The 288,358-nt window shown below is 43.8% G+C and overlaps 8 protein-coding genes across 20 annotated transcripts in view; 4 read left to right on the top strand and 4 right to left on the bottom strand.

Moving 5' to 3' along the window:
- Window positions 1–19,210, bottom strand: part of Pka-C1 (Protein kinase, cAMP-dependent, catalytic subunit 1) — a 304,993-nt gene extending 285,783 nt beyond the window's left edge. The window contains exon 1 of the mRNA XM_037431646.2: window positions 18,810–19,210. The gene's annotated coding sequence lies outside the window, so the exon portion shown is untranslated. The remainder of the gene's footprint in view (window positions 1–18,809) is intronic.
- Window positions 19,211–19,263: 53 nt separating this feature from the next.
- LOC119181904 (L-gulonolactone oxidase-like) lies at window positions 19,264–98,424 on the bottom strand. 3 transcript variants are annotated; one of them, XM_075874952.1, is made up of 12 exons: window positions 98,380–98,424; window positions 55,662–55,763; window positions 55,450–55,575; window positions 50,106–50,203; window positions 46,667–46,757; window positions 45,153–45,338; window positions 44,225–44,332; window positions 41,092–41,186; window positions 34,452–34,601; window positions 31,084–31,248; window positions 23,454–23,544; window positions 19,264–19,551 (listed from the first exon to the last, which is right to left on the bottom strand). In XM_075874952.1, exons 3-12 carry the CDS (start codon window positions 55,483–55,485, stop codon window positions 19,420–19,422), a joined length of 1,152 nt encoding a protein of 383 aa, XP_075731067.1. In that variant the 5' UTR covers window positions 55,486–55,575; window positions 55,662–55,763; window positions 98,380–98,424; the 3' UTR covers window positions 19,264–19,419. The 3 variants fall into 3 exon arrangements, with proteins under 3 accessions (XP_075731067.1, XP_075731066.1, XP_075731065.1); XM_075874951.1 differs by lacking the exon at window positions 98,380–98,424 and adding an exon at window positions 64,665–64,747; XM_075874950.1 differs by lacking the exon at window positions 98,380–98,424 and adding an exon at window positions 55,837–56,233.
- Window positions 56,269–97,259, top strand: LOC119181905 (uncharacterized). Of its 9 annotated transcripts, none has more exons than XM_075874939.1 (16): window positions 56,269–56,527; window positions 61,753–61,844; window positions 64,686–64,816; window positions 72,399–72,434; window positions 72,518–72,553; window positions 72,635–72,667; window positions 72,754–72,789; window positions 72,912–73,078; window positions 73,980–74,090; window positions 75,204–75,498; window positions 76,738–76,959; window positions 77,659–77,999; window positions 79,431–79,672; window positions 82,448–82,614; window positions 90,969–91,373; window positions 95,253–97,259. In XM_075874939.1, exons 1-16 carry the CDS (start codon window positions 56,445–56,447, stop codon window positions 96,573–96,575), a joined length of 3,720 nt encoding a protein of 1,239 aa, XP_075731054.1. In that variant the 5' UTR covers window positions 56,269–56,444; the 3' UTR covers window positions 96,576–97,259. The 9 variants fall into 9 exon arrangements, with proteins under 9 accessions (XP_075731054.1, XP_075731053.1, XP_075731056.1 ...); XM_075874938.1 differs by having other exon boundaries at window positions 64,683–64,816; XM_075874941.1 differs by having other exon boundaries at window positions 56,269–56,650.
- Window positions 98,425–135,092: 36,668 nt separating the features above from the next.
- Window positions 135,093–166,442, bottom strand: kermit (PDZ domain-containing protein GIPC-like protein kermit). The gene is made up of 6 exons (XM_037432521.2): window positions 165,759–166,442; window positions 143,473–143,703; window positions 140,895–141,033; window positions 139,026–139,144; window positions 137,003–137,084; window positions 135,093–135,827 (listed from the first exon to the last, which is right to left on the bottom strand). The coding sequence occupies exons 1-6, from the start codon at window positions 166,056–166,058 to the stop codon at window positions 135,640–135,642; spliced, it is 1,059 nt and encodes a 352-aa protein (XP_037288418.2). The 5' UTR covers window positions 166,059–166,442; the 3' UTR covers window positions 135,093–135,639.
- On the top strand, window positions 139,051–192,559 carry LOC119180806 (RUN domain-containing protein 1). Of its 2 annotated transcripts, none has more exons than XM_075874937.1 (17): window positions 139,051–139,159; window positions 169,569–169,699; window positions 170,651–170,795; window positions 171,634–171,723; window positions 172,195–172,302; window positions 172,787–172,939; window positions 173,257–173,347; window positions 173,448–173,503; window positions 174,012–174,104; window positions 178,600–178,730; window positions 182,089–182,194; window positions 183,458–183,553; window positions 185,144–185,254; window positions 185,573–185,665; window positions 187,601–187,698; window positions 189,836–189,930; window positions 192,179–192,559. In XM_075874937.1, exons 2-17 carry the CDS (start codon window positions 169,578–169,580, stop codon window positions 192,283–192,285), a joined length of 1,695 nt encoding a protein of 564 aa, XP_075731052.1. In that variant the 5' UTR covers window positions 139,051–139,159; window positions 169,569–169,577; the 3' UTR covers window positions 192,286–192,559. The 2 variants fall into 2 exon arrangements, with proteins under 2 accessions (XP_075731052.1, XP_037287839.2); XM_037431942.2 differs by lacking the exon at window positions 139,051–139,159 and adding an exon at window positions 168,026–168,159.
- A 6,370-nt stretch (window positions 192,560–198,929) lies between these two features.
- LOC119181242 (post-GPI attachment to proteins factor 6-like) lies at window positions 198,930–257,436 on the top strand. Of its 2 annotated transcripts, XM_075874929.1 has the most exons (14): window positions 198,930–199,218; window positions 210,002–210,173; window positions 213,481–213,685; window positions 215,893–216,017; window positions 218,598–218,899; window positions 220,692–220,861; window positions 221,861–222,046; window positions 223,412–223,638; window positions 228,368–228,522; window positions 229,053–229,231; window positions 232,400–232,660; window positions 233,463–233,673; window positions 254,891–254,968; window positions 256,415–257,436. In XM_075874929.1, the coding sequence occupies exons 1-14, from the start codon at window positions 199,125–199,127 to the stop codon at window positions 256,459–256,461; spliced, it is 2,412 nt and encodes an 803-aa protein (XP_075731044.1). In that variant the 5' UTR covers window positions 198,930–199,124; the 3' UTR covers window positions 256,462–257,436. The 2 variants fall into 2 exon arrangements, with proteins under 2 accessions (XP_075731044.1, XP_075731043.1); XM_075874928.1 differs by lacking the exons at window positions 254,891–254,968; window positions 256,415–257,436 and adding an exon at window positions 236,060–237,436.
- A 1,003-nt stretch (window positions 257,437–258,439) lies between these two features.
- LOC119181360 (mpv17-like protein 2) lies at window positions 258,440–272,000 on the top strand. Its single transcript, XM_075874932.1, has 5 exons — window positions 258,440–258,804; window positions 259,357–259,592; window positions 261,216–261,344; window positions 263,826–263,870; window positions 271,641–272,000. The coding sequence occupies exons 1-4, from the start codon at window positions 258,636–258,638 to the stop codon at window positions 263,859–263,861; spliced, it is 570 nt and encodes a 189-aa protein (XP_075731047.1). The 5' UTR covers window positions 258,440–258,635; the 3' UTR covers window positions 263,862–263,870; window positions 271,641–272,000.
- On the bottom strand, window positions 263,953–285,205 carry LOC119181906 (uncharacterized). The gene is made up of 7 exons (XM_075874930.1): window positions 285,059–285,205; window positions 283,799–283,868; window positions 280,960–281,211; window positions 272,602–272,877; window positions 269,832–270,101; window positions 267,027–267,258; window positions 263,953–264,944 (listed from the first exon to the last, which is right to left on the bottom strand). Exons 2-6 carry the CDS (start codon window positions 283,859–283,861, stop codon window positions 267,043–267,045), a joined length of 1,077 nt encoding a protein of 358 aa, XP_075731045.1. The 5' UTR covers window positions 283,862–283,868; window positions 285,059–285,205; the 3' UTR covers window positions 263,953–264,944; window positions 267,027–267,042.
- Window positions 285,206–288,358: the final 3,153 nt, after the last annotated feature.

The raw sequence follows: 288,358 nt of genomic DNA, 5'->3' as shown, positions 1-288,358 counted from the left end.
TCGTGGAATTCGGCTAGTAGCTGAAGAAGTCTCTGTCGGTCATCCTCTGATAGAGTGGGGCTAACATCGAGAACGGGTTCTGGTTCTTGATTAGGCGCTTCATCTAATACCGATAAACATAAACTGCTTCGCATGTCTACGATATTGTCGTAAGAAGCGATAGCTGTGCCCTTCGGAAGGTGCCGGCGCTCAGTACTGAAGTTGGTCAAAAGTAAATTCGTGCGCCCACCAGTGAGACGGACGATACCTCGTGCGACCGAAATGCCATGGCTAAATAGCAGCGAGCCAATTTGGTCGGTAATGCCTTCGCCATCAAACGGTTCGTGCCCTTCCACCGAAACAAGAGTGCATGACCGTGGCGGGACGACCACATCATCATCAGTTATACGTAAAGTGTTACGTATTGTGTCTGAACAGTCAACCAAACCAGGGCTGTTGCGGAACGTAATTGAACGGTCCGGGATGTTGATGACGGCACCATATTCTCTTAAGAAGTCCATCCCTATGATCAGGTCCTTGCAACATGAGGTGAGGATGACAAACGTCGCCACGAAAGAAGAGCTGCCGATGCCCAGTCTCGCTGTACACCTTCCGACAGGCATCAACAGCTGGCCGCCTGCTGTCCTCAGGTGAGGTCCCGTCCACGTAGTCTTCACTTTTTTAGGCGCACGGCAAGGTTTTCACTTATGATAGAGAAGTCGGCACCGGTGTCAACTAAGGCTGTTACTTGCTGTCCGTCTACAAAAACGGTAAGATCTGTGGTCACAGTTTCGTCAACGTTACAACTAGTCGGCTTTACGGCGTCCTGTGGTAAGAGTAACGGGGGCCTTTTTTCGTCGCCTTGGCGGCCTGCAACATCACCCCCGGAGGTCGCCGCCTTCAGTTTCCCCGGCGTGGACTTGGTGACCTCCTTCCGCTGGCGTCGGCTGTAGTGCGGTGGCGCGACGAAGGCGAATATGCCGGAGACGGAGAACGTGGTCGACGTCCCAAACCTGGCTGGTAATTAGGCTCACCGTCGTCATTGTTGGCTCGGCGGTTGTCAAAATGGAACCGAGACAAGGAAGGTCGTTGAGAATCAGCGTCCCGGCGTGGTGGGTAGTCGTCGTTGGGGCGTCGATCGTCAGACCATTGCCGAAGAGGCCGAAACGTGTCGGCGCGGTGCCAGCAATGACGAGAAATGTGGCCGACACCTCCGCAAGTAAAACAAAGCGGACGTCTATCCACGGTGCGCCATACGTCTGTTTTACGAAGCTGTGGACGTCTCAACGGCTCATAATGTTGTAAATGCCGTGTCTCGTTGGGAGACGGCTCTTCGTACGGCAGCATTTCATACGGTGGCACGACGGAAGGGCGCCGCGGTGTCTGTTCTTGCGGTGGCGACCAAGGAACGGCTGTCGATGGCTGGCGGTACGACGGCGGAACGGGCGGCGGGCGGCGAAGCGCGGCTGCGTAGCTCATAGGTCGCTGATCGTGAGTAGAATCAGCTGCCGAAAACGATTGGCGTATTTCTTCGCGGACGACTTCAGCGACAGATGCCGTGGGTGGTTCCGTGACCAGAGTCCGCAGCTTCAGCAGCTCTTCGCGAACAATCTCTCGTATTAAGTCGCGCAACGAGCTTTGATTGTCAGATGTCGTAGCGGCGACTTGCATGTGGGCGTTGCTGGACAAGCGATCGTATTGTCGGCATCGCAGGTGAAGCGCCCGTTCGATAGCTGTTGCTTCTTTGATGAAGTCTGTCACGGTGCTTGGCGGGTTCCGCAAAAGTCCGGCGAACAATTGCTCTTTAACGCCGCGCATGAGGTAGCGCAGCTTTTTGTCGTCGGTCATGTGCGGGTCAGCTTTACGGAAGAGACGGACCATGTCCTCTGTGAACATTGCGACCGTTTCATTGGGTTTCTGAACGCGTAGCTCGAGTAAATGCTGCGCACGTTCGCGCCGGTTGACATCGGCAAATGTGTCAATCATCGCTCTTTTAAAGTCACTCCATGTTGACAAACTGCCTTCTCTGTTCTCGTACCAAGTACGAGCACTGTCGTCGAGATAGAAATAGGCGCGGGAAAGCCTTTGTTCAAGAGACCACTGGTTGGTGTTGGCGACACGTTCATAGTGATCAAGCCATTCTTCGACGTCTTCATGTGCTCCTCCACCAAAGCGATCAGGCACCAGCGGTGAAAAAAGGGTTACCTGAGATGGGGTCGGCAAACTACTGTCTCGTAGTAACTGTTGTGGGCTGGCGGTGGCCATTGGTAGATGTGAGCGGTGCCTCGTAGAGTGTTCCTGTGAGAGGGTGAACTCTGGAAGGAGGCCTCGCAAGCGACGACTGAAGCGATGCACGGGAGTGTCGACAAGAGCTTCTGGGCTGGATGAACGGCTCCCCGTGGGAGTGTGGAGCATCAGGCGGGGTCGCGGGCCAGCACCTCCACCAGTGTCGCAGTACAACGCGAACAAAGTACAAGTAAGCCTTGAGGCAGCGAAAGCAGCGTGTTCTCAACAGCTGAGCCACAAGATCTTCTTTGTTGTTGAGTCAAGCCAGAGGCCCACTACTTGGTGTCTGCTAAATCCCCACATCATCGTTGTCGTTCACACGCAGACACGGGTCAATATATCATAGCTATTTGTGTCCATGAATTTCTGGAAAATAATGCTAACAAAACATCAGCATGGCTTTCGAAAAAAGTATTCAACGATAACCCAACCCATAACAGTAGTTCATTCATTCGCTTCATCTCTTGATTCTAACGGCCAAGTAGACGTAATATTTTTGATTCTAGCAAATCTTTTGAAAGGTTCTCCATAATAAACTAATCATAAAGCTTGGAAATCTTGGCGTCCCTGGACGCTTCATCAAATGTATTTCTGCTTACCTGACTAACAGGAAGCAATATACCGACATTGGAGGTGAACGTTCTCAATGTTTGGTAGTCCCTTAAGTGTTGCCACGAGGCAGTGTCCCAGACACCCTGAGTTTCTTGGTTTATATGATTGGTATTGTTAACGTAGTAAGCCCTGGTGTACAAATCCGATTATTTGCAGACCATTGCTTATTGTTCAAAGAAATTTTTCATCCCGATGATCAAGTTGAGTTATATAGCAATTTAAATAAAAATTGCAGTGGTGCGAAAATAGGGAATGGTTCTGAACGCCAATAAAACCATACTTCTCCCCATAACGCATAAAAAAAACACCCCTGCCTTTTACTTCCCGCCTTGGTTCTTTGCCACTTAGGCAAGTCGCTAGCTATAAATACTTCGGTTTCACAATAACAACTACCTTATCGTGGAATAAACATATCAATGTTATTTCCTCGTTTGCATCAAAACACAAGCTTTATGATGCCCCAAGCAATGTTAAATTACTGTGTCATTATTCTTTAATAAGACCTCAATTACGATTCGAGTGCAGTATACACTCAAACTAACATCAAGTGCCTGCAAGAAATACGGAGGAAAGCAGTCGGGTTCATTTTTAACAAGTTATCGCGAGTCGACTCTCCTTCTGATATTATGAAAGCCAATAGCATTTCTCCTCTTAGCGCGCGTCGAAAACAGATAAGAATCGACCTTTTTCCTCTTCTTCTCGACAGCAAACTTGCGATTGACCCATCACCGTACCTGACATCCTTATCAAACAGACCCACAAGGCATCATCACGCTAAATTCCTAACACCTTATTTCTGCAGAAACCACCACGGGATTATAAGAGACGCGTCGTGGAGGGCTCCGATAATTTTACGCTTGTAAGCTATGGAGAACATTTTTTTTTTTTGAGGGGGGGGGGGGGTCACGGGCCTGGTGCGCCAATTGCTGGCTAAGCCACTCATGGGTGTTGTCCATATACTTCACAAATATTATAAAGGCGTAGTCAACACCTTGCAGAGAACCGGAACTTCGGACTCGCTTGCTGGATTTCGGGCCGACCGGTCGTGCGCTCGCGCGCTTGCGATCTCCCGCGTCAGCGTGGCTCTGGCCGACTGGACTCGCCCTACGTCATCTCCTGCCGCCGACGACCTTCCACCTCCGACGACAGTGCAGCTCTGATTTACTGGACATGTTCTACGCCATCCACCGACGCCGAAAGGAGCTCTCGCAGGTGCGCCCCGTCCTCGGACTCCAGTGACCGTGCTCCATCTTTCCTATCTCTTCTATCCCCTCGGTTTGTCCTCGCTCGCTGTGGCTTACCACCACACGTCTCTTCTTCTCTTCTCCTTCTTCGGCTTTCCCACATCTTTACTCCTATCCTTTTTATCCCTCCTCTCCCCCATCCCTTGTGAGCTACTGTGGCGGTGTCGCTCATCGAAGCAGACAATAACGGGGCTCACTTTTCTCTTCTTTTCTCTCTTTTAATAGCCACTTCGCCGAGAACCGGAACTTCAAACACAGATGGCCTTGTTCCGACGCGTAGCTGCGGTAAGAATTCGCATTAGGCAGTCTTTGGAGAAATTTTGTTATAACAAATAAAAAAATTGATAAATTAGAATCACAGTTCATAGAAGCAGTGAGAAAAACATTTATACCTCATGACTCAGCCTTCATTGCAGTGCTGCTCTCGCTCTTTCCGTTACAGCCGAAGACGAACCTGTCAGCACGATTTTGTATTTTTGCAAGAACAGCCATGAAGGTCACTTTAGCCTGGCCCTACACGACACAACCACATTTCAAGATGAGTTTCATGCACAAGTGGTATATGAAGTAATTATATAGAGAGGTGGGCGTGGTGAGGAACCACGGGTGTAGGTTTCTTGGTGAAGCATCGCAATCCCGCCGTTTCCTGCTCCATTGGTGCTATTCCCATTCTCCTGCGGAAAGGTGTAGATTGGCCAGTTCGGTAAATGTACTAGAGAATGAATTCGCCAGCACAATAGTACCTTAAAGGGAACGCCAACGCGACGTCTTTAAGCCCATTGCAGATCATGTGGGTGTAAACTTTTCGTCAAAAACAGTCTTTATGCTGAAGCACAAAGACGGAAGGGCTCGTGAATTGGCGGAAGCGCACTTTACCAAGACGATCGAAGGGTGATGACTGCACATTTGAACCGTCTGCTTGTCTGATACATTGCGAGGTACGCAAGCTCAGCCATTTCTTTGGTGTCATCTAAATTTGCTGCGCAGGCCTAAGTGTTGGTTTTCGTTGTATTAATTTTTTGCTTCAATAAACTTCAGTTGTCATAGACAGCGCACGCATAGTGTCCTTGTGTAGCGTTCGTATTATGGTCGTATTTTATGTCGTAGTAAAAACTGATTTATTTATTTATTGACTGGTTGATTGTGTAGGGATGCCGTAGTAGCGGACTCGGGACATTTTGACCACCTGATGTTCTTTAACGTGTACAGACATCCCGCAGTATACGTGCCTTTATACCATTCCACCTCCATTGCACTTTATTTTTAATTGAATATTTCGATAAAACCGAGCGCGACCTCACAGTCTGGCAACGTTGTCGCACTCGCCAGTCGTGACGTAACAAGCTGCTTGAATTCCGGCGAATGAGTTCGTTTCGTGCCCCGCCACGGTGGTCTAGTGGCTAAGGTACTCGGCTGCTGACCCACAGGTCGCGGGATCAAATCCCGGCTGTGGCGGCTGCATTTCCGATGGAGGCGGAAACGTTGTAGGCCCGTGTACTGAGATTTGGGTGCACGTTAAAGAACCCCAGGTGGTCGAAATTTCCGGAGCCCTCCACTACGGTGTCTCTCATAATCATGGTGGTTTTTGGGCGTTAAACCCCACAAATCAATCAATGAGTTCGTTTCGTGGTCAGCTGCACGTGCAATCGAGCAGATCGAGCTTCCGTCAGCTCGGCAGTGAAAGTGAACGGTTTGCAGCGGCTCACACTTCGCCACATGACGACGGCTCCGCTTCACACAGCACATGACGTACGTATACATTGCACACGCCTTTACGAAATGGCGGTCGCCGACGGCGGGTGGGATTTACCTACAATCGGCGCTTTCTCAAGCTACCTTTAGAATGAAGTATTCTTTTGTTATAGTGCACTTTTCACGTGCGTATTAGCCTATATAACAGACCTACTTGAATTTCTCGCTGAAAGCCGGAAACTGTTCGGTGACAGCATGTTATGGCCCCTTTAACCGCTAAACATAGAGCCACGCAAATCATTATTTACCTACGTAAGCCAGTTTGTTTGGCTCTATCACGAAGGATCTGCACTGCTGTACGGCCAACGCAGGCATCTGCCGCAGCAGGTTGCCGCAGTCGTCGCTCCTTCAGCTGCTACGTGCGACGCGCCTATGCCTTTCTATTTTTGGCAGAGGCAGTTTCTGCTCCGTGTGCGTTCTACGAGCATCCTACGCGCATCGCGACAGCCTAAATGACCATGTAGGTCACAAGCGATAACCTGCAACTAGTCTTCTCGTCACTATCAATACAGCTGCGCCAGCCTTAGCACAATCGAACGAAACTGAGCAAAATGTGGGGACAAGAAACGCGCCGCTTCAAAATCAAGGTCGGGAGAGCAAGCTCGCAAGGTCTCTTTTGCAACGCCTTTTTTGTGTGTACTTGTTTCTGTGCATTCGCTGGCACTCCACCCCGCCACGGTGGTCTAGTGGCTAAGGTACTCGGCTACTGACCCGCAGGTTGTGGGATCAAATCCCAGCTGCGACGGCTGCATTTTCGATGGAGGCGGAAATGCTGTAGGCCCGTGTGCTCAGATTTGGGTGCACGTTAACGAACCCCAGCTGGTGGAAATTTCCGGAGCCCTCCACTACGGCGTCTTTCATAATCACATGGTGGTTTTGGGACGTTAAACCCCAGAAATCAATCGATAAATCAATCGCTGGTACTCCTTTTTAATACTCCCGTGAAAGAGGCTAACGCCCACCACCCTATCTGTTTCAACCCCCGTATGAATGCTGCCTTCAAGCATGATTGACGTAGCATTTCCAACGTGCGCGTTGTCAAAGATACGAACCTCTTTTATGCATTGAAGTTTTGGCGCAGTACTGATATGAACTTCAAGATGTGGCGGCGGCGTCTTGTTTCAAAAGGGCGATATCTTACGGTTGTGTTCTGCGGTGCCCTTCAACAAGTCACACTTTGAAGTGGGTGTCTATTCGTACCTCAGCAACTCCGAGTCACGTGACCCGCGCAGAAACGTCACGCCTGACGTTACTGCTACACCGGAACGTCGCCGTCGACTCTTGTTCTGGCAGTCGTGGTGACGCTGGCAATACCAAGGGGCGGAAACTCCCTATACCTCCCCAAGGAGGATACCTCACATGTATTCGCTCTCGGCAGCGGCAGCGCCGCTTTTACCACTGGCGGTTGCCGGGCATCTTACTAAAAATAAATCACGAACACAAAATTTCTTTTATGACGTCACTAGTGAGGTCACCGAATGGAGGGAAAGAACGAAAAATCGAGAGCTGGAGGCTTGCCGCGGAAGCCCACCTTTCCCACTTCGCATGCAAGCGGAATGCGCTGGTGCCTTCTTTCAGGTCCGCTGGCCGCTTGGGCGATGCGGCCATGAAATTTTGTTCACCTTAAAAAAAAATTTGTTCGGGTTTTTTGAACAGGCGAAAGTTAAGCTGATCGATTTCTCAGTAAGACGAAACTCGATCGAAACAAATGACATGCAATTTTTTGCACGTTTTCTATATAAAAAAACATACATTCACGTAGTGTGAAAGTGTTAATCTATAAACGCAGCTTTAAACAACTAACATATGGACAGCAAACGTTGAGTCCGTAATATCCGAACCAATGCGAAACGTATCAACAATCGCGAGTAGAACACGCCTTATTTGACTCTATCACAATTGTTATGACGGCGCGCATAGTTTTCTTACAGAACTTGAGTACCAAATAAGACTGAAGATCAGGGGTACGGAGAGGCTTGATGCGATCAAAAATTTTCCAAGAAAAAAAGTCGCATGGAAACAGCGTTTCGGCGAGTTGGCTTCTCTTCGTCAGGGCAACAGCGCTGCCTTGACGAAGGAAAGTTCACTTGTCAAAACGTTGGCTCCATCAACATCCTCTGTAATAGTTTTTAGAAGCACTTAGTTCATCACGTGTATTTGAGCGATACTATAAGTAAAGTAAAGACTCACAAATTTTCGAACTGCGGCTACAAAATTTTCATGAGCAGGAAGCAGCCTGACACCATTTTAACTACACGCCACAAGTAAAAAAAAAACTAATACTATGTACCCGAGCTAACTCGAATTTAAGCCTTTCTATAAACAGATTTTCCCGACAGGAGCTTGGCTGCCATTTTCACCAATTATCCAAATGACACTGCACTCCTGTCAGTCAGTCAGGCTTGCAGAGAACTGGGTTTAGTACTCATGCAAAATCAATACCTCCTCAATTAACGGTCCAATCTCTTGTGCTCACCCATTGCCTCTAAGAAACGCTGAAAAAACATTTGCGGATCTAGAAATATACGGGGCAGCACACCACCGAACTGCGGAAAACATGTGTTGCCCGGTTGAGCCATCTTCGACGAATGCATGTTCGACTTGTCCGGCGTAGCTTACTGCGGTTTCTGTTCTTCGACTGCCACAACTTGCTGCCTTTATATGTCCCGTAGTTGACACGCCAACCGAGCGAGATAACTGAGCGCGATCCAACTACTAATATCGCTGAGCGAGGGACGAGTAGGAGCGGTGGCAATCGCTACGAACGCGTCAATCACTTCCCGCGCTTCGCCTTATTTAAAATGCACGAAATAAGGAATAAGAAAAGACACAAAGAAAAGAAACGTCATTTACAGGTGTATCAATTTTTTTTAGGGGGCGAAGCTCTTTGTGGCGTGGCTTGAGCGCCCCTGTTGTGGGTTATCGCCCCTCGTTAATTCTTGACCAGCCATAGAGGACGGTACTTGTACTATACGCTGAAAAAATGCAAATGGTACGACACTAGAGGGCGTTACTTGGAGAAAAAAACGATTGACGTCACACCTACGGAAGGAGAGAGGAAAGATTGCGCGACTACGATCATAGAGAAATGCTACGATCACGTGTTCTTAGGCGGCGCTGTACGCCAGGGGGGCGCTCTACAGTACAATAAAAGCGCCGCTTTGGAGAGCGCGCGCGCATTCAGAGGCTCGGCGACGGAGGATAGACAAGGCTGCTGAGCGGCGTGCGCGCAGGGCGGCGGCGGTTCGCGCTCGAAGAAGGGCCGTCGACGTGCGGGCGCGCGAGGCCGAAGCGCGCCACGAGGACCATGCAGCACGACAACGGGAGGCCGAAGCGGCAGTGGCGTGCGGACCCAGCTTCACCCCACTCTCCATCATTCACCCCACGGATATGCTGTCATTTTTTATTTGTAAAAACTTATGAAAGCCAATAAATGCGAACATTCACATTAACCTCACTACGTCAAATCGGACCTAAGGATGTCCGACATCCGCTACGAGCGTGCATGTTCTTTGAAACCGAAACCAGCACTGAGTTCCCGGGGCCTGGCAAAACCACGAAGCGGCACGGCGTGGTTTAATGTTCGCAAAATTACACGTGCTAATGATGTACTGACGCTCACAATATAATAACATGTGAATTCTCGCTAACCTTGCCTTTCATTCGAGTTGTTAGGTGGTGGTATGACGTCATGCATGACGTTTTTACTAATGAATTGAAGCAAAACTGCCATTCTGCCTATGTAGTTGGAACATATCCATCTTGAAGTATTTGCCGCGGCACACGGGCCTGTTTGCGTGTCTCATCTTTGTGCCCGTGTGCCTGCGGAAATACTTCAAGGTGAGGTTTCTGCTTAGGTCATATGACCGCAAGCAGCCGAGGTGCTTAATTCTTTTTGAGATTTCCATATCATGGTTTTGGAACGTGAAATCCCCGATGTTATTATTTTTATTATTATATTCTCAGCATTTTAGTGAAACCTTGCGACTTTATCTATCTATCTATCTATCTATCTATCTATCTATCTATCTATCTATCTATCTATCTATCTATCTGACCACCTACGACTTAACGTTATCCTGCCGTGTCATTAATGGATCGCATACCAAAACTGGTGGGGCGTAAGATGACAGTATAACGAACATAAATGAGAGGTCATCACAACTAAATCATGACACGCATTTCATGTACAGCATTATTTACATGACGTGATCTCGTGGCCCTGGCGGTAGTTTACGAAATCAACTGAAAAGTAAACATAAAGATCATGACGTGATATAAGGCATGACTTACATGCCACACTCATGGTGCACTCGATGCCGTTTCTATAGTTTAATATACACAATGAGTGGTACTGTGTGACGTGACTGTGCGACGAAGACAAACGACAGGTGGTAGAACGACAATCACGACATGCATTTTATGTACAGCGTTATTTACGTGCACACGCATGGTGCGCCCGCGCCGGTTCGCTAGCTCGTAAACACCAAAATTGGTATTGCGCGACGTAACTGTATGAGGAATGTAAATGGCAGGTGGTAACAAGACAACCATGATATGCGTGTCATGTACGGCCTGACTTATACATGCCACGTTCATGTGCGCTCGCGGCCATTTCGCTAGCATGGTATAGGTCAAAAGTGGTATTGTGTGATGTGACTGTATCACGGAGATAAATGACAGTTGGTAGAATGACAATCATGGCATGCTTTTCATGTGCAGCGTGACTTACATACCACGCTCATGGTGTGCTCGCGGCCGTTTCGCTACCTTGATATACACCAATATTGGCATTGCACGACGTCAATATATGTCAAACATAAAAGACATGTCCTAACATACGAATCATGATATACATGTTATGCGCAGCAGTATTTACATGAAAACGCTCTCGGCACGCTTCCAGTCGTCATGTTAATCGGATAGTTACCAAAACTGGCATGGCATCATATCAGTGCGTGACGAACATAAATGACAGGCCATGCATTGCAAAGAACATAGTATACGTTTCATTAGTATAATATATACCAGATTGTACATCGCCCCGCCGCGGTGGTCTAGTGGCTAAGGTACTCGGCTGCTGACCCGCAGGTCGCGGGTTCGAATCCCGGCTGCGGCGGCTGCATTTCCGATGGAGGCGGAAATGGTGTAGGCCCGTGTGCTCAGATTTGGGTGCACGTTAAAGAACACCAGGTGGTCGAAATTTCCGGAGCCCCCCACTACGGTGTCTCTCATAATCATATGGTGGTTTTGGGACGTTAAACTCCACATATCAATCAACCAGATTGTACATCCATGCATGTATAACAAACGTGCGATATATAGTGAAATGTCATATGACACTCAATGAGTTCTTATACCCCGAACACAAACACGGCGGCGTATGCACCTCCTTGGTGAGTGCTTCGCATTACATATATTTTAACAGTGCATGGGAAATAACGAACTTTTATATTATTATAATTATTATTATGATCGACCACAACAGCCGTGCTGCGAAAGATAACAGCTGTGTATGCAGCTACCCATTCAGGGGTGAAACTGCAGCACTTAGAGCCCCACAGACAATGTCCCGCATCGCCGTGCATGTGACACGAGCATTAAACAAACAAAGCACACCCCCGGTGAGTGCAAGTAACATATATAACAGGTGCCCCGGCTATCTTTACACAATGGTTATATATTTAATAATAGCATAAATCGAGTGAAATCAGTTGCATATTGCTGACAGCAACTTTGCGCACTGCAGACCATTTTCGCTTTGTAATTAATAAGTTTGTCCTTTAGCCTAGTTTAATAAATGGCTGAATATTGTTCTTAAGCAAGAATTGAGACTTGCAAAGTTCGAGAGCCTGTCCAAAAAACGGTTTGGCATTATTCGCGATGAAGAGTATCGTCTACCCAATTTTTTTCCGAGCTCCAAAGAAAGTTCACGACACACACGAAACCACGTGACTAACGCATCCGAGCGCCGCGACTCGCCGGCTCCGTTGCGGCGGTCGACCAATGCGTGCAACGAAGTCACCTCAATCAATCAGGAATTGTTCTCTCTCCAAGGACGCTCATTGAGGCCTGGTGGGTACAGACAAATGAGCCGCAAATGAGCCATGCACTGTGCGATGCCAGTGCGCGTTAAAGAACACCGGGCGGTCGAAATTTCCATAGCCCTCCACCACGTCGTCTTTCACAACCATCTCTTGCTTTTGGGACGTAAAATTCCACGCATATTATTATTATTATTATTATTACGAATTGATGGGGCTTGAGAGAGTTCGTAACCCCAGGCAAGCACGACATAAAAAAGTACAGAAAGGCAAGGTATGCACATAGCATTTTTACAACCAGTTCTCTAACTCTCTGATCCACCCATACAAACCCTGGAAGACCAACCTCAAACGTGACTCCCTTGGCGACATTCCTACCAGCTGTACACACTGCTCGTGCCTTCGCGGTTCGCCCTTCCAGGAGCATTACTCGTTTCCTTATTTGCGAAACGGATCGCCGAACCACGCGTCTGAATAATACTTGCCCCGTTCTGCAAAGCACGCATTTGCATGGATACTGCAGAGAAAAAATATATATATACTTGCGCTATGTGCCTCTACACAAAAAAATATATACGTAAATAAGATGCCATAAGCGTCCCTGGAAGGTGTGTCGTTCGTCGGAACACATTGGAACGCATCAGTGGTTTTCCCCCGACGTTTCGATTTCTTTTTGAAGTCCCGCACGGAGGTTCCGATAGCGAGAGCGCTTTTCGAAAACGGAATAATCGCTGCGCGAAGGCGCGCACAGACACGAGACTCAAACAAGGAGGATTAAAAAAAAATTGCTGGAGTAAAAATGATTGCCCATGATGAAGTATCAACGTTCAGCGATTAAGAACAGAGCGTTTCCCTCGCACGCCCAACGAGTGTAACGCGGGAACTTTTTCGGGCCATATACTGCCCTAAGTGCGTCTTAGTGTTCTTTTTTTCTTAGTGACCCTCTATTTGGAGGTAAAGTCCGTTGGAGATTCAGTCACCCATACTCGTTTCTGTGTGTTATTTCGTCGGGAACAACTATCCTTTAATATACAAGTAACGTAGCATTTACATAACATATCAAAGCAACTTGATCTTTAAGTGGGCACTATCATAAAAGAGCATGTTTCCGCCATCTTGGCAGTGGCAAAAGCTGGCTTCACTTCTGCTAGCAAGGCAATCCGGGAGCTTCCACTCTAGCAATTTTTTCTCTAATCCTCCTTGAACTCAAAGCGCGCATCTGTCACAAACCGATGGAACGATGACGAACGGGGAACCGCGGCGCTGGAAATCTCGAGCGGCTAAACACAAACAGCCGAGATCTGGGCGCTGTTACGTTTGGCCCGGCAGTTCATCTGGGCAGACGCCATTGCGCGTAAGCCGGTCTGCTAGGGATGCTTTCAAGTCCATCGGCGCCCAGTCTGCAAGACGCTGTCCTGTAGATGTTCCAGGTAGCAGTTGGGTCTCAACGAAAGCTTCGCGAGAAGAGCCTTTTGTTGAACGGGCTCGGACAGCGTGGGACGGCGCCACTGTGGCTGGCCTCATTAGGTCAACCTCTAGACTCGGCTTTTGTCATCTACGCGAGGCCATCACAACGCATCGACAGCCCGGAAGCGTGGGAACGCGTCGAAGTAGCCGTTCTTAGGGATGGAGCGTTTGGACGGCCATGTTCGAGAGAGTTCTGGAAGCCTGTAGCTGAAAGCAGCCGTGGACCGCTGCTGACGTTGGGGTCAGCGGCCATCTTCCCGGAGGAGCTCAACCTTCCCTCTCCGGACCTTCTCGCCCTGCGGTGCCTTCAAGGCCGGGGCCGGGTGCGTCATTGTGTGGTGCGCTCGTGCTGGTCCATTGCACCGTTTTGCCTAGCCGAGTGGTGCAATACATGCACCCTTTCTGGTGGGTGGACCATTGAGACTTCGCCACCTGATTTGTGGCGAGAGTGCTCACCGCCTTCTTCGGACCTCCGTGTAAGGAGACGGCGGGCTATAAAAGCCGACGCATTTTTGTAAATAAAAGCGGAATCCTGAGCTGAATCATGAACTGAATCTCTGTTGTACATAATGCGGGATCTTCAAAATCCCTGCACAGTTCCTATCTTTCATTTATCATGTAAATAAACCTTCATTCTATCTCTTTTAACGCGTCTACTTCTTGACTCTTGCTGATTATTACTTGACTTGATAAGGATTGCTTAAAGTTCGTTTCGGTGAAGTTTGGCGAAACATTCTTCGAAGGAGAAGAGACAAAACGTTAACTTCTTCCCCAGCGGTTTTGACTGATGGACCGATCGCGCAGTCACAAGATATACTGAACAAACACACACAATAAATAAATAAACGCAAAAATGCGCTTGAAAAGTGCGTGAGCGGGTTATATGCATAATAAAACGGGAGCTGTTTCTGCTGGCCGTAGAAACTTGGGTGTCCGCAGAAAACCACAAGTGGGTATGCGCCACAAGAATTTGACAAACTCTACTAGCTTCATCCTTCTAAACATTTTAATACTAATATTCCGTAATCAAGTTTGTTATACTAAGTGTTCCTAGCTTATACAAGAAGTAATGCGAAAAAAACACTAAAAAAATCGCCTAACACTCGGCCTATCCTCTGCATTGGGTAAGAGCCATGAGAAGAGGAGAAAAAGGATACCGCCGGAACAGCAGGTGCGAGTGTTAAACGAAACCTCTGGTCGGCAAAGTGCAGCACGTTAAAGAAAGAGAGAAAGAAAGAGAGAAAAAAAGAGATAGAAAAAATAAATATAGTGAGATAAACTAAAAATTACACCGTTTCAGACTTGGCGCCACTAGTGCAAAGCTGCCATACTTTTTTTTGTTTTTTTTAGTAGAGTTTAACCCTTTCACAAATCACGCCGATATTATATTGCAACAACAAAAAAAGCCGTACTAAGTGCATTTAAAAGTGGTATAACGATCATTCTTAATTACTTTGTAATTTAAACATCTATTTTTCTGAAACCGCTCATGATGTTCTTGCATAAATCGAATGTATTCTCAGGCTAAAAATATAGCGCGAATTCGTTTTCGGTTATGCCAGCGGTGAGCAAAGAAAAATTATACTTTCGACGTGGATCGCGGGAAGCGGCACGTCGCACGACTCTTCGACTATGGTAGTGGCTCCAGCAAAGTGATCCATGTGCAACAGTACGCCGCAAAATGAAGTCAATGAGTACAAATATATTGTGTGGGAGATTCAGTTCATCCAAAGCTCGATATATGTTGCTCTTTCGTCAACCTGCTGTTGATACCAATCAATAGCAATACAAGTGGTGTATACAATTGTGTACATTGCGTGTCAGAGGGTTAAAGGGACACTAAAAAGCGATACGATGTGTCGCTCATTAGTAAAGAACAATTTCACAATCCCGAAGACACCGCGACACGCCGCTTAGTAGGCGAAAAAACGCGCGAAAAGTGCCAGGAGAGACGCCACCTTGAGATTTTCAACCCAAGGCGCAATAAATTTTGAAAGGGTATACTGGGTTCTACGGAGCTTCTAATCGATGGAATTGATATATATTGCAATATGTGGTGCCATAGAGTTAGCATACGAAGTTTTAGAAAGTTTCATCGCGCCAATGCCACAAAAGTACTTTAAATGCATTTTGAAATTTTTTAGGGCACGCGCGGAGATTTCGGCGCGAAATTTAAAAACGAATCTTCAGTCTTGATTTTTTCCCCTGATAACGAACTAATGGTAGCTAAACATATGACAATAGAGTTCTCAAGAGTGCAGTCTATCAATCTAAAACAACTTCCTGTTCCTCTTCGGTGTCCCTGTAAGTAAAGAGTGCGGGCTATATGCAAGGGCGGGTAATATGCAATATAGCAATATATTTTTCTTGCTTCATTTCGCTCAAGCGAGCTTTTCGTCCAAGGTCACGTGCACCATTATCACGGGACAGCACGACGCGTCGCATCACGGTGGATCACAAGCGCGAAGGACGCCGCCGCACGTTTCTTTTTCAGTCGTGAGGACACAAAGAGGAGGAAATTATTCTCGTCGCCAAAGAACCAGCTGTTCGTTCAACTCCGGCATTTTATACTGAAAGCGACGTACCCTTTTGTTGAAGCTGTAGCCACTGCCAGCGGCTCTGCGCATCTGGAGATTTGAAGACAAATATCGACTGTACTCGCACGCGACAGCGCCAACACGAGGTTTACGACAGGAGCCGGGAAAGTTGTGTGAAAAGAGCGCGACTGACCCATCGCAGCATGCATGAGTGACAACACCGGTTTATAACAGCATTGTCTCCAACCGGCCACTGCTATAAGAAAAAGAGTCGTAAACACGATCAATCACTGGCACCCATACTTGCACGAACTAATGGTTACAAACACGGTTACATTGCCCGAACAGTTAAAAGATTGAAATCAAATGCTTTAGTAGTTTACCGCAATTGAAAATACTGCTATATCACTGGAAAATTATTTATTTGGTGTTTAGTGTTCAAATGTGATGTGATTTTGTTGCAGTTTCCCAGATATGCTGTCTTTTTTAGCACACTGATGAGTGTTTTGTGCAACGAATTCATGTCTTTTTTTTTCGCCTCTGCTGTTTGGAGAAACGAAAAAAGTACCTTAGCCACTAGACCACCACCCCGCCACAGTGGTTGTGGCTGCGGCGGCTGCATTTCCGAAGGAGGCGAAAATGTTGTCGGCCCGTGTGCTCAGATTTGGGCGCACGTTAAAAAACCCCACATGGTCGAAATTTCCGCAGCCCTCCACCACGGCGTCTCTGATAATCACATGGTGGTTTTGGGACGTTAAACCCCACATATCAATGAAGTCAATCTCCTGTTCGGAACAAAACGTTGGCCCGCAGTATGTCGAAATAAGATATCAAATAAATTGTTTTATCAGCGCGTGACATTCATAGAAGTTGTTCACTTACAATAATTGTTGGCGTTTACTGTCCCGAAACCGCCATACGATTACGAGACACAGTAAGCCTCCGAAAATTTGGACCCCTTCCCCGTGGGGGGTAGCCTACACAAATCTAAGCACGCGGGCCCCAAGCATTTTCGCCTCCAGCGAACATTTGGCCGCCATGGCCGGGATTCAATCCCACGACCTGCGGGTAGAAGTTGTTCACCTATCAACTGTGGCTCACGACCTGTGTGCCATACTGGTCTAGGCTTTAAAGGTTTTATAAATTTTCATAAGCCCTAACAGAGTAGGCTACACAGAGAAGAGTTACAGATTTATGGGACATTTTCGTGCACGATGAAATTTATGTAAAAACAAATCCCTAATTTCAAAAATATTAGTAAATATAACAACACAATTACGCCAAGCTATGTATACAGAGAAAAGTAAGGATGGCGTGTTTAGCTACTTCACCCAGTGCTTTCATTGAGCTCATTCGGCACAGCCACGCGAACCTTAACGTCGCAGAACCCTGCAGAGACGGGGGCGACAAACTGGCAGGCGCAGATAAATCCATGCCAATGGCGCGTTATAAGTTGAACAAACTACTTTCAGTGAAATTTTACGGTGCCGTGAACACGGTGAAAATCGGACACCTAACGCGATGTTCGGGCAGTGCAACGGAGGCAATACTGTTGCGCTCGAGACGCTGCACGCTGTTCGACACTGACAATACGAATGTCACAGACTCCACGCAGATGTACTTTCTCAATGATACCGCAAGGACGACCGAGTCATATAATAATAATAATAATAATAATAATAATAATAATAATAACGTATACTGACATCACACAGGCCTTTAGCGTTACGCCTCCGGTGAAATGCGCCCGCCGCAAGCCCGGGTTGAACCCGCGACTTAGGGACCCAAGTTATTTGCAGCGTAGCACGTTCGATTTATAACTCCGGTGTAGATGGCCCCAATCGTAACTGGGGGTCAGTGGCCTCCGAAGTTGTCAGTAAAAAAATGTCGAAGGCCAGGTATTTTTCGTGATAATATGCAAATGTCGGCACCCAGTGACCACCAAAAATCGTGGCGCGCGTGACGTCCCTGTCGCTGCGCATGCGCAGGCTAGTCTCGTGAAAAAGGCACATTCTAAAGCCCCTAGAAAATTATAGGGGCTTTAGGCCACTCCGCTCTGAAGCGACAAATACCGACGATGGCATCATTAACCAGCCAAGACTTCGCGCTAAGAAGCAGCCCCACAGTTGAGCTTGTCCACAACACTTGTTGCGGCGACTCGCAAGACTGGCTCTGCTGCGGCGCTTCGTCCGCGACAAGTTTCACGAAAGGTGCTGCTCTGGCCAGAATGGGAAGCACGTGCACTGGCCGGCTAAGTATTTCCCGGGTGGACACTGAGCGTGGTCCTCGAAGCAGCGGCCCAACCGTTGGCATTGAAGTCACGCGCGCAACGCGGTCCGCTGCGGGATTCCGCAACAGGTGAAGAAGCTTCCACGCGGGTCGCCATAATGGCCGTGACGTCATGAGCATCGCTTCCCCCCGTTTTCTTTGTTTTCTATCTACGTTTGCTCCGAAAGAAGTTGCTCGTCTCCGTGCAGCAGCAGCAGGAGGGCTGCGCACGCGAACGATCTCCAAACACGGTTATCAGCGCCGGATGAAAGGTCGCGCAAGTTGCGCGCTCTGCCAGCAGAACCCACTCGGCTTTGTAATCGGGCAATTGGGGCGCGCCGATATTTCGGCCGGCCGGCCAGTCAGTGTGTTCTGAGAGTGAGTGAGCGCGATCACTTTTGCTTCTGTTTTCGTCGCTTGCACACACAAGACAACCGTTCGGAATGTCCCCGCCGCCAGAGGGAGAGAGGTCTCAACAGAAGAGCAACTCGTTTCGGAATCGGGGACACCCAATGTTGACGTGAGCTTCGGATGTTCTCTCACCCCACGCCTGCTAACTCGCCGCCGACTGGTAACCGCCGGCTGCGTACTGCACGGAGACGCGGGGAATCGCAGCTTACCTCGTCGCAGGTGCAGGGCCGCCACCCGTCGTCGCTAGATGGTCTCGGTGCGGGTCTTCTTCCCGCGACGATAAAAAAACTCGGGCACAGAAAACACAAACAAGAAAACTCGTTCGCGCGAACAGGTAGCGATAACGCGACGCTCAAAAGAAAACGGCACACGCGTCGCACCGCGTACGCCAACACCTGAAGCAGACGAACGGAGCGCACGGCGACGCCGGGCCCCCTTGCGGCGCCCGAGCGAAGTTCGCAGTCGAAGAAAAAACCAGTCCAGGGCAGCGTGGCTCGCCTGCTGCTGTTGACACAGCTGAGCTTACGCGAAGCAAGGTCGCCCCGGAGGTCGCAGTCGCCGTGAAAAGAACGCGTCAAAAGGAAGACGTACAACGCCGGCCCCCCACGCCGTACAACGGGGCGACCACTGCCACCCCCCAACATCACTCGGAGACCCGACAAATTCACGCTACTTTTTTTTATTATTACACAAATCACCCGTACACAGCTTCTTCCGCGTGCCACAACTATACGCTCTACCGCTTAACAAAGAGGAATATCGACGATCATCGTAGTATCAAGGTCACTGAATGTCCATCACGTGGCCCCAACACTACTTTCATGAGCCCAGGACTCTTTCCATGTAAGGATTCAAGAACATGCCTTGGGGGTCCAACTTCTCGCGAATGGCACACCACTTAGAGAAGTTAGGGTACATCCCTCGGAGCTCCTTTGAAGTTGCATCATAATCCTAGCAGAGGGTAGTGGGAATAAAGTGTAAATAAGCCAACCACACTCAATATTGACAATAGATAAATAAATCCTGACACAATAATGTACCAGAAGATCATTTTTGTTTTCTCATTGCTTTATATACATCGGTCATAATCATGTCTAAGTGGCACAGTCAATCTAACTCAAAGCTTTCCTTAGAGAATAGCTTCTTGGAAAAGCCTACTGTACTTCTCTAACAGGTGGCCCAGTGAAATGCCATTGCAAACACTGCTACTAATTACACTGATGATTATAGTGATCATAATAAACAATGCTTGTAGCAGCCTGCTTTATTTTTTTGTTTGGCAGTGCTCTGAAAAAGAAGGCAAACTCTAGGCAAGCAAGTACCTTGCATTGAAAACTGTAACGTAATATCAACCGATACATCTCATTTGTCCTTTTATCTGTATGAGCATGAAAACTATTTGTACAGACTTTATGTGCAGTAGTCTGGGTGGCCATCCACTGTATATAAACTTTGTCCACGAAGACGTTACTTGCCCACAGGTGATCACATGTGTATATAGTGTTTTTAACTATTTGTTTTTTTTCCTACATTTATTTCTTGACTCAATATCAACCTCATGATGCTGGAATAGTTAGCCTACCTTCTCATGTTTTCACATTTCAAATAAAAGATTTATTTAATTAAACAATTCTTACAGTGCACAGGAACAACTAAGCAGCCCTTGTGCTGTGCATTCATTAAGTAATATACACAACATAGTTTAGAAGAAATGATTAAACACTACAATATATAGAAACCTACAGGCAGAAAAGATGGCATTAATGTGGACATAAAAATGACCAAATTCTGCAATGTGATTATTTACATTTGTACAAAACATAAGAACAAATTGGGAAAGTTGTAAATACAGTATACATTTAACGTTTTCTGAAGCCTTGCCATGGGGCAGTGACTACGACAAGGTCACACAAAAAAGTGCCTTTCTGCCTCATACATTTTTGTGGCACTTAAGTTGTACATGTTCAAGAAAATAACAATATTATCATCAATACAGTGCACTAGGTATATTGCATATGCTAAATATAGATGTTCTCTTCTCTAAGTGGACGAAGGATAATATAATTTAATATGTAATATGATCAGAAATTAGCAGAATAAAAAAAATTCGGTAGATCCCACGTACCTGGGAATCGAGGTTATGCGAAGCATGCGGACCGTGCTGCAATTTTTTTTTATTGAGCAACACGTGATGAAATGACGCTAAATATATGTACAAATGTTGTACGCACAGACATGTGTTGAAGAGTTCAGATGTTTATATAACCAGTTGTTTGGCACACTTGAGCAACGATGTCAACTGGAACATGCGTATCAGCAACACCAGAAGCTGATATGAAGCGCTGATGCTCGCGAAGATGCCGGCCCTGAACACTGCTATATAAATCAACTTCAGTGCATGGCACCTAACTACAATTGACGTTAACACGACGTGATGGCTGTATCGAATGATTACATATCTAATGTTTATGAAATTAGGTAGGCAGCACTGCAACCACTATTGATGTTTCACGAAGATTAGCGTCTATTTGAAAAGTAGTTCCGAGACCTGGCGTAGCTCTGTGGTAGAATTCCTGACTGCTATGCAGAATGTTTGGGTTCGATTCTTGCTAGGACCCTGAAATTAATTATTTGCATTCGTTGGGGGGTTAACGCTGCATATGTCGGGTTTTTCTTTACACTGACATTCTATGCGAATTCATTGGGTCGATGCTACCGATAATGGGTATTGCTTAACCATCACGCGTTAAAATTGCCCATGTGTGTTCTCGTCGTTCCTTAGTAGATACCAAGTGTCAATAACCTGTGGCACATACCCGCATACAAGTGGCACATACCCGCCAGTGGGTATGTGCCACTGTCTGGCGGGAATTGTTTGATGACGTACGCGACTGTGACATTATTCATGTCTTGAGAAGTGCATCATATTTGTCAAGCCATCTTACCCTCGCATACTAATTTTGGAATTTTGGTTCACTCTAAGTTGAAGGGGTGACCACAAGAGCACCCAAACGTAAGCGGACGGACGGACGGACTAACGGACGGACCGACAGACAGACGGACAGAAACGCTCGAATTCGCCGTAGTTTGCTAGGAAATGCTTTGCATTTAAAATAGCAAGCCTTATATGGAAGAAATCAAACATGTGTGTCCACACAATGTAAGTGCTGTAGCGTGTATTAGCGCGGTATACATAAGAAACACGGCCCAGACTGAGATAGGTAGGCCCAAACTTTCCAAGTGTTTATTTCATGTCCTTCACCCCCATTTTATACACACACGAGAAAACATAACTCATCTTCTCATTCCTAGAAACGTCGTTTTCATTTAAAACCAAGAAATTTATGGCAAGCTCACACATATTTCCCAATTCTGCTGTAGCTTCTACTTCTTTCATTTCGTGGGTGAGCTGATTCTTATTCCAGCCGCTAATGATACACCTATACAAATCAGATCATATTAGATGTGTCAGAGAAGGAAATAATGTTTCATGGGAAGAGAACATCTGCAAAAAGAGTTCTTTTTCAAACATGCAGTACCTTTCTATCATCTGTGCAGCGTTTCTTACATGCGCTATGCTACTATGAGCACACAACTGCTATGGATGACTGGTTCGATCGAGCAGCAAGCTTTCAAGAACGACAGGTTTCCTGCACACCTGGCTATGCCGTTTAGATCCATTATTTCAACTTCAATTTCCATCCGAACAATCCCAATCCAAAAGAGCTGTTCTCTGTCACTTGTGGCTTGGAGTGACATTCCTGAACAGTTTTGCTTACTGAATCGAAATGGCTGACAGTGCTGCGTGTTATCACTGTGGCAGTGAGAAAACCATTGCCCATGTCCTTTGTGACTATCCTCATTATTGCTAAGACCACAGCTTTCGGCAATGTTAGCACAATTCGATGATCAGCCGCTTCCAAAGGAGTGCCGGAAGGTTAGACTTTCCAGAATTTAGGAGTGCCGGAAGGTTAGACTTTCGAGCCAGAAAGCGACGAAGGTGCTGCTGAAGTTTATGCGGTCAACCGGACTCTCAAAACCATGCCGCCCAGCCCCGAACCATGCGTCCAGGTACCATACCTGCAACCTTCAGATCACGTGCCCAATGTTTTTACCAATTGAGCTACCACTGTGCTTGTCTCCTTATTTACTTTATTGGGTATTTACGTGCATGCAAACCTGGGAGTTCTAGCCAGTGCCGCTCGTAGCCAAATTGGTGTGTGGACCACTCTCTTTCTTTTGCCAACAGGCCTCATGTAGCACGTGATCCTTTAGCCAAAGAAAATTCCGAGGAGAAACAATGATGCTGGGTCTATTCTTCTGTTATTTGGTAGGCAATGCTTAAGAGCCACTTTTTCTAGTTATCGATGTCCATCAGTATCTATATGATGATCTGCCATGTATTAGTTCCAAGGGTTCCGGAATAATGCGATAGTATACATACAATATTTAAAAATGTTTCGCAAATATTTTCCTTTTGTATCAGCTGCACATCAAGGCTAATACAGCGGTGCACCTGCCAAGTTCACTGGGCAGCTTTTTTTCAATGACCCCTTTGTTTGTATTTTGTATAAACAGAAGAATAAAGGTTTTTTTTGCTTGATTTGACTTGATCAATGGAAGCATCTGATAAAATTAGCAGATAATGCGATTCTCAGAATACAGCTGTGCCTGCCGAAATCACTGACTGACCATGGCCTTTTTAAGGATGAACAAGTGGGGCTTACTGAAGCCTGTGCTGCTGTATTGAGATTCTCAGCTCTGATGACAAAAAAAAAATGAATGAGCGAATGAACAAAGCAAACAATGTTAATGGACGCCAATATTAACTTGCGCGGATGCTGCACTCTTACCTTAGCCCAGTGAGGTCGACCGCCAAGACTTTTCATGATTTTCTCATAGACAGCCCAATAATGCTCATAGGGCACTTTTTTTCCATAAGGCCTGGAAGAAGGACCCTAATCAAGAGAAGGACTAACACACTGCTACTGAACTAAGCAAAAACAAGCACACAAGAACAGAAACAAAGTGGGGTAACCAAAGTTGCCTAATTTTCTTAAGGTGGCAGAAAGTACAGTCCTGCAGTTGAATTACTCAAGGCCCCCTGGAACTGCTTTCATGCTAGTGTGGCTACCACAGAAAAATGTAGCTACTACAGAAAAACGTGGCTACCACAGAAAAATGCAAACGGCACGTTTTATAAAATACTTTACTGTAGAATAAAGAAGGGTTACGCTAGAATAATTACGCCATGTGTGCTGAACACTTGAATAGTGAAATAAGCAGCAAAGTATATAGTACTGATGTTCAATAAATGGCAGCAGACACTGCCCAATTGCGACTCTCATAACCATACCGTGGTTATAGAATGTTAAAGCCTACCAATTTGCATGGCAAGCAGGTGTACCAACACACAACCACGTGTCTGTTAGGATATACAGTGAAAATAACTTTGATGCTTTACAAACACACACATCCTGTTACAAGCTTCAGAATATATGTAATATTGCAGCAATACTGAGTGGTACAAGCGAACCGGCATCAGAACATGCAATTATCATAACAACTTCGGGGTATAAAGCTGACCATACATTAAAAAGGCACACACATTACTGTGTATATTGCCTTATGACCACGTAGTGGGAGCATAGCAAGTTCAAAAATACTACACACACATAATTGCTCATGGTTTAAAGCATGCTACCTATTACACTGAATGCAGCCATACATGAAAGCTGCACTGACACATGCCATTTTCAACTTTATTGATTACATTGCAGTAATCCACAACTTAAACTTCTCGCGTGACATCATACTATAAAAAGTATGCACTAATTGTTTGAAGTACGTACTAGAGACAAAATATTGCAATCGCGTTCAGCTCTCAAAGACGAAGCTTAGGAGTTCCCCCCCCCTTTCTTTCACTGCAATGAGTAATAAAGGAATTGGCTGCATTAAAAAATTAACTGATGATTACTATACTGCATGATACGAATTCAGACCACGGCTTTCATGTTGGGGCAAACCCAAGTGTGTTTGAAGTTGTGGCTTTGTATGTTTCATGTTCAATTCATGAGGGGCTGTTCGATAAAAGAGAACATCAAGTGCGCTATCGACCATCAGAAGGACGACATATTTTGTTCTTTGTGGCACTATGGGCTTCACAAAATGATAACATTAAGTAAATAAGCTTTCATTTCATTAAAGTCAAACTAAGTGGTTTCACCTATTTTCTTGGCTATATAAGATGCACCGTTCTTCTGGCTGAAGACACTTGTTTTGTTCTCCATTCCTACACAAGGTGTGGCTCACCAATAATGCATTTAAAGGGGCCCTGCAACACTCCAAGTAGCTGTCGAATGGATTCATTAAAGGAGATTGTTACCTCATGAATTCATCCCCGCAATAATTTTAGAATCTATCCAGTACGAGTGGAGTTGCAAAGCTATGCCACACGTTGCAACTGCATTCTCTCTTCTCTCGTTCCGACAAAAGACTGGAAGCTAAGCAGAGAGGGATGGCACGCAGAAAAAAATATGCCATGTGCACCTCATGATCTTGAGCTATTTTCTCTCTTTATATCTGGAAATGCATAGTTCAGAGTGTGATTGTGGGGGCACGCGTGGACAAGTCATAACCTCCTGCGGTGGCTCTACTAACGACCGAGTGACCTTACTCAAATCAGTCGATGGCTGATACTTGGCCTGTGACTCCGTGATTTTTGAGTTCGTAACACCATTTGTCGACAAAAAAGAAAGCGACCTTTAGCTGACTTTGAGAATTTACCGTAAATTCCAGGCCGCATGCTGCAGCATACACTCTGTGCGCAGCGACTTGCGCGCTGTCCCGCGGCTGTCAGAGCAGACAGCTGTTGAGAGCCCGAGCAGAACCAAATGCTCTCACAACGCCCATTAGTACATAGTTTATCGGAATCATGAACTGCTGCGTAGTCGATTGCTCCAAAAAAAAAGTACCTGTCGTGTCCTTCGGGAACAATGTTTTACAGTTTCTCAAATTGTCCCAGCTCTATTCGGCAGCGAAATAAGTGGATCACAGTTGTGAAACGTAAAAAAAGTGTTTGGTTCGTAAGAAAGTGTTTTGTTTGTATCTCGCTCTGCTGCTGCATGCTTAAACGAGCACTGCTTTCAAATTTACTCATGCCAAGATTTTTTTTTGTGTCACCGAGTAGCTATAGACCCCGTAACAGCGATTCAGGACCTAAAACGCAACTGAAGGGATGAATAATTATCACTTTATATTATTGGTATCTAGCACTATTCAAAACGGCGGGCAATCTCGCCACTGCTGGTGCTCCCAGCGCTAGAAATTTCTAGCGCTGGGAGTACCAGCAGTGAACGCCTCGCGGTCAGCTCCAGATAACGCCACAGCAGACCACTTCTCCACAGATAAGAGTGACGTCAGGCTCAGGTGCTCCACAAACATTTAGTCTGCTAGGTGGACACATTCAGTCATTCCTCGTCACCTGCGTTGCTGTTGTCGCCGTACAAAGTGTCGACTCGGGTTCAATACGATAGTCTGGAGCTTGGAACCCCCCCGATTCGTGACGTCGCGAAGTATTTTTGCTTCGATCGACCTTTTGCAGAGCAGTGATTCCGAAATGGACACCGTTCCAAGCAGCACTGCAAAGGTGCCCGAGGATGCACGCTTCAGCCATGTTGACACGCGTGTCTCAGTTAGCTATATTGGTGTGTTTTGGCGTGCAAAGCATTCAGGTATATGCAGATATATGCGAATGAGCATCAGCGGAAAAATTGAATTTGTTTCCTGCATACCAGGCTCTTTTTTGCACTTCAAGATGGCCCCACCTATCTAGCCTCTCGCGGTTAACATGGTATTACCACTTTTACGTGGACGCAAAGTCTACAGATGAACTAAAATTGAACGATGCCTGCAAGTTACTTGTTAGCGATGATATCTGATTATACACTGTGCAACTTTTGATAGCTTATGGTCGTGTTGATGTGTAATACATACGTGATATGAAAAGACACCCACATGGCGCTTTTTCCGTGCTTCGAACCAGACGATTGCAACTCACCTGCAACTCACAACCATTCCCCGACATGCTGACCGACAAGCAAACGTTTAATCATGCTGTTTTCTTTCGCCGTTCTTTTAAAGGTGGTTTTTATCTTGATAATTTCACAAAATCATTCAAAAAGGTGCAATGAAGATCAGACGCGACGAGCGAGTGCGTTTCTGCGCTTCGGCACCACGATAAGAACACTCAGATTGTACACGTCATTGCTACTAAAGCATTATCACTCAGGATGGTATTTGTGGAATGTATCACACCGAACACATAGCACTAGTGTGGACGTCGCAGGGCAGTCCATTTTCCGTTTTTTCTCCTTAACTTTTTTACGCTGTTTGACATCGAATTATTATAAACTTCCACGCGACGGATGCATACCAAGCGATCGAATGATGGGCACATCTCGATCTTGAAATTTGATGTCAGTGCTCTTTTAAATTGGTCTCAAACACTACCTCTGCAAGTGCAAAGATCTTTCATGAGTTACACAGCATATTACCATGAACAAAACTAGTCACCCAACAGCGCAATGCACACTCGGTATGGTCAGACTAAGACTTTTATGGGCTAGTTGGTCCTTATTAAACTGTTGCAGCCCAGCATGGGGGATCGGCCATGAATTTGGCAGTGCCTTGTTATACAAAGAAATTTCTTGATAATCTCAAAATGCTTAGCAATAGATAGTTTCCGAAACAAGTAATTATCTTAATTCTCGAATTAAATGTACTAACGGTATTGAAGAATAAGCTTGATTTAGATAACCTTAGCATTCACTTCATTTCATCTCGCGTAGTAAATCGCATTCGTCATAGTAAGCGCTCCACTGGTTAAAACGTAGTGCTATAGCCCCAAAGGGAAGAACGCCCGGAGGTGATTATATGATTCTCATCCCTTGGAATGGTTTATCCAGAAGACTTCTTTGATTGGTAAACAATCTGCATGTTAGGAAGAAATGATGCAGGGCGAGGAGCAGAACTACAGGATGAAAAAAAAACTTTGCCGATGCTGTAGCGACGAATGTGCATTTTGGAAAGCAATATAACGCAAGAGTTTGTAGTGAATGAGAGACGACACAGTGGCCGTGACCGAAGTTGGTAGGTTGGTTGGTTGGTTCCTCAACATCTTGGCGCAACCTACTCTGGGGCATAGGCTATGAATGTGGCTGAAGTGATCGCCACTTTACAAGGTGAAGTGAAAGACGAAACGCGGCTGCGGCATCCTCTCTGGCCGAAATCGTAGCGCCGTCTCTTTCTCGCCCGCGCCTCTTGCTCTTAGCACAGCTGCGCGAGTGGTGCGGTAAAGACTATGATCATGATGAGCAAGGGTGATGCCGCGACAATTTCAAGCAAAACAAATCACGAGACTCGGTGGCTGAGAATAATCGCGGCACAAAGCCGCAACATACGAGCACGTCACCGGTTACTCACCGTGATTTTCACGGCAAAGGACTGTGGAGCCGTCAATATTTATAAATGCTCTTAGTATACAGCAGGTGCACAAGTAGTTTTCATGCATCAGTAATATTCTAAGTGTGAAAAAAATGACAGCTTATCGCGACAGTTAAAAAGCAAGCATCTTGCATTACACACACCTGACACAAGCATTTGCCGTCAGTACTGACGACGGGCAGCAAGGCGCTCACTAACGTGGAAAACGTGGTGACTTTCGTGCAGGTTTTCCTATGTATTTATAGTGGCATAGCAGAAGAATATCTCCCTACAATATCGTTAAATTCTGCTCTAAGAACCAAAGCGCCGGCCACGGGTGCTTTTGCCACCACAGCTGTCAAAGCGATGCGGCGCTGCTGTCTTTATACGATTCTCAATGTTGCGCGCCCGCCGCACCACAAGTGGCACTGCGCACGGCTTTCAAAGCACCCTCTATAGGTCCCAAACGAAGTGTACAATATTTGGCTCACATGCTTTTGAAGCCTCGACTACCGATTGGCAGCGTTTTCTGACAATACTCAATCTCTGTATGATTTGCAAGATCTTGAACTGAATACAGCAAACCTTATAATGAATTATTTTGTGGTGAAAGAGGATTGTCTTGAGTCATAGAGGGTCTGGTTGAAAGTGCGCGTAACTGGCTTTACTGCCTCAGTTGTGAGAGGGTTCTGTTGAAAGCGTGCATAACCGGGTCTTACTGCCTTGGTTGTGCATTGTCAGAGAAAGGCCTACTTGTAAAAAGAATGAAATGTACGAGCACTTGTTATAAACACTTTTTCATTACTACACCTCTGTTTAAACCTATGCCCGAAAAACAGAATTTTTCAAGCCACACCAGCACTAAACTAGCATTCCCATCAGTGGTAAAACAATATTCGGGCAAAGGTATATCATGAAAGGGGCAAAGGAGCCGCTCTGATCAGTGTGGTGCCTTTTTCACTCTTTTCGTACACGGACCCATTTCTATCGGACATGGAAATGCTGCTGCACGGCACCTTTGGAGGCTTGCGTTGTGCCACCATCAGTGTGCCATGGGCATTTTTCTGCTGATGTGTCTGGGCCTTGATACAGCTACAATTATATATAAAAAAGTTAGTACAGCCTGCACTGAGTCACGCAAGGCTGTGTCACAGCAGAGCTGGTGAGCCCATTGCTGGTCATGGCTTGGCTAGGCTCTTACCTTCTCTTTTTCCCACCCTCATTATATTAAAAAATTATGCTGTACATAACCATGCTTGCTCTCTTCAGCTTTTTCATCTGTGTTTATTACTATTTCTTTCGTTCTCTTATTTACCCGCATTTACACGATTGTAAGACGACCCCCCCAAAATTGCATCTCAAAAAAAAAAAAAAAAAGAACGCGCGCATTTTACACAAGGGAAATTTATTCACGTGGTTGCGGAGGATTATTCATCGTCGCTGGAGTCGTCCTCGCTGGTGCTGCTACCGTCATTGCTGCTGCAGTCCCACAGCACGTCGTCGTCAAGTGTGCACTTCGCGAACGACCGCACCACGGCATCGCGTGGGACGGCCGCCCATGCGGAGAGGACCCACCCGCACACAGTAGCCAGGGAGGCTCTCCTCACACGCCCGCTTGGCGTAAGTTCGCGGCTTCCTGACGAGCGCCGAGTGCCGAGTGTTCGAGCGCCGAGTGTTCTTCGAGCCTACGGCACTCATGTCAGACAGAAGTGACTCGAGAGAGCCGGTCGTGGACACAAGCGACAGGAGCACGCGGCAACGCGCCCGCTTAGAAAATTGTATCACAAAGAGGAGCTCTTCCGTCAACTACCAATACCCCCCTACGGCGGCTCTTCCATCGATTACCGGTGCTCCCTCAAGAGCCGTGCGCTCGTCATAAAGGCACTCGTAATGCGCGCAGTAGATGCTAAAAAAAGAAAACCTTTTGTATAAGCACGCGGAAAACAATGCGCTTTGGGTTGAGCGGGAAACTATTCGAGATGACAATACATGGTTCGATTTCGATTCTAAGGTACATGGTTCGATTACGATTCTAAGACGACCTCCCAACATTGGATTGTCAAATTTGAAAAAAAGGGTCGTCTTACAATCGTGTAAATACGGTATTTATTTCTCTTTTATTGCTCTTTATTTCTCTTCTTCCTCTTTTTTTTCTTCCCCTCCTTTATTTCTCTCTTTCTCTTTCCATCACAATCTCTCTCTCCATTTTTCTCTCTCCGGTTCGCCTCTTTCTTCAATTTCTTCCTATTTCCCTTCTATGCATTGCTTCCTCCCATCCTCCTTTCCCTTCCACAGTCTCAAATCTCTCCCAATCACCCTCAATTCCCTTTCCCACCCTCTTGCTATAGTACTATACTATACAAGGCTATGCTATGCTCTACTAGTGTGCCTTGATATCCAAGTAGTTATGATGCCTTTCTGGTTAACCTCCCTGCCTTGTTCCCCCCCCCTCCTCATCTTTGATTGTGGATACAAAAGACTGAATCTTGTCCAACCGAGAAACTTTTCTGTGTAGAATTTCTCTTTTTCTCTGTGTTTCCATCTCTCTCTTTTCAGTGGTTCACTCGCTCATCCGAGCTATTGTATCTTACACTGAAAAAACCAGTGCATGTGTCCTGGTAGCGAAGCAGAAGAGGGCGAAGAAAGCTCGTGCCAGCACATGATAGACATATATTCTGTTTACGACACACAGCAAACCTTGAGGATGACAGCTCTAATGTAAGAAGATATTGCTTATTAGTAAAAACAATGGATCATTAACGTGGCTGTCTCACTCGGAAGAGCCAACTGTTATGCACAGCTTGGTCACCATCAGAAAGAAGATTTTTCTTTACAATTGTTTGAAAGGTCCTAGGTGATAAAGTTGCCATATTGTAATATGAGCCGTTCTAAGTGAAACTGACAACTTTTTATGAGACGTCTTTGTACCAGCAGTGCTCTACTTGCACTGTGTCCAGTTGGCAACTGTTCACACCGTCTCCAGCCAGCGAAAAGACTCACCTGTACATGATGACGTTGATGTAGCAGCTGTCCCGACCAGAAGCAGGGCTCAGGTATATGTCGTCGGCTTGGACAAAGCGAATTTCCACAGGTATGTGCACGTAAACACCTGGAGTGTTGTCGATCCATTCCTTCAGTTTACACAATGCGAGGGCAGTGTTCTCTCTTGATTTCACAGGACCACCATAAGCAGAGAGAAAGACAGCAAGAATTGTTATCTCTTTCTTTACCTCGACAGTTTCGATGCTATGCCATAATGCAGACAGTAACGCAATATGTGCACGATCAATTGCTCTGTGCAACTGAAAGAGTGATACTAGTAAAATACAACAGGTCTGGATGAATGTAGAACATGTGGCTATGGTATCAATCTTCATAAAGTATGCAAGTTTGGCCTAAAAAGAAACACAACTTACTGTACTCTTGACCCGGCCAGCTGGGGACCTTATGCAGAAATGCCTGCATCGGCTCTTGCTGCAGCCTCTCTTTACCCAACCAGAGTGTTGATGGATGCATGATAGCACAGCATCGAGTGGTGCGCAAGTACTTTGCTTCTTCATAATAGTAATGAGTTAGTACGCATTTTTGAGCTGTAGCGATGCCTCTCATAGTGTGAATATTCGAGTAGATTTTTGTCCAATATTTCAAGGAATCAATCGCAGGGGTGCATCATTATTTACTAAGGAATCAATAGCACGGGTGCATTATCTGAATCCTTCATAATTTCATTTTTTATTTTTTTTGTTTTGTTTATTTTTCAAGTGAAGAATGACTCGAAGTGTTGGTGAGCTGATTCACGAAGCTTTGCTAAGCACAGCTTGATGTACAAGTTCACATTGTCATTTCTACAACATGTACATATAATTTCATAATGCTTTTATCAATGTTTTTGCATGTCAAATAAGTAGTAACATTACAGTTGGGTATCACTTAGCAATTCCAAAGCAGCCACACACAGATGACCAAAACACGCCAGCTGATCGCTTTTGCGACTAAAGAAATACTAGTCCCGCTCGTGCACTTGGCAATATTCTCCGAAGACGGAGTTACCGGCCGCCCAACTGATAATGTCAGTGCAGAGTGCCTGCCAATTGGGGCCGGCTTGTATATATATATCCGCCTTTGAGGAAAAAAATGTGGAATTCTAAAGGTGTGTCCGACTCGCCTTTTCTGCAAACTACCTTAACCAAATTCTTACGCACACACGTCACCGAGAACTAAAGTGCACATCTATATTTACACGTGGTCGCGGCGGTGATTAAGGCAGCAGTCAGCATGTCTACAGCGAAACTTCATTTAAGCAAACATTTGCTTGGGAAACGAAAACTCAAACTACAGCAATACACGCAGTACACTTATGGCGGCAACCAGAACCTTGGCCGTCAATAAAACTGATCTGCATTAAAAAGCGTTGGCATTTATACATGCGTCATCAAACATTCGAGCCTTATCAGTGGTGGCTGAATTAGATCCCACGTAAATTAGACTATCTGCATCCTGTGCGCAATTTTAATAGAATGATCTTAAATAATCACGAAGCTTCTGAAACAGAGTGGTGCAATGTAAGGCTGCGAACAGTCTTTTCAGGTGAAATCTGAATACATCAAAATAATAAATAGCAATACGTATTGCTAATGTTTCTGAATGCACGTTCACAATTTTTCTTCCCCTGTAGAGAGTGCATGCTGGCACCTCCATCTCTACTAAGTGCGAGCACAAAGACAGCAGAGGTGCTACACAGTTGCGGTAACTAGTAGGGCCAAAACCATGGCAAAAAGACCCCAGTGGCCCCAAAAAAAAAGCCAACATCTGTGCACAAGCGCTCTGCTTGCTGGGCAGGTAAGGAATTCAGTAGGTCGCGGAAAGCAGATGGATGGTGAAAATTTGAATGCACAAGCCTGAGCAATGGGCACATTTTAAAAGAGAATTTCACCAGAGTGGAAAAGATGACATCAATAGCATCCATACGACATCCACTAAATCATGGCAAATCAAACACACAACCAACTTACTACCCTGACCTAACTTTGTGACCTCAAAGCCAAATACTGGTGATTTGTTAGCAATTGTGAAAAAAAAAAAAATGTCGTTGATCTCTCTTTTACAAATCAGTATAAGACAAAAGTTAAACATGCCTTCACAAAGGCAGTTGAGAGGTCTTTGTGCATTGTTTCACCACAAAGGCGAAGGAATGAATGCTACAGCAACAAATTGCAAAATCACGTGAAGAACTACAACCAGCTCAGAACTTGCAGCGCACACTTCAAGCAGAAAGCATGCACGAAATGAGCGTATACAAGATGTGTGCGGACTAGCAACTGTCATTGCTCGACGCTTGAGGCGCGCTATACAAACAGAAAGACCCACAAAACGCACGCCCAAGTATACACAAGACAAGCGCAAGCAACTGTCATAATTCTTACTTCTTCATGTGTGAGCAGCGTGCTCCTTTTATAAACGCGGCCGTGGCAGCGAGCGAAATGACCATCATGCTCTCTCGAATCACGAGCCTGATAAGCGCACATGCCGGAGAGGCCTCACTCTGAGGAGGGGGCACTGATCGAAACGCTAGAGGCAACGACCTTGAAAGCACGCCAAGCACGAGACCTTTATGCCCTCTGACTACTGATGACAAAAATGAGCTAAAGTTACGAAGCTCTGCGAACCGTCAAACAGTGCACAATGTTTATAAATGGCTTGCCGTTAGCATCCTTCACAACGAATGCTCCGTGGCGCAGTGGTTAGCACCACGCGCTGTGGATAAAGAGGACGCTAGTTCGATGCCCCGTGACAGATCCTTTCTTTCTTTTTTTTTTCTTTACAACCTGTTAAAATACAATTTACAACATCATATCCGTGGCAGAAATACGCCAGTGGAACCGTGGTGGACCCCAGTATAAAACACTTTCGTGTTAAAGGAACTCAGTGTACAATCCTCTGTGCGATGGCCTCTGTTGTAACACACATACCAAAACGTTGCAATCACTTTACTAGCACATTCACAATGTGTGCCTGCTTTCAGTATTGTGTATACTTCAATAACAACGAAATTTTGCTGTGCTAACATATGCACCTTTGTACAGTAAGGAATTAATACAATTCTTGATGTGGGTAGACAAGGACCGTACACATTAAGCTGACGCACACATGCCCACTCTTTGGCTTTTGGGCTCCTAAGCATTGCACCTATAGCAATCTCTGAAGGACCCTTGCCTTTGCCCTGCTTATATACCCATAACCATAGTAGCCCATGCCCCCCCCCCCCACCACAATATATATATATATATATATATATATATATATATATATATATATATATATATATATATATATATATATATATGCATACACATACCCACATGTCTTACCTTGGAATGGACCATTCATTGACATGTTGCTTGAATCTGCATTCATAGTTGAATACACGGTAACTCAAATCCACCCTTCGGCGTTGTGGTGCAAAGACTATGTTGAGGAACAGCTCATTGAGCCATGGAACCCAGGAAGGAAACCATGTACTAAAAGCAAAGAAGAATTTGTAGAATGACAAAGAGAAGAAGACTTGAAGCATATATCCATAATAATACATGATCACTAGCGAAAATTGGATAAGGACAGCAGTAGTCACGTGTGAACACTAGTAAGCATGTATTAATATGCTCAATACAAACTAGCCCAACTGTTCATTTCATAGCTTATATACCGTAAAACCTCATTAATTCAAAATCTCTGGGACCGCGAGAAACCTTCAAAGTAAGCGGTTTTTCGAATTGATGGAACTTTAAATTTTTCAAAAGTAATCAGGGCAGGTAGTTGGCTGTGCCGGCTAGTTTGGTGCTCCAAGGGTTATGTTTCCAGCAATACCAAGTCACAATTGTGCCTCAAACAAGCGGAAATGTAGGTACTCACTGCTGCCACTGCAAAAACAAAAAACAAACACAACAAAAAAAAAAACGCCATAACCCAACTAAAATGCGCGCCTGCAAAAAACAATACATCTTCAGTGCAGCACAGCAGTGACACGAGGGCAGCATGTTGCCTGTGCCTCACTGCGTCAGCACGTCATGATACGAACATTCTTTCTAGTAACATAAATTTAATAATGGACAGTGCAACGAAATTAGTGATGTGTTTTGGCTGAAAAACGTGATCATTGAAGCTTTCGAACCGAGTTTTCGAAGTAGGCATTCAAGGCAAAAACTCTGCCAGCAGTGCAAGTGCGAAAATTGCGAGAGCAACTAGCACTCAGAGCTTCGCATACATCGCGAATTCCGCCAGACTGTCCTTTCTTATTTTTCTTTGTATTCTCAGAAAGAATGAATAAATCATGGCCCTCTGACGTTGCAAGAAGCATGCGACATGCTGCCCACACGTCCCTGCTGTGCTGCAGTGAAGCACGTCGTGTTTTCTGTGGGTGCACATTTTAGTTGATCACGTGGCCATTTCTTTTTTGACGAGCTGGAAGTATGAAGGTTAGCGTGCTTAGTATCGCTACAGTACATTACCAAATGGCTTTTAAGGGCTGTCGTTCTCGCGAATTTGCGGCGAAATCGAGATCAGAATTTGGCACACTGCACCCAAAGTTTTCAAATTAACCAGACTGGTGCTAACCACAGCTTCAAATTATCCACCCAAACTTATATTGCAAAATACGGGACGGCAGATAGACTTCGAATTAAGCGGGATTTCACAATAACAAAGTTGTAATTAATGACGTTTTACTGTATATGGTAATACGAACTTAACGAGGAATGGAGGGCAAAATCAAACGAAAATGTGATTTTCTTCATTTTTATAGAAAAATATCTCTGAATTGCTTGCAGTGTTTCCACCAAGTGGCACGATTTTACACGAAGAAGAGAGAATTTTAAAATGGCCCCAAATGCACCTGATCCTGAAGCTGCACTGCGGCCACTCAAATTTTAAATGGCGTTTTTTTCGAACACTCCTTTTTATTGGAAAAGGAACATTATCTTGGTAACCACTGCAGCTATCAAATGCAAACTTTTGTGACTTCCTTCTAGATAACATGCGCCTTTACTGAAGCAAAATATTTATGTTGCCACCACAATTGTATTTTTATGAAAGTTTTTCTTTAAGAAAAAAGCCCTAAAATTCTTGTCATGACACATATGAGTTTTTAACTAAAGAATGGTCATGCCTATATTTGTTATTTTGGTTCAGAAGGACAACCTGGACACATGTAATAACCAGAAGAGATTTCATCACTCTACGAACAAAATCTTTTTTCACAAATGTTCCTTTACAAAATCAAAATATTAAAATAATTTATTTTCTAATATTTTTAGAATGGGTTTATATTTTCTTGCCAAATTCACAAAACATCTAGTAAAATCTCCATTTAAGCAACTTGCAAAATTTTTTAAGAAGTTTGCTTTAAGAATAGTAGAGCGACGGGCCGTAGTAGTTGGACACCTGTCTGTGCTATCCATCCCCTTTTAGGACACTGATTTATAAAAGGTCTAGCATTCAGTCCAGTGCTCCTGAAAAACTGCCCTTGTAACACCTGTTCATATCGTCCGATAAAATATTGTGGGTAAAATACAGCTATCAAATAATGCTTGTCTTTGAAATCAGCTAGCCTCAAAACTTTCTTTTTCTACTCCTACGCAAGGGGACAGTTGCACAATAGATGTTCTAGTGTTTCATACATTTTACAACGCTGACAGTTCCAGTGGTCTGCACAACTGATAAGGTGTACCTAGCGTTGAGTTAAGGCAACGACTAAGTGAAGCCGGAGAAGCATATCGGCAGAAGATATGATTTATTCTAGCCAGGAGGTGAAACATCATGTCATTGTCTATTTGCTGCACAGGCCTGTACCGATGGTCTGTTCGAGGACAGTATATTGACCTCATCAAAGAGATCACAAGTGCGAGGTAAGTTTATTTGCGCACCGCTCAAAGAATGCTCGGGTCTGTAAAGAACATGTGTATTTGGGTCAGCTCATTTCTTTTCATCACTTTAAGTGGTTCACAAATATAACGACCGTGGTACATACAAACTTTACAAGCTGTTTCCCATTTAACTCTTTCCTTACCACGTCTATTCAAATTGGTTACCGATGATTGATGATTTGGATCGTCAATTTTGGCATGTGGAAGTTGTTTATTACACACTGATCACTTTTTAGTAGTTAGTACAGCCACTGAGTTTTCATAATCAATTTCAATTGGCCTGATTTGGCAACATAGTGATTTTTGAGAGACTTTTGCACGAACCAATGTGCGTGTGTTGATGGGATGCACTAGGATGGCGAACTTGACAGAAGTGCTAGCCCCTCGTGTTTATGCTACAGTACCATCAAAGCTCTTTATTAAAAAAAATAAACCTTTGCAAGTCAAATATCAAATTAAGGTGTCAGCTTCACAATGTGACAGTGTTGAGCAGTAATAATTGCCAGAAATTTATGCCAGCTATTCAATAGAGAGCTGTTGCCAGAAGTGAGGGAAAAACCACTCTACAAAAAGTATTTCTGAAGGTCCGCCGCAAGTATAAAGTGTAGAGGCGGCCTTCTCAGCCAGTTTCCAGCAGATTTGGTTTCGCTTGTATCAGAGACATGGTCGCATCTAGTGTCACTAGCCCCTCTTATGACGGCGGCACATGGGTGCGCATCTGCACTGCGAAAACACATGCCGCTCGAAACTTCCTTGCAACTGCACCTGAATAGAGTGAAGACGAGCAGAGCATACGAGGATGAGAGCACCTCAGCTTCAAGATTGATGGTAACGATGTGTTGCATCAGCCTGAGAGAAATGCTCAGCCCTTCATGGATTTGTTTTGTTTACGACCTCAAGCTGTCTCCTCCACTGCAGGGGCGTATCTACTGACCTTTGGCTCACAGTCTTACAGCTACTCTCGTTACGTGCGAGGTCTACATGTCGCTGGGGTACAATGTGCTGGCGCGGGCTGCAGAGCTTCACATCACGACAAAAAGACCACTGGAGCACATCTTGGCTTTGACTACAGAGCGGCGCGTAACAATTTAGAAATGCGCGGGATGTTGTTTATTTTTTAATACTATGTCCAAAAATGCAAATACATGTGCTTTGATGCATATACTGAAGCACCAGCCAATGCGAAGTGAGGTGGCTCATGGCACTAGCTGACACTACACGAAATAGCGAAGTTCAATAAACACCTGATTTTTAGAGGGGTCACTCACATCACGGACATCCATCATTGTCGAACACCTGCAGACTCTCATCGGAAAAAAACAAATTTACTGAGAAAAGTGTACGACCTCACTTGAAAAACCAAGCAATGCTTCACCGCACGACATGACCAATGAAGCAGCACCTCGGATCGAATTTCCTTTTTTTGTGTGAATAGAAACTTATTGTAAAACATTTAGTAGTTTTTCATACTGTTCCTCAATCATTGTGAATAGAAACTTATTGTACAACATTTAGTAGTTTTTTTATACTGTTCCTCGATCATTCTCAAAACGTAAATTCTGAATTTTCTTTGTTTTGAAGATTTTTGCATATGTAGTGTTTTTTCTTGCACTGTTTATCAGCTCTCAACCTAAAATTACACACATCTCACATTTTCATTCATTTCACAATATTTTTGTTGCTCTACAACATATATTTTCGGAAAGACCATTTCATTGTGCTAGATTTGGTATGCTGCAATGCATGATGGAGTACTTTTCAAATTGGCAAAAACCATTTTCTCAAGACATATGAAAAATAACCATTCTCACACAATAACGAAACAGTTACAGGAAATCTCGAAACTCATGGCCTCGTGATGCAGTGAGCACTGCAGCCACACACAGGCATAAATGCTCAAACTGCGTAGTGTTGAATTGAATCTTCTGCAACAGTAATGCTCGCTGGTCGCAAAGTCGGGAAGCGCGCTACTTTCAAAGGCAGCACTTGAACACTGAGCACGTTGTGCACACATTTTGGTGCTTTTTGTCAATGGGTATTACAGTAGCACAAAGTGAAGATATTGAATAAAAATGCAAAATTGCCAACCACAACGGAATAAAAATGTAATGGCGTTTCTGACCCCAGAACGGGAGCCTTGTTCACAATGAAAGCGAAAAGTGTAAACTTGGAGTTTAAATAGTCTATACAGCACATGGCATAAACCACTTCGGTATTTGCAGGGCAGATTACCATCTATGTGATTGAGTGGGCTTTTTTTTGTTTGTACTGTTTTTCTTGTTCGTATTGGCGTGGCTAGGCAGATTCCTTCGTGTCGTTCGTGGAACATAAGTTGGAACACCCTTCCACAGCCCCTTCACAATGCTCAAAACAGTCCACTACACCCCCATGCTTGGCGTGAAGTGATACTTTAGCTCCTGTTCTGCGCAAGTACTACATACACATAGCTCATGTACCCACGCACAAGCTAAAACACACTCTTGTCAATGTGAAAGAGAAATTATAAAAAGAGTGCTTTCCAGGTGCTGTGTACGAGGTTCCGTGCACGAACTGCGATTGTGTGTATATCGGTCAATCCGGTAACTTTGAGCAACAGCTGAAACAGCACAGCAATCATGTAAAAAACGAGGAGGTGTCATCGAACGGCCTCGCTGAGCAGGCGCAAGCCTCAAATCATGAGAGACTGGGGCAAGGCACGTGTCGTCGCTATCGAGAAGGAATTGACTTCTGTATTGTATCTGGAATCACTAACAATACAAACAAGAAAAAGCACACTCAACCGCACGGATGGTAATCTGCCCCCCGCATACGAAAGATGGTTAGGCCCAAGCTATGAACTATTTGAATGCTTAGTTTCCGCCTATCGCTTTCACAGTGAACAAGGCTCCCATTTGGGTGCCAAAACGTCATTACATTTTTATTCTGTTGTGGTCAGCGCTTTCACATTTTTATTCAATAATTCTTCCTGACCAGACGGGCATCGGTGAAGCCTTGACGCACGCTCCACCCTGGCATTTTGGGTGAATAAAAACAGGATGCTAGAGGTTGTGAAACCTGACTTTTGCCAATGAAGGCTCAGAGATTGGCTCTGCACGATGCATAGTAAAGATTATCTAAAGTAAGGATTATTAAAGTAAATGCAGTAACAATGAAATCTGTGCATTGCCCCAGAGAATAGCACGTGCCCTTTTAAAAACCGCCAGGCCTGCGCGAAACAAGCAGCACTGTCCCAGCGAAAGCTGAAAGAGCGACCTTTCAGAGCCTTTTTTGAATACTCCTTTGCTGCAGTTATTATGATCCCTTAATTGCCGCTGTGAGTGTTTATGAACAGGCATTCAAGGTCAGCCTTGCTCGTTCAAGAATTCAACAACCAGAAATCTCTACCCACAATTTCATTTTGAAAACAGAACTTATAAACAAAGATGTAGTATTGCAGGGACAAATTGCTGACAGCTACAACATGAAGAATAAAAAAACACTGCTCTGTTTCAACGCTGCCGTCAGACAGCTTGCCTCACTTTTAAATGAATATGTCTGCATCCGCAGTAAATCTATAAGTGGTTGATGCATGCTTTACATGATACTACAAACGTCAACACTTGGTAGGCCGATAGCAGCCTGCTGCTGTGACGAAAAGATAGCTCTTGAAATGTTACGCATATGAGAAGAAAGAGTTTGTTGAAGACTCCTAGAGATAATTGGAACAAGTAGTAGTGGGTGATGTGAGAGCTTGCCTTACTGGAAAATGCGAACAAAAGTATGTTAATAGTTACAGTTAAAAGCATTAACAATTATGTTACTTAATTACAAAAAATGGCGCCTTACTGGTAATGCCTTTACTTGTAATGCATTACCATCAACACTGCTTTCTGTATGCACCCGAGCTAAAGTGTCCACACATTACAAAAAGGAGAGCTCATTATGAAGAAACAAGAAATAAAATACAATTGATGACTACAACTGCAAAGAAGGTGTGTGCAAACTATTTGTGAAATACTGTAAAGTAGATTCTAGGGCTCTGTGAAATAGAAATGCAAGATCTACTGGCACACAATCAAATGATTACAATTGCCAATGCTAACACTCTCACCTAAGATAGAGTAGAAACTCCATGACATAGTACCCAAAGGCATAATCCACAAACCAGTAGTAGAGAGCTTCGCGAAATGATGGCTTTGTTATCTCCTGCATGTAATAACCAAGTTAACATAAGATAAAATCCACATGAATTCATTTCGAATGTGAAACATTTATGTTACTAGAAAAAACGCAAGTTTTTAAAATTTGTGGTCATTGTAAAAGCAAAAATTTCTTGCAACTTTCTACACTAAGGGCAGTAATTTAGGCCATTTGGTTGTTCAAGATCGTAAAAAACACCACAAAATCAATGCACAAACACACAAAACTAAACTAGTGCTGTTTTCTATGACTGTTTGTCCATCAATTTTTCCTCTGTTTCTTACGACTTTTGAACGTAAATAACCTTAGAAATGATAAGGTTTATATAAGACTGTTAAGGCACAACAATGAAATTGACAGCTAGTTTAGTATTCAGCAGCTATAAATTTCAAAGTTTAGTATGCCTACTTTATAAAACTGTGATTTAGGTCTGAAACTCTGCCTACCCAATACGTAGAAAAATATGTGAATTGCATATATCACAAGAGTTCAGCCATCAGAGTGGTGCAAGGCAAATTATAATTATTTTAAATGTACAAAACTGAACAGTTTCATAGGGCAATGAATGTCTTGAGTCAACAATTTAATTCATCTGTTGTGCCCTCAAGGGTGAAACATTACCGAAAGAAAATGGTTACAACAAAAGTAAAAGAAAACAAGGTTTCAAAGAAAAATACATCAATACAGACTGTAGTACACAATACAGAAGAACACATAGGACCTGCTGCACTGAAGCCATTAAAATAACTACTATGTCAGGCGCATATCCACATATCAGCATTAGGCACCCACTGGTTTTTCTAAAGGTGGAAGCGGCACCATGCTGTGAGAGGTTCACACCATAGCATAACATGATACTCAGAGTGGACCATTAGACAGGGAAGTATGGCTAGTTATGCAGGTTGGTAAGATTGAGTGATCATTACTAGACAGCCCTAAAAAATTATGAGAACGCAGAACAAAGACATTTTATCCTCGTCTTTGATTTACAATAACCATTGAATCATTACACTAGACAATATACTCAAAAGCCTGTAACATTAAAAAAATAAAATGCAGCGCTACTGCTGTGAAACCTGCAAAAGTGCATATCACGCTCATGCAGTGATTATTATGCACAGAGTTCTCACTGCTCCATTTACCCAGCCATAACATTGCGGGCGAAATTTGCAAACTTGGTATGCGGCATGTGGGCTACTTTGTGCCGAATTTTTATTGTCTTCCTGCTTGTTACAGCTGTTGAGATACATGTCGTCAGCAGCAAGATTTGTCAGATTGTGCACCCTGCGAAGATGTGGTGCCAAATGTGCCGCATAAACAGAAGTGCCAGCAGGCTAAACATTCATATTTTTGACGAGGTGGCGGCACCATATCTTGCACGACACAGTAGTCGGGCACATGTTTCCGAGGTGTTTTTAGTAATTCAGAAGATAATTATTACGAACACTTCGTGGTTATTTCAGTTAATTGTAATACTTTGGACATCACTAATTTACTTCAAACTAGTTATAGGCATTCATTAACCTCTTGATCTTGAGTGAGATCACGCCACATGAAATGCATGTAGGCCCTTGAAGTGCTACGCACTTAAATTGACAGCAGCATCTTAATTTTGTACATGGGTAAGGCACATTGCTGGGCTAGTTGGTTGGGGTTCATCATTCAAGAGGGTATAGCGCATCAGGACAAGGACACAAAAAAGATGCACACACACAGCGCTAACTTCTAACTCAAGTTTGCTATTCTTATTTGTCGAACCGCTTCCAATATGTTTGCATCGATGATCATTCCTCTACTCGGCTTCCTGTTCTTTCGGGTGTTCCACAAGGCAGCGTATTAGGCCCGTTATTATTTCTAATTTATATTAATGATCTTGTATCCCTTATTAGTGATCCCGTGAAAATTAAATTATTTGCCGATGACTGTATTCTATACAACAAAATAACATGCCCTGATGACCAACAAATGTTAAACAAAAACCTTAGAGTTCAGGCGTGGTGCGAAAAATGGGGAATGAAGCTTAATGCCAAAAAATCCGTTTTTATGAACATAACTAACAAAAAGAATAAGCTGTCCTTCCCTTACAATCTTCCGTCACAACCGTTAGAACAAGTATCAGAATATAAATATCTAGGCATCACTATAACAAATAACTTGCGCTGGAACAAACACGTAACAAACACATGTGCAGCTTCATTCCGAAAACTTTGCTTCCTTGGACATAAGCTTAGAAAGGCCCCAACAAACGTTAAGCTACTCGCCTATACATCCATAATTAGACCGCGACTGGAATACGCCTGCACTGTCTGGGATTCTCACACAAAAAGTAATATTAATGCTCTTGAAACGATACAGCGTAAATCCGTTCGATTTATTTTTTCAAGCTATCGTTCCAGTGACTTGCCGACTAGATTAATGGAAGAGCATGGCATTCCAACACTTCAATCACGCCGTCAAATTCTAAGGTTAAAATTTCTATTCTTGCTTAAAAATAACAAACTTTCACTTAAACCCGAGGAATTCCTTAAGCCACTCACTTCCCGACAAACACGGCATAGACACCTCGAATCTCTGACTCCGTACAGTGCTCGAACTAATATTTTTAAGTTTTCCTTTTTTCCGCGTACTATTACAGATGGGAATAAACTAACTGAATCGGCTGTGACCAATATTCACTCCTTTGAATTGGAATTCTGATTGCTTTGTTTTGCAACTTCGATGTATTCTTGTGTATGTGTTCAATATATTTCCAACAGTGTACCACGTGTATTGCGGATTTTTGTAACTTTGATGCATTCCTGTATTTGTTCAAACTATCTTAATCAGTGTATCATGTGTATTGTGCCTAAATTTTGTTTTTCTCGTGATGCCCCTCCTGCTTGGGCCCTTCAATGGGCTTGCAGTATGTCTTAAAGAAAATAAATAAATAAGTTGCAAGTTAGCGCTGTGTGTGCATGTCTCTCCTTGTGTTCTTGTCATGGCGCGCTATGCCCATATGAATTTGTACATGGCCCTGCTAGAATGGTGCTGAAATGAATGCTTACGTCATTTGTGCTTGCCAAATGAAAGCAAACCGCAGAGTCTGTGTGTGGATACCACAAGCAACGAAAATGCTCTGAACTCTGCAGATGCACATCCAAATTTTCTAGAACCTGAAAGGCATAATACACAAAGAGCTTTAGTGCTCCTCCTCCTGCCGCTACTGAGTTGTGTGCAATGTCATACAACTTGCATCAACATATGCTGCAAAAGTGGGGAAAAACATTTGTGGTATAGTGTTAAACTTATCACACAAAAGGTGAATCCACTGAACTTACCTGAACCTGAGAATTCTGTAAGATGGATAAACAAAAAGAAAAGTACAATAATGCTCCACTGAAGAGACCCTTGTGTAAGAAACACACAAAAAAAAAAAAAGCAGAAGGGAAACAGAAATGTCATATTAGAGATGCACCATTCCTACAGTTAAGTATCAATGACTGTTTTCCCAGGCAGTGCAAAGTGACCCATAGCATGCACACCAAAATTTTGTCAAACTAAAAGACATATGTAGTGTACATATTGAAGGGGCATATCTACAATTAATTACTTTATGGCCATAGTATGCCGTGAAGAAAACACTAGCTTACAGCTCCATAACACTGCAAGGCCATATAAGCCATATAAATACAACTGGAATTTAAAGGCTTACAATTGGAGCCTTCAAGTTGAGTGTTACAGGCAACTCGAGCATCTGCACAGACCAGACTAACAGGCTATTTCGTATGGCATTATATGAAACACATCACCATGTCTCCCCCTTCCCGGTTATCTTGCATGACCTACTTGTGCTACACACCACAGGCTGCACAAGACAATTTTGCACGCCTGATTTTACGAGGAATACAAGGAAGCATTCATAAATTTGATGCAAAGAGTGCAAGTCGCAATATAGCAAGTTTCTACTTTAGTTACGCTGAGAAACTTACAAACCTCCTGCAAGGGACGTGAGTATCGCGTCTCTAGCAGTCTGAAAGCTGGCACACACTGCACTGTAGCTGTAACGACAATGCCGATTGAGCCCAAGCCACAACAGGCTGCTCGAAAGACTTCTTCATTCTCCGACTTCGAGCAGCGGAGCCTCTCGCCATTGCTTGTTATGAGCTCAAGCTCCAGAACCTTTGAATGCAAAAACAGCATATTATTAGTACAGCAAACAATCCATCTTCTTATTTTTCCCCTGACATTCACCCTAGGAGATATGAGTAGTACACCATTACGAAACCTCAATACACAAAAAGTCTTTGTTTGCTATTTCAACTACTGCACTTGCAAATAGGATGCTGAAATTCTGTGTTCATAATAGTTTAATTTCAAATGATTATTTTCAGAGAAATGTGCTTGTTGTCAACAGAAGCTGCATGTTTGTCTTATTTAACATGTAATTTCTCATAGCAGCAGTCCAAGTATGCAGTATAGTCTGATATTGGGATGATAGTACTTCTATGCAGGATGTAGTACAAACACAAAACATATTTCAGCTATAAATGTTGTGGGGAACTCTCGACAAACATCACATCACCACTCTCGCCCATGTTGGCACAGACGGCAACAAGACTATTCAGAGAGAACCACTGCACATGCGTCCAGATGCGGACACGCTTTATAAGCGGACACGGTGAGCGATCAAAGTGGAGTTGCCGGTAAACTGCTGCGCGGTGTGCGTTATGTACAGGGAGTGTGGTCTGCAAAGGCCAGGGTTAAAAGCACCGATGAGGAACTGTTCACGGAAGTTCGCCTTTATGTATTTGTATTGTTCCAGTAATCATTTTAAAGCTCCAGTAATAAATCGTTTTTGAAATTCTGTGTTCATAACACTTTAATTTTAAATAATTATTTTCAGAGAAATGTGCTTGTTGTCAACAGAAGGTGCACGTTTGCCTTATTTAATATGTAATTTCTTATAGCAGCAGTCCAAGTATGCAGTAGTCTGATATTGGGAAGATAGTATTTCTATGCAGGATGTAGTACAAACACAAAACGTATTTCAGCTATAAATGTTGTGGGGAACTCCCGACAAACATCACATCACCACTCTCGCCCATGTTGGCACAGACGGCGATAAGACTATTCAGAGAGAACCAGTGCACATGCGTCCAGATGCGGGCACGCTTCATAAGCGGACACGGCGAGCGACCAAAGTGGAGCTGCCGGTAAACTGCTGTGCGGTGTGCGTTGTATGCAGGGAGTGTGGTCTGCAGAGGCCAGGGTTAACGGCACCGGTGAGGAACTGTTCATGGAAGTTCGGGTTTATGTATTTGTACTGTTCCAGTAATCATTTTAAAGCTACAGTAATAAATCGTTTTTGAGTTACCCCAAAGTAAAGTAGACGAGTGGCCTAGTTCATTGGAGTAGAAGACAAACCCCACAACGTTCATCAGTGATTATGAAGTTAGCTTATAAGGTACACGATAAAGAAGCATGCAGTACAGGGCACTATCTCCTACCTGTGTTGAAAATATGCCATGGTGGATGCCAGAACCATGAACACCAGTGGCAATGGCCCCACCAACAGTTATGTCAGAAAGAGCAGCAAGACTGGAAGGAGTTGCACATTATATCACCACAATATTTCAAGAACATCTTCCAATCATCACAAAAAGTCAACTGACACAAGGTTACAAATACACTGTGCTGACTGCCTCATCACACACTTCACTCAAAAATGCTACTGCCGTCGCGATTTTGCACTCAAGCATCATAAACATCAATAAATGCCCAGTGCACATGCAAAAATTCCAGCCAAAATTTCCTAATGGTAACTATCAAGGCATAAACCTAACTAATCACCGAATTCTTTCCTTCATTCAATACTGCAAGCCTTATACAAGTCCAAGCAAGGTGAGGGTGAAAACAAGAAACAAACTAATTTAAACAAAGTTAATACAGTTTGATTTGATTGATGATTGATTGATTTGTGGGGTTTAACGTCCCAAAACCACTTCTGATTATGAGAGACGCCGTAGTGGAGGGCTCCGGAAATTTTGACCACCTGGGGTTCTTTAACGTGCACCCAAATTTGAGTACACGGGCCTACAACATTTCCGCCTCCATCGGAAATGCAGAGTTAATACAGTTTGAAAGTATCACAATGTGGTCAAAGGCCACAAAAAATTAGTCTGTTACAGTGCAAAAGACAAAAAAAAACTCGAATAAATCTGTTCGCATATGATATGGCATCATTAAATTCGAATGATGGTGGCAAATATTTCTTGATGGTTAAAATATAAACTGCCCTTTTTAGGCAACCAATGCAGTTAATAAAACAACACAGCATCTACGCAATAGCGTGGCAGCCAATAGGCTAAAGGAGTCAAATAGCATGTTTTTCTGTTCCACCAAGTCCAGCGCCTGCTCACACTGTACTGACCTCCCAACACACATGCTCTAGCACCTTGCCATAACACATTAAAGAAGGCGGCATGGGTGGTATCCTAGTCTTGAATGTGGACACAAAGTTTACCAACAGTGAAAGTTGGGCGAGTTTGTTCGGAATCATTGCTTATTCCAGTTGTTAGTAGCATGTTGACCTGTGTTTGTCGCCTTCCTTTAGACAGAATTTAGGAGCATTTTCAAGCAATGACTCGTATAGTTTACACTACACTGTAGCAATACAGAGACTGTAGAAGTGAATGCCCCAGCACAAAAGTGGCACATAAACTTGCCGAGGCAGATGAAGTGACCAATTAGAGGCTCCGCTGTGCTCAAAAAGGAGAGGCGTGGTGGAAACAAGGCAACTAGCTATGGGTATTAGAGTGGCAAAGAAACATGGCGAGATGAGAAGGCGACCAATGAGAGGTTGCGCTGGACGAGAGGTGGAAACGAGGTGATCGACTATGGTTATGATAGTGGCAAAGAAACATGCATGAAGCAAGAAGGCGACCATTGAGAGGCCACGCAGGGCGTGAGGTGGAGACAAGGCGACTGGCTATGGATATAAAAGTGACAAAGGAACATGCTGAGGTGAGAAAACGACCAATGAGAGGGTGCGATGGGTGTGAGGTGGAGACAAGGGGACCGGCTTTGGGTATAAGAGCGGCAAAAGAAGATGCCGAGGCAACTGGCTATGGGTGTAAGAGTGACAAAAGCACATGCTGAGGCAAGGTGACTAATGAGAGACTACGATGAGAGCGAGGTGGAGACGAGACAACTAGCTATAGGTATAGGAGTGGCAAAGGAACCTGACGAGGCGAGAAGGTGACCAATGAGAGGTAGGGATGATGCAACTGGTAATGGGTATAAGAGTGACAAAGGAATATGCTGAGGCGAGAAGGTGACCAATGAGACGCCATTGCTGGGCATGATGTGGAGACAAGGCAAGTGGCTATTGGCATAAAAGTGGCAAAGGAACACGCCGAGGCAAGAAGGTGATTAATGAGAGGTGGAGACGAGGCAACTGGCTAAGGCTATAAGGTGACAAAGGAACATGCTTAGGCGAGAAGGCGACCAATGAGAGGGTGCAATGGGTGTGAGGTAAAGACAAGGCAATCGGCTTTGGGTATAAGCGTGGCAAAAAGAACATAAGAGTGACAAAAGGACATGCTGAGTCGAGAAGTTGACCAATGAGAGGTCAACGCTGGGCGAGGTGGAGACGAGGCAAGTGGCTATGGGCATAAAAGTGGAAAAGGAACACGCCGAGGCAAGAAGGTGACCAATGAGAAATGGAGACGAGGCAACTGGCTAAGGGTATAAAGTGACAAAGGAACATGCTTAGGCGAGAAGGCGGCCAATAAGAGGCTGCAATGGGCGTGAGGTGGAGACAAGGCTTTGGTTACAAGAGCGGCAAAAGAACAAGCTGAGGTCAGAAGGTGACCAATAAGAGGACATGCTGGGCGTGAGGTAAAGACGAGGCGACTGGTGATAGGTATAAAAGTGGCAAAAGATAATGCCAAAGCAGGAAGGTGACCGGTGAGAGGAGGAGATGAAGCAACTGGATATGGGTATAACAGTGATAAAACGAACATGCTGAGTTGAGAAGGTGACCAATCAGAGGCTACTACGGGTGTGAAGTCGAGACGAGGCAACTGGCGATAGCTATAAAAGTGGCAAAATAACATGCCAAGGCAAGAGGGTGACCGAAGGGAGGTGGAGACGAGGCGACTGGCTATGGGTATAAGAGTGACAAAAAAACATGCTGAGGCAAGAAGGTGACTAATGAGAGGCTACGATATGTGCGAGGTGGAGATGTAACCGGCTATAGGTATTGGTGTGGCAAAGGAACCTGACTAGGTGAAACGGTGACCAATGAGAGGTGGAGACGCGGTGATTGGCTATGGTTATAAAAGTGATAAAGGAACATGTTGAGGTAGAGACAAGGCAACAGGATATGGTAATAAGAGTGGGGTCCAATGAGTGCTGTGCTTTTTCCAAAAATGAGCAAGACTTCTTTTAAGCTTGAGAAAAAAGCCGCTCGTGCAGCTACTGTCACTTCAGGTGCACACAGTGTTCTTTCGATGCAAAATTGCATCTTTGTTTTTTTTTAAATTCATTTGCCCATATGACATCATGATTTTTGTCATTATCACCAAGGCAACAGATACTTACACATATATTAACATATATTCTGTACTACAGTATACGGTACTTGATTTTTCTTTGGTGTTCTACAAGTTTAACCTACTCATTTTACCAAGCCATATTTTATCTGTAAATAGCATCATCATATCTAATAATTATTTCAAACATGCATATTTTACACTTTATTATCAGTCAAGACAATTTTTTCACTTTACTATATAAAAAAAACTCTACAACACAGTTTTGGAAATGCACTTGTGCTGCATGTCTCATATTTAGTTCTGCACACTCATAAAATTAGCACACTGTTGATAGCAACTTGCAGAAAACCCGTCTACATGAGACAGGCGGGAAAGTGGCCTTTAATACCTCATAAGAGCAAGGCCATTTTGAGCGAGCTCTACTTCATTCAGTCTTTTTAATGTGACGCCAGCTTCAGCCTTCACAGTTGCAGTCGCCTGATCCACCTAAAAAAAATCACAGTTATAGCAATCAGTACAAACACCCCATTTTATGTTGCATAAAATATTTAACTATAATGCTTCAAGTGGCAAAAAAACACAGTAAATATAAGTGAATATGATGGATGCAAGATCATGTGCACAAGAATTCATGCATTAGCTGCGACAAACAAGACAGACATCGACAATAGTGGTCTAATGCTCTTGCTTACTCCGTTTAGTACATTAGAACACATTATGAATGCCGGTTTTCATTTAAGTTGAAACTTCCTCTAGCTAAGAAAGTCAAATTTTGAATTTTGCAGTCACCTGATAGTTTTTTTTTTCCAGAAAATATATCCCATTTCAGCACTCGTAGGATTAAATATGATTTTCGGTCTTTTTCCTTTGGCACGGTCACAGGAAATGCGCGTGTACTCCTGCATAATTTCTGCGTTTTTCTCAAAAGAACATTTCGAAATTTGTGTGCCTGTTCCTCAGAAGCTGTCACACATAAGAAAACAAAAAATTTAATGTTTTAATTAGTGGAATTTCTATAACATGAACTATAATCCGTAGGCTAGGTGCATTTTGTTTTTTATTATTAAAAAGAACATTCATAAGTGGTAATTTTTATGCATCAATAAACACAAATAAGCATAACAAATCTAGTTTTTATTGTACGCTCACTATTTTAGTTTCACTTCTGTAAAGTGTTTGTAGCTATATTTGTGCCAAATGGCAATACTCTGTAAATAGCCTATCATAAAAGAAAAAATACATATGTATAAAACATGTAAAAACAGAAAGAAAAACCATAAACACAATTTGGAACTAACTTTAAGCTTCAGTGCAACCTGCATCTACCTTTAGAATAGCTTGAAAATTTTATAATCATTGCTTTTATTACCACTGCTACACAATCAATTTTTTAAACTCACTGTTGAAGTCTCACCCACTTTGAATATTTAGCAAAAAGACAAATGGTATATACACTATGAAAGTCAAATGAAACCCGAACAACAACAAGCCTTCACGATGGTATAGTGCACGACGTCCTGTTATCAACATTTACTGGCGCGCACATTCTGCTCAACAGCTATGCGCATATATGTATGCCTGCCGATGGTGATAAGTGGAGGGCGCGCATTATGCCATCGTGAAGGCTTGCCGCTGTTCGGGTTTCATTTGATGTTGATAGTACATACAGGATAATGGTAAGCTATATGTCTAGGTACAGTATATAATCACATACATTGATAGTAGTTGTTCCCGCATGCATAAAATTATTAATGTGATAAAACTTGACTATGCTCTCATACAAATTGAGTAGTGGTTACTTCAGCAACAGCAGCATTTATAATCACCCTTAAAAAAAAATAACATTGGAAAAACTGGGTTTAACTCAGTCTTGAGGCAACTTGTGTGAATAACAGACATCTGGAATTATGAGTTTTGCCCGAAAATCGAGGATTCTATATGTGAAGAAGGTGCACAGTCAGTGAAGTGAGAGAGAGAGAATAAGAAAAGAAAGAGGCAAATATATCACAGAAAATAAAAAGCTGGAGAACAGCAGCCAATGAGTGCCACTTTGTCACGAGCAACAGAGGTGCACGGGACAGGATGGCACACACAGAGAAGATAATGAAAAAGAAGTCGACGGCAGATGCTGGTACACCTAGTATGTGCCAAGACAGAGAGGGGAAAACAAAAGCATATTGTGAGATTAGAGTACTTGAAAAACAACTCATCGTTTATCTTGTACTATGTTTGCAGACCAATGGTCACATCGTCTGTCTTGAACAGCTTTCTTGGGTGTATGTGAGTACCAGGTTGTGCATATATAAAAGAAGAGGAATTTCTTTCAAGGAGCTTATTTTTTTTTTTTAGACAAAACCAAATTAATTCAACAGGTCAATGGGCCAAAGAAAGCATAGGAGACATTAACTGTTGTATGTTCGCTGTAACATGCTGACTATTACATAAGTCAAAATAAATAAAAGTGCAGCTGCATCTATGTACGATAGAGGGCCCTTTGCATTTTAAGCAGAGATTGTTGGAACATAAGAGATGGCTAAGTGAAGGCTCACCTTCCGATCTTATCTTACATTGCCGAGAGCATAAGTGCACACAGAAATTCGATGAATGCGCGACTTTGTATCGGCATAGGAATGGCGAAACGTGTCTGATGGCCGAGACTTGAGATACCGATACTAGTGGTATGCATGTGTGAGCCAACTGTCGATTAACTTGCATAAAAATAAAATGAAAAGCCTTTACAGTTATCTTCCGCGTAAAGCACATATGTTCGCATATTGCATGGGCAGGCGCAAATACGTTTTCAAGCCTTCTTTCCTTTCTGCATTTGTGCCCATCTCCGGTTGTTAGTCGGTGTTTGTGGCATTTTGACTTCTGCTCGTATTCACATGACTGGTGTTTTAGAATGAATATTTTTTATGCCTCAGCTGCAAACACCATGAAGTGACCAGCCTGGGATCAGAACTTTGAAGCTGCTCGAAAGAACTGATATGAATACAATACACCTTGCAAATGAGAGCGTAGGATGGGAAACACTGGGTTTATAGATATACAAGTTAAGATGAAAAATGTTTCATAACATATTTAATTCCATAACAGGTAGAGATAAGAATAAGCACATGATTTCAGAGTACCTCAACTCATAATGAATTGATCATACAAACAAGTTTAGAGAATACAGATGTAAAACTGCAATAATAACAACTAACAGACAATGATGCCTGGGAAAGCATAGGGGATGTTGTTAGTAGGAACTTTAATAAAAACATGAACAAAGAAAAGTGTACGAGACAGGGACCGAATCTGTGAATTTCAAATAATGCGTCCAATGCTCTGGTAAACTGAGCTACAGCAGCAGTCATTCACCCATCCACTTTTATGGTGTATATATGTGTCTAACAAAAAAAAAAGAGCCCTTAAATTTTCAAATCTTCGCTTGAAAGCAGAACTGAGTCACACACAAATAGATTCATTCCACGCACAATTCTGGCATGGAATCACGTAACCAACGGTGTCTTAACTGTCAACTCTAATACTGTCCTCTACTTTTTGTTACGAAACTATATTTCCAATAAAAGAAGTTCATGTTACTATTTATAGCATGGCTGATTTTGTAGTTATTAAGATTACGAATTTTAAAGTCCAATCCTAGTTCCTCCTACTGTGATGCAAATTGCATTTCCATTGCAATTTACACCTGTAAATATGTCACTACTAGCAATTGTGCACTGTGTAACCTTCCCCCGTCCCCTCTCATGTAATGCCTTAATGACAGTGTGAAAATAACTAAATAAAAAGCAACAGAACAAAATAAATGCAGCCAAGTAACAACTTAAAGAACTAAATGTATCCTCTGCTGGTGGTTAACCAACTTGAAACTAAAATGTGCTTTCATGTGCCACCTCACTGTGATTTTGATACACTGGATGAACAAACTTTCCTTATATTAGCAGAAAGATCCTCCTCCCCTTTCAGCTGCGGGGAGTTTTTTTTTTTTTAGTAAAGCATTGTGCAATACAAGAAAAAAAAAAGGAAGAGAGAATGACTGGACCAGTGCTACTAACAAGTGAGAACATTTATTGGAAGACATTGCCAAAAATTTTGCTGCATTTGTGCATGGCAGCAGAAGCAAAAAAAAAGTTACCATATTATAATATTAGAATGCATCAGTCCTTTTAAAATATTTTAGTAGACTATTTAGGGTATTAAAAATTACCTCCAGTGACTTCTCACGGTGAGTGGGTTGGCTCCTCGGCCTCAGAACAACAGACTCGTGAATCAGGCAGATATCTTATAACTGAATTTTATTAATTGCATTTACCAAGCTGCCCGCCCAGTTTATAACTATTTACTTCAATATACTGCAGGTCAACTTGGCCTAAGCAGGAAGGACAGTATACATAAAAATAAAATACAAAGATAGCCTAATGCACACAATGGTGCAATCATAGATACATTAAATGTTGAACAAGAAAACACAATATTTGCAAAATAATTATTCATGCTCATATGTAGTGAAATGAAACATCAACAGGAAGAAAATGTCACAAATAGCAGTGGATGCTTGGGCAAGTTGTACGACATCTCGGAAACAAGATCTCGCAAAAAAAGCTCAAGAAAAAGGCGCTGTCAAGAAAAATGACAGCGCTGACTCACAATAAGTTTATTCACCAACACTGCATTATTGATATGTGGGGCTTAACGTACCAAAACCACCATATGATTATGAGAGACGCCACAGTGAAAAGCTATTGAAATTTCAAACACCTGGGGTTTTTTAACGTGCACCTAAATCTGAGCACATGGGCCTAAAGCATTTTCGATGGAGGGGAAAATGCGGCCAGCGCAGCCGGGATTCGATCCCACAACCTGCGGGTCAGTCAGCAGCCGAGCACCTTAGCCACTAGGCCACTGTGGCGGCACTGCGTTACACATATTAGCCGAGTCCTAAATGAAATAAAGAAGGCACATGATAAAATTAACAAACTGTAACGAGAGCAATGGGCATGGAGCTCGAGTATAGAAAAGGAAGAAGACTTGCTGTGATCGCAGGCTTGCGTTCACAGCCTCATAAAAAAAAAGTCCCAGCATACCCACAGAGCAGATGATGATGAGTGAGGCAAAACGTCCGTCTATTCGTCTGTCAATTCACTATACGAAAACCACAAACACCATCTAGTGATATTATTTCCAAGAGCATATATGCAAAATGGCAACTCTTGAGCAAACTAAAGGTGGCTACATACATACTACAGAGAAGGGAACGAACCACACCTTTAGGAGCTTAGACCCTAAAAAGAAAAAAAAAACTGTCAGCCTCATCAATGTTAACCATGCACATTGTTCATGCACTCATCTGGCAGATAGGCATTAATGAGGCTGATAGCCTGTTCTTTTTCTTCGTGATAAGAGTGATTGTTAGTGTCATTACTGCTTTTATCATTGTTTCTTTTGTTTAGGACAAGGCAAATATGTATAATGCAGTGTTGGCGAATAAACTGTTGTAGGTCCGCGTTGTTGTTTTTGTCTTCTTCTTTTTTCTGTGCTCCACAATTTGCGCTGTTTCATTTCCGAAATCTAACAAAAATATGCTCTTCCAGCGACTGAATTGCATGCATGCGTAGAGCATGGTTGTTCACGATGATAACATTCTTTGGAGAGTGTGCATGTGATATTAACAAACGTCGTCCGGGCTCTAGTGGCCGCACCGAAAGTAGAAAGCAAGCATACCTAACCTTCAGGACTTTGTTGAGCTGCAACATGCTGACCATCACTTCCGGCGTGCATGCGATGTCCGACGGCGAGAAACCGGCGCCAACCACTCGAACTTTCTTGCCGCGTTGTCGGGCGAAATCTAAGACCTAGCGCGACGGCCACAAAAAGAGAAACGGTAAGAATTCTCACTCGTGACAACTGCAGCGTTGATGCATGCACTCGTCGCGCCCACCTCGAGTAGCTCATCCTGATTTTTGGGTTCGAAGAAGTACTCAGGCTTGCAACTAAACGTCTTGGACCAATTCTCGAACGTGATACCCTTGAGGCTGGAGCACTGAAAATCACCCACAAAATGTCACTGTTAACACCTAGAAAAAACAAACGCGAATAACCTCCGATAAACTTACAACCATAGCGAGGAATCGTTCTTGGCTACGAGGCAGCGGCTACGTTCAGTGTTTTCCTCTAACGTTGCAAGGCCACAGCTCGAAGCGGTGGATAAGGCATCATATTTGGAATACGCCTGGACTTTGAGTTCTCGCATGCTTCCGCTGTTTATTCGCCTTCGATAACAAAACTGAAGCGAGTGCATGCGTCACGTGTGCGGAGTGCAATTGATGATGTTTATTATTTTTTTTACTAGCGCCGTCTATAAATTAAAGACACCAAAATCATACGCAAAGTACAATAACTAAAATAGCTTACATTCTTTTTCACGTAAAATTCTATACTTGTATTGCGTGATTGTGAACTTTGTGGGGTTGAAGAAATAGCCTTCGGCGGGGACCAATGGGAGCGTTCCAGCGCTTGTTGCTGACGTCGCCTCCGGCTGCCTCATCGAGGATGACGTTGCGGTCAAATGTGGTGTGTCGTTTGCGAGGCGCAGTGTTTTCCCACTTGTGGAGGAATATGTCCGCGATTAGCGCTAACACTTCGACATCACTCTGAAAACCCCCCATAACAAGATCGATCTCTGCAGTGTGGCGCAGCACATCCGAGAGCCGGCCGCGCGTAGATGGCCCTTGAAAGTGTGTTTGCAAAAGCTCTCCCTAAGGTTGGGCATGCAAACAAAGACACACAGAATGGAGAAATGGAAAGGTCGGGTAACCTACATATTGAAACGCGAGTTCTTTCTCGGCGCTAACTCTCCGCAAAAGTACGGCCGATGGCTAAACTGTGCTCTCGAAATGATTTCCCGAAGTGCGGAACCCTACCACCAAGGTAATGAGGGCCACGTCGATAATGGCGGACGCATCCGGGCTTAGGCCTGACTGCGAACGCCCCTTCACTTGGGTGTTGGGCGATCTCTCACTTGTGCATGGTCTAGTCGTAGCGTTCAGGGCTCAGATAGATTTACTTGCTTCGTTTATTTCGCTGTGTAACTTGATGCTTTGACGGCGCCCCCAACACGGGGCCCGTCCCTGCCCGATATGTCTCTTGTGCTCCTCCTTGAACGTTCCAGTGCTGTTTCGATCGTTGCCGCTATCTATTTCTCTGTAACATACAGCAGTTTATTGGCGCTGTGCATATCGAAAAGTTTATGGCGAGGCTTGTGCAGTATGTGTTAGCAGCCCTTGCGCGTCAGGGCGCTTGTTAGTAGTCGGCCATATTTAGACGAGACTTAGCCAGCTGTTATTTCGTGCGAGTGCCGCAATTGTACTGCGCACTCGAGCTCCGCCGGGCCATTGTTTCATTATATATGCCATCTGGACTATTTGCGGAATAGCGTTTTTACTCTTTATTTTTCGCCCGTGAGCCGAGTACTCTCAATTATTCATTCACCCTCGCTTTGTGATTCGATCATTCGTGATAAGTATTCGCAGGCCGTTCGTACTGTGAGGGAAAGTGTAATGACGACGTCGCCTTTTTAAATCGCCTAATTCTCCAGGAACAGGTTAAGCGTTCGCAAGCTGTAAACATATATTTCCACATTAATTGAGTCTTCACATTTACAGGCGACGGGACAGATACCCGCAATGAGCGGTTTGCAACAGCCCTGTGACGCCGCGGTGGGAGAAGAAAGCGAAGCAAGAAGTTCGTTCTAATTCAAGTTTTTTCCAATTCAGGATCAGTGCTGATAAGAGACGAGAAATAACGGCCAAGCTAGCTTTAACGAAAAAAACAACAAAAAAGATGGCGCGTGCTTTTTCGACATCACGTCACGAGGTCACGTGGCCGCGAAGAATGACTGACAGCTGAGGCCGGCATCGAAGCTATGGAGAAAGTGAATCGCGCCGGTGTTTCTGGAAACTTATGCGGCGTAGAGTATTTCTGTTATGTATTTTTTCGTGGCCTAGAAACGCGGGCTGATTGGCCCTCCTCCGTGAACTCCGTTCTCGGGCGCTGTTTCAGACCCTTGGTTCAAGCGGCAATGACGCATGGTCTTAGGTCACGTGGTACAAGTTTGGTTCCAGTTTTGATTTACTCGCCGTTTGAAAGGGTTAAATTTAAATCTCTGACGCATTTCATATTTTAATTACTGGCGCAGGTTAGTTAACTAATGGAGAAGTCGATTGGATGAGCAAGACAAGCAGCATTAGAAAATTTTAGAACGACCATGCACATAAAAGGTCCTCCCACTCGAGGTAATTCTCACATTTTTATTTAATTACAAATAATTTCTTAAATTTTACTTATGGCTTAATAACTCTGGGAACACTTCAAGTTTTCTGCTCTAAGTTGTAAATTGACAACAATGCCAAGATTTTTGACCCAGAGAGCACTGTTCAGCCATCACCGGGTTCTTCGTTGCTATCAACTGGTGCTTAATGATGGTTATGTCTGTTGCAGTTGGCAGCCAAATGGTGTCTGAGATGCGTGTCTTTGATGGTGCTAGACATGCCCTGTTGGTGCAAAACAGCAGAATGTTTTTGCTTCTGCTTAAAGTGACCTGATGCAGGCAACATGCTAGCTATGTTTTTAAGGACAAATGTCGTGGTGTACAAGAATATTGTCGACACTTAAATCCTTCAAGCAAAGCTGTTCTTCAATGTTGCTGTTGTTGAATTGTCTTAACAACTACCATATACTCTGACGGCTTATCCACTAGAAAATGGCCTTTTTTTTTTTCATACTTCACCAAAACTGAAAATTTGATGCTTTCTTTTTAAAGTTACTAGCAGTTAGCATTTATTAATATTTCTGTATTTATTACTATCAATGCAGTTCAGAAAAGTAAAAATATATATAAACAGTTACCAGTAAATAATTATACCTAAGTATTTGTGATGAGGTATATTTAAATTAAGCGGCATGGTGTTCAGGGAAATTATGAGGCTTGCAAATATGTAAAGGTTATGGTAATGAAAGTTCTGTGTAGGGATGCATAGTGGTTGGAAATATGTGGAATTGCAGAAAAACAAGCCAAATAGTTTTAAAGGATTTTTTCGGTTGTAAAAGCAGTACTTAAAGTAATCAAAATCCATTATGTGGATACGTTGCAAGTATCGGAAATTTTATGCGAAGCACTTGAAACTATGCTTCGATTGCACAGCTAAACTTCTTGCTTAAAAAAAAAAAATCATGACAGAAGGTGACCTAACAACCTCACATGTTCAATCTATTGTACACAGAGCAGTATTGTTAGAAGGCATATACGTTAATTTCTTCAGAGGCACATCTCACAAACCTTTACTCTGAATTCACAGACACTTGATTTGGATTGTGTGTTGGGCTACACAGCAGAATGATTCTAAAGCACATCATTGGTTTATTTGTTGATAATCGCCACAGGAATTTTTCTTTTCACTTGTTGAGTTCAGTTAAAGGGATATTTTCACAATGTCTCAGTGAACTTCAAGCGAAATGTTGGACTTAGTGGAGTAAACGAAAACAGACAAAATCAGCAACCATCTCGCCCATTCATGAGCTTTACTGAAATCCTTAAGGGGGGGGGGGGGGGGGCTGCACAGCTTCTATAACATTGAAAATATGTCTCGAGTTATTAAGAGGCACGAATAAATGGATGTATTGACAACAAAATCAACCTGTGGAGTTCGTTAGGACATCTCTCTTGTGGCACGGATAAAAATTTACCGTTGCTCTTCGTGACTTTACTTGGACTGTATTCCTTACTGCCGGAGATGACCTTTTATTCGTGTAGCTTCACTCCCCCAGTGATCTATTTGGCTGCTCCTCAAATAACGCAGCTGTTTTCAGACAGCTGTGCGGGTCCGCTACTTTTGAGAAAACAGTTGGCCGTGTTTCAAGCTGAGTGCGCTCAAGGTCAGAAAAAGCTGCATGCATTAATGTCGTGAGCTGGCGTATTTGCTGCAGTTGCTCAGCAGCTATGACATTCTGCTTATACGGTAGAGTGCAAAACACATGAGCTGGAACACATACTTAACATATACTTTGAGCATGTGTTGAAAATCTGATTACATAAAGATTAACTTGGAGCTCACCACTACTGTGCATGACCCACTTTGAATGTTTGGGCTATCAAGTTCCTTTAACCGCTATCCAAGCACAATTTCAAAAGGAAAAAGATTTGTATTTAAATTTTTTTCCATAAAGAGTTTGCAAAACGGAAATAGAAATGTTGAACAAGTTTAAAATATTGGCATAAGCTATTTTATAATTGAGTTGCTGAACTATCCACCACTGAAGCTTTGCTCCAGCGTATCACAAAAGCTGCTATATGCATCAAGTTTTCAATGATAATCAGAATCTTGAGGCATAAAATCATAGGGGCCATCGTGGCTTTCTTTTATTCGCTATGCATGAAGCAATACCAAGACAATTGCCTGAAATGCCTTCAAGATAATTCACATACCTACATATTTCAAAAAGTAATTATTTTCTGCATAACAAAGCTTTTTTTTATGTAATGAAGCCTTCAAGCTTAATGGTATGAGCATATTTTTTTCATGTGCATATACAGAAATATAAATGTACATGCGTGACCATTGCATGTTAAAGTAATTGTGGGTGTGTATCTTTTGTATGGCCTGTGCAAAGCATCGTTACTGAAGAGTATGCAGTTACATCGAAAACAAAAAAAGAACATGAGGCGAGTGCTCACTTTAAACTGAAGTTTAATAAATTAAAGCAGGAGAAGTAACGCGCAGAGTGCTGTGCATGCCTAAAAGACAAAAAACTCAATGACATACATCACACATTGCTTATAAAACCAGCCTGACAACATGGCGGGGTGCAGAAACATATCTACTAAAATTTTCAGTGTGCTAGGCACCGCCTAGCACATTGATGTTAAAGTGCTTGGTGTGGTCCAGACTTGAACGACACTGCCTAGCAGTTTGATTTTAAAGCACTTGTTGTGGTCCAAACTTGGGCCACACCGAGTGCTTTACAGGTCTAACACTTGGCAAGTTTCAGCAGATATGTTTTCAGCAACCACGCCATGTTGTCAGGCTGATATTTTTACCAATGTGTGACATACGTCTCCGAGTTCTGTCTTATGCATACTGACGCATGCGTGGTTCTCTGTGTGTTATTTTCATCCGTTTTCCTTAATTTTAATTAAACTTTAATTGAAAGTGAGCACTTGTGTCACATTTTTCCTCTTTGTCTCCGTCATCACAGCATGCTCTCGAGTAATGATAAGTGCATCCCAAAATGCCCAGTTTTCTGCTTTGCACTGTAAAGCAAATTGAAAGTTGGTCTTAAGTGAGGCTTAAGTCAAAATAGTGGCATGAGCTGACGTGCTTTCTTCTATTGTGATTGCCAGCTGGTGTATGGAAAGCACGAAGCAGCTAAATCATGCGAAAAATTTCGGACTATTTTATTTTGATGTGTTTGCAAGAGCAGAGAGCTCGTGTGACTTGTAGCTAATATTGGGAGAGATAGATGATCGATGGCCTTTTTGCAAAGGACACATGGCTTGTCTCATGACTCATTGCATTGTGTGCAGCACGAGCCAGGAAAGGAAACATTGCGGGTAATAATTACCCTGCAATGCAAATTAAGAATCAGAAGACGTTTCTGCATAGAAAGAAATGGCTGCAACTTGCTTAAAAACTTGTGTGAATTTGAACTCAGAGTTGACTTACACATATGTTTCGTATGTTTTTGACACCTACAATATTCTGTTTTTCTTTAAGGTAGTGCCTAAACTATCGACTTAAGATTATTGCTATCGGACTTGTGATAATGTATATCAAAGCATTCACATACTGTGGTCATATAGTGCACTGCACTTGGCCAAAATGAAAAACATTGCAAGCTATGCTTTCTTTGTGTATCAAGTGCACTGCTCGTGAAGCTTGCTATTTGAGCTTGGCTGTTCAAGCAGGCTGTACTGAAATACATGGTGTGATTCGCTACTTCAATTTAATTTGCCGTTAAAATTTTTGTCATTACAGCGAAGGCGTGGAAGACGATGTTCCGTCAGCTGACCTCGAAGAAGGAGAAATCATTGATTCAGGTCAAGAGGACAGTGATGATCAGAGATCCGGTGTGTTCATAGAGAAAATTTAATTATACATATTTAATTACTTTTGCTGCCTCCAGACGTCCAAAATGTGTCAGCCACATCATTCAGTGTGGCAGACATTAACACTAATAAAAAAAAAACATGAATTGCATAACATACCGTATAGATACACAAGAAATGGGGAGGTGGGCAAGGGAACTGTTCCACTCTACAACCGAATATTTACTAATTTCACACAAGAAGAACGAGTAGCAAAGCAATTCGTGAAGGGCGTTGCTGCTGCTGCATGAAACAAAGAAACAAATTGAACAATTAGTAATGGTTAAAATGAAGAAAAAAAAGGCATTTGGGGTCTGTGCACAAAGCCCAATTGCTTAGCAGTGCTATACCAGAAAAGCACAATTACTGGAATGCACTGCCAGCGTAGATTCATTTTTCTAATGTTTTATGCAGGTAGACTGCTTGAGTAGGTTTGATTACAAAGCAAGACAATAGACATGACATGCTGTATGGAAAATATGCAAAGTTGAGCAGAATAAAATATGAAATATGCATTGTTAAAGGAACACTAAAGAGCAAAGCACTTTTTCACATATTAGTAAAGTACAATTTGTCAATCCTGAAAACACCACTCATACCACAATACGACACTTGGTAAGCACCACCTTGAGATTTCCGACCAAACACTGTGACAGCATGTTTTTGAAGGCGTCTGCTGGGTTTTACACTACTTTTAATCAATAAAATTGAAGTACATTGTAATCTGTGGGTGCCATAGACTTAGCATACGAAGTCTCAAAATATTTCATCAAGCCAATGTCGCAAAAATACGCAAAATACATTGTGGAATTTCTTAAGTCATGCACGAAGATTACAGCACAAAATTTAAAAATGAAACTTCAACCTTGATTTTCTCCACTAATAATGAACTTATGACAGTGAAACTTATGACAATAGAGTTCTAAATCAACTCAATAAATTATCGCTTACTATCCCAGCCATGCATATCATATTTTGATGGATGCGAAATCAATGTATACTCTAGATTTAAGTACACATTAAAGAACCCCAGATGGCTGATATTTTTCAAATAGCACAGAAACCGGACACCAAAAAACACTGACTTCTGACCAGAGGTTTTATTACGCGAATGCGAAAAATATTCAGAGCTGTTTGAAAAACTATGTACGTCCAAATAAGCCCATTTAACCACTTTTTTAAGTCCATACAAGAAGCCCCATTGCGCACATTAAAAGGTTCGCATGGAGTCGGGTAATAACATGATGATAATGAGATGCGTTGCAGCTGTTTCGCTAGCTTCACATGTACCAAATTCGGTATTACGTTACGCGAACGGATGACGTATGGAAATGACACATCCAAACATGATAATCATGACATGCGTGTCGTGTAACAACAAAACTACATGCCACACTCATGATGCGCTTGCGGTTGTTTCGCTAGCTTCACATATGCCAAATATCGTATTACGTCACGTGAATGAATGGCGAAGGTATGCGACTCATGCAAACGTGGTAATCATGAAATGCATGTCATTTAAGAACATGACTATGTGCCACGTTCAAGGCGCCAAAACACTTCAACGTGACCTGGCGTGCCGGCATTCGTTTTGGCGCGTCACGCTGGCGATGCCACGCCAAGTGCCGACCTGCCTGGCATATACTCGCAGGCGCACGCCGCGGTATATAGGCGTTCTGTTCATTGTTGAACCAGCATCTGCAAATGATCAGTTCCTGAACAAAAAGTGCATGGCAGCATTATCATATGGCACGCTAATGAACTTCGATCAATCACCCAAATTGTATTTTTGCTGAAGACAGTGCAGTGCATTTGTCGTGCAAAAATAGAGCATAAAGAAAAAGCTGTGTTTGCCTGGCCTAATTAAGCTCCGGTCACCTATACAGCAGCAGTGGAAGGACAAAATATCTGAGTGAATCTAAAGACAAAATTATAAAAACTAGTTATATAATAAATAATGTTGCAATGTAACCCTTTCACATTGTAGTATTAGAGTTAGAAAGTGGCTCCTCGAGTTGGAAACGAAAACATGTCTGGTGTGTGATGTTAATCGCAGAATGAGCTGGACCATACAGACTACAGTATAATTGGTAACTGTAAAAATAGCTGGCACTCTCAGAATACTGAACAACTAGAAAGGAATGCGTGCTGTTATTATCTCTCCTGGTTCTTGCCGTTTAATTTTCTACAGCTTGTGCATTGTTTGGTATGCAATAGTAAATTACCTTTGGGGGGGGGGAGGATGCAGTACTAAACACTGCAACTCTCTGTGAAGGCTTCATTCACCTGGAAAGTTCAGAAATAAGACTGGTGGAGCGGGAAGTTTCTGCACCAGCTTGCTGTTATGTCAGATTTTAACGGTGCCTGGTTAAGTCAAGTTAATTTTTATGAGCTTAAAGATTGACTGAAGTGTACTCTAGGAGAAAGAAAAGCTCAGGAGCTGTCAACTTTTACCAAGCTGCAAGATTATATATATATATGTGTGTGTGTTTGTGTGTGTGTTTGTCTCTCTCGCTCTCATGGTAGTCCTTACGACTGGTTTTTTGGTAGTCCTTACGACTTTATTTTGTGTACCAGCGATAGGCTTTTTGGCACAAAGTTAACGAAGGTGTTGCTTTGAAAGAACACATTTTCAGTGATAAAAAAAATGCCAACCAAAATCGTAGGAAAAGTAATAATGTGCCAGCTTCACATTTTCGTCAGCGTTTCCTTGTTCTTTTCTGTCGTACCATTCCTCCCCTACCAGATGAGTTTATTACCAGTTCTGAATTTGATAATTCTTTTGTGATGAAATTAATGCACCTTTTATGCTGCTGTCAGTAGGGCCACCAGGACCGCTGCTTAAGGGGCCTCCACTGCCTTCCCAGGAGGCTCTGCGCCCGGCATTCACCAAACTAGAGAAACGCAAGCGCAAAAAGCGAAAGAAGGATGAGGCTGGCAGTTCTGAGCAAAAGGTAAGAGATAACGCCACTATTTTTTTTTTTTTTGCTGTTTTTTAATGTGAGGCGCAGGCACTTGAGTCTGGGCACTTCGAACGGGTGAGGGCAGTGGAAACAGCTTAGTAGGCAAATGACTGTTGTCTGACAAGGAAAGAAGTGTTGAAAAATTCGTATACAGGGGTTGTGTTGAATTGGTCTTTCAACAAGCAGACTTGTCTTCCTCAAGGTTAGAGTCTTCCTCAAGGTTAGAACAGTACTGTTTACTTGTTAAAACGTCGGCTCAACACAACTCGTGTTTACGGATTTTTCATCGCAAGCTTCCATCATCCCCTTCCTGCCATTTCAAGGAAAGAAGAAATTTCAGGGCTCGTTTTTTATTGTTAGATACGCTATTAATGAGAACAATGATGTCAAGGAAGGTATAGGGGCTGTTGGGATGTTATTAGTAGTAATTGTAAGGTAAGTGTGATAAAAGAAAAGATAAGTCGCCGCTAGGTGGGAGCAAACATTCGAATAACGCCTCTGCGAACTGAGATACAGTGGCAGCCATCTTCCCTCCACTTTACGGGTTATATATATATATGTGTGCATTTTTAAGCCTCGGAGTGTCAGTAAGTGTGGAACTCTTTCTTTTTTTGGCCTTTGGCATTATTGTCTCTGTTCCTTGGCTCAATTATTATTGTTGTTTGACAAATGTCTACGTTATCAAAGCCGAAGGAGGAGTAGATGAATGAATACACGGTGTAAAAGAAGCTAATAGAATATGGTATTTCGGGTAATTCTGCAAGTCCTATGCTTGCTAATCATTTTAGATCCCAAATAAGGTGTTTTAGAACTGAAGTGTATGGTGAACATGAATTTGTACATTACCACTTTACTTTGGTGTAGCATGTAAAATTTTGCGTGTGAGCACTGTGAGTTCAAATATCTTTGGCTACACTTAAACCTCGTTATAAGAAACCTGGTTATAGCAAAATATCGGTTATAACAAAGTAAATAAAAAAGTCTTGCAATAGCTATTGTGTTGAAAACGAATTTTTGGATATAATGAACTTATTTTTGTGCAAGATGCAACTTTGTTACAATGAGGTTTGAGTGTAGTGGCGTAAAAATGGGAGGTTCGACACCCCTTTTGGTGGGGCACACCTTGCAAGTGTCTCCCCTTGAGAGTTAGCTGTCGAACATCACATTTGAATACATGTTTAAACTGCGTGAGGAAGACAACACGTTAGACACATAGGACAGGGACACAGCTGTACTTCATGTCTTCGTGTTTTATGTGTCTAACGTGTTGTCTTCTTCGTGAAGTATGTCTTCTAAATCAATTAACCAACTATCCCTACTACGCTCAAACTTCATTATAAATATGTTGCATCTTACATAAGTTTGTTATATCAGAAAATTTGTTGTAAAGGTATGTTCCTAACACAGTATGTATTGCAAGGCTATCCTTCATTTACTTTGATTTTTCATTTACTTTGTTATAGTATATCGTTATTGTTATAGTATATCGAGGTTTGATTGTACATGCATTAGGTTGGTACTGCTTGGCAGTTAAATACAGCACACTAGGCTATGTATCACGGTTCAGTACAGCACTAGGTTATTCCTAAAATGCATACACGACAGTGAATGGAGCTGAAGTTGCACTAAACCTGTATTCTAATGTGCTACAATTTTCACTCGATCGTTTAACCGAACAACATATTTACTAGAAGTATGCCAGGGGCCACCTGTAATTCACCAATGTACGTTTCTACTATTGACTGCTTATTTCTGTTAGGTTATAGCTTTCTTTCTAACATCAAGGCTCATGCTCGCTTTATTGTATTTCAAGAAACGACTGATTCTTGAATTCTTGAATGATTAAAATAAAACCTACTATATTTTTCAAAAGAAAATGGCTGCCATGATAGTATGGGTGACTGCCTTGGGATTTTTCTGTATTTATGCCACTGTGTGTGACGTATTCGGTGTACATTGCACAAGTGCTGCTCTGTATATTTTATGCATCTTTGCTAAGAATTTCAAGGTATGGGATTAGCCTGAAGTCAGGAAACTGAAATTTGATATTTCCTGAAATGATGTTATTCATGTAGAAAGGAATTTATTCGTGCACTAATGGCTCATAGAAGACAAGATATGTGGTGACATAGCATTGGCACTTCCCTTGTTCTAACATGACTGGTCATTTCCATCTATTGCTCCATCTTTTTATAATACACATTGACACAAATGTGTGCGAGTTCATCTCTATATGCTTGTTACTTCTGAGAATGCTTCTATTTTGCTCCATCATTTATGGGTTGTGACTAGTTTTTGATATATTGAGAAAACTAGTAATGTATTGGTTCTCGTGCACCACATACATCCGAATAAGACAGGGAAGAAGGGTAGCTATGGTGTGAAGAAAAAGAAAAAAAAATCATTGAACAGGGAATTTCACTGGACTCTTCACCTATGCTTTAATCACACCACATACCATACTTTTCCGTGCATAGTAAAAAAAAAAGGCAGAAAAATGTGCTTAAAAAGTAGGGGTACGAATTATACACTCAAATCTCATTGTGACAAAGCCACATCTCCCATAAAAATAACTTTGTTATATCCAACCAACAATTTATTATCTATGATAAGGCTTTTCTTTACTTACTTTGCTATAGCCAGTAATACATTATATCCATGTTTGCTTTATCAAGTTTTGAGTGTTTTTTTTTTGTGTGTGAAATCGGAGCTGTGGCTCGTATGCAAAAAAATACAGTACATATATGCCTTGCATAAAGATACAGCCGTGTTGATGGTCATGCAAATTTTATCCATGTTCCATCCAGGTCAAACTGTGCTTGCATGTTTGTGTCTAGCAAGCTACAATTATTGAGAAGTGTGGCACAAGTTTTCTAGGGTGCAATCGTTATAATGGGGCTGATTCATCAACTGGTGGCTTCCATTCTGAGGAGTGTCAGGACAGCAGGATATTTGCGGGCTCTTCACTTAGTTCTCTTACTATTTCCTCATTTTAAGGCACTGGGTTGGCATGTAAGTTGACAACTTATGAGATATCTGCGTGCTTCTTAAAAATGCCCTTTGCTTTGAATTGCTGTCGGGTTTCTAAAATACTCAGCAATTTTTCCAACATAAAGCTTTGACTGTGACAATATGTATTTATTTTATTTATTTATTTATGACATACTGCAGACCCCACAAGGGGCCCAAGCAGGAGGGGCATAATCACTCAAGTATAAACAAACCGACAATACAAGGTAAAATACAGCAACTTCTAAAAAGAAAAAGAAACATACTGTCTCAATTTTCTGTATGTTCAATCCCATCAATACTACAGACAACAGATATGGGCAGATCATTCCAGTCAGATATGGTGCGTGGATAGAAGGAAAATTTGAAGACGTTTGTTCTGGCGCTGTAGGGGGTCAGGGATGCAGCGTGTCGATGTCGTGTACGCCGAGAAGTCAATGGCTGAATATACTGATCAGGGCTAATGCCGAGTTTGTTGCTCTTAAGCTGGTAAAGAAATTTAAGCCTTTCTATTTTACGTCGTGCCTGCAATGTTTGGATCCCGTGCTCTGTCATGAGAGTAGTAGGCGAGTCTGATAAACGATATTTTGAGTAGATAAAGCGAACCGCTTTGCGCTGTATCATTTCAAGAGCCTGAATATTTTTTTGCTTGTGCGGGTCCCAAACTGAGCATGCGTATTCGAGTTTCGGTCTAATAATCGATGTGTATGCAAGAAGTTTAACACTTGGAGGAGCTAATTTAAGTTTGTGTCTGAGAAGGCAGAGTTTGCGAAAAGAGGACGCACAGACGTTGGAAACGTGCTGATTCCAACTTAGGTTGTTTGTAATGGTGACACCAAGGTACTTGTAACAACTGACTTCACAAAGCGGCCGTTCAGGAAGCTCATAGGAAAACGACAAGCTGTTTTTCTTTTTAGTAATTTTCATGAAGACCAATTTTTCGGCATTTAACTTCATATTCCACTTTGTGCACCATGCCTGTATGCTAAGAAGGTTAGAATTTAATTGAATTTGATCCTCGTGGCAAGTTATTTCGTTAAAAAGAATACAATCATCCGCAAATAGTCTAATTTGTACTGGGCTGGTAATCACATCAACAATATCATTAATATATATAAGAAACAAAAGAGGGCCTAGTACACTACCTTGCGGAACGCCAGATGTGACGGGTAAAGATTTGGAACATTTGTCATCAATACTAACATATTGCGTGCGGTCAGATAGATAAGAAGAAATCCAGTTTGTTATAAAGGCCGGAAGTCCAATTGCCTGTAGTTTGAGCATGAGTTGCGAATGTGGAACAAGCTCAAAGGCCTTTCGAAAATCCAAGAAAATTACGTCGACCTGGCCAGTCTTATCAAGGACGCTGGCAAAACTGTGAACAATAGAGGTTAATTGAGTGACAGTAGAAAATCCTTTTCTAAAGCCATGTTGGAAGCAGGATAATAAACCGTTATCGTTGAGAAACTTGGAAATGTAGTTAGCTATAATATGTTCTAAAATTTTACAGCAAGATGATGTTAATGAAATGGGACGATAATTACCAGGAACCATGACATCGCCTTTTTTAAACACGGGAACAATGCGTCCGACTTTCCTATCAAAGGGTAGGACACCAGAAGATAATGATGTGTTGAAAATTGCCACAAGAAAGGGTGATAATGCTTCAGCGTAACGGGAAAGAAAAACGTTCGGTATCCCGTCAGGACCAGGTGAAGACTTAGTTTTTAGGTTAAGCATCATAGAAATCACACCAGATATAGACACAATATCAGCATTGATTCTGCAATTGGAAACAATTTGGGGCATAGGCTCATGTACTGTCGAAAATACACCGTGGAAATAAGCGTTGAAATGCTCAGCAATGTCTGCCTTATCAACGAGGAGCGCATTATCGTGACGTAATTTTTCAATAGGTTTTCTTTTGTTCGACAAGAAGTTCCAAAATTTCTGCGGAGCAGATCGAATGAAATTCGGCAACTCGTGCTCAAAATAACTTCGTTTAGCGCTTGCTACAGCTTGATTAAGGGCTAATTGAGTGGTTTGAATGATGTCACGAGAGGACACTCCTCGCTTCAGGCGTTTTAATTTTCTTTTCAAGTGTAAAATATCCCGTGAAATCCAAGGGGTTAGCTTACGCGTCTTTTTTACCTTGTCTGGAACAAAATGTTCGATACAGTGAAGACACGTGTTCTTGAAAGTATCCCACATTTGGGCAGTGTTAGAACCGTGGAAGTTGCTTAGGCGGAGTTTTAAATAATCTAACACAGATTCATCATGGGCACGGGAAAAATTTTTGACGCGAATGCATTTAGCTCGAGGCACAGTACACACTTTTTCCACAGAGCATGAAAAAGACACCATGTGGTGGTCAGAAAGACCATTTTCAATGCAGACATAATAATTTTGTATTGATTTTTGATGTACACTTGTTCAGATCTTTCTCTTCCTGGAATCTGTGGTTGTTTGTGTAAGAAGTGCATCTGCGTGATTTGCATGTTGACTTCCTTCATGACATGCTAGAAAGTGCACATTGCAATCCTATGCACAAATGCTTTAAAAGAAGTTATAAAATGGCCCTGTAAATACATTTTAGGAATAATTTCATGCTGAAAGGCACATTGCAAGGATTGAAATGCGGAAATTATTGTCTGTACTTATACTTATGTAAGTAGTGTGGATGTTTATTAACAAAAACTGGCAGTTTCTAGGCATTAGCACAGTTTTAAGCATTGTGTTCGACTTGTTCGACTGCTGACCCAAAGGTTGCGGGATTGAATCCTGGCTTCAGTGACTGTATTTCAATGTACCGTTCAAACGCCAATGTCCAGTTTGCTCAGATTTAGGTGCACATCGAAGAGCCCCAGGTGGTTGAAATATCCCAGGCCCTCAACTACGATGTTTCTCATAATCATATCGTGGTTTTGGGACGTAAAATTTCAGCAATTATGTTTTGCTATTATAGTATTAAGCATTGTTTTATTTTAGCCTGTTCACTTATCCTCTATGTTGAGTGTGCAATAAGCACAACAAATAGCCAACAACCAACTCATAACAACTGAAAAAATTGTTTGCTCAAGTGCCGAATAATCATTCATTATTCGGATATTTTGATTATGTGGAGATTATTGGGATTATTTATGACACTCAGTCACAGTTTCAGCTTCATGGAGGCTTGAAAGAAGACAGTTTTTTTTAACACCAAAGTGTTTAATGTTGTGGTCAACCTCAGCTCCGCTGAGGTATTTCTGCCACGGATGAGACATTCTAAATTATATGCTAATAGATAACGAAGAAAAAAAACTATATGCACAGACTCTGCTGCGGGGCATCGAACCAGCACCCTCTCGATCCGCAGAGCGCGGCGCTAACCACTACACTACGCTTGGCGTGCACTCAAGAGCGCTAATCGCATGCCATTACACCATTACACCATGTACACCATTTGGCGGTCCTTGGAGCTTCGTAGCTTCAGTGTACTTTCGTCATCAGTAGCGAGATGGCGCGACAAGGGCGTTGGGCCCGCTCTAAAGGTCGTCGTTCATCTCTCGCATGCCAGAGAGTGTCGCCTCCACGGAGCGTACCTGCACGCGCGCTCGTTAAACTCATGATTCGGGAGAGCATAAAGGTCATTTTGCTCGCTGCCACGGCCGAACTTATGAAAAAAGCTTGCTGCCCGCATACCAAAAGTAAGAATTGTGACAGTTGTTGGTGCCTGACCTGTGTATACTTGTGCGTTCGTTTCGTGCACCTTACACTTTGTTTATACAGTGCGCTTTAAGCAACGAGCTGTGACAGTTGTTAGTCCGCACTTGTGTTGTGTATGTTCATTTTGTGCGTGCTTTCTGCTTGAGGTGCACGCTGCAAGTTTCAAGCTGCTGCTGCTGCTTGCCATTCTTCACGTGACTGCAGTTTGTTGCTGTAGCATTCATACGTTCGGGCTTGTGGCAAAATAACGCACAATAGACACTTAATTACCTCTGTGAAGACACGCTTCTCTTTTGTGTTTTACCATTTCCTAGAAAGAGATCAGCCACATTTTTTTTAAAACAAAGCTGAGCCTCATGACACTAGAAAATACGGACACATAATGCATGTGCCAATGTGTGTACATGAGTGATGCAATAACGACTGCGCTCATTCAATGGTCACGGCAGCTAACACAAACTCAAAACAAAGGCGATGGTTGGTTGTTTTAAAACACAACTGGGCTTCATGACACTAGAAAATACGGACACATAATGCATGTGACAATGTGTGTACATGAGTGATGCAATAACAACTGCGCTCATTCAATGGTCACGGCAGCTAACACAAACTCACAACAAAGGCGATGGTTGGTTGTTTACATATTGATGTTGATATCGTGAGGTGCTCTGCTTTGTGTTCGGTTCTATGGCGTACGCTCTAACATTATGTTCATGGCTACATTTGCTGTTGATATTTTGTAAATGGTGTTTGTGTCTCCGTTATGGAACCTTCAAATTTTTTTGTCAATATTGCTTTAAACTTATGTATTTCATAGAATATGTTTAGCATACAACGTACTTGTACTTCTTTGTAGGAACATGAAGAAAATGGTTACAGCTATTACTACAGTGTAAGTTGTTGCTTGAGCACTACGGCATTGTTGTCCTCAATGTGCTGTTTGTAGTTCAAGGCATGCATATCCCTTTTTTGCAGGAAAATGATGAAGACAGTTATTGTTGTTATAGCAGTGTAAGTTCTTGCTAGCGCAATAATCACTCGTTCCTTAAACGTGCCACTGAATATCCATGTTGTGACCCCCTCTCTTTGTAGGAAGATGAGGAGGATGATGATTGGTACTACAGTGTAAGTTCCAGGGTGTGTTGTTTAAATGTAGTGGGCATGCATGCAATTTATACAAGACAGTTTTGCATTCTTTCCCGAAACTTTAGGATGACGACGAAGACGAACATTTTTATTGCCACAGCGTAAGTTAGCGTGCCAGTGCATTTTTCACTTCCAAGGACTGCTTCTGAAATGCTCGCTCATTAGAAAGTTGGTGTACCCACCAATGCCCATACTTATGAAGCACATTGTTTTGACCTTGCAGCAAAAGCGGGCCCATTACGTAGACCATGATCGCATGGTGGATGACTCCATGTGGTTCTCACCCGAATCAGGTGGTGGGCCGTCACGAGGACACCACTCTCACCATGGTAGCTCCATGCCTCCTAGAGACTTCGGTTCTCCTGGTCCTTATGATGACAGCTATATGCCGTGAGTATATACACTTTGGAGGGCCAGCATTAATTAATTACTGCAGCATCTACTCTGTGCATCGAATAAACTACAATTTGTAGAAGGAATGTTACTGGCCAAGTTCATGGGCACGACCATACATTGTGTGCAGTACAAGCTGTGTGGTTAGAACCTGATTGGAAAATTGGAAATGCGAATAGATTGGAGTAATTTCACTGTACTGTGACCTAGATCTTTGGAAGTTCGCATGTATCCTGAAAATATCAGCATGTTTTCGTGGTATTACACTTTGCCCGCTTGTTTTACTAATGGTGGCTTTACCCAACTGAGCATTTTTCAGTCAAGCTCCTAATTAACATTAGTTATAAAAAAATGTTTCTTCTCATGAATGAAGCATACTGCACAAGCATACGGAAGCTAGGGGTACTGACAAAAAATTTCGTGGGAAGATAGCCAGTGGGATCGATTCCCATGAGCATGCCTGTGCTGCCTGAACATGTTTGTGCCATCTGCAAGTTCTAGAGTTCAGCAATTGCTTCCCTGTGACAGTATGGTTAAGCATGGTGTTTTTAAAGCATTCCCCTGTCTACATTTGTAGTCAGTGTTTTGCGGTAGGTTTCTCACTTTAATCTTTTTTTTACTTTAACCATTTTTAATTGTTAATGCTGGCAATGCTACTTGGGAAACCAAGTATAGGCTCACAGGGAAGCGTGTGAAAGAAAGGAGAAAAAAAAATTGCTGACACCAATGCCTAAGTAATCACTGAACGCCTGTTGTGATCTAAGAAATAACATGCCCTTCAAAGTTTATGCTGCACAAAATGACAAAAAGCTTGATTGCCTATAGCTTAGGCTGCTGAAAACCAGATGCAGCCTCTATGGCCTTGATGGCATCTCTGCTTGTTTTTCCTTTTTTTTAGCATGGCTCTACTCCACGACCAGTTGGAATTTGAGCGTTTACGCGCCTCCCGAGGGGTGCTTGAGGAAATGCTAAACGATGGCCTACTAATGCGCATACACCCATGTGATATGTAAGCCGAAGCGACGTTTGTAACCAAGTGGGAGTGTGTTGCATGCGGAAAGGCTGGCCACTGTGCATGGGTATCGGAGGGGCTTCACTGGCGGGAACTGTCGCATAGTGGTTTGTGTGGCCTTTAAATGGCGGGAAGTGGAGTATGCTGGCGACTGAGAGATTTTGTAATGGGGGATGCTTCAGTTGCTCTTGCCAGCTTTTCTTGGGGATATGCCGTTGGGCTACTTGATTGGACTGTAGATGGCACCACAGACCACGAAGCACATAGTATGCTGAAAGATGGCCACGAAGCGCATTTATGATAGAGCGCTTATTTCTTTATTTTGCAAAGTATATAAAAGCCAACCAGCAAAAATTATGCATATACAACCTAAGGCTTAGCATCTATTCTAGGCAGTTTTAATTGTTATCGATGTCTAATGTGGCTGTCTTTCAGTCTGTTCTTGTTTTGTTCTTCAAGCTCTTTGCGGCTATTTGCAAGAAATGCTTTGGTGGCTGCACGCAATTCTTACCTTTCTCACTTGTAATTTTCTTGCTTTTCTTTTTTTTCTGCTTAATTCTGTTTTCATTTGATCACATTTTTTCTGATTCTACTGTGGGCAGCTAGCATGCACATTAGAAAGTGCGACAACAAACTTTTTTGATGGCTTCTGTAGAATGATACCCGATCTCTTTCTTTCACCTTCAATTAACATCTTATTGAAAAAAGTTGGATTTGGTAAGTTGAAAAATGAGGTAACTGAGAAATTTAGTCTCTCATGTATGTAACAGTCTACCTTAAATGCCAATTTCATATTTTTTGTAGGAAATGAAGTAATGTGCAGTCATGTAGGTGTGAAGTAATCTGAATGGAGGACTGGTGGAAAGACAATATAACCTATAAACATTTGGGACCGAAAATCGGGATTACTGCAGAGCCAGCCTCAAAATTTTATCAAAGTGCAGAGCTGTCCATCCAAGCCTTAAATACACTTATTGCTCTTTTCAACTGGCTTACTATTGAATTCTAGCAGAATGGTGCATTGGCTTCTCACAATGGAGCTTCATGTTATTGCCATGTTTTTAGTTGGTATCAGTGGTAACAGCAATTTTGTGGGTGATCCACTTTCAGGTCGCCACGAGGAGGATGCGATTCTCCCGATGGTAGCGGGGGACCTGAGGGCCACCAGGAAGGCATGGGGGGACCCCCACCACCCCATGCTGGTGGCTTTCCAAGCGGTCGAGGCGGGCGTGGTCGTGGAAAGTCATTCATGATGGACAGTCGAAGACAGGGGCCCCCAAAGAAGAAGAAAAAGAAAAAGCTGGCAATATCAGGTGGCAGAGGCGGTGGCGCTGGAGGGAAACGTGGTGACGGGCCACCGAAGCGCTCCATATGCAAGTTCTACCTCGACTCCAAGTGTGTTAAGGTGCGTGCAGCTTGGGAAATGTATGTTTGAACACTGCACAGCTTATTAGTTCACGTATACCGTATTTACTCGCACAATCCTCGCAAAAAATTAAACAAAGTGGCCGCAAATTAGGATTCTCACACCAGCAACTAACAGCAAGCTTTGAGAAGTACTAACTAAAACGTACCTCAACAATAAAAGTACAAGTTCAGCACAAAGCAAGATTTATTTGAGGTACAAAAAGTGCAAGCAAATAGTTGAGAATTAGAACACTATACGTAAAGCTTGTTGGCGTTGCGGGCGTAGCGGTAGCATTCGTCGCTCAACAGGAGCCCTCAAAAGGTAAACGTAAGACGTCAGTATTGGGCTAATGGCTATTTAACAAAATCGTCCACAGTTTCCTTCTGAAGAAATAAAGTTTACCATCAATCCCAGTCTTAAGCACACGGCAGGCCCAATGCATCTTGGTGGCTTTTAGCTGCCGTCACCAGTAGCGAACACAAAACTTGTAGACTCTGAAGGGCCTACCGGCGGCCCTGTTGCCGTTGTTTAGTGCATGATCTATCACTTTCAGCTTGAAAGCAGCCGTGTAGCTTCGGTATCGCTCCATAATGTGACAAGATTACTGACACAAAATACAGAACACGCCGCAACCTACACTTGCCACTTTTCGCTTGACTTGGATTGGATTGCATTGAATTTCCGTACAAATAGTACCCTTGATGCTTAAGAGATAGTGCCAGATGGCGCGTGCTATCATCATCAGTGGTTTGAATGAGCAGACGACATTATTACGGCAGTTTTTGGGAGTGCAATAATTACTCGAGGAAAAAAAGAAATCATATTTTTGTTGGGCGATGTGGGGGGGGTGTGAGAATTATGCGAGTGTGAGGATTACTTGAGTAAATATGGTAAAACACGTTTTGCCCATATATTTTCTTATGCATTGTGTGTACACTGAACACAAGTTAGTGGAATATCTGCAAAGCTTGTTGTGGAGCTTGTGTTCAATGCCATAAAAGAAGAAAGGTATATCTACAGAAAGTTAGCAGTCTATGCTTTTTTTACTTCATATCTTTCCATTGATAGACTTATGACAGGGCTCACACACTTTTATTTACTCGCAGGTAGAACATTTGATGTGAAGTGTGATGTCACTGATTTGGGCTTTATACGAAACGTGACAGCAACGATAAAAGCTCATTGAGAGTGTCTATAGAATCGTTGTTGCAATAAAAGTGGTTTTCGCTTGCGCAGGGGGCAGACTGCCCATTTTCGCACGACGTGCCGCAGCCACGCAAGGCCGACCTGTGCAAGTTCTACCTGGGTGGCTACTGTGCCCGTGGGGAGCACTGCTCCTTCATGCACCAGGACTTCCCCTGCAAGTTCTTCCACACGGGTGCCAAGTGCTATGCAGACACCGCCTGTCGCTTTTCCCACCAGCCCTTGACGGACGACATGAGGCGGCTGCTCCACAGGGTCAGTGTTCACCAGATAGTAACTCATACATAGCTTTCAGAGCTACAGCTGTTGGTACTGTTGTGTTAAATGACCAAAAGGAGGGGAACTGAAAGGCACCTGGCAATGTCTTTTCAGTGTGGTCGGGAAATGCTGCCGATTGGTGGTCGAGGCCCCTGAAAACATGCAAGCCAAACCTTATAGCGCGAAACGTGGCCTGATATTTACAATTGATTCTCAGACTCGGCTAAGTATCTTTCCCTATTATCTCTACAAATGATGTCATATGCCCAAATTAGTGCACCATATACCCAAATTAGTGCACCATATACTCAAAGTCCACAGCGATTGTCTGATTTGAGCATCGTAAACTATCCTAGTTACTGTGGCAGCCGCGGTGTGCTGCTACGTGCTTATGTGCTCTCCTCACTGAAAGTAAACGGTGCACTCAAAAAATAAATAAATAAATAAATAAAACGGTATCTTTCGGCGCACTCGCTATCACGAAATGGGAGAGAAAGCATGTGGAAAATTTCTGTAACTCCTCTCGTACCTTATGGATTTGAAAATTTTTCCAGAAGTTGATTTTTTGAAGCAATAAGGTCTTTAATGAGGCCATTAGACAATTACCTGAAAAAGTGTTCCAGGGCCCCTTTGAGGGCTTAGACACAACCAGTGGCAGCATATGTTGTACTAAATGTACCTTACATGTGCTTGCAGTATCTGGACAACCACGGGAATCGTGGTGACGATGACATTCCACCTGGGCCTGGCCCAAATGGCCCCGAGCCCATGGATCGGCCGGACTGCCTAGACGACGACATGGGACCAGTTGACGACTATGGAGGAGGGGGTCCACCACCGCCGGGCAAACGACCTTCGTTGCTAGGTTCACCACCGCGACACGTGAAGGAGGCGGCCGAGACGTGGCGCATGCAGTTTCTAGGGAAAGGTGGGCCACCCATGCGGGGGGGTCCAAATGCACCCCCCTCTTTCGGTCCCCCACAGGGGCCACCTATGATGAGCCCTCCAAGAGGACCTGTGCAGGGATTCCCACACAGGCAAGGCGCTCTTTGCTAGTTTATGGTGGTATTTGTAGTGACGTGCCCAGGTAGCGCGGACGCCGCTAGCTGAGCCAAAAGTGGGCGTGAAGCCCGCGAAGAATGACCCGACAACGCGTAGTTCACAAACAGCAAAAAGCCCCGTTTAATGCCCACCGATGCCTTTTATTCAGAGTGGGGGCGCCACCTCCCAGTTACTAGAAGCAACAGGTGGCGTCCTCTACAGTATTGGCTTTGTAGCTTGTGTTAATGTGCTGCCAATTTTCAGAACCATTTTCTTTTACAAAAATGCAATTAAATCTCAGTATAGTAAGTACAGTAGTAACTTTGTATAAGAGACATACACTGAGCAGCAAAAGGGCGTGAATTATAGCGCACTGTCTGTAAATGCCTCAAGTTTGCATGGCATGATTTCGAGGCACTCAATATTACATTTCAAGAAAGAAAATGAAGGAATATGTTGATCAGCGAGTTTGAGTAATTACTGTTAATTAGCATGTAATTAACTATAATTATTTTGCAAATAGTCACCTTCAGTCTTTGCATAAAAATAAAGTATTAGGGCCAAATGCATGTACAGTTTGATTTTGGGTTGCACTCATTTGGAACAAAGAAAAAGAAACATTACGTTGGTGTTGAAACATGCCACGTTGAACGATTGTCGAACAGTGTAGTGTCTCCAGCAGAGTGATCATCCGCAGCAATACACAGTGCAATGAAGTGAAGTAGCTGTTGTTTGTCCACTCAGCAAGCCTGTACAAATGTTCACACTGAGTTTCAAGCCATTTTCAGAAACGTGCTGTGTGCAACATTTCTCTGAATTTGATATGTACAAATGTACACACCGCGGCTGAAGGTGTCTTACAAGGAGGGTGTTACATATGCATTTTCTGATCAACCTCTATTTTATTGTAAAGACACTGGTGTCTCTTATAAAAGGGTTCGACTGCATAGCAACAGTCTGTGAAATCAGCAATTCACTTCGCTGTATCAAAGCTGTGTTCAATTGAAGCTTGACTTTCATGCAAAGTGTAGTTGATGAAGGATTTTTTTTTTTGACAGAAGCTTTAGCAGGAATGTAACAGTACGTCTGTATGGAAACATCCAACTCAATGACGAGAAATAATCAATTTTCTATGAATTTAGGTAATCTAATTTATGATATGAATTTCTTATGCTCAGTTCATGCTTGGAATAACAGAGAGCTGAATTAGTAAGTATACAATCTAAAGTGTAAACATAAACTCAAGAAGCCAGTCATTAGTGGTGTCCTGACGTCTTTCCTGTGTCCGTGTTCGCACTTCTCGTCTTTTAGAATAAGCTCATGCATAATTAAGGTTAGCTAGAATCTTATTACTGTGGCTGGGTTCCTCTGTTGCTTTCGTCATTGCCGAGAAGGAAACATTGATGTCTCTCTCTGTGCCTATGCAGGCCTTTATTCTACGTAGATTCCCTGTCTCACAGCGCCGTACGTGGCTCTATGCCACCGCCTGGCACCAGTCCACCACAGATGGGTGGCCCATCGCCGGTGCACTGTATTGAGGAAAGCTTTGGTGGGCCACCGGGCCCCATGGGACCAGGCGGTCCCATGCGTCTCTTGCCTCAAGGCAAGATAAGCGGCTTTGCTTCACCAAGCATAGCCTCACCACCTCAGCAAGACCAGGGCAGCAGTGGTAGGTGCCTTTGCTATCACTTCAGAATTGAATTCTCATAGCACTAATGCTAGGAATGTAATATAAATTAATCAAAACAGAAGCTCATTCTCACATTTACTTCAGTGTTATTCTACTTTTTAAAATATTTTGGAGCTTTTATCGTGCTCTTGAAGGACATTGAAATAAGAAAAATTATTTTTCTTATTCTTTCACAACACTCTTTAATGATGCCAAAAACTAGGGGTGTGCAAGTATTTGAAAGTTCGAATTTTCTAAGAGTGTATGCTATTCGATTCGATTCACACTGGAATTTTACTGTTCGAACTTCCCACAAACAAATACCGTCAACGTCTGATTGGAAGTGACACCTTCAGATTTTAAATCTGCTTCATCTCATCATGCTCTAGTATTGCGGCAAAGCTGCCTTTGAGGCTTCGCTATGTCACAAACGTATTGACTCAAGAAAACACTGATTCCAGCTCAGAGATGATAGATGTGGCAGAAGTAGGGGCTCAGTTATGCTGTTTTGGATCTGAAATTAAGGCAGGAAGTCCGAAAAATTGTACAGTCAAACCCCGCTACAACAAAACTGACGAGGCGCCAAAAAAATTTCGTTGTAGTGAAATCGAAAAAAATATATCTGGGCTGAGCTAGCAAAACAAAGGAACGTTTATTCTCAAAATTCAAAAAATGTCCGCTGCTTCCTATTCTTTCCCAGCAGCGTCACGACATGATTCTCACCCATGCATAGCGAGGCCATGGTGAAAAGCATGCTGAAACATGGCCTAAAACCGCTTTCGTGAAGGAACCAAACAGTTGCATTAACACATTAACACCAGCAGCTGTCTGCCGTCAAAAGTATCCGACAACGCCGAGATGGAGGCTGGGTATCGTAGAGCGGAAACGTTTGCATTGTTCTATGCCATTCTTATCATCCATAACTTGAGGCTAGCTGATTTTGTTGATAACGCCGACGAACAGCCGCTCTAATTAGTTATTACACTGGCCAAGTGCGAACATAACGATAAGAATCGGAAAAGGAATCGTGCCGCGGTTGTACCCAGAGCCTGCGAGTAGGCAACCATGAACTTAGCGACTGAGCTTCAGCTTCGGATGGTCTGCGGCTCAAAAGTAAGCCAGCGGCAAAACTAAAGCAGGGCAGCCTCATTGCCATCGCTATCGAGCAATGGCGGCCCCCATGCTTGCTGAACAGCGGTGTTATAGCAGTGGTTTCTGGTGGTGCCAACGCGTGTTTTAGACTTCGTTGACGCATTTTCAGGCTCTGGAAATGCATTGAAATGTTAAAGATTGGGTTTACTGCATAGCCTGGTTTACTGCCTGTATCTGAGCCTGGAATTGCATCGTGAAATTTCGTTGAAGCGGGGCGATCGAAGAAAAAGTGTTTGTTGTGACAATATTTATGCATTGACTCCTATGGACGGTTGACAGGAAATTGTGAATGTTTCGTCGTAGCGGAAATTTTGTTGAAGCGGCGTTCGTTGTAGCGGAATTCGACTGTACACCGAAGATTTTAAGCATCCAAAATTTCAGATGTTCTTATAGAATTGACATCTGCGAGGCAGATTTGCAACTCCAGACTTGAAGAAAGCACATTCTTGTTCCCCACATCAGTTGGGCTTCCACATAGGTTGAAAGAAAAGAAGAGGCTGGAGACACAGCATCTTGGCCTTTCGCGTGTAAAGTGTTTTGGGCAACGCTTTGGCTGCATCAAGTCATGTACATAGATATGTTATGGCCTGTGCATTGTCTCATTCTTGATAAGACACTATGAAACACCACCCCACCAGTGCTTCGTCAACCCAGCGAACAGAAACACTTTCATTTGCTATCTCACTAAGAATATTCTCAACTAATCCTCTTGACATTTTTGGGGCAATTTCGCTTCGAAGTATTCGAAAAACATTCCGGAAATATTCAGGAATATTCTATTCAATTGGCACTCACATTTTGATATTCGATTTCGCACCCAAAAAATTTTCTATTTGCACAGCTCTATCAAAAACACCACAATTCACTACGAGAAATTAGTACGATAAACATACAGTTGGTAAAGCCACCTTGCTCTGTCTCCTACCGCCATGACACGATAAATTTTGACTGTGCCTGCTGGAGCCCCGGTAGTAAAAGTTTAGACTGTTTTCTGAAATAGCCAGAGACTTAACATTCCCAATTTCAGGAAACTTCATTCTGCCACGGGAGGGGGGCAAATTAATCAAAAAACTTTTTGGAGGCCACGATGTCACCGTTGGAGATTACGGCAGAAAACTAGAGAATGATGCTTCAGACATTAAACCTCTCATTTATTCAGATGATAGGGAAATAGGAAGACATTGCTATTTTCAAAGTGTAATTTGTTAGTCTAAATGGATTTATTGTTCCACTTTAGTGTCCCTTTTACATTACACTGAAGTGAAATAAAAATTTACGTGAGAGTGAAAGCTCAATAAATGACGTCTAAAACGACAATATTATCAACAGCAGCGTCCTACTTACCTAGAAGTTAAGGTAAATGCACGCGAGCTAGGCTTGTGCAAATATTTGAATGCTTCGAATAGTTGAACGAATAGTGCCATATTCGAATTCGCTTCAACTCAAGTTTAAATTATTAAAAATTTTAAAGTATTCGCTATGAACGAATAGCTGTACCTTAATCTGCACATAACTTCCTGTGAAGGTAGTTTCAGCTGTCCACTACATCTCTCACAATCATATGATGGTTTTAGCACATTTAACTCTAACAGTTATTATAACTGATAAATTATACCAACCTAGGTCACGGCTTTGTTCCCGATGGTGCTATGTCTCCACGTGGGATATTCTATGACTCAAGTCAGGATCATCCAATGAGTCCGCCGCACCAGCCTTCACCACACCATACTGGGCCCCAATCTATACCGGGCCTCAACTTGCTCAGCTCACCCTCACCGCCACACAGCCAGGCAAGTACAATCGCTCCACGTTGCTTGGTCAACAAATGACCCATACTGCGTGTTGGTTCACATATCCCTCGTCCCCTGCCCCCTTTTTGTGGCACTGAGGCATGCTAGATGCAGAATATACTGCTACATTTCTTTGCCTAGCAATAACGACCTTTCTTGTCACTGCAAACTAAGTACATGCATTGCATGCGTCTTCTTGAAATTGCCACTTCGCTATAATTAGAATGTTCTAGAATTAAGGAGATGCGTGTTAAGAAAGCCGACCAAGCAGGGGAAATTTTAGGGGGGACGTGGCTTTGGTATCACGAAAAATGGCAAAAAAATCAATTTTTTAAAAAATCAAGTTTTCAGTTTCTGAAACCCTTTTTCTACCTGATTTTAAAACATCTACACTGAAAACCATGCAGAAGTGCTTTGTAAAATTTATTTCATCCTCCTAAGTAGCGAAAGTTTTTTCTGTAAATTGTGAGAAAATAGCAATTTTCATAAAAATTATAGCTTCGCGATGGCGCGACTGGAAGCCAGCTTCTTGGGCTCATCAGAAAAAGCATTTCTCCGTGTTTAAATTTCCCGCCTCAGCTGGCTCCTCCCTTTAAAATCAAGCGCACAAAAAACAAATGTTTGAAGGTCATTTCGAGGCCCCTGATTGGCTGTGGCCGCCATGTTGCCTTAGCTCGCCTCGCCATTGGCCTGATGCTCGCTTTGGGAGATCGTCGTCTGCTGCATGTGTGTGGCGAGGACATGGCTCTCAAAAATTGCTGGAAATTGCTGCTTCGTGACATGTTGACGGCTCGATGATCACTTAGGATATAATTACACTAGTTAGGAGCCGTAAGCGGATGCGCAATCAGGCTGCTATGAGCAGGCACACGGTCTATGAGCCCGATGTGTCATCGGAGTCGTCTTTAGCCCTAACTCCGCTGACAGCGAGACTGCGGGCAGGAACGATGCACTAGCACACTTCTGCCGACGAGCTTCTTCGCAAGCAATGAAGCTGTAAGCGGTGGCACAATCATATCACTACAAGCGGGCGTGCAGTCTACGAGTGCAGCGCACCATCGAAGTCGTCTTTAGTCCTAATCAGCTGACAGCGAGACTGCAGGCAGGAACGACGCGCTAGCACAGTTGTGGCGTCAGGCTTCTTCACAAGCAATGAAGCACGTCACTCGCCAGCTCCTCGGAACCGCGCATGGGCATTTCACGCATCGGCAGCAGACCACACAGTCGAGCTCGTCACCCCCCTCCTCCTCCTTCTCCTCTACTGCCAAGGATTTCTCGGAACAGGGACTAGCAGTTTAGGACGTCATAACTCCAAAATGCGATACCAAGCGCACTGTGGGTCGATTTTTCGTCATCGTAGCTACACATTTTGCGCATCGCCACCAAACGCCGCCGCCAAGTGCATCACGTGCCGGCTGCACTGTCCACGCGGCCACGCACTCCACGGTCATATGAAGTGCTGTCAATAAGCTTTTGTGATGCGGTTTACATGTGCTTGGAGCTGTGCTTGGTATCGCCACGAGTGCCTATGAATGTTCTGAGATGATGAAAGCCTCATAGATTAGCATTTTCATATGATGATGCGTTTCACGGTTAGAGTGTCAAAAGATATTGCATGAGGCAGGGGCATGAATTTTTATATGCCTGCCTCCTTCCCATAACTGTAATTTGAGAAAGAAAGCATAGGCTCTCATAGTGTGAGCCATTTTTTATGCAATAAACCTCTTTGTATATAAAAAAATGTTCTGTGATTAATTGTAATCAAGTATTTAATTACATTAATGAAAGACACACAGGGCAGAGACCACATACCTGAGAAGTCTAATACAGTCAAGCCCACATATAACGGGCCCCATTTAAAATGTTAGAACGAACAATATCCGCGTGACCATGAAAATCTACATTGGTTCAATGGCACAAAATCGCACTTACAACGAACGTTTCCGAGCGCCGCCGATCGGTTACAGCGAACGGGATCAGCACTCTGCTGACTTCCCGGAAAACCTCTTTAGACCAACGATCAGGCATCAGCGAGGTGCCCATTCATTCTTATTGTTAAACGGCACCCCTGCTTCCGCGCCCCTCTCCCCTACTGCTTTTTGTTACGCACCCCTCCGTCCTTTGTTCCCCCGCTACTCTGAGCACCCCGCATCGCCAGGCGAGGCTTGTGTTTTCACACTGCCACCGATCTTTCGAAGACCGGTTCGCCATCTCCCCTGTTTTTGAACGCTGGTACTGTTGTTGGCGTAGCCGGCCTGGAGCCGGCCACGGACTGTATCCGATCGTCTGCGTTTAGTTCACGCGCGTATGCTACCCAACCGACTTTGATAATTCGCGATTCGTTTCGTGTTTATGACCTGTTCTCGCTCACTTTGCACTCAGCTCAGCATGCTCTTCACAAGAGTGCGGAAGTGCGAAAACGGCTGTTCGTTTGTGCGAAACAAATCGTGAAATATCGAAGGCAGTGGGTCTGCGCAAACCCGCTGGCGCAACAAAACGATTTTTTGACCATGGCCGCCGATTCTTCGAACACCGCTGCGTGCGCTGATCCGGGCCGCCGTGCTTTGACTTCTGCGCTCGCAGGCAGTCTTTTAAGTTTTCTTACGCGCGAGTTGCGCATCTCGCAGACCTTTCAAGCAAGCTACCCAACCTGCCTGCTTCCCACGTGTTTTGGTTTTCAAGGTCCCCCTCCCGCCGTATCCTCCCCTCTTATCACTCTATCACAACTCTTTGCCCTTCTCTCGCAAATCTGCTCTCCTCTCTTGATCACAACCCCTTCGCCTTTGTCCACCGCTCCGCGACGCCAGCCACGCTGGCTCGAAGTAGTTTCGTTTTCTCACTAGGAACGGGCCCAGAACAGAGATGTTCCACGCGTTCTGGTATATGCATCGCGTGTGCGCGTCTTGCTCGCTCTTGGTGTGCATGTGTAGTCACGATGGCAGACGGGAGGACTTGCACGCTTTTTCCTGCTGCTCAATAAAACGTCGAAAATGTGACCGCTTGGCTTGAGCGTAATCCGTGTGTTAGGTACCGTGTTGCAGAGTGCATGCTCATGGCTATTGACCACCTGGCAGTCAACTTGCCGCTTTTGGCGTTTCGGTATTCAGCTGTAGAAATGGTGACTATTTTGTGGGCGGCGCTGACGGCTATATGTACGCGAAACTGTTGCTAAACAGAAAACCCAGGCACGGCTAAACAAGCTACTCGTGGAAATTATCAAGCATTACCCGGATCTCAGAACACTTTACTTGCGACTAATCTGCCGTAACAAATCCGCACCGAGTTTTTATAGACTACCAAATATTCACAAGCCTGACGTCTCCCTCCGACCGACTGTAGACTTCACTTCCTCCCCATGCCGAGCCCTTTCAAATTTTCTACACCAAATCTTTGCCCCACTAACCTGGAAGACACCAACTCATGTTCGTTGCGCCAGCCACTTCGTGCAGCTAGCGTCAGATGTGAGCATCGGTGATGACGAGAGCATGATCTCATTTGAAGTCGTTTCATTGTTCACCAACGTGCAGGTTCTCTTAGCTGTCTCCGCTGCCCATTCTGCGCTTGAGGAGGACACAAGCCTCAGTGAAAGGACTCCTTTGGCGGTTGACGAGCCCTGTCGTCTACTGGAGTTCTGCCTCTCCAGGACGTACTTCTCCTACAAAGGAACTATTTTCAGGCAGAACAGTGGAACCGCGATGGGAGCTTCCATCTCTGTCATGATTGCAAACCTGCCCATAGAGTACATAAAATAGAAAGCACTCAGCTCCTTCTCCCGCGACACAAGCTTTTTCTGCGTTATATGGATGATTGTTTTTGCGTCGTTAAGACGACTGAAGTTTAACACTTCAGGCAACACCTGAATTCCGTGCACCCAGCCATACAATTCACGACCGCAGTGTGAAAGCGACCACTGCCTGCGCTTTCTTGACGTCCAGGTGGCACGAAAGTGCAATGGCCTGGAGTTCTCCGTTCATAGGAAGCCAACGCACACTGGCCGCTACCTTCAATTCGATTCTTCCCACCCCGCCTGCCACAAGGCCTCGGTTGTAACCACGCTACTCGAGAGAGCCAGGAACTTATGCTTTAATGACACAGAGCGAAAGAAAGAGACCTGCGTTATTGCTGACCTCAGAAAAAACGGATACACAAAAAACTTCTTTCAAGCCGCCACCCGCTACGCAGAGCAAAAGAGGATATGAAAACCCCAATCATAACCTTAATTGGCAGCCCCCCCCCTCGAAACACGTACTGGTTCCGTACGTTCAGAAAACCAGCGAGATATTGGCGCGGATATTCAAGAAAGAAGGGGTTCGCATCGCGCACGTGTCTTCGTGTACGCTGGGCTGCCTCCTCCCCTGCCCAAAAGACCAGCCAACAATGAACAGGAGCCTCGGTGTCGTTTACAAAATTTTGTGCGCTGAGTGCCCCGCCTCGTATATCGGCGAGACAAAAAACAGACTGGAACAACAGAAGCAACATGCCAACGATGTGCGGAAGTTCTACAAAGGGCGCAGCACAGTCACCGAACATGCTGAGAGATTGGATCACCAGATAAATTTTGAAGCGACGGCCATCCTCGAAAGCGAGCCGAACTGGAGGAGTAGGTTGTTACTCGAGCCGTGGCGCATACAGAGAACAGCCCATAACATCAATGGCTTTCTCGGAACGCTTTCCCCAGTGCACACACACGGACTGCGCTCCACGGCAAAACCAGAGAGAGAGGGGGGGGGAGTCATTAGCCACCCCGCGAGTGTTTTGAAGACGCCGATACTACGTAGCCTTCGCAGTCACCCCTGAGGAAGGAACCAAGTAGGTTCCGAAACGTCGGGTTTCTTCAAAACTTTTGTTTGGAGTCTATATCATCTTCCAGAAACTGGCCGACTTCGTCGTCGACGTCGGACCCGATGCCGAGCCTGAAGCTTCCGAACAGAACAACTGCAACGGCAATTTGTGGCAGCATGCCATCGACTCCGATCTGGGAGAGCGAATGGGACATTTGTTGCGATAGTTTCATTATGGCCGATGATGATGCTGACACCGCAGAACCGTGCACGGATTAGGGCATTCTGAATTAAGTACATAGCAAGAGCAATTTGGAAGAATCAGATTGCGAGAATGACGAAACTTTGGAGCCAGTTCCTCATGGTGCTTATGCCACGGGCCTTGGTGAACAAGCACGCTGCCGTTTGAAATGAACTAGAGACCGCCCTTATCGCTTCTGCTTTTCGAAACACGTGTATCACGAATTTTGGGGGGCAAAAACAGTTGATGTTTTCACTCGCAACTTTTTTAAAAGCTGTGTTTCATTTACTACGATTTTCAGGATACAACAAACGGATGCCTCGTCAGGCTCAGGTTCGTTATAAGTGGGCTCAATTGTATCACAAGACAACCTGAGATAACAATTTTTAGGTGCTGTAGAAATGTAAAGAAAAGTTGAAACATTTAACGCAGTTTTCTCAATACTGTTTTTTTTTTTTGACATTGTGCTCAGCCCCTTTACGAGCTTCAATGAAGAAATAATTTGTCTCTCATAAAGTATTTGTGGTATCGCCTCAAAATTTTTATGGAAGCACTATGCGGTCATTCTTAGTGTCTGCGACAATTTTCATCAATATCCTACGAGAAACAGGAAAGTTCATCGAAAAAAGCCTGTTTAAAACTTTGACAGGCTTTTTCTCACAAGTGTGTTTTGGACATTGTGCATTGTTCAGGGAAAGTGTAGCACGGGAATGACTGGACGGATTTCGATGCAGTTTTTTTTTTTCTGAATCCCAACACATTTCTTGAGGGTCTGACAATCTTAGAATTCTTGTTTATGGCTCAGTTTTTTTTTTTCTAGAATGCGACTTGTACATGACAATATTCTGACAATGTGTGTAGGCAGCCATGATGATCTCTATAAAAAAAAAGTGATAAAAAATTCTGAGATTGTCATACCCAGTAGTCTTCTTTTGACCTAAGATCAACACCATTTGCAGCCTCTTGGCATGTTTTCTTACAGCGCTAGGCTTTCCACGAGCAGATCATATAAGTCGAACCACGTAGCATGATGTAACTTGAGAACTACTCAAGGTATCACGATGAAACTGCATAATTCCCTATTCAAGACACTTATGAGAATGCATGCCAAATTTAATTGCTCTATGTCAACAAACTAAAAAATTTTTTTTCAACGCCACCTCTTGAAGGGACTGTAAAGGAAACTATTAAGTCGACGTTGATTGTTGAAATAGCAGTCCCGAAACATTGTAGTGTTGCTCTTGCCCAAAGGAAGTGCTTGTTTTGAAATAAATTCACCTTTTAGTGGTCCGCATCGGGTTAGTGCACCTCAATTTACCTGCTTCAAGCAAAACATCTCGCGTCATTGTTGCCGTGTGCAACGTTGCCTGGATTTGCTGCGCAGCCATTGACACTAGTAGCAGCAAAATGAAAGTAGCGGGAGCCACTCGCGCAACGACGGCTATTGAACAATTCCCTGTCATGGCTTCCAAGATGACGTATTTGGTTCAACTGGGCCCCGCTAGATGGCACAACCTGTCCACTTTAACCGGGGGAACTTTTGAATCACTCGTGCCATTCCCCCATAGTAACGTGCGGCTGTAACTCCGACTTCATCGGAATCATTTTGCGAATACAGTCAAACCTCATTGTAACGAAGTTGAAAAAGAAGTAATTACTTTGTTATAACCATTAGTTCATTATAACCACTGGTTCCTTATAGCCAATATCCATCTTTACCGACAATTAGCCAGCAAGAGAGAATGTACTAGCAAACAAGTATCACAGCAGCCTGCCGCACAGAGAAAAACGGCCGTCAGAAGGCAAAAAATTGCAAAATAATAAAGAACAATGCACTTTATTTCCGCCAAATCAGCACACCGGCTGGCAGATCACTTCGAAGAAAAATAGTCCTTAATAGACTATTGCCAACTCTTCCAAACGCTGATGACTGCATTTCAGCTGGAGCAGCTATTTTAAGTCCATCCTTGCCATCACCGTAAGCACCAAAGAAGTGACACAGCAGGTTTGTTGTATCCAGCGCTTGCGTGGGCGTCGGTATGTCGGGTTCACCAATAGGCTCCGGGGTGTCGTCACATTCGTCACTGTCGTCATACACGCCCGTCACTACGGGCACAATTTCTGTATCGGACAACTCTTCGGTTGTCACCGCGTCAGCATCGGCACTGACGTACATGCAAAAGGTGTCGCAGTCAGGCACAACGCCAGCGTCATGAAGAGCGTCCCACGACGTCTGGGCCTGTGACACCCACTGGCAACATCGCCGAAATCATTGGCTACTTTTTTTTTTCTTCTTGACGCCATACTCGACGGCTTTTAACATTGCTGACTTCAGCTCGATTGTTATATTTTTGCACTTGCGTTTGCCGCTGCTGTTATCCATCTCGTGTCCAGCGGCAGAAACTGATAGAGGTGGTGTAGCTCTTCTACAGCGAACGACCAGAAAGAAAGCCACAATCTCCGCCGCCCCGGCCGCGTGAGAGGCCCCGGCACGGAGCAGAAGGGGAGGAGATCAGATGCGCGGGCGGGTCAACGAGTTCTACAAAATAGGGGAGGCCGGCTTATGTGCGCGCTCGTGCGAGTTGCTGCGGGTGTCTGTCTATTAGTTCCTGAGAAAAAAGGAGGCACGGAGACTCGCTATCACACGCGTGCTGGCAGGCGGCTTCCGGGGAGCGCAAGGCACGAGTTTTGAATTGACGTATATTAAAATGATCAGTAAGTGCTCATTGGACGAAGGATGGTTCGCTATATTCATTTTGGGGAAATTTTTGCTTCATTAAAACGAGATTTTAAATACATGTGCATCTATTAGAATTTCAAGGAGAATTACAATTGCTTTGTTATATTCATTAGTTCATTATATCCCACTTCATTATAACGAGATTTTACTGTGTCCTACTGCAGCGCATGTGTTCTCGTGCATTTACCTTAATTTCTCATTAAGTAGGGCACTGCTGTTGATAATATTGTTGTTTTAGATGTCATACTGTGAGCTTTCACTCTGACATAAATTGTTATTATACTTTATGTCCCTTTAAATATCTTACTCTCATGTATTATTGAGAAGTAATAGACAATGATGTGAAGGAAAGTATAGGGGATGTCATTAGTAGCTATTAGGATAAATGTGAAGACACAAAAGTGGACAAAGATATAATTTGCTGCTGGCAGGGACCGAACCTACGACTATCGAATAATGCGTCTGATGCAATACCAACTATTTAAGAACAATTTAAATAATGTGTAGTGATCGGGTCAAACTATTATACAGTGTGATTACATTATGGAAAGACTTAGTGCATAAACCCTGATCTAACTATGTTCGCTTCTAGGGTCCAGAGCCAACAAAGACTCCCTCGGCTGATGCAAGTTCAGAGGAACCTCATCAGTCGCCTCAGCGTCCTGCACAGACCGAGGAACAGGACACTAGTGATGACTCGCTTCACACTGTCAATGAAAAGAAAGTCCTCCCTCCAAACCTGCCACGCAGACAAAGAGAGCTCTTCATGAGAATCCAGCAGCAGCAGCGTGCAGCCGAGATAACAGCAGCTACCGAGTCACCAACTTCTAGCAGCACGACTCATGCAGTGGCCACTGACAAGACAGAAAGTCCTGTGGTAGCCAAACCCGAGCCAAAGAACATTGTTTGTCTAGGCAACAGCGAGAGCAGCGATGACGACGAGGATTACGATGATGACCAGCCGCTCCGAGCAGTCTTGAAGAAACTCCAGCAGGGAGTGAGTACCTGCCATGTTTTTACATTGATGCAACTTGTATTGTCTAAACTTACTTGCACGGTATGTTTGTTGAACTTTCTTGCTTCCATGTGTGCCAAATAGTTGCATAGTCGCTCACTAATACCGTATTTACTCGATTCTACCGCGCCCTCGATTGTAACGCGCACACAGTTTCCACCGCGAAAAAAAAAAAAAACGTAAGACATCGATTGCAACGCGCACCTATTTTTCTCGCTGGCCCGCACGATCACACCACTCGAAAAAACGACTCCTTTCGGGAGCGTCTTCCATTTAAATGTAAGGTACGGGCGAAGCTTGTGCCCATCTGACGTGTGTGTGTAACAGAGCATTGCCGTCACTGTAGTTTTACCGTGGACCGATGTCAGCACGCGAACTTGCTTCGCCCCATTCTTCTCGACGGTTGTGGTGCCAGGCATGTCGAAGTAAAGAGGCGTCTGATCGGCATTCCCGATTTGCCCAAGCAGGTGGTTGTTGTTGCGCCGCAAGTTAAGGACGAACCTCTGAAAACTGTGAAGCTTTTCATCGTACTCCTCCGCAAAACATTTAGCATATGCATGTTCCCCTTCGGAGGGAAAAGCCTTTCCTCTTCATAAAGTTAGTTAGCCAGCACCTGCTCGCTTTAAACTGGCTCCGCATTAGACCTTTTTCTAAGTGTAATTGCATAGCCCGCACTTCGAGCAGTTCTGTAGTCACGGGCCACTGCGCCGCTCGCTGCTCAATCACATACTCGCCGAGCAGCTCTTTAATTTGCGGAAACCGACCCTGCTGTGGTCCACTAAAGCTTTTGCGTGAAGCTTTGCTGTCGACAATCTTCTGCTTTTCTTTCCGCCGGTCCTGCACGCACGTTTCGAGAACTCCGAACGACCGCGATGCGGCCCGATTTCCGTCCGTTTCTGCACACGCGATGACTTTTCTTTTAAAAGCGGCATCGTGGTGCACTCGAGTTTTTGGAGTCGGCCCTTCCACGTCGTCGATGCTAATGCACTACTAGATGACGAACTCCTCGGCACACGTACGAAGTGCCGCACATGGGAAACACATAGGCAGAAATAGCCGACGCGCCATGCTGACGCATGTAGGGGGCGGCCATTTGAGAAATGCCGATGGCAATAGAATGACCGTATTCATTTTTTTTTCGTTCTCGATTCTAACGCGCATGCGATTTATGAACTCGCGTAACCGGAAAAAAAGTGTGCGTTAGATTCGAGTAATTACGGTAGTCATTTTGAGTCTGTAGTGTCATTTGTCGAGAGAAGGGAAAGCCTTGCTGACTTTGGGTATTTACTGGCGTAACGAATGCACCTCTTTCTTGAAAAATCTTAGCAAAGTTGGGGGCGCGTTTATTGTGTGAGGCAAACTTTATGATAACTTTTTCGGGATGAGCAAAAAATGCGGTAATGAAAAAAAAAGTTGGGTCGCTTAGCCTAGGCAGAAATGGCCGACGTGCCATGCCGACGCACGTAGGGGGGCGGCCATTTTGGATTTGCCAATGGCAATAGATTGACCGTAATTTTTTTGTTCGTACTCGATTCTATTGCGCATGCGATTTATGAACTCGCTTAACAGGAAAAAAGGTGCACGTTAGATTCGAGTAACTACGGTACTCCACTGCATGAACCACTATAGCTGGCATTGGTACTACTGCTGACCTTTAATATGAGTAATACATGTACAGTAGAATCTCAGTGATACGGATCTCGAGGGAGAGCGAATCCTGCTGATATGTTTGTCAAGAGACTGCGAAAAGAAAAAGAGGGTGCGCCTGGAAACAGGAAAACTGAGAAATGAAAAAATAAAAGTAATGGTGAACTGTGCAGTTTTATTTTCATGCTTACACTTGAAGAAACAGTACATTGCTGCTCGGTTATTTTTCTTGTCCCTTTTTTGTTTAGCTGCAGTGCCATGTGGCTTTTGCCATTATTGCTTGTGTGTACATACCTTCTCAATAAGTCTAATGGCCTTATTGTTGATGAGGACATTGACTACAGCACCTGCAATGGTATTCTCAAGCAGCCGATTTTGCAAGGTCATCGCCCAACACACTTTACCAATAATGCAAGGTTATCGCATCAACACCTCTTACTAATACTACAGTAGACTCAGCCAAACCTCTCAGAGAGTCTACTGTACAGTAGACTCATGATCATGTGTAGGGCTTAATGGCGCAAGGGCCAATTGATGGCCAAAGAGTGCCATTTCAGTGACTAGAGATATGGACAATGATATGGTGCGTGGCTGTATAGGGGCCTTGAAATTCTTCGCGCTAAGGCGGGTAAAAACATAACCATTAAAATCATGACAGTGGCGTGATATAGATAATAAGAATGGGTGACAAAAAGTTTTGATAATAAAAGCATGTGTAAAAGTATTTGGCACTAGCACAAATGCCTAATCAGCGCCATTGTGTCCAAGGGCCGCGAGGCATACTGTAGACTCTCAGTAAACGGAAGTCTGTTAAACTAAACTACTGCTTAAGCAAGACTATTGCCTCTGCAATGCTTGGTTTTGGGCTTGCATTCTGCACCCATGTTCACCTTCTCAGTAAACTGAACTCCTATTAATAGAACATATTTTTCCGGTCCCTTCAGGTTCCATTTACTCGGAATCTACTGTAATGTTCTTGGCCCATCAGCGTAGCTCAGTTGGGACAGTGCCAGACCGCTGTATGAAAATCCCAATGTGATCGTCCAAGAATACAATCCCTGCCCACTTCCTCATAAACTCTACCATCAATGGCGCACGCATCAGCCTACTCGGCCACAATTTCGTTGGCCGTTAAAACTGCACATTTGAAGGTGGAGTCGTACTCCGAAACGTAACCAATGTGAGCACCAACAGTTGGAGGCATGAAAGAACCTAGTAGCTGCAGTATGCCTGTGTGAGAAGACCGCGAGAAGCTTGGACACATCCACTAATAACGATGGTAATGAGTACATTCCCACACACCTTTCTTGGCAACAGGAACACATCTCGAAGGCCGCCTCATTTTTGCTAACTGCAGATGCCAAAACTAGTTTTAGGGCCACTTATGGACACATTTAATGTTGGCAGGAAAATGAATCATGTCATGGGTGAGGCTTCTACTAGATTGTGATGTTCATTCCCTAGTCAAGCTAGGCCAGCTCAAAGTGCCATTTTGCTATGTCTCTTATGGGAGCAAGTCCACAGTTGCAACTTATCGGCAGGGCTCCCAGTGCATTAGATTCTATGAAGTCGAACTAACGGGACTCACTAAAAATAACACAGCAGCGATAAAATCGTGCCATCCAAAAACATAGTAGCGGGGCACTTCGGTATATGTTTCCTTATTTGATCAGTGACTGCATCAGCAGCTTCTACACAGCAGCTGGATCTCCATATGGCTTTCAATATTAGCTCACTGAAACTTGAGGCACCTAATCATCTTAGTCTGGCCATCTTTACATGTTTATTTTTTAGAGTTACATTATTGATGCATTTATTCACAATAAGCTTGGCAATTTTAGAATTTTAATCTCTCTTAGTCCTTTTCGAAATTTTGGTCTGTGAATGAGTAACTCACAGCTGCACCGTTAAAGCATCTTTCGTGTCTTTTAGAGTTCTGGAGTTCACACAGCCTGACCTGAGATATTGTGTGGCTTCGTAAATCATAGTATAGGTTGTCTCTTCATCTGGCGGGTGTTCTCACCACTGTTGTTTTTGCTTGATGTGCCCATTTCGGATAGTGTAGGAAAAAAAAAAATCAGATGGCTTGTATTCCTTATGTACAGTATCAGTGGTTTAAATTTAATGGAGGTTTTTCGTGTTGTAGCTGGTCTGCATGTGCACATGTGAGCATCATTGGTCAAGTGGTGACAAAGGTGCATTTCCCTTTTTCAGACAGTCGAAAGCACAGTGCCAGCGAATATTCCCAGCACCAACCCTACAAGCACACCATCAACAGTGCCACAGCCTGCTGTCACATTGCCTTCCTTGGCTGGAATAGACTTTGCCAGCATGCTGAGCAACATCCAACAAGTTCCCAGTCAGTCCCAAAGTGACTTTTGGAAACAACTTTTCTCGGGCGTGCCTGTGCCTACTGCCACTGCAGCTGCTACATCCCTTGCAGATACAACAACAGCTGTATCATTTTCTTCGTTGCCAGCTGCAAGTAGAGATCCGAGGCGGGCCAGGGCTGATAGCCAGATTGCCAAACCATCAACAGAACAGTTGTCACGAGATCCAAGACTTAGAGACAAACCGCCACCTGTAGTCAAAGCTGCTGAAGTAGCTTTTGTGGAATCCAAGGATGGAGATGTGCCTTTCCGACTCACTCCAATCCTCAGGGCGCTTCCAAAGTACGATGATATTGCGCTTAGTGGTACAATCCCAGAGTCTAAGCTCAAGCACGATCCTCGTCTTGCCAAGTATATGAGCCAAAAAGCACTTCAAGTGGTGCCTTCTGCTGAGATTGTGCAGCCCCTTCCCCTGCCTGCTGTGCTGCCACAGTTGCCCACCATCAGACGCGATCCAAGAATGGCCCGTCACCTTGAACAGCAGCAGGCACCGCAGCCAGCAGTGGAAAACAAGCCACTCATTGCGGAACCGCCGAAGGTCACACCACTGCCAGGCGAAGTTGTCCCCAATGCGGATCAGAGGAAAGCTGCTGCACTACCTGCCAATGGTAGCGCGATGCCATTACGGTTAGACCCACGTCTTGCAAAACGACTTGAGCAGCTGCAAAAGGGGACCAGTTTGGTCGCAACCGAGACATCCGCCTCAAAGCCCAAGGACGAGTGTGCAATGGAGGTTGAGAAAGAACAGCAACAGGAGACAAAGCCAGCCACGAAGCGTGATCCCAGGCAGAGCACCAGGGGCAGCGGAAGATCCAAGGCAAGCACCGATGGGGCAGGTCGCAAGAACCGCATGGACTACGCATCGCCATTAAGTACGTACGAAAGTGAGGGGGACAGGCCGAGTGGCTACAGCAGCTACCAGCGGCGACCACAGCCACGACCGCCCGTTCTCCCCACTGACGTGCCTACGCCCACCGCCATGCCTCAGTCGTCGATGCCACCGGCACCAGCTATACACGACCTGATGCCAAACATGCCACCTCCAGCTGTCATCTCAGATGACCTCTTGTTTGAGGCTGACCAGGCCATGAAGTCACTCAAGGACGTCTTCAAGACAAAAGATCCTACAGCTTCACCGTTTTGCTGATGAAAGGCGCCATTGCTTGTAAATAACACGAACAGAGCATCACTGAGTGCGAGTTGCTCACCGTGAAAGATGTGGCCCCTGCCGAGACACCTTAGTGTCTGTCAGCAAGTATTGCCTGCACTGTACATAACATCGATGCAGGTGACATGGTGCCACATGGCACTTAAAAGAGTGCATGCGTCGCTGCAGACGCGTGAGCAGTTTTGCCAAGCGCAACAAAGCAATAGCTTGCCATGCGTGGACACTTGCCAGTGGAAGCATGCAGGAACATTCTCCATTAGCAGTGCCGTGTATATAAACTCCCTTGCTGTCTCAGAAAGGCCAACTTCTTACAGTCTGTGCTGCTTCTGATAGCATGCAGAACTGCCAGCGCAATTATGGCTTCCTGGCACATTTTATGTGCGTGTGTGTAATTATCCATGTCCCTCTTTCTTGCCCGGTTTGATGGTCTTTGTATGAAAGGTCAACACGAACATGTCCAGTGAGTGCGGTGTATGGGCTTCTCATGAGGGCATCAGTGAAGATGTAAATTTTACTTCACTCTCAGTACAGCATTGAAAGGATGTACTGGGAGAACAACCGATGTTCCCCACCACAAGAAATGAACATTTCATTGTTCTTAATGGACTGATGGGACAAAATAAAAACTTTACCATTACTACTGCGAGACCAAGAAAACATAAAGATCTTGCATTCTTGTTATTATTTTGCTTAGATAATACAACATGCACCCCTAATTATGCACGCTTTTATTCTGCTTGCTTATAACATTGTTTGATAATTCCTGCAACGCTAGTGAAAACACCAAAATTAAACCATTTGATACAGTAAGTTGCTCCTGAATTCAGCTTTCCTGCCAAGTGCAGCATCAAAATCGTAATTTTTTGCCAATGGATGTGGCACAAAGACACAGGATATATGTGAATTTTTTTATAAGTTGCATAACGAGGAAGTGATTCTCATAGTAATGTCTGACTTTTGGCCACTGCACTTAGTTTTTAAAATGTGCTTTACACTTTTTAAAACTACATAGATACTTGACAGTGTGAAGCAGTTAACCTTTAGAGCAATTACAATGGATGCATGGCCTAGCAATTTATCGAAATACCCCGGCACTTTCACATAGCGTTACACTATACCCAATGATAAACAGCGGCAGTAATTTTGCAAGATTCTGACATGTCAACTACTGCACGCAGAAACAATATTGCAATCGTCAAACGCGATATTTTTACTGGCATAATGGACTCAGCAGCAGCAGTAATTATACTTGCTGCATTAGCGTCTGTTTTTCATTGACTGTGGTGCTACATGAGCATTGGTTCGGGCAAGTTGATTGGCGGTCGAACTTCGGGAGCACAGCGTCTAGAAACACACAGACGCAATAACATAGCAGACCTGATGAACGGTGACTTGCGTCTCATTTTTATTGCCACTGGCTGTGCAAATATGTGTGCCACAATGACTGAAACAAATAGCAAAACAAGTTCTGACAAATTCATTCCCCTTCATCCCCACACGCACTCTCCATATGAAGCCTCCGCTATAGAAAATCTGGAAGATTTTTCATATCTTGCGTGTCATTCCTACCATGTCAGCGCTTTGGCAGAACAGACCGTTTTTCTGTATCAGCAATTGCGGTACATATTTTGCACTGGTGATGGCAATACAGTTGAATTGTAAGCATAGGTTAGCAAAACAAGTAGAGCTCACTCAGAATCGGTTAAAAAGTATTGTTTGCACTTTTGACTCACTTGGACTCGCCAAACTTCTCTCAACCAGACTAACAAAATGTATTACTCACCCAAACCCTCTCAGACTCGAAGCTCCATCCATGTCTTCAGTCCACTGTGGAGAGCGTTGGCATATAATTAGTTATTTTGATCATGCTTTCAATGCACTGTGACGCCAATATCTTCATAATTGGCACTCTACGATGCGCCATTTGATCTTGTGCACTTTCAAATACAAGCTGCCAGTGGTTTCAATCCAGTAAGGACATTTTTATTGACGTACATGACTCGCACAAGATATTTTTATCTGAAACTTACTGTAAAAAAGTTTACAAAAAGTTAAATGTACCCCTCCCCCTTTTAGTTTTGTAACTCGCGCCACTGACGAATATATAAAGCTGGCATACAAAAGCTCCTGGGTTGAAATATGTGTGGGTAGAGTGCACTTGGAACATTAGAGAGCTAAGGTAATTTGTAAGTATTCATTTGTAAAGGCAGGACGTGCACACACGGCCACCAAAAAGAGGTCGAGACACCACAAACGCTTACCGACTACTGTAGGGACGCACGATGGGGGGGGGGGGGGGGGGAAGAAGGCACGAAAACTTGTTCGCTCAGGCCCATACAATAGGCGAACCTATCAATCCTGCATGCATGCGGGCCTACATGACAGATAACTGCAAAGGCATTCGATTTCTTCTTTGTGCAATTTAATCAATGGTGGAGTCGCACATGCGCTACCTGTTATCGATATGCCAAGCCTCAATCACTAAACACGTTTCTTTAGCCCTTTAACGATACAAAACCACGCATTCATGGAACTTCAACATGCCCTTACACTCTCGATTGATATATGGGGTTTAACGTCCCAAAACCACTATACGATTATGAGAGACGCCGTAGTGGAGGGCTCCGGAAATTTCGACCACCTAAGGTTCTTTAACGTGCACCCAAATCTGAGCACACGGACCTACAACATTTCCGCCTCCATCGGAAATGCAGCCGCCGCAGCCGGGATATGAACCCGCGACCTGCGGGTCAGCAGCCGAGTACCTTAGCGACTAGACCACCGCGGCGGGGCATGCCCTTACACTCTCGGCAATGTAAAGAGACATTAGATGGTGGTTCTTTGGTGAGCGATCTCTTATTTCCAGTAACCTGGTTAGCACAGCAGCTTGCCTGTCCTACGTAGTAGCAGCCACAGCTAAAAGGAACCAGAAAACCATAACCTAAAAGGCAATCAGAAAATTTATTGGCGTGTTTATATGTCAGCCCGCTTTTTGTCTATTACTCACTCATTCTTTTTCTGCACGGTGGCACAAACCTTACCTAGCTTACTAGCAGCTATAAAAACAACATTCACACCGTATCCCCACTTTCTTTATAGTCTGCAAAATGTGCAATGAATGTAAAGAATACCTACAACAAATTTCTTTTTGTGACTTTAAGCAACCATGTATTCTACCCCACAGCACATACAGATATATATGTCCGTGGTGTGGGGCCACACCAACTCTGTTTCACATCACGTGGGAGTGTACACATCACAATAAAGAACAACACAGAGGAACAATGGGAGGCACTGCTGTGCAGCTCGGCCATTGCTGATCAGCGCTGCCTGGTCCAACGGGTAGAGAGAATGGCTAGGGCCAGAGGAGCCCTGGAATAGGGGCCCGACCATTTGGAATGCTCCGCGTCATGCGCAAATAAAGTTTTCTCTCTTTCTGCAACCATTCTCTAACCTTAGAAAACCAGCTTCTTTGAAAGCCCAGCGACAGTGGCCACCGCAACTCGAGAATAACTTGCATATCAAAGACGCATAACCTGTGCATGAAAAGTGGCACTTGTTTGGTGCTCACATGACTTGGTGAGGGAAGACTGAAGGCATGATATGGCTATACCGTTCTTACAACCTTAGAATGCTTGGATGAAAAGTTCTGAATATCTAGAATAATACAGCCAGCATAAGTAGTTATGTCCAGATCGGGCTGATAGTAATGCTAAAAATATGCAAATAGCACTCAAGAAAAGTATTTGTGCTTGGGGTTCACCAAAATTATTCTCAACCAAACCCACTCGGACTCAAACTCGCCAAAACATCAATCATTCAGACTTGTGGGTTGATCCAAGCCTGACCGAGTGGGCCAAGCTATGGTTGCAAGTCGACTACATCGTGTGTTTCTGAGTGCAGCACCCTAAAAGGTCGGCTATACCAGTGTTTACAGGTGTTCTGGTTGAATAAATCATCGGGAAACATCACTACCACCAATTGGCTAAGGTTGTGAAGATAGGTTTGCACTAGGCTTACCTACTAAGCGCAACCGTGTAGGGATGCGCCGTCCTCCACTGCCGCTGCGTGCGAAGACGTTGCGGCCGGGTTCGTCGATTTCTCCGGCACTGCGCAGAAACCACGCACGAGGCAGGGTAACAACAACAACGGGTTAAATAACCCAAGATGCAGCACAGTTCGACAGTCACGGGCTTGCAGGCCGTATAGGGAACTCCGCAAGACCGAGCAAGTACGCTTGCCTAGGGCGCGACGACTCCCGAACAAAGGCCGAAGTCGAACGCACGAACGAGAAGCCGCCTGCTAAGCAGCGCGCCAACCTCTAGTGGAGGCCTGAGAGCATCTGCCGCGACGAGCGAATCGTCGGGCGCAACACAGCTCGTAGGAGAGGAGGATGTCACGCGCGCCCAATGGGAAATGGCGCTGCGTTGTGACCTAGGCCCGCGCAGCGCGCCAGCGTAGCGTGCGCGGACATGTCAGCGCGGGAAAGAGCCGACGGTTGACTGGCCCAGACCAAGAGGCGCCCTGGCAGCCATCTTGGCGGATGCCGGTGCTTATTGCGCGCCCAGGCTACGCCGTCGGCGCGCGCGCGGTAGCTGGGGAACGAGGCGCCAAGTAGGAGGGCGCTCTCGATTCCCACATCCCCCCTCCTAAGACCGAGGCCGCCCTAAAGACGCCGTAATAAACGCACCCACCGACACCTTTATCCGAAACAACTGAGGTCTAGCTCAGTGCCGTCCACGAGATCGACGGGGGGTCCGGTGTCTTCGTTCGGCGGCGTCTCAGCAGGAATCAGGAGCCGCGGGAGGGCGGCAGACACCGCAGCAGCGATGGCCGACTTGAATGATGAGTCCGTGACGAGCACCACCACCACCGCCTGAACGGAGTCGGTCGACAGGGCAGGATGAAGGCCCGGGCCAGGCGGCACCGCCGGAGTGGACAGGACCGCAGGGGCACCGCCGGACTTCGCTCGGTGAACCCTCGAACGGAGGTGGGTAGCCTCGTGCACCAGCAGGACACCACAAGCGTCGCAGTAGGAGGCCTCAGGAACAGGCGGCACCATGGCACCTCCGAAAGCGTCGAGCAGGTCCGAATGGGTGCGTCCGCAGAAAGGACGCGGGACGGACTCGGGGTCTAACCCCACCCAGACTATGCATTGCTTGGACCAGCGACGAGTCGACACGAAGGCGATTGGGGCCCCTGTGCCTTGTTGAAACGTCCACGTAGCGACTTTACGACGAGGCGGTGTCTTGTTAGCCGTGGGAGCATTCGACGGAGGCGGCATCGACGCGGCCGGTGCCTGCGGAACGACCGAGCGCGCGGCTGGTCTCCCGGGCTTTTTCTTGGAGGAACGGGCCATCGAGGAGGATATCTTGAATGCTGGGGTGTCGGTGAAAAGCAGAAACGCAACTGAAGGTGCGGCCCCGGAGGCGCGACAGGCTGGCCCAATAAAGAGAGCCTACTCCGTCGGATTGAAGGTTGCGTGAGCCAATAGGGCGCACGCTTCCCTTCTCCCGCCGACTACGCGGAAGATACCCAGTGAGAGAGTGAGCCACCGGGGAAAGGGCTTTTCTCTCTCGAGCAGCCGGGAGCGCTGGGAACTGGGTGGATGTTCCGCGCGCAGCGCGTGCAATGGTGCTCCCAGGGAGAAAGCTCGGAAGGTCGCAATGGTGTTCCCAGGGTGAAAGCTCGGGAGGTTGTCGTTACTGTTGCTGCTGGATGGGCTCTCGCACAGCAGCTATAAATCTCCGCTCTCTTACATGGAGGGGATAACGTCCCGCTACATGCCGGAGGCGAAAATCAGCCTAAGTGCGCTTTCGCAGGTTGTACCGGTGGCGTGGTTTGGAACCAGCCTTATCCCGGTTTCCCTGCGGTTCGGTGACCGCATCCCCCTCCCCGAAGTCATTGCTGCGGGCAACGAAAGGTTTGAGGTCGGAGACGTTAACTGGACCGCCAACTGGTCTCCCTTGGGAGTCAGCCAGCTATACCAGGGGCGACACTTCGGTGTTGTTATGCCTGCGAGTCGACAGCGAACGTCCGTGCCTCTGAAAAAGGCAATCTGTGTCAAGGCCAGCCCGCGAGTCCGCCTGACGCGAACAACTCAACGGCGTCAACAGGCGACGGCGCCTTTCTGGCGTGCACGTGCAGTGAGTCACCTCAGCAAGCGAGCCCGTCGAGTAAACAACCGGCGTCTTCCTGTCTGGCGGCTGACGCAATGCCTAGCGACGTCACTCGTCCTTGGGTGCAGCCACCTGCAGCGCAGCCTCTCCAGATTCGATGAGAAATAATGACGCGGCCCAGCGGCGACCCCATTGGAGGAGTCTGACCTCATGACCAGCGGAGCTTCTGGTTGGAAATTTGGGTTGGACCCGGTGCATATAAAAGAAGCCCTGCGGCGCGTCGAGAGCCGACGTGTTGGAGAGCAGACATGTGTGTCGCAGTTGAGCTGTGTGTAGCAGCAGCCCTATTTGAGAGCAGACCTATCTGTTAGAGAGGAGAGCTCGGCTCTTCGAGTCTCAGTCGGCCCCAGTGCCGAATTTGTAACGCCTCTGTATATATGCTGTACATAAACCTTGTTTAACCGTCACCCCCGGAAAATCTTTTCAGGCCTGCGCCCAGCAATTTGACGTCATTTCCGGCCGGCCGACTCTCGGGGAAGCCGCAGCGGCAGCGAGCGCAGCGCGGGCGGCGGTGGTGACGGTTCGGCGGCGTGGTGTTGACGGTGTTTCACGTTTGTTGCTTTCCGTTGTTGTTTTGCGGCAATTTCGTTTCCGTGCGTGATGCTGGAGTGATGCGACAATGCCGAATAAGTGTTGTGTACCCGGATGCACCGGCAACTACAAAACAGGAAAGAAGATACAAGTGTTTTCCTTCCCTAAAGACGCCGACGCTCTCAAACAATGGCTACGCGCCATTCCTAGGAAGGACTTCGTGCCGACTTCGTGCACTAAGGTAAGAATTTGAGATGCTCCTGTTCTTAGCTTGTCGTTGCTTGTTCGGGTAGAAATCACCTATGATGGGAAATACTTGAGCGTGTGGCCGCCGGGCCTCGCGAAGCGCTGACGCCAGCAGCGTTCGCAGCAAGGATGGTCAGCTGCGCTTTGTTCACTAACGTGGTGTCGTCCATTCTTGCAAGCTCTCGGTGGAAGCGCTTCGTGGAGTGCGGTGACATCACGCTCCCGTGTTTCCTTTCATGTTGCTTGTACCGCTTAGCGCAGCGCTTTTATTTAGATGCTTGCGAAACGTAGGTAGACTTTGTTTTAGCTACACGGACTGTAAACGCGGTCATGCAAACGGGAGCGCATTTTTTTCTTTTGAGAAGTGGCGTCTCAGACGTTCTTGAAACGTTTTTGCAGGTGTGCGCGAATCATTTCGACGCTTCATGCATTGAGAAGACGACATCGTAGACGGATCCAAGGACAGGGAGAGTTATTGAAGTTGCACTCCCAGTACCACGGTTGCGTCCTGGATCTGTCCCAACGGTATTTTCTGGCTGTCCGTCCTACCTATCAGTACGAGACCAGAGCACGAGAGAAACCCCTGACGCCAAGAGGAGCCGACAAGAAGCCTCCCAACTCGCCCGTGCTGTAGAAAAGTCGCTGGCGTCATATGAAGCGGAGCAAAAACGAGACCGGTTTTCGTCCCTCGAAGAACTAAGGGCTCGCCTGCAAGGGGTGTCAGTGTCTCCAAAGTGGACTGTGATTCATAAAGAAGAGTGCTCCATGTTTTTGAACATTATCGACTATCGTGAACCTTGTTTGAATGCGTCATTGACCGTGTTTGCAAACCTTGAAGTCTTTGCCTGCTATCAAGGTTCACCAATCAAGAACCTTGGTAGCGCTGTTGTACCAGACTCAGTTCAAAAAGTAAGTTCCTTGTTGGAAATTTTGAACAACCTGTCGATGCTGTCTGAGGCGCGCTGCACTTATTGCCACCTGGCTCAAGCAATACATTCCCTTGTTTGAGCCTTGTTTCCAGTTTTGTATCTCTTTACAAGTTGTTAGCTTTTAAAGGTGCTGTACTTTTTTCTTTTTTTTTTAACTCGAACTGCCTCGGTGCCCACTGTAGCAGTTGTACAGTCCGTTTTGGTACCTAAGCTGTGTACACTTTCCTTGTGCACTCTGTGTACAGACATGTTGTGCACTGTGATTTGTTTTTTTCTTAGATTTTTGTTTGATTTTTTCCCTAGGACATGCACCTACCTGTGGCAGTACAATTACTTTTCTTTCTGTCATTTATCATGCTGTGGACCACAATTTAGTCACCAGTGTTCTTTTGTATTGTATTTTTTGGCAAGTGTTTGAACCTGATACCTTGTGTTGCTACTGCTACTATGATAAACGAATGGTATGTTTTCCTCTAACCTACAATTTAAATGAAAGTGTTCTTTTTCTGTTCCAAAGCTCGGGGATGTTTTTGCTGTTACAATCTGTTTTGTTTTCTGAGTTTTATGTGGCAAGATATTGTGTTTTGTACTTTTGGCATATTTTCAGCATTAAGGGCAACATCTTGTGTTGCCTGTCGTCTGCCTGGACCGAGAACAATGTGCACTGTGATATTTGTACAGACGGCGTCTGGCTGTGATAAATAAATACGCATTATTCCATTCACGATATTCATTATTTCTTGATACCTTGATAAGTTCCCCCGCAACGGTGGCTCAGTGGCTAAGGCGTAGCGCTGCTGAGCACTAGGGCGCAGTTTCGATACCCGGCTGCGGCGGCCGCATTTCTGATGGAGGCGAAAAGCAAAAACGCCCGTGTGTACGAGATTTCGGCACACAATAAAGATTCCCAGGTAGTAAAACTTGATCCTGAGCTCTCCCCTACGGCGCGCTTCATCGCCTGCGTTGCGTCGGCGCGTTAAACCATACAATCAATGGATACCTTGATAAATCGTGCGGACATGGTGTCAAGGAACCTCGCCCGAGTCGGTAGGCGTGAAGGGCGCTCGCGGCTGGCGCAGCCACCCAGCGAAGGGCGGCCGGCCGGCCGGCGCGATGTGACGTCGTCGACGTCACGTCACGTGACGCGCAGGCCTGAAAAGCTTCCGGGGGTGACGGTTTAACTCACCGTCGTCTCGTCCACTCGTCTATCAGCTCTGCGCAGAAGCAGTCGCGAGCTGAGAAACCTACGCTGCCAAACGGCTGGTGACCTTCCCGGTGGAATTCGAAGCAGTGGCGCCTTCGGGACCGTGTTGGCGTCGCCGTCTTTTGCAACAGTGGTTGCAGCGGTGAGATTTCGAGGCGCCCTTCGTAACGTCGTCGGAGGTGCGCTTCGCAACAGTGGTGGCAGCCTTCGAAACAGTGGTTGCAGCGGCGAGATTCGTAGCGCCCTTCGTAACGTCGTCGGTGGCAGCGATTGCAACAGTGGTTGGCAGCTGCAGGATCGGCCGGCGTCAGCGACATCGATGCGGTGAGTGCCTGATGTTTTCCCATCAGTTCACCAGGCTACTCTAGCTCAGGTTGTAGTAGTTTAGAGAAGGGCTGTGTGAAGCATTGAAGTGAGCTTTGATCGTTTCAAGCCAAGTCGAAGCGCTTTGAAACCAAAGTTAATGCGGAGGGGGTAAACACGGGAGTGTGAAAAATTACTTGCGCGCCTTGCTAGTTGACTTATAGTGGGTACGGCAAGTAAATTGTTAACAGGGGCAAACAGCAAGAGGCTAGTGTGAACGATGGAGAACCTTAAAGTGAAAGAACTCATCAAAATTTGTGAGGAACTCGGCATTACTTTGGGCCGTGCGAAACGAAAGCAAGCGATCCTTGAGATCATGAAGGATGAGGGAGTCGGCTGAGGAAGTCGATGAGGCCTGGGTGGATATCAAAGCACGCCGTGAGGAGGCTGAAAAGGCGAGAAGTTCGCGAACGTGAAGAAGCTGAAAGGCGAGAACGCCGCGAGGAGGCCGAGAGACAGGAGCGCCTCGAGTTGAAACGAATAGAATTGGCAATAATACAGTGTTCGCAGGCGCCTAGCGTAGCTTCTCCGACGATTCAGGTCAGCGGTTTTAGAATTCGGGACCAACTGCCACCGTTCGTAGTAGGCGAGGACATGGCGAAGTATCTCGTCAAGTTTGAACACGTCTGTGAGCGAAACGCTTTGGAGCGGTCTCTTTGGGCGCAGAACCTGTTAGCTCTTCTTCCCGGCGAAGTGTCCGACGCGATAACTTGCTTGTCGAGGGAAGCGTTTGAGAGCTATGACGAGGTTAAGGAAGTGCTCTTGAGACGTTATAAGTTGTCACCCGAGGCTTTCAGGCAAAGGTTCCGGTATGCTAAAAAGGGGAATGAGTCACACGTTGACTTCGCGTTTCGTCTTAAAGCCGATTTAATTGAATGGCTCAAGGGCGAAGGTGTTTATGACGACCGCGATAAAGTGGTGGAATGCGTTGCATTGGAGCAATTCTACCGCTGCATCGAGGAGGATGTCAAACTTTGGCTGCAGGACAAACTTGGGTACAGCTAAACAAGGCAGCAGAGTTAGCTGAGGAGTATTATACTCGCCGAAAGTTGCATAGCAGGGCAGTGCGCGTTGAAAAGGATGAAAGAAAAGAGGGATTTTCAAAGAAACCTGATCAACGGAAACCCGCTCCGCACCGTAATTTCAAGAAGGACCCGTCTCTTACGAAGGACAGTGTAGGTAGGGGAAGGGCAAACAGAAGCGGAGAAATTGAGTGATGTTCCTAAACAACGCACTGATACCACACGGGCGTTTGAATCACGGAAGCCACTAATATACAACTGCAAAAAGGAAGGGCACATCGCGATAAACTGTAAGCAAAAGTTTGCTTTTGCAACAATCCGAGAATCGGAAAAGAACATGCGGTTGTTGGAGCCGTATATCCAAGAAATTAGTGTGAATGGGCAAACGTGTCGAGCACTTCGTGACTGAGCGGCAACCATGGACGTTGTCCATCCTTCATTGGTGTCTCCGGATGACTTCACAGGGGAACGCGCGTGGATTAGGCAAGTCACCGAGGAGCAGAGTGCTTGCTTACCAATCGCTACGGTTGTCATTGAAGGCCCGTTCGGTAAGCTTCGCACCGAAGCGGCTGTGTCTACCGCGCTTCCCGATCGTTTTCCTTATCTTTTCTCCAACAACTCAGAGCAGCTTCTCAAAGAGCAGGGTAAATCGTTCTTCCCCAACTTGGCGAACATGGCCCTCATGCGATCGCAAGCGCGGAAGCTTTCGCAGGAGCTTGATCTTGTTCAATGCGGTGAACTCTCAAGTGACCTTGTCGGCGGGTCGATGGAACCTCAGAGAGGAAATTTTTCGCGTGAGTCATGTGAGCAGTCACGCGAGCGGCCCGTCGCCGAAGCGACCGGCGCGGTTTCCGTAGCAAGGGGAGACGACATGGCGCCATTGAATCAGAGCGAGAGGGGCGCAACGCTCTCGCCTGTAGCGGAAAGTAGGAGTAAGCTGTCGAGGGTTGATCCAGAGACGCCCATTCAAGAGCAGCGCGAGGACCTCTCGATTAAAGCGCCAGTGGAAAGCCACAAAAAACGCGGCACAAGTGCTGTCGAAGGAGCACTACGAGAAATCGGTGAATAAGCGCGCTTTTGAAGTAGGAAGTCAGGTAATGCTGCTGCAGCCGTCCAAAAGGAACAAGCTTGAGGTTCATTGGGAAGGGCCCGCCAGAGTATTATCGAAGCTTTCCGACACCAATTATGAAGTGAAATCAGGAAGGCGGCCGAACAAAATTTACAACTTGATGAAACCATACGTTCAACGTCAAGCGGTCGTAAATCAGCTGTTGAATGCTTCAGAGGAAGAGGAAGCAGAAATTTTTAGTTCTTGTGAGGTAATCAAGGGGGATCGAAAGTAATCTGGGAGCAGATGAACCTAGAGCCTAGGTTAAGTGAAGTCCGGAAGGAGGACATGAGAAGGATTGTTTCCGAGTTTGGAGACGTGTTTTCGGACCGCCCCGGAAACACGAGGGTGATCGAACATGGTATCGTGCTAACCGGTGAGGTGTCAATCCGTAGCAAGCCGTATCGTTGTTCCCCTGTGCAACGTCGCAAGTGTGAGCCGCTCTTGGTACCTCATAGGTATCGTCGCCTAAACGTGGCCGGTTACTGAGATGGAGCATGATACTCCAATTGCACAACTTTGACGTTCGCTAAAAAAAAGGGAAAACTAAATGCTAATGCAGGTGCATTGAGCAGTGCGTTCTAGCTAGTACCTTCTCCACCTTTCGGTTTCTCGCGGGTGATTCGGGGCAAAATTTCGACCTCATCACGACCTTTGTTGAGCGCTCGCGTCCAGAGTGATTTTAACGAGCCAGCTTTATGTTGTATTCTAATTCGTTACGTTGTTGCACGTGTAAAAAAATTGAGTTCTCATTTTAAGAGTCTTGTGTCCCACATGTGCCTCTTGATGTGGGAAAGAAATTCCGATGGACGCGTAGCTAGGTATATGTTGTACTATACTTTGTCTGGTGTTCTGTCGGGTGACCGAGGGCACTTGCTTGTGTCGTGTGTTGTCTGTTGTCGATCCGTTCTTGGCAAGTTGCAGAACCATCGACAAGTGCTGAAACCAAGGATCATCAGAAGAGACGAGCGAAGCTGGTCGGAAAGTTGTGGCGACAAGCCAGTGGAGCTGGGATCCGTCCTCAAGAATGGGATGTGTTCCCTGAACAGAGTCCGGAGCTGCATTCTCCCCATGGCCCTGGAGACGAACCTGGAGGGACCTGGCGAACGAGCGCGCCTGACATCCGAGCCACGTGGAAGCAGCTCGTCTTTCCGGCGCATTGTCTGGCGGCGGGGGTGCTGTTATGCCTGCGAGTCGACAGCGAACGTCCGTGCCTCTGAAAAAGGCAATCTGTGTCAAGGCCAGCCCACGAGTCCGCCTGACGCGAACGACTCAACGGCGTCAACAGGCGACGGCGCCTTTCTGGCGTGCACGTTGTTGGGACTCCGGGTCCTGCCGGTCTCGTTTTCGGTAGCTGGCCCCGTCGCAGGATCCATCGTCCAACAATTCAGCGAGAAAGAAGCGCCCGAACAAACGACAGAGATTTATTTACATGTGGAGAAGTGATCAACTGATCCAAAGAGAGAAGAGTGAGTGATACAAAACGTCTTCGGCATTTTATAGCGCCGCGTTGCCGACACTGGGCGCACTGTCCGCATCGTCAGCCAATACGGTGGCTCCGGCACCTCGGCCACGAGAGAGGGGGAAACACACCTCACAACACATGGAGTGGCACAACCTAACACGATGTCCATATATGGTGATTCGCTTGCAGGATTTCAAGCTGGACGGTTGTGCCCTCGCGATCTCCGACTTCAGCGTAGCTCCCGCCGACGGTTCGCCCTCCACGGTCTCCTGAAGCCGTGCAGCTCTCGCATTGTGGTGCCCCGCCCTTGGACTGCTTCGACCGGATCCCCACTTTCCTATCTCCTTCTTTTTTCTCTCGTTGGCTGTCTTCTTCTCCTTCTATTTTCCTTCTATTCTTTTATCCCTCCTTATCCCATTCCTCTGCTGACCTGTTGAGGTGTCCTCGTAAGGAGAGACAGTTACGGGTCGGCACCTTTCTTTTCTTTTCTTCTGATATAACCACTTATATATATATATATGGTCACGGCGCCCTAAAATGTTGCCAAACATGGTCACGAACGCACAGCGGATTCCGGAATTCCCCCGGCGAGAGAGAGGAGCCTGAATGGGGAGGTGGGGGTCGACGACACAGTCGGTCAAGAACCGGTTCTCCCCGCAACTCCTCTTGCTTGGTTCCCTAGGGCCGGTCGTAACAGTCTCTCGCGCGGGGGGGTAAAGATCTCGATGGGCTGAGGTTTGCAGCCACTGTCCGGAGAGATCAGCGCCGGCAGTCGGTTTGGTGACGACCGTCTTTGATGAAGTAGAGGGCACCACCTGCTTCATTGTGGGCTCAACAGACATCACATACGCACATGAAAACACAACTACTCAGCCGGTGAGCGCCGGACAATTCCGCCAAACTCCACCAGGCAATTTTCTCCTTTAACTGATATTAAAGGAAATACACAATTTATTCAAAATGTTACTCACACGTTAAGGTGACACAAAACAACAACACTGGAAGCACACCGAACCCGAAACCCTGGATAGCCGTGTCTTCAATGTTTTCAAACAAGTACGCCTAAAAGAGTAAAAAAAAACTATCACTAGCTCTTGTGTAAATCAGGAAAAAAAATGCCAGAGTTCACGAGAGAGAGAGAAAAAAAACTTTATTAAAAGGTCAGTCAATTGCTCAGGCATGGCCCGTTGCCCCTAGCTGTCGGCCGGAATCCCTTGGGACGCGGCAGCAGCAAGGGCTTGACTGATGATGTCGCGCTGGACGTTGGGATCTGGGCTGCAGAGCAGGGCCTCCCAGGATTCTACAGTGCGAGAACCATCGTTTTGACTTGGACATGTCCACACCATGTGGACCAAATTCGCTACCTCATCACAAAATTTACACTGGGACTGGAAACCTGCGGGGTGCCACTTGCTGTAAAGTGCGTCCTCTCGCGTCAGGGGCATCGACTTAAGCCATCAGCGTTGCCATGGAGTACACCCCTTTTGTAGCGTATTTTAAACGTATATTGTTGCAAAACGAGGCTCCAACGCAGCAGGCGGCCGTTCTTAGAGGACATGGTCTGTAGCCAGGTGAGAGGACAGTGGTCCACTTCCACAATGAACTTGCTTCCGGCAATATAACAAGCCAGTTTCTGGACTGCCCAAACCAAGCACGCACACTCCTTTTCGCTAGCGCTGTAAACCTGCTCGCGAAGGGTGAGTTTCCGGCTAACATAGAGGACGGGATGCTCTTGATCCCCCTCATACCTTTGACTAAGAACTGCCCCCATGCCTCTATCACTAGCGTCGCATTGGACTATGAAAGGCCTCGAGTAGTCCGGTGAACTAAGCAAAGGTTGGCTCGACAAGGCCACTTTCAAAACGCGGAAAGCCTTTTCTTTCTCCTCATCCCAGTCGACCATTTGGGGCTCGGTCTTGCGCAACGCGTCAGTAAGAGTGCTGGCAATGTCGGAATATCTAGGGATGTACTTACGATAGTAACCCGCTATTCCAAGAAAAGCCCGAATATCGGTTTTCGTTCGGGGCTGGGGAAAGTCTCGGATAGCTGCCACTTTCATTTCAGAGGGACGGCGATGCCCTCGGCCGATAACATGCCCGAGATAGAGTACCTCTGCTTGTGCTAGCTGACACTTGGGCGCCCTTACCGTTAAACCTGCTTCGCGTAGGCGTGTCAGTACTGCTCTCAAATGCGCCAAGTGTTCTGGCCAGGACGAGGAAAACACGGCGACGTCGTCCAAGTAAGGCAATGCGAAGTCCTCTTGACCCCGCAAAACCTTATCCATTAAGTTTGAAAAACAGTAAGGCGCGTTCTTTAGGCCGAAACTCAACACTTTAGGGCGGAATGTTCCCAATGGTGAAATAAATGCAGCGTACCGGCTCGCCCTCTCGGTGAGCGGCACCTGCCAGTAACCTCTCACTAGGTCTAGCGTTGAGATAAATTCCGCGCTGCTTACCCTCTCGACGCGTTCCTCAATGTTGGGAATTGGGTAGGTCTGATCCTTGGTGATGAGGTTTAACTTACGATAGTCTACGCAAGGACGCGGATCTTTGCCGTATACCTCCACAAGAATTAATGGGGAAGTGTAATCACTTTCACACGGCTCAATCACGCCCAATTCCAGCATCCTGTTAACCTCTGCTTTTATTAGCTCAAGCCGGCGAGGTGACACCCGATACGTCTTAGATCTTACCGGTTCCGACGAGGTAAGCTCTATGTCATGAGTGAGGACGGATGTCCGGCCTGGCTCGCTTACAAATCTGTCTTAAAACTCGGTCAAAAGACCACGCAATTCCTGCTTCTGCTTCCTTGTCAGCTGTGACTTTGATACTAAATCCTCAACTGTTTTCTCGATCGGTACTTCGTCCGATTCGGGAGCTAATTCAGGAATTTCTGCCGGAACCTCTTCCGGAACATTTAAAGTCATGTTCACGATGGCTTCCCTCTCTTTATAGGGTTTGAGTAAGTTGCTATGATACACCTGGTGTACCTTACGACTTCCTGGTAATTTTACCACATAGTTGGTGTCAGACAATTTTTGAGTAATTTCGGCCGGGCCGACCCATTGCACTTCAAGCTTATTTTTTTGGGAGGGCCTCAACAACATGACCCTGTCTCCTACAGCAAAGTGTCGCGCTTTAGCTGTCCGATCGTAGTAAAGCTTAGCCTTCTGCTGTGCTTTGGTCATCGCACTCTCGGTCAGTTCTTGGGCTTTTGTTAGACGATCCAATAAGGTGAGGACATATTCCACTACTACAGGATCATCACCCTGACCTTCCCACGACTCTCTCAGAATACGAAGAGGAGACCGCAGTCTGCGGCCGTAAACAAGCTCCGCTGGCATAAACCCTGTTGTCTCATGTGGTGCAGTTCTTAGTGCAAACATCGTTGCAGGTAAGCACATTTCCCAGTCAGTTTTTCGTTCAAAACATAAGGCTCTTAACACTCGCTTCATCACGGAGTGAAGCTTTTCTATCGAGTTCGATTGCGGATGGTAGACTGAACTATGCAATAATTTCACGCCACACCGCTCTAGAAAGGTTGTCGTTAAGGCACTCGTGAAAATGGTGCCCTGGTCTGATTGTATCTCGGCAGGAAAGCCTACCCGGGCAAACACGGACAGAAGTGCGTTCACTACTTCCACGGAACTTAGCTCTTTTAGCGGGACCGCCTCTGGAAATTTAGTAGCTGGGCAGATTAAGGTCAGGATGTGACGGTAGCCTGAAGTTGTCTTAGGCAAAGGACCTACTGTGTCAATTACCAGCCGACGAAAGGGCTCCGTGATTACGGGTACCAGCTTCATTGGAAATTTCGTCTTATCTCCCGGCTTACCCACTCGCTGACACACATCGCAAGATTTTACAAACCTCTCTACATCTTTAAAGCATCCAGGCCAGTAGTATTCCTGTAAAAGACGAATTTTCGTCTTCTTTACGCCTAAGTGGCCTGACCATGATCCTCCATGCACCAAACTAAGCAAATCCTGACGATACGCCTGAGGTACGACTACCTGGTCAAACTCTACTCCTCGTCTATCTAGATATTTTCGATAGAGTATGCCGCTCCTCTCTTGGAATCTCACATTTCGTTTGGCGATTCCCTCTTCCGAACTGTCCTGGAATTGCTTAAGCGTCGGGTCCCCCTTTTGTTCGGTTATTAATGAAGCGGGGCTCACCTGCAGCAGCCGACTGAAATTATCCGAAGTCGGCATGACACACAACTCTTTTGTATTTCCTAGTACCTGGAATGTGTCACCCTCTGTGCTATCCTCTGTACTACCAGGAATCGGCTTGGGAGCAACGTCATTTTCTATTTGCTCGGTCAACGAGGCGTAATTGACCCCTTCCAATTCGGGAGGAGGTTCCTCGTCGCCTTTAGGAATGGTTGCCTCCGCGACTACGGCTTCTGCAGCCTGTTCTCGCACAAGTCGATTTGTTACCGTGGTGTCCAACTCGCAACCAGGCCCGTTGTCGATTTGAGGCTTGTTTGCCTCAGTGAATGTTGCTCTCGCTGCCAGCGCACGTGCCTTCGATCTAGTCAGTGCCTGCACTATGCCTTCTCCCAACGTTAGACCTTTCTCCTTCAGCATTTGATCTGACTTATTTGAAAATAAGTAAGGATACTGAGGGGGTAGATATGGCGATACCGCGGCTTCCGTTTCCAACGTACCAAATGCGCCTTTAAGGACAACTTTTGCTACGGGGAGGCACTGACTGTTTTCTTCTACGGCTTGTCTAATCCTGGCACAGTCTCCTAAATACTGTCCGGACTGAACAAAAGACGAATGAACTACGTCCATAGTGGCTGCGGAGTCTCTAAGAACCCGACACTGCTTGCCGTTCACGGTAAGGTCGTACATATAGGGCTCTAACAACTTCATGTTCTCGTCGGCTTCATTTATAGATAAAAAGGCCACCTTTTCTTTCGGACAATGTTTCGCGAAGTGCCCTGTTTCGTGGCAATTGAAACAAGCCGCTGGTTTTTTCGCCTCAAATTTCCTTTTGCTTGCCTCTGCCGACGCCTCATGGTTAGATGCCTTGTTTTCCTCACCCTTTTGTGCGAGACTTGTCGGCTCTACTTGTCGGTTGTTTTCTAAACGGCGCCTTATTCGGTCGTAGGAATTTTTCCCCTTTTGGCTCGCTGCTTGCCCCGAGGGCGCGGCGCGTAACGAATTCTTCAGCGAGCTCTGCGGCTTTCGCTACGGTGTTCACGTCCGGTCTATCCTGCACCCAAAACCTCACCTTTTCTGGTAACCTTTGATAGAATTGTTCCAGACCGATACACTCGAGCACCTTGTCATGATTCCCATACGCCTTTGCCTCTTTGAGCCACTCCCCCATGTTGGCCATTAACTTGTAAGCAAACTCCGGGTATGAATCATTGTTCTCTTTTACGGCGTTGCGAAATTTTTGTCTGAAACCTTCCGCTGACAACCTGTATTTCTTGAGAAGGCTCGACTTTACCTCACTGTACTCGTCAGCCTCCTCTTTCGTGAGGCGCGCGATTACTTCTGAGGCCTCCCCTGGAAGTAGGGACAACAAGCGTTGAGGCCATGTATCCTGGCTGAAACCTTGCCTTTCACAAGTTATCTCAAAGTTGACGAGGAACAGCCCAATGTCCTCCCCTAGCTTGTACGATCTCATTAGGTCCGTCATTTTGAACCTGACCCGCTCTGCGGTACCGGATGCCTCGCTGCCTCCTGCTCTACTATTATGGCTAATTTCTAGCTCGAGGCGCTTCATTTCAAGCTCGTGCTTTCGCATCTTATCTGCTTCGGCTTCTGCCGCTTTTCTTTCGGCCTCCGCCGCCTTTCTTTCGGCCTCTGCCGCTTGCCTCTCCTGAATCTCCTCGACACATTCTGACAGCTCGTCATCCTCCACCCCCAATGCGAGAATCGCCTCTATCAGCTCTGGCTTTCTTTGAGAGTCCGACACCTCCAGATTCAACTCCCTTGCAAGTAGCAACAACATGGACTTTCGCAGGGATTTCAGATTCATGGCTGCCTCCAGTACCGCTGTCTCTGTTCCACAAAGATTCCTGTCCTGCAACTAATTAACCTTGACGGCAACGACAGCTCTAGGTTCCTGCCTTGCCTCAAGTTTTCCGTTAACTTAGTCTACAAATAAAGCTTCAAAAAGCTCTTAGACGGAATCCTGCCCGGTCACTGTTAACCTTGACGCCACTGACAGAAAGAGCTTAACCAAGCTATCACACAATTTCTGCCTGACGCAAGTTACCTGTTAACCCAATGACCAAGACAGCCCCTCTCTACCAGCTTTTACTTAACACATAGAGTAAATGCCTGGTAAAATTTAACAGAGAAAGCCGGCACTCACCCAGTTCGCAGTCATGTCTCCGGCGTCGTGCCTCTCAGAAGTGCCGTTCGATTCCCTTTGGAAGTCGATGAGCTCGTGTCATTCTTCTCCTGTCGTCCCGTTGTTGAACTTCGGGCTCACTCCGTCCAGTGGTCGCTTTCGGGGTTATCGGCATCCCGCCGCTGCCATCCAGTTGTTGGGACTCCGGGTCCTGCCGGTCTCGTTTTCGGTAGCTGGCCCCGTCGCAGGATCCATCGTCCAACAATTCAGCGAGAAAGAAGCGCCCGAACAAACGACAGAGATTTATTTACATGTGGAGAAGTGATCAACTGATCCAAAGAGAGAAGAGTGAGTGATACAAAACGTCTTCGGCTTTTTATAGCGCCACGTTGCCGACACTGGGCGCACTGTCCGCATCGTCAGCCAATACGGTGGCTCCGGCACCTCGGCCACGAGAGAGGGGGAAACACACCTCACAACACATGGAGTGGCACAACCTAACACGATGTCCATATATGGTCACGGCGCCCTAAAATGTTGCCAAACATGGTCACGAACGCACAGCGGATTCCGGAATTCCCCCGGCGAGAGAGAGGAGCCTGAATGGGGAGGTGGGGGTCGACGACACAGTCGGTCAAGAACCGGTTCTCCCCGCAACTCCTCTTGCTTGGTTCCCTAGGGCCGGTCGTAACAACGTGCAGTGAGTCACCTCAGCAAGCGAGCCCGTCGAATAAACAACCGGCGTCTTCCTGTCTGGCGGCTGACGCAATGCCTAGCGACGTCACTCGTCCTTGGGTGCAGCCACCTGCAGCGCAGCCTCTCCAGATTCGGTGAGAAAGAATGACGCGGCCCAGCGGCGACCCCTTTGGAGGAGTCTGACTTCATGACCAGCGGAGCTTCTGGTTGGACATTTGGGTTGGACCCGGTGCATATAAAAGAAGCCCTGCGGCGCGTCGAGAGCCGACGTGTTGGAGAGCAGACATGTGTGTCGCAGTTGAGCTGTGTGTAGCAGCAGTCCTATTTGAGAGCAGACCTATGTGTTAGAGAGGAGAGCTCGGCTCTTCGAGTCTCTGTCGGCCCCAGTGCCGACTTTGTAACGCCTCTGTATATATGCTGTTCATAAACCTTGTTTAACTCACCGTCGTCTCGTCCGCTCGTCTATCAGCTCTGCGCAGAAGCAGTCGCGAGCTGAGAAACCTACGCTACCAAATGGCTGGTGACCTTCCCGGTGGAATTCGAAGCAGTAGCGCCTTCGGGACCGTGTTGGCGTCGCCGTCGTTCGCAACAGTGTGCACTCGGTATGGGCCCAACCACTTGGCCGAAAGAGAGGCCGAGATGCCTTTGGCGGCGTCACTCAAGAAGTGATTGCGCCTGAGGACGAGATCGCCGACATCGTAACGGACATTCCGATGCGACTGGTCGTATTAAGCCTTCTGACCAGCTCGCGCTTTTGCCAGGTTGGAAAGGGCCAGGTCGAGGGCCACATCCATCCATGAGCGCAGTTCCGCCGCGTGGCCAGAAGGGCCGATTTTTGCGGCGCTTGCCCCGCCGCCGCCCCGTATGACGCGGTCCATGGGGTTAGGCAGCTCTTTCCCAAAGGTGAGGAAAGCGGGCGTGTACCCTGTCGAGTGATTGACCGTAGACCGCAAGGAGAAGCCGATCTCGTTAAGACAAGCATCCCAATCCCTGTGTTGCTGCGCAAAGGCTGTCAGCAAGAGCTTGAGGTTCTGGTTGATCCGCTCGGTCGGGTTGGCCTGTGGGTGATACGTGGTTGTGTTATGGTGCTTAATGCCAAAGGCAGCACACGCATCCACAAACACCTTCGCCGTGAAATAGAACGCATTGTCCGTGATCAACTCCACCGGTAAGCTAAAGCGGGTAAAGACCTCGGCCAACTTGTCCCAGATTACGCGTGCCGTTAACTTCCGAAGGGGAAACAGTTCGACCCACTTCGTGAAGTGATTTGTGACAGCCAGGAGAAAAACGTGGCCTCTACGGCTTCTTGGAAAGGTCCCATAATGTCACAGGCCGCGACCTGCCAAGGTTGTTGGCAGTCGATCGGCTGCATGAGCCCGGGAGGCTTGCCCCCGCGAGGCTTCACGCATTGGCACACGCGGCATGAGGGGGCGTAGTGAAGGGCGTCGCGCTTCATGCCAGGCCAGGTAGCGCAGCGGCACAAGTTTTGAAAAGTCTTAAGGCCACTCGCGTGTCCGGCCAACCGCGAGTCGAGGAAATAACCTAATGTGGCTTTCCTTAGACTGCAGGGTATCACCACCTTGAGAGACTCCTGGGGAGCTTCTTCAGATGGGACGTAGCGCAGGAGAACGCCGTCGGCATCAAGCAGGTACGAGTCCAACGTGCCCGCAGCAATTCCAGCCTGCGTTCGGCACTCGGTGCCGACAGCAATACCAGCTATCTGTTCGCGCCCGGCGGCTTGACCGCCCCGCTCCGCTTGGGAGGTCAGCTCTTTGAGCTCGTCAACGATGTGTTGACAAAACGGATCGTCCTGCTGTGCCTTGAGCAGCTCCTCTCTGCTAAAGACGATACCGGTGGGCGTGACAGGGTCCAGGTATGCGTCCTCATCCGAGGCTGTCGACTCGAAAGCCACTTCACCATCGGGGTTCGCGCCTTTCGACCTTTTGAAGTCAGAGGGCCCGGGGTCTACTTGATACGACTGCTCTTGGGAGTGCCGGACGCCAAAACTGGGGCACGCGACAAAGCGTCAGCCACGACGTTCGAACTCACTTTCCGGTAGCGCACAACAAAGTTGTACCGCTGCAAGGTCAACGCCCAGCGCGCGAGGCGGCCCGAGGGCTCGCGCAAGCGCTTAAGCCAGGTGAGTGCCATGTGGTCCGTTTCCACCACGAATGGCACGCCGTCGACATAGCAGTCGAACTTCTGGAGAGCAAACTATAGTGAGACATTCCCTTTCTGTGACGCTATAGTTACGCTCGGCGGCGTTAAGTGACCGGCTCGCAAAGGCGACTGGCCGGAGGACGCCGTCGTGCTCCTGAAGGAGTACCGCGCCTAGACCCAGGTCGCTCGCGTTCGCTTGGACAACGAACTCCCTGTTCAGGTCAGGCAGCTTTAACTCGGCTGTGCCCACTAGAGCTTCGGAAAGTGCCTTGAGGGCTCGCTCTTGTTCTGGCCCCCAGATCCATCATGCCGACTTTTTCAAGAGTGCAGTCAAGGGTGCTTGGAGGGCCGCACAGTTTGGGATGAACTGTCGATTGTAGTTCACCATGCCCAAAAATCGCCTCAGGCCCTGAATGTTTGCCGGCGTCGGGTACTCCACAATGGCACGTACCTTCTCCTCGCACGGCAGAACACGACCGCTCTGAATGGTAAAGCCTAATAGTGAGTTGCGAGTCTCAGCTATTTGAGCTTTCTTCGCGTTCAAAGTCAACCCGACGGCACGCGATCTTCCGGGGACATCCTCCAAGTGGTGAAGGTGTTCCTCGAACGTTCGAGAGAAGATGATGATGTCGTCGAGGTACGCCATGGCGTGTTGCCATTTAGCGTCCCCTATAACGCCGTCTAACTCCGTAATCATGAGTTGCAATTCGTCCCCCGAGTTACTCAGCAATGCAATGTCATCGGCGAAGCGCAGGTTACTAAGGTATTCTCCATTGACTCTTATCCCTAACTGTTCCCATTCTAGACTTCTGAAAACCTCCTGTAAGCACGCGGTAAATAGCATTGGGGAAATTGTGATTACGGAGTTAGACAAGGGGAGCAGAAAGGTGGGTCTTAAAATTAATCTGCAGAAAACGAAAGTAATGTACAACAACCTCGGCAAGGAGCAGCGCTTCGAGATAGGTAACAGTGCACTTGAAGTTGTAAAAGACTATGTCTACTTAGGGCAGGTAATAACCACAGAACCGAACCACGAGATTGAAGTAACTAGAAGAATAAGAATGGGGTGGAGCACATTCGGCAAGCACTCTCAAATTATGACAGGTAGATTGCCACTATCCCTCAAGAGGAAGGTATATAACAGCTGTATCTTGCCGGTACTTAGCTACGGAGCAGAAACCTGGAGACTTACAAAGAGAGTTCAGCTTAAATTGAGGACGACGCAGCGAGCAATGGAAAGAAAAATGGTAGGTGTAACCTTAAGAGACAAGAAGAGAGCAGAGTGGATTAGGGAACAAACGGGGGTTAAGGATATCATAGCTGAAATCAAGAAGAAGAAATGGACATGGGCAGGGCATGTAGCGCGTAGACAGGATAACCGCTGGTCATTAAGGGTAACTGACTGGATTCCCAGAGAAGGGAAGCGGGTTAGGGGGAGACAGAAGGTTAGGTGGGCAGATGAGATTAAGAAGTTTGCGGGTATAAATTGGCAGCAGCAAGCACAGGACCGGGTTAACTGGCGGAACATGGGAGAGGCCTTTGTCCTGCAGTGGACGTAGTCAGGCTGATGATGATGATGATGATGATGATGATAACGCCGTCTATCAATCTCTGGAACGTAGCTGCAGCTCCAGAACAGCCAAACGGCATGCGGGTAAACTCGTACCTCTGTGAGAGGTGAACGCAGTTTTCTCCGCGTAAGCCTGCTGAATCTGTAAGTAACCGCGGCTAGCATCCAAGGTGCTGAAGTGGCAAACACCGCCTAAAGCAGCCACGATCGAGTCAACGTTAGGCATAGGATAAGCATACTTCCTCGTGACCTCGTTCAGCCGGCGGTAGTTCACACAGAGCCGGTGAGAGCCGTCTCTTTTGGGGACTATTACCACCGGTGAACCCCAAGGACTGTTTGAGCGTTGGACAACTCCGGTCTCAATCAACTCATCCAGTGCCTGGTCAATTGCTTTCCTCTTCACCGCAATAACGGGGCGAGGATTGCATTTCCACGGTTGTGTGTCGCCTGTGTCGATCCGGTGCCTCACCAGAGAGGTGCAACCCGGGCGTTCTGTGAACGTGTCGCTGAAAGGTGTCAACAGCGACGACAGGCGTGCTTTCTCGCGTTTCGACAAACTGTCCGGCAAAGGCGGCAGCGAGCCCTTTGAGTTGCTGCTTAGCGGGGGGGTTACCGGCATAGCCGAGACCTCAATCACCGCAGCAGCATTATGCTCGAGGGAAAGCTGTACGCACGGACCGTTTTCCGCCGCGCCGGCCGAAGGACCAGTCTTGGCGTCGAAGAGGGAGACGCGGGCTGACGCTTGGTTTCCTTTCCCCCTTCCTCCTCGTCGCGTCCGGCGATTTACAGGCAGCCGAGACAACGAGAGGTGCAGCGAAAGGCTATAGGGCGCCGGAAGGGCCGTCCCTGTAACCTCCGCTTGCGACGTCAATCACGATACCTGTGCACGCGAGAAAGTCGCGACCGAGAATCACAGGCACGGAAAGGCCAGGGAGATGCACAAAGCGCTGTCGGCGTGCGCGATTCTCCCAACGCACAACCAACCGCGCAGCGCCGCACGAGGTGGTGGTACAGCTGGCGAGGTGGAAGGCAGTATCGCAAGCTCGAATGCGAACAGAGCGGTCGCGCAAATGAGCCCTAACCTCTTCGCCGAACAGCGAGATAGAAGCGCCGCTATCCAGCAACGCCGCAAACTCGACCAGCGATCGTAAGGGCGATGAACGGCGCCGCCGTGGCTGGAATGTCATGTCCAGCGCGACACGCCATCGGTGCCAGAGGTTGTGTCACACTCCCGTGCTTTCTTACTGCTGCAGCCGCCGGCAAGGGGGAGCTCACCGACGGCTCACCCAGTTTCCCGACGGGCGAGCAGGCCCTTGTGTCGGTTGGGGCGCGCTTCACTCCCGCGCGGTGTGACAACGCTCACGGCAACAGCAGCAGACAACACCTTTTCCTCCAACAGGGGGGATTTTGGCGATCCTTTAGAGCTACGAAGTGTCCGTTCGCTAGCCGCAGTGGGGGCTCCGCGATCGGATATACCCTCGTGCACTGGAGCACGGGGTTTCCGTTCTTGTTCACGCTGCCGGGCAACGGTGGCCGCCCGCGCGTACGAGTACGGGTCCAGAACGCGGTCCGACACATCGAGCGCGTCTCGGTCTCTCGCGGCAGAGGCCGCCTCATGGTCCAGGGAACCCCAGTGTGACGAGTCACGACCAGCCCACGCGCGACGAGGCTCGAGAGACGCGGACGGCGGTGGCGGTTGTAAGGGATGGGTCGAAGGATGAAAGGACGCTGGAGGATACGGAAAACAGGAACATGGGTTTATAGCACTATTTACACATATATACAGAAAAGAAGGGTTAGTGGTTTCACAAACCACGAGCGTGGTGGTTCAACGTTACATAGTTCAGAGCGACGTCCAGCACTCTGCGGCGGCGTTTTAAGCCCTGTCGGGCTCCTCCTCTCCGAGTGGAGCACCAATCACACACACACAACAGGTGAGGGGGACAAGCAAGCACGGTCCACATGAACACTGCACTGTGGTGGCGCCAGCAGGGCTTTTCCTCGTCGTGTGTGCGCCGCCATTCGAGAGCTCCCACGATCCCGGCAGCACACTTCAAAGGGTCCGCCACACAGCTCACCCAATTAGCGGGGCGATCCGCGGTGGCCATCGCAGTCTCTTTCAGGAAGACGCCGTCCCTGTTGTCCTCTTTGGTCGTGGCGTCGCGGCGACACGACGTCTCCTCCTCAGGCCAGCATTGGCAATGCCTGGTGGGCATAGGCAGTCGGCTGGTCGGCTACTTGACTGAGGATTAAAGAAACGCCGCTCCGCCGTCAGCTCTGTCGCTGGTCACGCCAGCTTTCCCGTTTCCCGATGAGTCGCCGAGTCCATTAGTCACCGCTTCTGCTTGAAGGTACGACAAAAGGGTCCGCATTTGAAGGACGGGAACTCGCCTTTGCTTGTCGCATGGTCTGGGTAATTACTCAAATCTTCGACAGCGTCTTGCAGACTGGGCGCCGAAGGGTTTGAGAGACGAATCGCCAGGCCAAACCTAACAGCTCCTCCGCCGCCCGGAAAATCTCGGCTGGCCAGTGCTCCCAACCGCTGGGCACGAAGAGAATGGTTGGTGACGAGGACGATGGCCTGGCTTTCTTCCTCCAGCTGCGAACTCGAAACCAACTCCCAAACCAGCCCACAATGGTCGACAACAGCAAGGCGAACCACACAACAATACCATGCCGAAGTCAAGCACATTGGACCCGCTTAAAACCCTCCAGGCTTCTCAAGAAACACAAACAAAAGAGAAACCTGTAGGCTAGAATTTTGAGACAATTTTGTGCCGCCAAAGTTACAACAATCGTGGACGTGGAGATGCCTATCAAAATTGGAACAAATTGCCGTGTGAGAAAAGCACACAAAGGCAAATAAAATTTGGCCCCATATATCCGTAATGCCATTTTTACAATACTGGCTTTCTGCCACCACCCGCACTACGAAGTTGTAACTGACATTTAATTTCATGGCTAATTTCATGAAACACAACCAAATACAAAGGTTTCACACGAATTCTGCCATACCCTATACACAAGTTATCCGTGCGCATTCTTCATTCTCTCAATACATACTTTCAAGGCGTAGTCGAGAGTACCTACTTTTAGGACACCCTCACGCCAACGAAAACTCTCATAACAGATCAAACTGTGTTTTTCAAAATCTGTGAAAGGTGTTTCTAGCTTGAAAATTTGGTGAACGCAATGCTCTCAGCTAAAGCAATCATATGATCCTTAAGCAATCACTAAAACAACAAAATGAAATTATCCACACATACTAGCACGCTTGTTAACTGAATGTAGCCTCATGTCAGCCCCTGTCTTTAAAGAACGCACAGGACTTTGCTGTGCGCCCTAGCACGACATCATACTCTCATTCAAAGAATGCTAGCATACTAACACACCCCTAATCCTAGGTCATATCGTGATAACCTTTAGCCACCACTCATTCACATTTAGCGGGCGTACCAAATCTTCATCCCTGACCTGCATGCTTTTATCTCGAAGAAAACTAATTTCACGCAGTCGGTAGACTGATGCAGGCCACTGCTTCCACATAACACTTAATAATTTTACTCAAAGCCCTCACAAAGTTTACAAAAAAGCATTGAAGTGAAAAACTAACTCAACAAACTAGCCGGGGAGATGACAAAGGAATATTACTTTAAAATCGAAAATAAGCAAACAAACATGTTTCCCAGTAAATCCGCGTGTCACCTTCTCCAGCCTACAGCTGTCCCTCACTTCAATCGCACACGCGGCGGTCGTGGTCTTCGATTCTGAAAACGTGCGAGACAACAACGTGCACGAGCAACAAGCTGAACGGCAGCGTTACGCCTCATTTGCGATTTCGGCCGACTTCTCTCAGTTTGGCAGAGGGGATACGAGCAACGCGTGGGAAAGAGCGTCGGTGTCCTCTTTGGGCTAGCTCCCGAGCGGTATTTAGCTATTGTCGCTTTTCTTGTAGGACCCCTTCGACACTCCCGTCCCCGCAAAGCTCTTAATCTCCTGCTTACATTCCTTCGCGAGGATGCGCGCTGTGGCCTACCCTTTCGCCACTGGCGCCTTACTTCCTGCCACAAAGGCCTTGTTGTTGAACTGGCCGATGACTTACCCTGGGCTTGTTCGCCCGGCCGAATGCCGCCTTTTATATTCCTTAGTTGTTCCGCCTTCTTGCGGCAACGTTTGCGACTATTTCCCCCACTACTAGGAGGTTCGCCTCGAAAGCGTCATCGGTTGTTCTACAGCTCAATGGTGCTTCTGCACCACCTGCCACACTACTTTGGCAGTTCCATTTCCTAGCACTGTTGCCATGTCGCGCCGATTCACCTGTCTTAACTTTGTACTTACGCACCCAACTAACCTGGCGCCTCCCATTTGACTTCATTTGCAAAGGACCCGCTGTTCCCTTTTCTTTCGTCCGGCAGTTCAGACGGATACAAATGAATTTTGACGCTGACGCAAAATGCCTAGTCCTGCTTGCTGCGCTAATAGGCTTCAAACTTTTCTGAACATGCGTAGGGCTGCTTGTCTCACTCGCGACTTTGCGACGTCTCTTGCGTCTGCGCCGCTTCCTGCGACTCGTCTCTGAGCCTACCGCTCGCAGCTCAAGGTCGCTAACACTCTCACTGCACTCGTCAGCTGTCGACGCCGCTCCGTCTAGATGATTTTCGAAAAAAACCACCAATTTCACACTCTAGATCGGCGGACAGCTTGACGCTCTTAGGAACAGTGCAGCTGCTTTCCTGCAAAAAAATCTCGCTCGTCTTGCTGGGAGCTGCCTACAACCACACTGTTCTCATCCTCTACCGTCGCTGCTTCTCCTGAGCTCTCTCCGGTGTCCTTGACTACTTCCACATTGTCTGCAAGATCCACCGTCGCGACAAACACAGGTGAGGTCTGTACCAGTTTTTCTACAGCTATCCTAGCTGTTCCGCTAACAGTTGACTGGCACAGCACCTCGTCGCACTCGCTCTGGCCTTCGTCGGCCTCGCTACGCAGCGCAGCATCTGTAGCAGCACTCAAATTTGGTTCTTCATTGAACCTGCTGCTGTCTTCACACGCGCTAGCCTTATCTACGGCTATCAACTGCACCTCACTTATGTTTTTCTCGCACTTTTCGTGTGCTACACTTACGCATGGCTGAATTTTCAGTCTCATTGCCTCACTTTTCTGTTCCAATTGTTCGAGCACCAAGGCGCGTGCTCGATCACGCTCTTTTCTATCCCTTTCCCGTGCCTCTCGTTCCTCCAACCTTTTTAAAGCTTTTAACGCGTATCCAATATCAACCTCACTGGCGCCTTCCAAAATTAGCTCTAAAATTTCTGACCTGCCCATTCCTTTCTTAATCTTATTACCCAGGTCTTCACAAATGTACAAAAGACCATCTTTTAGCAGTGTCTTCACCTCCATGATTGCCGTTGTACTTTGGTTCTGCATTTCACACATAATTAGGTGATCCCTACAACTCAAAACTCACAAAAGGTGATCTCCCTAATTCACAAACCATCCAGCTTCTAATAAACCCACACAATTGAAGCCTGGAAAGTCAAAGCAAAGACCAAGCACTCACCACAGCACAGCACCATGTCGTGAAGTCGATCTCACCGCTGCCAACCAGTTGTAAGGGCTGAAGAAGGAACGCAGGAGGATACGAAAACAGAACAGGGTTTATGACATTATTTACACATATTTACAGAAAAGAAGGGTTAGTGGTTTCACAAACCACGAGCGTGGTGGTTCAACGTTACATAGTTTAGAGCGACGTCCAGCACTCTGCGGCGGCGTTTTAAGCCCTGTCGGGCTCCTCCTCTCCGAGTGGAGCACCAATCACACACACACAACAGGTGAGGGGGACAAGCAAGCACGGTCCACATGAACACTGCACTGTGGTGGCGCCAGCAGGGCTTTTCCTCGTCGTGTGTGCGCCGCCATTCGAGAGCTCCCACGATCCCGGCAGCACACTTCAAAGGGTCCGCCACACAGCTCACCCAATTAGCGGGGCGATCCGCGGTGGCCATCGCAGTCTCTTTCAGGAAGACGCCGTCCCTGTTGCCCTCTTTAGTCGTGGCGTCGCGGCGACACGACGTCTCCTCCTCAGGCCAGCAGGGACAATGCCTGGTGGGCATAGGCAGTCGGCCGGTCGGCTACTTGACTGAGGATTAAAGAAATGCCGCTCCGCCGTCAGCTCTGTCGCTGGTCACGCCAGCTTTCCCGTTGCCCGATGAGTCGCCGAGTCCATTAGTCACAGCTTCTGCTTGAAGGGACGACAAAAGGGTCCGCATTTGAAGGACGGGAACTCGCCTTTGCTTGTCGCATGGTCTGGGTAATTACTCAAATCTTCGACAGCGTCTGGCAGACTGGGCGCCGAAGGGATTGAGAGACGAATCTCCAGGCCAAACCTAACACGGTACGCCGTCGGCGCGCGCGCGCGGCAGCTGGGGAACGAGGCGCCAGGTAGGAGGGCGCTCTCGATTCCCACAAAGTAAATCATTTGTCATAAATGTCAACAACAGCTTGTCACGGCCATAACGGGCGACTGCCTTTTCTACCACCAAATGAAAGGGGTGTTTTGATTGGAAGCTAATTAAGTACTCATTGGGTGAATGATGTGGAAAAGTGTATGTTTCTCTTGGTGACCTGCTTATGTTTTGTACTTTTAAACTGAATAACATAGGTTTGCACATGTTAACCCTCATGATTCCACGAGCATTTATCTTGGGGATGTATGTATAATGCGTCGCAGTGTGAAACTCTGGGGCTGAAATTAGGAGCACGGTCCCTTGAAATGTCGGCACGAGTACAACTTTTGCAAAATTAGCCATGCAGCGCATGTGAAGAAGTGAGGAGACTTTCGAGAATGGTGCTGTTTCGCTCATCCTTCAATAAGTGCTGAAAGCCGCACCATAGAACATCAGCAGCATGGAAACTTTATACGGTAGTCACCGTTGCTCGCCGGTGCTGATAAAATTATTTTAAATTGTTTAGAAGTGTATACTTCCGCTTAGAATAAAACCAAACATTTGCCACACTCTTACAACTCCATGAAGCGCCGACAGATCAGCAGGCCAGGATGTGGAATGATGCAAAGCCATAAGCTCATATGCGGGACTACATTTTCTAAACAGTATTGCTGCCACAGTTTTTTTTTTGGTGCACTTTGATGGTCCTTCACCAGTATGCAGCAACCACTTTTCTGCACTTTGCTTACTTGGTGGAACATATGATGTAATGACTGTAATAACTATGTAATCCTCCTAATCATAGGTGTGCGCTTCAGACTGGTCAAAGCTTCATCTAAGCATCTCCCGCCATCATCATCAGCCTGTTTTAGTCTATTGAAGGACAAAGACCCCTTTCAATGATCTCCAGTTTACTCTATTCTGTGCTAGCCGATTCCATTTCATTTTGGTGAACCTAATTTTGTCATTCTATCTATCTCCCTGGCTTCCCCAGCTGCACTTCCCATCCCTTGGTAAGCATTCTGTCGCACTCGCTATCCACCGGTTGTATTTTGTGCACATCACATGGCCAGACCGGGTCTATTTTTTTGTTTGATGTCAACTAGGATACCTGCAACTCCTTTCTGCTCTCTTACCCATTCTGTTGTCCTCTGAGCTCGTAATGTTATTTCCATCATTTTACTTTTCATTACATGCTGCGAAGCCCTTGGCTCTAGCTCTCGCCTCACACATTAAGTCAAAATGGTGTAAAATTGACTTTACAAACTATTTATAGCAAGTTTAATCTTCAGATTGCAATGTTTTTCGTTATTTTTTTCCATTTTTGTTCTGTATCCCTTCAGTGTTTTCCAGCATTTACAAAACACCAAAACTGCTTCAGCACTTAAGACTGTGGGGAACTATGGGTAAATTCTAGTTATGCTTTTTTATGTGCAATGTAGCTAGTTGGTGCATTATCTTGGCAAAAGATATTCTCTTTGAGCTAGTATGGCTCTTTGCCATATCATTTGAAGAAAGGCTACATTTCACTTTTTCATGCTGTGCAGTTCTGCCAGTTTAACCAATGGGCCTTTCTTTTAGGGGCGAAACTCCTTATGGCGTGGGTCTGTTGCTCCTCCTCCTCCGTATGTATGATGATCATGTAATATGATGGACTTGAGTCCCTGCTATCGAAGATCAAGGAATTTGTTCGTGCTGAAGTCGCTCGTCAGCTATCGCTGCTATCGACAGTCGGCCAACCACAGTCACCTCCTCCAGTAAACCTTCGCCAGGCCACCCAGGAGCAAGTTTGCGCGGCTCTGCCATCTGCTCGTGACGCTTCACTGTTGCCGACCCCCGTTGCCTGTGCTGAGGTAAATAAACCTCTAAGCTATGCCGAAGTGGCCGCTCGACCACCTCTTCAGACTTTTACGTCACTGCCATCAGCCGTGCCACCGCGACCTACTACTCCTCGGTTCGCTCAGCCAAGATCCCACCAGAGTAGTGGACAATGGCGTACAGTCGACAATCGGCCAACATGCTTTGCCTGTGGCCTACCTGGCCACATAGCGCGATACTGCCGTCGACGCGTGCCTGTCTACCACCAGAGCTACCACCAGAGCTTCGAACCTGCCCCTTATGTGCCACCGCGCCCTTCGTTCACAGGATCTCAGCCTCCTGACCAGATGTCATCGTACGCCGACCACCGCCCTCCTGTTAACCGTCGCTCGCCATCACCTCGACGCCACTCGCCATCCCGATGCGTCGTCGTCCTTCATCGCCAGAGCGGGAAAACTGATTGCCGCAGTTCCAGAGGCAGGAACTGCGTGGCCCGCGAAAAGACCAAGGCCTCTCTCTTCCCCAACGAATGTTCTCGACGTATATGTGGACGGCGTCGCTGCACAAGCTCTTGTCGACACTGGTGCCGCAGTTTCAGTGATCAGTGCCAGACTCTGCCGCTTGCTCAAAAAAGTTATGACGCCAATAGCAAGTATGTCACTTCATACAGCCAGCGCAGAGCACGTCACGCCAGCCGCTGCCTGTACTGCTCGCATCGCGATTGATGGCCTCATCTATGTCGTCGAATTACTAGTTTTGAATTCCTGCTCCCATGACCTCATTTTGGGTTGGGACTTTCTCTCCGCTAATAAGGCTGTCCTCGACTGCTCTTGCGTTGAGGTAGAATTTGAAGTGTTTGGCGACGCTCCATTAAATGATGCTCTTAAAACCGGCGACAAACTATTTGTTGCTGAAGACTTCATCATACCGCCGCACTCTTTCGCCCTTACCATGGTATCCTGCAACTCGCTCGCCGAGTCGAGTGCCCTTTTCACGCCATCTGCCCTTTTGGTTCACCGCAAGTGTTCACCGCTACCTTATGCCCTTCTAGAACTTCATGAAGGCGTCAGCAGACTGCTCATCTCGAACCTTTTGTCATGTCCTGTGACACTATTTCGGGGTGAGTGCGTCGGGTGAGTTTACAGTCTCGACCCTTCTGCAATTTTTGACATGTCGACTGGTCCTTCCGCCAAACACGAAGTCGCCAGGATGACTTGTGCCTCTTCACCACAGACTACTAGGCCTGACGTACTCAGCAGCTCCATCGCCGACACGTTAACCATTTCGCAACGTGCTCGGCTTCTACGACTGCTGGAGAAGTTCAATTCTTCCTTTGACTGCCAGCATACTCCCCTCGGCCGCACGTCCACTGTGTGTCACTGCATCAATACGGGTACCAATGCGCCATTGCATCAAAGACCCTATCGCGTGTCCGCAGCCGAGCGCCAGGTTATCCATGACCAAGTAGCTGACATGCTCAAGCGTGGAGTCATCCAGCCTTCGAATAGCCTTTGGGCATCTCCAGTCGTTCTCATAAAGAAGGACGGGTCAATTCGCTTCTGTGTTGACTACCGTCGTTTTAACAAAATAACTCGAAAAGACGTTTATCCCTTACCGAGAATCGGCGATGCCCTTGACTGCCTCCAAGGTGCGGAGTACTGCTCTTCTATTGACCTACGGAGTCGCTACTGGCAAGTCCCTCTGGCACCTGAAGATCCGCCTAAGACGGCCTTTGTCACACCTGATGGTCTTTAAGAATTCTGTGTCATGCCTTTTGGTCTTTGCAACGCGCCCGCAACATTTGAGTGGATGATGGACAATCTTTTGCGTGGCCTGAAACGGAAAACATGCTTGTGCTACTTGGATGACGTAGTTATATTTTCACCAGATTTTCCAACGCATCTCCGCAGGCTAGATGAAGTACTGCAGTGCCTAACTGATGCCGGCCTTCAGCTCAACCTGAAGAAATGCCGCTTCGGCGCAAACCAGCTCACCATCCTCGGCCATGTTGTCTCTAAAGACGGTATTCTTCCTGACACCACCAAGCTTCGGGCAGTTGCAGAGTTTCCTAAACCTGCGTCTCTGAAGGATCTGCGCAGCTTTCTTGGCCTCTGCTCCTATTTCCGCCGCTTTATTCGGAATTTTGCGATGATCACCGCCCTCTTGACTGAACTTCTGCGCAATGACTCGAAAAGTTACGCTTGGTCACCCGCCTGTGACGATGCTTTCGAAAAGTTGCGCCGCCTGTTAACCTCGCCGCCAATCTTGCGTCACTTTGATTCGACTGCTCCGACTGAGGTACACACCGATGCCAGCGGTGTTGAACTCGGCGCAGTGCTCGCGCAGCGCAAATCGGGATTCGAGGAGTACGTAGTCGCATACGCAAGCCGTACCCTCACCAAAGAGGAGAACTATTCTGCGACAGAGAAGGAGTGTCTGACAATTATATGGGCTCTAGGTAAATTTAGACCATACCTATCTGGTCACCCCTTCGACGTAGTAACCGATCACCATGGGCTTTGCTGGTTATCCACATTGAAAGACCCCTCCGGCCGTATAGTTCGCTGGGCTTTGTGGTTGCAAGAGTTCGACATGCGTGTTGTCTACAGGTCTGGTCGAGGTCACACTGATGCCGACGCCCTATCACGTTCAACTGTGTCCTCCGAAACCTCTGCATGTCTATCTGCCGTGGACGAAATGGTTACGTTCCCAGAAAACTGCGACATGGCATCTGAGCAACGTAAGGATGACTGGATCAGCACTCTTCTGCGATTCCTTTCAGACCCGTCGACTTCTCCATCTTCTCGAACGTTGCGCCGTCAAGCGGCTCACTTTGAGGTCCGCGATGGCCTCCTTTATTGCAGGAACTACAAGTCCGACGGCCGAAAGTGGTTACTCGTCATACCACGCCATCTTCGTGCTGCAATATGTTCAGATTTCCACGCTGACCCTCAGTGCGCCCATGCGGGCATCTTCAAAACATACGCTCAGCTTTCCTCCCAGTTTCAATGGCGAGGCATGTACACCTTTTTGCGCAAGTACATTCAGTCATGCCACAGTGCCAACGACAAAAAACTCTGCCTCATCATACCTCTGGTCCGATCCAGCTAATCCGTTGCCCAGCCAGGCCTTTTGACCGCATTGGGATCGATCTGTACGGGTCTCTTCCATTCACGGCTTCCGGAAACCGTTGGATTGTTGTCGCTGTCAACTATTTGATGTGATACGCAGAAACAGCCGCTTTGCCTGCTGCCACAGCACGCGACGTATCTTCTTTTTTCCTGCGGAACTTCATTTTCCGTCACGGCGCACCGCATGAACTTCTCAGCGATAGAGGACGTGTAGTCCTTTCTGAAGTCGTCAACGCACTCCTTGCCGAATGCCGTATCATTTACCGGACTACCACCGCCTACCATCCGCAGACGAATGGCTTGACGGAAAGATTCAACCGTACCCTAGGGGACATGATATCAAAGTATGCTGCCTCAGACCACTCCGATTGGGACCTCATTCTGCCTTTTGTGACGTACGCATATAACACTGCTCCACAGGCAACTACGGGCTTTTCGCCATTTTCCCTGTTATATGGCCGAGACCCTTCCACCACACTAGATACCATTCTACCCTACCACCCAGATTCCTCCTAGTCTATGCCTATCTCTGAAGCTGCCCGCTGCGCAGAGGAATGCCGTAAGCTCGCCCAGTCATTTACAACTGTCGACCTAAGGAGACAAAAAGCTCGACGTGACGGTAACCACTCGTACCCTAAATTTGTTCCGGACACTCGTGTGGCTTTGGGTTCCCGCTGTGCCTACAGGCCTTTGCTCGAAGCTTGTTTCAAAATACCAGGGACCCTACCGCATTGTCTCGCAGACTTCACCTGTTAACTACATCGTCGAACCCGTCACGCCATCCACAGACCAGCGCTTTCGGGGTCGTGAAACTGTTCACGTCCAGCGGTTGAAAGCTTATTACGATCCGCTCGTACTCTGTTCACCGTGAGTCACCAGGATGGCTCTTTTTCTGACGGGGGGACGAACAGTAGTGAAGAAGAATGCCCACTACTAAAGCGACATCGACACGTTGGCGCGAGGCACGAGCTCAGACTGCCTAGTTGCTGCTGCGACGCTGCCCGTACTTCCGGCCAGCTCTTGCTGCTTCTGTACAGACACTGATACCGCTTTTGACCTTGCATTTACATTATAGTATGTATGTATGTACCCACCGGTGGCACATACACGCTCTAGAGCGGGTATGTGCCACAGGGGTTAGTGAGATGGGACACTGCTGTACTTGGAGTGTTCACTAGATGGACGCACAGACTGAGAGACAAACTAGCAGATGGACGGACGATTGGATGGACGCGCGGCCGTACGGATGGATAGATGAACGAACGGACGCATGGATTGACGCACAGATGGTCATGCGAACGGACAGAGGCACGGACGGGCGGACGGACGCTTCACCACACTCATCATCATTCACTGCATAGATATGCTGCGATTTTTTTTTTGTAGCAGATTTCACCCCAACCCCGACAGTGAACAATCGCCAAAGAGATCACTCTGTAATGGTACTGCACAGACATATGCTGTCGAGTGCTTGCAACACACCCGGACAACAGCAGTTGTCTGAAGTAGTCAAAATAGTAATGATCAGTAAACATGAAAAAAACTTTTCTTCCTATATTATTTTTATAGTACATTATAAAACTAGATGATGTGCAATTCATACAAACGGGTACCAGCCAGATGTTCATTCAACACACAAGATTTGAAGAATAGTGTGGTTTATTCAGAGACAAGGTCACATTATAAACATTTACTCTCCTCATTCCTTGTCTAGCACATTTAGAGAAAGAACCATGACTAGTGGATGTCTGCAAAAACAATCACGAGAGAAATATTGGAGCAAGAAATTGTCTACTTAGAAAGCCATCGATGCGTTTGAGGCTACTTGTTTGTATTCTTGCAGTTAAGTGAAAATTTCATCTTGTCGTTCATTTCATATTTCATTTTAAACCTAGCCAGAAAAACTGTTCCCTCAGCCAAACTTGTATGTGATTTGACATCGTCCCATTTTAAATTATTAAGCGCATCATTTACTGTTGATACTGCAGGTACAACCTTTCCGCATTACACAATTGTGTGTACAGCTGTTTCTACTCGTCTTTTCCTTATGGAGATACCCAACTCTCTGGCATACTAGAATTCTCTGGCATACAACTCTCTGGCTTTTTTTTTTGTAAATGTTATGTAAAACAGCCTTACAGAATTTTTCTTTAATGAAAAATAGCTGCCTTGCACAACAATGTGCACAGTTTGTCGACACATTAGGTTTGGCGTCCCCTTTCTTTAACATTCTTGAAGGTGAACAAATATGAGAGTTGGCAAACTCCTGTGAGGTGAAAGATTCATTTTGCGTTGCATAGTATAGTAGCACCAAAGCACCACACTAGATAATATACAAGAGTGTCGCACAGATATCTGGAATGTCTTAAGCAAGATCTAAAAAAGAGATGCTTCGTAAAAATAGCTTGTCATGTACCTAATGTTACAGAGGCACTCCATTATAGAAGACACAGTAGAGTACTACATACTAGTTTTGAAGCACTGATAAAAAATCTCATAGGAATACATATAATTTTCATGTACACTGACCCTGTTAATCAATATGTTTACGCCATACAAAAATATGGAATGGTGCACGAGTTGCAGGACGGATTAGCATGGAGGATTTCTTTTTGATCGTGTACACATGTTGAAGCATTGAATGTGTTATATGATGGATTTAGGAACACCACCGTTCCTTGGGGTCGGCAAAGCATCCTTGCACCATTCACTTTCAAGCACAACTGCAATGCATTCAAGCCTCTCTAGATAAAAGTGCCACTATATGAAGACAATGTACAAAATCTTGCTGCAAAAAACACTGCTAAAAGATGAGAAGCAAGTCTGAAGAATTCAAAAGGGCTATTGCCTTGTAGAATGTCACTTCAGTGGGAGTTTCTATACGCTTGACTGGAAGAACACACAGCCATAAAAGGTAGCGTTCTTTGAAATACAAGAAAACGGCATTTCGTGCACGCACAATTCTGGAATGTTGAAGCATGTAAACTGGCATAAAATGCAGACTAATACTATCATTTGCAAATGTATAAGGCAAAGCTGCTTCTGACAATTATCTGGTTTGCATGATGGGGCATCCAGGTTTCTCATGTCCTCACTCGTGAATCAAGTGAAGTAATGGTAAGTAGATAGACCAAAGGCTCCGTTTCAGTTGTCTAGAAGCTCATTAAGTTCTCAATACTGCTGATCTCATTTCAAAATTGCACGGTGAAGTATTTGTACATGTTTATATATATGTATATATATATGTGTAAAAAAAAACGTCTCTGACCTTAAAAAACCAAGACCACAACTCTGTAGTGCGAGATTGTAAGTGGATGTAAAATCTGCAACTTTTAGTCATACAAATGCTTTGAAAGCTCATACTATTAGCGACACCGGGTAACATCAATTAATCTGCACAACCACAATGCTCGGAATGTCGTGAATGACAAGTGAAAGGAACTTTAGGCTGACGCAAAAATCGGAAAAAAAAATCACGGCAGTGGTTAGCTCTCTAAGATTATCGGAACAAACCAGCCGGAAAACAAAAAGAAGCCACCTTGCAGCTCTGATCGGAAAACCAGGCTTACACAAATTCTGAATGCGTGCATACACCCAGAGTATCTGCTAAGCAGACACTTGTATCTCCTTAAAGCCTCCAATGAGGGCTTCTGTTTAACTGCCGATGCACAGGCTTGATCGTCCACAGCGACTTCACTTACAGCTGACCAGCAGTGCACTCCAGCAGCAGTCATGATCGGTTAACTCACTCGCACGCAAAACTGGCACCTACTATTTGAATAACTTCGGCAAAATTCCCAGAAGGAGCCTGTAGATCGTCGGCCCCCCCAAACAAGAAAAGACAACTGTGCATAAGACTCAAAGGTCTGTGCGAGCTGTGTGGTCCTTAGGTGGCAGCCGACCGGCACGTGCATCTCCAATCGCACCCCAGATGTCAAAGAGAAAGTCTTCAGTGAAACCAAACGCATCCAGGTCAGAATCAGCCACCGCTGTCACAAATTCGTGTGGGTTGGGCCTCTCGCAGCCAAGCTCCCAGATCTGAGTGGCTGTACAGAGAAGTTTGCAGCTTTTAAACATTTATTATTTAGAACATTTTAAACATGCTATATCTGCAGATTTAGTAAACTGCACAACTACTCGATTGTGCATGGCAAAACTGTGACCACAGCAAGCCACTCAACTTTTGCTTCTTTTATGTTTATCTCCCTATTATTCTGCCTTGCATAACTCTTGCATGCTAGTCTTCAATTTATGTTTCACTTTACAGTGCTTTTTCATGCACTTGGGGCATTTTCATGGCATGCATTCTATGTCGGTGTCATCAAGGTATCTTATTTTGAAACAATACTGATCTTGCCACTAATTTATAAGATATCTTTTATATTTTGCTATCTTATAATATTATAAGATATCTTTTATATTTTAACAGATGTTTATTAAACTGTTTGTAACTGTTTTTTTATGTTTATTTTTCTCCTTTATCTTCTGTGCTTGTGACTGAAAAGTTAAGAAATGTATAAGTGGTTTAATGCACAACTCAATGGTGAATCAAGACCAGCATAACAATTTTTTTACACATGTACATTACAATTACTACTGATACTTCTCTCAGCATAATTGTTTGTTGGTTCTCATTAATATAAATAGGTTACTATCACGTACAGGCCCATGTTCATGTCCCTAGTTTGCCGTTAAAAATGTGAACTTCCTGGCAAACTTCAACAATGATTACATCTTCACTGCTCAGTCAAAAATAACATATTAACTAGGGATGACGAACTTTTATTCTGCAACATGCACAGTATCCACGTTAGCAGAGAATAAGCCGTTATAGCTAGAACGAAAATCGCATAGCACGACTTCCTTGCACAGATGAATGAAATGTGCTACGTAGTTATGGGGGCTTAGCTTGTATTCATTTTTAGGTTGTAATTGACTAGTGAAATCTTTTATTGCTCGGTCAAAAACAATGAAATTATATGTTCTCTCACTTAACAATCTTCATGATACATCAACACGTAATAATTCATAAGACTAACGTGCTTCGTAATCAGTGCTCTCGCACTTAATCACTAACAGTCGTATAGAAAACATGTTTACCACAAAATATTCCGGACTACGATTACTCTACTGACGACTCCCAGTCTGTGAAATTTACTGAGCTAGGAGCCATTCAGTATGCTTTTTAGAGTGTGTGACACCATATATAAATAGCCATTACCAAGTTCAGAGTCGTTGATACCCATGTAAGACTCGAGAAGAGCATTAATCTTGTCCACTGCTGCCTGGATCACATTGTCAGGCTGCATTAGAAAAAAAAAAGAAATGTACAGTGATGCCCTTGACAAATGTTGATTTCAGTGGTTTGTATGAAAACTCGCCATGGTTGCAATTATATATAGTATGTGAGAATCCTAGGATATCTATGACCAATATTTTATGGCTGAAATGCCTGCCAAGCAGTACACTTCAAAATTGTTGAAGATCTCACGAATGTCCACAACCCAACTGCACAACAGTTTGCAGAATTAAAATAATGTTTCATGCGAATGTTTTCAAAAGTATGTGGTTCATTCCACATTATTTATAATCATCATGTAACTGGTAGAAATAGAAATGACAGTGAATGTTTCACATAGGTTGATTCACAACTAATGTATGGCCAGTATAGCTTAATTTATACAGTTTCATTTTGTAATTGCTAATTCCTAATACAGCCTTACTATTCACCAATTGGTCAAATGGCCCAAACATTTTCAAAGATTTTGCTTACCAAACTAGCAGTGACTAGAAGCCGCTAAAACCCACTATTTATCAAAACGATGTGTACGCAGAGACTGCGTCTATTTGCGTCAAGTGAATATAATCAAATTGTCTATTTATTGTTATTACTGTCAGTTTTACAAGAGTTCACAGCACAGCTTATAAGGCTTGGGCATCCAATTCGCTAGCGGCCATTCAGAGCCATGCATGCTTTACACACAAGTGGTGTTATGAATGAAAAGGAGTGGGTGGCCCTTGTATATAATAAACACTCGAGGTAATGATTTATAAAGGAACCAACTGGAAATAAAGTGCCACAGGCAGCCTTCCTTAACAATTGGTGCACATCTATTAACGATGCATCTACTGCCCAAACCAAGGGCGAATTCATGCTCTGACAGTCATGAAATAACAGCACACAAACGACGGAGGAACACACAAAGCCAAACGAGCACTATGTGCCTCTGTGTGTTGGTTCATCGTTCTTGTGCTGTTATTTTATGATCATGAATAACCAACTAGCCCGATTCAGCAGTACTCTGAAACAGTCATGACACACTCGTAACTGCATCAGTCACGCTACGCTGCCTGAATGGCCACAATGAAAAAAATTACAACTCTTCCACTACATTGAAAGTGGGGTCAAGTGAAGCTTGCTATGTGCATGCCTCACCTACTATTTTGTTTTAGGAGTGAAGCTCTTAGTCTAACCTTGTCGCGCGCAAACCGCAGTATTTCCTGAACAGTATAATAGATGACCATTTCTCGTATCATTTCCTAGATGGCGTTACCCTGCTGCTACTCTCCGATTGGCTGCTGCGTGCGCTTTGCCCGAGCGTGAGGGGAACAAGTGCCTCTCTCAGTCTCTGGATCGTCGCCATCTGTGGCAGATTGTTGGTGGGGCATGGACGAAACGAAAAACAGAAAAACTGCATTGCAGCATATCCACGGAGTGAATGATGATGAGCAAGGCAAAGCGTTAGCCAGTTCGTCCGTGCTTCCGTGTGTCCGTCCGTGCTTCCGTCCGTCCATCTGCCCCACTCGTCGTCATTCACCTCATGGATATGCTGCGATTCTTTTTCTTTCTTTCTATCACATTGCAAGATGCTCCCTCCTAACTTTCTTCTTCCTCCATGCTGGGAATCCACGTGCTTATGAGCACAACCCAGCTGCTACAAGCAAAAATGACAGCTATACATGAAGCAATAAGATGAAGCAATGAAAGAAAACATTGAAATGTGGCAGCACGAAATGACAAGTGACTTCAATAAAAGATAATATTTCCACATCAAGAGAGCATTATTTATTGGAAAATGGTGCATACAAATACACATGCAGCCAAGGCACCTTTGAGGGCCTAGTTGTGTATGCGTGCGGTTCTGTACACACACCAGCCGAGTTTTCCAAGATCCAAGCTGCTGTAACCAAAGTCTGCAACTCATAGAAGTTCTGCTTAAAAAGTCACAAAGTGGCAAACTCACGGCTTTCTCCACAGTGGCAGGACCCTTGGAACGCAACCGCAGAGTCTCCTTGCCCGACCCCATGGACCCCTTGTTTCTCGCCTGACCAGCCATCGCTCCACTTCGAGGCCCTATGTGTGCTGCACATATCACAAGTAGGCCTCGATTATTAATACTGGCCCTGGTACGCTGCATTGGCATGCACACAAACAAACGACTACAATGCTATGGACATAAATGCAAGACATATATCACTTGTGAAACTTGTGGCCCTTCAATTTTGTATACTTCCGATAACTTTGAACATGCATCATTTAGTTTAATTTCTGTAGAGCACAGAGTTTCATACTAACATTGCCAAAAATCTGTTGTAATAGTTCAGCCACCATGGGATGGTTTAGAATGAATAGCGAATTTTGTTACTGTTCTTCGTAGTTTAAATTTACTGCTCAGCTTGTTTCATTAGGTATTCTTAAACTGATTATTCCTTTTACACATACTGCATCACAAATATAAAACATCTTCAACTTTGTACACTACTATACCTGAATCGAGAAGCAGAACGATCACAATGCAGGCATATTTTTCTTAATGTGCTACAAACCTGCTCTTGTTTTTAGTGTTTTAAAGGCCATCCAATCAGAATTGTAAGTCGCTAGCAGAGCTGCTAATTGTCATACAACTGTTTTACAGAGATAATGAAGAATTTAACAATCCACATAGCAAATTTAAGCCTGAATTGAAATGCAAGTTTTAGTCACCTATTTCTGAACTTTCTCATGTGGTGGTTGAATTAGTGAAGAAACACGCAGATACTAGTGCCTAATTGTCTACCGACGTATGCATTCTTTGAAATAATATATCAGTTAATTAAAATTTTCCCAGCTAGCATCTATATGCTCTGGATAAGGAAGAGAGTGCTGACAATACCCCCTACTTAAAGGGGCCCTGGAATACTATATGAATGTGGTGAGAAAAAAACTGCCAACCGGTAGTTAAGGCTCGGGTGAACATAAGAGCCAAACGTTACGGCGCAGCACGTGTCAGGAAGTTCACAACCGCGTTTCAAAGTCAGCAAGAATTCACTCGCTCTTCTCTCGACATATTATGCCACAAGATGGACCGGCTATGACATAAGCAGAAGGACATGACGGTTGCCTGATTAGAGCATTCGTGTACTGCATAATTACGGAAGGTATGTACCTGAAACTGAAGTGAAATTTAATTGGTTTAGATTGATATATTCTACTCTGAAAACAATATATTTTATTATTAAGTGAAATAATGAATTCATTTGGAGTTATAAATTGTACTCTGAAAACACTAACATAATGTCACCATCACGGGCATAGGCAAAAATATCAAGACAGAAGTTTCATATAAAATTTTTTATCGAAATCTCTGTGCTTGACGTCACGAACCACAAGATGAATTTTTCCCATTTTGGCGCCGCTGCATTCATAAAATTAAAAAAATTTCTGTGTGTTATCTGGCTTCCCCAGAGCAAAATGTACTAAATATTTATGAATTAGGGACTTGTCTTCATGCCCTAGTAGACACTGTCAACATCAATGATGTCATGGAAATTGGTGTGGGAATATCAAGGTGGCATCACCAACCCACAGTTCCTTTTTTCACATTCTTTTTTTTTGGCAAAAGTGGTGATTTTATACTGATGAAGATTAACTAAAGAATGCAAAAAAATTCCCTCTTCGCTTCACTCTCCCTTTAAAAACAGTCAATCAGTGTGATTACAACCTCCTACGTGAGACTCCAGGCTAGACGTGGAAAGATTTCAAAATACAGTGACAAGAAATAGGCCATGGGGTTGATAGATGTCATAAATGAATTTTGCAAGAAACTGACAGCTGTGACGCTGTGGCTACTCACAGAAACCAGCCTTGAGAGGTTCAACCAAGCGAAGTGTGAATGTGGAGCCTTTCTTGATCTCCTTGAGTGCTTTTGCTACTTCATAATGACGGCAGTTGACCATGCTTCTTTCATCAATGCGCTCTATGTGGTCGCCAACCTGTCAAAAGCACAATATACTGCAATGTCAATCACTGCTAAATTGTTAAGTCCCCAGCTATCCAAGTGCCTACCTGACAACCAGTGAATTTCAAATTCATTAACATCCCACAGACACAAAGGCATGGACTTCAATAGAAGATAGCACACATGTTTAATTTTTACCGAAAACAAACACTTCTCCGAGTACATAACTTGAAAGAACCAAACATTGGGCACATAGACATTTGATAATTTGCAGCAGCACATCAAATGAAAATGAGGATAGAACTAGAACAGCAATGCGTTCGAGATCTTATCCCGACTTTCAACAAGCTGCAAAGTAGCTTTTAAAAATTTACATTTATACACGCTACACACCCATTAACAAATCAGGAACAAAGGAACCTGGTGACAAGCATGAGAGTTTTTTATCACTTCGTCACAAACTTTCACTGTGGCTAACTTTGCGTGCTTCACGAAATTGTTTGAATAAACTAGTTTGATGCAAGTACTCTTTAGGCATCATAGCATCTTGAGCTTCCATGAGAGGAAAGAAAGCCATTAAAATATCCTTTAAATTATATGCATTTCTTTTACCTTGCTCTGCCCCACATTTCAGCAGCCGGAATATTTTTAACAGACTAAATACATTTTCCACAAAACTTCGTTCAACATCTGTAAAATTGTAGATGGAGTGCATATTAGTTGGCATTGTATAAGCTAAAACCTGGAAGAGTTAGCAGGTATTCTAAGTATTAAGGGTTACCACAGTGAGTATTATATGCAGAGATGCTTAGTAATATATTTATTTAGTTAGGGTGCACGCGTTATGATGATGTTGCAAGATGATAATAATGCTACCTCGCTGTTCCCATTTAGCATGTTTTCTAAGCCACTTTCTAAATCTAAATGCCGTGCACTGAGGTGCATCAGTTCTACAACTGTATACAAAATACAATCAAACCTCTATATAACGATCCTGGGCATAATGAAATATCGGCTATAACGAAGTAAATAATGAATAGCCTTTCAACAGATAATAGTGGTTGGAATGAATTTTTCTATACAAAGAATTTATGTCCATGTAAAATGCAACTTCATTATAATGAGGATGGAGTGTATGCGAACTAACGTAATTCACAAGCACTTCACCTGATGAACTACACTATGGTTCTTGGCAGTAATCACTTGATTTTCTATGCACAATGCTGTCAACAACATGTTGCAAAAAAAAAAAAAAACATCTGTATGTATATAATTCATGTATTGTATAATTCATGTCAGTCTTTCACTAATGTCAAGTCAATTGTGGGCCAATTCATCTTATGAATTGCAATTCATGTCCCTGCAATGCATGTTGGCCCTTCCCTGATGTCACGTATAATGCCAATATTGGAGCCATTTCATCTTATAACCAACAATTCACAGTGGCCCTTCACTAGTGTCATGTCATGGCACTATTGGTGCATACAAAGCTAATGAAATAACCTCGAGAGCCAAGACCTTCTCGTGTATGTCATGCTGTACATACGGCCACATAAAACTCATGTTATAACCTGTCATTTACCTTTCTTATACATTAATTATTATGAACATTAATTGTTGTTGGCTTATGTCCCAAAGCCACAATATGATTATGACAGACACATCATAATGCAGACTTCAAAAATAGTGACCACCTGGTGTTCTTTAGCATGCATAAATGTAAGCCCACAAACCACCTACACCTAATCTTCGTCATGCACTAATGTCATATCACACCGATTTCGGTGCATACCAGGTTAATGAAGTGACCATGATATCACCAAGATCTCCCCATGTATATCATAAATAACAGAGTTCAGGGGAAGATAAAAGCTTGAAATGATGAAAAATTCTTGAACAAGGGTGTAGTTGAAGGCTAAAGCAACACCCCCATCCAGAACTTCTTAATCCTATGTATCTTATGATATACATATGCATGAGATGAGATTCATGTAACGACTCATCATGTACTTTCCTCACACACTCATGCCATGCCAATTTTTATATGCCATAAGTCATTGAAGCCGCCATGAGAGCAAGAGAGAACATCATCTGTATCATGACGTGAATGATATGCATGACTTAATTTTCATGCTATGACCTCTCATATGTGTTTGCCATACACCAGTCTGAAGCCAAGCCAATTTCGGTATATAATGATATAAAGAATTTACATTAATGAATGAATGATGTGTTTAATGAATGAATGATGTGTTTAATTAATGAATAATAAAACATTGATACAATGAAGTTCAACAAAATTAAATTTAAAGAAGGCTGAATTGGAAAAAAAGCCCAAACTTCAATTTAACAAAGTTATGGTATAAAGAAGTAAATTTCCAATTATACCAACTTCGTTACAGTTAGCTTTGAAAACATAACATGTTGACATAACAGCTGTGAGTGCACAAACACGCAGGCGGCTAGGCCTCACCTGCACAAACCCAATGCGGTCCATGAGGGAGCCCTCTTTGATGCGCTTGATGAACGCCAGGCCAGCTCCATTGTCGGTGATGGTGAGGCCCAGGGAGTCTTCCCCCTTGAGCACCTCAACTTCCTTGGGCTGGCCTCGACGATGCACAAAGATGAAGTCATCAAGCCCTATTTGGCCACCCAGGAGCCGGCTCATGTCCACTTTGTGCGTGTTGAGTGTACAAAATAGAATCTGAAAGTCGCAACATAGATTTGTCGCACACTGCTTTAGTTCGCCATGTTTCCCGCACACTCCTTCAGCAGCGGGGCTACGTCTGTGTGCGCAACTTGTTTATGCTAGTTGTGCTGACTTATGGCTGAAATAGAGCAAGACTGGTTGCTCATTAGATGAGCTGAGCCCTTTGTGTAGTAAATATGCCTCGACTTAGCCTCAGTGTGCTGTGTACAACTGCAGCCGATCACATTGGTGAAGGCACAATGATTCCTGACGGGTAGCCAGGTGTGCCACATTTCAGGACCAACGTCAAAAGTTTTACTTTTGTTTTCTCAAAATGAATGCACGAAAAACTAATTGACACATAATTAAAGTCTATGACTTAATTCTTTTTATGTGAAAATTGAAAATGACCGACTGCAATATAATGAATATTTACTCGCATCATACTTAGAATTACTAAAATATAAAACAAATAATACTTTTTCTTTCTTGGGATATAATATTGAGTGTCTTAGAGTTATGGTACGTCAATTGTATTGACACATTTGTAAACAGTGCATCATAATTCACGCCTGATGGGGATACAGTATCAATCACATGCGATGCTGACCACGTGTGTAATATCTTGCTTTCCTTTTCTTATGATCATTAATTGCAATAAAAGAAGTCAGTCCTTCATTTTTGTGCCCCATCTGTACAATATATGCAATTATAGTATCATTCATTTTTCTGGCTGCAGATGCAAATTTCTACAGTGACTTGATCTGATAAGCTACCTTCAGCTCCTCTGAAGTAAAAAGCAACACTTCATAACACTTCAACAATAATCAAGAGAAATCCAGCTACACTTAAAAGCAGATGTAACATTGTACAATGGAAATGTATACTGTGCGTGGTGGAAGACCTGTACTATCTGCGTCATATATGCATGACCCAATTTTTTCAGCAGGATTAACAGCATTCAGAGGGAATGTCAATATGAAGAGAAATGCTACGAGAGTCGTAAGACAGCCAGCTTTTTTTCTTCTTTTTTTACTTATAAAGGCGGCATTCAAACTTTATTTGACCACTTTTGAAAAACTGAAAGTTGGATAACGGCCCACTAAGATAGCGGTCCACGAACACATTTACAGAGAAGCGTTACGGGCGAACTTAGGCTTTATTAAATAATAGACTCGATTTGGGCAGGATAATGCATCACTTCGTGGCAGGTACCGCTTTTTGAGCGCCTAATCCGGGATGGACAAGCACAACTGCTTTTTGAAAACCACGGAAATAGGCAAAAAAAAAAAGAAGTAAAAGAAGATAAATAAAGGAAGTTCCTATTGCGGCTGGTCAGTGCGCAGCATCTCCCTCGCCCATACGCCCGCCGGGCACAAGTGCGGCCGGCTCGCCGTCGCGTGCTTCTCACCTACCACCTTGAAAAGTGGGGCAGGTCCTCGGGCCGAAAGCACGCGCGAACCGATACACGTTCAATCTGGATCGAGAAGTCCGCGCACACTCGCCCGGACGGGTTTTTTTCGTTTCTATTTGCTTATATTTTTTGCGCTTCGTCTTCAAATTATTTTTTTTTACTTTAGCTTTTTCTCCCTCGGATTACGCGCCGATTTTGTTCTTTTATTTCCACGCTCCGCAAGGGCGCTGGCGGCCCAGACAAGGATCGCCTACGTTCCGCCAGCCGTGCGTGCCGCGATCGCGCCGTCCTTCCCTGGGGCGTCGTTATATAGAAGCGGCTGACGTGATAACCAATTCTAACGAAAAAAGCGAAATGAAAACGCGGTTCTTATTTTAACGGCAGCACGGCAGGAACGAAACCGAAACAAGAGCAAGGTCGCTAAAAGAGGGAGAATATTGCATAACTCGATCGCTGCTGCTTGATGGAAAGCCGGCAACCTTGTACGAACGAACGCACTGCTATAGACGCCAAGCATATCGCAACGCAGCGAGAGAGAGAGGGAAAAAAGCAAAGCAAGGAATCGAAGACGTCACGATTGTTTACCGGAAGACGCGCTGCAGCCCGGTTTGATTTCCTGCTGTGACACAGTTACGTAAGCGGTTGGACTTCCAGAAAAGGCCCCGGCCTTTTTTTCCTCCGCCGAAACGCACTCGCCGCGGCCGGGAATCGATCTTGCGACACTATCGAGGCAACAGTAAAGCACCCTGACCACTGCAGCCCCTGCACAATTAAAGCGGTCGCACACGGATAAGGGACAAGGAGGGCGAAGTAACTCCCAATATGGATAGGATACTCAAAGTAGCGGAGGAGTTTCCCAGAGATCTGTACAGAAGCCGGGACAACCACGACCATAACGTAAGAACTAACAGTAACCCATGTGACACCCTACCAGTAATGACAGAAGAAGCCAGGAAAGCCTTGGGGGGAATGCAAAGAGACAAAGCTGCTGGTGAGGACCAGGTAACATGAGATCTGCTGAAAGACGGTGGACAGAATGTCTTCGAAAAAAACTAGCCACCCTGTTTACGAAGTGTCTCGGAAGGTACCAGAATCTTGGAAGAATGCTAAAATCATCTTAATCCATGAGAAAGGGGATGACAAGGACTTGTGGAGAGTTTCGGGTCGATCAGCTTGCTCTCCATCGTATACAAGCTATTTACAAAGGTAATTGCTAACAGAATTAAGACAACATTAGAATTCAATCAAAAGGAACAGGCTACTCAACAATCGATCACATTCATACTATCAATCAGGTGACATAAACATGTTGAAAATACACCCAACTACTATACATAAGCTTCATAGACTACGAGAATGCATTTGATTCATCAGTACATTATAGTATAACATTAGTCCATCAGGAAATTTTTATTTTACAGTATTCACTGAAATAGGCCGCGAATCGAGCCCGCGCACTGAAGCTCAAGAATCCGATGAATGGTATATAGCACATCTGATCGGTCAAATACAGTGATACGACAAAATGGTTGATTGGGCGAGTTGGTGATGCCATTAAGTTTCCTAATTTTAGGAAACTCTATGGGTGATTCATGATGCTCGTGTCCACGTATCGCGCTCGCATTTCAAACCTCGTTACGAGGCAGTAGCAGTTACGAAGGTGCTGCAGATTCGACGTGGCATTTGTAGTCGAGAAATTTTTATACATTGTCGATTGAAGAATGGCTAACTGAGCGCTTCCGCATAGTACGTCGTGGTCGGATGCAATTTAGTAAGTACGGAGTGGCCCCTGCCAGGACGACGGAAGCGCGTCAGGCACGCGGCAATGTTCTCCGAAGGCGGGGCCACCGGCACTAAGGTTCATGACGCCAGCCGGGAGTGCGCGTCCATTGGTGGAGGCTAGTGTGCATCCGCCTTTGAAGAGGGAATGCCGCGGACTCCTAATGCTGTTGGTGTTTTTTTTTTTCTTTTCTCGTTTTGGTCAGAAGAGTAAGTTAGGAGAAAAAAGAAAGTGTCGGGGGTTGACCCTGTGCGCAAGAGCACACAACGTCAGATGGAAACGGTGGGTTCCAAGTGTGATTCTGGTTAAAAATACGAGGCCATCAACCATCAACGTGCGGTCACACGCACACAGCTCTTTCGCTACGAGTAGGACAAAAAAAAACGAAATTCCGCCGGTCTGATGAGCAACAGCTGCAGTAGAGTGTGCTAGGAGTACCGAGAAACTGCAGACACCGGTTCCGCTCGCCTCAACCGTCGGAAATCACGACCGCTAGACCGTGCGCCGCCAAGCGTCAAATGTGGCGAGAACAGGGGAGGCATGTCGCCGAAGCCATTTCCATCTCTTTAGAGACGCTCTCGGCTCTTATGTGCACGCTTGGTCGACCAAGCTTGATGCTGTGCTTCTAGCGGGACTACTCCTTTTCGGCCTAGCTTTCTTCGGACAAGAAAGCGAAAGTGGTTTAATTTCGGCGTCTGCAAAAAAAAAAAAAAAAGGGGGGGGGGGCGTGCTACATTACCCCCCATCTAATCGGAACATCTGCGATTTTTAAAAGCGAAAGGACAGCCGACAGGAAAGTTCGCGCCCGACATTCGCACTGAACACACACACTGCGACGTAAGGATTGCGCCAGTCTTTCGAGCAGTTAGCACTTAGTAGTTCCAGGCGTTGTGACCTCGCTGTGCCGTTCCGCGCACCGTACCGGAAGCTGCAGGGTGGCCGTGGACAATCCACTTAAACGCTACGCGCCACTTCCGCGCCTGGCATTTTTTCCTGGAGCCGCGTACATGGGATCCATGCGTCGGTATACGACCTGAAGTAGAAACTAAGCGGTGCGTCTTACAAGTGCGGTGCGTCTTGGAAGATGTTTACTGACGTCACATCGTCATAACTGTTTTCGTTATCGTATTCAAATACTTGGATAGAGTAAACGAACGAAAGGAGGGAAATTGTAAGGACTCGTCTATCTTTATTAAACCCGGCATTAATACAGACAAGAAAGCCATGTAAATAAAGTTAGTAAAATGGACGAAAAGATCACTTGCAGTTTCTGCTGGCAGGGACAGTGATGGAAGCGACTTTTTACTTTTCGGAGCGTACTTTGGAGCAGAAAAAATACTGCTTTGGAGCAGCCATAAGTGTTTTCGAAGCAGACAGAAAAAAAAAAGAAAGGCTAGTTTAGAGCAGCTAATGGTGCTTGGGAAGCAGATATAAAATTTAACACACATTAACTGGAGCTCAGATCATTGTCGAAGCATCTCGCAAATACTAATATATTTAGTAGACAACAATTGATGTAAACTTCATGAAGCAAACAATGACAGGTTTTCAAAAATGTGCTGTAAAATGAGCTGCAATTTAAAATACTAGTATTTGTGTCAGAAATCCAATCAAATCGGTAAATGCCACATTTTGAATGTAACCGCAGTCCCATATAGCTATTACCAAATAAAAAGTATACATAACCGGTATGAGATAAAGGCGATTCTCTTCGTTTTAACATCTCACCACACCAGACTCCATGTCTAATTGAAAAAAGAAAGATTGATTGATATGTGGGGTTTAACGTCCCAAAACCACTATATGATTATGAGAGACGCCGTAGTGGAGGGCTCCGGAAATTCAGACCACCTGGGGTTCTTTAACGTGCACCCAAATCTGAGCACACGGGCCTACAACATTTCCGCCTCCATCGGAAATGCAGCAGCCGCAGCCGGGATTGAAAAAAGAAAGAAACAGACAAAATGAGCTATATGCTTAATATGCCAGTTCAGAGCCGATAATGCTGCAAATAAGTAGCACACTCGGATGGTAGTACACAGATTCTTCTCAGTTTCTTTAGGACTTATGAGTCGGTCAAACAGTAATTATCACTCTCCCAGTGTCATTTAGGAATAGGTTCGGAGCAGTTACTAACAATTACTGTTTGGAGCCGCATGAAGAAGCATCTCTATTTTGGAGCGATTGGAGCAGCACTTCCATAACTGCAGGGGTCGAACCTGCGACCTTCGAATAATGCGTCCCATCAGCTGAGCGGCGGCGGTAATACCACTGTCCACCTTAATGGGGTATATATGTGCATTTGAATCAGCGCCATTGTACAGTAAACGATACAGCAAAAGTACCCAGATCACTCTTATCGGACAAAACTGCAGTACTTTCGACAGATAAACATAACACGAGTTCTCAAAGAAATTTTTTTTTCTTTTCAATCTATCCCGTTTTTGCAACAGATGATTGAAAAGCGGTGAATTGCGCGCTGGGTGGAAATTTAATTCTTATATCATGGCCACCATCTCAACAACTTCGAATGTTTCCGTTTTCATAACCATGTGTGCCCGGCACTCATACTGCCACAAACCAAATATGTGCATTCAGAGCGTTGACAGCAAAACATTGGCCACATCAGCGGCGAAGCCGCAAGTTGATTTCTGCAGGAGGCCCGACTTCCTTGACCTGCATATTCGTGCGTGATAACTATATATCTCAGTTCACGCTCCTCCTGGGGTCAGGCCAATGTGCCACATATATTGAGAAACGAAAAAAAACAACAACAACATCCAAGCGTGCTGCACAATTATACGCAAACGGGCGCACCAGTTTTCAAAATAGAACAAGCCGAATTTGTAAGACACTCGCGTTTTCAAAGAAATGGTGCGTGATGTTATACTATACAGCTCCGTATTGTCACTTTTCTATGTCTACTTGAACGAAATTAAAGCATCAGTGAAGTTGCACATACCTCCCTCAATTTACCCTCCGTCTCCGTTGTACAATCAGGCTTTGAATCTGTCACATACCTCGATTCAGAGCCTGAATATCCAACGAGACGGTATGTCCCACAGAGAATGAATGCCCACATTCCATCTCACTGGACATTCCGCCTCATTAGACATTCGGGCCGTAAGCGGCTGTGACAGCGGCCTCGCAGGTCGATCGAGGAAAGAGCTGAATGGACAGGAAAACACCAAAGTAGAACGTATCGCGAGATGGAAGCGGCAAAAAGACAGGAAGCCGAGGGGTCACGAAACGCTATTCAGAAAAAAAGCCACTCGTTGCACCAATGACGCTGACCTGCCCACACGTGCGCTTATACGACGCGGTTGAGCGAACCATTGGACACCACGCATCAACACGAGAGACGAAAAAAAAATTACTATCACGTGGTGATGTCACATATGACGAAGTCATATGATCACATCATATGACATCATCGTTCGTTAAAGAGTGCGCCGATCCGGGAAACACAAACACAAGGTGCAGAATGCCTTCGGAAAGGGTATATACAATACAATATCGAGCAACACACGCACTCCAGCCGTGCAGAACGCAGACGAAAACGCGTTGCAGGGACCTTATAAGCGAATGCATGAGAAACCGAACGAAATTCTTCATATCTGACAAAATATTTTTCGACGAACTTGTATACTCTTTAAATATCCCAGGCTTGCGTATCAAAGCGCTATAAGACAGGAGTAAAACAGAAAAGGGCCCAAATAACGCTATACGTAATGTCATGCGTTATGTTCTGTCCGCACGGCCAGTATTAATCCGAGGGTTCACAATTTGTTAACAACGTCAAGAGCGACATTCGCGCCACATTTGCAACGCCACATAAAATCTTTCAAGCTAGTAGTAATAACAATAATTGTTAGGGTTCAACGTCCCGAAACTACGACATGATTATGGGAGAGGGTCCCTGAAGTTTCGACCACTTGGAATTCGCTAACGTGCACCTAAATCCAAGTACACGGGCCTCAAACATTTTTGCCTCCATCGCAAATGCGGCCGCCGCGGTCGGGATTCAAACCTACGACCTGCGGGTCAGCTGTCGGGCACTGTCCAGTAGACCACCGCGGCAGGTCTCTTTCAAAAGGGTATCAAACTGTTTTCGGGTGAAATGGGAAAACAATTAAGGCCACACTGAGACACACATCAAACGGAAGCCGCTATACCACGCGTCGAAAAATACACGATACATAGCCCAAGAAACAGCACTTCTGCAGGACATCAGGTGGAGCAAGCCTATCAGGAACACGAGATGTACAGCTGCGCCGCTTGTTAAGCAACTCTGAAACAGTGTACGCGTCATGCTCGGCGCACTCGCAATAGAGCGAGGAATCAATTGTATTCGCCGTTTAAATCAGTAGTACAGCTCTGTATTAGCGTCTTGAATTGGGCTGCTTGGTACATGCATGCTAGTATTAAATCAAGAAATAACGCTAGAACATGATGAAGACGAGAGCACACAATTATGCGCTATACCTAGCATTTTATTGCGCTTTCACGTCAACATATCGAAAGGTGCATTTTTTTTTTTTGTGAGGCGATAATGAAGCTGTGATTTGCGTTGTTTGTTACAGCGATAGCTTGTTCCCAATATATATATATATATATATATACTGATTGTGTTTTCCCTGAGCTCATATTGACGAGCAAAAAAAAAACAATACAATATGGTTCTTAGTCAGCGCCGTGTTAGTGTCCTCTCGTCTTCGTCATGTTCTATAGCGCTGCGCTGTTTCTCCGTTCAAAATCAAATGTACACTTGGAATCGCACTGCATAAGTGCTTGATATAAGACAACTAGACGGCGAAAACCACCGGGAAAGTAAAGGCGAAAGGAAAGAGCGTCGACTCGCAACTAAATTTATTCTTGCTAAACCAGCGCAATATATGCAACATGCCACACACGTGCAAAACACGCCATTACGTCACATCGCACAATCGGACACTCACACAGCACGTGCTATTAAGAAACCCATAAAAATAAAATTCAGAACCGCAGTACCACCGAAGTACAAATTTCTTCCTGTTGAGGAATGTTTCCAGCATGCCTCATCATAGCCCAGCATACTTCTCTATAGCCCAACATGCACCAACTAGCCCAACAACAAGTATTACTGAAGTGCTCGATATTTGGGAAACAGCCTTCGCAAGCATTCACGATCGCCACGGTCAATTCTCTATGCAACGAAGCAATGCGTGACTTGAGTTCAGTTCTCGCGTGGATGCTCCTTTTCGTCTTCAGCTCTTGCCAACGCAAGAAGATATGAAATGACGCGATTCAGCGACATGACGCATGCACACGTAGGCACAGCGAAGCTGCATGCGGGAATCCACAAAAGCTCTCTTTGGGAACGACGCGAATACGAAAGCGCTATTTATAACCCGTGAGTCACGTTTACGACACGACTCAGCCACGTGTAATCTTGACGGAAAAGCCTGCGAAACTATCAAGCTCATCCGCAACCAAATCACGCCAGCACGGTATACTTCTGGAGATACGGCGCAAAACCTGTTCTTCGGCCCTTACTATAAATGTATACGGCAAATTATGCATCGATATCCGCCCGAGCTGAACTGCGTGTTTCAAGGAACGGACGAACGAGTTTCACGTGGAAGGCATTACGTACGCCAGGCTGGCATAGATGCCTGAACGTGCGTCTGCTCGAGCACAAAAATAAGGCGGTGAATAACTGCTATAGATTAACTTGCTGCCCCATTGTAAGAAATGTGGCGTGTAATGCGTCTTCCTCTTCTTTTTTACCACAGTTGTTCTGTATCACCGTTTCAACAAGATCGCTAGAAGAATGGTAGAGGCGCCTGAGACAGCCAAAGAAGGAAATTAATTACGTCATGCGTCGCTCTGTTATTTAATAAGGAGTTTGAATGTTTGCTTTAGACGACACGTGTTGGTTAAGCTTCTTTCTTACCGCCAGTTGTATCGAAACCTCTAGCAGTTTCAGATGCGTGATTAAATATACATATATTCTCAGGCGCTTGTGCAGTGTTTATATAGCCTCGTGCTCGTTTAGTACGCTATGGTGTCTGAAAAACGAAGGAAAGAGGGAAAGTGATGCGGGAAATGGAAATGAGGGTGGGGGCATGTTTCGTTACACACAGTGTACTAGTCTAGCACACACTAACTATACGAATCCAACAAATAAAGAAGCCAAGAAAAGCATAGGAGACATTACTTGTACTAAAACGAACCGTCTAATGAGAAGCCAAATAAGGTAGACGAAAACAAACACGGCGCCGGTGAGCACTGAAACCTCACCATACGCGTTCCCAGTGCAGAGTTCATATAAATACCGAGCCACACAGTCCACCTTTTTGGGTATCTACGTGTGTGCAACCTTGGAGACGCGCGGTTCCGCACCCCAAAGAGCGCAATCGCAGAACTTCCTGTCGTCGTCTCATGCGGGAGAGTCAAGTCACTTGAACGCCCCCGTATGACGTCATACCTTGTCATTTGCGTCGAATCCGGCGAAACGTGCACTCTTATAAAAGAAGGTTGTAGTACTTACTAACTTCGGTTTACTAATTACTAGTCAGATATGTAACTAACCGGTTAGTAAGTGCAGTTAGTAACGGGGAGGTTAGTAACCGTTACTACCCTCGTCGTTACAAACGCAGTAACGTAGGTAGTAACGGTTACTAAGTGCAAAAAAGTAGTAGCCGCGATCATTTCTTTCGCCTCACGAACTATCCGTTTTTAAAACGGTCCGATTCGCGAGCACCACAATTGCAATACATTATTGGGTAGTTTTGCACATAACGTCATAAATGATAACACCGCACATACGCAAGTACTAAACCAAGTGAGGTTGTTTTTTTTTTCTCCTTTATTGACGACTAGACTAAGCGACACCTACAGCGCTTCAAGTTGTCTCGGAGTAATTGTAGCCCTACCTTTGGGGAACGCAGCTGGTGCCAATGGACGGCTATGCTTGCGGACAGATTAAGTTATGCGCCTTTATTTAGACAGAGTATAATTTTATTAGGTGCGCGAGCTAACGCAGCGTAGGACGTTTAATCACGCATAATAAAACAAACAATAGGTTTGGTCTATTTCGGTCGTACGTCAAGCCGTACGTCAAACGGTCGTACGTCAAACGGTCGTACGTCAAGCCAGTATTATCTTTACTCCTTTGGGAGAAATAAAACTTTGATCATCATCATCACATGCCGTAAAATCCTTCTACGGGAAATGTCAAATACACGGACTTTCTCCACTCCCACAATTTTCCCTGATCATGCACTGTTTTTATTCGCTCGACGAGGGCGAAAGAAAACAGCGAATACATGCGCGCCTTCAATAAAGTATTTCGTTAAAATCACGGGTGTTCACTCACTGTTCTTATAGCGGCTCTTCCGCTGCCACCTTGAACTATGATCCACGACCGAGCAAGAACCCCACCTATTCCAAATCTGGTCAGAATTGTCCTTCACCGTAGGAAGAAGGGGTTCGATGGACAAGCAGTGTTCAGTTTTATACTTCGTTGTACAGTACATATAGCTTGCAGGTGAAAGCCTCTGACAGCTTTTATACTTCGTTGTACAGTACATATAGCTTGCAGGTGAAAGCCTCTGGCATGCAGCTAGGTGTGGCACTGCGCAACGGCGGCCTTGATGACAGAAAGGTTGCGGCTCAACTGTTTCAATGTCATAAAGACGCGACAGGAATGCCTCTGTGCGACAATTAACTAAATAACCTGCATGTGACGTTACGATAACATTACTGTGACACCGTAAACGAAGCGCTCCTCCCCTGATGGTGCCCCTATACACGATGGTTTCAGCGGCGTCAGTGCAAGCCGTCTGCACAGCATTGCCTGTTGGCCACTATCACGTGTTCTCCACTTAGACAAACGGTCTTGCAGCTGTCGCTAGACTCGGCGAGCGGCTGCGCCGACAAGGCAAAAATCGCTCGTTTTTGTGCAACACACGAAGCGTGAGCGTCCCACGTTGATGTGCACATGAAGGAATGAACGTAACAGCTGGACTATGCTCACGGCCAAGCACAGCCGCAGCATCCACGCACCTCTAAGCGTATGCACTTCTCGGCAAGAAGTGGCCACGGACGAACTCATTCAGGCGACCCAATACAGGGGCGGGATGCTAATGCGTCCATGCGACACTGGGGCGTATGGCGTGTGCATATAATAGCCAGAATCGGGGTCATCTGGCTCCCCGGGCGGGACCATCTAGATGGACGGCGAGATGCGGCCTCCATGAAAGCATCCAGCCATCGCAACTACCCCCCGCCCCACTTTTTTTTTGTCACTGCCGTTGAGGTCCAGACGGATTCGTTGTTGCCGAATGCAACAGCGGCCCTTTCAAATTTTTCAAAGTGCTGTGAACTTTAAGGCCAGGCTGTCGTATGCTGTCAGTGTCGTTTGGCGTAACGCAGGCAAAACACAGCCGAGCCAATAGTGAGAACGCGCTCGCGCCGAAGTCTTCTTCCTCTTGTCCTTAAAATCGCGTGAGATTCCAGCCACGCACATTTTTTTTTTTTTTGGTAATGGCTAGCAAGTCTACCCTGCGGGCAGTCCGGTGAACAGCCGCAGTTACCACAGTGTGGTGGTCAAATTGCGACCCTGCTGGTGGTTCGGATTGTTTTAATGTTCTCTCGGTCGCGTGTTGAGACACCTCTCTGATGCAAGTTCGACTGCAGGACTGGGGGACCCCACACACGCCGCATTTCACAAATGGGCACGAAAGGTGTTGCATGAAGCCGTCTTGGGTCTTCCTCGAGCGGTTGATGCCACGCAAAATCCCGCGAATGTAAAGAATCACATTACACCTTCTTCCAGTCACCAGCTTTCTTTTTTTTGACGGGGGGGGGGGGGAGGGTACATATCTCTCTGGGAATTCAGAAGGATCGCAGCAATCACCTAAAAGCGGTGAAGGGAATCCGACGTCGGACAGAATACTTACTTGAGTCGCTCTTATGCACACATGACCGCGACAGGGCATTACCGAGGGTAAAGAGTCCAATGCCCCTCTTAGCGCTGTTTTTTTGTTAGTTTGCTGCTGTGTTGCTCTTTCTTTCCTTTAGTTATGCAACACAAGCTGGCCCAACGTTGTCCACTGCTACACGTCAGCTAGCGTTGTCATTTTAAATAATGGCATATGGAGTCTAAGTGACGTACGTGAAAATGCGATGTGACCGTATCTGCATATGTATTACCTGTACGTTTCGAAGCGGTCACGTTTAATTAGACCGTGCATTACGAAATGTCACCTCTTTCACAACAAGTCACACAGCTGTTACCAATCCCAAAGTTCAATCAACCATCTAATATGTCGCAGAACAAAGGTGCAATACACCCTGTCCTAGTGTAGTTAGGTGACGATGGCGCGCCATTATAGTGAGCGACCTACGTACCGAAATCGGGTGCCTCTTTTATTCAATTATATAAATGAAATATCTGAATTTGCGCAAAATGGCGCACGCTTATCAATTAGCTCTGCATTGCTGTACAAAAGCAACTCCAGAGGCTCGCTGTTGTAGCCAGGCATGTAGAGGGTTAGTGCTCAACATTAGTGTGACGCCACAGATTTTCCAAGTATTTTTTTTTCGTTTTCTTCCTCTTTTATGACATTTAGACCACAGTGGCTTAGACATATTTTGTCAAACATATTTTGTCAAACATGCCACGCGCTCAGAACACAATGCATAATAATGCATGGCCCAGAAAGATCAATGACGCCACGGCGGGTTAATGCGGAAACTTGAATGTTCATAGTTGTCAACTGCGCAAAAAAAAAAAAAAACATAGAACACACAAAATGAAGAAAACGCAAGGATGGGCGCCGGACCTTGCGTTTTCTTGATTTTGAGTGTTTCGTGTTTTTTGAGCCTTTCATAATTATGAACCCATACCAACTGTCGCACCTTGAACGTTGCGTTGCCGACTCAATTTGCGCGGTACATGGTATATTTACAAATCCATTTCCCGATATCATTTTCTTTGATATCGTTTTCCTAAAAAAAAAGACGATATTGTAAACTTAATTTTTAAAGAACTTCGTGATAACTTTATATAAATAGCCCGTAACATTCTTCCTATTATTCGACACTTCTGTGCAAATCTTTTCAATGTCCGCGATGGTTTATATATTATGTGTCATCGTTGTCTTCTTTTTACGTAATGTTGTTTCCCGTTACGTTCTGTCATAATCAGAGATATTTCACTAGCGTGTGTCATTACGTCGTGTGTACCTTATTGTCCAATCTGTTTATTTTTGTTTTTATTTACTTGTCCTATACACACTGCCTGCTGCTGTCATTCTATAAGGAGGGCTCTTCCCTCGTCAAGCTGCTGATAGCAGCCCCCTCTTGTGTAAGTACCGTTCATTATTTGGAAACTAAAGTAAACAATAAACTGAATTCAATCATATCTCTTTTTTTTTTCTTTTTTTACGGCTGAATCGCAAAAAGGTGGCCACCGAACGAAGGGGACAGCGAGGTCAAGCGGAGCACCCGTTGTCCCCTTCGTGAGCTGTGTATACCTTTGTTGTGCTCCAGCTGTAAAAAATATGGAATACCAAGTAGTCCGCTCGCACACCTTAATTGTACCAGCATAAAATCTGGAGTGTTCCGCCCCATATATCAACAATACGATCATGAGGGACGCCACTGTGGAGGGCTCCGGTGCGGCGACCGGGATCGCAGCGCCAACATATGAGTGATGACAAAGAAAGAGACGAGATCACGCGATGACGTCACCGCGACGTCATCAGAATTTCGTGATAACAGATGTATAATATAAATCTTGTTTACTATTATTGTAACTTGTTATTGTAACCTTGCAATTTTTGAAGAGTAGGCTACTTTCCTTGGCTTTGTAGCTTTCTCTCTTCTTCTGTAATGAATTGTGCTTCACCAGCACAGGTGGCTAAATGTTTAGGTAACGCGAATGTTTTCAGCGCAATACATTTCAATGCTTGTAGCCTTAAAAAGAACTGTAACAAGATTTCCACACTACTTCATACTTTGAACCATCATTTCTCCATCATCTGCTTCTCCGAAACCTGGCTTACTTGTGAAGATCGCGATATGTATGGCTTTGCCGACTATGGTTGCGAATACGATCATCGTAGTGGCTCTCGTATTGTCGACGCAAAGATCTAAGCATAAATGTTCCCAAATGCGAATCTGTCTGGGTTGAACTCGATCCAATTGATTCTTCAAATGTTATTAGGACAGTCTTTGGCTCCGTTTACCGCTCTCCTTCATCTAATGCAGCTGATTTCTGCGATGCACGTTTTCTTGTGCTTGATAAGTTGTCTTTCGAAAACAAAAATGTGTTCATCATGGGTGACTTTAACATCAATCTTCTCGATTCTGCGAATCCTATCACTTCGATCTACACTAGTGCCTTTTGTAGCTACGGTTATGAGTCACTGATAAATACGCCTACACGTGTTGTAGATCATTCTTCCCATTCCCTCCTTGACCATATTTTTTCTAATCATGATTCCCCAATAGAAGCTGGCACTATCGACTGCGATACTACCGATCACTTCCCCGTGTTTTTTTACTTGCACAAGCAGGAAAAAAACAAAACTGAAACCTTCAAGCATTCTATATTTGATCGTGAAAAATTCTTAAACCTTGTATCAGAAATAGACTGGTCCAGCATATTCAATGTCTCGAATCCTGATATCGCTTTACAGCAATTTTCTGATGCAATGATCAGTGCTGTCGGTGACTGTACAACAATAATAACTTCCAATAGGCGTTACACTGCCCCTCGGTGCCCTTGGCTTTCAAGTTCCCTTCTTCTTGCCTTGCGTAAAAAAGATAATCTATACAAAAAGATGAAGCGCAAACCTTTAAATTCTAATCTCCGAGCACGTTATAAACGCTACTCTCAAGTTCTGTGCTCGCTCCTTAAAGCCGCCAAGCGCCGCTACTACGACAATGAACTCAATAGGTGCGGTAACAACATAAAGAAAAAATGGAAGTTAGTTAAGGAATTCCTGAATAACGCTACTCAGCACAAGCCCATCAAATCCATTGTTCAGGGCGACTCATCATTTACTGAACCTGCAGACATTGCTAATGCATTTAGCAATCATTTTTCGGGTGTATGTTCACAACTTCCCTCGTGCCCTTATTATTCTAACCTTTTGCGTTGCCCCAATCGTTTTTTCTATTTCCTACTTGTTCCGACGAAATCGAAGCTACCATTGCAGGATTAAAGACTACCGGGCCTTGCTTAGATGGTATTCATGGGTTCCATTTGAAACTTGTACGTCGACTTGTTGCGCCACTACTTTGCTATATATTAGAGTTAATTTTTAAAACCGGATTATTTCCACAGTCCTTGAAAATAGCAAAAATTGTTCCTGTGCTCAAAAAAGGTGACGCGCGCTTTATGGATAATTATCGACCCATTTCTATTCTTTCCTTCTTAGATAAGGTTCTAGAAAAACTTATTGAGACCCGTCTTTCCCGCTACCTTAAAAAATTCAACTTACTCACCCCCTCTCAGTTTGGTTTTCGTGCTGCCCTATCAACTAATATTGCGACTGCATGTCTAACAGATAAAATTAAGTCTTTCAGTGATCGCGGCGACGTTGCTGCTGCTGTTTTCATAGATTTTTCAAAAGCATTTGACACCATTGACCATGACATTCTTTTCATTAAACTGGAGCGTTATGGCATTACGGGTCCTGCTCTAACTTTGTTACGCAGCTTTCTTTTAAACAGGCAACAAATAGTTTCTGTTTCCACAGCAACATCACCCCCGGTCACAGTTAACAGAGGCGTTCCACAAGGCTCAATCTTGGGCCCACTTCTTTTTTTTAATTTACATTAATGACCTTCCTCGCTGTTTAACCTCTTCACAATGCGTACTATATGCTGACGACACTACCATCTTTAACTCCCACCGAAACATGTGTACCTTAACGCAAATGCTCCAAGCTGACCTATTTTCCCTCGAGCGATGGTGTCTCTTCAACAAGTTATCTATTAACGTTCTTAAAACTTGCTTTCTGCTTTTTAGTTCCCCGCAAAGAAAAATTTCCGAGTTCCCTTCCCTGTTTATTTCCGGTATTAAAATTGAACTTCGTCGTAGCACTAATTTTCTTGGCGTAATAGTCGACTCTCACCTTAAATTTCATGAGCACGTAATCTTCATTTCAAAGAAAGTTATGTTCGGCATAAGAGTTTTGATTAGAGCTAGACCATACTTCAACTTGCAAACTCTCCTAACTTTGTATTACGCTTTTGTCCACAGTCACCTAAATTACTGCATTTCTTCCTGGGGTGGTACGTATCATACCCACATCGCCCCATTAATAACACTGCAGAAACAAGCGTTACGCATCATTACATTTTCCCATCGACAAGCAAAATCTTCCCCGCTGTTCTATCAGCTCCGTGTTTTGCCCCTTCATCATCTGTTTAGGTACAGCATTGGTATTTTATTTTTTAACGTTTTGCACGATCACCTTGTCTTAGATATTCTCCCTCATTGCATCACTAATAATCTCAATTCAACGCGCTTTGCCTCACGCCAGAGTCTCTTACTTCCGTGTATACACACTAACTACGGCAAACAAACGATTCTATTCTCGGCCATTTCGCTCTGGAATTCACTAACCTCTGATGTTAAATCTTCTAAATCACTTTGCGTTTTTAAATCCAAACTAAAGACTTTCTTGTTAGGCCCTTCTGTTTGATTGAATTGTAGCTGTATTATCATGTATTTTTTTGTTGTGGTATTCATATCCACATTTTTTTTAATAGATTGACGATGTATTCCTTGTTTTTTAGTGTTCCTCATTATTCTATTGGTTTTTTGTTTTCTTTTGTTTTTTATTCATCTTTCTCTTTTTTATGCTGTGTTTATTTGCTGACAATGTATTTTAGTGTTGCTTGATGATTACCTTTTTTTTTTCCATCATGGGAGGTCCCCGCCTGCGGTTCTTACCTTGGGACCTCCCAGTGAATCTGTACCCATGCACTTTTCCATGTTCACGCTTGATGATGATGAATAAATGAAATGAAATGAAAAATGAAAATTCATAAGTCAAGTCGTTTCTTGTATTAATTTGAGAGTACATGGTCGTCGTATTGCCACCGCTATAACGAGAGCTATTTTCACTTTTGCGTGCTCTCAACTCACCGTTCTGTCGCATCTTGTACAGCGTACTGTTGTGATCTCCGCTCACACTGCTTACATGTAAGTTCGTTCTGTGCTACGAGTGCAAACGAGCGCTACCGACAAGAGGGGACACGGTCATCTATTCTGTCGCTTCCTGTCAGTATAGCGCTGATTTGCACTCGTAATCACGTTGTGCCAACAGACTCGATCCTACGACCAAGTTGGCCAATCATTCAGCCTTTAGTCGTGTGTCCCGAGGTAGTTTTGTAACGGTTTCGCCAGCAGTGAACGTGAGAACATGTCTATACGCGGACGCAAGCGCAGCGGGAGAGCCATAGAACTGGGAAGACAGCTTTGCCTTCAAGGGTAAACGCGACTGCGTAATCGGGCACCGTGCGCGTGCACGACAAGGAAAGCAACGCTTGTTCAAACTATCCTAGAATTTCAAAATGCTCTGTCACAATTTTTGTTGAAATGAAAGATGCCAATTTCTGTCTGCATTTCTGTTTGTGTTTTACTTTTCCTTGATTGCCTCGTGTTCCCGAGAATGTGTACACACTGTATAAGCTGAGCATGCTTACTTGTTTTGTTATCGGTATTCATACCCTGTATCAATTGCAAGTTTTATGTCTCCTCCCCCCTACTGTAATTGCCAAAATTGGGCGCTGTAGGTACTCGAATAAATAAATAAAAATAAATAAATACAGTTGCCAAGTGCCTACTGCGTTTCTTTTCACTTTCAAGCAATGAAGTGGCTCTGTGGTAGAAGATCTGCTTGCCACGCAGAAAACTTGGGTTTGATTCTCACTTCAAACCGGAAATTGCTGTTGTTTTATTCGCATCTTCCGATTTTTTCGTTGACGGACAAGATGATTTTTCGCACACAACCAACGACGCAAACACCGGAATTTCAGCGAAACAAACTCTCTAGCACTATCGCGTAAATAATGAACGCTTGGGCAAAATAGGAGGCATTTGTTATCAATGTGAAAGGGCGAGCGTGTGTCAGCGTAAATTTCATTTTCGTTGCATTCCGATAGCGGCGTTGCTGACGCTGGGCGTTGACATCTGGCAATGCTATACGGATAACACGTGCGTCGTGTGCTGTGCGTGCGCAACAATTACGCTTAACCAGAGGCTTAACCTATACCACGCTGGTCTAGAGCTTGTAGCACTGGTGTGCAGGCTCGATGGTCGCGGGTTCGAAACCTTGTCGCGGCAGCCGCATGTCGGTGAAGCCTACGTGCTCAAGACGTGTGTCGATATTTAGGTCCGAAATTCTACACTGCGGAGTCTCTCAGAATAATATCATGGTTAACACCCCAACAATTATTATATTATTAAAGATTAGGCCTACGGGCTACTTTTTGCAACGTTAAACCAGTTGGAATATAGCTGGTTATCCGAGTGCGTGTTGAGTTCCTTCCGTAAGCCCTAATTTGCTCCTGACGAACTGCGACAACATTTACGAACGGCGCACTGAAGACGAAAACACACAGCGCACAAATCGTTGCGTGCGTCTTCAGTGCGCTTACGTAGGCCTGGACTAACAACGTGCCCAGATTTACCACCTCGATGAACTGCGCCAAGGCGCCCAATTGAAGAAATGTACTACTGCATTGAGCCACACTCCTAAGACCGATTGGAAACGGGCATACTTCAATCTGGTAGCTAGGGACTCTCACTTCCACCGATTGAGAAAACTTTGAAGAAAGTGAAGCCAATAAAATGTTGGCTGCTTGCATGGTAGCTGGAGGCACACTACAGTAAGATTGCACTTAGCTTACATTGTACTGTGCCCATAAATTGTACGCACACAATTATTCCAATGACACATTTATACAAGATGATTGTTAGAAATACCACTAAAGGAAAATAACAATTTATGTTAGAGTGAAAGCTCATTGTATGAAAACAACAGTACTGCCCTATACTTACCGAGAAATTAAGGTAAATGCACGAGAATAGATGCGCCACGAGGAAGACATTCACAAAATTATCCCCGATTACGTCAGAGGGACTGCCTACAATTAATCACTATTAATCGAACTAGCTGCACTAAACAAAGAACTTTCCGTCATCAAGAGACGTAATAAAATGCTGCTTGTTCGTTTCTGTTTGATACATGGACAAAAGAACAGCCGGACGCTATTGTGGGGAATGGCACGAGTGGTTAAAAAGTTTAATTTTCGCCTGGTTAAACTAAGGTCCCTAAATGAAACAAGTTTCTTATCTAGGAACCTTATAGGTTAAACTCGATAGGTCGTGTCATCTAGCGGGGCCAAGTTGAACCGAAACCAACTGCTATCTCGGAGGCCAAGGCGGAAAATTGTTTAATGGCCGTTATTGCTGATGTGGCTCCCGCTACCCTTGCTCTGCTGTAACTGGTGTCGACGGCCACGTAGTAAAGCCGGGCAACGTTGTGCACGGCAACAGTGACGTGAGACGGTCGCTTTCAGACGGGAAACTTGAAGTGGGCTAACATGATGCGAACCACTCAAACGTGATTTTATTTCAAAATAAGCACTTCCTTGGCACGCAAGTAGCACTACGAAGTTTCTGGGCCGCTATTTCAGCAATCAACGCCGACTTAATGCCTGACTTTGGTGTTCCTTTAACGTAGTGTTGGTCAACACCACCATGCTATTTACTCAACTTTACTATACTATAGGCCTTACGTAGGCTCGAGTTCATACCCACGCCAACTCGTACATGCTTTAAAAAAGCACCAGAGCTGACACGCCAGCTCAATATTTATTCATCAGAGGCGTCAATTAAAGAGAAGGGGGTGCGCCGTGACATTCCCCCTCCCCCGTCATACCCGTAGTAACTCTTTCCCGGGAACTTTTGATAATATCTCACGTGAATAATATACTTCGATAAAAGTTTCCTTACTGAATTGCAACCACATGTCTCATATCTGAATGTGCGATATCAAAAGAAGCCAAGTACAGCGCCGATAACGCGAGATATTGGTGTTAAAGAGCGAAGAAGGCAATTGTACGTTAACGAACTCATGAGTGGGTTCACTCAAACTCAGAGCCTTGAGTCTGAGCATGTCCAAGTGAGTAATATTTTGATGAGTCCGATTTCCAGTGAGTCTGGCTGAGAAATATTTTAGGGAATTTGAGTCTGAACGGGTGCGGTTGAGAAAAATTTTTTGGGGAATCAGTCTCAAGAGTAAAACTTATTTCATAATGAGTAAGCGCGCTCCACATTTTTTGCCGACCTGCGACGCACGGTGCAAATTTCAATTTATGTATTATCAACACCACCATGCACCAAACTCAACTCGCAACTACACGCGAGATATCAGTTATTCGAACCAGCTTCATCGCCGACGGGATCATTCGCCAGAGTAGTTCAAGGTGCATCACTAGTCTTGCACGTCATGTATGCAATAAATTCCTTGCGCAATGGCCATATCGCTGCCTTCTGCCGTGGACGGCGATATAACCGGAGCCATCTTGCAAAGCAGCACGACTGGAGTGGTAAAGTAGCTAATAAGCACTAATGGTGGACCATCGAGTCAGCAGAAATACGTAGCTTTAATAATGCAGTCGCGGACATGTAACTGTAGAACCTTGTGGACACGTTTCCCCTTTAGGACGATTTGTCGGTGCCAACGTTCGCGATATCGTTATTAAGCAAAAATGCTATGTTTTTAGCGAATATGGATTACATGTATGTGCGTTTTTCCTGATAGTACGTTGTTTGCCTTCACTCCCCTCCCCACCTTCAGAAGGTCGCGCGCATAATCACACTGTATATGATAACTTACTGTAACTGTACCGACTGCGCGCCCCTTTGTGCGGGCCAAGTTCGCTCGCCAACTTGGCCAGCACATTCGTTCATTGGGGTCATCAAAAACGTCAGGATCCCTCCAAGCGCGCAACCGCCGCTATCGGCACGCCATTCGACCCTAGCGGACCGCACTCGGCCGAAGCGACGTCAGCAGGTGCAGCACGCACAAAACCGTGTCGACAGACGCCCAGTTACACACCAGCGACAACGCACCATTCGCAAGACGACGATGAACCAAGCGCCGGCCGTGTCGACAAAAGCAACAGCGACGGGCTTTTTGTAATCCGCGGCCACGGTGGCGTGTGCCGTGACCTAATCCGAGCGTGCGCGATTTAAAAAAATAATAATGAAAGACGAAAAAAAAAGCGTTCGCGCTCCTTCTCTTTTGTTGTGTACAAGAAAATAACGGGGTGAAGCAACGCGGCAGGACAGGGAGGGCAACGAGGCACACGCAGCGTGCAGTCTGCACGGCTGCAGGAAGCCCCGCCGTAGCCCCCCCCCCCCCCCCCCCCGGCACAAAGCCGAATTTTCCACTTTCCTACCGGTCCGGCCGACGTACGCTTGCCGGCTTGGCTTGTGATCCCCTCGCTCTTCGCAAGCTTACTGCCAAACAGGCCCGTACAGCGCGTGGTTACGTCCTACACATGCAATACATTTTTTGTGCGCCACGCTAATAAACCGCGGAACTCTTGCAAGCCCTGACTTAAAGCGGATAATGCGAATGTTGTGTTGTCTGGTTCCACATGAGTACATCGCACTTTCGTAAACTAGCTTGTGAAGCGAATTACGAAAACGATGCTTCGGCGACTTGGCAAGAGCTTTCGGAGTTGATCTCGGCTTACGTCACAGTAGAGTGATCTTTGTGAATGCAGTAGCAGTTGTAGCGCTTCACATTACTGAATTTATCACATCGTGCAGGCGACACTACTGCTACTACTCACGTCTGAAGCCGGGAAGTCGTAGCACTCGGCTATCTTCAGGTAGAGCTCCTTGATGTTTGAGAAGCCGGAGATTATGCCGGTCGGGCTGCCCTGCGCTTGCTGGCAGTGGAACACCAGCTTAGGTTTGGGCATGCTTTTGGGTAGACCGTCCACCGTGGAACCGGCGGGAGAGGAAGCTGTGTGCACGCCTCCGCTGCCGTTCGCCGTCGGCGATCCACCCGGTGCGGCACCGTTGGCATCTGCGTCGCCATCCGGGGACAGGGAGTCCGAGTCTCGTTTTTTCTTACCGAAGAGCGGCATGCTGATGAGTCGCGACACACAACACAGTCGAGGAACTTTCCCGATCGACTCCGCAGCTATGCTGGCAGGCCGCCACCACTGCGGGCCCCAAGTTTGTTATCTAATCACCATGACCGCGCAGAGCCGTTGTGCACTTCCCACACCATCGGTAGCAGGCAAGGGGCGCTCATTAGGGGCACATAATGCGGAACAAGCACAGCTCGGCACGCGGACAGACAATGCGGGGAGTCGTGGAGTGCCAGCGTAATTGGAGAGGTAACTGGTCGCCGCCTGGGGGTGCCCCACCTACCGACCATGCAACTGTTTCGGTGTCCCGTGCACGACCCCCCCACTGCCAACCAGGCTATCTTTGCCTCTCGCGCCACAAGCCGCCAGCAACGCAGACGGTCGAGGGGGAGCAAACAAGTTTGCGAGCACCGGCAGCACGCGATTGGAGGATTGGTCCAGGTGCTCTCGCCAGGTGCGTTTCTAATGCCCGCTATCACCGAGAGAGGACACTAGCAACGTTTCTGCTTCAAATAAAGCTCTGAATTTCTATGATGACTTCAACGACGAAGGAGGAAAAATGCACTGATCTCTACTTTTTAATGGAGGTCAATTATTGTATAAAACTCTATGGCTTACTGCGCTAAACCAACGAGAGGAGGCTTTGATCAAACATAAAGAGCACATACTTGATGAAAACCATGAACACTACCATTTCCACCAATAGTAGTCGTTTGTCTGCTGTTACGTTTTTACCTCCTACATTTTTTTTGCCTGTTGGTTGAGCGCAAAACGCCCGTCATCTATGATGGCGCTACCTACGTAGGGTTAAGGGTCTTTGTAGTTGGCTTTTGAAATTAGCAACTTTGACGTTTGCTAATTTTAGAGGCTATGCCTTGTATTAAAGGGGTTGCTTGTTGAATGAGTGCGAAACTCCCGTCATTTATGGCGGCATCACTTACGTAGGGTAACTATAAATCACCATAACTAGGTTTACGCCTCTTAAAATTTTTTACGTTATTTTTGCACATAAAGTTCAAAAACGTAAAACTGAAGACAACGCTAGTTAAGTGGCGCCCTCACCGCAGTTTCAATGATGGCTGCTTTTCAATTTTCAAATGACCAACAATAATCCAGCAGGCAAAAGTAAAGCCTCCTAGACTTCTCTTGCCTGTCGAATGAGCGCGAAACGCCCATCACTTATGGCGGCGCTACCTACTTAGGAGTAAGAGTTTGTACGCGGCCTTTGAGATGGGCAATTTTGGCATTTGTTGCTAATTTTAGAGGCTGCTGAATGAGCAAAAAACGCTTGTTATCTATAACGGCGTCACTTACGTAAGGTTAATTATAATTACGTGTACGCTTTTTAAAACTTTTTACGTTATTTTTGTTGCATATAAGCTCCAAAATTGTAAAAACTTATTTGAAGACACTCCTACTTAGGTAGTGCACCACCATAGTTCCGACAACGACCGCTTTTCAAGTGACTGCCGATAATCTGGCAGGCAAAAAAAATCTGGGAGGCTATGGCAAAAGAAATCTAGGAGGCGGTGTTTTAGGAGATCAATAATCAAGCCATGGTATGACTATTGTGAATTCAGACTTTATGTGGGCTAATTCACTTCATTGTGTCCTGACGAACGTGCTTCCTTTTGCACGCAGCCAGCAAAGCAATGACCTCGAGTATCTGTGTCTTTTATTTATAAAACGCTGTTACAGCGTAGGATTGACGATCAACTACGATAGCGAATCTACAGTGCACTAGAATACCCGATAGATAATCACAAAACTATAAGGTAGCCTTCGAGATTGACTCCAGAAACTCCCAATCGCAGGAGCCATGGCCAGCCATAGTATGGTGGCTAGAAGGGCATAGCCATAGCTTCCTTCCTCCATAAAAAGCACTTTCGGTTTTGTTTCAGTGACGTCACAATGACGTTGAGCAGCCATGACGACGACCCGAAACAAAAATAAACAACATAATTGTTCGCTGCTCGAGGGTGCAGGCCTGTTGAAACATCTGTGCGCGTGCTGCAGGTTGCATTAAGACGTTCCGAGGAACGACTCGTCTACACTTCGCCGTAGCACCCAAGGATCGTTTTCGATGGATACCGAGGCAAGGGTTTTTGCTCAATGTATCCCGATTCTCGCCTGCTCTTTGAGCCGGGAAGCAGTTAGAAACGATGTTTGGCGCGCCATACCCTACTCTGGCCGATTTCTCTGTGTGATGTTAAGCACCGCATAATTAGCGTGTAGCTCGTTTAACGTTTAGTGAACCTTTGTTTCGTTAGCAGAAAGTGTGTAGTGTGTTAATCCAGTAGCCAGACGCCTGCGATCGCCGTGTGCCGCAGAAACATATGACTAGATCACTTGTAATGCGTAAGCTGGTAAAAGGAATTTGCACAAACAAATTACGAAACTTTGAATCAGCCAATATGCACTATATTGCGACTTTCACTTCACAAGCATTAAAACATTGTTTGTATGTATGCACGCATTTCATCTTCACCCTCTGACCCTGCGTACCAATTTTCATTTGTTCTAAGTTTGTCCGTGTTAACGTACTGCCGAATATACTGGTTTACGCTTAACAGAGGCGTTCCCAGTGTAATTTTTTTTTTTTTTAAGGCTGCGCACGTCAAGTACTTTCTCTCATTCTCTCCATTTGTGTCTCGGGATGCGCTGCCCTCGGTGTACTCTGGCACAGCTGTCACTCTTGTGGACAAGTGCATGTCCGCAAATGCTACGAAAGTGCAGCATCAAATGCCGAGCGTTAGTCTAAAGGAGCAAATGCCGATCTGGATTATGCTCGATTCGGATCGGGCACTGCTACGCTGACGCTTTCAATCACGATCACGCCCTGTCGGCATCAAGACGATCAGATTTCGATGGTGCATGCGGCAAACTCCTTTCAGAACATCGTGTCACACCGTACGGCATCGGGATCAACAGTAGTACCGGTGTCTTGTGGGAAATTTTGATCGCGATCGGGGCCGATCCGCATGAGGTGCTGCTACACGGTCGACACTTGCGAACAAGCCCACGGGATCAACACGATTACCAAACTCAAGATTGGATAATAAAAGTATACACTGCTGGAGATGTGGAAGTCAAAAATCAAGCCGTATAGTGGTTCATTGTGTGAGGTAAACAAAAGAAATAGTCGTTGTGATCAAAGTCTAAAAGATAGTTTGTGCACTTGCCCATTTCAAGGTTATACTATGTCTAAAGCTATATATGCAGCTGATAATTAGGACTGCCAAGGTATGCTGCCTCGATATAGAAAGGGGTGAGCCCCCACATCTTTGTAGCTGATGCCTCTGCACCAATTCGCAAATAGTAGCCAAATTATTGAATGGATATTATTATTATTATTATTAGAAGTTACATGGTGCAGATCAAATTCAATCAAGTTTAGCATAAATTTAGACTCTTGTGCACATATGCATATCTTTAGTCTATATAAATGTGGAACTTTTTCAGGCTTGCAAGCGAGAGCTCATTGTTGGCAAATTTTTCTACCAGGTTATTCAAATGGAATCGCTTTCCTTGGATGACACCGGTCGAGAGAGTCCAGATGATGATCGTCCTCCTGAGAGGTGGGCGCCTGTTGGCTCAAGCGAGATTGACGATGCCTGGGATGACCCTGAAACGTGGTATATCTCTCTCTTTTTAGCGACTCCTTGAATCTTGTTTTCAGTAGAGAAAGCTTAAATCAAAAAGGGAGCCAACTGAAATAAATAGTTTTTGCATAATATCGATTTGACTTCCTGGGACCCCATTTGGGGCCTTTTATTCAAGCAAACAGTGACAATTCTGAAACAAATATTTTTTACCTTCAACCTAAATTTCTTTCATGGAAAGCATTACTCTACTTATGCTCAACGAAATGGTGCTCTTTGTGTTGGAACTGTGATGCATCATGGGTTTAAATATGGTGTTTCCCATCAAGTGTCAACTCTGACCTCGCGAAAAGCAGTTAGACTATTGAGGTCCTCGTGGACCTTGAGGTTCTTCAGGTTCTCATGAAAATACTTGTGCAAAGCTTCACTATTGAGCTTTCATCATTTGTATTGCAGTACCATGTACCAAGTCATCAAGAATACTTGAGATGGGCATTTTGCACATGTTGCACTTTTTACTGTTTTCATTGTGCATCTAGCATGATTGTAGAACAGACAGTTTTACTCAAGATAGGAAAGGCCTTTGCTCTACTGTACTTGCTAGTGCTTAAAAGGTCATATTGTCTTGAAATCTGTCATATTTTTCTGCATACCAATGTATTGCCTTTTTGTGTAGAAAATTGCTAAAAGAAGTATTCTAAACTTCTATTACCTGTGTAATCCTCACATTAGCTGCTTCTTTTCCACTCTATGTGAATCAGTCATTCTCAATAACAGGAATGATACCATTTTCAAAAATAAAGTTCTCATTTTTATCATATTTATGCTTACAAGAGCTCTGCCATCATTATGAATTACAGATTAATTTTTTTTTTTTGGAAATTCAGCTCAGAAATTATTTTCTTTCATGCTTTGGAACGACATGCTATCTGAACTGTGCCACGATTATTTCTCGCTAACGTTAAAGGTATTTCCATGATGCAGCAGTCTGTCGGAATTCGAGCGCCTGAGGCATCTGGAAGAAGAGCAGGAGCAGCTGAACACATCTCTGGTCGCACTTACAACGCACTTTGCACAAGTCCAGTTCCGGCTGAGACAGATTGTGAATGCTTCACAGGAAGAAAAGGAGGTAAGATGTTTGTGATGACCTGTTGGGTGTCATGAATCATGCACAAGTGATGTACTGAGCACAGTTCTGTAGTGTCAGCTACACTGGCCAAAGTTGAGCACTTTCACGTGGTTAAGTCAGATGATCCTCAAAGCACACCAGTGTGTGATGCAAAGGAACGAAAACAAAATTTATGGACAGCTGAAAGGGCCATGGGCTTTCTGACTGGCGTGGCCACCTTCCACAATTGCGTTGTTATTACTTGTGCTCGGACCGCGTTTAACTTTGAGACATGAAGGTCTTGATCTGTGGTTTAAGTCGCAAATGATGAAAATTGCAGCTTACATAGCTGTTTTTCAATATAAGTACTGGATTTATGTATTTTTCAAGAAAATAAAAGTGCATGATGAAGTAGATGTTTCTTTGTTGTTTTTTTGATAGTTTCGATAATTCTGAGTTTGGGTAATTCAGAGTTTTTGTCAGTCCCCTTAAACATGCTGTTTCTTTATCGGGAAATCACAGAAAAAAAAATGAAATGCCCCTTCTCTTTTTTTTTTGGCCTTGTTTTCCAGTTAGAGTAGGACCTCAGCCCAACATACCCAAACTGCAATTTCTCTCAAAATACATTCCAGTAATGGTAGTGCCTGTTCATTGAGTTGCAGCAATATTTCATCACCTTTTCTGTTTATAGAATACTATGGTGGTTGTCCCACAACAGTACATCTGTTTATTCTTGCTTTTGTATAGGAGAATTCTCATTTCTGCTATTGTGATATTGGTGAGCGTCATCTCCAGTAGAGATAATTTATTCTTCGTGAGTTTTTGACTGCAAAGCATTGTTACATATATGCCTTTACAGGAACTGCTGAAAGAACTTGAAGAGTTTGCCTTTCGTGGAATCCCAGACTTGCGGGCTTGTCAAACTGGAGTAGGCATCTTGCTCTCAGAGGTGCGTTGCCACCGTCACATTTGTGCCGTAAAGTATCTTATAGTGTGGAATTTCATTGGCAAATTAGGAGCAGTTCAACAACAACTTAGCAAGCACTTGTCACTGGCAGTGTTACATGCTGTGGCAGATATTTCAACTATTACATGCAGAGTTACGCAAGATATCCTTAAAAAATTTGAGCCTACTGTGGCATCATCACGCACATAAATGCCTAAAAGTGTGGCTGAAGGAAATGTACACAAGTCCACTTAACAAACATTTTGGAGCAGCATTTCATGCCCCACGTAGTGTATGCTGCTCTGAATCTCTCACTGAAACTTGCTGCTCACGCCTTATTTCTGTCATCGTAACAAGCTCACTTCATAAAAAGCTGAAAAACTTTATATGATCCCATCTTTAACATTTCATCTCATAGTTCATTTACATTGCTGTGACATTTATATATGCTTTGTTATTGTTTTATTGTTGCAGACGGAACAAGAACAAGAGGAAAAGTTGGAACAGCAGCGACAGAAACAGAAGGAACTTATTCAGCAATTGAAAGAACAGCTTGAGGACCTTGAGAAGTATGCGTTTGAGGTGAGCTACTCAATACAGTATAAAGTTATGGTGAATATATTGAATTTCTATTTCTATGTGTGTTTCTGTATTTATGGACAAGTCACATGCTATAACACCAACCTATGTCAAAGTAGGCTTTGTACTTTCAAGACTTCACTGGTATCTCTTTGCCGAGAGCCTAGTAAGTAATTTACGCCAGAGTCTGTAAGAACGACTTCTAATATATCGTGTCTTGTTGGTGGCGCAGACAAGCCTGTAATTTTCCATTTTGCGGCATGCTTCTAAGAAACAGGGAGACGTTTAATGAACAGTTATGAGGTGCATACATAAAATTTGTACCACTGCTATGAAGGAACAAACAATTAGAAATGAGCCTTTGTATTAGCTCAGTATTTGCTCAGCATTGTGTAACTTTTGATGGCACTGTTTCTATCTGCAGTCACTGTAAATAAGTCCAAGTGATAAAAGGAATCAATGGAGCTTGTTTTTCTCTGCTGTGTAGACGGGCGATGCAGGTATGCCATCCAGCATGCTCCTGGAACGTCAGTCAGTCATCATAGAGCATCTTAAAGAGAGGCTTCCACTTAATCTGGATGAGTTGGATCTCCTCGACCCTGACGACTTGCGGAGGAAAATCGATCAAGCTGTGCGAGAGGTCTGTTCATTTGTCTGTTTTTCTACTTTCTCCTTGGCGCATGCTTCAACGCTTCTTCTTACTGCCTTTTTTACCTGTCTGAGCTCTCACTACAACTTGCATCATTCACTTAAGGCTCAGCATGCATTTGTGAAGTCTGGCTATTTTACCCTTTGAAGTTTGTTTGTGCATGCATGAATTCCTATCTTCAGCTGTAGACCATTACTTTGCCTAACCGTCGCAATGTTAAATGATCTGCAAAGGCATCATATTGACGAATTAAGTTGCTCGCAGGCTGCAAGCAACATTATTCTTAATGCTTCTTACAAATGACTCAGATGGTCAACCCTGTCAAAATGAAGGAGCAGCTGGTTTCACAACTGAAGACCCAGATCACTGACCTTGAGAGATTCATTCAGTTTATTCAAGGTAGTGCCACTAACCCTTCTAACTTTCCTCTGCCTGGCAGTACTAACTGCATGCTGTGGGTAGTGGTTGCACAGGGTTTCACCTACGTCATCCTTTTCAGGAGAGGGATCAGATGGAAAGCCAAGGTGCACATGTAACTGCCCAGTTCATGGCAAGGCAAGTGAACATAGCCCATCAGCATTTTTTTTTTTTGTATTCACGATGTTTGTTGTGAAAATGTGAACCACTTTTGAGATGTTTCACAAACTGAGTATGCTGAAGGTGTTTCAAAGTTGTAGTAATACGCTCAAACCTCGCTGTAACGAACCAAGATATAACAGAAAATTGGTTATAACGAAGTAAATGAAGAACAGTATTGAATATACCTTTATAACAAATTCCAATTAATTTATTTGTGGGTAATATGCAACTGTATTATAATGAGATTTGAGTGTACAATGTTGCAAAATGAAATTGTCACTTGAGCATCACTTGCTTTTATACAGATTTGTGTGCTCCTTTTCTGGGGTGGCTGCAGTGTGTGTAGCAAGAATTAAAATGCCAGCTAGGGCACTCCCCTTTAAAGCTTGTTTATTTCAGCTTATGAAGGTTTGTCTAAGTAAACGAACAATGTAATTGACAGCTTTCTCTCTGGTGCTTTATGCACGTCTTTGCTGGAATGCAGCCGGATACACTCCACTCTGAAACGTCTTCCGAGTGCTTTGCTTCAACAAGGAAGTATAAGGACCAGCTTCGTCGAGCACACAAGGAGAGCCAGGTAGGTCGGCCTTTCGCATGCAGCCACAGATATTGTACTGCCCCATATGTCTACATTATGTAATACAAATCTTTAGATGACATAAGAAGAAACCGTGCTCTGCATTACTATGGAGTTACTGCTAAGCAGTTACTGACATCTAGTAGCTGTGTACTGATGTAGCACTATCACACTTGAGTTCTTGGAAATAATTTATGTTAAACAATGTGGAGACTCATCTCAGCTCTGAACACACTATTTGAAAATGTTCTGTTCAGTATTGATGGCCTCAATGAGAATTTTTTTTAATGAGAGCCTTTTCTTATTAGAGTATAAAGTGTCTATATTGCTGCAAGAGATGTCCAGCTATCGTGTAGGGCACAAACCAATTAATCTTCATGAAGAATGTTCACTGTAGCAAAAATGACGATACTGTTGGGCTAGTTGGTTAGCTATCGTAGTTTATGGTAGCATGCTTGATAATTAAGGGAAAAAATGTTCAAGAATACAATATTTTGTTATGTACTGTGTTCTCATTTGTGATGGGTGCTGCTATAAGCTATAAAAAAAAATTCAGGGTTTTCTAAGGAAAGATGCTACTCGAAGAAACTTTTTTTAATATTCACTTTAAAGCAATGAAACTTGAGCTGTTGGTAAAACTTTTAATGCCGATTTCAAGTATATAATTAGGCATCTTGAAAATTGCATTATTTTAGTCCTGCAACATCCCTAAGTGAAAACATTACGTATTTTGCCTCCCCCCACCTCTGTTTTCATCACTAAACTTCCATAATTTCCTGACATTGATAGTTCATAATAATTCAAATAAAGGGTACTACGCAAAAAACTAATTAGAAAGTGCATACAAAATATGTAATAGACGTAACTAATACATGTGGAAAAAGTCATATTTCTTTTGCCCTAGTAAAGGTTTACAAAGAATGTTTTATTATATAATGGAAATAATGAAACTTAAACCAGAAATTTACATTTCTGATACATTGGAAATATTTTGGGCGAAATTTCATGCAGGTTCGAGCACCAGAAATACCCGAAAAAAGAGGGCACATGAGAAAAATGGCAAAAATTTGTGTTTTAAGAAAAAAGAGTTTTGAAGTTAAAATTGCATGTTTAGTCATGAAAGATGTCATTAACACGACCTTCTATATAAGCTTCGAACCTGCTCACCGGTGCGCTTCCTTACGGCGGCCCATGGGCCTGAAAATCGATGTGTAGGGACCGAAAGTGCCACCAGATGCCGCCAGAACTTACCCACATAGCAAACGATGCGCCGTCGTTTACATTGAGCACACTGCGAAGTCCCCACGCACTAGTGCGCGCATTCATGTGTGTGTGTGTGTTTCTGCTTTTAACGCGTGCGCTGACTTATTCACATGTTTTAATATCTCGAGGCAACATGCTGGTCATAATGAGCACGAGAGTCGAGTGGAATTGATGTTGATCATCCGACTTTCTGTCAGACGACCAACAGACGATCAGGAACATGTAGGCCTCAAAAACAAATAATATACTAAAAATGAAGTAGGGAATGTAACCGTTACATTTCTAACTTCACTTTGCGGAGTCTCGCATCAGCTGTGGAAAAGTAATTCAGGGGTTGACGGCACATCTTGAAACAGGAGTTTCCGCAGGGCACTCTGCCCTGCTGGACCCACGCTGTTGCTTGCCTTCAGGACCAACTCGTTGCCGCTGCAAGAACTTCTGTTTCAAGACACACCATTCCCACGCTGTCCAGATGTGAAGGGTGTGTGAGGAGCGATAATTGTAACCGTCAGGGTCACGCAAACTTAAGGCGACATAAATGGTCTGCCCTTGAAATGTCAAAGCTTTAGCAACGTAGCGGCTTGCCGCTACAACGACAGCTCGCGCCAACAGTATTTTCAAAAGGTCCACCATCTAAATTTAGTCATCGCAGTTACAGTCAGTTGAAACAATGATGCGCCTTCAATAAAATTACCACTTATCTTGTATCGGCGGGTCCACAACGCTTTCTCATGACTGCTGGTACACTGTCTTGAGAATATGCTTCATATAAGAACATTACGAGACAAACCCAACATAATCAGTTGCTCTCCTTATCATTTTATGTATTCCAACTATCCACTTTGCAATATCACTTTCTTGTTTCACGAAATTTTATATCTGCCAACAAGTTTCACAGTTTGCAAAACTATGTTAACCTACACAGCAATACCTACTATGCATGCACTGTTTCTGATCAAAGGCTGCATTTCCAAATTTCTTGGTTGACATCATGCACATAATGCATCCTGAAGGCCTGTTTGGCAATAATTTTGAACAACGAAATTTCAATACTGTTTATACATTCATTCACCCTGGCAATTTACTAGACAAGTCCCAAAATATTTCACTACTACACAAGTTTATAAATTACATATTTGATGCTGAAGATACAAAAGTGGATTCCTCGGAAGCTATTGCCGGTACCTGTGCAAGCTTTCCCACTGCAAAAAGCAGGATTAAGAAGCAAGTTCACAATTTAAACGAGTTCATTTCACTCAGCACACACTGAAACACCTTCATTTGGCAGGCACATTTCAGTTAACATTTCCAACATTGAATGTGCGGTCATTATCAGTGATGGAATAGACATTCTGATTTTTGTGGCAGGAAAAAGGCTGTTTTGAAGTGGAATTTGGTGTGAGGGGGGCAGATGGCAAAATATTTTATGCAACTCCTCGATTTTAAAGCATCATTTAAAGGGGTGGCAACACCAAACCTTGAGGCTGTTTATAACAAGCCTGTCGTGGGTTTTCACTGTACGCAAGGACACTCCACACGAAGGGTTGGAAGCAACAAATGTTCAAAATATAGTTTAATTCACTTCCAAAGTGTACCCAAATGCTCATTCTCCCAATCAACCATCACTAGCGCGGCCAACACTTGTTGGCCTTCTTAGAAAGTCGCCCGCTGGACTTGCAGTAAGGAACGCAGCAGTATACCATCGCAGAAAATGGTATTATACTGCTGCCGTCCCTTGACGATGTTGCCGACTATGTATAGCAACTGATTACATGCAACAGCTTCACAAAGGAGCACCTATTGCACGTAGCAAACTTCAGACTCTGTGTTGGCAGCGACTGGGAGCATACGGAGAATGAAGTGGTCGCTAACACGATGGGGGTTAGTAGAGAACCAAAAAAACTAAAGCAAAAGCAAATCTGGCGACAGGTGGAGCAACGCCATGAGCAGGTCGGAAGTTTATATAGCAGGTCGTGGTCGAACGCCTCCTACTAAGCATCGCATCATTACAGAAGACACAACAAGACCAATCTGACAGAACCCATATTGCGTTGCTCAGAAAGAATGGGAGTTTATATAGCAGGTAGCCACACCAGCACCAAAAGTTTGTCCCTGAGAGCTCTTTCGAGTTGACTACTCACGGACATTTCGCACACGGACAGGGCCATGAAACACTCGCCAAACTTTTTTCACTCCATTTTGGCAGAGCTTTGTGCTGGCTGCAAGCTAGGCAGAAGTTCGACAGGACTTCAAAATCTAAACAAAAGTTCAGTGTCGAGGAACACAACAGTACCAATGCCACTGTGGCTGTTGTAGCCATGTTTGTGTCATGCACTGTCGTACATAACGGCAATGTCCTCGCTAACTGCCTTCACTGTGAGCTCCCTCGACTTCGTAAGATTGGCACAGATGGCATTCATTGCCTCATCACTGACTTTCCGGCTGATGGCTGTGAAGGACTTAGGATGCATTGGCTTTTGCAAGCCAAGAATTGTCGCAAATCGAACCAGCTACTCGTAGCCGATTCCTACAGAGCGCATCGCCACAACAGCCTTCGCATTGACAGCATAGCTATCATGCGAGCTATGGCTTTCTTCATCCATAATGAAGATAAACACAGAAGAAAAGCATTGCTCAGCTGCACTGCTCAACGAGACACGGACACCGCAAGTAGGCTTCACAGCGCATACAAACGCGCAGCGGCCAATGGCAGTCCCCGATCTGTACCGCCTAATTTAAAAGCCAGTCGCAGGGCTCAAAAACATCGCAAAAATATACTTCTTGTTATTATTTCTTGTACTGCAGCAGCGCTGGAAACGATCATTATCGAAAAAGTGAGGCTTATCTGTTCATCTCATGAGATAAACAATGGTGAGCGCCGGCGCATCATCAGTGACAAAATGCTAGAAGACTGCACACTTTCCGCCTTTTAACAGCCATTTTGTGTTTTTAGATGCTATTTTAAAGTATCTATAGCTGAGTCTCAACATAGATTTTTTTTTTTTTCAGAACAATAGAGGTTCTTATCAACAATCTTATCAAAGCATAGGAAAATTAAAATTGGTAATTTTTAAGAAAACTCGTGTTTTTTACACTGGAAGGGGAAGACTACCATGAAGATGACTCTTAAAAAATAACGATATAAAGATGTTTATTCTCTCTCTCGCCTTAAGTTATCTGTCACCGATACTTCTTAAGGCTTGTGCTAGAAATCCTTGCTCTCCTTCCCCAGGAGGCCCAGAACAAGATCTTACGACGCATGCTGGCACTGCTGCACATGTTTGCTTTGACCCAGTTTGGCTGCGGGCGACGAAACTTCCAGAGAAACATCATGAAGAGGACACCAAAGGGAAATCATTGGGGGTAAGCGGAGATCTGGCAATGTTAAACCATCTTACGTCGATCAAACAGGCACTTGTTCAAGGCTCCTCTTACAGGCCTCATGAAAAGAACAGTGCTGGTTATACAGTGGCCACATTTTCAAACAATCACTTTTCGAATCAATGTTAGTGTTGAGAGATTGTGCATGAGCACCCAGTAGATGACTCGTCAGCAACTAATCAACTATGTACAAGGTTTGTGATAAAGATAATGCACATTTTCTAGAGAAAATTTATTTATTGATTGGACCAGCTCAAATAGTTAAAGTTCTTTAAGATACTTTTATACTGCATCAATTGATTTGCAGATATGTGTCTGCCATGCCTGAAAGTCCTTGAGATGCCTTTCAGGCACCCTGAAAGTACTTGAGAATATTCTCAGTAACGTTGTAACATGCTTTTCATATTTTACACAGTCCCCCAAAGCTTGCTTTTCAGTTCTCTTTTCCTCACACGTGACCCGGCGTTTAAATCTCTTGAGCTCCTCTATAAATGCTGAGTTGACAGTTTCTCCCTGCAATACAAACTAAAAAATGGACCATTCCTGGGGCATCAATGAAGACAGGGAGCATTGCTTTGATGCGATACTTTGCTCATTCACACTTTCTTGAATCGGGGTGATAATATTGTGCATTACTCGCTGCTCTGCCTTCTCGATTTCAGGTCATACTTAAATATCCAGGATATGTCTGTGATTACTGCAAATTTGAGAAAGTGTAGCTCATTTTGAATCAAAACCAACAATTCTTGACATACCAGAAATCAAAGTTTTTGTGATCTTCCATCAACACGTTCGGCACTAGCTTCACGCAGACTTTGCACGTTTGCATATTGTTGGTCATTATTTCATGTACTGCAAATGTGGACATATGTATTGGTGTCAGCAATTTGCTAGATGCTCAGTCGACAGTAGGAACATAAAACTTTGCACACATGATCTATGCTTTCATCAATTCTGGTTATACTTAGGTGTCTAGAACGGGGTTTTGTGGGCGACCTCCTGTCTGCTTTCCTCAATTGAACTCCTTTTGCCACCTCCCGAACTGTGAAATTGAAATGCAGTCATTGCTGAAGGCCTATTGAAGTGTGTGAATTATTTCGATGGCATTCTGTCCAAGCTTCATGCAGAACTTGATAGCACATTGCTGCTGAAGTGAATGCTGCATTGTGCCGCGTTACAAAGTTGAAAAAAAAAGAAACATTTTACACAGAGGCACGTCTTTCCACTCACACTGCCCAGAGTGAACTGAAAACTGGCTCCATTAGAAGGGTAGACCCCCCCATCACATTGTCCAACCAGTTTTATCATGCTGCCATGCAAAGTAGCATTGCAAGATAATTATGTGCATTTCTTCAATAATGGACCTTGGATATGATGGAGTGCAAGGAAAGCTTCTGTGCGTGCACCCTGATACATCCCACTATAGCAAAATACAAAATCACGCGTGACATGTCTGAATGATAATATAGTGAAATGAACTGATTGTCGAACATACGACTCTTGAATTTCAGCTGAAATTTAGAAAATTGCTGTAGCTTTAGTTTAGAAAATGCTGTAGCTTTCTCATTTCTCATTTCTGAAAGCTTTCTCATTTGTAGTAATCTGCTGCTTAGATTTTGAGTGAAAATTTAGAAACCAGAAAAATTTTGCCAAGGCAGTGCAATGCAGCTAACTTCTTAGCAAAATTTGTGATGGAAAAGTTGTTACATTGGTTGGAAAAATTCACATGTCAGTGACAAAGCTTGTCATTGGTGACAAAACTTGAATTAGTTGCACTTATCAGATCTCAAGGAGCCATGAAGAGGACACTAGGATTGCATGAGTGCACATAGTACAAGTAACATTCATATTTTTTTTTTCTACTTCTGTAGAATAGTGTACCATAAATTTGTACCCAATCCTTAAACTGTTCGTGCAATGTTCCACACTGAGGTCTCAAGTTATCTGAAGGATTGTGCATTGTGTGTAACCAAATTTGTTTAAAGTGGTGCTCAATCCTGCACTGTGATAACGCCTCCTGTAGTACTTTGCATGCGCAGTGCTTGAATTTTCGGCAATCAGTTTCGTCATTGCTCGAAAATGTTCTTAATACCTACTATACTGATTTTTAGCTGCCTGTGGTTCTCTGATTTTCCTAGCTTAAAGTAGACATAACAGTGGGCTTAGATTTAGGTGCACATCAAAGTTGCTGGTCAAAATTTCTGGAGGCCTTCATTACCACGTTTCTCCTAACCATATGGTAGTTTTGGGATGTTAAACTAAAGAAATTATTGTAATAATGCAAAGCAGTGCTTTGGTGTTATTCAGGGGCATAGGTAGAAATTTTTTTTCGGGATTGGGGAGGGTGGAGATGTGGTCAAGTGTTATTTTCTGCTTTGTATGCCATAGCCAAAAAAAAAAAGATATCAGAAGGGGGTGGAGTACGGACCCGGTGTGTCACCCCCTGGCTATATCAGTGGTGGTAGTACAATCAAACCTCATTATAACAAAGCTGCATCATACATGAACATAAGTTTGTTTTATCCAAAAATTTATTGTAAAGGTGTATTCATAACACTACATCAATTGCGAGGGAATTCTTCATTTACTTTGTTATAACAGTTATTTCATTATATATGGGTTAATTATAACAAGGTTTGAGTTAAAAAAGGGAAAGATGAATAGTACCACCTGTTCTGTAGCAGAAAGTCACCATGAAATCTCTAATGATTTTAGTGTACTTGGTTTAAGTGTATTTCGTTAAAGTTTAAGTGTATTTCAAGGATGTGGTGACGATGAAAATGAAGAGTAAATTGCACGCTGTAGTGCAATGAGGAGAACTATTTTATTATGTTTAATCAGGAGTATTGCGATGAGGATTACATTGATGTGTGAGAAAAGTTGTGGGACGTCATTTTCACTAGTCTGCTGCACGTCCCTTTTGGGAGTGTACATATGCTCCTACTGAAAGCTGTGCCCACGGAAGAGGAAAGCCTGTTTGTGTGTGGTATTACAATAGTAGTCATGTGTGCACATGCATTCGCTTCAATGAGCCAGAAGCTCCATTGGAAATTCACTTGTCAATAGCTAAGCAATCTCTTCTCGTCATATGTTCACACTTCACTTCAGTAATTGTGGCTACAGAATAACAGACAGCTGAGCTAGACTTCTAGAATAAATCGTGCTCAGCTGAGTGCCTGCCTCAAGCTCAGAGCACAATATTTTAGTGGCTACCTCAACTTTCTGTTTTTTGCTCACCTCATAAATGGGTTTATGCAGGACTTTTGTTTGTAATGCTGTGTTATGTTTGTAGCCGATATACCCATGTTTTGAAGTGTAATGGTTCTTTTTTTTTCTACAGAGATCTGCGGGCATGTCTCGAGCTTGCTATAAACCAGGTCCTGGAGCTGGTGGGAAAACAGGAGTCTCAGTGTGTAGACAGTGACTACACCAGTGATTCTGAAGATGTGAGCATTAAGTGGGATTGTTATTACTCTAAGGCTCTGCTCTCTGCCTCCATGTGAACAATTCATAGTTAGTCCATTCGAGCTTTAGGAGCTGATTGTCCTTAGTTACAAGTTTATTCAGTACGTCAATATACTGTGCAGTTATCTGCTGCAATTTCTGCATGTATGTATTTTGCTTTCATAGAAGAGCAGGTGCCAGGAAGTGGTGCTGTTACATAGGCTTCTCTCTCCCTCGTATTTTGTCAAAAGCTGCTGTGGATACTTTCTAGGAAGTGTGGGCACATTTAGTCATGAGATTTTAGCTTGTTTTTCACAGTCACTGATGTCCTCACCGTTATGATTGCTCCTCTGTGACTTTGGTAGCGGTAGGCATTTCACGATGACAATGTAGTCTACCGAGATTGCTCTAGGCTGTCGTTTTAACAAGCAGAGGTTACTGCACATTGTGCTAGCGCCATAGTAGCAGTATCCTGAAATCTGTTCTTTGTAGGCCCCAAAACAAATTTTTCTGCTCAAAATTTTAGCTCATGCTTGTATACATACATTTAGGGACAGCTGCTGGTCTCCAGACATGTAAATGTTGACCAACGTAACTACCTGTATATTGTTTAGCACATTTTGGTTGAAGTATGAAAGTGTTTTTTAATGGGGACATGACATGGTCACTCACCAAACTGCGGCTTTGAATGAAAAGTAGAATTAGAGGGTCTATTGTTCCTGCACATATATAAAAAACGGTCTGTAAAAGAATATTCGATAGCAAAGTAAGCCCTAGAAATCGCTGGCTACCACGCACTGCTCCCACTCACACACGCCATTTTGCCGTGGCGTGTGTGACATCATGTGCTTCATGGAGCCGAGCTGTCATCTTTTACCTAAATATCAGCTGCTGCAAATCATTGAATTTCCAATGCCAAGCTGTAGAAAGCTGAAATAGCTCTATTGTACGCCCAGCTGACCACAAAACAAAATCCTTGGCCAGAATACAGATGCTCAGAAAGCAAGCGACTTGTTCCGTCATGGCTCGTGAATTCGCCAGAGTTGTCAGACTCTTGGGCCTCTCACGAGTTTATAAATATATGCATTATAAATTAAGTGTTCCACCAAATGCACTGAAATTTTGCAAGCTTGTTTGTGAAGCATCCAAGCAGAACTCCACATAACACAGATTAAAAGCGAAAATTAGGTGTCATGGCTTCTTTAAGTAAAGGTCTGCATGATGTGGTGGGGAGAGAGCTCCTATGGATTGTGCTTTTTGTGCAGGCTCCTGCTGTGCTGTGTAATGAAAAACTGACTAGTGCTGTCAGAAAAGATCTGGCCACTGCTCTGCGCGACTTGATGCAGCATGGCTTGATGGAGGTGAGGGAAGCTCTGTCACCATTGCCATTGTCACTTCAGCAGTGTCGTTTTCTGGGCCAGTTTATAGCACATAATGTGAAAAGAAGGGTGTCTCACAAGTTTTAAGTGCGAGTATAAGAAGAAAGTAATACGCAGGACAAGGCTGGGCTGGTTACTTTCTTCGTGTGCTTGCGTTTCAAGCTTGCTGGCACCCTTCCCCTCACGTCATTGTCACGATTGCCATTCACCTCCAAAAATTTAGCTTCAAGATGTAGTAAATTAATGGAGAAGCACCTATGCATGACTTCGATGGATAAATCATAGGCGCATCTATGTATAAATGTTTATATAGTAAAACCTTGTTAATTTGACACCAATTAATGATGGAAATCGGATAATCTGGACACATTTTGTTATCCTAGCCAGCAAATGCATTGTTGAATGACGTCAAACTCTCATTAATTCGGTCATACTTGGCCACAACCCAGTTAATTTGGATTAATCTCAGAGCATGCCAAATGCGAATAGCCGCCCATGGGCGACGCGAAGGAGTGAACGCGACGTTCACGGACAACCGAACCAAAGTGTTGCTGTCGACATCTTTATTGTCAACAGCATGAATCGTATAGTAACAGTGGTAACAGCATTTCAGGTTAGTACGTTAGGAGTTAAGGGAGGTCTTGAGCCATGACCACAATGTGAATAAATTTGTAAGTGGCGAAAATTGCGGCTTTTACACCGTGTGTTTTCAAAGTCCAGAATTTACATATTCAACAAGACATAGAATTGTATAGACGAGAAAATTTTTTTATTGACTTCTTTATCGATATTTCAGAGTTTGGTTAATTTGGACATTTTTTCTGGTCTCGTGAAATCTGAATTAACAAGCTTTCACTGCATGAATATGGCATTTTATGGTGCATGCAGTTTAGTACGCCAGTTTTTAGTTTCATATTGTCACGTGCGTCCTGCGAGAAAGACAAAGGCGACAGTGCATACGCGTATCTGCATGCTTTTATGCAGAACGCAACTACAAAAAAGACTAGGAACTCTCTGGGGCGCGGTAAACAAAGAGACTGACCCGCTGCTGCTTTCTCAGCTTCTTCAAATACGACCCTTGTCTTCACGTCGCGACACTGGTGGAGATGGAAATGTCACATGCGTCCTGCGAGAAAGACGAAGGCGACAATATATAAAAGCTTAGAAATATGCATTGATATTGGTATTCTGGGACAAAAATGTATATTTCAGTGCAACAGAATGATGACACCATCTAAAATTTGGAATGAATCAGTGTACATAGTATGTCTTATTTTAGTGTTACAGTAAAAGATGGTATTACAATCATATTCTGTCAAAACTGACAGTTTCAGTGTGGTGTTGACCACAAATAATTCGTATGTTGTATTCTTTAGAGATAAAAACTTGTGTGCAATGTACTTTCTCATGTTATTAAACTGTGTACGCCATGATTTATTACTTTCCTGTACAACTTGAGTGCAAATAAACCAGTGATATTAGCAGAAACGTCATGTACATAGCCCCCCCCCAAAAAAAGCTGCCACTCAGCAGTAAAGACTGTCATCTGTTTTGCTTATTTGTTGAATTCAGGTAGGGCAAAGCAGCAGCCTCGTACCCCTGGGCTGTTTTACCTTGCGTTCTGCAAGTGCACCTGCACTTCTACATGCGTGGGACCTCATCCTGAAGTATTACGAGATCAAGGTAAGCTTTGCACTGTCTCATGTACAGTACTCACGGATGAAAACAGGACATTTTAGGACTAAGTAATGCGCATACTTACGTCTCCACTGCCTTCAGTGCGGGTCATACCAGCATGATTTCAACTCAGACTGGTAGTATAAAGCCAACATTATTGTTAGAGACTGTAATAGTCGCGAATTAATGCGGTTGTTTCGAGTGATCGTGCATACCAGCCATTATACTAAAAAATTTTATGTTGCACTTCAATCCATGTGTAACGTACTCGGGTGCTGCGACACACTGCCAATTGATTTTCATATTTGTTCTCCAATCTGCCAGAATGGTGCCCAGTACAATGCTTCCCCTGCACGCAAGTTGTCGGAAAGCTTCAACTTGGACATTGTTGCCTCTACAATGGAGACGCCAAAGCATGTGAGTGGTGCTTTTTTTTTTGTCTGTGTTAATCTTCTGCACTAGTATGTCTTTTGCAAATGTTATCCATACAATTGGAGATTACATCCTTGCAATTAATGATTATATACCTTTCAGTCAGCTATTGCTGTTTTCTATATAACAACTGGCCAATTCCTCTCACCTCCTTAGAACAGGGGTTGCACTACGTAAGGGTAAAAGGAGGAAGCAGAACAAGAGACAGGAAGAAGCGCGGTCACTTCCAACTACTCATTTCTTCAGAACTACGAGCCAATATCCAGGCATACACAGCACATCTGCCCCTGTGCGAATATCTCCTAACCTCTGTGAACGCTGTTGTGCAAGTGTCGCAAGGACCAACAAAACGGCCACACATATGCAAGAAAAGTGCAAGCACTAAGCATCACACATCTGCAAACACTACATGTGTGGAAAAATGGAAAATAATCTTTTTTGAACTGTCACAAGACAAGATGGGTCTACTGACAAAGATATATCTAACACCACTTGCCCAACGAACATTCGATACCTCCGATATGCTTTTTGTAGCGTTAGCTACACTGGCCTCGCTGAGCCAATTTCACGTGGCACTGGTCTGCGCATGCGCACTGATACTCCGCCGCCGGTGTGCGCGCAATTTGATGCGCTGCGCAGAAGATCAGTGGTGTCACACACCGGAGCCGGCACCTCCCTCGCACTCGGCCGCGGTCGCGCATGACTCGCCGCTGCCAGTGTGCGCTTTCCAGAGGAGTGCCGTCATAGCCTTGGTAGACATGTGGACGCCGACGCGCGCGCCTTCCCTGTGCAGTCGCCACCTGACACTGCGCTGGAGCTGCTTGATAGCGCCTCTGACTGGCGTTTGCCACTGTGGTATAGCCATGGAGAAGGAGAGTGCAAATGCTGCTTAACGGTGCAGTAGAGCGGAGAAGCTTAACTCATCAGATCCTGAAGTAGTTGCCCGGCAAAATAAATATACATGTGCCACATAATACGTATACCATTGTGTGTCATTTTTAATAATGTAAATAAGTAGTTCAGTCACGCAACAGCAGTGCATAGCAGGCAGAATACAAAGTAACTACGTACAAACAACACAACAAAGGCATGATTTAGTGCGAAAGCGTGAAGAAAGTCACCCAGGGCGAGCATCCCTATGAATGGCAGAATACGCTTGACTCACGGTTAGTGTGAACGTTTTTCTGCTTATTTTGGGCCTTTGCAGTATGCCACTCGTTCAACGTGAACGAAGTATAGCCTGCAAGAAAGTCTTATTGCTTCTTAGAACGCTTGCAGACATTGTATGTGCTCCGCACAATGTATGATTAGAAATGGACAGGTAATTAAATGTATCATTACAAGCTTCAAGTCCTGGTGAATTTTCCAGCATACTCACTTAAAGCGTTACTGTCTGGCGTGCTTCAGCTTAGCACATTAGCCCAATAACACTGTGATCTGTGTTGATGATAGAATTTACTTTGCCTAATTGGTTCATCATTGCAAATCGGCTCACAAACCATTATAGATTTTTATTTCTCTGAATTGGAACTAAACTGGGAGTGTATGGAACACATTAAACACTAGCACAAATTTCGTCCAAACCAAATGTGCATTTTTTCCAGTTTGATGCTCCATTTCAGACAGTGCAACATGTAGACTTCACAGTAGCACTTGATGGCATATTTCTAGAGGGGTGCACAAGAAAGTAGCCTGATGTCAGAGATTGCAACACAGTAATTCGTTCCTAATCATGTTGAGCGATAGATACAATGTCATTTTAAAACGGCTTTTACCAGAATTCTTTCTATTTGATGTGCATTGGATGATTGACTGATGAGGGCTCGCATAGAAGGTTTATTCTTGTGTCTGATTTGTTTTAACTGACCTTTTCCATGGGAATCATTAGTGTGTGCTAATTTAAGTGCAACATTTATGCAGGCCTTGCTGACCGCAGTGCACAGTATCATATCAAGTCATACACCTCTAAAGCGCAGCTACGATTCTCATTTCAAGGCTTTTGTGTGTGCAGCCCTCAAGTAAGCACTGTTATGATGCTCATATTTATGACTTACCATTCCAAGTGAAAGAGTTTGTGCGAGTGTGCATGTGCTTGCAAGCATGTTGATATATTTCTTGTGTTTGAAGGAAAAAAGTTGGAGGTTAAGGGCATTTTTCTTTGTTAGACACAATATTAATGAGACCTAACCAACAATAATGTCAAGGAAAGTATAGGGGATGTTGTTAATAGTAAATGTAATGTAAATTTGAAGAAAATAAAAATGTACAAAAAATAACTTGCCACTGTCAGGAACAAACATGCAAGCTTTGAAAAATGTGTCTGATGCTCTACCAACTCAGCTACAGCAGTGGTTGTATCCCTCTCCACTTTGTAGGGTATGTATGTGCTTTAGAACCTGGGAATGTTAGTCAGCGCCACTAGTAGCCATGATAGCAAGTGTGGAACTCTTTTTCTGCCTGTTGGCCTCACATTGACATCACAGGCAGAAAAAGAGTGTTCCACATTTGCCATCATGGCTTCTAGTGGTGCTGACTAACATTCCCAGGTTCCAAAGCACATGCATACCCTACAATGTGGATAGAGATAAGACTACTGATGTAGCTCAGTTGGTAGAGCATCAAACACATTCTTCAAAGCTTGTAGGTTTATTCCTGACAGTGGCAAGTTATTTTTTATTCACTTTTCTTTCTTCAAAATTATATTGCAATTACTACTACTACTAATAACATCCTCTATATGTAATTTCCTTGGCATCTAGGCTTGTGCAAATAGTAAACTTTAGGTTCTAAGGGAATAGTCATTTGGTTGAATAATTTCGAATCAAATTTGAATTTCTAAATTGCTTATTATAAAGAAAAATGAGCATATTCTCATGAATCAACTTGCCTGCACATTATTTAAAAAAAATAAATAAAACAAGGCCTGTGCAAATGCCATTCTTTTCTGTTCAAAATAAGTGGAAACAACTTTGAATAGTAGCAGTATTTCACTTTGGGTAGAATGCAAGTGATAACCTGTAAAATATGCTAAGTTTTATAATTCACTATGCTGAGAGCATATAGGCCAGTATAAGAAGCTTTTGAACTTTAAAAAATTAGGAATCGTTTTGAGGGTGATAGGTTTGGTTAACCTTGAAGTGGGGCTTCGCGGCATTGCGGTTTTATTTCGAATAGGTGTTTTCACGGCTTAGCACTCCTTTACTGCCATGAAATTACCTTTGCAAGGGGTCACATGCCGATTAACACACATACATCTATTCATTGATTTTGAATACTTCAAAATTTTCTGTAATTTAAATTTGAATTGAAGTGATTTTCAATACTGTAATATTTGATTGAATATTTGAAGCGCTCGAATATTCACACTATCCTATTGGCATCATTGTCTGTTAGTTCTCCCTAAAGGGACCCTGAAACAGTTTTTTGAAGTTTTGTTTGTGTTTAGGCTAGCGTATCATCAAACCATTTGCTCCACAAGTTTAGCGACACACTGTGTACCAAGGCTGCTAAACACAGCTATATCATATCCTCCTCCTCCTCACATCTGCCTTTCCTCCTAAACTCATGAGACAGGCTGGCATCGCTGGCGATTGCAGAGCTCTCATGAGCGCACTTGACAATTTTAGCTTCCCCTAGTCTAGAACTCTGAGATTACACATCGACAAATTGCGCTCAGTCTCGGAGGCCGTAACACAGTGTGCCCGTCAGCTCGCACACAGTCTGGCAACAGGGACAAAGGTTGCGGAGTGGTTGATATCTCCTCCGACAGATGCCGCCTCCCTACCAGCCCATATTCTGTGCATTTCACAGCCAATCATCAGCAATCAGGGTGACGTCACTTTACCAGAACATGTCGTTCTGTGAAGGGGCGGTTTAAAACGCGTTTGAATGAGTCGCAGCTATCTGCATGGATTCGCAGCTTTCGAGCATTGTAATAAATTACAGTTTATGCAGAGAACTGAAATCAGTCTGAAAATGACCCATAGAACTTGGGATACGTAATGGCCCAATGTGTTTGTACAAAATCCTCAAAACTGTTTCAGGTTTCTTTTAGTGTTGTGTCTAACACTGCGTTTGAAGCTTTTTCTCAACATCTTGACGTTGAATGATAAGACAGTGAGAGAACAGTAAACAATCTGTCTCTGTATCTTACAGCGAAAAAAGGCTAGTCACATGGCTCAAATTAATTTTCAAGTGCAAACCACTTGTGGAACGTTATTATGTTCACTGGAGCTATCTGAAGAAGACAGGTGAGTTCATCTCATTCAGAGTTGTTCTGGCAGGCTTCACCAGATAGTTGATTCGAAAGCTTAAAATTTTAATCTAGACTGACTGACCAATCAATTAGACATGAAACACGACACATTTTCGAAAGAGCACATGTATTAGGCTTAGATAGGTTACTAGCCTTTAGAAACAAGCGTTTTATTCGGCAACCTCTGCGAGACATATACATGCCACACAAATGTAGAATTTAACCTGCATGACATATATTAACTCTACTCTCTTCTGTTTATAAGTCCAGTTAAACCTGCTTATAACGAACCTCTATATATTGAATTCTTCAGTATAATGAAGATTTCTATTTCCTGCTGTTTTTTCGTAGAAGCTAATGTATTTGTGACCTCTATGTTACAAAGTAACAGACAGAGACAACCTTGATATAACTAATTTTTCCCACTGACAATCTACGAATTTTACCCCATAATTCAGTACGAGCATGCATCTTCCACGGGTGCCCTGCTGTGGATGAAGGGGGAAGTGGCGGCGGCGTGCACTGCGCAGCAGGCGAGAGCGAGCGCGAGCCGGCATTGTTGTCGTTTTTGCCGCCGTGGGCGCATATGCGCGGATGTGCCTTGTCTCCTTCCAAACGGAAAACAACAAAAAAGGAAAACTACTTTGCTTTGGCTGAGCCTTGCTTTTAGTTAGTGTCACTGTCACGCACTTCGGGTGAGGCCCCGCCGATCCAACACCGACGTGCGGCAGACTCGCAGGCTTCCACTTTACGCTTCGGCCTGCGACGCCTGAAAAGCCTCGAAGTGGCACATTTCAAATTTATTGGCAGGTCAGTCGACCCGTGCGGGGTTGCAGGTGTGGTGATGTGTGGGCCTGACCGACGCACTCATAGAGCAGACACGGAGTTTGATTACACATAAACAAGCATTTAATCAAAACAAAGGTAAAGGCAGGAGTTAACGAAAAAGCAGAGGAAGAATAACACTGATACTGATATGTGGGGCTGCGCCGCACATTGGGCACTTTACCAAATAGTTTTCTGCGGTATTCGTGTCTGTGTCGTTCGCTCTTTGTTTTTGATGCCGTGTGCGCCTGCACGATTTTAGTGCACTCGTACGGAGTGGCTACCATTGATGTTCAGCTTTGCATTTTTTTTAATGCGTGCAATCATGTCATCACCACCGAGGGGATGTCAGATTAGGCGCTCATGGAAACTCTCCAAGACCACAGTGACGACGGATCTTCGGCGGTCTCGTCATGCGCTTCCGTCTTGCGTCGCGAGTTCAAAGGCTCGTAGCTTTCATAGCCAATTAGTTCTGGCAACATGACAGCACATTAAATGCAATGCAATGAATGCGATAGGAAAAAATTGCAATGTGATACGAAGTAAGGCTGGCAGTCAACTCTTTTAGATCTGATATCACGGAACTAGCATCGCGAAATGCTGGTGTGAGCAAATGTGGCCGCTCCAGGGAGAAGTACTCTTTTCACACGCTCCCTTCGTGTTGAAAGGGCACTGATAATTGCCGAGATAGCAAGCGCACCAGCGATCACGACCGCCCTTAAAATGAAAGTTCATTGTTGCTACTCATGCTCGTTCAAGACTGGTGATTTTCTTTCTTTTTGAGTATTTGACGGCAGTTATAACACACGGGGGATGTTATCTTATGCGCCTTCCAGGCGATAGTGATGGGCACACTCATTCGGTCTCCGCTTCAGCAGTGCTCACGTGCTTTCACCCGCTTGTGAAAGTTATGCTTGTTACGGAACATGGTAGCAGCGATAAAAACCCACCAGGAGTGTCCATATAATTTTTATCGCAATAGTAACGCAGTTTTTTTACTTCCAAATAAGTGTTTTGGGCTAGCTCTGCTTTCAGTCTCCCTTTTGTTCAATTGGTGCATTTTTTTTCCTAATTTTCGTACCGAACCTTCATATAGCGAAATTCTATTTATAACTAATTTTTTCAGGAATTTATCAATTACGTTATATCCTGGTTTAACTGTATGTGGATTCAGTACAGGTGGGTTTGACTGTATCTCTGAGGATGTGCTCACAATAAATAAACCAGCCAATACCTGCTGGGCTAGGTACCTGCACAGCTGTGACGTTGTTAAGGAGAGGGCAAGTGATTAGCTGTTTTCGACATACAGTTGTAAGTGCCCTGCTACATGAATTGTACTTGATTGTAGGCTTATATACCTCATGAATGTTTATGAAATACCTATGTCATCTTGTTCTCTCTCTGTTCTTTTCCCAAAGGCTTTGATGATGCTCTAAGGTCCCTTGATCGACTAACTGGGTTTGACTTTGATCTTCCTGTTGACTTGGCTGTACGCCAGCTGCAGAACATCAAGGATGCTTTTTGATGTGTCACCACTTTTTTAGGGGAACAGGTGCCACTTATCTCATCAAGCTTAGCATGAACTTTTATCTCACTGTGTTGTGACACAAGGGCCAACATAGGAGGCCAAGTTGTAGTTGAAATTCATCACGAGATGTCCTTTTTACTGTATCTCATGTAAAATGAAACAAATGTGTTCATGCGATGCCTTGGAGCTGCCATTGATGTGGACCTGACCTCCAGCACACCTTTTGGTTTATGGTCTACTGATTTTTGAACCGATATAAACAAGCCATCTCTAGATGCTTACACCATTATTCTGGAAAATAGGCAATAGCGTGAGTACTGCTCACTTTTTTAACTTAACTATATCTGAACGCATTGCAGGATTAAATCTATGACTCTGCAATGCCACCTTCTGTCTAACGTAGTGTACTTATAGCATTGTCATTTATGTTGTTTAGCTGTTATGGTTGTTAGACAGAAGTGTAATCAAAAACAAGTTTTAGAAAGTAAGATTTGGATGCTGATTAAAAAGATTTAAAAACGATTTCATTTTAAAAATAATTTCGGTCTATATCTGGACACCTTTTAAAATGTTTCTTCCTGGCCTGAAGGGCTTCCCTGATACTACGAAATTAAAAAAAAAAAAAACAAGTTGTAGTTAGTGGAGTGACGACAAGATTCTTTACTACTCAGAATTTTCTTACACATTTAGTTCGAAAATGACTTAACTGACATTTCAGGCTTGTTTAGAATTCCACAAGGCAGCTTTTAGGATTGCAACTTAATGTGTCATACTGTTTGTTAATTCCAGAATTATGTGCCATACCACATACATTTTTTACTGCACACGTCTAGTCACTTAGGCATTTGTTTATGCCATTGAAAATGAACCTGAACTCCGTGCTGTTTACCATAGGTTGCTCGCGGTCACTTTCAATATTTGATAATTAACAGGCTCGTGCATTTTCCTTATATATATGAGTGTCCTTCTGCAAGAAATTGTGGCAGTGACAAGTAAAAGCGTAAACTGGGGACACCTGATATCTATGTGACGTGGATGATTTTAACACACTTGATATGAAGCACTTTACTTGGTGGCCCTTTGAATGAAAGGCAAATTCAGGTAGTCCCAGCATGTGACTCAAGTGTAAACAATTTTCTTCACTTAGCTGATCATACCACGTGTCATATGCAAGACGTGAGAGCATCCAACTACAATTAATTGCTAGTAATCAAACTTGCTGCAACAAAAAAAAGAACTTTCCACGCATCAAGAGGCATAATAAAATGCTGCTTGTCCGCTTGTGTTTGATTTATAGAAAAAAGAACCGCCTATGAGGAATGGCGCGAGTTGCTCGAAAGTTCAATTTTTGGCTGGTTAAACTGGATAGGTGGTTCTGTCCAGGGGGGCCCAGTTGAACCCAGCGAGCAGAATTATGGCCTTCGAGATTGCAGAAAATTGTTCAATACTTTCCTCTACTGCTACTGGTGTCGGTGGTCATGTAGTAAAAGCGGGCAACGTTGGCCACGATAAGAGTCAAGTCCGAAAAAGCACTTTCAGGCAGGTGATTTAAAGTGAACCAACATGATGCAGACCATAGAAACATGTTTTTATTTCAAGATAAGCACTTTTTTGTGACAAAACTAGCACTACTAGGTTTCTGGACCGCTATTTCAACAATCAATGTCGACTTAATATTTGTCATTAGTGTCCCTTTAACCACTAAGCTATGAGGGCGGGTTTTCAAAAAAAGTCAATTACATGCATACGACCGCACAGGTTCCTGAAAGTACTACTACATACTGACAAAAAAATAACATAGAGGCATTGAATCATGACACTGAATTTAATAATTTCAAATTTTTACTTGGAGCAGGCAAATTGTGAAACCATCTTATCACTAGCAGATGTGCACTGCTCAATTGCATTAGTTATTACTATAAGAAGCAGCGTGCTCTCTGTGCCCAGAATTTAACAGCTGAGGCACTTCTGCAAATACAAATGTTACCTGTGGAGTCCGTTTTTCCTTGCCATAAATTTTTTTGTACTGTTTCCAAAACTGGTCAAATCGCTAGGACTGCTTGAAATCCTTATGACCATTTCATCTGCTTCCACCACTCATAAGGCATAAGAAATCGTACTGCACAGTTTTACTGCTCGCCTTTTTGGCGTACTGTCACACTTCAAATAATGATCTGCACACTTGCACGGCATGCGCATTTTCAATTATCAGCCTCTCTACTGCTGATCACTGTTATTGCAGTCTTTATGTAAATTACAAAGGACTTTAAGTATCAGGTGCATTTAGAAAACGAAAAAAAGTAGCATGATAAAACGTGTTCTTCGCTTTTCCTTTGAAATGAATCATGCACTGAATCTTGTTGTATTGTAGTAAATTAGCAATATTGTACCAATGGTTTCAAAATATTCATAATCTATTACATCTTGAAAATTTGCATTGCACCTCATTTCATTTAGCTAAAAGCATCAGTGATGTGATTGCATTGTGCATGCTGTGTACAGATAATAAATAGCATTTATGCAAATGTATGCTTAGACTTTTTTTAGCATACCTGCTAAATTCTATGCAGGTATTTTCAAATTGTACTTCTATGCTTAATCACCTGTCACTTGTAATTTGAAAACCTCACCATGTAATCATTTTTGAGTGCGATATCTTAACATTTGTTGTTATAGAGGATTCAATGTTCTTGTTGACATTCTAAATGCTGTTTCTTTTATGACAGTAATGTATATATTGAATAACAATGATGAATTTTAAAATCACCACTTATTTACCTACTTAAGGTTATGGTTTTGGATTCAGTGTGTTGTCTAAGCATTTACACAACATAATAAATTACAATCTAAGATTTCTGTGTTTTGTATATAGTGGTTACTTAATCTCTGCACTGGGAAATAGCTCTTGGTTTCATACAAGTGTTGACAATGATTGCATATCTAAGCTGGCTCAGGTGTGGTGTGTACACGTATGTTGAAATGTAACCACATGAAATAAACAGGGTTTGTTCACAACCTGTTTGCTGTGTATATGGTTGCTGTGCTGTTTCTGTCTTGATAGATAAATGTCTTAAAATTGTCCTCATTTGAAGCTTAAGAAAAAAACGTTATGGCAGAAACAGTTAGAGATTATTTTTAAGGTCAGCGATAGTTTTCTTCTGTAACCCTCAAACGTTCTCATTTCATCAATCATGAAACCTTTATAGGCACATTCGCAGACACACAAAAGAAAGTGGAAGTTTTTTTGCCACTTTGTGGATTGTCACTTTGTCTAATGCCACTCTTTGAAATTTCTAGCCAATCACAATTATAAATGATACAGCAATGTATAGCACATTCTGAAAGATGGAAGAGTTTAAACTTCAATGTAGGTTCTTTTGAGTGCTTGTAATTTTCAACTGGCATAAGATAGCCGCATAAGCCTTTCTGCTCCCTTATCTCTCCGCTTTTCCCTCCCTGCCACAGCATTTCACAATGCTTTCTTCTGCATTACAAAAGTTAGTCTTTCCTCACATCGAACCACTAGATCTTCCTTTTCCTCAAGAACTACTGGCTGGAAGGATGCTACAAGGGTCGCCTTCAAGTGCGGTGGTCACTTGTGAACCACTACATTCAGTGTTTAACTGTGCATAATGTCTTGCCTACCTAAGATTCATAGCTTAACTTTCTGAATTGTAATGCAGGTGAGTAATTACACAAATGAGTGTCAGGTTGGGGTGCCTCGTTCACCTTTAGAAAAAAGAACGCAGAAGCTTTACTGAAGTATATTCTAATCATGAGCAAGCATTCTGCCACTTCATATTCGTTCCACACTGCTGACCATTGCTTGACCATTTCTTAACAATTGCATAACTACTACTGACCGTCAATTTGATACCCTAGACATTTAATGAGCAAGGTTTAAGTCTTATACACCTTGGAGGTCAATGGTTGAGTATCCTGTATGCTCAGGAGGAGTAAAGATGCAAGCTCCCGGTGCACTTGGTAAGTCGTGTGCTTGATTTGTTATTCAGTCCATGCAACTACAGTCAAACCCTTTTATAAGACATTGCTATAAGAGGCAAACTGGTATAAGAGACACCAGTTTGCCTACAGTAAAATACAGGTTGATAAGAAAATGCATACAAGGTAACTTATAAGAGACATATGAAAGACAAGAACTGCTGCCCAGAGCATGCCTCTTATGAAGGTATTTAACTGTGTATGTTTCCCACACAAGGTTGCCAAGTTCAGTTAAATTGCACAAATTTGGCTATTTTTTTAGACCAGTGGCGGCAGTAAAAATGACATTGCTACCTTCTTATTCCCTCTAATTAAACCAAATTATCAATGTCTTGTGACGTCGCTGCAGCTGGTGCTCGAGTATGCCACGTCAAAACATGGCGATGAAGGTGTGTTTCCAGCCCTCAAAATATAATCTGGTGCTTGCATTGCACAAAAGAAAGGACTTTCAGCTACCTGGCCAAGACTTGGGGGAGAGAGGGAAACCTCTTGCGTGGAGCCTCATTTTAAATACCAGCTATGTCTTAATGCGACTTGGAGCTGTAACTGGAAGAGAAAAGGACCACCAAAAGCGCTCCATATTCAAGAGTTCACCCATCAACATTAGAAATCGATGTATGATAAATTGTCTGCCTGTTCCTTAGAAGTGGGTCCTGATGGCAACTCAGGAGTATCAACTGCTCGGCTCTCATCATCATACAAATAATTATTCTACAAGGGACTAATTTATGTCTGAACAGCACCAACTGTGATTTCGGGCACACTACTGCAGCACTCATTTTTTTTTTGTCTCCACTAGTCTGGTACTTTGCCCTTTTCAAGAAAAAGTGTCGCTTCTGCAATCTAGCTAAAAACTTTGCCATTCTGTGCTCCTGTCTGCCAGTGTCATTTTTGATGTACTTAAACAATGTGTGTACACTCAGACCACAATATAATGAAGCAGGATATAACGAAATATTGTTTATAATTAAGTAAATAAAGACTGGTCTTGTAGAAATTATAGTGTTCAGAATATACTTTTAAAATGAATTTTTGAATATAATGAACTTATTTTCAAGTTAGATGCAACTTTGTTATAACGAGCTTTGAGTGTATTTTGATGTAGATCCTGTGGTATAAATGTCATTTTGAAAGGACTGTGTGTTATTATGCCAAGAAATTGTGTGGCACTTTCATGTTTCTTTGCATAAAATTTTTCATCACGTATATAACTTTAGTGTACAATGAAATTTCAGTTGAAAGTCAGCACTTGTTCATGTTATTTACTTGTGTCCCTCGGTGACATCAAATTTATACTCAAGGAATTTGATGTGCATCTAATAGAAGATAGAATGCTTTGTCTTGAAGTGGCCAATATTCTATGACTGATTCTATTGCATCCATGGCACCTAGAATATACGACACCAGATGGCATTGGAATGTCTACAAGCCAGCACCTGAGTGTTCACACAGGTGGCAAGTAAAGCATTTCTCTGAGGAAGGGATCGATAGCCCTTTTGAGAATTAAAGGATAAATTGAGAGCACATTGTTTCATTTGTTCTGACGAAAGATTTTTTTTTCTTTTTGCGAACGTACCAAGCCTAATTTGTGCTTTATGCAGTTAAAGAAGGCCTTTTGGTAAATATGGCTCGTGCATGTTTAAAACCTTCTCCTGCATTACTTGCATTTTTTTTATCTGGCCGAGTCCTTACGGTACTTCTCACTTCGCGATGAATGATTGGTGCGTACAGAGCTATCTCCTTCGCCAATTTTCTGGCATTGCTTGAGCGTGTCCAGTGCTGATACTCCCCTTGAAATAATGCAGCCTGCTTTATACTATAGGCTCAGCTAAATGAAAAGATACAAAGGATCAGGCTTTCATCAGTCTCGTAGCGAAGAAAAATGATGTAAGCTATCGGGGCATAATCACAGGGCTACTAAATCACCATTGTGGACTGTCATGCCATCTTTAATTTGCAGCTAGAAAACCCAGTGATTGAGGCAGGAATCATAATTTATTGCTTAATTCCAAGCATTTTACCGTCAAAGGATTGCCCGCCATTAGAGAGATATGACAGAAAGCATTTATAACGTAAAACGTTTTGTAAGCATCAATGAAGTGTTTTTATAGTCCACCAACACGAGCAGGAATAATCATGCGTCATCGCTGCTCCTGACTAAAGTATCTAGATTTTTCGCTTTTGCCAATGAAGTAAAAATAATTAAGGACTTTAGTTTCAAACTAAGGACTTTAGTTTCAGCTGCTGCAGCAAAGTTCGCGTTCCTTTTACTGCGCGACTACGCGTCGTCTGCGTCCGCGCAGCGCAAGCAATGGAGTCAGATGGAGTGGCATGTCCATAGAGCCAATGGGGACGAAAATTAGACTCGTTGATAGCGCAAGCGTCTTGATCGTGGCACCTAGCAACATAGAGTTTCTCACAAATACGTATAATTGTGAGAAACTCTATGGCGCGAGGCAATCATGGTCCAATAATGTATTCGCATTTCCATACAAGGGAAAGCACGCACACTTATTTATTTCTTTTAAAAACTTTTCCTTGTACTACTTTTGACTTGTTACAGTTTAGTTCAGAAGTGTGTTGTCATTTTTTTTATTTTATATTACTGCAGTCATGTTATTTTTTCTAGGTTTACTGCGGTAGCTGCTACCAGGTTCGCTGCACTCGTTTCGACTGTGGCGGCTCCCGCGGCGCGGACGCGAAGCTGCGTTGATGAGGGCCGTGCCGGCCAGCGCAAACAGCCGTGTTTGGCCGTGCGTTGTGCTGCGGGCGACTCGCCTGTCGTCCGAGGCTGGAGGAGGCACATCGGGCAGGGCTTGTATGGGGCAGCTAGTATGACAGCTACTCGGGAAATGGCTCCAGCATCATGGTTTCTGCAGAGTGTGATCCTGATCGTCGCAATTGTGCCGTGGCAAAGCGCAAGCGCGGGTGAGTTCCATTTCCATTCAGCTGTGCTGAAGGCTCAGTTAAGTCATGCAGTCACCCTCGGGATCGTAGTATGGCGTATTCGGTAGTATTTTGTGCGAACACAATCGTCGCATTCATTGCTTCTGTTACACGATTGCAGCTGTCACACCACGCGATGCTATGTCGCGCGTCTTGTTATTTACGCTAACCGTATCGGAAGTCCCGACCTTATCAGTCCACTCGGCTCGTTGCCTTGGCAACACAGTTGCGGTTCCAACTGAAAACAAGTTCCGTTAGGTCGTTTTTGCTTGCATTTTAGTGCCGTTATCGACTGTCGGCACTGAGTTATCCTCGAATTCTGGAGAGCAGCGACGCATGCTTGGTACACCTTTCCTGTTGTCATTGCTTCATTTCTCGAAGACGTTCCTCTGTCTGAACGATGATCGGCACTTGCTTTGTTGTCGCACCGACCCGTTAGCAGCACGTGTAGCGCTACGTGATGTGAACGCGCTAAGCTTCCTTTATCTGCTTTGGCTTTGTTGGAACTCTAAAACAGGGCAACTTGGCGAAAGTGGTGTCAAACGGCAGAGGTCGTTGCACTTTGCTGTCTTTGTTCAAGTCGATTTTCTCTGTGGCGACTCCTGCCCGACCTTGCTCTATGTCTGTTGCGTATTGGCCGGTTCGACACACGAACGGATGGATGGACACACGAACGGGCGGACGGACGCTTCGCCCTACTCATCATATCCGTGGATATGCTGGGATATTTTTCCCTTGAGACTTCTGTTAATCTTCCATCCTTCTTTTTCTTTCTATTTTTCGCGTTTTGCGCGATGGCGTTGTGTCGATGTGACGTATGTTGTTATCGTTCTTTCCTTTGAGGAAAAAGCGCCCGACAAAAGCGGGGCGGGTTATATAAGCGCCTAAAGTAGCCGAAAGAGCGCGTGAATTTGCTGTGAAGGAAGAAAAGCGCGTCGCGACTACGCTACTTAATTGCGTTCAAAACATATACTCGAGTGGTAAATACAAGTGACGCGCGTAAGGCATTAAAGAGGCACTAAAATTTGTGATGGATTGACTCAACTCTAGTTTAATGCGAGGTCGTGGAATGCGACGCCAGCGGGGGAGGGGGGTACAGCTGCCCCATAAAGATGTACGAATGCCCCCCCCCCCTCCCCTCTATCCACCAGCATATTCAAAGCGCTGGGCCCAAGTTCCGAGCCTCAGTATTGCTCCCCCCTCCCCGGTAAAAGCATCTTGGCGCCGCACCTGCTAAGATCGCGAACGCATGTAGTGTCATAGGCGGAGACCACCGCGAGATCCTTCTCCCCCCTCCCTTCCCTCCAGGCACCGGCCAGGGAAAGAGATGTATATACAATTTTTTTATATGTGGTATGAAGAAAGGCAGGAAGGTTAACTGGAATGCAAGTATCTAGTTTGCTATCCCGCATTGGGGAAGGGGAAACAAAAAGTAAGGAAGAGGGAATGAGAGAAGGGGGGGCGTGAAAACACACACACTGAAACGTCACAAACGTTTGACGAGGTGGGTCACTCGCAGAAACTTCAAGAGAGCATTCATCATTTTTCGGTGTGAAGTTCGATTTTTCCGGCTTCCAAAATCGATTTTTATGAAAGCAGCTGGTTGTCAAGGCGTGCTAATATTTCTGACAGGGACTGCCTCTGATAGGTGTACTGCAGGCAGTGACAAAATATGTTCAATGGTTTCGTCAGTGCCGCAATGGTCACATGCCGCACTGTCTGCCCATCCGATGTGGCAAGCAAAGGCATTTGTATAAGACACTCCAAGCCATGTGCGACAGAGAGCGGTTGTCTCAGATCTGGATAAACCAGATGGAATCATAACTTGTAGGCACGGATCCAGGCGATGAAGACAGATGTGGAGAAAACCGTGCATGTTCCACAGAAACCTTGTGACGTTGGGCACAAGCGTGTTAATCCTTGTTGCATCGCTTCGTGATAGTGGAATAGGATCCATCATGCCATTTTCGTGAGCGTTTTTGCTGCATGAACGGCACGCTCGTTATTGATGATTCTGCAGTGGCCTGGTAACCATTAAAAAGTGACATCATTTCCTTTAATACTTGTTGATTCAGTTGTGTTTCCAGCATCATTTGGTCTTGAGGTCTGAGACGTAGTGCAGTTTGAAGACATTAAAGAGCTGGTTTCGAATATGTAAAAATGCTCCTTTTTAGAGGTGCTTCGCGATCAATCCTGCGGGGTGTCACGAGCTATGCGTCTGTCAATGTTGTTTTGTGAGACGTTCGAAATGAAAGCAGCTTATGGTTTGGTCACGACCATTGACTACTGTTTCTTCGTGGTCCTGTCTGGCAGCTATTTCACAGCAGGGTGCTTATGCCTGCTTTCTTTCTGGTTTTTAAAATTTGCACCATGAACCAGTGAGATGTCAAACATTTAGGGAAAAATGCCCCTCAAACAAATTTGTATGTGCAAATATTTTATGTTGATTAACATCTGTAGCAACTACTTAAGCTATGACAAGTTGAAAAAGGTGTGAACCACATAGTGACTGATTTTCAGAACAAAAAAAAATGTTTTTGGGTATACTAGGCATTCTTAACACAATCTCTCGGTGAATGCTATCACACGGACTTGCTCACCAAAAGGTTTAATTTTTTTGGTTGTCTACAAAAGGGTACTCTTCGATATGCCTGCCGAGAAAATATGGTATGCATTTTTATTTACCAGCTAAGGCATTTACTGCCAGCTTGTTCACCAAAGAGAAACTCAAATACATGTCCAGAAAGCAACTTTTGGAAGAAAAATTCTGAACAACAGCTTCACATGAGGTGTGCTGGTAGTAAATAGTAATGAATATTATTTTGGAATCATTTCTGGCTATATTGAATTCAATTTGCCACAACTGAAGCCTTTCACTACCGCCTACTCGAACATTTCATGCTTACGTAGTTATTTCTTGTTCATTCTCTCTAGATGTGTTATTTCATGTTTCAAATTGTTTAACGTTGTATTATGTTGCATTCTAGTATTATAAAATGCTGCCAAATTTTCTTTATTTTACAATCACTGACTGTTCATGTTAAGTTCGTGTTTCGTGCACGCTCTTCCTTTGTTTTGTTTTTCTACTGGGGTGTTACTCTTGCTTTTTTGGCAGTCGTTTACATCACATTGCTCTTTCCAGATGTACCATTTTGATTTAATCTTTTTTTATATTTATCACAAGTCATGCTTTGCCATGTATCGCCCCCCTTACACAATGCTCCAATTAGGAGTCTGTAAGGTATTGTGAATAAAATAAAAAATTTGCCGGCAAAATTGAAGCTTCCTGTGCCAGCATTAGCCTCTCTGTTCTATTTTGTGCATGTTTTAACAAAGTAAATATAACATATGACAACAGAAATTTAGGCAAATTCTATGCATTGTGCAAATAGATTGTGCGGAACAGTCAGTGAGTAGTACCATGTGCAATATTTTTCTCTTTGAGCCAAATGTTAGACTGCTTTGTGTAAATTGAAATATAAATCTGTAGACTTTCCCTGTAGAAATCTTCATAATAATATTGTGGTGTCAGCATCCAGAAGACTAAAGTTATATCAAAGCATTTAATTTGGTAAATAGTAGTACACGCAGACAGACATATAAAGAGAGGGGAGAGAGAAATGGGGATGATATGGTTGGGCTCCCAGCCCCTCTAAGATGGCAAAGGCAGAGCTTTCTGCTCATGTGCAGAGTTTTTCATAACCTGAATCTCGGTTCATGCAAGACCGATTCATTGACCTGTTTCCTTGTGTTGTTTTGCCGTACATTCCTGGCATCCGCTACTGCTGTCGTCGTGCGTTATATATGGGAAAATATTGATCATTGTCTGTGAGCATCAAAGCGTTGCGACAGATAGCAGGGATGGTTCCAGTCACATTTAACGAGTAGCCTAATGTGCCTGTGAGAGGGGAGCAGATATCCTGTGTAGGCTAAGGCTACGTGATACAATCTAAAAAATGCAAAAACATGTCCTAGTATGGCAAAAGATGTGTCAACTCGGTGACACTATAATAATAACAATTGTGACTTGTTTTCCATGTTTATTAGGGCACTGCATTACTGGTAAGGAGGTTTAGCAAACAGCTAAATGCTGTCATATAATAGCTACAAATCTGATATAGGTTGTGAAGCTTGGCCACATATTAAATTGTTGAAATATTCAGACAAATTGGAAGATGCAGTATAGCATGATGTGGTACCAACCGAATGATGCATAACATTGCAACTGTATGTTAATAGTGTACTGTCCGTACCTTATGGTGACGGTTATAAAAACATAGCACGCATGCATAGCTTGAAGTATGCGGTTAATTTTGCACTTATTCTATGATCGTGTGACAGTTAGTGAATCTAAAAGTACTGACACATGTCTTGTCTTTCACATACTATCTTTCATGTACAACAATTTCCTAAAAACTGTGAATGACCGTGAATGTCAATGATATTTTTAAGATGGGAATGATATTAGGATATCTCAGTTTCATGCAACAGAAGTTAATCATAAAATGTGAACCTGGAGTCATCAACACTATCATGACATACAGCGTAATTTTAATTTCTTGGTTTGAAATGAGGCTTTTAAGCAGGCTGCTACACATCTCATGGCTGGGCTGACTTGTATGTGATAGTGACCAATGTAATGCTGTCTTCACTTATGAACTTAGTTATCGAAGCTGGTTCTACACGCTAGTATTACATTAAGCTATTGAGGATGCTCAGTAATTGAAAGTGGCTGAACACAAAAACAAAAACTTGGAATGAAGTGTTATGCTGAATTTGTGTATCAAAAAGCATGCTCTTACCTGTCATGTTTCACTGGTTATGCTTCTGTCTATAATATTTCAATGATTAGCAGTTACGTAATAACCTGCCACAGTGGTCTAGTGGTATGGTGCTTGGCTGCTGCGGGATCAAATACTGGCCGCCGCGGCCGCATTTCCAGTGGACATAAAATTGCTCGAGGCTTGTGTACATTTAAATTTAGGTGCATGTTAAAGAACCCCAGGTGGTCGAAATTTCAGGCGCTCTCCACCGCAGTATCTCTCTCGATCATATTGTGGGCTTGAGACTAGAACTTCAGGAATTACTAGAAACTACCCGACAAAGCCTCAACAACCTAACAGAGAAGTGATCCCCTCAGTCTACTCCCATTTTCTTTAGCTTTATTAGTATTAGCGTGGATATTACAACTAGACGAAGACTCCAGGATTAGAGCATATGCGTGCCGAAGTATCACAAATCAAATTAGGATGTTTTCAATTCACTAAATACACTGCGTCTTACCGTGTGAGTTATGTCTGCATCTCTGAATAATCTAAATGATTTCACAGAATTATGCTTTTTTTAACTTTACATGAATCTAATAGTCATAAGCATTCACTTAGAGGGCCCCTACACCCCCTCCGATATTTTTCAAACATTTCAAGTGAACACGTGCATTGGTTGCAGAATGCTGTCACAATCAATGATCACAAGTCACAGGATACGCTACAAGCCGCCGGCGCGCCGCAAATTAAAAAAAAAACAATCCCCCCCTCCTGTCCAAGCCTTTTCGTCTCCATGTGACTTGCTGCGCATTCCTGTTGCAATTGGTTGAGTAGCTGGTCGTGCAACAAAAGGAGGCAGGGGTAAAAAAAACTTGCATGATGGGTGGAAAAGAACCCGGAGGAGTGCTCAGCGAGAGGGCAAAGCGGCTTTGAGAGAGAGGATACCAAAGGAGAATAGTGAAGGAAAGAGCGAAAGCAGTGATCACTGTGTTTTGATAATCAAATGTGTCTAACTTCTCTATCATCGCACCATTTTGAAAAATTTTCACGGCTCTGTGTTCGTTGTACACTTGCGCACAACTTATCGCCACAACTGAATTTCGACCTCTGGGTGGTTGAGGGGCCCTTTACTATATTAAGAAAATGATACTGCCGCAAGCACAATGGTTTCGGAAATGTTGAGATATGTTTTTAACGCAGCTTATGGCACAGAAAAAAAAAACACAAAAGAAGGACCAGCGTAGCTTATGGCGTTTTTTTTTTTTTTTTTCGCGCCATAAGCTACGTTAAAAACGAACCAACTTGCCCAGCAAGTCACTCTGTTGAGATATGTCCGGTTACTCAAACCACATGTACAGATTTCTTCGTAACAGTCGTTGGGGATTATGTAGTCATACCCTGATTTGCGTGAAATGCTGGGAGATCTATCACCGCGTCACAAGGGGTAATGTTCACTTCGCGTGGGAGCACCGCTGCTAGCAACGATTCCAATAGAAATGGCAGAAAGTTTAAATTAACTCCTTCGATGGTGAACTCAGCGACATGGCCAAAGTAGTAATAAACGTCCTTCACTTCGATGAGGTGACGACTGGTCCTGCATGTCATGTCAACCAGCAGGTAATTAACTGCAAGGAAAATTAATTTACGAGGTGGCTGTATATACTAGGAGTTACAAGCGCGACAGCACCATTTCTACAATTCCGCACAAAGGCAGAATCTGACAGCAATAAGAATTTCCTCACATAACCTCAACCGCACCTAACCTCAATAAATGTAGTTAAATGAAACTCCAAAATTATTGCAAGAGAAACGTGAAACTAATCGACGTGTTGAGTGAGCTATACGGGAGAAAAGAGACACCACATCGGCGGCAGTATTATAGTGCTAGGGCATTCGAGATATTTTGCGAGACTTGATACTGCATGCGAATTTTGTGATTTACACCAGTGGTACATAGATAACTGGATTCCTCTAATACAAATAACCCTATAGAGGAGAGGAAACCCTCACATCTCATAAAAGAATCGCCCATGAGCAACTCAACCTCATGGTGTAAATATGGTGTCATGAGTCTCAAAATCACATGATTATGTGCCTGTGAGATTGTTTTATTCAAGCGTTTGCCACACCCGTCGAAATGCGGCTGCCGTAGACCTGTTCACTCCTTTCAAGTTGCCTATGACATAACACGCGATTGTGCAAAAGCAGACGTTTTATTGCTTTATCAGGAACATTACTGATTCTGTTTTTCGTCATTCATCTGTAGCTTGAGAAAAGCAAAAAATGAATGCAAACAGCAGAACAGCACACGGATCAAGTGCATCATTATGCAGGCGCGCCACGGTGGGCATCGAAGAGTTCGTGCTGTGACGTCATCTAGGCTTCTTTCTAGGTGATGCACCCCAACTTCTCTGGGTCAATTAATTGATTCAGGTTCAGTGAGTGGGTAGAAACTTTATTGACAATCTCCGGCGGTGTTTAGGGGGGTGGGGCTACAAGCACCCCAGCCTTGGCGACGACCTCGAGTCCTTGGACATGGGCGGTTTTCCGGGCGTTCCGAACGTCCCACAAGTGATCAGTGAAATCGCAACTGAGAAGATCCGCCTTCGTTCTCTCATCGCACCTCACAGTTTGATACTGCCATTCAGGCACTTGAAGAAAGTTTTGAGTAGGTATTTTGTTTTGTAGTCATGTCATATACTGATATACATCATCTGATTGTTAAGCTGTTAAGCGTGTGGGTGCAGGTTTAATTTGAGACACGGTTGCTACATTTTAGACACGGTTGCTACAGGTGAAATGCTTTAACACTTGTGTATATAGATTTAGATTCATCCTAAAGAATCCCAGGAGGTCAACATTAATTCGGAGTATATATATCATCATCATCATCATCAGCCTGACTACGTCCACTGCAGGACAAAGGCCTCTCCCATGTTCCGCCAGTTAACCCGGTCCTGTGCTTGCTGCTGCCAATTTACACCCGCAAACTTCTTAATCTCATCTGCCCACCTAACCTTCTGTCTCCCCCTAACCCGCTTCCCTTCTCTGGGAATCCAGTCAGTTACCCTTAATGACCAGCGGTTATCCTGTCTACGCGCTACATGCCCTGCCCATGTCCATTTCTTCTTCTTGATTTCAGCTATGATATCCTTAACCCCCGTTTGTTCCCTAATCCACTCTGCTCTCTTCTTGTCTCTTAAGGTTACACCTACCATTTTTCTTTCCATTGCTCGCTGCGTCGTCCTCAATTTAAGCTGAACCCTCTTTGTAAGTCTCCAGGTTTCTGCTCCGTATCTAAGTACCGGCAAGATACAGCTGTTATATACCTTCCTCTTGAGGGATAGTGGCAATCTACCTGTCATAATTTGAGAGTGCTTGCCGAATGTGCTCCACCCCATTCTTATTCTTCTAGTTACTTCAATCTCGTGGTTCGGCTCAGCGGTTATTACCTGCCCTAAGTAGACATAGTCTTTTACAACTTCAAGTGCACTATTACCTATCTCGAAGCGCTGCTCCATGCCGAGGTTGTTGTACATTACTTTCGTTTTCTGCAGATTAATTTTAAGACCCACCTTTCTGCTCTCCTTGTCTAACTCCGTAATCATGAGTTGCAATTCGTCCCCCGAGTTACTCAGCAATGCAATGTCATCGGCGAAGCGCAGGTTACTAAGGTATTCTCCATTGACTCTTATCCCTAACTGTTCCCATTCTAGGCTTCTGAAAACCTCCTGTAAGCACGCGGTAAATAGCATTGGGGAAATTGTGTCCCCCTGCCTTACACCCTTCTTGATTGGTATTCTGTTGCTTTCTTTATGAAGCACTACGGTAGCAGTTGATCCCCTGTAGATTTCTTCCAGGATGTTTATATATACTTCATCTACGCCCTGATTCCGCAGTGTTTGCATGACGGCTGATATTTCTACTGAATCAAACGCCTTCTCGTAATCTATGAAGGCTATGTATAGTGGTTGGTTATACTCTGAGCATTTCTCTATTACCTGATTGATAGTATGAATGTGGTCAATTGTTGAGTAGCCTGTTCGAAATCCTGCTTGTTCCTTTGGTTGATTGAATTCTAATGTTTTCTTTACTCTGTTAGCAATTACCTTTGTAAATAGCTTGTATACTACAGAGAGCAAGCTGATCGGCCTGTAATTCTTCAAGTCCTTGTCATCTCCTTTCTTATGTATTAAGATGATGTTAGCGTTCTTCCAAGACTCTGGTACTCTTCCCGTCAGGAGACACCTCTTAAACAGGGTGGCTAGTTTTTCTAACACAATCTGTCCTCCATCTTTCAGCAGATCTGATGTTACCTGATCCTCACCAGCAGCTTTGCCCCTTTGCACGCTCTCCAAAGCTTTCCTGACTTCTTCTATCATTACTGGTGGGGTGTAATCTGGGTTACTGCTAGTTCTTATAGTATTAAGGTCGTGGTTGTCTCGGCTACTGTACAGATCTCTGTAGAACTCCTCCGCTATTTTAACTATCCTATCCATATTGGTAGTTATTTTGCCTTCTTTGTCCCTTAGTGCATACATCCGACTTTTGCCTATCCCGAGTTTCGTCTTCAATGCTTTGACACTTCCTCCGTTTTTCAGAGCGTGTTGAATTCTCTCCATGTTATACCTTCTTACATCGCATACCTTACATCTATTAATCAACTTCGAAAGCTCTGCCAGTTCTATTTTGTCTGTTGTACTTGACACTTTCATGATTTGACGCTTCTTAATTAGGTTCTTCGTTTCCTGGGAAAGCTTGCCAGTGTCCTGTCTAACTACCCTGCCTCCAACTTCCACTGCACACTCCGTAATGATACTCGTCAGATTATCATTCATTGTATCTACGCTAAGGTTGGTTTCCTCACTAAGAGCCGAGTACCTGTTCTGCAGCGACACTCTTAATTCCTGTACTTTCCCTCTCAGTGCTAGCTGATTGATTGGTTTCTTGCATATCAGTTTCTGTCGTTCCTTCTTCAAGTCTAGGCGAATTCGAGACCGTACCATTCTATGGTCACTGCATCGTACCTTGCCAATCACTTTCACATCCTGCACGATTCCAGGGTGTGCGCTCATTATAAAGTCTATTTCGTTTTTATTTTCGCCATTAGGGCTCCTCCATGTCCACTTGCGGTTTTCTCGTTTTCGGTAGAAGGTATTTAAAATCCGTAAATTATTGCGTTCTGCGAATTCTACTAGTAGCTCTCCTCTGGCGTTTCTAGTACCGATGCCATAATCTCCTACTGCCTGGTCTCCAGCCTGCTTCTTCCCTACCTTTGCATTAAAGTCCCACATGCTTACCTCCCACATGCTTACGTCAGTATATATATATATGTGGCAAAAGTTAATCTGGAGTACGCACACATGCACAAGCACGAAGGTGTCCTTGGATCCAGTACAAGCAATATTATGAAGTAGGGGAAGTGCAGAACGAAAACTTTTTATGTTTCCAACATTCCAGCCAAGGATCAACCTTCATCGGTGACAAAAACCAATGAAGGCCAGTCCCGGGCTGACAGTGTGTGTGAGGGATGGGGGGAATAAATAACATTATCACCGCCCATCATTTTAATATCATCAGGATATTCTAGGAAAGTTCGAATGGATTTATGATCATGCTGTAATAATTGGTGCTCTCAGAGCACCCCCAGCAACGTACGAGGTTTTTCCACAAAGAAATATCTGAGTTGAGGAAAGCAAGGGCAGAGATTCATCGTAGAAAAAAAGTTAGGCTTGCAGAAAGAGAGACAAGAGAACAAAATAAAAATTCTTGCCACATAGATCGAACCTAAATTTTGTTTCATATGAAGGAAAAACAGTGTATTACACGAAGGATGAGGGAAAGAGCGGTTCATGAGTGAAGAAATGATTAAAAAAATCTCTTTTAATGATGTATGGGAACTACACACACCAGTTTAGTTTCTGGCAGACTCGTATACGTTTTCCTACTGAGAGATGCTCCGCTGACTGTAGTGATCATATGCTGATGATGCAATGCAGATATGGACACAGCTGCCATGAGCCAGAGTCTGGAGCCCCGGCAGGTCTACCCGTTTCGGCGGTATGGGGACGTGACGCTGCTGCCGTTTGTCGTCGCGCAGGGCACGCACTCAGCCACTTGGACATTCAAAGCCAACATCAGCAGCCACTGCAGGCCAGACATTGTCCACCTGTGAGTGGGTTTACATGTCTCGCGTGCCTGTGTTTTTGACCGAGAGGAACAATAATAATTAAAGGAATGCTGACACAAAATTTCACGGCTGAGGTAACTCACAGGATCGATTCTCATGAAAATGCATATATCGTCTACCAAATCTGAACACTGATATACGAGCTTTGGAGTTTGAGTGCCCAATTCAGTGCCATTGCGACACTGGCATTATATAGGATCACCTGAAGGAGACCCCAATACTTCCACGATGTTGCCACTGTGGCTGAGCTCAAGATGCGCAGCTAAACTATGACATTTAAGTTGCCATTGCGCTTTTGCATACTTGCGTTAGTGGCAATTCGCGAGTCCTTGTAAGGAGTGAATGTGTGAAAGCCTCTAGAAAGTCTTTGCCACGAGGTGACAATGATGACGACAGCTACAATATTGTGCTGCACATGCCAGATGTGAACGAGCATGCAGGCAGTGCGGAAGTTCGCTAGAAGCATTAGTGGCACATGGTGGCTTGTTGCTCTTGGAGCTCTCTCAAACCGAAACTAAGACTGGTTGAAACCGAGGCTGCTAGCCGACGGTCAAAGGGAACTTGCGTTGGTGCATGTGAAACTGCTACAAAAGGCTGCAGTACTTCAGAGGAGCTTTGCCTGAGGGCCGTCGAGGTAAATGGCCATGCGACGAAGTCCATGTTCATTGAATATCCATGTTCATTGAATATCCATGTTCAGTGAATATCCATGTTCTCAGTTTGATATATTTATAGTCCTTTTCTAAAAGCTATGCGATGATGTAGCAATTATATAGGTTTAATTTTTTCTTATGTTTGACTGAGCGTATGCACCAAGCTCCCAAATCATTTTTTAGGTTCCGAGTTTTTTTTTAGTGCTGTACAAAGCAACATTAATAGTAGTACTTTTATATCTGTTGAGGTTCCAGACTACCTTATTAATGATAATATTTTAGAAAGTGTTTCATTCTGTATTTATTCTGCCGTAAGGTTTACCTCTAACCTCTTCTGGCACACTCATGTCACGTATGTAACTAACTATGCCAATCGCACTTTCGGCTACCTACGAAAACACTTTTCAAAGGTGCTTTCCTCTAAAAAAACTCATTTTATAGAAAATAAAACTCTTGTTCATCCAAAACTCGAGTATGCAATCGCTGTATGGGATCCTGGCACAAACACACTAGCTGAAACCTTGAAATTTGTCCAAAATCGTAGTGCATGTTTTATCCTCTCTGACTATGCACGCTCATCTAGTGTATCATCCATGAAATGAGTTTTCGGCCTTCCACTTCATTGTTCATGCAGGAAAGTGTTTCGCCTTGTTCTTTTCATAAAATTTGCTGCAATCCACAAGCAAAACAATACCTTCTGTCCAAACCACATCACATGTCAAGTAGGTGGGACCATCCCCACCAAGTACATTCCTTTTTCACTTACCCAATTTTTTCATAATTTTTTTATTCCAACTACCTCGAACAACGGAGCCACGTACTCTCCTCTATTGCTCAACTGACTGATGTCTGCATTTAAGGCTGCCGTTGAATGTGATGCTTGCTCTTAGCAGCTTTTCTTTATTTTTGCTATTTTTCTTTTTACAGTGTGTACTCCTATTCACTTTCTTCTGTAATGCCTGCAGACACTAGAGGTACTGCAATAAATAAATAAATAGAACAGTGCAATGTACAGGACATTTCACTGCTGGACAAATGAAGGGCTGCCAACTACAAAACTTCTGTATGTAAAACATGGTTACAGAGGCAGATGTGATAATCTTTCCTGATGAATCATGACACTTCTAAAGTGGAGAATCATTGTGTGGGACCCAAAATGTTCCCCGGATCAAAACATTTGAGTTCAGTGATTAGTTTTGAGGCTGCACATAAATTTAGAATTTTCACAAATCTCTCGTCCAATAGACTTTCATGCATGAATTCACATAACAATATGGTTGACACCATATGTGTGCATAAGTATGATGCTTCATGCAGCAGGATTAAAGTAAAACATTGCTACTAACCTTTTCACAAGCCTTTGTAAAGGTGGATAAAAAGTGCTCAAGAAAGTTTAAGGAGTTAGGACCTTTGGTTGTCATAAGTAAATTGCACATGAGAAAGCAACTGTCTAATGCATATGTCAGAAGCTCATAAACAGTTCAAAGGGGCCATGACATCCGATTTTCGCTCATGATCGGTGTTATGTGGGTTAATCCATGGGTGTTCAAAAAGAAGCTACGAAATTGCATTTTGCAGTCCGTGCTACTAAAAAAATTTCATTATTTTCAGCTGAGAATTCAAACTTGTAATGAATATTTCTATAATCACACGAGCGGCCTGAAAGTGTGACAACACTGGTGCCCTCGTGAGCCGTGTCGTAGAAAGCCGCTCGCTTTGTGAGCATCTGTATTTAGAAATTTGCTTTGTGGTCAGGCCATCTGTGTGTAAAGTGGAGCTTTTTCAGCTTTCTTCAGCTTGGCTTTGAAAATTGACGGATTTGTAGTGGCTGAAACTTGGGTAGAAGATGATGGCTCTACTCCCTAAAAAAAATGACATCACTCACATGCCATGGCAAAATGGCGGCCGATGGCAGTGTGCAGAGTGTACTGCAGACGAATTGCAGGGCTCATTTTGCGATGAAATATCATCTTCGGGTGCAAATTACAATGCACTGTCTGGAAATGCATTAAATTTGCATTGCATAATTCCAAGGCACTTAGTATTACATTTCAAGAAAAAAAAAATGAAGGAATATGTTATTATCTGTGAGTTTGAGTAAATGTTAATTAGCATGTAATTAGCTACATAAAATTATTTTGCAACTAGTCACCTTCAGTCCTTGCATAAAAATCAAGTATTAGGCCCAAATGCCTGTACAGTTTGATTTTTGGTTGCACTCATTTGGAACAAAGAAAATAAAGACTTACATTTGTTGTGGAACGCCCCACATATGAAGGATCATCGAACACTGTAGTGTACCTATCGAAGTGATCATCTGCAGCAAAACGCAGCACAGTGATGTTAAGCAACTGCTGTTTCTCCTCTCAGGAAGCCTGCACTAATGTGCACGCTGAGTTTCGAGCCATGTGAAGGAACATGCTTTGTGTAATATTTCTCCGAATTTAATGTTTAGAATTGTACACATTGCCACCGAAGGGGATATTTTTTCACCGTCCATTTTTCATATATGTACAGGCACAATAGACCCTCTACTTTTATATTTTGCAGAAACCCACAAAGTTGTGGGTGACCATGTCATGGCCACATCGTTTTTTTTACTGCAAGTCATTGTTTGCAACCTGTGCTTTCTTAGGTACCTTCAGTATGCAGGACTGCCCGTGTTGAGCCCCCTGAATGCTTCTTTTCCCGATGGCTTCGTTACCAAGCGACAGCGACTGCGCAGCCTCTACTTCCCTACCGACTCGGAACTACGCTTCATCAACATCACATCGCCTGACCCCGGACAGTGGTTTGCAGCAGCGTTCACGCTAGATCATCATCAACGGATTTTGCAAAAGGCACGAAAGGCTGTTTTCTCAGTGCACCTGTTTATTAAGGAGAGACATGTGTTAAAAAGTTTTTCGTTATTTGTTGGTGTAACTGAATAAAATCAAGTACTGTTATTCAGATATTTTTCTGAAGATTTCAAATCTTCAAGTAAATTTTTATCTGCATTAGAGCAAAGCGTTCAATTTCTGATGGAATGTTTCTTACGGTGCTTTTTGGCAACATCTTTATCAAACACAAAAATGAAGTATGTGGCAAGGCTTCCTGAGAGCTGGTCTAGCCAATAGAGTGAATTTGTTTGTTTTGATCGAACTTCCAATGTTAAACAACCAGATTCAATAATCGATGAAAATTGTTTGCTTCATACTATTTATGATTATCAGGAATTAAAATTTGGTAAACAACACTGTAAGAAAATAAATAGCATGATCGACTAGACCAGCTTTCTAGCAATCTTGCTGCATACTTTTTGACAAAAAAAAAAGGAGTGCCGAAAATCTCCATAAGAATTATGCTAGAAAACATAGAAATGGCATATGTTTTGTTCGATGCAGCTGTGAAAAATATATTGTGTGTGATTGTGCTGCCGTTTCATCATGAAAAATGTACAGAGTGATTTAGAATCTGTATCAAAACCTGATTAAGTGTATTGAATTTCATTCCTTTCAGCCAACCATTAAAAAAAAAAAAACATTTTTCAAGCGCCACATCTCCGTTTAAATCACCCTGCACACCTGCTCATTCTCCAACATACTACATAAAGTTCACAAATTTGGACATGCTTTGATTTTTTTAATGTTGTGTCCACTTCTAGGAAAAAAGTAATTTTTTATATATAAAAAAGCTTTGCTCATTGATCTCACTACACTCCGTTTGACGTTTATTGATGGTGAAATGAAGTCAGAAGGTCATATTTATTTGAAGCAAGTTTTTACAAACATGTTACTGAATCTTGTGGCAATAGTAACGTTGCCGAAGAAGCCAGGGGAAACTGCACATTATTGTTTTGCACACAAGTCCTTAATGTTTAAAGTATGTTGCAGTGTGTGTGTTGTCTCACTCCGCTATCCCTCCACCCATTCCCAGTACCATATATGTACAATTTCTACAAATTTTTTCTAATACACACAGTGGTACTTTTCAAGAAAGAAAAATAAGTATTGTATTGTGTTTGTGCAAGTTTTAGTAATATTAATTAGCATGAGATTAGATGCTTAATTATGCTGCTGCAGGTAGTATTCCATTTTCACATTAAAAGAATAAACTCAGAAGCTTTAAGCGTGTGTGCAAATAGGTTTCGGTTGCATTCACTACCGAGAAAAGAAAAAGTAATAGTACTTTTTGTTGGTACTCCGATGCGTCACTTTCAACGGCCCGTTGAATATCATGGTGCCTTCACCAAAGTTATTGGCTACAGTTATACCCAGCGCACTGAGGGTAAGTCATATTGACTATGCAAAAGGTTCAATTCGTCATAATGAGCATTGTGTCTTCTTCTCTTTTGGCTGCGGGTTGACACAACCAGCATTGTGTATGTAAACGCAGCCACCCAGGGTATTGTTAAAAACACGACTTATTGCACAAGCTAAAGTCTTGTTTTCAAGTATGAACCAACTAGTCTGCGAATGGGATTGTTAAAGAAAGATGTTGGAAAAATGGGCTTATTTACAATACCTACATAGAACAGTTAATTAACTGAGCCTGAACAACAAAAGTCACAAACCCGAGATTAGATCATCTCCTTCCCCTTCATCTGCAAAATAAGCAGCGCATGACAATATGTAACATAACAGTAGATGGATTCACTTGTGATAAGGGTGTTGCATACGTGTTGCACACAATGTCGAAATTGTTCCCTAGATGAGGCCTTGGTTTGTCCTAATCCTCACTTGATCTCAGGGGCTCCCATTTTGGAATTTGTGCCGTATTGCGAGTTGAGTAATTTGTAGCCACTGAATTTTAGGAAGTAACCTTGCTCTGCAGATGTAAGAAAAGAGTTGTTGCATATCATTTATGGGGTCATTTTTTTTTTAATTCTTGAGGCATTTGTATAAATTGCAAAATTTACATCTTCATCAATATATTTGTATAGTTAAATTTCTTGCCTTGCCTATAGTTTTTTTGCATAATTTTCTCACTGTACATTTGTATAAAACCTTGTGTACGTATAATTCTGAAAAAAATTTAAAAAATCTTTAAATACCCGTGATGCATGCAGGGCCTGTTTGCACCCTGTGAAGTGTACCTTTCAAGCTCGCTCACCCCATACTTGCTGGATGAGGTCGTTGACCTACTGCCCGGCCAGGCCACCACACACCATGTTGTCAAGCCTACCTACTTTAGGTGAGTGACCTGTAATGGCATCCACCTCCATCTCCTCTTGTCTGCTTTCTGTTGAAGTCCGTGATGACAGCTATGCAGCGCAACATTCCACAACATACGTTAAGCTTGTACCAACTAGATCAAAGGAGTGCTTTCTTGACCCATAATAAAACTGGGGAAAAAAAGGCTTACTTTGATTTTAACGGGATAGCGTTAGAGAGTATTCTCAGAAAGTGTGGTTGTAGTGTCGGCGGCATTAGTCTTGAGCAAAAAATTACCTTGTTTGTGATCCATAAATAGAGAAAGATGCAAATAAAACAATTAATAACAATCTTTGGGTTCGAGTGAGGATTGAGTTCAGGTCATTTAGTAACAAGCAGACAATATATCACAGAGCCACGCTATTTTGTGAAAGCACTTAGGAATAGAACACTATAAATATCATGTCAAAGAAGGAGTTTCTTAACGCATGTAATATGGCGTGACAGAAGAATGGAATTGCGCCAGGGGTCCAGACTTGTGAATTGCACATCGAGTGGGTGTTTTTAAGGGCTCTCTATTTACAAAACTCTCAGGCATATGTAATCATCTTGTTCAGCAAAAGCATCGACAAAGTGATAAGCTGCGTATTTGCAGTAGGCATTATAGGATACTTTGAAATGGCCAATGGCACGCGGGCAGTTCTTTGTTTCCTTACAGCACGGTTGAGATATGCAGCGAGAACTGAAGCCAGGCTACCATTTGAGAAGGTAATGTGCACAGGGTTCAATTACACTATTGTGTTATACTCTTGAAGGCAAAGCTCAAGCGTCCTCCAAGTTTTTGATCAACTTAGTGCTAAATCAGTGAGCGGTATATGTGCAGCTGTCAGCTTAATACAAACTCTTTGCTGCCTTGTCTGGACTGGCTTGTACTGAAGCTGAAGCCTCAAAGTTTACATCTGTATGTTTGCGCCAGCTGGCGATAGCTGGAGCACAGCTCGCCTTGACTGGTTGACTTGTCTCTCACTTGTGGGAATCAATAGCTCCTCTATAGTTGGAACTATTGATAGTAGAAGAACTATTGCTTCTATCAATATCTTTAGCTATTGCCAGCCTTCAATACATACCGATGAACTTTGTGACACTGGTGTCGGTCCAAGCAGGTTCAGGCCAGACAAACTTTGAAGCAACCTTCACGAAGCAGGATTGTCAAGGCATTCCATATCAGGAGGAAAGGGGAGGGATGCATCAGCCACCCATCGATTATTCTTACTCACCAAAAGTTTGTGTATCTTTTTTCCACGTGCCACGTAACCAGCCTACTGTACGTGATTTTCTCCCGTGTTTACATTTGTCCTCATGCACATCGTGTTTTTTCATGTTTTTTTCATGGCCTGTCAAATGTCTTATTTATTAGCATTTAGCTGTTTCATGGACAACTCCTTCATGTGCTTTTCCTTTTTCATGGCTTTTTTAGGTCTTTCATCCTCTAGGGCAACATGTCATGTGAGCTGAGGCCGTTACAAAGGCTGATTTCATACTTCAGCAAACTCAGTTGTTAGTCTGCGCTTGTTTGTCTTGTCTCACCGCTCAGTTTAACCAAATATTAGCATTTGTCATCCAACTTTCCATGCTGCTTGACAAAGCCGCAGGGCTGGCAGCTGTGAGATTTTCTTCGTAGTAGCCTTTTAACATTGCCTAAGCAAATGACATGAATGCCTGGAGGTTTTTAGTTATATGATGCAAGTCCCCGTGTATTGGATATGAGACTTTACGGCATACTGTAGTTAGTGCACTATTTTATAAGTCCTGCACAGGAGTTGCTCAACTTGAACCGTCCACTTCTGATGGGTGAAAATGGCGTTTTTTTTTAGTTTTGGTGCTAAAATTGTACTTTTGCACGAGGTTTGATCCATTCACTTGCTTTTCAAACACAAAATAATGACTTCAAGTAAGATTGCTTTTTTTAATATATATCTTTGAAATAAAATTTTCATATGGAAGCTGCTTGTATCTATACCGTTTGAATCTGAGCATTTTACAGCTCGATAAAGCTCTCTTTTAGATAATAATAATTGTTGGGGATTAACGTCCCAAAACCGTGATATGATTGAGAGATGCCGTAGTGGAGAGCTCTGGAGATTTCAATCACTTGGGGTTCTTCAACGTGCGCCTGAATCTAAGTTGCATGGGCTTCAATCTCGTGACCTTTGAGTCAACAGTCGAGCACCATAACCACCATGGTGGGTCAGCCATTCTTTATGTGACAGTCATATTGGTAATCAATAATTCACTGTCCTTGTAATGAGCCATGTCTGCATTTACGGTGAAAAGGAACAGCAGTAGGTGAATCAATGTAAACATAATTAGACAGCAAAAGGAGTGATTGGCAAACATTTTAAAAGCAGCAACAATAATACAAAATATATAATTTACTTATAGGTTTAGGGGCCACTTATCTTGCATTCATCTGACATATTCTGCAGTGAAAATTCAAGCAGCTCCTGGTAAGGTTGTAGCATATGCAGTGTTATGTTAGCCCTTAGAACCAATAATTTGATTGAGTTAAGTATAAATTTCAGGATGGGTACCTTATACGGTACTTATTGTCCTCTCAAAGGTTTGCAACATCGCGGGAGTTGTGGAGCCTGGACTTCAACATATCCGAGTGTAAATTTCAAGGCAACAGCACTTCTGACTCATGCCCAGTGATTATTAGTGCCTCTGCCGAAGTTCTGCCTGCGGCGCAAGAGGACGACGCTGTTGACGCGGAGGTTGTGCAACGGACTACTACAGTTAATTGTTCAGAGGGTGCGATCTGTGGAGGCGCCATGACTCCAGCTGCGGATTCATGGAACTACATTCTAGTCCAACCAACTATAGATGATCCAGTGGAGTTCAAAATCCTTCTCTCCCCATACGGTAAGTTTACTGATCAGTGAGATTGTTTTCTGTTTTTTGTAATTGTTCCAGTTTAAAATGAATATGCCTCTTGATGATGCAAAGTTGTACTTGTTTACCTTGCTACTGGCTATGCATGTTTGTGTTCATTGAGCCTAATCGCCTAACTGATTGCCTTGAGTACTTCAGCAGACTTATAAAACCCATGCATTACAGTTTCACATCAATTCAAACTTAATTTTTGAATTCATGGTCCACTGGGACAGGTTTTGTGCCTTTAACAGGGTCACTGACTTGTGTTCTTGAGCAGCCTCATTTAGAAATCAGTGCATAGCATGCGATGCTCTGTAACAATTTTTTAATGTCAGTATCAATGTTTCAATATCAATCATCATGCCCACTGCACCATGCAGCACAGTCTGTCACACATTTGGTACGACACAACATAGCAGCAAGGAAAATTGTTTGAAAATTATGTAGCAATGTTTTTAGGGCAGAAAACAGGTTCACACGTGTAGTGTTTTTAAATGACTGATTTAGCTTAAGTGGATTGTAAAATTTGAAATTGTTTTTATTTGCTCTCGCATCATTACCTTGAGGATTTGCTGCTTTTAATGAGGATGTGCGAAGAAAAAAAGCATGCTCGACAGGAGCATGCTTAACAGGAGCAGATCTGACAGAGTGTTTTCTAACAATGGGGAAGGTTTAGTTCGAAGAAAAAGAAGGAAAAAGAAACAGCAGCCCCATTAAAGTGAAGCAGTCTGGTTATACTGCACATGTCGTGTGTTCCTTTCATCTGTCTTCATTTTCCGCATTGCTCAAAATGCAAAAATGTCCAAGTGCACAGGATGAGGACAGAATCCATCATTTTCTGCACTGTTTGCCATCGCAAGCAAGTTTGATTCACTGTCCCAGCGTTGCACGCTTCTTTAAGACCCACCTTAGAAGCATACATTTCAAAAAAAGAGAATATATTTACAAAATTCGGGGCTTTTACATGCCAGTGAGAGTAGGAGACATGCTATTTCGTAGACTTTGCATCAATTTATAGTAAAGTATGCAAACTTCCTTGTACTTTGAAATGTGACAGGAATTGAACATTCAATCTCTAGGTCAGCAGCACAATGTCCGCCACTTGTATGCATCACATACTGCAACACATTGATAGCACATTCTGGAGCAGGTTAAGAAAAGTATTGGGCTGCTTACTTCTTTACAATCTGCAGTGTTTGGCAACTGTTTTCACAAGCCATATGAGCCTGTAGCGACTGGGATATTGTTGGAAATGTCATCGCAGTCTGGCTCTCCAGAGAAATAAACAAAAGACTTGAGAGTGACTGGGCATGCATGAGAACGAGCAGCATTTGGCCTGCGGTTCATTAATTAGTGTGATCATTTTTATTTATTTATAAGTCGTCCAATTTCTTTCAGGGATTTTCGCTGTGTGGGGTTACAAGTTAACAAGAACATAAAAGCAAACAGGTGAAGAAAGCCAAAGAAGGCTTAATTGTCCGTACAACATCTGAAAGCGAGAACGATGCACTTAACGTTTCACAGTACAAAACTAGTGAAACGTACAAGAGGTTACAGAGCATATGTGTATAATTTATGCACTCTCATTGAAGCTAGAAGAAAATAAAACTAAAGATGACTGCAAAACTTTGGCATTGGTTAGCGTGTTCCAGTCATTTGTAGTTTGCAGAAAGAATGAACATTTAAAAAAATTGCTACGGGTTACAAAGGTTGTTATCGTGAACTCATGCGGTTGTCATGCAGCGTGTTAACTTGTTTCTTTTGTGTTGGTGTGCATCAGACTGCAGGTCAGCGCAAACAAGCCCTGTAGCAAAGAGCCGAAGGAAGGAGAACCTGGAAATGCTAGAGAAGATGTTTAGTGCCAATGCAACCACACTTGGGACGGTTCTCCAGGAGTATCTACGAGTGCCTAAATTTCCCAGTTCTTGCTGGCCTTCCCGTGAACTTGCGGTGAGCTCACATTGTGCACTACAAGTTGTGCACCACTAAGTATATTGAGTAACGTTTGGATCTTCAGAGCAGAGTTGCCAGTTCCACTTATAAGAAGTGGATTTGGGCTTGTTTTTTCGTCGAATCACTTGTAGAATATCCCTGCCACTTTTTTGTTTTTTGAGCTTATTGACCTTTTTTTGTGCAAATGCAGTTATTTTAGTGATAATTATGTTCACCAAGCCTATATGTCGATGACATTAAGTAGTTGAGTGATGTCAAACATACAAAGGAATCGAGTAACATTAATCATGCACTGGCAGATTTGCAGTCAACTGAATGGAGCTAATGTTAAAAAGTAAATATCTTTTGTTCATATTTGCACTGTACAAAATAATTAAAAGAATTTTTTTTCAGCTCCCCTTCGCACTTGAGTCACATTTAAGAAAAACTTATTTTTCATAATGGAGAAGTTTAGTGATTTATGCTTCTGTTGGACTTCTTTGGGAAAGTGGCACCGCTTTTTTCAGACTTCTCTTGTAATGATTATTTGCTTGTTACCTAGGTTGCATGTGGCAACTCTGCTTCAGAGCCACAAAGGCACATCATCCGTCTTGCAGGTATGTTAGTGGGTAGTTCAAGCGAGCAGGAGTGGAATGTTTAGGAAATGTTAACTAAAGGACTTAACAAACCCAAAAGCCTAAATTCAGTGTTACCTAGGTTTTTAACATATTTTTGCACTTTCCTTGTATAGTAAATATTTGTTCTAATGTGTTCCACATTTCTTACTAAGAGGCTGTGACATATGGCATGATAAGCCAATTGAACAAAAATACATAACTTTTCATTGCTTCTGCTACTGATAAACGTTAAAATAGGTTTGCCAAGTCCGTTCACAAAAGAATAAAATCTTAATTATGAAATGTTGGTTTTCAAACTGTTTATGGTCAAGTATACATAGCAGTTCTAACCTGGAGCTGGACACTTCATTGAAAGGTTTTCACCCGCATCTTTCGCCAGCATGTGAACATGCCTGATACATTCGAATATGGCTACCGATTGGATCCTGGGCCTGAAGAATCCAACTTCACTTCTGGCTTTAATGTGAGCCTGCACGAGCCGACACTCATCACATTTCGAGTGTTTCCAGTCTTGGACTCTGGTGGTACACTGTCCATAAATTTGCATCTCATCAGCCCCGAAAAGGTGAGAAAAGGAAATTTAGTTTTTTCGTGATATTGGCATACGGGTCGGAGTGCAGATTGAATTTGTGTTACTTCGACCTTTGAAATATTCATTTATGTGTTTTGTATGTTCTTCTAGCGGAAGAAAAATGGTTATTGAGTGGGATTGCCACAGTCCACAGTTTCACTGCTTCAACGTTACCGTTGTATAAAGAAAAACAATTTATCATATCCGCTTCCATATTTATGCCTTAAACCTTTTGCTCGGCTTATGTATGTCTGCTTTATTATTTTATAAAGTACATCTCTTTTGATGCTTGGTAGGCAGTTGTATACAACATCTGCTTCTCAGTACTATTATTGTTGTTTAATATTTTTTCTGATTATCTAAGTGTGTCTTTTCTGGTGAATCCAGGATGATGGCACAGTATTGCTTGGTACTTACCTTCAATATATTCTGTAGTGGTTTCTTTGGTACATAAGATAGTATCCAACATTCCAAATTTCCAGTAGGTCTGTGAACATGCATTTGGGCTTGTTGGTTTATGATTATAAGCAGGAAACAGTGCTGTAAGACGAGGCAGAATGAAAGAACACAGGCCACTTAGCTGTGAGCATTTCAAACTGTACAGGTAGCTTTTTTTTGAGAGACGCTCTGTTGTCTGTATTTCCTCTCAGGCATGAATTATGATGGCACTCTCTGCAGATAGATGAAATTCGCTTGGCATGGTACTAGGGCACTCAGCATTACACTCGCAAGAAATAAAATGAAAAAATGTGTTGTTTTGTGTAAGTTCCAGTTATTATAATAATCCGAATGACTATGCGCACTGCAGTGCAAAGACCTTCCCGTGATCCGGCAATCAACGCAGTCTTGTGCTGTAGTTTAATACTTCTGTAATAATTAGTTTCCTTAATAATGCTACTTAGCATGTAAATGATTATTGAGTTATTCTGCAGTCAGTCAGCTTCAATCCCTGCATAGAAATAATACAATATTAGGCCCAAAATGCCTGCTGAATGTTGTTCTTGATTGTATTCGTTTCAAGCAAAGAGATTATCTGGATATTGGTCCTGGAGTGTAGTAAGTTGAACGATTGTTTAACATGGCAGTATCTCTAGCAAAGTTATCCTCTGCAGCAATACACGATGCAGTGAAGTCAACAGACCACCTGTGAAGCCTGGTTGAATGTGCACACTGGGTTACCAGCCATTTGAAGAAACACGTGATGTGGGACATGCCTCTGAAATTTATGTGTACAACTGTATGCACCACCACTGAAGGGAATATTGTGTGGACTGAAAATAAATATGTGATTCAAGTTGATTTGAAGATTTACTGCTTGCACAGAGAGCGTTTCTAAATGGCTTGCACACTGAACTACAGGACGAGCACGGGACAACGAATGTGAGCCTGCGGATGGTGTTGGCGTACGGGGCGCGACCTCCACTCAGAGAGGACCAAAAGTCGTGGGAGTGGGGCAACAAGTTCCAAGTGAACACCAGCAGCGATGACAACTCCAGAACAGAGCTGCATGTTCCTTTTCCTGAGGTTGGACTCTGGTACCTGGGGCTGTTGCCACTGTGCTATCTCGATGATAGTGGGAATTCCAGGTAAGTCTTTTAGCCTCAAGTCGGTCTAATGACACGCAAATTAGGGTTGTTGGAATAAAAAGTACTAAAAGTTAAATCAACAAGTTGTTGCAAAACAGGGGATTGCAGATGTTAAATCTAAGGATAGACAAGTAGCAAGTTTGAGACTTTAAGGGAATTTAAAGTGAGTAGTGACTTGGTCGAATAATTTCAGATCGAATATTCTGAATAGTGTATATATAAGATCACATATTAAGGACTTAAACTGAGCATTTCTGCCATGGCTCAACTGACATGCATATATGTTTAAGAAGTACAAACTAGGCATGTGTGAATAAATTTTTTGGTTCGAAGTGAAGTGGAAGCAACTTGAAATACAGCAGTAGTATGCAAATTATAACTAGTATAGTGCATTCCGTTTTAAAAATTACTATGCTTAGCACATATAAGTTTTTATAACATGGTTTTAAACTTTAAAAAATAAATCTGGTGAAGGTAATGTGTACATTGAACCTGGAAGTGTGACTTAGTGGCAGGGCAGATTTTCTCTGGATGGGTTAGGTTATATGTTCTCAAGTATATGTGTAATTGTTTGTTTAGAATACAGTGAACTCCCGTTAAGACAAACTCATTTAAGACGAATTCTCGCTTATGCCGAACGACGTGAGAAGGTTTGTTTGGTTTTCCATAGACCCAATGCAAAAAAAATCCGCTTAAGACGAACAGCCTTGCACCTGCTCTTCTGCTAAGACGAACACTTTCGCGGAGACCGGGAGACCGAGGCGATTTTACAGAGGAATTATGGCAATCTTGGGGGGCATTCCCGCGGCTGGAGGGAAAGAAAATACAAAAGCAGCAATGGCGCGAAGCAAATTCGCGCCACGGTGGAGGGAGGGAGGTAGCGACAAAAGAATGGCCCACTGCATCACCCGCACTTTGACCCGCAGAGCGAGCGGCAAAGCAAACAAGAAGAAAATGAGAGAGCGAGAGAGTTTTGAAATCGGCTATCGGCCGTGAAGAAGCAAGCAGGGAAAAGTAAAAAAATAAAATCACGACCGAGACTCCCTATTTGCGAAGAGAGTAGCTCTCATGATCAATGCCGTTTCTCAGCGGGAACATGTGAGCTCGCGTCCTACAGCCACAGCTCTCTCCACGTGGATGTTCTCCCTCTCCGACCTCGCCATCGCTGCCGCCGCCATCGCCGAGGAAACAAGTTCTTTCTCTGCACCGAGCCTGCGATCGCACGTTTTTTATTCCATGCGCTTTGTTTGCTTCGCTTGTCTCGTTGAAAATGGCCAGCAAGCCAACTGTACAACGAAAGTGAATCGAGCTTTCAAGGAAAGCAGAAATTTTGTCCGAAGTGAGAGCCTGCAAGCTCACAAAGACCGAGATCGCACGCAAGTTTGGAATTGCGAAGAGCACGCTAACGGGCATCGTGAAGGATAGTGCGCGGATAACCGCTGCATTGAGCGATGGAGACTTCACGCCGAAGCGAAAGAAGATGTGGACGGCTGCGCACAAGGGCATGGAGGATGCTCTACTCGCATGGATCCAACGTGCTCATAGCCTGAATCTGCCTGTGAACGGCGTAGTTCTGAAGGCAAAAGTGGAGGAAATTGCCCTACGAATGAACATCGAGTTTGCCTGCAGCGAAGGATGGCCGGATCGCTTCAGAAAAAGACGATCTATTGCCGGTGAGGCCGCCGCCGTTGACGAAGTGACCTGCAACGATTGGACCTGCAACAGACCTGCAAGTGACCTGCAACAGACGTCCATTATGGACTGGATCAAGCCAAGCAAGAGCACTTGAACGCAGTTGCCTATCAGGTTACTCCCTCAAATAAATTATTTTTGTGTCTTTTTCCTTCACTGTAAGTGTACTTGATACTTTGTTTTGAATTAAGATATTTGCATGCACCTAGGTATGTAGCCAATTCTTTTTTCGAGGGTGCTTCTGATAAGACGAACATCTGATAAGACAAACAATTCTTCATGGTCCCTTCGAGTTCGTCTTAAAGGGAGTTCACTGTAGTTTGAAATTTTGAATATTCTGAATTCGTGTCTAAGTGAATGCAAATACTGCAATATTCCTCAGTCCTTGGTTAAATCTAATAGCACATGTCATCTTGCTTTTAAAAACATTAAAAGAAATGTAGATAATGTGTGGTAAAAGAAAAGAAAATACAGTGCACAACTGGTTACATGCAGTCTTTTTTTACTCCTGTTTTTTTTTTTATTATTCTAACTTTCACATCCATGTAACAAAAAACTTCGCAAACACTTGTTTGGTCCCATAGCCTAACTGGCTAGTAGAGGGACCAATTGTGTGACATACCTACAGACTTGCGCAAGCGGTTACACAGCGACAAAGGACATCAAACTGGATACAATGTTTAAAATAGACAAAAAAAGCAAAAAACACATGATTGAACCATACAAAAAAACACAGCTCAGAACATAGCTATTTATAGCACAGAATAATAATAGCACTAGAATAATACTAATCATAATAATAATAATAATACTAAATGACTATGCAGACGTATTACTTAGAAAGTTCGCATGAAGTGCATGCTTCATGGCCAATGAAAAATTTCTAGCCTCTTTCACATCAGTCGGTATCGCATTCCATATGAGAGCGCCGTGAAATGCTGTGAGCCTTCAACCGTAGGCATTTCTGGCTACCGGTAAATTAAACAGTGATTCGCTGCAGCTCTTGTACAGCGCGCGGGTAACGTAAAGGTGCTGTTCACCTTCCTATAGAACCCCTTGTACATGCATACCACTTACTGTGGAGTCCCCCAAAATGAGAGACTGGTTATAATCCGGTTGCCAGAAAATGTTCATAATAATCGCACTAATGAGTGCACGTCTCGAAAGAGGCACACTGGTGCGCCGCTGAGGAGTGAGCGATGAAGGGGACGCGAAGTGAACAAAAAGAAAAGGAAAAAAATCGCGGCACGCTACGTGGTGTTTCTCTATAAGGAAGGAGGGCAACGTCCTCCATGACAGATACCGTAATTACTCGAATCTAACGCGCACCTTTTTTCCGGTTAAGCGAGTTTATAAATTGCATGCGCGTTAGAATCGAGTACAAACAAAAAAATTACGGTCAATCTATTGCCATCGGCAAATCCAAAATGGCCGCCCCCTACGTGCGTCGGCATGGCGCGTCGGCCATTTCTGCCTATGTGTTTCCCATGTGCGGCACTTCGTACGTGTGCTGAGGAGTTCGTCATCTAGTAGTGCATTAGCATCGACGGCGTGGAAGGGCCGACTCCAAAAACTCGATAGCACCACGATGCCGCTTTTAAAAGAAAAGTTATGGCGTGTGCAGAAACGGACGGAAATCGGGCCGCATCGGGGTCGTTCGGAGTTCCCGAAACGTGCGTGCGGGACCGGCGGAAACAAAAGCAGAAGATTCTCGACAGCCAAGTTTCACGCAAAGGCTTCAGTGGACCACAGCAGGGTCGGTTTCCGCAAATTAAAGAGCTGCTCGGCAAGTATGTGCTTGAGCAGCGAGCGGCACAGCGGCCCGTGACGACAGAACTGCTCCAAGTGCGGGCTATGCAATTAGTCTTGGAAAAAGGTCTAATGCAGAGCCAGTTTAAAGCGAGCAGGAGCTGGCTAACTAACTTTATTTAGAGGAAAGGCTTTTCCCTCTGAAGGGGAACATGCATATGCGAAAAGTTTTGCGGAGGAGTACGATCAAAAGCTTCACAGTTTTCAGAGGTTCGTCCTAAACTTGCGGCGCAACAACGGCTACCTGCTTGGGCAAATCGGGAATGCCCATCAGACGCCTCTTTACTTCGACATGCCTGGCACCACAACCGTCGAGAAGAAGGGCGCGAAGCAAGTTCGCGTGCTGGCATCGGTCCACGGTAAAACTACCGTGACGGAAAGCTCTGTTACACGTCAGATGGGCACAAGCTTCGCCTGTACCTCATATTTAAATAGAATACGCTCCCGAAAGGAGTAGTTTTTTGGAGTGGTGTGATCGTGCGGGCCGGCGAGAAAAATGGGTGCGCGTTGCAATTGATGTCTTACGTTTTTTTTTTTTTCGCGGTGGAAATCGGGTGCGCGTTACAATCGAGGGCGCGGTAGAATCGAGTAAATACGGTAAGCCTTTGCAACAGCGCAGACGCGGCTAGACAGTGTATTAGCGTCGCTAGCAGGGCTCTGGCTGCGCGAGATTCAACATGACACCCGCAATACCTTCTGTATCACCTGCGCCTAACAGTTTCCTGTGGGAAAAAGCGTTGTTATCATGCTTGCCACAGGTAAAATGTATGCTTAGGCTAGTTGCCAATTTGGAATCAACATGTTTGCACAGCACAAGAAAGCGCAGACATAGGGAGGACACAGCGCAGGTGCTGCATGTTGTTTCTGTGCTGTGTCTATGTCTTCGTTTTCTTGTGCTGTGCGAATATGTTACTACAGATATTGCGTTTGCTACCTTGTCTGCAAATTTAAAACCTTTTACAGTTTTATGACGTGAGCTTTCGCTTTTTCTGCCAGTCTTACATAAGCTTGGCGGGTTTTTGTCGTTGATCTCCCAGCCGCAAACGTTAACAACGCATCACGCATGCTAATCTCTGTTCAGTGCTTGAATACGGTCTTTCTGACGCCGGATTTTCATGTCTTTACAAACTGCAAACTACCCACGACAGCTTACCAAACAGCTGGTGACAGACCTTTAACATTTTTTTCATATTAGTATTGCTGGGTCTGCCATCCCATGTTTTTACAGTGAGCCAAACTGGGTGCCCTGCGAGATGGAATCGGCGCATGTGGAACTCACCATCAATTCCACAGCCTGCTTGAACAACAAATGCGGCCTCTTTGGCCGCTGCTTCCAGTACATCAGTGGAGGGATGATCTTCAGCAGCTGCTACTGCACGTCTGGTAGGATGCTGCTTGGCATGGTGTAGAAAATTGGAAGGAGAAAAATGAGCAGGGATGCTAAATAATGTTACAGCCTTTCAGTTGAGATGGAGACGTCTTTCTCCGCAACTTCATTGCTTTGACATAACATGTAACTTGGAACATTGATTGCATCATCATGATTCTTGCTAAAAGGCTACATACGTACTGTTCTCGTGCAGGGGCGTAGTAAGAAAATTCGGGGGGGGGGGGACACAACACGAGCGTTCGTGTTGTCTTATCCTTCGGCTGCGTCTTTGTCCTTTTTGCGCTGTGAGTTACCGAAGAATGAACTATTACCAACTAGCCCAGATTTCCCTTCTTGTTCAAGGTTACTTTCTGCCTGCTCCTGACACGCCACACACACTTGTATGTAGAGGTCTTTCGTGTCTTGGCCTTCAGTAATCAATAAATAAAGTAGCCACTTAAGCTACATATGAGCATTATGGATGGAAATAACCCCTTTTATTGTACTTGTACTGTAGGTTCAAAATTAGGGTCCTTTGTTACAGGCTACCGTGGGTGGGGGTGTACAGATAACCGTGAAGCCCGTCACTATTCGCACATGTTGACTGAACTGCTGCTGCTGACAGTCAGCAATGTGTTCTTCATGCCTGCTGTGTTGCTGGCCTTCTATCGGCGCCACTTCCTTGAGGGGCTGGTCTACCTCACCACTATGTGCGCTTCTGTGGTGAGTATTGAGACAATGAAGAAAGAACTGTTGCGAGGAGATCTTTTGGTTGAAGCACTGTCTACTGTTAGATCTGTCACATTTTGATTCTTTTTCTGCCGACTACTTCGTTACCTTGAGAGTCAAACTTTGCCTTCATTGAAGGGCAGCCAGCAATTAACAAGCTGCATAGAGAGATGTCATGCAGATATGGCTTTCCTTCTGTTGCATACTGTATAGGAAAAGAAAGAATTAAGTTAGCTCTCCTACTCCAAATTTTCACGGAATACAAAGTTGACCATGTTTAAGGGGCAATGGCATTGTGCGCCGTAGCCGTTGATGATGCTGATGACCATGAAGGACAAGTGCATTTCAGACCACACACTCTGCCATCACTGCAAAGCATATGCGAGGTACCCACTATACGTCATGACGATGAAGATGGTGACGGTGATGATCACAGACAACGATTGGCTTGTGCAGCATATGATGTCTTGATATGCTCTACGATGCATTTCGTATGACTGAAAACAACCAACAACCACCAGGGGAACGTGCCCAGACCTAGTCTTTGTCAGCTTCAGGCTAGATCGGATTCCACAAAGCAGTAATAATGAAGGCAAAATGAAATTCAGAACTCAACACAGCATACCATTTATGACTAATAAACGTTGTGTATGACTGTACACTGCTTGGCACTCATTTGCAGCATGAGTGGTCAATGTCATGGGTGATTTATGGTAACATCAAATGATCTCACTGCTTTGCCCTCTCGTTATGATTCACTTCGTGTATATGCTGCGATTTTTTGAAAATTACTTTGCTAAGATCAATATTTCGAGCCAAATAGAGCTGTTGGCAAAGTCATCTGCATTTTTTATAAAACACATAGCTTTTAACTTCCATCATGGTAACATTGTGTTTCAGTGGTACTAGCTGTCTGTAGTTTTTCAGTAAGTTATTCTTGACCAACTGCACTCTTTGTAAAGAGATGTGTGACCCTCTCTGTACCTGCCAACTTTATGATGACATACCTGACATACCTTTAGATGACATACCTGCCAACTTTATCGAATATTTCACCAGACTTACATATTTGTAGTGCTTCTGCATCATAATCAATATTGCATAAAGCTTTAGTAAAAGGAACTTATACATATTGAAGAGGATGAATACACTAAATTCCCACAATTAGTGTGCTCATTTAGTGTACCCATCCTCTTCATCTGTACCTTGCCATCATCATCATGTGTTAATCATGCATCTTCGTCGTTGTTGCGTAGGAGCATCATCATTTTGGGTTCATCGTAGCTGTTGGCTGCCAGGTTCTCGGGCCAAGTAAAAGTCATGAAAACCAAGACCTCGTAATATTGAGATACAGGGTGGTGCAAGATTGTAAGAAATCTGTGCTGAAAAAGTTGTGATTGAGAAGCTTTACTCTACCTACACTGGCCCCTCATAGTAGCAAAAGATGCGCATTTTCTGCGGGCACGTTTGGTAATACTAGTTCTCGAAGGAATCTGTTCCGAATTTGCTACTGTATGTGTGCTGCACCTAGTTTCGATCGTATTGAAAGGTGCCATGGCACTGTCAACCAGCAATTTGCAGTTTCTAGCAAAATGCAAAAGTAGACAGTGTATTGGGCCTATACATACACGAAAAATGCAGTGTGCAAAACTACTTCAGTGCAAAATAAACCCAAGAAGTCGCCGGCTGTAGACCCCACTCACTGGCCGCAACTGTAATTTTCCATGGCGTACATAATGTCATGTGCTGTGTGGAGTAGAGCCATTGTCCAAGTATTAGCAAATCATAAAATTTAAAGAAAGTTAAAGTGGTTTAAGATAGTTGAAACACTCGGTTATATAGACAGCTGACTAGGGAACAAAACGATTCACCAAAATGCAGACATTTGCACAGCGAGCGCATCGTTACATCATGAATTACGAGTGTGCCAATGTTGGCCAACTGTGAAACCTCTCACGTGTATACAAAATATTCAAATATAGATTAAATGCTCAACCAAATATGCAAAAATTTCGCCAGATTGTTTTTGAATGCACAAAAATTAGCCCCTTCTCCACACACACACACACATACAAAATGAATTGTGATTAAAAATTGGCCGTCATGACCTCTTTAGTTAAGTGTATATGTTTCAAACAGAAAATTTGATCCCAGAAATAACTTTGGGGGACATTGCTCTTGAAAATTTTGTTTTTATATATTTCTTTCTAGTGTAATGTGTGTTGTAGGCCCGTGTGCTCAGATTTGGGTGCACGTTAAAGAACCCCAGGTGGTCGAAATTTCCGGAGTCCTCCACTACGGTGTCTCTCATAATCATATGGTGGTTTTGGAACGTTAAACCCCACATGTCAATCAATCTAGTGTAATGTGTAGCTTTAAAATACAAAATCTTTTATGTGTCCTTTAGGGAGCAAGGTCCTTTCTAAACTGTGAGTTACAAAGTAAATCAGCACATCACCATAATTTTCAATAATAACTGTATGCCATGTAACAAAAATGGATGTTTTAAATCTATTTAAACAAATGTTATACTACGTTGAACATTCACGAGTGAACCAATTATAACTAATCCGGCGATTTCAGCAAGTTGGTATACAGTCATCTTCGTGACTTAAATACATTTTGTGTGTGTGTGAAATAAATTATTCAGATGAGAGTCGGTGCTCGTATTGTCGATTGCTTGTCTTTTGTTGCTGCCACGCTGCATGTGTATTTGAAAAAAAATCAATTTTAAGGTGGGATTTCACTCGTGAATGTCTTAACGTACCATAAAATCAGTTCTAATGGGTTCAGAACAGCCATTTTCATTGCACTGCACATGGTTCCCGTTCCACATTGTCGTGATATGCTGGTTTATTTTGTAACTCACTCAGTTTTTTTAAAATCTTGCTCTCGTGCAGGCAGAATATTTTGCACTTTAAGAACAACACATATTAGTAGAAGAATAATTTCATGTTATAAATTTGGACACAAATATGTATACATAAACCATAAAAATTTCATCAAAACTGATCAAAAAATTTTTGTTTTAATTTTGTCAAGTGCCATGTCACCTTACGCATTGCACCTCACTCTTGTGTTGTGTTCATGGGATATTTGCAAATTGTAGTGTTAACATGCATGTGCTCACTGTTCAGCATACGTTGTCTTCACTGCTTTCAGCTGTACCACGCATGTGATGCGGACCTGTCCCCCATCTGCATACTGAGGCCAAATGTGCTGCAGTATTGCGACTTCCTGACAGCTGTGGTGTCGCTTTGGGTTACTCTTCTCTGCCTGGCAGAGGTGTCTATGCCCTTGCGAACACTGGTGTCAACCTTCGGCACTCTGTGCATTGCCATTGCTGTTGAGAATGATCGCACGGGATTCCTGGTCATTGCACTGCCGGCTGGACTGGGCTTGACACTCGTATTTGGCTCCTGGGTATGTTTGCTAATGCAATTCTATTCAATCGTAGGGCTGATCAAAGAATAAAAAATATTTATTGTTTAATCGGTCGATTGTGCTCTCGGAATTTTAAGTGCTAGCATTACGGTTAAGGAGTACTGAGTCTCTACAGAAAATTTTTAAAGCAAGCTAACTTGGGAAATATATTTGTGTGGACCCACATGCATTGTCTATAAAATATTAATATAGCTCAGAACATATTTAAAATCAATCTTCAAGTGTGTGTCATGCTACAGCATGTGAAGCACGTCTTTGGTTTTTGTGTATACAACCAACACCCACCTGCATCACAAGTTTGTGTTGGCTGCCATTATCCTTAAAAATGTTCTCTTCTAGCAGAAAAAAAATTGAGGCAGACTTGCACGGGAATGCAAGGGCTGACATCCTTGCCTCGGCAGTGCATTTTGGGAAGTCGTGCATATTTGCAACCTCCCAGCGGAGATTATAGCAGCACCCAGAAAGCCTTCACTGAAAGGAGTTGTCCAAAACATGCTCATGTGAAAGCAGTTATGTGTGCTCATGCAGCCAGCTATGTCTACATGAAAACCATACTGGGTGCTGCCTCACGTGGAACTCTTCTAAACCAACACTGCGATGGGGCACTATGAAACCATCTTCAAAAAATTTAAACTGCATCTTCAACAATTTGCATGAAAAAATTGTAACAGTGGGAATTGAGGGGGGATCATAGCATGTAATCTTCGTCATTCTTTAGTTTCACAAAGATGATCAATGAGAAACCTCTCTTGTGCTTGTTTTTTATTGTGACCCTCCGCAGGTTCGGCAGTGTGTCACGCGAAGAAGCTGTTTTCCGCACCCTCGCTTCTGGCTGATAAGCTTGGCACCTGGTGCAGCACTTGGTGTTGTAGGTGCGGCTCTGTACTTGGGATTTGAAACGCGCCGCAATTACGCCTATGTGCACAGTGCATGGCACGCGCTGGTTGGCCTTTCGCTCTTCCTGGTCTTGCCCCCAAAGCGGCGGTGTCAGTGTAAGTCGCATGTCATCTTCATCCAACACTGTTGATGCTCGTATTACAGTCAGTTTTATAAGTTTACAGGGCAAAGTATATTTTTGCGTTGAAATAATCTTTGTAGTTTACCCCCCTTCAAGAGAAAGGTATGTAACAGCTGCATCTTACTGGTGCTTACCTACGGACCAGGACCCTAGAGGCTTACAAACAGGGCTCAACTTAAATTGAAGACTATGCAGCGAGCAATGGAAAGGTAAATGATTGGCGTAACCTTAAGAGACAAGAGGAGAGTAGAGTGTATCAGAAAACAAAAGGGGGTTTAAGGACATCATAGTCGAAATCGAGAAGAACGAATGGTCATAGGCAGAGAACATAGCGTGAAGGCAAGATAACCGCTGGTCATTAAGGATCACAGACTGCATTCCAAGAGAAAGCAAACTTGTGAAGGGAAGACAAAAAGTTAGGTTGGCATGAGATTATAATCAGTTAGCAGGCACAATGTGGCATCAGCAAGCGCAGAACAAGTCTGCTTGGCGGAACGTGGGAGAGGCCTTTGCCCTGCAGTTGGCGCAGTCAGGCTGATGATGATAATTTGTGCATACGTGAGAAATGTTAGAAGATAAAGTCGATAGGGGTAAAGCGAAGTGAGTAAAGCCTGTGCTTTTGGCAGCCAAAAATGTTTCCTGTAGGGCTTGAAACTTGATGACAAGGCCTGTTGTTTATTTTGACCTTATTTGAAAGTGCTGTTTGTGGCTTGTGCCTGTAGGAAGTCGCGCTAAAGGGCTATTGTTGCTCTTTCTAGCAGCAGAAATTGTAGATACCATATTTACTCATATAATCCTCACACTCGCATAGTTCTCGCACCCCCCGCATTGACCAACAGAAATACGATTTTTTTTTTTTTTTTTTCGCGAGTAGTTATCACATACCTGGAAATCGCAGCCGTAATGTCGTCTACTCCTTCCAACCACTGATGATGATAGTGCACAACTGCCTAGCGCCACCTCTTAAGCAGCAAACTGTCAACACAGAACATCTATATACTATCCTTTCACTCTGATCTAATCCAAGCCAAACCAAAATGGCTAGTATGCGGTGTGTCGTGCACGCATGCACATACATTATGTCCGTTCTGCCTGTACATTATGAGGCGATTTAGATTTCAAGTTGAAAGTTATTGATAATGTACTATCGGCAACAGGGCCGCCGGTAGATACTATGGAGTCGTTGAATTTTGTGTTTGCTACTGGTGACAGCAGCACGGGCAGCTACAAGCTGCCAAGATGGGCTGGGTTTTTCGTGTGCCTAAGACTGGGATGGATGCTAAAACTTTTTTGACAGAAGGTAACTGCGGACGATTCCGTGTTAAATGGCCATCAGCCTAAAGTTGACTGTGTTAGCTGAGGTTTTGCTGGCTCCCGTTCAGTGACAAACACCTAGGCTACGCCCACGAACTTTGCATACAGTATGCCAAAGAAATCTACTATTTGCTTTCAGCTTTTGTGTCTCAAATAAATCTTGCCTTTTGTTGAACCTGGGGTTTTATTGTTAGGTAAGTCTTTATTAGGACTTCTCAAAGTTAGTTGCTAGCATGAGAATCCTGATTTGTGGCCACTTCATTTTTTTCCCCTTTGTACGTTTTCGCTAAAACTTTTCTGACACAATTCTCGCAACCCCCAACTTTTCATCGGTCTTGCTCGAAAAGAATTGCGAGGATTCGCGATTAAATACGGGGTCCTGCTGAACAGCCTAATGTTATTCATTACCATGCATAATTTTGTCTTCATCCTTTGTAATATTGAAGTGAATAGTGTGCCTAAACATTGTCATCCAGTTATCGGCTCATTATAGCTTTATCCTATCACGATGTGGGGCTGCCCTTGTAACACCATTTGTGGGGCACTTGCATAGGAAATATTGTTCATATGTAAAGCACAGTAGACCTATATTAAGAGGAACATTGCTGAAATTAACTGTGCACAAGTCTGTGCAGTTGGGGAGGGGAGTCTTGTATCTCTTGCTTGGTACCCGAACTTTTGGTAAAATTGATAAAGTTTTGAGGACCTTTGAAAAAATCTGTGGGGTTTTATTTCATTAATATTATTAAATTAGAAGTGATAGTTCATCATAGAGACCAAACTTGTACAAGTCTAATCTGCCTTTTCCTTTCCCCCTCCCCCTCCCTAATGCTTCTCCACCTCTCCCACTTTTCATTATTTCTTTTTATTGCATCTTTTTCATGGCCTTTACATCACTATGATTAATTGACAATGTCAATTACAATTGCTCTTTCAACCTTCTTTTCTTTTCCTCACCATTCATGCGGCAATATGCCATGTTCCCGACCTTTCCTCCTCTCCCATTTCCACCACTCTGTTACCGTCATCGGCAAAACTTCGAGCAGCAGCTGACAAGAAAGAATCGGTAAACACTTGCAGTTACGTAAGGGTGGAGGAGCTGAGCGACATGATGCCAACGCCGGAGCTGCCATCAGCTCATGCACCCTTAGTGATAGTACGGGACACATGATGAAGAGTTGGGAAGGCGCCATTCGTCCAAGTCAGAGGTGGCTGCCAACTTGACGGCCTTATGTTTTGAAGTGCAATTCGTTGGCACTTCCATAATGTTAATAAACAGCGTGGAGTGACTGGAACAGTGTCGAGGCAGGACCTCTTTGTGATATACCATCAGCGTGAATTGAAATGTAAACAGGACAAAGCAATCTAGAGAAGGTCTTTTGCACAGTAGTACAGTCGATCCTGGATATTTAAAAACAGTATACTTTCTTGGCTCTGGCATGCTGCAGCACTCGATGTAACGTATGTTTTGCTGTGCGGGGGTTAAATATACGTGTGCACCAGCCCAACAGTTATTCATGGGAAGTTCAAGAAGGTTTCGCGACTGATCGGTATAGCCTATAATTTGATATATCCAGGATCAACTGTATACGAATGTGTGCCGTTGCATTCCTGCAGGTGTGTTTACTAAATGTTGTGGTCATTAGCAATACATTTAGAAAACTGATCATGCCATTGTTACGTGTGCAAGAAAATGTAGGTGCAAGAATGCATGTTCTAGTCTATGCTGACTTGTTTGCCTATGAATTTATAGTGATATTAAGTGTTAGGATTGAAAGTGGGTGTTATTGTCTTCCTGTTGAGCCATGACTCAAATGGGTTTGTGTACTTAGCCAAGTTTTACGAGATGACATCGAGTTCTTGAAATCTAATGTTTGATTTCCAGTGTACATATCGATTCAGCATTGTGTTCAGTCCTTGCAAGGTCATCAACACATTGTCTAGTTGCTCATTATTGTCTAATAAAGCGCATGAGTAGCACCTAATCAGTTAATTTTCATATGCATGTAGGCAGTGTAATGTACTGTTTGCTCTGGCAGTTCATTCTTGTTCGGAAGGATGGAAGGGAGGCTGAAGACAAGTGCCTTAGGTTGTGGTTGCAAAGAATTCTAGAAAACTGGAAATTTTTTAAGCATTTGCAGCATGCATTGTTTTCTTTCCTTTACAGCCTTTCAGGGCATTCTTCTTACTCTCCGCTCAGACACCCAGGGGCCAGAATTGATTCTTTTGTAAGCGATTATGTAGCGCAGGAATATTGTAGTAAGTGGCTTGTATCACCATTGAAGACGCACAAACTTAACAGTACAAAGGCTGTTCATTGTTATATCCGATGTATTGTTAAAAAAGGTGTCTTTTGACTGTGGGTTTGACTGCACAGTGTAGTCCGCAGATGGTCAAACACCTTCATTAATGAATTATGCAGACTGCAGTTATCTCTCTCTCTCTCTCTCTCTCTCTCTCTCTCTCAATATATATATATATATATATATATATATATATATATATATATATATATATATATATATAATATGAGATCTAACAGACAGTAATGCCAAGGAATGTACAGGGGAAGTTATTAGAACCAATGGAATGTAAATAAGAAGACAGGAAAGTGGATGAAAAAATAACCAGCCGTGAGCAGGAATCGAACCTACGACCTACGCGTTATTCGAAGGTCGTAGGTTCGATTCCTGCTCACGGCTGGTTATTTTTTCATCCACTTTCCTGTCTTCTTATTTACATTCCATTGGTTCTAATAACTTCCCCTGTACATTCCTTGGCATTACTGTCTGTTAGATCTCATTAATATTGTGTTAAAACACGGAAAAACGAGCCCTTCGGTATACACTTCTTTCCCTTATATATATATATATATATATATATATATATATATATATATATATATATATATATGGATCCCAATTGAGGGAGCAGCTCATGGGAAGAGTGTAAGTTGATAACTGGACTCGAACATGAAATACTGTTGAAGCCTTTAGCAACATTCTTTGTTCAGGCACAACTACCCACCTTAAAGGTGGACTGAATCTTGCATACATTGTTGACTGTTTTGTTCGCTCAACTATTTGTTAAACACAGTGCAAAAACAACGCACATAAACAAAAAAAACAGCACTTATTCATGTCACTGTGTATGGCCATTGTTTCTGCAAGGTTTTTTTGCGGTCAACCAACTAAGCTCGCGTTAGCAACCTTGTCAAGTTCAGCACTGTGTTGAGACTCAAATCCGCACTATGGTTCACAGAAATAGATTGAATATCCATTTGCAGGGCGAAAATAGCCACAGTTGCAGAGCGAAAATTTGGGAAGCATGGCAGTAGCATTCCGTATTCTTCCATTCATCTTACATTCAAACAATATGCTATAGGGGAACTATGGCAATGTGTTTATGGTTAAGTCTTCCCAAGTAACTGTAGAGTGTGAGACCGCACTTGTTTCAGCAGACTGCTTTGCAACGCAGGCTCACAGTATGTGTTGAAACAAAAGAGCATTCGTACAACTACATGGCTGATTGGTTGATTCCATTTGTAGCTTCGAACCCGAATGCGCATAAAGCGTAGTGCTGTTAAATGACTCGTAACAATCCCACACATGACAGATCTATCAGTTAGAGGTTCGACCTTTTTGTTGCCTTGCATGTTTGCGCTACGCTGTGGTAAGTGCAAGCATTACAATTATTTTTCCTTGGGTTTCTCATTAACAAAGGCAACTCTGTGGCTCAATTGAATGATGCAATTAAAAATCAAGGCGTGACCTGTGCAAACTGCACAACCTAGTGAATGCCTGAAGCTAGTGTCAGACAGGGAGCAGTCAGTGGAAGTCGAGCTACTTTCATCATGAGATGATAAATGATATGCTTCTTTGATGATATGTTTATTGATTGGAGTACAATTCCAACATCGATAGCCCCCTTTAAAGGCAGTACTGCTTTAGGTAAAAATGAGAACCTGATTAAATCATGGCAGCACCTCTGCAATGGTTAATTTTATTTGTGGTGAAGACGGCTGTGATGTTGATCATAAGTTTTACTTATTGAATATTGATGCTTTGTGCTGGTGATTGTGATGATGTGGTGTGTATGTAACATACTGGTTAAAGTTCTGCAGAATTTGTGATGCTGCTTGTTAAGTCAATATAGTAGGGTTCACAAATGTGTAGCTACAGAATTTTACACAGCTGCAACATTTCGCCAACAGCCAACTCCTATGTTTTTATGTGAGAGGTTCATGTGCACCGATTTAGAAAAATATGTTGCACTTATAGGAAACCGTCTGATTTACTGATTACAATAAGTACATTTTTGAATTCATTTCTCAACTGCATGAAGTAATATTTGGTGTTTATGCGAAACTTGACAACTGTCACCAAAACCTATGAATAAGTTACTGTAAATTTGATCTTTGTTACTTTTTATTAAAACAGATGATATTGTCATCTTGCTTTGTAGCATACCCACATTTAATAAAAAAGGACTTCTGTAAAATTCAGATAATATGGTAGCAAGTCATACACAGTGCAATCATAGTTTTGTCTGTCAAGCACTTCAGATGTGCGTTCAACAACTTTAATTTCTATGAGTTGCGTATGTGTAATTTCAAAATCTTCCATTTCTTCATTGGACTTGAACATTCTCTTTGAAACAATTAAAAGTTTATTTGGAATTCGGCAGTCATTTCTTAACAGAATTTCTGTGGCCACTCTGTTCATGAATGTACATATTGAGGTCTGCTAAGGTTTTTAAGTTGGGAACAAAGTTTCAAGAGTTTGTACTGTACATGAAACTACTTGGGAGTGCAAAACACATAAAGTACACAAGAACTAGACAAGACAAGTGCTCACTTCAAAGTGAAGTTTGTTTACAGAAAGCGGCATGAAAATACAAACTTACAACTGATAAACAGGTATCACCTCAAAGATAAAAACCATAACAAAAACAAAAGCCACCTTTAGTGTATGACGGTCACAAAGCTAATGTGAAACAAGTGTGGTCCTGTCTAGTTCTTGTATATTTCATGTGTTTTGCCTTTCCAAATACTTTCAAAGGTTTTTAAGCTGAAAGTCTTGTAATTTGTTAATTGTAACATTTTCTTGTGTGTGTGTTTGTAGTTAGCTAAGTGTCAGATTCCCTCCCCGTTTTTAAATAATAAATTTTTTTAGGAATGTAGTAAATTGTGTAAGTTCGAACTATGCATGGAAAAGCAAGTTCTACTTGACAGTGTTATGCCACAGTGTGAACGAAAAATTTATCACTTCCATCATAGACTAATTTTATGATTCCTTGCTGTTGCTGCCTTTGTCTCATATTTTACAGTAACTTTTGCAGTACCCATTTTTCTGTGATGTTTATTCTATATTTTTGTATGTTGCTCTCATCAGCCATGTATGCACTGCTTATATGCTTGCCATTGTTCTTTCATTAGTTTACCAAATTTGTAGTCCTCCTGCCATTACACAGGCCTAGCAGAAAATGATCTCTAGTATCTTGACACTACCTAATACTCACAGAGTCACATGTTAGTGCTGTTCACCCCTTACTAACTTGGCCTCAGTTAATCATACTTATCATTCAAGTGTAATGTGTCTGAGAGTCCTGGTGAGACACCATAAATTGCTATGAAGGAAAAATTCTTTCAGTAGGAGTGGGAATATATGCAGCTTCATTTAATAAAGCATCAATGGCACTCTTTTATACGTACATGGGTCACAAAAGAAAGCACAAGATAGTTGGTGAACAGCGATTTTTCTTCTGTATTTCGTTAAAAATTTGTGAGCGCTAATATTGTTGGGAACTGTAAGCAACTGATATACGAGGATATCGACAAAAATTTGGCATTGGAATATTGGGGCAGTGAACTTCAGCATTCTTTGCTATGCGCTGGTCCAGTCACACTTGGAGGAGCAAAGATATGTTATGAACCACTCCAAACAATAAAAAAAAAGTTTGCTTAACTTGGCAGCGGTCTTAATGCTACCTTTCACAAATTTCATTGTGTCCAAGTACTTTTAGGGTCATATTAGTGGAAGTCAACTGTACAGAAATATCAGCCTATGGCTGTACTGGAAAAAAATTGTTTGCACAGAATCCCCAATATGAAGCCGAACTCTATACCAATGTTAGTGAGGATACAGGGAAATTTGTTTTTGCTGTACCTGCACATTGCATTCATGCCATAGCTTTGTATGCCAACCGTGTCCTTTTGTCAGTGATTTTTCACGATATTAACTGTCTGAAGCAGACCCACTGTTGCCATTCATTTGTACATTTATTTTGTGTGTGTAATAATTCATGTGATAAATATGATGGTTACAGTATAGATTGACTGTGACTTCTTTTTTCATAATTGTTTTGATTTCAACTATTTTCGTGACTAGTTGAAACTGATATTGCACTTGGACAATCGTTTTGAGTACAACACTTTTTAGGCTATTTATTATTGCTGCTGTGGAGTCTACTATGGCAACCAACCTTAATAAAGTTCATTTTATGTACTATGCAATTAGTTCTATATATTGTAACCTTATAGGTCCCCACCATTTTTTTTTTTTTTTGGCTGGGTGCATTAAAGTCTGAGCGAGTGGAATTTTAATAATGAGAGGGCCCTCGTGTATCACGTTACCAATGAGGTAGTAAGATTATCTTTATTTAAAGATATAATTAATTCTGACTTTCACAGTTTACAGCCATTTTAATTTAAAACACTGAGGGTGCCGCTAGACTTCATCCGAAAGGAGCAGCGATTTTATTTGATGAACTGTTTCGGTGCTCCAAACATGCCGAATTTCATAGCCAAGATATAATTGCACCTTCCCAGCCGGCTACCATGGGGTGTGTTTATATATACACGAGAATAGGTGGTACTGCAAATTCACTTTTAACTAAATAGATTTTCTTGATTCTACTCTGCCTGATACAGTTTCTCGATTAATTATATCCCAGCTCCTGCCCATGTGATTGCGATATTGTCCAATTTTAACACCTTAAGGTGCAGTGCCCACATATGTGGACGCAGTTTGTTTTTGCCAGTTCCTCGGACTAGTGGGAAAGAAACGGCAAGATACGTTGCACATAAAATCAACTTAACCTTCCACATAATCGTGTCTTCATTTAACCCTAATGTGCTTCATGAGACTTTAGCCGATCATTTGGATGTAGGCACTGTGATGTTTGAAGGGTCGCTCGACATGCCGTTTTCAGTGACCAACTTCAGAAGTATTAGTTATTTTTTGCTCAATATAGACACAGTCTAAAGTAAAATGCATGTGCATTTTAAGCATAAGATTATTTTTGTGTGTGTGTGTAAAAATGTATCATGACTGGCTGCTGAATAATTAAATATTTAAATATGTTAATTATCAAAGCTAACTAGAACAGTTTATTCATTTTATTTCTTGAAATGTAGGCCCGTAACAACTGCCTTAGAATTGTTTTCTGCAAAAGTTAGTCAGTGCTGGACAGCGCATCATAATTGCACCTGAACGGGCTAATGTCCAAATTTTTTTCTGAAGAACAAATTTTAGAATTGCCTGCATAGTATTCTTTGATATAAAAATGTGTCTTCAACAGTCCGTTGTCACAGCCACTTTTATTGACATTGTCATTACAAGAACATGGATCGGTTTGTTATTGCATGTGCAGTTATTATTGCAATTATTAGCATGTAAGAATTTAGTTTACATGCTAAGCTAGCTGTGATCAAGTCAGGTCAGGTGCTAAGAAATTCTGGAAATTGCATGTCATGGACAGGACAGACAAGTTATTATGCCAGGCAGAGATGGTCACCATATTTGCACTCATGGAGTTGTACAACATGTAGTGCACCTTACAGAGGATGGCATTCACTTCGTAAACAGTCATCACAATAAACTTTATTTGCAAATAAGTTTTTGTTTGTCAAAGGCAAATGTCACTGGTTTGATTATTTCCTATTTGTCAATACCGGAGGCAAACTACATTGTTCTTTTTGAATTATGTGCACATTAGATTTCAAATTTATTCAGGAGCTGTAATGTTATTTTCATGTTGTTACCTCAAGACCCCAAAAGTATGACAACAGAGTATTAGAACTAGCAGCTACAAGTTTTTTCATGTTTTGTTTAGTAGCGAGTCGCAAATCACTTGGCCCGTATGCACAATGGGGTAGCCACACAGCTGTGAATTACTTCCAAAACAAAAGCGGGAACTTCACAAGTAGACGTAAAACACGTTAAATAAGAATCCTACAACTTCAAATCGTTTAAATGAGGTTCACACAATATTTTTTAACATGAAACACAGGAATAGGAGGCATTGAAATCGCCAAGACAAGAAGAAGATAGGTGACCTTAAAACAAGCGAAGGGGAAGTTAAAAAAACGGCAGAAAGGAGAACATCTTTCTCATAAGTTTTACAAAGATGGAAAAGTGCGATGAAAAATCCGTAAACAGGGCTAAGCTCTCTCTCTAGGAATTTCTAACTTACAGTTGATGAGAGGTGCTTCCCGTGACAACTGTGATTCAGCAAAACATCTAGCCCTTCTTCCGTCGCTTCTTTCTTTTCTTTTTATTCATTAAATCCCTGTCCTCGTTTCATAGAATACCAATTTTTGGAATACCCGCCCTCTTCCCCTCTTGTTCTTATTGGAGGAAAGGGTATGAAGCACATACATGCTAGCACTACGAGATCAGTTCCAAGTATAGCAACAACAAAAAACTACATTGTTAAATTTTTACTTTCCTTTGTGCCATTTCAATGTGACTTGCTCCCTCACTAGAACAGGAATAGCCCTCCCTGGTGCTGTAAGGGGCCAACACCTCCCAAATAAATCTCTCAACTACACCCTGGCTCTCAGACCCCAGCAGCTGCTAAACACCTGACCACAGTGGCGGTTAGGCATGTGAAGCAGCGGATGGTACTAATAATCTCTGAACTCAAACGGGCTTCTACTGGAACCTGAACCTGGGAATGTTTAACACGAGGACCTTATCAAGTGAGGCTAGGCCAGTAGAGTTGCTTGAGGAGCTAGAGAATAACTGGGAAATTGTGGGCTTTAGTGAAATGAGAAGAGCTGGAAAGAATATACAGGTAAACCTGCTTACAACGAACCTCCATATAACGAATTCCTCGATATAACGAACTTTTTTCTATTCCCCGCCGTCGCCCCATAGAAGCACATGTATTTGCGACCTCTATGTAACAAAGTAACTGCGGGAGACAACCTTGATGTAACGAATTTTCCCCACGGACAATCTAGGAATCTCTCCGCATTTCGCTACGATTCAAGCATCTTCTGCGGCTGCCCCGCCGCCGCCAAAGCGCCAAGCAGTGGCTGCGGGTACGCGGCCAACGTGAGGCGCGCAGGCGTTGCCCCTCGTTCTCGCCGCCGTGGTCGCATGCGCTGGTGCGCCCCCACTAGAAAAACTCCCAAGCATTTCCCCGAGGGTGAACATGGTTAAGTGAGAATGCACGGGGTGATGCTATGAGGGGTATTTATTGATTCGCACTATTATATTTATTAATCACACTATGGTGCCTTTATGATGTAATGGTTCCTGGGAATCGGAATTGGATCACACGGGGTAGTTTACGTTAACTCACTGGCGAATGCCAACGGATTTTAACTTTACTGCCCCTCACGACCCGCTCTCGACGGGAGACTGAGAGAGAAGGCGGGCGCGCGAGAGAGAGGGGTGCGCGCGCAGCTGCAGCGAGCGAGGAGAGCGGAGGAGCGAGCGAAGGGGGAGGGGATATAAGGCGCGTTACTGACACCGATATCAGCGTCGCGTCCGTGGCTTACGGTAGAGCGTCGCGCTGCGGCCCGCCAAGTCCTCTTTCTTTTAAAGATAGAGAGAAGACTGCGGACGCCGCCGACGGCGGTGGATGGTTTGGGGTCGCTTATAAAGTGTATTCACACCTAAAAACGAAAAAACCTACTTTTGCGCGTTGGCAGTGCCACGCTTTTAGTTATCGTCACATATGTGGGGCCGCGCTGCATACGGAGGGCGCTTTACCTAGTAGTTTTCCGCGATGTCCGTGTCTGTCTCTGTGTCGTTCGCATTTCGTTTTCGACGCCGTGCGCACGTGCACAGTTTCACTGCGCGCGCATGGTGTGTCCCCCGACAACGTTCAGCTTTGCTTTTTTTTATTGCGATAGCAATTATATATATGGACAGTCTCGGCTGTGTGTGTTTTTTTTTTGCCTTCATTCATCATATATATATATATATATATATATATATATATATATATATATATATATATATATATATATATATATATATATAACTCAAGAAAGAAAAAAAAGCCGCCCGCGCTCGGTGCCCAGCTCGTCACGATGCGCCGACGCGCGCTTATCTCCCACGCGTACTTTGCCCCGTGAATGCGGGAGGAGGGGATGCCAGATGCTTGTGCGCGCGCGCTTATCCTTCAGTGGGGAGAATCGCGCGCCTTCGACTTTGACCGGAGCGATTGCGTTTGCCGGGCGCACAAAAGCCCCGTGTACATGGACGCGACGGGGGCGGGCTGAGTTGAGTGGCGGGTTCAGCTTACCTCGACGCGCCCGAGTTTATATGAACTCGCACGGACGAGTTGAGGTGAGCGGTGATCGCAGCGACGCTTTGCGTCGAGGCGAGCCGAAAGCCCGTCTTCCGGTACCGGTTTCCGCTCCTCCAAGCCTGCGCTCTCGCCGCTGTGGGCTGCGGTTGTTTACGCAGTTGTCGCTCCGCCACCGCGATGGCTGTCTTGGTATTTTTTCTCAGTTTGCACCAGCTGTACTTTATGGTTGTGTTGGTGTCTTGGCTAACACTGCACAACGCGATGGCAGCAGTGGTTCTGTAAGCGCAGGAAAATTACTGGCGGTAAGCGCAGGAAAATGGAGCACGAATCAACAAGCTGGCTTTGGTGCATTTAGGAGGCTACCGAGGAACCCTCGGTGCAGTGAAGTGCGCTTACGGTCAGCCGTTGACAGCCTTGGGGGCAGCTCAATATAAATAATATTTTCTCGCGTAAAACAAAGATTCGTAATAAACTTACAGAAATAAATATCGTTTCTGCACCCTTTGAAATGATCCAAAGTGTATATTTTTATATGGAGCGCCACACAGACCGATAAGTGCCTGAACATGAGCAATATTGCAAATTTTTCAAAGTTCATGTGCCAGCGCTTCCAAACTACTGTCTTCGCGACTCGTGTTTTTCCCCCCCTTACCGTCAACAATGCAAGCAAGCTATGCAGCTGCGTTGTCTCTGGAAAAGTTGAAAAGCTGTAAAAATTTCTGACTTTGGTCAAGAACACAGCATTGCTTCCCCGCAAAGCACATTAACATACACTAGCGGTGAATGCGTTTTAACAAGGAAATGCGGTTCTTTTCCTACCGACTGGAATCGTTTTACCATGCTGCGTATAATATTTCACTTTTTCGAAGTTTCGTCGCAACCTAACTGCCACCATATTTAGGAAATTAAAATTTTCTTTAGAAAATTGGTTCCAAAAATGAATAGTGTAGTAAAGTGACCAATCATTACTTTTTATAGTGTAATCGTAGATGGTCTAGCGTACTGTCTGGGACATTTGGCGTGGAACGACCCTCATCTCCTCCAAAACCCGAACACTAAACCCGAAAAAACGTTCGAAATGCCTAAGTCCATTCAGGGATTCATGAAACACGAATTAAAAACAGCGAAACCAACCCTGGACTACACTTTTCCTCTGGGGGAAATTACATGTATTAGTAAAGGCACTTAATTTTTGTGATAAAGTCAATTTACACCACTTGCAAAAAAAAAACCCAAAACAAAACTTACAAAGAATAAAAGACCCGAAAGTATTTGCCTTTTCATAGTCGAACCTGGCTGTGAAGAACGCAAAATAAATGCAAGCGGAGTTGGAATGCTGCGCATTAGTAGACAATGCTGTGAATTTACGCAAATGTATTCAGATGACGAGGTGACCAGAAACTTTATTAAAGCGTTAATGTGTACGTATTTGAGATTTCTGGCGCACAAGCCGATTTCCTGCTACGGGCAGAGCAAAATAGCCGGTCGTGAGAACGATAACCAACAAGCTCTCGTAGGACGTGCCAAGCAAGATTTAAACGTAAAAGTGATCTGCATTTACCGCATAACAGAACGATATCTTCGTTATGTTATGCTTGCTATCGAGCAAATCACTCAGTTTTTTCTCGTTGACTAAAGCTAGCAACGTCGTTATTTCATCATCTGTCCACATGGTGCGTGGAGCCCGCGAGGATGTCATCGTGCCTAGCGCGCGCGTACCGACAGAGAAAGAGCAACGTCGGAGTGATGGGGACAGGGGAAGCGGAGACCGCGACGGGCGGGAGAGGTCACGAGCCGTCAACTCAGCGCGACCGGTTATACATGCCCTTTCTGAGCGCGGCGAGTTCGGTGAACCTACCCCCTGTCTCCGGGTCGACGGGACTCGCCGCGACGACTCTCCGCCCCGACGCGTCCGCTTATACATGGGGAGGGCGAGTCCAGAAAACCTGTTTATTTCGACTCAACGCGCCCTCGTCGGGTCAATGTAAACGGGCCTAAAGATCACTTCGCTCTTTTCACACAGTCCATTCGCGTTGAAACCGCACTGATACTCGCCAAGTAGAGTTACTGTATATCGCCAAGAGAGCAAGCGCGCCAGCGATCGCGACCGCCCTTAAAGTCCAAGTTCATTATTGCTACTCGAGTGACTCCCCCCCCCTCCTAGCGTTGTTTCATGCTTGTTTAAGACAGGTGGTTTACTTTCTGTCTGAGCATTCGACGGCAGTTCTAACACGCGGGAGATGTTATGCACTTTCCAGTCGATAGGGATGGGCAAACTCATTTGCTCTCTGCTTTAGCAGCGCTCGCGCGCTTTTACCCGCTCGTGAAACTTATGATGCGCGGGGGCGTGTACTCAATTTGGACTTGTTGCGGAACATAACGGTGACAGCAAAAACTCGCCGATAACGCAGTTTTTTGCTGTAAAATAAGTGTTTTGGGTTAGCTCTGCTTTCAGTTCCCCCTTTGTTTAATTTGCGCGTTTATTTTCAGAATTTTCGTACAAAACCTGCATATAACGAAATCCTCTTTATAACGAATTTTCTCGGGAATTTATAAATTTTGTTATATCCAGGTTTAACTGTATTATATACTAGGGTGCATGCAGGTCCTTCAAACCATAGAAAAACACTTGTATTTGAGAAGTTTGTTTTCGAGGCCTTGAAATTGCTGAAATTTTCGCAAATCCTTGAAAATCTTTGATTATTTCCTTTTTTATTTTCAATAAACATTTCACAGATCATTACTTGTGATGCAGTAAATGTAGCAGGTGAAATATATGGTGTGCCCGTAATATTGGAATTTAGAACATCACTAACTTCTGCACGGAACAATAACCATGCATTTTTAATTATAATACTATTTGGAGTTTTATGTCCTAAAACCAAGCAATAGTTATGAAAATTTAGACCATCTGGTGTTCTCTAACATGCACTGACATCACTCACTCCAGAGGCCTTTACCATTTCACCTCTATCGAAAAGCGACTGCCGCAGCCGGGATTGAAGCCGTCGCCATCGGGTCTACAGCTGAGCACCATAACAATTACCCCACCGCAGTGGGCAACACTTTGCTTATTTTCAAACTTTCAAAAGGCAGGATCAGGAGGATGAGAAAGATGTTTCATTGAGGAGGAAGTCAAAATGCTTACAAAAAAATAAAATGGAACTAGAAGTCACTGTCAAGCAATTAACAGCTACATAAGACTAGAAAGAAAATGTTATGGGAGCCATGTTTTCGATGTTTGCCCTAGCAAAGTTACACTTTTTTTTTATGAATTCTAGTTATTTCAAGCCTCCATTTCCCCTAAAGATATGTCAGTTGGATTACTAACAAACGATGTGGTCCTTGAAAATTCACACACATAGCCTTGAAAGTCCTTGAAAACCCTTGAAATTTCGTCATGTAAACGAGCAAAAATCCTGATATACTGTAGTACTAACAAATGATCACGAGCTAGGTCAACTAGCTATGTTATAGAGGGCTTCCTGACAGGAATGTGGTGTGTGATTTCTTATTTGCAAAGTCTTTGTGGGCAACACGGAAGCATTCTCTAAGCAAGATGGGAAACCAGGCTAGTTTGTGAAGATTCATCGTGGCTTACAGTGAGAAACAATCGGACATAGACTAAAAAAGGGGCACGGTACAGTGCTGACATTCAACTGAAATTTTTATTGAGAAAACAAATATATACACTATATGAACAGAAGTCTTCGTGACTGAGCCGGCCCACTCATTCGATCAAAATTATACTCAGACCAACAAGGCTTTGTCACGTGCATGCAATTCCACCACAAATAATGAAACACACATGATTAAAAAAACACACGATTCAAACATCACCAATATCCAGGTGTTTCACGCTGTAAGCCACGATGAAGAGTTATCTAGTATTAATAAAGTGGTAGCGAGCCTCATGATCACACTAAACAGGGCATACAAACTCAAATTAGTACACTTTTACACTCAAGAATTCAGTCATGATGACTAAGAAGTAGAACAGCAACATGAGGATATCAAACTGGTGATGAGAAAAAAACTTACCCAGAACACCATAATAATTGGAAATTTCAACAGATCTAGAAAGAAAACCCAAATGGGGAAAAAGCAGTTGATAACTATGGTAATAACTCTAGAATTAACAGTGCACAAAACACTCGTTTTTTCACACAGATTTACCCAAGATTCTAACCAATAATCCCAGGCAATTTTGGAAAATCATTAACCCCCAGGAATCCCACACGGTTACATTGAAAAATGAAGCTGGCGAGGATATGAGTACCACTGACGTCGTTGAACTTTTCAATGCTGCCTTTTCATCTGTTTTTACCAACGAAACCCACGTACCGTTTCCTGCGTTACCGAATTGTATCCAGTCTTTTATGTCGCCTATCACATTTATTCCATCGGGTGTATTGTCTCTTATCAAAAAATTGAAACTGTCTTCCTCAGCAGGTGTGGACGAAATCAATGCTAAAATTCTTAAAAACATGAAATATATTTCTTCAGTGATTTTGTCATTATTATTCTCACAGTCACTTCGCACAGGCATCTTACCAGACGACTGGAAGGTGGGGAAGGTCACTCTGGTCTTCAAATCAGGTAACAAAGACAGCCCCCTAAATTATCGCCCAATCTCTCTAACAAGCGTATTGTGTAAAATCATAAAACAGGTCATCTACACCCAAATCATTCACTTTCTTGATGCCAATAACTTCTTCCATCCTGCCCAGCACGGGTTCCGTAAGGGTTACTCTTGCGAAACCCAATTAGCTCTTTTTGTCCAGGATCTGCACACAAGTCTAGATACTAACCTGCCAACTGACGTAATATTTCTGGATTTCTCGAAAGCGTTCGACAAGGTACCTCATAAGCGACTGCTAATGAAACTTAGATCTTTAAATATACATCCCGATGTTTTAGCTTGGATTGAGAAATTTCTAACTAACCGCTCCCAGTTTGTTTCAATTGATGACGTGCCCTCTAACCCCCTTCCAGTAACATCAGGTGTCCCCCAAGGCTCCGTTCTTGGTCCCCTTCTCTTCTTAATTTATATTAATGATTTAGCTTCGCATGTCTCCTCCAGTATCCCTTTGTTTGCTGACGACTGTGTAATCTATCACTTAATCACTAACCCGACGGATCAAATCGGTATTCAAGATGACCTTAACCCCGTGCAGGACTGGTGTGAAAGCTGGCTTATGAAACTTAACCCTAACAAATGTAAAACAGTCTCTTTCCACCGCCGTGGCAACCCCTCTTTGTTTCCTTACTCAATCGCTAACGTCGCCCTCGAACACGTGCAATCATATAAGTATCTCGGTGTCACCCTGTGCAATGATCTTAACTGGCGCCTGCATGTTACCAACATTATATCATCTGCAAACAAATCCCTAGGTTTTCTGAAACGTCACCTTCGGCACGCCCCGCAGGACGTCAAGTTACAGGCCTACAAATCCCTTATTCGCTCTAAATTGGAATATGCCTCTGCAATCTGAAACCCACACCAAGCATATCTCATCGACTCACTTGAGGCAGTTCAAAACCGTGCTACTAGGTTCATTCATTCTTCGTATTCGTATAATATTAGTGTATCATCCCTCAAAAAAGAATCTGCTCTTTTAAACCTTGACGTTCGCCGTCGCATTTCCAGCCTCTGCCTGTTTCAGAAAATTTTTCACAGCCCATTCCATCATCCCTACATTGTTCCACCAGCCCGCATATCTCACCGCACTGGACATCCACTTCAAGTTGCCCGTCCACGCATTAGAACGACCACTTTTTCTATGTCCTTTTTTGTACGGACTGCTAACGACTGGAATGATCTTCCCCACGATGTCGTGGCCATTTCCTGTCCATCAACATTTTTCGACCAACTGTCTGCACGTCTTTCGCAATGAAAACCCGTGTCAATAAAAAAAAATAACAGAACTTTATTTGTTAACCCACCCCTTATGTAATACCCCCTCGGGGGTCTTTAAGAAAATAAAGTGAAGTGAAGTGAAACAGTCATTAACCAAAGAGAGTGGAATAGGCTCCTCATAATGAACTCCTTTTTTTGAAAGTGTTCAAAGAAGTCAGAATGAAAATGCCCCGACACATAAAGAAAGAAATAGATTTTATTCTGTGCGGCAACCCAGGCATAGTTGCAGGACATTGATATCATAAGCAAGATAAAGGGCAGTGACCATGTTTTAGTGAAGGTGAAAATATGCCTAATTTGAGGTCTTGAGTATGATTAACTACCAAAACATAACACAACCTAGACATAAGAATAAAATCTGGTGAATTTAGGACTACCGTCGATAACATATAGGCAGTTTTATAAAGAAAAGATAACAACAACATCGAAAGAATGAATGGACCAGTGACTAGACTGATGTCTGCAGCAGCTATTGAAGTTGGAGGCAAAGCACCAAGACAAGAACTAGGCCAGCTCTCCCAATCCACTTAAGATTTAATAAAGGAACTGCAGAACATGAAGCAGACTAACTCGATATCTGAAATAGCTCTGAGCTCACCAAGCGAATCCACAAAGTCAGTAAGATAAAGAACTACACCATCAAAGTGATAGAAACAGCTGTAAAAAAGAAAGGCACTAGAATCAGAAGAGCGAGAAACACTGTAAGAAGGAATAAAATGCGTGCTCTAAGGAACAAGCACAAGCAGGAAAATATCTACGAACTTCAATGACGTAGTTCAGGTGGCAGAGGAATTCTAAACTGAACTATATAGTTTGAATATATGTCATCATCATTGAGCTGAAGTAGTAACGAGTAAGGCATGGAAGTTCTATATATACATACAGAAGAGGTTAAAAAGACAATACGTGATATGCCATACAGAGAAGCAGTTGATGACGACTGAATTCCAAGTGATTTGATTAAAGACTGACGAGCATTTGGAAGGAACTTGCTATGCTTTGCACTCAGTTCCACAATATGGCAACAATTTTCAGTGATCTGGAAAAATGCTAACGATATACTGATGCACCAGAAAGGGGATGTAAAAAAGCCTTAAATAATTTTAGGCCCGTGAGCTTACTTTCGGTGATATACAAAATATTTATAAAGGTAATTTCTTACAGGATAATAAAATACTTGGCTTCATTAGTATATTTATATTACTGCAAACTGACATAAGGTGACACAACTGCTTCAAACTTACAAAAACTACTACTTGTTCAAAAAAGGCACTTCGATCAATACAGCATTCCTGGATTTTAAAATGCATAGCGCCTCTATTTCATAAACAGAAAATTATGCAGATTATGAGTGTAGACAAATATAAACTATTAAAGGCCTTCAAAAGTGCCACATCAGATAGAGTGTAACTATTTGAAAAGGTTGGAAATCTTGGAAAACTACTATTTCCTATCCTTTGATATATCGTGCACCATAGTTTGTTTCCTTCTCACGTACACATTATAGAAATGAAAGGCTTAAATGAGCTAGATAAAAAAAATTATATTCTCACCATTACCAAGGGCTTACTTGATCTGCTTCTGTAATTGTCATGGATACTGCACTATGTGTTCAAATAAACATATGATGAAATTGTTTTTGTAAAACATCGTAAGACTTGCTATTATGGTATTCTGTATTGTATGTGTATGTATCTACTAAAATATGTGAACTTAAGAATTATCAACCCTGTCTGCATATAGGAGCTACAAAACAAATCATTGTCACTGCAGCTGGAAAAGGGGCCAGAGCTTGGTCAAGCTGTGTGGAAGCAGCCTTTTTTTTGGCCTCCTACTTTTTGCTGCATTGTATTGTATTGTTTACAGCAAAAATAAAAGTTTGAATGCTTTAGTGAAACTGTAAGAACAATCAGGTTTCATGAAAGGCTACTCTACAACAGATCACAATCATGGGGATAAATCAGGTAATGGAAAAGCTGCTAAATACTACAGAACTTTTTTAGTTTTTCTTAACAGGCTACAGTAGGCATTTGGCTCTGCAGTCTTAAAAGCAGTAAGCCAACAAGAAGTACTTAAATTTTATCTCAATATGTTAGGCTGACATCTATGAAAACAATTTTGTGCAAAAAGGGATAAAATTATGGTTAAAAAAAGGAACCAGACGAGAAGATACAATATCCCCTATGTTGTTCACTGCATGCTTAGAGAAAATATTTGAATAGCTAGACTAGGAAAAAACAGGCAATTTGCAAATTACGTAGAACTTTTGTGACAGTGGCAGGGAATCGCCAAAAAAAGTAAGATAGATGGATTAAGCTGAAAACGTAATAAGTAAGCCTAAATATGAATATGACGAAGACAAAGATAATGTTTAATGGGCTGAGAAATAAGGAAGAGTAGAAGATTGAGAAGCATACATTAGTTTGTATAAAGAATTGTTATGTATATTTAGGACAACCAGTATCAGGAAAGCCTAATCACAGAAAGAAATTTACTGAATAGTAATAATAGGCTGCAGTGCATTCAGCCCGCACTCCCAAAGATTGTCAAGAAAATCTGCCACTGCCTCTATAGTGAAAAGAAATAGAACCAATGCATGCTGTCAGTTCTAACCTATGGGGCTGAAACGTGGAGGACAACAAAGCTAATACTAGAAAATATGTTGTGGGTCACACAGCATGCAATGGAGCGTAGAATCATAGGAATAGCCTAAATACACTGGAAGATGGCAGCCAAAGAATAAACAGAGATTGCAGACATTCGAGTTGAAATCGAGCATAAAAAAAAAAGGACCTGGGCTGGCCATGTAATGCATAGGAACAGACAGCTGGTGGAGAGTGAGTGCAACCTAATGGTTATGAAAGAATGGAAAATGCAGTCAAAATTGACTGAGAGTTAGAGGGAATGACAAAATAAGAACTTCACAGGGATAAAAAAAATTAGTCGCACAGGATAGAATAAAATGAAGATCACTGATCACTTTTATTCTACAGGGGACTAAAACTGGGTGGTGGTGGTGATGACCTTGAAGCTGTAAAAACTAAGTGTTGGCTAGGTTTGGAGGTTCATCGTAGTGAATGGAACCAAAGTACACATTTTTGATACTATTTAATCTGGTTATCACTTATATCAAGGTCAAATAAAAAAAAGTCAATTTCAGCTTGTGTGAAGCGAGGCTTGAATTGACGAGCAATTGCCGTATTGTTGTAGGGGTGCAACTTGTAGCACTAGTTTTTATGCAACAGTCGATCAGTAGTAATTAGTTGTTCAAAGACAAGTAATTCGCATATTAATCGTTCCATAGGTTTTGTTGGCTAAGCACGACTCAGTACTTTGTGTTCCAGCTCCCTGTGAATGTCGTCATTTACAGATGCCTTACTAACTGCATCTGCATTTATTCTTCTGCTAGGTGAACACTACAGCTGGCCACCTTCCAAGCCAAGCAACCCTTCACCAGTGGCTAATATACATGCTGCTCACCGCCTAGGTATGCGAACATTAAATATGCATAAAACACTTCAACTTTGAGTGAGTTTGTAGTTGATTGCACAGGAAAATTTACAGCACTAAAAAGGAAATGGAATGAACAAACAAAAGCAACATGGCTAGATGCTCACATGTCACCTCTCATCACTCGTTCATTTCTTTTCCATGTCGCTTACATTCTAGTGCCAGAAAATATAGTCAACTTAAATGTAACAACTGTGCATTTTGTACACTTTAATGATTCAAAATAATAAACGTGTAACTAAAAAAAGATCAATTGATGTCTAGGGTTCAACATCCCAAAACCACCATATGATTATGAGGGAGGTTGTAGTGGAGGGCTCCAGAAATTTCGACCACTTGGGGTTAATTGACGTGCACCCAAATCTGAGCACCTACAGCATTTTCGCTTCCATTGAAAATGCAGCCGCCACAGCCAGGATTCGATCCTGCGACCTGCGGGTTAGCAGCCGAGTACCTCAGCCACTAGACCACCGCGGGGCAGCTAAGAAAACTTCAGGGACATAGCAAATATTTTGTGCTAATAAGAATTCATGCAATTAGATGAAAGCATTCATATGTGGAGTAGGACTTCATCATATTGAGCTTTGGCTGTATTCTTGACAGTCTAACCCAAAAATTGTGAGCAAGCAACCCCCTTCATTTTTCGGGAGATTTGAAATGTGCCCCTCTTACCTTCCCGCCATTTTCGCTGTTTCACTCACTGTTTTTATTTACAGGAGGACAAATAAAAACTGTGAGTGCGTGCATATTCAATGAAGCATTTATTTAGAAGTATGGCTATGCATACTTGTTCTTTGTGGCTCTTCCTCTGCCATCATAAATTTTGACTCGCAAATGAACAAGGGCCCACCCTCCAATTCTTGTCAGATTTTTCTTTACCGAAGAGGGGGCACTTGCTCGAAATTTTTTAGTATGTTCCTGATGTGAACGACAAAGTAAGAGCAATATAAACGAGTTATTCATTTTGCTGGGAATTTCGTTCTGCAAACCACAGATTTATTGATCTCATTCAGGGCTGAATTGAGCCTTCATTAAGAAGGAAATCTTTGCAAAATACCCCTGATGGGAGAGCAGGCAAACGAGTGTTGTGTGTGATATTAGGCCACGTGTGCTGTGGTGCAGTGAAACTTCAAAGTTGGGGTTGAAGAAATTGGCATGTGCAATGTGCCCCCCTCTTGGCTTATAACTTGGGTGATGGTTCCGAAGCAGTCGAACGTGAACGTATTTGGTGGCTACTTGGAAAAGTGTTACAGGGCCCCTTACAAGTACATGATTAGACATTTAGCGGAGCAATGGTAAAACATCCTGAAAACTAAGAGATTCCCTCTTTCACAGATTAGATTCAGCATACTGATGTGCACTTAAATGTACACCTGGTTATCCCATCGCACTGATCTTTTTTTTCATTTTCTTTCATTTTCAGCAAATGAAACAAGATGGCGGAGCAAAGGTTCCCAATCATTTCCTTGACATGCCCTGACCGCGAGCCTGTCTGAACTGGATGGGTTTCAGTGATGAGGGATAATGCATATTCATTGTGCCAGCTTTTCATTTGGTTCCATGAAGTTTGATAAAACTTGTTGCTGGGCTAGTTGGTTCATAGTAATAATACAAGAAGGTGGCACAACTGAACAAAGTGGGAGATGTGGGAGTAAGTACAGGCGTACGACATCAACCTGTGCCTGTACGTGTTCCCTCATCTCCATCTTTGTCCCGTGTTGTGCCGATTCGCTACATTATTACTCCATTATGTTGCTGCACATTTTATTATTAGCATCGCTGTTCTCATGTGAGAACATAAACATAACTTTCATGACTTTCAGTCTTGCATCCAACCATGTTTCAACTGTGCCGACTGTTGTTAACATTCTTTTAAATGTTTGAATGATGTAATCCCAAGGCATTTACATGTAATTATGTGAAAAGGAAGAGAGGTTATTTGACAACCAAGAAAAGGGATACTCATTTAATAAATCACTTTTTCTGAAAACCATTTATCATGGTCTTTAGGAAAATAAACATTTCCACTCAAAATGACATGTTTCATTTTCGTTCAATATATTTGCCCTCAGTCGCCCATGAATATTACATGGGAGGGTGGACTTAATCCGATTTCGGAAGAAAACAATTGTGGCTGGTTTCTTCATTATAGGAATCGGTATAACCTGAAAGTAAAATGTGTCTTCATAGAAGTAGTTCATTCTTTATTGTGCATTGATATATGAGAGTTTGTACACCATCTATTGATGTTTGGCAGCTACAGTATCGTTTCATGTGGGTGCACCCACGTTGACACTTATAGCTATACATCCCCATCCCAATGACTAACGCCCATGATCATGATTTAACTATTGTGATAGCTGAAGTTCTGGACACATCATGTTGTGGATCCGGCACAAAGATGTCACAAAAAGGCAAATAATAAACACTGGTACTCTATATGCACTCCTTGAAAGTGTCGTCAATCGAGAAAAGAAACGGCATGGTGTGCACTTCCAAGTAATAGATAAACTTACGCCTGTGCTCATGCATACGCTACCACAGTGCACTGCAGCCACACGAGAGGAATAAGCTTTTAAGCTGTAAAACTGCGAAGCCATCCTATGTACCTCTGGCCTCAATTTCTCCACCAAGACACAACATTCGCCCATTTACATCATTGCCTTTCTGTAGTGCTTACTGCAGCAGTTTTATTTAGTCAGTGACATCCCACTTGAAGGAGGGGGTGGTGAAAAAACTTTTGGCAAATGTGAAAGCCGGACTATTTCAACTATGAGCTGTCACCAAGCAAAATGCAAAGAAGGTATTGTGTCTAGGGGAGCTGCTAGATGCTTGCATGGCCAGTGTTCCTCACTGATGCCGCCACGCCTTGCCAGTATCGTTGCCAAATTACTCCCTCTTGGCATTCGTTAGTGCTATGATGCACTATTTCACTTTACCACTGACGGAATGCAACACTGCCTTCCAAACAAAGAGCACCGTTCAAGTGGGATTGGGGTAGATATAAGACGCGTTTGTGGAGCGGGGCACATGTACATTGACGTTGCAATGTGTAAAATGCCCAGTAGTTGTCGTTATAGTCCGAGAGGTTATAGGTTCGATTGCCAATGACGGAACTTCTTTAGAGTTTTCTTTTTTGTCACACGTTAGTGCGCATTTTACTAATGCCATGTCCGTAATGGAAATACGTCAGTGAAATTTTGGACCACGGTGTAAAACACTGTTGTGTTGAAAAAATAGCTAATGTAGAAATGTGCGTGATCAAAGAAGTTAATTAAGCTCAAGGCTTACAAATATTATGAGCACATTGTCTGAGTTGCATATTTAAGTTATTTGAATGCCGTAATGTACCCGATTGTTTGGTTAGGGCTTTTAACTTGTTTAAATATTCGCGCCACTATTTGCACAAGTGCCACGGTAAAGACTTCCGCTTCCGGAGCAAAAGATAAGCACGTGAGGACGTTTGGTTTGGAACACCGGTGCTGATTGGTTCGAAGTGGTGGTGTTGCTCAAGATCACGAAACTAGACTTCAAGATGCGTGAACGAAGTGTTTGCTCAGCGTTAGCTCGTGTGTAAGTGTGCAGTTATCGCCAAGTGACTCTGGCGAGCTTTCTGTGCCGTTGCCGAACACCCGCGAAAGGACATGCCGACGTTATCGAAGCTCAAGGTGGTGGTAACCTCACTGTTTACCAAGCACTTGTTTGTTACGAACGTTGTTCTCGGCACAGGCTTTATGATGATCGGCGACAGCATGCAACAGGGCTATGAAATCTACGCTGGTAAAGAGAAGCAGTTTAACACGAAGAGATCACGTAAGTTCAAGCGAGCGGTGACCGACAAACATCAGTTGCTAGCCATCCGGCGCGACTGCTGCTTTCCATTTAGCCTCACTCGTCTCTGTCCTAGCGCCCGTTGTCGTCTGTTGAGAGAGGATAAAGTGCTGAATTATTTGATAAACTGCATGGTGAGGGTTGCGGTTTTGTACACGCAATCTGTCCAGCGTACAGCGCGCATTACTAAAAGTGGTTGAGTGTAGGCTGTAGCTAGATCGAGGCTGTGTTCTGTTTTTTTATATGCAAATGAATAAAGACAGGTGAAGAAGAAAACCGTAATACTTTACAAATTTTGTATCATCGACGTTTGAATGAAAGGAAAAAAAAATTCACGCAACGCCAAAGGCAACACTACAAGTTCTGGGTAATGAGTAACGACTTCATTATTGCAGTGGGTACGAGCATACGGGAGACAGCTATCGCGCTTCTTTAGCACGCTAGCAGTGTGCAACGTTACTGAGCATGTGAGATATAAGTCGTCAGCAAGTCAGGCGAAGCAAGCTTGAGCGAAAGTCGTCGTTCCTTTTGCAGAGGACATGCTGATTGTCGGTGGTACGTTCGGTGTTTGCGGTCACAAGTGGTACTCGTTTCTGGACCGCAAGTTTCCTGGAAACACTCTACGAATGGTGGGACGCAAACTGCTGTGCGAATTCGCCATCTGTCCTCCGCTTGCCTTCGCCCTTTTCGTCGGCGTGGGTGCTTTGAACAGCAAGCCCTTTCAGCAAAGTGTCGCCGAATTCAAGAAAAACATCGTTCTCTTCTGCATAGTAAGTGGGGCGTTAGGTCTCCCTGACTGACTGACTGACTGACTGACTGACTGCCCGCCCTTCTGCGCTTAATTGATTGTCTTGTTCACTTGTGTGCCATAGTTTTGACCTCATACTTTTTTCTTTTTGACAAATGTTGTCAAGTGCACTGACACCTGATTCCATAAGTATTTCAAAATATATTCATGTTGCCTCCAATTTTGTGCAAATGCACAGTGCAGGTGCAGTTTAGCTTTTAGCACAAGTAGTACTTTTGTTAATCTCTATATATCTGTGTGTAGGTTCCTTTGATTCTGTGTAACTAGATAGTGTGTAAACTTGCAGAAGTATGTAAATGTTATCATGACTGGCAGTGTGAAAAAGTTTGAGCCAAAGTGTTGCGGGAAAGGGCATGCAAGAACTCAAATGATAAAGCATTGACATGCATCACAACTCTTTGTGCTCCTTGTCATCCCGTCCTGTCAAGTTTTTTGAACTGCCTATATATATATTAGCTAACCTGTGTCAATTCTGTAGCAAGGAAGTCTAGGGGTGTAATTATTGATGCTCTTGTTTAGCTTCACTATTTTGAGATCATTATGCTGTCAAACCATGCTATTATTCAGGTTTAAAAAAAAAAAACATATTGAAGAGGGAACTCGAACAGAAAGGCTTGCAGGCATATAGGGGCTTGAGTAGGCCCCGCCACGGTGCTCGAATAAAGGACGCTGATACCAGTGTTTATACAAATACACTTGCAAGAAAGAAAGAAAAAGACCCAATGACGATTAGCATATAGACTGATCATCATTGGGTCTCTTTTTTTTTAATCGTCGATGTCAGCCTCAGAAATCGATTACTTATCTAAGAGAAAATAGAAGTGGTTAACGTGCTTTGTGCAGTAGGAAATAGTGATGTCTTCTAAGCTTGCAAGTTTCACTTTGACTATAGAAGGCAAGTGCGCAACTGTAATCGGGGTTGTTGGTACATTATCGTCAAAAGAATTAGTGCTTTGTGAACACGACACAGAGCCAACATGGACTGGAAATGTCACCAGTAATGTGTGCACAATTTCATTGATTCATTCCATGGATGAGTGTGACGTCCAAAAAGCACCGAATGTCACCATGTGCTGAGCACTGCACCAGCCGGCTTGTTACTAAAGTCAATTCTGTTGAGGAATGTTGGTCTCGGTCATCCTTTGACTGACTCACCGGTAGCTATTGTTTGTCAAGTCATAACAAACAATGCAAGACATGTATAGTGCCCAAGTAAACTGTATTGTGGCTTTATTTTACTAAAGCGACAATGCATTATTTTTTTGTTTGGTACTTGGTGGTATGGTTAATTGAACCCAAATGGCTTCAGTCGGGTCGATATGATATCACTTCCTACGATTCGTTTGTTCATGCAGCATGAGAATAAAACGACTTCACCAAGCTGTTGGCCATTTGACTGAACCTGTGAAACAGGACTTGGGGTAGTTCAGTGGCTGTACAACACTCTGCTTCTTTGTCATTTTGTGGAAGATTTCTGCTGCTGTCTTCATATGCAGAATTTTCAGAATTTCTCAAATGTTTTAAACTAGCATTTTTAGTTTTGTTGCAATACATCTATATGAATATTCCTTTTGTGTTTTTTCAGGCTGACTGGGGTTGCTTTGTTCCAGCCCAGGCCCTGAACTTCTTGTTCTTGCCTCCACGCTACCGTTTCCTTTACGTCTGTGGCCTCACAGTAGTCTACGACATCTTCCTGTCATTCATTCTTCATAGGGTATGAACTTGATTGTTCAAAGTGTCAGGCTTCCATTTTCCTATACTGGCTGAATAAGTAGTGCCGCGATAGCTTTGTAGGTCACTTAAATGTAGTTTCTGTTGTACATTATGACCTAGAAGTTGTTATTCTATTGCCTGAAACCTAGACAGCTTAAGGTGACAAAGTCAGCAAAAGTATTGAAAAAATCTTTTTATTTTTGTGTTATTTGAAATGTGTAGCCTTTTTTGAACTAGAATCAGTCATTTGTTTCTCTTAGTACGATTCTTTCTTTTCAAAAATGACATATTTCAAAACTTGTGCGGTGGCCTGCCAAGCTCTTTCACTTATGTAGCAAGGGATTGCTTGCAGTTCTAGCATTATAGCCATATGGAGAAGTTACAGTTTGTAAGCTGTAGTGCATTTGTCACATTCAAAAAAGATTGGGCTCAGAACTGTGAAAACAAAAGAAAGAAAAGGCATCAAGTTCTTTGTTGGGAAATCTATAGCTGATCGGGGGACGTTTTAGTGGTGTCATCATTGGCAAGCACCAAAACTATTGTCATTGGACAATTAAAAAAAATAGAGCCAGCTTGAAGGACATATGAAAGGCTGTCCGGTCCACATATTTTTACATGGCATCAAAGGACACCAATAAATCTCGCGGCCTTTGCTCCAAAGACGCCAAAACATAGTGTATATTCTACAAAGTCCAGTTGAACGGCGAATCATTCGTTTGTAAAGAACACCTTTCGGCATCTTTTATTGAGGCTGTTAAGACAAATGATCTGAAATTAGCTCATCCAGAATTGCTAAGTGCCTCCATGGGAAAACTCAAAGCCATAATGAGCCGTTGGATTGTCATATGGGAGTGTGCTCCAAAAGAAACGTTTTTCTCGGGCACCAAACACTGTAAATATGCACTCTGGATGCTGTGTTCACTTTGAATGATGGCAATATAGTCCTTGTGCATGTGCTGGACTATTTTGGAATTTCGCCAGGGCACTGCACAGTGCAGGGTCTACGCACCTTTGAACTCCATCGACAGTACTGTGCACACATGGCTGCAGAGCAGATGGCAAATGAGGCTCGCCAGGCAAAACATTTCAACACAAAAAGAAAAAAAAAATTATATTGTTGATTAGTATCTGGCTGGTGGCTCTTGAATGGATGCGTCAATTTGCTGTTATCTCATCGTACTTTTGAAATAATGCAGATTTCCAACTTCAAAGTGCGATTATCTCAAAACGTGATTTTTTTTTACTTATGCTCCTTTATCTCAGCAGCCACTGTACTTAAAATCATATATTTTGGCCAGTATTTAGATAACGTAATATGGAATATGCTGAAGCAGAATTATTGTTGTGTGAGGAAGTGCTTTTCTGCAACACAACATCTAATAGCTATTATCACGATATAGTTAGGTTTTTGAAGAAAAAATTTACAAAAAAATGAGCATGACAATATTCAGTGCTAAATCTGCTTCATCAATAAGAGCAATGGCTCATGATCATAATGATAGTAAAATAATTACTGTAGTTCTTATGGTTATGGAGAAAAAGATACACAAACTTTGCCTAAAATACATGGTGGGTATCTTACCCTTTCCATAATATTATTGAAATACTGCTGTTTTTTCTACTTCTTTTTGGTCCAAATGTAGTTTAAAATCACAGGCATTTTCTAACAGCTGTATTAAATGCACACGTGATATGATACAATGAAAAAGCAAATCAGGGCACTATTGCCATACCAATTTGTCACTTTACTAAAACATAAGGTCCTAAGATTGTGGAACAAAAAAAAATACTGCATAAAAATTGCTCAGATTTTGCTTAGTGTGTCTATCATGAGCTTTTTATTTTGCAGCTTCATTTTTATTTGCTGTATATAGTGAAGTGGCACAAATTTCTGGACCTATGTATTTGTATTCATTGTAACTTTTCTATCCGGTGTTGTTCATAGTTAACGCTTATCCTACATGGAGTCCTGGCCTTGAAATTATCCAGCGACCTTCAGCAGATTGTTTTAGCAGTGTTTTACGCAGGAAAATATTGATCACAACTAAGTTGTATCTTGTTGCATTTCATGCTGCAGGATTATTATTCAGTTTATGCATTGATCATAGTTTATCAATTGATCCATAAGAATTATGTTGTTCAATGAGCTCATGTCTTAATGTTTTTGTCACACCAAGTGATTAAATACGAAGCAGCAGTAGGAACAGTAGAAGTTAACTGTTACAACTAGTTTAAATGTAAACACAACTGAATAAGGAAAAATTTGATAAAAAGAGTAAGTACAATATGCATGTAATGCCTTACCAGATAAGGCACAGGGCTATTTTGGCCATTTTCTCAGTTACTTGTAAACTGCTGAATATATGAAGAAGTATGTTTAAGATCTCACGTCAAGGCACAATGGACTGTTCATTTTATTGTAAAACATCACTCGCTTTCAACTGCAGACTTTAGATGCAGTTCAAAATTTTTCATTTCCCAGGATTCTCATGAAGGTTCTTATGGAGTCAAGAGTTGATGGTATACTGTAAGTAGCCTCTCACCTTCAACCTACTGTTGCCTGTATGATCCACAAATTTCATGTCATGCCGTACAAACAAAAGACTCAATATGGTGACAACACAACTTTATTCAAAAAACACACTATGTACCATTTTGTTCCAGAATGTACAGTTCCACAGTTCCAGTAATCATATTCCACTTGTTTATGATGAAAAGAGATATATGAGAGATATATATATTTATATTGCCATTTTCACTAGCACCAACAGCGCACATAACTTTGTTTGGCCTGCAGACAGAGCAGCCTGAAGGCTGTGAATGTGCTCTTTAATAAAAGTGTCACGTGAAGCTATTGTGCTTAGCACTTTATATTTGTGACCTATACGGTGATGCTAGTTGTATTCTGCACACAATTGTGCACACTTGCTTTGGCAACTCTTTTTTTTTTCAATCTTGTAGGTTTGTTTAACGTAGCAGTCTTTTTGTGACCCTGAAATCCTTTGACATTTTCGTGTTTTTGTCACTGAATTATCCGTTGGTCATGTTGTTATTGCTGTCTATTACGTGCACAGGAAGCTCCATTCTTCCTGCTTTAACCTCACTGACATGCTTTCAATCTTGCAAACGAAAGCAGTGTAAAACGGTTTTACGTCATGGTATGCGCACATTTGGAAAAGGTGGGGTCATTGTGCCACACCAACACAGCAGCAGCGTCAAGCTGTCCAATCAGTGCAAACAGAAAAAAGGCAAGCCTTACATAAGAAGAGGAATGAAACAACACACTCTCAAAAGCCAGACCATCATCTTCAGGAATAGGAGTCTTGCCTGGGCTCTGTACGTTACCACTCGAAGGACTGCCTGTCGTCTTGTACCGAAGACACACACACGAAGAAAAAAAAAAAGCTGTTGGCTAGACAGTGCAGAGTTCTTGTCTTTGCAGGCACTAAGACCTCGATGCGGAGCAAAATGTGTGCCAGGTGAATCATTGTGGCACTAACTCATTGAGTTATCTCATGTCAGCGTCACTAAGGAAGCCATGGCTGAAGACTTGCGATGAATCAATGAGGGGTTTGATGCCACTTCTGTTCAGGCTGTATTGCTGTAAAATGCATAAATTTGTCAGCTTTTGACACAAATGTTTTCTTTCATTTTCATTTAAAATTGCAATGTTGTGATTAGGAAACCTGGCTAGTATTTGTCAACACTTGCAAAGGTACATAGTATTCTGTTTCATAAGCAAAGTTCTTCAATGCATTGTCACCTAAGTCGACAAAACAGTTTAAATGACAGCAATAATGGTCTGTCTTTTTAGACACTTTTGGTTTTTCTAGAATTGACATGATCTATTAATTCTGATCTCTAATTTATAATTTTTGTTTAGCCAGGAATTCTGCCTTGAAATCCTGATTAAAGCATAGGAAATTTAACTTAAAGCCTACGAAAGAGTTTTTTATGCATTGGATGGAGAGTTTAGTCCCAGATGATTCAAATGCTAATTTTTAGTAAATATGATACTAAAGTATTTGTTCAAGAACATTTTATATTTTTGTATGTGCACATGTGAATATGTTTTCCTTTTCCATGAGTTAAGATGAGCAAGCTGCTGAAATTTTCTTTCACAGCTGTCTGTAGGTGTTATAACATTGCACACTTTATGTTGACCTTCAGCGAATGAGAATAGAAAAACTGAGTGCATGATTTCAAGTTCTGAATGCAAGCTTAAGGAAACTATTAACACACATATTTTAAACTGTCCTACATTTTGTTCCAATACTATATGGTAATTCACTGCCAGCTTACTTTCTTGTGACAGAGTGACGGAATTCGGGCACTGAGTATTCAATTAACCTGATTGCGACTGAAAGAAAAGAAAAAAATAAACCTGCCAAAATCACTGAAAATGTTTTTCAACTCTGTTTGTAGAGCTTTTTTTTCTCAATAAAATGTTGTCATTCTTTTCTATTCAATCACATTTCGTTATTTAACTAATTGCACAAAAAAAGATAACATGAAAGTGGCTTCACTGCATGGCAGCACATAAAAATGCTAATAAAATGAAAGCCAGGACACCAATGTCTCAACATTAAAAGGTGTGGCCATTTTGCATCAAGAACACAAACATGATGAATATAGTTTTCTTTGCTTTCGTGTGGGAGCAGTTTTTGTTGATGAGTACGATTGTCATTGGTCATTTTGTTAGGCAATTGCATGATAACCATACTCGTTGAATGTTGTGAAAGTGTTCAGGGGGCCATGGATGCGTTTGCTTCCCATAAGTGGCATCAGTTAGCAGCTTTAATTACTGGGTATTCAGTTAATTAATATAATAATAATTATTAATAATTAGTTACTGGGTATTACTGGATATTCATAATATTAATAACTTTTAATCGGAGTGACGGTTTCAGCTTGTACTTCCCTACACCTGACCCGAGAAAAGGCTTACAGAGTTTTGCTTACAGTACTAAGCGGATTAGGACTTTCTCGCCGAGTCCACCGTAAAACATTCCAGTTGCTTGCCATGTTTCCAGGCCTTAGGTATTCACATTTAAATATCGTTTTTAAGGATCATCACGATCACCAATAGCTCTTAACTAATACAAATGCATTTCTTGACTGAGTAGTGGAGTGTTAAAATCAAACATTTTTGGGGAATCAAGAATCAACATTAATCATGCCCTGGTGAGTGTGCATTCCACCGAATGAAAACTACTTTGGAGACAATGCTAAAAATTAAATATTTGCTCTCATTCATAGTTGCCCATATTTTCATTGCACAATAAAAAAAGATATTTTCCTGCTCCCCTTATAATCTGAAATACATTTTTTATTATACTAGTTGAAAATATACTCAAGAACGGGAAAAGATTGAATTTTCGCAGAAAAGCAGGAAGTGCTTGTTTGCGAAAGGCATGTGACTTTTTTTGGGTGGCTTATTTTGTGATGATTATTGGCTCGTTAGCTCGGTAGCATCTGGCTACTCTGATGATATTGCTACGTCTCTGTCATCCTTTCCCACCCGTAGGCATCTGCACAGAGGGCAGTGGGGTGGGGGCGACCACCCCCCCAAATCACCCGAAAGGGAGGGTGCGAAATCTGCCCCATACGTTGACTTAATAGGGGAGGGGCTGCTCTGATGAAACTTCGCCCCCTCACTCGAACGATGTCTGTATAAACTCACACTGTGTCTATGCCTCTCAGTAGTCGTCGTCATATTTGACCGAGCTCTGATGGGACTGGGCGGAATTGGAGGCGGCACCCTGGCGGTAGAGGTAGGATGGGTTTGCGTCTGATGCTGGTGCCTTGTTGGGAGCTGGGATTATGTAGGTGCGTGTCGGGGGAAAGCCGAAGCCGCTTCCACTGGATCCTCGGCTGGGCTGGGCTCCTCCGAACTGTGCGGGAGCTGCGGCAGGCTGCGGGGGCACGAGTACAAATGAAAATGTTTTGTCAGCAATAGTGGCGGAGATTTCAAACAGCTGCAGCAGAGAATCGCAAATTCTGTTGTTGGTAGTGCTTTCTTTTATGCATCTCACACCGCAATTTCACTCTCACAAAAAAGGCACATATATCAAAGTGGGATATTTCAATTCATCATATCTCTGGTTACTGGGAACCTTTTTATGTGTTCTTGGGTGGCTTTGTGGATATGTGGCTAGTATTAATGTTTACAAATGGATGCACAGATGAGTATCACTGTTAGTTCTAGATGATGTACACATATTTGTACGAAAACTTTAGATGAGCTGGAGAGCATGGCATGATGAGCTGGAGAAGCAGCATCGCTGCTGTCAGTGCAGTGTAGAAACAGTAAAGAAAAGTATTTTAATGGGACATATGGTTAAACAACCCGTGTCACAGAAACTTCTATGTCAGTGGCAGCAGCATTGATTGTGTGTGAAAAATCATGATGTATTCAAGCCAGAGTCAAACCAAGGCATTTTACGCAGCAGTCAAATGTCCTACCACATAGCCATGCCACTGCTTAAAACTGTGTCAGAAAAAAGAAAAGTCCGGCAAATTTGCATCACCAAATCCACACGTGCAGGTGATTCTTCTTTCACAGCATGTTCTTCTTTCACAGAATATCACAGAAGTGACATATACAGCAATCGAATAGGAAGGTGGTAAAAATGGGGCCCAATAATGTTGTCACGATCCAGTCTTGATAGCAAAGCTCAATTGTCCTCTAAGTTGTTGCTGATTCTCTCAGAAAGTGACGTAAACAAATTTGCAGAGGTTACATGGGAAAAATTGCGCCGTGCTGCAAACATTAACATTCATCTTGAAGCTCTGTGGAGGATAAGGCACACACCAGAGGAACAGCACCCGAATTTCGACAGGCGTGCCCTGTGCTCCTGTTTTATTGCTATTCTTTAAAAGTGCGGTTCACTTGACCATGATATTAATTACAAGAATGGCCATTTTCCTCCAAACGGTAAGTAAAAGAGAATTGGGAATGTAGTTTTCTGATTGCTTGTTTGTTTTTGCTTGCCATGTGCACTCATTTATGAAAGCATAGGTTTTTAGTTAACTAAATAAGGTTTTATGGCCCAAAGCAACTGAGGCTATGCTACATTAGCCACAAGGTATTAGACAATGGCCAGTAAAGGTTGCTTAGTTCTAAAATTTATGTAAAAATCTTGAAGGACGCTTCAGCTTCGCCTGCAAGAGAAGAATGTGACAGCGTGATTAGGCACCTTGCGCGTTGCCTTCAATTATGCTGCTAGCAAAGGAACGTTTGTGCGCAAAACATTGACCGTTTCATAGTATTTTACAATGTCCACTCTATGTACAGTTGCTAAGTGCTCATCATGCCATAATTCTTCCTTTTGCTAGTTGGCATAGGACCTACTACCCATCTGCAAGGTGTCACGAGTACTAAATGTGAAAGTTGGGCTATGTGGTGCTTCATGCTTGGATGTAAAAACAGCGCAAAAATACACACAAAGACGGAAAAAGAGACGGCAAGGCGCTGAACTCACAACTAAATTTTATAAGGAACACACACATATATCAGGCAGAGGACCTAGTCACATGGCACACTATGTCGACTGCGCAGCAGAGCAAACAAGGTACAAAAAAAGAATCTTATCGCGATGAAAAGCGACACATATGTAAATAAATATCAAAAAAGGAAACAAAAAAAAGATCACACTGTCAGGCATATTTTTGCAAGTAGGTGTGATTTTTTTCCTTTTCTTTTTTCTTGGGTATTTAGTCATCTGTAGCTTTTCATCGTGATAAGGTTCTTTTTTTGTACTTTGTTTGCTCTGTTGCACAGTCGCTATGGTGTGCCATGTGACTAGGTCTTCTGCCTGATATATGTGTGTGTGTTCCTTGTAATAAAATTTAGTTGCGAGTTCAGCGCCTTGTCGCCTCTTCTTCTGTCTTTGTATTCTTGCACTGTTTTTACATCCAAGCAGTGACGTGCACTTGCATAGCTGCACAAATTGTAATTTGTGGGTAGCTTTAAATCACCCACTCGCGCAATTCACATGCTTTGATGTGATGCAATTATAGGATTCTGTCGCAGATACGTCAAGGAGACTTCTTCCACTGCTACATGACGTTCATATAGTGTTTTTTTCTAAAGCAGTTTCAAGCAATCACATGACTATTTGCGACCTGTTTGCCTGTATTTGCAACCTGGGTTCGACTCTCAGTTTGAACCAAAAGTTTTCATTATTTTATTTGCATCTTTCTCTACTCTTTTTCACAGACAAGAGGATTTTTCTCAGTTTGAACCAAAAGTTTTCGTTATTTTATTTGCATCTTTCTCTACTCTTTTTCACAGACAAGAGGATTTTTATCTGCATCTTTCTTGATTTTTTTGTCACAGACAAGATTATTTTGGCTCACAATAAACGATGCCAACACCGGCACTGACGGGGGAATTTCTGCAAAATGTGGTCTTTACCGTCATCACATTAAAAACACGATTTCCCTTAAGTAGTATAACTTGTTTGTGGATGGAAGCTCTCTGTACCTGGGAGCTGTACTGTGGAGGTGACTGTGGCTGGAACTGCTGGGGCTGGAACTGGGCGGGGGGTCCACGAGGGGCTGCCTGTCCACGGAAGGGCTGCCTGGCGGGGGGGGCTTGTGGCTGGGGCTCAAACTGGGCCTGCTGAGGGGGTGCCTGTGCACGGGGGGCCTGGCCAGCAGCGGGCACTGTGAAGGGGTCACCCAGCACATATCCCTCGGGGTAGTAGCGCTGGGCGTATTGCACGGTGTTGTTGGGGCCACGGGTTTCCAACTCCTGTTTTTTTTTCACGAGAGAGAACACGAGGGTGAGAGAATGAGACCTTCATTCATTCATGCATTTATTCATTCATTTAGTGTCTATTCATATAAAAAAAGACTGCCTAGGTTGAAAGTGTAAAGGAAGATTAGCTCTGCCTGACTAGGTCGTTCACTACGTATGGTACTTGGTGCTTATAGGGCACATTTCTTGCAACTGCAATGTTCTGGCTAGTGCACACTGTAAATAACTGGCATAGAACGTTCATAGTGTTTTTTTTTTAAATAAAAGGCAGAAAGCAGGGTTAAGCAGGACAAAGGTGCTGTTCTTTCTTTTGTTTTGCTATATTGGTTTGTGCTGAAAATACACTGTGGATTCACATCAGCTAGCCTGCCAATGCATTGTGGGCAACGTTCACAACCAGCTGTAACTTTCTATGCGTCTTTTGCCCTAGTTTCATGTGACAGACATGCATGCAAATGTTCTGGCCTCCCTATCTGAAAAGTTTCGCTGCACGAGATCCTGTAAGAAAAAAAAAGTCTTCTGGGGTTTGAGTACCATAACTGTGGCGTGAATAGGAGATAATCTGTTATGAGGGACTCAAATTATTTTTGACTGGCTGGGACTTCTGACTTGTGCTTGTATTTACAAGGCTGTTCATGCATTTCGCCACACATTGAAGTGTAGCTACTGTGGTCAACATCAAACCTGTCTGCTAGGCAGCTCAATGGCGTAAAGCTGCAGCCATGGGTGCAAGAAAATTTCAAACAAAACAGCATAAATTTTTTTTGGCTGTATTCTCCTATACTCGAGAACAACTTCTCTTAACAGCACTGTGGAAGCTACAAAACTAAAGTGCATGCCCTGCTACTGCACCAGAAAGTAGTACTTAAGTTTACCGATTATTTTTTTAATGGCCTTGCTAAAATAAATACTGCTGTATTTATTCTGAGACTAATGTAGTTGAGGGTAGTCGTTAATAGAACAAAATTACTGTTGACTTTGCAAGAATGCCTTTTTTTCTTTTTTCCATTTCTGAGACAGCACCATCTTTCAGCATGCCTGTTTTCCAAAATATGCGTGGTGTCTGTGACATAGTGGGCCAGTGTGCGGCCACAAGCGTGCTGTCTATAATGTATTTGTGATATGACACTAAGATGTACACTGAGCAGTTGAGGTGTCTCTCCCATTCACATTTCTCGTGTGCATGTTTTTCTCTGAATGTGTTGGCGATATGGACAATTCCTAAATCAGCTCAGGCTGACGTACTATTTGTGTAGCAACACGAATGTGCTGAAGCCTTCTCTTTCATAGCCTTTACCCCAATGTCAAGATGTCACTAAGTATAGCAAAAGGCAAAGCTATGAAAGTGCCTTGTTGGCCTTTTGAGAGGGACCATGCAATTTTCTAGAGAAAGTTCACTACAACTTCAGCTCCTGTTATCATTCTACCTCGAGAATGAAAGAAATTGTGTGATAAATTTTCGCACTTGCTGCAAAATACAAGCAAGGTTTGCATGATGCTTACTCAGGCTCATAGCTCTTTCCTATTTTGCAGGCCTTGGTCAACTTGGACAACAACCATATGGCAATACAGCATCGATATCACCCTTGCGAATTACTACGGCGCGTAGGGTTTTTAAGCTGACATTTTTCTTCCTGACGACTCTAGGGGCTCCACATTTTCTTTCTGTGTGCTTAGCATACAGAAATCAACATCATTAATGTAGTGCCTCAGAGTTTAGTGTTGCAGACGGTTCGAAGATGGATACATCAACAGTGAATTTCCACTGCTGTGCAAGCTAATAATTGCACTTTTGAACACTCTTCATTGCGAGAATAGCATCTGATATTTGTCTTATGTTTCTTAAAATATTTTTAATTCAGAAGTTAATAAAAATGTACACTGAAAAATTAATTTTTTTTTTGTTTTTGGCTCAAGTGTAGAATTGATGGCTTGGTGTTGCAACAGCACTGATACAGTACCAATTGTTCCCTGTAAAAGCCTGCATCATTTATAGAGATATGCATTGTGTGAATAGTTGGTTTCATTTCTTTCACCCTGTAGCTTCACACCTGTTGAAAGCAGCGGTGTTGTGATGATTATTCTTAAAGAGTCTTCTAGGAGTGCTTCCGCAGCCATTTGCCGATTGATTGAAAAAAATGACATATATACAGTTTCCAATGCAACACAGACTATGAGAGACACCATAAAAGAACCTTTGTATTAGTAATGACTTCATATTATTTTAATTGCTGGTACAATTGCATTTCTGCATTTAATCTTGCTGCACTTTCGTTGGGAGTCGAACTCGTAACCTGCTGCTCAGCAGCTATATGGTATAACCACTCAGCTACTAGTTAAATAGGCTCTACTGTTAACTTCGAAACAGTCAACTCTGGTAAGTGAACACAGGTAAACAAAAAAAGGTTACTGGTAACGAATGTTGCACATTCTTAAAAGCGCTGTACTAGGGCCTATAGAAACTCCCAGGTTTGTCGTGTACGAGAGCACTCGCCTTATGCAGGTAGTCGTTGACGAAGAAGAACTTCTCGGCCGTGTTGCAAATGTCCTGGCTGGCAGGCACGCAGTTCAGGTGCACCTGGTGGAACACTGTTCCCTCAGGGCACATCCACGAGTGCTTGGCGCCACCGACGCAGTAGTGAAACACCTGGCAGTTGACCGAGTTGTCCGCGTAATAGCCGTCCGTCTTGCTTGAGCAGGTGAACGTAGACTTCTCGAGCAGAAGCGTTAGGGGGTTGGGCTTCTCCTCCTCCTCCTCTTCGCTCTGGGACTGCAAAGTTCAAAAACGGGAAAGGAATTGCAGAACGGCGGCTTTGCCCCAAAGTATGACATATTGCAGAGAAGCACGCTCGTCAGGCGACTTTGACAGATGGCAAGCTACCATATCGAAGGTCGGAGTTGCGTTCAGTTACACTTTTTGGATGTACCGGTGCAAAATAAGTGCGGCAGGGATCAATTATGTGAGACTGTGCTTCTCTTCGCTCCGGATATTCTTCCGGGATATTTGGTTGCAGTGCTACAAGGTATGTTGGGGATCAGTGACCTGCTGTAAGCGTTTGTTGCCAATCTCTTTTGTTATTAGCGGGTGTAGCAAACGACATCTTCAAACAATATAAATGGCTCTTTTGTAAGTTGTTATTTATATATCTATATACTGTGCAACAGTGGTAGAATGCGCATTTGATAAGAGAGGTCATTCATCCTGGCTGCACCTTTCGGTATGAAATTGGCTATGTTCAAGGCGCTTTATGGTAGATCGGATTTGTTTCTGCAGATTAGATGACTTGATCAAACAAAAAATTGAATGTTTATTGCTGTATTATTCGCTCGCTCACTGAAGAGATTTAAATTGCCAGTTATGTAGTGGTGTTCCGTCCTGTCGTTGATTTTGGTTTCTTACTGCGCAAAGTCGGTGAGCACATAAAAGAATCGCGAGAAGAGTGCTTCTATATGCGATTTTCAGAAGCTTTCTGCTTCTACGATTACGCGATAGGGGTATGTGTGCAGTCCGCGCGAATATCTGAAAGTAAGTGAATCGCCTAATCACTTCACTAAAAGTGCTATTGATGGTTTGTCTAGGACGTTGCATCGCTGGTGTCGATTGGTAGCAGATCGTTCTTGCACTAATTTTGAATTTATCATGCAATAAAATATCTTTGCACGGGAAGGAATATATATATATAAATCGCCTCGTATCAGCATGTTTCTGCAAATGTCGTCGAAAGACGATAGTCTTGCGTCTGGAGAGAGTGAACAAAACGTTTGTTTGATGTTATGCGCGAGAAAATGGGTGAATGGTATTCTGGAGGCGCTGCGTTAGAGTGCCTCGAGCGTGCAGTGGGGGCGTACGAGCGCATCAAGTCACGTCACACGTGATACATCTGGACGCTATCTGAACGTTATCTTGGAAAACGAAACGTGTGGACAAACAGGCAAATCTACTGACAGACAGCCAGGGATTGATTTGTGGGATTTAACGTCCCAAAACCACTTCAATAATACTCGTTGTTGGGCTAGTTGGTGCATTGCTTCAGATGAAAAACTTCCGGCCAATAAAATAACGCACACAGGAAACGAAGAAGGAGACAGGAAAGAGGCCAGACTACCAACTGTTTATTCACATATGCGTGGCTCAAGTATATATACTCATACGGTCACATGGTGAAGCTAAGTGCTCTTTAAAAAATAACCAAAAATTGCCCAAAGTAATAAACTGACTCATAATCATTCAAAGCTTTCTTCGCTCTACTAATCGCTACAGATTACAAACAAGATTCTAGGAACGTGTTTTCCTTCCTGCGCAGTGTCACGGAGCTATCGCTGCAGCATGCTTCACCACTCTTTGCAATATGAAAAGCTTCCAAAATTTCCCGTGCCAATTTTTCATGGCTTTTGCCTAAAATCTTGATTTCGTTCAGCAGTGGCTTACAATTGCACTGTTTACAATGAAGGGCTAGATTGGAGCCTGTGCCTTTCTCAAGTGATTTGAAATGTTCCCAGGCCCTAAAATTCACACAACGCCCTGTTTGGCCTATGTATAACATCCCGCACGTCAATGGAATTGCATACACCACGCCAACAACACACTTCACAAAAACCTTCCCATGCTTCGCCTCACACTGAAACTTCTTCTTTTTCCCGATGCGTGCACACAAACCACCCAATTTCCTTGGTGCGGAAAATACCACGGACACTCCAAACCTGAACGCCACTTTTTTCAAGCCATGCGCTACACGGTGCGTATAGGGCAACACCTGTGGTATCCTCTGCTCTGGACCTGTCTGTTTGGTTTTCTTTTTTCCTTTCATTTTTTGTAGTAACGTTTCAGCAACAGCTGACAAAACAGAACTGGGAAAGCCAGCGTTTTTTAGTCTCTCTATCTGGGCGGTGAAGCTCGTCTCAAGCATGTGCTCACATGACTTTGTCAGGGCAGATTCAAGGCAAAGAGAACCGATGGCCCTCTTTACCGTTTTAGAGTGTGAAGAGTTATACGGTAACAGCTCTTTCTTTGCTCTTGGCGAATACATCCAACACACGTTTCCATCACAACATCTAATGTTTATGTCTAAAAATTGGAGGCTATTGTTCAGCGGCACCTCATGCGTAAAACTCAGGCCTTTCCCTAGGTTTTTAAAGTAGCATAATACGCTTTGTACGGTGTTGTCATAAGTCAGATTAAAATCAGCTGCTAAAACTACCAAAAAGTCATCCACGTATCTAAAAATTTGCAGGACAGTGCCTTTGTCAAACGTGGATTCTAAATCCCGGTCAATAGAAGATAAAAAAATATTACACAGCACAGGGGCAACGCAAGATCCAATGCATATCCCTTTCTTTTGAACAAACAAGCCTGAGTCAAAGGAAACAACCGTCGCCCGAAGGTAAAACTCGAGGAGCGACATAAACTTGTCCACACTAATGCCCACAGAATTTTGAAATGCAACAGTTCCATTACACTCAATGCACTCTCGGACAGACTTAAACAGCTCTGTATGCGGTACAGAGTAGAACAAATCCTCGACATCAATAGAAAATAAAAAACCTATTTCCTTCTGCTTCTTTTTTAGAAAAGCAATGACATCTGTCGAATTCTTTGTTAAGAATGGGTCCCGCAACTCGAGCCCCCGCAAGTGGTCAAATAAAAAAGAGCTAACTTGTTGTAACCAAGTACCGCGTTCACTGACGATACACCTGAATGGCATGTGTGGCTTGTGTGTCTTCACCACGAAGAATACGTCCAGAGTTCCTTTCTTGCATTTCCTGATGTCACTGGCTAACCTAGGAAGCTGCATCCCGTTGCACATAGCTATCGCTTTAGTCTTCACTCTGCAAGTTTTGCTGCTCACCTGTACAAAGTTCTTCGATAAAGCTTCAGTGGCCTTTTCCTTGTACATTGTCGCAGACATCACCACGAATCCGCCTTCTTTATCTCCTTGTAGTAGTCGAAGGTTGTTCCTTTCAAAGTAGGAGACGACATGCCGTGTGCTGTCTTTTGGTAGAAGGTCCCTTTTCCGCGCAGTTTTCATGATGCTATCAACACCGTCCAACAGACACCGCTCACTGTCATCTCCAGCTTTATAAGCCAACTTCCTGTTTAACGCGAGTAGATCGTGCGCTTGGATCGTAGGCGGCACGCTGTACTTCGGGCCTTTCTGCAAAACGGCAGCAACACCCTCGGGAACAGACGCTCCGTCCAGGAGAACAAGACTGCAAGGTTTCGTGGTCGCCTTTCTAGCCTTCCTCGGCAAGAACGGAAGGATTCCTTGCCACAGGAACTCGGTGTTCTGTGTTGCTATTCGCCTGAAGGTCCTCATTTTTTCTTCAACAATCCATGTCGCGTCGCTAGCACAGCACAGTGGTTTGTGTGCACGCATCGGGAAAAAGAAGAAGTTTCAGTGTGAGGCGAAGCATGGGAAGGTTTTTGTGAAGTGTGTTGTTGGCGTGGTGTATGCAATTCCATTGACGTGCGGGATGTTATACATAGGCCAAACAGGGCGTTGTGTGAATTTTAGGGCCTGGGAACATTTCAAATCACTTGAGAAAGGCACAGGCTCCAATCTAGCCCTTCATTGTAAACAGTGCAATTGTAAGCCACTGCTGAACGAAATCAAGATTTTAGGCAAAAGCCATGAAAAATTGGCACGGGAAATTTTGGAAGCTTTTCATATTGCAAAGAGTGGTGAAGCATGCTGCAGCGATAGCTCCGTGACACTGCGCAGGAAGGAAAACACGTTCCTAGAATCTTGTTTGTAATCTGTAGCGATTAGTAGAGCGAAGAAAGCTTTGAATGATTATGAGTCAGTTTATTACTTTGGGCAATTTTTGGTTATTTTTTAAAGAGCACTTAGCTTCACCATGTGACCGTATGAGTATATATACTTGAGCCACGCATATGTGAATAAACAGTTGGTAGTCTGGCCTCTTTCCTGTCTCCTTCTTCGTTTCCTGTGTGCGTTATTTTATTGGCCGGAAGTTTTTCATCTGAAGCAATGCACCAACTAGCCCAACAACGAGTATTATTGAAATATCTTTCTCATACAGTGGGCCCTTTTCAATGTTCCTATCTTCAGGGTGCTCAAGTACACGTCCTCATCGGTCAAATTGCCACAGCTATATGCCGTGCAAGGTGTTACTCCTATTACCTACGAAATGGTCTGGTGCCACCAGAAATCGTGGCCTTTTTCGGAATGGCTACACCGTCTAGTGGACACGTTAAGCGTATCTGCCGGATCATGAAGTCTGAATTATGGAGGCAGGTTAGACTACTCTACGATTGGATTCGGGTGCTGTGCTGTGCTAGCGACGCGACATGGATTGTTGAAGAAAAAATGAGGACCTTCAGGCGAATAGCAACACAGAACACCGAGTTCCTGTGGCAAGGAATCCTTCCGTTCTTGCCGAGGAAGGCTAGAAAGGCGACCACGAAACCTTGCAGTCTTGTTCTCCTGGACGGAGCGTCTGTTCCCGAGGGTGTTGCTGCCGTTTTGCAGAAAGGCCCGAAGTACAGCGTGCCGCCTACGATCCAAGCGCACGATCTACTCGCGTTAAACAGGAAGTTGGCTTATAAAGCTGGAGATGACAGTGAGCGGTGTCTGTTGGACGGTGTTGATAGCATCATGAAAACTGCGCGGAAAAGGGACCTTCTACCAAAAGACAGCACACGGCATGTCGTCTCCTACTTTGAAAGGAACAACCTTCGACTACTACAAGGAGATAAAGAAGGCAGATTCGTGGTGATGTCTGCGACAATGTACAAGGAAAAGGCCACTGAAGCTTTATCGAAGAACTTTGTACAGGTGAGCAGCAAAACTTGCAGAGTGAAGACTAAAGCGATAGCTATGTGCAACGGGATGCAGCTTCCTAGGTTAGCCAGTGACATCAGGAAATGCAAGAAAGGAACTCTGGACGTATTCTTCGTGGTGAAGACACACAAGCCACACATGCCATTCAGGTGTATCGTCAGTGAACGCGGTACTTGGTTACAACAAGTTAGCTCTTTTTTATTTGACCACTTGCGGGGGCTCGAGTTGCGGGACCCATTCTTAACAAAGAATTCGACAGATGTCATTGCTTTTCTAAAAAAGAAGCAGAAGGAAATAGGTTTTTTATTTTCTATTGATGTCGAGGATTTGTTCTACTCTGTACCGCATACAGAGCTGTTTAAGTCTGTCCGAGAGTGCATTGAGTGTAATGGAACTGTTGCATTTCAAAATTCTGTGGGCATTAGTGTGGACAAGTTTATGTCGCTCCTCGAGTTTTACCTTCGGGCGACGGTTGTTTCCTTTGACTCAGGCTTGTTTGTTCAAAAGAAAGGGATATGCATTGGATCTTGCGTTGCCCCTGTGCTGTGTAATATTTTTTTATCTTCCATTGACCGGGATTTAGAATCCACGTTTGACAAAGGCACTGTCCTGCAAATTTTTAGATACGTGGATGACTTTTTGGTAGTTTTAGCAGCTGATTTTAATCTGACTTATGACAACACCGTACAAAGCGTATTATGCTACTTTAAAAACCTAGGGAAAGGCCTGAGTTTTACGCATGAGGTGCCGCTGAACAATAGCCTCCAATTTTTAGACATAAACATTAGATGTTGTGATGGAAACGTGTGTTGGATGTATTCGCCAAGAGCAAAGAAAGAGCTGTTACCGTATAACTCTTCACACTCTAAAACGGTAAAGAGGGCCATCGGTTCTCTTTGCCTTGAATCTGCCCTGACAAAGTCATGTGAGCACATGCTTGAGACGAGCTTCACCGCCCAGATAGAGAGACTAAAAAACGCTGGCTTTCCCAGTTCTGTTTTGTCAGCTGTTGCTGAAACGTTACTACAAAAAATGAAAGGAAAAAAGAAAACCAAACAGACAGGTCCAGAGCAGAGGATACCACAGGTGTTGCCCTATACGCACCGTGTAGCGCATGGCTTGAAAAAAGTGGCGTTCAGGTTTGGAGTGTCCGTGGTATTTTCCGCACCAAGGAAATTGGGTGGTTTGTGTGCACGCATCGGGAAAAAGAAGAAGTTTCAGTGTGAGGCGAAGCATGGGAAGGTTTTTGTGAAGTGTGTTGTTGGCGTGGTGTATGCAATTCCATTGACGTGCGGGATGTTATACATAGGCCAAACAGGGCGTTGTGTGAATTTTAGGGCCTGGGAACATTTCAAATCACTTGAGAAAGGCACAGGCTCCAATCTAGCCCTTCATTGTAAACAGTGCAATTGTAAGCCACTGCTGAACGAAATCAAGATTTTAGGCAAAAGCCATGAAAAATTGGCACGGGAAATTTTGGAAGCTTTTCATATTGCAAAGAGTGGTGAAGCATGCTGCAGCGATAGCTCCGTGACACTGCGCAGGAAGGAAAACACGTTCCTAGAATCTTGTTTGTAATCTGTAGCGATTAGTAGAGCGAAGAAAGCTTTGAATGATTATGAGTCAGTTTATTACTTTGGGCAATTTTTGGTTATTTTTTAAAGAGCACTTAGCTTCACCATGTGACCGTATGAGTATATATACTTGAGCCACGCATATGTGAATAAACAGTTGGTAGTCTGGCCTCTTTCCTGTCTCCTTCTTCGTTTCCTGTGTGCGTTATTTTATTGGCCGGAAGTTTTTCATCTGAACCAAAACCACTATATGATTATGAGAGACGCCGTAATAGAGGGCTCCGGAAATTTCGACCACCTGGGGTTCTTTAACGTGCACCCAAATCTAAGTGGACAGACAGCCAGACCATTTTTTTTTTTGCGTCGAAGGTTCCTAAGAAAGTCTATCGTCTTAAAAAAAAAACAGCCGGATACATCGAGGTTTAGATGAATTAAACCATCTGCGAAGAAAATTTGTCTTCATACGGCTTCATTTTTTAGTGCACGCTTGCGTACTATCACTTTGTCACGTGATCACGTGACAATGTCACGGGAAAAGTGTAATTTTTTTTAGCTCAAAGTTGACCTGACGGAAAACAGATTCGCCCTATATTTCTGGCCTGATCTTTGATTTGTGAGAACAAGGCATGAATGGCTTCACAATAAATATTGGCCGCGAGGGCCTCCGCTAGAGAGGCCAGCGCAGCGATCGTTTTGACGTCACAGATGGGATGCGTAGTTGTGGAATACGGCAGCTTTGATTTCGCGACACCGCTTGCATCGTCCCCCATGGCTGCACCGGCTCTTAGTCGCGATTTTACGATGCAAATTAGGCACGACCGGGGGCACCGATTCGTGGTTTACTTGCCCGTATGATCAGGTCTTATCGCTTCTTTAAGCATTGAGCTTCAAAACAAAGAGAAGCACGCAAGGTGTCCACAGCAAAAGCGCAGGAAATGCGTTGTTTTAGCAGACAACACAACCCGGCATCCTATGAGCCACGGTATGTCCTCGAGGCCATATTTAATTACACTTAAATTGTGAATAATTACTATAGTGCACATAAGTTAGCATATTATCACATCCTTTTTTATGCAATGAAATATCGAGTGCCTTGAAGTAATTATGTGTCCATTTGACGTATTTACTGACAATTCTTCATATGTGGCACCTGAAAAAGTTCATAAAGTTACACACACACAAACACACACACACACACACACATGCATATATTAGATTAAACACCATAATTTTCTAATTTTCTGTAATGTGTAATTTTTCTGTTATATAACCTCCATTATTTCTAAAGATTTATACAATTTATAAAAGCACTCAATTCTTGGCCAATCCCCCACAGTGGTTATGCGCTACAGTTATGGTTAATAGGTGAACAAGAACAAGTTCTTAGTCAATCTCCAGGGTGGGTAAGAGTCGTGCGTGAGGGAAGAACAACAACAACGGAGCACGCTACGGGAGCGAACGATGCTTGGCGTGTACCTGCTGTCCTCCCTGCTGCGACTGTTGCGTGGGCCTGGCGAGCCCGCCGCCGAAGGACTGCACCGTGGCCCTACCCCGCGGTGCCGGCTGTCCCTGGAAGCCGGACGGGTCGTACGGCTGCTGCGGCGCAGCCTGCACCTGCGGCCTGAAGGACTGCGCCTGGGCCTGCTGAGGCTGGTAGGCTTCGTAGCCAGCAGGTCCTCGGTTCGCCGCCGCACCGCCGCTGGGCTGGTAATGGGCCTGTCGCGCCGTCTGGAACGATCACAAACACGAATGTGACATCATCATGAGCACTGCAATACATGAGAGCTCTAGGAGGCCTATGCGAGTAAGAAAATGCGTGGATGTGTCAGTGATCCGTCGGTGCTACTTGCTGTCTGTGAAGACTATAGTATCTAGAAGCTAGATTGTGGCAGTTGAAGCGTTCACGGGACCGTCTTTTCGCCTTTTATCTCATGCTGTTTTTTATATGCGAAGCATCTCTTTGACTCACATGTGTAACGTCGTCCGTACGTCCGTGTGAGCGCGCCGTAACGCGTTCCCTTCGCCGCAAGTGTTGGAGCCGTGCCAAGTAGGTCGAATCGCAGCTGCGCGTTGACGTCACTCTCCCCTCGCACGATTTTCTCACAGGTGCGTGCTGACGTCATTCTCTCCCTCACCCGCAGCATGCTCGCCGTAGCGCCTGCAGCTGCCGGCTCCTCCGCCCGCTCGCAACACACTTCTCTCTTCACCCTCTCCACTACCCGCAACGCTCAATCGCACATCGAGTGGGAACACTCTCGGCTAGTCTATCTGCGATGGAACATACACGAAACCCAACCCGCCTCCCGTGTCTCTGCGTTTCAAACAAACGTTTACTCGAGTAAACGCTTCACCGAGTTTCGCTTCAAACGTTCTTCCAGCACCCGCGTCGACGCCCGTTTCAACCGGGTGAAGGGCGCGCGCACCGCTGCTGCTTCGCATCACATCAGGGTTCCTTTCGGGGAGATGGTCCATAACTTTTTTTCATGCTCACTGTATATATCTTCGACTCAATAAAGGCGGAGGTGCTGTCTACCCCTTTCTCTGTATACTCTTGTATCAGCGCGGTTAAACCATTAAGAAATGAATGAATGGGGAGGAGAGCCTTTTTTATAGCTAATTTAGGCACACTCCGCCGAATTCAAACTAACACTCCTCATCGCTTCAAAGGCGAGAAGGTTGACCCAATGTGAAAACTAAATAGTGCGACACAAGTCTAGCGAAGCAAAGTAACATCCTCTGCGGGATTGCGGCCTCCTGCCCGCTCCCCCAAACACGACTCGGAAGAAGCTTATGCGGTCTTTCGAAAAAAAAAAAAGCTACGAAACGCAATCTTTCCCTAGGCAAAAGAAATCGCCGCTGACAAGAGATCATCTGCAAATGCCTTGTATGTATCTTTAATAAAGTTGTCTCCTCCTTCTCCTCTGATAGTTGCTGTTGCTAACGGGCTTTGCGCTCCGTGCTCGTTACCTTTGCTGAAATATATGTTTCAATGGAGGTCAAGATTTAGAGACTTGATTACTGTGCGACCCCATTACTGTGGGCGAAATTTCCGGAGCCCTCCACTACGGCGTCTGTCATGATCATATCGTGGTTATGGGACGTAAGACACAGATGTTAATATTATAAAAGAGTTTATAATGGACTTTGAAAAACCGCCCCTCCAACTTTTTTTGCGACTGTGCTGCTTGTGCAGCGGAGACCTCGTATTATTATTATTATTATTATTATTATTATTATTATTATTATTATTATTATTATTATTATTATTATTATTATTATTATTATTATTATTATTATTATTGTTGTTGTTGTTGTTGTTGTTGTTGTTGTTGTTGTTGTTGTTGTTGTTGTTGAAATATTTGGATGCTCTAGAGCCCGACTTTTTTTTTTTACTTTGATCCAGATTGTATGCAGATGGTAGCCCTACAATAGAAATACAGCGACGAGCACTTCTGGAAAAGGAGCAGCGAGTATACTTTTAAAAATTGCGGAAAACGGTGAGTTAAACAAGAAACTCCTTTAGTTAACGAACTGGTTTCTTGTTTGCTTGTTTTCGGTGCTGAGTCCAATATGGCGCCACTGGAAGTCACTCGTAAAATAGTCTATAGTCGCCATCGGCCATTAGCTAATCTCGTGACATATATACTTGTAAACGCGACTCCCATCTACTCATCACCAGCGTTACTACTTTGAGCCTTATCTGGATCCACGTTTATACTCGCGTCTACCCACGCCTATTCTCCAAATCTGTATCGTTCACACATCATTTCAATATTTATTGATAATAGGTATGTATTCAGTAGGGAAGTGCGTTGAACTACCTCCTCTCCCAACTCTCTCTTCCGGGGGAATCTTCGATAAATATACTTTGTAATATCTCTCAAGAAAAAATACCCTTGCTGATTTGAAACTACTAATATACTACTTCGTATTAGAAGGTACTATATCAAACAGCGCCAAGAAGAGGCCAATTACGTGAGATTTTGGTGTTAAAGAGCATTGACACCATAGTTGATGAAGCTAACTCTAGACTAACTCATGAGTCTGCTCATGAGTCGACTAACTCGGACTCACTCAGACTTAGATCGAGCCGTGAGTCTGAGTGAGGTAGTGTGAGTAATATTCTGGTGAGTTTGAGTCCGAGTGAGTCCTTAGCGCTGAATATATTTCACGAGTAAGTCTGGGTGAGCTGAACTATTTTTGTCCGGCCTGTGGACGCCCGAGAGAGTGTTAATAATGTTAGATTTACAAACTGGTCCAAAGTACCGTCCCTTTCCTGTCGGATTAGGGATTCGATGACAGGTTCTTTGCTCACCCTAGATGCAGACGCGGCGGCGATAGCCACGAATACTGTGACTGCCAGAATCGTGGTCCTCATGGTGAACCTGCAACGAGACGAACGAAAAAAAAAAGTTTTAGTGCGTTGGTTCGGAAAGCGTCAACAGTGAATGCGATTTTCAGACACTGTAGGTGCACCTAAGCCGGGTTGTTTATGCAAGTTCAAAGTTTATTTAGCAGGAGATTCGCCTCACAGAACTTCACATAGAATGTTTGAAATTTTTTTCGCCATTTAAACATGACATATGTGCATGATTAAAAAAAACAATTTTGGTACCCAACAAATTTGTTGAAGGGTCGCTAGCGAAGCTATCACTACAAGAAGAATACGTCTACATCAGCTGTTTATTGATTGTAATGAGATCAAAGGAAAGTGTCTCAAATGAACGAAACAAACAAATACAGTACTAAGGAAAATGTCACACAAGTTACAAATTTTTGTTCTGCAATACTTAATACCAAAACATGTCATACGAGGGGAAAAAATTGAGACTGCAAGCAAATATGAGCTGTGTTATACATTGTCAAAAAATGGATCTTTAGCATCCTCGGAATAGATTCGGATGCGGTGACAAAAAAATACCGTACATTGTATAGTTGGCTTTATGTATCTATCAGTGTACGTGAACAAAAGAAGCAGAATCGATCGAGGAGCATGTTATAATAAACTACCACGATGAATAAAGCAGGAAGTGGCGGTGTTAATTTCTTCTAGGGACATTTCGCGCCTCTGTCGCGCACGAGTTTTGAGCACGAACACGGCGCTGAAAGCCAGCATTGAAGAGGCAGACCTCTTCCTACAAAAAAAAATCAAAAAAATCGCTGTATTGATTTATAGCGAGTACGGTCGTGTTGACCCGTCGTCGACAGAGAATTGTACATTACTAAAATTGATGTTACCAATTTTTGTACTTATTATGGTAAATGGCTATAATTGGACATCATCATCATTATCATCGTCATCAGCCTGACTACGTCCACTGCAGGACAAAGACCTCTTCCATGTTCCGCCAGTTAACTTGGTCCTAGGCTCGCTGCTGCCAATTTATACCCGCAAGCTTCTTAATCTCATCTGCCCACCTAACCTTCTGTCTCCCCCCTAACCCGCTTGCCTTCTCTGAGAATCCAGTTAGATGGACATACCCCTTCACATGTCAAGTTGAAAAAACAGGCGGTGAGTTCCCTTCAACAAGAGACCGCACTTGGGATCGGTTCTGTGGGGATTTTGTTTACGTACCGTTGTCCCAGGCGCGCTTGATGTATGGTGCAGGACGCGCGTGCGCAAGAGCTTGAAAGAGCTACGTTTGAGACTTGAACTCCAGAGCGGGCGATGAAAAATTCAACAAGCTTATACACGGCGCTACGACGACTGGCTACGTTTCTTCGACTGATGTGTGTGTGTGCTTTCGCGCGTCCTTTTTATTCACACAGAAAATGAGTCAATCGTATGCGATTCATCCGCCCGTGCTTTTTTTGTTTTTTTTTTACCTTTAACCTGACCATAACAAAAAAGTAGTGTTCACCTAGAGATGGGAATAAATTCATGCGCGTTAGGCACACGGTTCTGAACGAGACGAGAATGGAGTTTTGCATTTACGGTGTCTCCAACTCGTAGGCGCATTGCTGAATACATCTACAAAAAAAAAAAAAGGCCAGCTTCGCGCATCCCGCTATTCCTCGCGTGTGCAGACGGAAGCGCACTGCGAAATGAGTAGCACTAGGAGAGAGAGTCTTGAACAAACAAACAACGTTCGTATCTTTAAACGCTGAACTTGAATACACTTGAGCCTAAAAAGCTCGGGCGATGCGCCGCGAGGTTGGACGCGGTCGACCGCTCCTTGTGAATGAAAGAAAAAAAAAAGAGGGCTCTGTGAACGAGCGTGTATACTTCCTTCATATTCCAAGGTCGCTTGCTCTTGCCAGGCAAAAGCGTGCTTCTGTCGCTATTTTTCTTTATCATTATTATTACTCCTTGAATTCCGAACTCGCGCCGCCGAGAGTTCTGGGTCGCCTGTTCCCGCTATGCGTGTTTTTTGTTTGTGTTTTATTTTAGGCGCCCGCGTGGCAGGTCGCGCGCGCGCGCTAACCCAAATCACTCATCCCAGCTTCACTTTTTCTTTTCCTTCGGGCGTTTTCCCGCGTTCTTGATTTTTTGTTCTCTTTCTTTTTCCTCGGTTTTAATGGTCTGCTGTCCCGTTTTGTTCCTTGTCCTCTTTCATCTCTCGCATGGCCATCTATACCTGGTTCCGTGTAATAAGGGTTCGCACGTGGATGAATGGGACTTGAAAGAAACAATAATCCACACTATAGACAGTCATTCCAAGTTCTACAGTTTATGCACGAGGAGCAACCGTGCCCTAAATATCAGAACTTCTTTTCACTCGCACTGACACGTTCAAACATAGCTTTTTCCCTTCAGCTATGAAGAGTGGAATGCCCGGAAGTGTCCGTACCTTACCGCTTAGAGAATTTCCGGAAGCCTATGATCATGACGTTCATTTGTTGTTCTCTTTTTTTCCTGCTACTGAAATAGCCTCGCTGAGGGAATTTCAGTAGAAAAAATGAAAAAAGAGAGAGATACATTGTTCTCTAACGCCACATGTAGAAATGTAGAAATATCAGAGAAGAAATGTGTGTGTGTGTGGGGGGGGGGGGGGGGGAGCGCTAGAACTGCTATAACCAGCTCTCTGCCACGCCACTGCGTGACGAACAAAATATTCGCACAGACTAAAATTACGTATGCTGCGCCGCCATTCCCCTGGAATTATCCGCAGAATAGGGTCTATAGAGCTTACGAGGCAGTATGTCGAAACCGGCTTGGAGTGCGATTTCCATTCTTTTGCGAGACACACCCAAACGCTTTCCTCGTGCGTATTCGTGGTCCAGAAATGTTTGCGGGCCCTTAGTGGCAGTGGCGTTACTGTTCGGCCGCCATCATCTACTCACAAGAAGTCTTTAGGCGAGACATTTGCACCATATTTGTTTGCTATTACTATATTTTCATATAACCCGCGAATGGTAGCGCATCAGTGAGCTGGTAAGGAAAACGCGGAGGTCATTAAAAAATTGAAGGTTTTGCTATAGTTATCTTTTCTTCAATTTACGCATTTTAGCAATATGCGCAGTAACGGTACGAACTGCTGAAGGTTTATGGGGAATCAGCGTCAGTGCTAAAGAAATATAGTAGATGTTCTTGTGTGGTTAATTGTGTTTTAATTAAATATTTGACTCAAGACCGTCATGATTATTCATATTGCAATGAGTAGAGTGAAGCAGCATGGACGCACAGAGCAGCGTAGTGATTGATGTGAAGTGCCGTCCATGGGCATAGAAACTGGTACAGAAATAATGGCACGTGTTGAAGTGTGGCAGCTTGGGCTAGTTGGTATGGCATGACGATAGTTATAGCGCGAGAACAAAACGACGACACAGAGACAAGGAGGACACGAAAGACACGAGCGCTCGTGTCTTTCGTGTCGTTCGTGTCTCTGTGTCGTCGTTTTGTTCTCGCGCTATAACTATCGACGTGTTGAAGGTTGTGTTTCTCTTCGAAATCACAATATGTGTGGCAGTGGTGATCAATGAAAAGTTACTGGCTCAAACTCGTCAACTTCACGCTTTTGCCACTATAAAAACCCGTTGAGGGGAAGTCCTGTCACGTGACTGCTGACTCGAAGGTCGCGGGTTCGATTCCTGCCGCGGCGGTCGCATTTCGGTGGGGGCGAAGTGGTAGATGCCCGTGCACTGTTAGTGCACATTAAAGAACAACAGATGGTCGAAATTTTCAGAGCCCTCCACTACCGCGTGCTTCATAATCATATCGTGGTTTTGGGATGTAAGACCCCCAGATGTTATCATTATAGGAGAGTTAATTACGAACTTTGAAAAAAAAAGACCGCTCTTCCAACTTTCTCTGCGAGTACTGTACTGCTTGCGCCGTGGAGACCTCGTGTTGTTATTATTATTATTATTATTATTATTATTATTATTAATCAATCAATCAATCAATTTCAATCAATTTATTCAGCTTTTTTGGATACAATGTAACATCTTTAGTAGTAAGTAATACATTCGGAGGTCCCATAGTTTCAGGAACTGACGGGGGGACCTCCTAATACTAGAACATGTGTAAGTTGAATAACGTGGGCAGCATGAAAAAAGCATGCTCTGATAGCAAAAAAAAAAATACATGTATAAAATTTACAGGAAAGCTAAAGGAGCTACATAAGAAGAGTAAAAGCAAGAAATGAACAAAAAAAAAAAAAGACAAAAAGCAACAAAAAAACTGGCATGGTATTTAAGTCTATGACTGTAATATACGCTGAAAAATAAAAACACAGTTATAAGGGAAATCTTCATGACACAGGCGTCATGAATTCATCATTAATTATTATTATTATTATTATTATTATTATTTGTTGTTGTTGTTATAACGGAGGTATCTCTTTCTACTGAGTCGTTCGCCATTGCGGTAACCTCAAGTGAAAGAACGTGGTTCGTTGCAAAACAATGCTCCCCGCTATCATTTCGCCATCTC

This window comes from Rhipicephalus microplus, chromosome 10 (assembly GCF_043290135.1).
Source record: "Rhipicephalus microplus isolate Deutch F79 chromosome 10, USDA_Rmic, whole genome shotgun sequence".
In the NCBI taxonomy this organism is placed as follows: Eukaryota; Metazoa; Arthropoda; class Arachnida; order Ixodida; family Ixodidae; genus Rhipicephalus; species Rhipicephalus microplus.
This window is presented reverse-complemented; position numbering and strand designations above follow the sequence as displayed.

Excerpts from the sequence above, each read along its gene's own strand:
- LOC119181904 (XM_075874950.1), bottom strand. Across the intron at positions 55,576-55,661 it reads ATCAGGATGAGCTACTCGAG|GTCTTAGATTTCGCCCGACA; the intron begins GTGGGCGCGACG and ends CCGTCGCGCTAG. Across the intron at positions 41,187-44,224 it reads ATTTGGCAAGCACAAATGAC|GAGATAACAAAGCCATCATT; the intron begins GTAAGCATTCAT and ends TATTACATGCAG.
- LOC119181905 (XM_075874938.1), top strand. The coding sequence starts at position 56,445 with ATGGCCCTTGAAAGTGTGTTTGCAAAAGCTCTCCCTAAGGTTGGGCAT. Across the intron at positions 72,554-72,634 it reads GTTATTGTTGTTATAGCAGT|GAAGATGAGGAGGATGATGA; the intron begins GTAAGTTCTTGC and ends CTCTCTTTGTAG. Across the intron at positions 74,091-75,203 it reads CGCATACACCCATGTGATAT|GTCGCCACGAGGAGGATGCG; the intron begins GTAAGCCGAAGC and ends ATCCACTTTCAG.
- kermit (XM_037432521.2), bottom strand. The coding sequence starts at position 166,058 with ATGCCGCTCTTCGGTAAGAAAAAACGAGACTCGGACTCCCTGTCCCCG. Across the intron at positions 141,034-143,472 it reads ACCGCATTGGGTTTGTGCAG|GTTGGCGACCACATAGAGCG; the intron begins GTGAGGCCTAGC and ends TGCTTTTGACAG. Across the intron at positions 137,085-139,025 it reads CTGCCACTGTGGAGAAAGCC|CCTGACAATGTGATCCAGGC; the intron begins GTGAGTTTGCCA and ends TTTCTAATGCAG.
- LOC119180806 (XM_037431942.2), top strand. Across the intron at positions 183,554-185,143 it reads TGCAGCATGGCTTGATGGAG|GTAGGGCAAAGCAGCAGCCT; the intron begins GTGAGGGAAGCT and ends TGTTGAATTCAG. Across the intron at positions 185,255-185,572 it reads TGAAGTATTACGAGATCAAG|AATGGTGCCCAGTACAATGC; the intron begins GTAAGCTTTGCA and ends CCAATCTGCCAG.
- LOC119181242 (XM_075874929.1), top strand. The coding sequence starts at position 199,125 with ATGACAGCTACTCGGGAAATGGCTCCAGCATCATGGTTTCTGCAGAGT. Across the intron at positions 216,018-218,597 it reads GTCAAGCCTACCTACTTTAG|GTTTGCAACATCGCGGGAGT; the intron begins GTGAGTGACCTG and ends GTCCTCTCAAAG. Across the intron at positions 254,969-256,414 it reads ACATGCTGCTCACCGCCTAG|CAAATGAAACAAGATGGCGG; the intron begins GTATGCGAACAT and ends TTTCATTTTCAG.
- LOC119181360 (XM_075874932.1), top strand. The coding sequence starts at position 258,636 with ATGCCGACGTTATCGAAGCTCAAGGTGGTGGTAACCTCACTGTTTACC. Across the intron at positions 258,805-259,356 it reads GTTTAACACGAAGAGATCAC|AGGACATGCTGATTGTCGGT; the intron begins GTAAGTTCAAGC and ends TTCCTTTTGCAG. Across the intron at positions 261,345-263,825 it reads TGTCATTCATTCTTCATAGG|GATTCTCATGAAGGTTCTTA; the intron begins GTATGAACTTGA and ends TTCATTTCCCAG.
- LOC119181906 (XM_075874930.1), bottom strand. The coding sequence starts at position 283,861 with ATGAGGACCACGATTCTGGCAGTCACAGTATTCGTGGCTATCGCCGCC. Across the intron at positions 270,102-272,601 it reads TCAACGACTACCTGCATAAG|GAGTTGGAAACCCGTGGCCC; the intron begins GCGAGTGCTCTC and ends AAAAAAAAACAG. Across the intron at positions 267,259-269,831 it reads CTCCACAGTACAGCTCCCAG|CCTGCCGCAGCTCCCGCACA; the intron begins GTACAGAGAGCT and ends GTGCCCCCGCAG.